Below are 288,358 nucleotides of genomic sequence, written 5' to 3'. Positions count from 1 at the left end.
GCACTGCACTATCTTTCCGGCAACGCAAGTTCTATTCCTGCTCGTCAGTTGCAAATATCTGAACTGGTCCTGGGCATTCCCCCCCCCCTCCCCGCCACAAGGTTGACTCTGCCTTAAGTCAGTACCTTTTGAGGTACGTCAACATGAGCACTGGGGGAGACAAAGGCAGCAGGGGTGGTCCGGTGCTAGCCACACCAACCCTTGGCCAGCCTTCATCGGAGCTCGCTAAGAGCACTTGTCCCCAACTGCATGTGTAGGCTACACAGGGGGGATCTTTATCTGTGTGTTGTCTGTCACATTATAATCCGTGTAGATGAATGTAACAGGATTATATTTTTTATATATATTTGTCATTGTTATTCAAGAAGCCAGAAAACAAAGTAGATTGAGTAACCGGATTTTTTTTGTTTTAACTTTTTTATGCTTTTCAGCACCGGGACAAATATTGGACGTTCGTCAAAACCGAATATCTAAAGACGCCATCGCCCTGTCGTGGTCAGAGCCGAAGCATCCCAACAGCGTCATCCTGGATTACGAAATAACGTTTAGCGAGAAGGTAAGGGCTTCTTTGCTTTACTTGCTCTCGCCTCGGCAACAACAACAACAGCAACAACAAAAAACATTCACCGCTGCTCCGACATGTGCTGCATCGCCTCTGCGCCTCCGTGCCAGTTTGTGTATTTCTTTGATGCGGTATAAAATGAGAAGAAGAAAAGCAACCGCAACGCTGCGGCTTAACAGCGATTCGGAAGCATGCTGTGCCCTGTGATGTGCGCCCGCAAGTTTCTCAAAGGGTTAACAAATACGATGCGAGCATCGGTCACACCTGTCAAACGGCAAGGTGGTTTAAACCAATAGAAGCAACAGAGAGGTCTTGATTCCCATTGTGGGTGGGAGGAAAACAACCCCAATACTGTACATTTATAAGCAATGTTTTGCACACACAAAAAAATACAAAAAAATCGCGGGATATGTTTTTCCCTTCCCAGAAAGCAGTATGCTGTTTGAGAACTTTCTTTAAATCGGACTTAAAATCATAGCTAATTGTCGCAAAAAAAATCCAGAGCAATGAAGCAAACACGAGTATTTCCATTGTACAAGCATACCAAGGGATGTCACAGCCAAACTATAAACTCGCATGGCATTTTTAACTTTTACCGCCACATGTTATAGTACTGTATATGCAAATGTGACCATCGAAGATTCAAGTTATTATCATACGTGTTTTGTATTTCTGTGGCAATGATTCTGCTATGCATTTTGCAATGCAGACCTTTTTTAGAGAATTACCCTTGGTACAGACAAACAGCTTTGGAGCTAACGTTTAGTTTCATCGGAGGTGCTATACGACTGCACTGCGGGAGTAAAAAAATAGATTGGCAAATGCTGTACATTTGCTTTGGTATTTGCGCTATTCTTAGAGCACAAACGCTATTAGGAAGGCACTGTCTTTCACGAAAAACCCAACAAATTCATCAAAACACCTTTCACAAGTGGGTATAGTTCACCAGTAAGGGGGCAAAGTTCCTCTGTGGTTTTGCCCACTTAGAGTAATTTGCGAGTAATTTTCAAATCTGGAAAAAAAAATTGACCATGACACCGGTACAACACGACTCTTTTTTAGAAAGAAAGTAACGAGATCGCGAATGCGCGCTGCGCGCAATTATTTTACCGTTAACACACCCCCGCGGTCATCTGCGAGTAATATTGAAATATGGAAAATGTTGACGATGACACCGGGCAACGAGGGACAGTGGGCCTACTGCTTTTGGAATGACGCCACGAGATCGCGAACGCACGCTGTGCCGAAGCATTTCACGGTTAACACAGCCCCGCAGTATTAACCGGGGGCGACCAACTCCGACTTGAACCGCCAATCCCGCTGCCGCTCGGCCACGATGCAAACTCTCTGCCGGACATCTCCGGCCGGGGGAAACAGCTGCGGAGAAAATCGTTTTTTTTTCTTTCTTTTTCTCTCTTTCTCCAGAAGAATGAAGGCTAATCTCGCCGCCGCTCTCCACCCTAACCTCGCTACAAGTGTGCACTTGCAGACGGGCGGCGCATTCCCCGAGCGCTAGCGAATATTTGGCGGAGGCCGGGAAGCTTAGCGCATTTTCCTTTTAAGTCTTGGGTTTGCCGGTAAACAAAATGTAGTTTAAGCCCTCGTGGGAGGAATTTACCACAGAAGTCCGGCCCGTCCTTTGCAGGCTACATGCACGTCTGCTCTAACCTATTGATGTGGAAGATCCCATGACAATAAAACGACTGGAGCATTGTGTGCCGACACCGTGGTCAAATTTGTCTGGGAAAATTGCGCGAGATTGCTACGTTTTTCTAAGCAGGGATTGGCCACAAGACCTTATTTCCAATGATCTCTGTACAGATCAATAATACTCCTACTGCACTGTGCAAAGGAAGACAAAGAGATTTTAATGCCGGGTGGAGCACGTTCCGTTACAAAAGTCGCGTCGGCTGCACACAATCGTGCACCTGCACGAAATGCGTTCGTCAGAAAGCGGTGAGCTCGCATGGCATCTCTCATCATCTTGCACGTAACGGGCCGCTGCTTTTCGTTGCTATTTATGCCAATAATAAATATATATTTTTTTGCATAAATTTGCAACCACCTGCTGCAAGGATTCGCATTTTGTCAGCGAAGCACATTTTTTTGCATTTGTTTACGATCATGAAAGATTGGCAGCGCGTGTGCCCGAGCAAAAGGGGGTCACTTTCGGAAGCAGCTACGCGCTTTATGTAACTTCATGCGATTGAAATGTACGCGTATCAATACGGTAATTTCTAGTGGAAGTTAGGCAGCCACAGGTGTAAATGGCCCTGTATTGTGGAACGTTGATGTCACGTTGTTTTCCAATTTCGCTCATCAGATGTACATTATAAAGCTAATTAAAGAGGGAATTAATCCTCATCAAAAGATAAACGACAGCACCGTTCTTAATTTGCAAATCCTCCAGAGCGTGAGTCATCCCCCATTTTCTCCCCCTTCCGCGCTGTTTATGTGCCTGCGACAATGACCCGTTTTCACACCCCTCCACCCCACCCCAAACACGATTCCCGCACATTCAACACATCATCGTGTAGGCCTTTTGATATCGCCTCCAATTTCCATTCGCTTTGAGGTCCAGGGCTGGCGATAAACACACCGTTCAGGAGCAGTGCCAGCTGTGGCTCACATTCAAAGCTGTGGGCTTGTCAACGGTTGCCCTCGCCCTCCGACCAGCGTAATGTAAGGACACGTTGCTCATGCCAGCCCTGTGCTTATTGTGAGGTTGTCACCACTGCGTAGGGTTTGCCGGTTGTAAGCTGCCGTGCAGCGGTCCACGCAAATGCTATGCGGATGTTGCATCTTTGTTTGGCGAACGTGACAGAATGGTACAAATTATACAGGAAATAGAAACAATGCAATTACAAACCCTGAACGATATTTGTAGTTTTATTTTGAATAGCTCGCTGATGTGATTTTGGGTTGTGCCGCGTGTTGTTCGCCACCATGTTTGACTCCGTATGTTGGGAGCTTCTTTCAGGCGAGCTCGCTCTTTCCATTCTTCTGTCGCACCACATCAATCACATTTAGTCTTTTCATCTCATCCTTACACAGTGTCCTTGTTTCACTGGCGATAATATTCCCAGAGAACAATTGGAATATGATGTTTAAAAAAGAATGTGTTTCTTTGAAACTCTGGCTGACGCAAATCGTAGGAACAATGATCTCAACTAAAATGCAAGGAAGTGCAGCATTTTCTGAAAAAAAGTATATATTTCACCAGTTTGTTGAGGTCATCGAGTTTCCGGTGCTCTTACATGGCCTGTGCAAGAGTCCACTTGTGGTGATTTACACTGAGCTTTCAGCAGTGTTTATAGCAGAGCATTTTCTCAGCATTAATGTTTCCGATGTTCATACAAAACACTAATTCCATCGTGACCCAAGGGTGCAACCTACTGTGAGTATCTGAACACCGCAAACCTTGTCTAGACACAGCTAAGGGACAACACTTTGAACAAAAATAATCATATCTTTCAGACTGCAGTAATCTCTCTTCAACAAAGGTGAAATGAATGCAGATTTATTTTTTGCTGACGATAGAACCTTTTTAAAAACACAGCAGCGCGTGAGCCGCATGCTCAGCATTGAGTCAGGGGCCAGCGGTTGCCGTAGATTTAGTATAATTATAGTGGAGTATAACTGCCCTTTAACCAATGCCGAAGTAGGTAGTGATCTTCGGGGACCCTATCTGTAATATCATCGATGACCACCGGGAATTGTTCACTCAGACAACTTCCAAGGAACAGAGATGTCAGGAACGAATTAAGAATTTAGCAGAGTGAGCATTGTGTTTACATTAGTAAAACAACAACATAGTTTATTTACCTAGGCCCTCTGAGAAAATATTTCAGGCCTCTATTTTGCTTTTGCTTTTTGGGAAGACCTTGCAGGTTATAACCCTTGCGGCTTTTTCAGAAATTCCAACCGAAGAAACAAAGTAATAATGGAAAGGACGGATTAAAATGCAAGTGAATTAATCAGCCATGTGTAAAGAATAAAAGGGATATGCATCACACGTGTAGGAAAGACCACATCTGCCTCACCTGGTATGCAGGAGGTCGTGGGTTCCATCCCAACCCTGATGCCTGCTGCTGCTGTATATTTGGAGTTTGTATGTTTTCCCTATGGTCGCTTGGATCGTTCTCCAGGTTCCTCCGGTTTTTTCCTCCACATTTAGAATCAACAACACGCGTTTTAGAGTATTTGGCTGCTGTACATTTCCACGTGATAAGCCAATTCATTGAGCTTCTGAAAGAGAGCTGCAGAGCTCAGTGGGCCTTACCTGCTAAAATTATAATTGTTCTGTTAGTTTATCCGCGACATATTTGTGGGCAATAGGAGTTACGACGTGACGTCCCCGAAGAGCGTGTTGCCGAAACAAAGGCGCGTTCAAGATCCACGAGCAGCCCACTGAGAATCGGGTGAAAATTGGCCACACAACTCTACTTGTCCACAAAAAGAAAGCACAAGTGATTGCACATAACAGGATGAATTTGCCGAATGAACTCCACATATCACCCCCAACATTAAAATATACGATGGGATTTTCCCAAATGAAAAAAGTGCCAGTCAAAGCTGTGGATAGCCTGCTGATAATTGAATTTTTTTTTGTTTATCCACGTGACTCCCAATTATCCACAAAAAATACTGTGGATAACAGGAAGAACATTCCAGTAGTTACTGAAACTCTCTGCGTGCACTGCCCGTGTGATGTGTCCGTGGATGCTTATTTGTTTCCCCGAGTGGAATTTGACTACGCCATTTATCTTTTCAGGCATTGGCCTAGCAGTATAGAGCTAAGCCAAGAACATTAACGGCGTTATAATTATGCACAGCGATATTAGTAATAAACATTTAATCCAGCAGGACGCAGTTATTGTCTCTGGTTGATTTGCAAGATCAGCAGTGTTTTTTTTACACTTCTGCCAACGAGTTGTATTATTTTCTGCGGCACGGTTTGTTCGTTCAGAACAAAATGTATTCAGAATAAGTGCTTCGGTGTGAATGTAGCCATTGCATGACTTGTGAAACCTAACAGGATGTGACACACGGCCACTGCATAGCTCATGCCACAAACTCCCCCGTAACAAGTAGTGAGTTATGAGCTCACTATGAACACTACACGTGTATGATACTTTTGCATAATCATCATCAGTCCACGGTCGATAAACTGCTATATGAGGGTTTCCCCAAGCAGCCACATTCTCCCCTGATCCTGCGATGCGATAACCCACCTGGTACCGGGACACAAGCTGATTTTATTGCTCCATCTCCTCCGTGGTTGTGCCCATTACCATCTCTCTTGGATGCGTTTCTCCTCCGTGCTTGCCGCTCTGTCGCTCTTTTTGACCATCTGCCATCATCCTTTATAGCAAGGTCTCCTGTACGGTGTCATTCACCTCCATATATTCCCTCAAAGAATGTAACACCTCTGCGAACTAGCACACGTTGGAGAGCGTTACAGAATGCATGCACTTGCGTGAATGTTGTCCCCCAGTTTTAAATCAAGTGTTCAGGAAGATGGTAATGAGGCAACATGGAAACCAATTTTGAAGCTGCTGTTATACTGCAAAGAAATCCTACAATGCAAAGAAATCCTACATTTTTTTTTTTTTGAAAACTACGAATGGCGGCTTTTAGCGTAAACAGTAAAAGCATCCCAAATGGTCACAGCTCCAACTTGTCACACAAAGGTAACACAACCGGTGCTGGACCTATGGAGCAGTTTTGCGTGTCCTTAATGGACCATCCACATTCCAGACAAGCTCATCTCCCTACTAAAACCACTCTCTGATGTGCTCCAGGTTGTCCCGCGTGCTCGGCACAGTTTCTGACATTTTTCTCCGCGTTCATGAAACAACCTATAAACTAGACTATTTTAATTTGACCAGGTAAGGCCCACTGAGCTATATAGAAGCGACCGGGCCACAAATGATAGCTCAATGAAGTGGCTTATCATGTGGAAATTTACAGCAGCCAAATACTCTAAACGCATGTTTCTAAATGTGGAGGTAAAAATTAGAGGACCATGGGGAGAACATGGAGACTCCAAACACACAAGCATCAGGGTCGGGATCGAACCAACGACTTCCTGTATACCAGGCAAGGGAGTTAACATCTCACCGCCGCGGTGCCATTGATGCAGCAAAACCACAGACACGTCGACAGTAGTGGGAGCAGTAACTTACTTCCCAAAGAGAAAATCGAGCTCAACTGTAGGAAATCGTGGATGACGAGTCCTAACAAGAACAGAGCCAGCAAAACACAGTTGACTTGTTGTTCATCTGCTGCTACCCAAGCGAAATGTCACAACCTCGACTGCCTTGACAGCTGGTGGCTCGAACAAGGTTGCGTGCGGAATAAGTGCAAAAACAACGGTGATGTCATCTTGACATGCAAAGCGTGCAGAAATCTCTGTTATCTTTTGCTGCTTTCGAAGAAAAAAAAATGCAAATGGACTGGCAGCCGAGGAATGGAACGCATCCGAGAGGACATCCTCCGAAGGAGATGGAGCGATGAAATCAGCTCATGCGCAGGCGTTAGATGGATTATTACTTCGCAGGACCCTTAGAGGATGGCGATTGTTTTGGGATGCCGACATCTAGCAGTGAATTGTAACATCCACTGATGCCGACAATATCGAGGGCAATATTGACACGCATAATGAATGTTTAACACGTAGGCTTTCGCGACCAATATTATTCATAATAAAGGTTTTTGGGTTAGATCGCGTTTATTTATAAATGTGTCGCAACCCTCCACCACCCGACACGGCCAATCAGCAAAAAAAGTGTCACGTTGACAAAAGACAAATAATTCACTACTTCAGCCCACCGGTGTGTTGAAGAGTTAATCCACATTTACAGTTTGAGTACGACGTTTCGCTGGTAAATACTTCCAGCATCATCGGGCAATTCGCCAGAATTGCCCGATGATGCTGGCGAATTGCCCGATGATGCTGGAAGTATTTACCAGCGAAACGTCGTACTCAAACTGTAAATGTGGATTAACTCTTCAACACACCGGTGGGCTGAAGTAGTGAATTATTTGTCTTTTGTCAACGTGACACTTTTTTTGCTGATTGGCCGTGTCGGGTGGTGGAGGGTTGCGACACATTTATAAATAAACGCGATCTAACCCAAAAACCTTTATTATGGACGCATAATGAAGATTGGTTGATTGAATTGATCACAGCTGATGATTAATTATAACATGAAATCGATGTTCAAAAGTTGAATTTGCAGTTTTGCATCCGAGAGCCGGTTCAAAGTTGAATACATCGGAACTCCAATAATGATCCGCTGAACAAGACGCAATTACAAATCGCGACGACAAAATACTACACTTTTTATTCTACTCAACCAATCACACCAACGCAGCTCGCCTGTGCTGATGCAATTGCGAAGCAATAGAAAGTGCTCAAGTAAAATTAAAAAAATAAATGCAAGCCTTATCTCTGCATTGGTCTTGCAGCTCCGCTCCTGCGTGTTAGCCCAGCCCCTGCCTCCTTGTGGTTTTGGGTCCACGAAGAGTTTTCTATCCATCGCGGTGTGCTACAGATTACGGGGGGGGGGGGAGGAGTGGAAGACGCAAACAGCCAATAATCCACGAATACCGGGGACTTGTGGATTATTGGAATCCCGCTTTAATTCGGACTTTACCTCGTCACCGAAGGTCGAGCCACGAATTGTGGAGCGTAGGCGTGGGCGGTCGACCGGAATCTTCTTCTGTGTCGTTCATACGGAGACGCCTCTACTTACGAACGAAATGTTGACTTAAAACCTTCGTGACTGCGGGAATTCATATTCTTTGGTTCGTTCGGTAAAGTCACGTAGATAGAAGAAAAATTATATTAAAGTGAATAAAAATGAAAAAAAATAAAAAAAAACAATAACATTTTAATTAAAAGCACGACGCTTCGATCGCAACACAAGCAGTCGTCAGCACTTTGTACGTACTGCTTGTGTTGCAATCGAAACGTCGTGGTTTTTATTTTATTATTTTTATTATTGTCATTTTTATTCACTTTATTATTATTATTTTTTATCTCCGTGACTTTACCGAAAGAACCAAAGAATACGTACGAACGAGTTAGGTTCCAGAGGTCTGTTCGTAAGTTGATTTGTCCAAAAGTCAAACTTTCCTCCTGTCGATTCCAAACATGGTGTACGGCATGTACACTAAACACGGGGAACGGCTTTAAACGTTGTATAATCTCCTGTAGACGTAGATGCCACTGGTTCTTCATGTTCCGCAGATATAGATGCCACAGGTTCTTTATGTTCGGTGGATGTTGATGCTAATTCCATTTGGTGCTCACGTTTCATCTCTGCCATCTTGAAAAACTCGGTCCGAACAGGCAACTGGACATACAGACAGGTTTGTTCGTATCTATAAAAGTTCGTAAGTCGAATGTTCGTAAGTGGAGGAGTCCGTGTATCAGTTGACATCAGTAAATGACAACGTATGGAGGTTATACCAGAGAAGCCGTTGACATATCGACTGCATAGTTGTGAATTTATAAATCCTAAATGGCCATTGCAGCTTACTCTCTCTCTCAGGTGTAAACGACTCACTGACGTGCTGCAATGCTCTTGCTGGGGCTTTTACCGTATACAAAAAAACCATACCAGTGAGAACTACAAAGCCAGCAATTGTAGTCTGTTCACCATGCCAAAAATGCACTTGTTAAGAATAACACTGCACCACTGAAAAGCGGAATTACTCTACGTATGGGTGGCTTGGGACAAGGATGCTTTGAGACTTTTTTTTTTGGGGGGGGGGATAATGCCAAATTTTGTGTGTGTGTGTGTGCACGCATGTGTGTGTGTGTACGTTGGCGTGTTCCAATGTTTGTGTGATAACGTAGATGGCTGAAGTGGCCGCGTAGCTCACAGGTCAGAGCGCTGAGCTGGCACCATCAAGATCCTGGATATGAATCCAGGCAGGTGTCTGTGATTCGGCGATTAAACTCGGTTCTCAAATGTCGTCAGTTGATGATCTGGGCCCTGTCACTAATGACTGCACCAAAAAAAACATCACATGATGGTATATTTGGGTTTTAACTTGATTTGGCTAGATTCCAGGTCTGTGAATTTAAATATGAGTTTGGCTATCACGTGACAAATATTATGCTCTCCCAGAATGTGGATAATAGGTCACTTGAAGGTATTTCAGAGGTAGTTCTGCGCATCTGCTTCTGGGTACTGCTCTCCCATTGCATTATCTTTATGCGTACGATAGTGTACCCCACTACAGACAGGCAGTGGCAGACGTTTTTAAACTTAGTTGGAAAGTGTTCAAAAACTATACGTGATTTATTTATCCCCCCCCCCCTTTGTAGGGAGTTATGCTACTTTATTGGATATCTCAACAGATTGCTCCCAAGTCTTGCCGAGTAGAACAGCAGTCCTGCATGCGTGCAGCGCAAGTGAAAGGTTCTTTTGTTTTTTTTTGTAATTTGGCTACAGAACATTGGCATCTCAAACTGGATCTCAAAATCTGCTGCCGTCATACCACCATGTGCAACGTAACAGTGCTTAAACACAGTGCTCAGGGCGAATTATGAGGTTTGTGCTAAAAAATAAATAAGGGGATACCGAGGCATGCGAAACATTTAAAGAGGGCCCTAAAAAAAAGACCTTCAATGTGCGCTCATGTTTCCCAGCATGTGTAAAGGATGTCTCTCCTAAAATATCAATAACGTACGGCAACCGCAATGCTGAACATGTGTGGATACATTCGCTCGACAAAATGAGGTCATAAAATATTACGATGTACCTGCGAGTGGTGAGGGTCATAACAGGGTTTCCCATACCTGTCAACCCCTTATCAGTGCCCTACCTTATTACAGACCAATTTAGACTTTATTGGTCACTCCGTGCCCTTATAAATCTCAACGTTCATCCTACAAAAGTCCCATCACAAGGGAGAAACACAAACACAAATAGACAAAGAAAATGTTGGCCGTATTGCAACGACTGTTTGCCGCATGGACCTGAAAACTCAATTTCCCTGTACAATCATACGGGAGAAACCATACGGGTTGACAAGCGTGGGTTCCTTTCATGACAGTCCTCGTGCCCCACATCAGTTCTAGGCTTCTGGGTTACTCCGTTCATCAGCCTCCCTCTGAACACAAATTACATGGTTACACACCGCACATGTCTGACGATTGTGAAACAGCATCGTCGCATAACAATTACGGAATCAAATTAGAAGCACTCTGTGTCACGTGCAACACGGCAGCAATAACGATAGCAACAGCCACAAATCACCACTAAGCGACAGTGACGCAACCACAGCAATGTGTGCCAGGCTAGGTGCACTTTGAGGCCACGCCAATTGGCAAAGGCCCGCCGGAATGAAATCACGGAACAGATCCAAATGTTTTGAGTAACTTGAACGTGGACTGGTTCTGGCTCCAGTACAAAGACAAAGATTCCCAGTACAGCCTTAACAGACTGCTGGGGCAAGTGTTGTGACTGAGCACCTATGAAGGCCAGCACGGTACACCAGGCGGCAGGTGGCCTGCACCAGTGACACGGGGGGTCTTTGTATATATATGCACACACACACACGTATACATTATTGCATGTGATGCTCCACAACAATGCAGAGTGAGCTTGGAATTGCTGTAATGAGAGTGCTGAATAATCCTCATATGTAAACACCCAGGTCTGTGATTCTGTCATTCTGTCATTCTGTGACTAACATGGCACAGATTGGTGAAAGTGTGTCATGTGACCGGGACCAAGCAGCCAACCAACGCTTGTCGGGGCTATAGAGGGGCGGGTGAAAGTCCGCATCGAACCAAACCCCCAGCAAGGCCATCTACTTAACGACGAGAGGAAATTCACACGAAATGCCGTTTTCAATTAAGTATTCCTGATGTAAAATGATATAAGCTTTTAATGAAGAAATAAAATAATCTAATTAAAAACATAATACAATTCAAAAAATCTTCTTGGTTCTTTCGGTAAAGTCACGTAGAAGGGAAATAATAAAATAATAAAAATAAAACATAATAAAATAAAATTCTCACGACGTTTCGGCCACAACACAAGTAGCTTTCCTCAGGTGAAGAAACAGAACTGTCGGAAAGACAGCGCTCCAATGAACACTGCTAAGCTTGGCAGCGTCTTTTACGCTGGGTGGGAGGAGCAGAGTGCCTTGACAAAGGAGTTTACATATCAACAGAAGAATTTAGCATTGAAGTAGCTGTGTTAATGTAAGAGATTAGCAGGATGTTAAAGTCAGAAATTAGCATGTAACTGGGAGATTAGCATGATGTTAGTGCAACTACCCAACTATCATACAATAAACCGATGTGAAATGACTAAATATAAACTACATCAATATAGTTGCAGTTCTTTAGCGTCAATATACTAAATGCCTCTGTTGATATGTAAACTCTGACTTTAACATAGCTACTTCTGTGACCAGTTACGTGCTAATTCATCACACAAACATCATGCTAATATCCCAGTTACATGCTAATTTCTGACTTTAACATCCTGATAATCTCTCACATTAACAAAGTTACTTCAATCCTAAATTCTTCTGTTGATATGTAAACTCCTTTGTCAAGGCGCTCTGCTCCTCCCACCCAGCTAAAAATACGCTGCCAAGCTTAGCAGTGTTCATTGGAGCAGTCTTTCCGACAGTTCTGTTTCTTCACCTGAGGAAGGCTACTTGTGTTGTGGCCGAAACGTCATTAGAATTTTATTTCATTATGTTTTATTCTTATTATGTTATTATTTCCCTTCTACGTGACTTTACCGAAAGAACCAAGAAGATGAATCCCTGCAGTCACGAAGGCTTTAAATGGAAATTCAAAATATGTTTCATTTTAAAACTTCAAAACAGAGCTTCGGGTGCTTGCGTGACTGCGTCGTTCGTGTGCAATTTTCTTCGTGACATTCCTGGCCGAAGGCCGTAAATGGTTGTGAGGGGCGCCACAGGTACCCCCGGACAACCCCTGGTCTCTAATATGAAAGGCAATTTGACACGCAGGCTTTCGCGGCCAATATTATTCATAATGAAGGTTTTTGGGTTAGATAGTGTAAGTATAAATGTGTCGTAACCCTCCACCACCCGACATTTTCAGTAAGGTTTGTCACGTAAGCAAAACGCGCCAATGAGTTTACTACTTCAGCCCACCGCTGTGATGGAGACTAAATCCGCACCATTTACAATTTGACTTGTACGACGTTTCGCTGGTAATTACATCCAGCATCATTGGACCATTTGCCTTGAATGGTGGGCTGAAGTGATAAATAATTGGCGCGTTGTTAACATGACAAACCTTACCGGCTGTGTCGGGTGGTGGAGGGTTACGACACAACATTTACACTTACGCGATCTAACCCAAAAACCTTTATTATGAATAATATAAAAGGCGTTCGTGTGTGTCCATTTCAAGGTCGTGCATTGCTATCTGGATATTGTCACTGGCAGCTGTGTTTATGACATTTTAAATGGCGTGTTTAAGGAGTAAGAACTCATCGACTTTACCCGCACATATGCTCAGTGTTAGAGTGGTTGCGAGTGTGGGGTTTTTTGTTTGTTTAATGCTTGAGATGATGTTTATTATCCCACGTGTCGAGAGATGTGGTCATTTATTTTGTTGTAATCTAGCAGATCAAAGTTTTATTTAAAAAAAAAAAAGAAATATGAGGGGAAAAAAGGCATTGCTAATGTGTATGGAGAGTACAATGCTGTTTATCTGCAACCAAATTATTTGCGAATCCCATTATCAGCAGTGCGAAATGGTGTCTGATGTGTTGTTCAAACACCATACATGAGTTAGGGTTGTCACCTGTGAGGTGATGTAAACAACAAACCTTACCAGGACACATCGTAGGAAGAAGCATTTCTCATAATACATGCAAAATGCATTGTGGGAAATGTAAACGCATTTTCTGGAGTGGCGTGTTTATACACAACTGACTAAAAATGGGAGTTGTATGTTCCTGGAAGACATGCATATTTCACAGGATGAAATGCCGGGGGAAACCGGGCCAGGTGGCAACCCCAACCCCAAACCGATTATCCCTACAATCCTCACTCGCGAAGAGACGATGAGATAAATAATATAATTATTTGTGCCAACTTTCATTGACAAAACTACTCCAAAGCCAGTGAGACAGTATCTCGCTCATGAAAGGGGATACTGCAATTAAAAGTATATGTTGCGGAAGAGAGCAGACCCAAATAAGTGCAGGAAAACATGTTACAATATTTTTTTTATCTAAGAACAAAGCATACATGTTTGCACAATGAATGAATCAAGTAAAAAAATCTAAATAAATCAGAGCCATTCTCAATCTACCAATTAATGAACTCTTCCCGATGCCATTGCAGTTAAGAATATTTTTCGTTTACCATACTTCACCATGCTGATCAGTGTATGTCATTGAATAGAGGGGGGGGGGGCAATCAATGTTCATATCACTCGCCACCGATGTTAGCTTGGCCAGGAAGCAACCTCAGGTCGCTTTGTTCAAAGCGCAGTGCTTCCAATACTGTGCCACCTCTGCACCCCAGAATCAAGTACCTATAAATAGCATACATTTCATTAGATACAGATTACATAACGTCATCGTCAGCAGAGATACCTGGTTCTCCGTTTTACCTGGGACGAATGCTAAATGCCAAGTTATTTAGCGCGTCATTCCTATCACTACATGAGAATTTAATGTTTCAAGAATGACGTTTTGGCTGGTTAATTTTCCCAATCTACTATACTATGATTCCCTTCGTTATTGACATTTGCTGTTATACTGAAAACTATAAACAATTTTATTTTATATAGCTCTTTTTCAGAAGCGATCTGGCCACGAAAGATAGCTCAACTTAGTGGCTTATCACGTAAACATTTCTAACAGGCCAAATTACGCTAAGCGTACGTTTTTTTTAAATGTGGAGGGAAAACCCGGAGGACCCGGAGAAAAATCCACGCCACCACGGAGAGAACAGACTAATTCCAAATATACCAGGCGAGGCAGATAACATCTCTTTGCCACCATGGCCTAAGAACATAACCACGGGCCCCAACGAGAATCATTGACTGATTGTATCCGTAATCTTGCCAACTGTTGGGGAATGAATGTGGCCATTGTAAAACAATCATCCATTGTGTCCCACACATTCACCTGACTGATTGGTGACCAAACTGTTTAATCCTCACGATGAATGATGTTACAATATAATTTTCGGCGCTTTCATCTGAACCGAAACCCTCATTAGTCCAAAACTGTTTTAATCCACAAGCTTCCAATGAATAGGGCTTTCATCTTGCTGATTAATGAATGACAATCACTTACGGTCTACTATATACACTCCGCATTTGTATGTGTGGGCTTTCATCTTACAAAATACACAAAATCCAATCTGCCGGCCTTGCGCATACAAAATCAAGAGCATTCTAGCCAATTAATTACACGTCTCTGCCAATTGAAGGCAAGCCACACATGAGGAATGTTTGCATTTACGAATGACTTTAGAAAAGCTGCCAGCTGCTTATTCCTGTGATGGAAAAGAGAGAGAGAGAGGGGTGATATTTGACCACCAAAAAAAATTAGCATTTCTGTTATCTCAGTTGGCAAACACTGACAGCCGATAGGGAACAGTGATTGCCATATGATGATTACCTAACTATTTACGGTCCTTCATCGATCTACTGCTGGTTGAAGATCCCCGCAAACTGTGTTGGTACTCGATTTATTGGTGAAGGTAAAGACGCAGCTTGCTCAAGTCACTGGACTGACACTCGCAGGGGGCTTTAGAGAGCCGCTATATAGAACTCCCCTAAAGGGTGTTTTGACCTTCTCTTCCATGATGGTCAGGCACATCTTGGAAGAGGTGGAAGTGCCCACACTTCACCCCACAGAACGTGACCTTTGGTGCACCCATGTATACTACTTGGGTGGACAAGGGGGAGGTGGTGATTTAAGAAACTTGCACGATTGCTTCAAATGTCACACGGGGAGCACACAATCCGTCGGCCTCTTAATCTCAAACAACACACACACAAACCTATAAATCATACAGCCTCTGTGCCTGGTATACAGGAGGTCGTGGGTTCAATCCCAACCCTGACGCCTGTACATTTGGAGTTTGCGTGTCTCTTTCTCTTCGGTCGTGTGGATTTTTCTCTGGGTCCTTCGGTTTCTCCCCCCCTCCCCCCCACATTGAGATTCAACGTGCGTCTAAAGTATATGGCTGATATAAATTTTCACATGATTACGCCACTTCGTTGAGCTATCAATTGTTACCAGGTCGCTTCTGAAAAAGATATGTATAGCTCAGTGGGTCTTACCTGGAGAAGTGCATTGTGTTCTCGCATCAAAATATATTCCTGCAAATATGACCTGCAACAGTGCTACAGAGATGGACAACTTTTTGACCGTCTATTTTTTTGCAAGTGCAGCTTCTGCATTGCTATAACAGTATGCTCACAGTTACACCACAGCAGCATCCCTTGAATAATATATGACAAAATAAGAATAATATATCTGACAGACAAAAAAATGACAGTTAAACTTCTCTTGACGCTTCACCCTCTTATCTGCAAATCCTTTATCCACGGGGCGCCAGGGGATCTGGAATTCTGAAATTTATCTGAAGATCCTCAAGGGTCCTGATATTCTGGTTAAAACAAAAAAGGAGTTCAATCGAGGCCATCGAAGCAGCCAGAGCTGTGAATGAGGGACACGGCCAGTAAAATTAGCCTCTCCCGTGCATGTGTCTGGTTTGAGTTGTTTTTCGCCAAGGTCGTGGAATAGCTTGCCCAGAAGTAGTGTTTAATGGAGCCACCATGCTTCAAACGAAGTCTTCATTTTCAGACGTTATTTTCAGATTGCGTATGCATAGCGTAAATAAAGCAGACAAAGGAAAGAGTAGTCTGAAGTAAACCTTATAGTTTGTTCCCGTTTCGTGTTTACATCGTCCCACTCATTCGTTTTTTTGGTTCTTCAGTCACTTCCTTATTGAGTAATTATCTCAAGTAATCTTTGTTCTGGGACCTTGAGATGTATAAATAATGAAGGAGGATGATGATGATGATGAAAATAATGATATTAGGCAGTGTTGCAAAAGAAAATCAATACACCAAAAGATTAGAAAGAAGCATTTTTTTTAATAAGTCCATGTTAACCACGAGTACATACATCGGTAACTATGACTGACAAAAGAAAACAACACGCAAGCTGAAAAATTTGCAAAGAAGCACGGATTTGCGCGTTCTTGGAATGACACTGAGAAACAGAAAGAGGAACACGTAGACCACAGAACAAAGGAAAATTAGAGGCATCGTGTTGACTGTTAAGAAAAAGGAAGTGGGTTTGGGCAAGAGAAGAAGTCACTTGCAGGGATGGTGATGGCTGATGGTCGTGACTGATGATGGTGGAGTGGCTGCCAAATGAGGGAACGTGCCTCATAGGAATAGCCATGATGAGAAGCTGGAGCGATGACATCAGCTCATGGAAAAGAGCCGGATGGATTGTCGCATCCCAGTCCACATTTATGGCCTGAAAGCAGCATTTTTATCCACGTGGCTTCCAATTGCTATGTTTGTCTGCGGTCATCCGTACTGCTGAAGCAGAGCATGCCGGGAATAATTTCCCAATTAGAAGTTGCAATTATAACAGAGGTTAAATTATTAAATGAACACAGGGATAATGTTTACATCGTTTGCTTGTGAACTGCCAAGCAAAGGGTGCATGTCTCGATCATACGAGCCGACAGATTTGTCATTGGGTTTTTTTAAGACGCATTTTTGTTTTCTCTCTCTCTCTCTCCATCACAAGCTGATCTTTGGTTCCATTAAGGGTTTATGTTACGTCGCAGTCCGGTGTCCCTGCGTATATATACGGTTCCACAATAACGTCAAGGGGCTCCAAGGTGGCGAGATGTTATTTCCCTCGCCCGGTATGCAGAAGGTCCGTGGTTCGATCCCAATCCTGGCACCTGTATAGTTGGAGTTTGCATGTCTCTCTCCCCGTGGTCGTGTGGATTTTTTTTCTCCGGTATTTCTCTCCACAATTAGAAACATTGGAGTCTAGATTATTTGGCTGCTATAAATGTCCACATGATGAGCCACTTAGTTGAACTATCATTTGCGGTCAGGTCGTTCCTGAAAAGAGCTATGTAGCTCGGTGGGCTTTACCTGGTATAATAAAAAATTGTTGAGTTTTATTTTAATGTTTCACTAATTTGCCTACCTTTCCTACACTTTGCACATCTGTCGTTTTTTTTTAATTGCTTGTTGTAACTTTATGACCTACGCCGACTGGACATCTGTTAAAAAGAGCTTTGTAGCTCATCGAATTCCTCCAGTATAAAGACTGATTCTGTTAATGTGTCTCGGGGGGTGGGGGGGGGTCACTGTTCAGCCCTGCTAGCTTTGCCACTAGATCCTAAATAGCTTATGAAAAAAGTGGACCGATCGCTGCCGAGGTAAAGTATTTCAAAAATTGATTCATTTGTCCCGCAAATGAAACGGTAAGAAAGAAGCCTGTTAACGTAAACACGGGCGGCTGAGACGTCAATACAACTCATTTTAAACCACTCAAAAAAAATCATTCGGTAACTGTTTGCGTGTTCTTTAGGCGTGTGTGATGAAATTGGGGGAAAATATTATTAGGGTGACAATGGATAGAAAGTACTGAGTATTACATATAGTCACACACACAGACTAGCAATTGCTAGTCTGATGTTAAAGTCCTAGCTATAGAGAGCAATCACATACAAAATATATAAGACCATCGATTCTTTGCTTTTCAGTCTTGCAACAGAAAGAGATTAATTGTGAGCCTGTATACCATGTTCATACATGGTAAAAGTGCAGCCCTGCAATTACTTGTATGTATGCTGAACTTCTTTCGCACTGTACATAGCCAACCGTGGTAATCAGAGGTACTTGCTCACATCGCTAATGGTAAGAGGGCCTCTATTCGTGGAAGCTCAAGACTGTCCCATATTTTCCCCTACTCTTCCACGCCAGCCAGATGTGTTGGATGAGATGGGAGCACTCACTATTTACCCCCCATCGATTAACTGGAGATGGGTGAACAGAGGCGGGTGGGTGGATTTAAGAAACTAGAACCATTGTGATTTAAAGCTTTCGTGACTGCAGGGATTCATATTCTTGGTTATTTCGGTAAAGCCACGAAAGAACCAAGAATATACAACCATTGTTTCAACTGCCATGCTGGAAGACAGAAAATGGTGACTTTTGGATTCCATTTCCAGTGTACTAATCATCACACCTCGGCAGTATGCTTCAAATTGTAGTACACATTGAAGGATTTAACCACCCATTGTGCGAATTTGTATATTATTATAAAAAAAAGACTTTCTATACTCTCAACACGAATGTGTGCAATTGCCAGTGCAATTAGTGTAAGTTAAAGGAATCTGCATGTATAATCTCCTGTGCCCGTATTTAAATGTGAAACGAAGTGATTCAACATTTCCAAAATTACATACGGAATTGGACAAACCGATCATTTGTGCACAGTGTCTGATGGCGGCATGATAGTGGAGTTGTTGGGTTATTTTTTGTTTGTTACAATTATCCACAATGACTAAAAATGCAATAATGTTAATTTTTAACAAAGTGCACGGGTAATTAGGAGCGCGCGCTCTTATTTTATTTTGTCAACGTTTACATTTGGGGCGCGTCGCAAAAAAATACATATATATACTTACAATGTACCGCTCACCACAGCAGCGATGGCATGTCCTGACTGCTCTATATTTTTTTCGCAACATCTTTGTGACAAAAAAGGAACCTTGCAGATATATGTACACTTTTTACCGTGTGTTTAATTGCCATCGCATGCCGATGGGTGTGTTCCAGCGCTTGCTCTAATCATCACGATCTAATTCCAAGGCAATGCGTTGCTACCGTTAGCACTTGCTGTTGTGTATAACGATGGGACGGTGCCAGGGTGTCGTGCTTCGACACTGTGGGCTTGTAAATATATAGGTCACCGTTCAATTCCATCACCTGGCACTAAAGTTTTAAAGAATAAAATTTTGATTTAAAGCTTTCGTGACTGCAGTAATTCATATTCTTAGTTTTTTCGGTAAAGTCACGTTGAAGAGAAACAACAAAATAACAAAATATATATAAAACAATAAAAAAATTCTCACGACGTTTCGACCATAACTCAAACGGTCATCATCAGGTGTGTCGGTTTGCATAAATTTATTTTGAAAACGGCATATTTATTTATTTATATAAAAATAACGTTTGCGTCACGCGCAACGATTGGCTGTTTGCCAGGACTAGTCCATCTATTTTTTGAAAAGAGGAGGGGGGAGACGAAATGTGTTTTTATGTATGCTGTCTGAAAGGCACTGTAAGCGTGAACAATCAATCAAGAACTGAAATGATTTATCAAATCTTTCCAATGATTGCTAAGATAGAATCCATCTTCTCGGTTGAAATTGTCTCTGTGTTTGTATATGTGGATAGCCTCATGAACGAATCTCTCATGGAAGCCAGATGGCTTACAAAGAACCTCCGTCTTGCAATCATTGGAAAGATTTGATAAATCATTTCAGTTCTTGATTGATTGTTCACGCTTACAGTGCCTTTCAGACAGCATACATAAAAACAAATTTCGTCTCCCCCCTCCTCTTTTCAAAAAATAGATGGACTAGTCCTGGCAAACAGCCAATCGTTGCGCGTGACGCAAACGTTATTTTTATATAAATAAATAAATATGCCGTTTTAAAAATAAATTTATGCAAACCGACACACCTGATGATGACCGTTTGAGTTATGGTCGAAACGTCGTGAGAATTTTTTATTGTTTTATATATATTTTGTTATTTTGTTGTTTCTTTTAAAGAATAGTTAAGTTTATTTAATCCCCCCCCCCCCATATCTCTTTACATTTGCAAATGTGATTTGTAACTTTGATCCTTACCTGTGCATCGAGAGTTCAATGTTGACGTGCCATTTTATTGAGGGACTATGTGTTACCTTGGTATGGTCAGGGACTATTTTGTTGTTGTTTATACAATTAATTACTGTATTCCTTATTTAGATTTAGTGACTTGCTTATATTTCCTAGCTCATTGGATTCCTCCGGTCTAAACAAAGATTTTGATTCTGGTATAAATGAGTACATCATGGTATGTAGATTGAAAGCTTGCATGTGATGGGATACGGCTGGTGAGCATGTAAGAGCAGGCCAAATACTCCCTAGAGTTCCCTTGATTGGAGGCCCTTCCTCCAGCTGTGGTGTGAACAAGGAGGTTGGGAGACAGCCCTGTTTTGCTACAACTTGGGCCAGGTCCACATTGTACAATTTCGGATAAGGAGCCACGCTGTCAAGTTGCCTTCCTTCATTCCGACATTGAGGAAGTATCTACCAGTCTGACCATCTGAGACGGAGCGAGGCCTTGGGCCCTAAGGGTAAACATCGCTAAATGTGCATTAAAGCTTGACGTTTTTTTGAGAGAGGGAAGGTTAATGTTGCACACTCGAAATGAAGGACGTGGGCAGGTGCTCCAAATGCAGGGCAAACACATTTATTGTGGTTATCTGTAAAATGCAACAGCACGTGTGTCACACACAACCTCAACCGAGTCGCCATTAACCACGTGACTGGTGTACAAGTCCGGTGAATGAATAAACCCTGCCAGCCACCCACAGGCCCAACTGAGTTATCGCATGCTGGTGTACACACGTGCATTGATGTACTGCACAACACATACGGACATTCACAAAACCACACTTGACTGCCTTGCTGCACGAGTAAATAATTAAAAGAGTGGCCCGTTCCTAATGTGCCACATTAAGAGATGTGCTTTGTTAGCATTGCGAACTCCGAAGAGTTTTATCCGTGGAACCGTCACGTTAAGGTGTTGTGTGTGTTTGGCGGCATGAAAAATGTCCCAAGTTACCGGTTGGGTTCGAGCACTGGACTTTTTCTGGAAAAAAAAAAGAAGAAGCTTCTTTCGATATGAGTGCGAGTGCATGCAATGGAGGTTAGGATTGTCATGTCAGGATCGTGTGAGGCGTGAAAGTTTGTAATGGAACATGCAAGGAAGCATCGGTGATAGACTCGTGGAGGAGAGGGCTTTTGCTGTGCGGGGCAATGTGTGTGTGTGGATGACAGAGAAGGGCAAGCGACTGAGATGTGAATTGGAGTTGACGTGCAGAGGTCACCAACCAAGGAGATAATGAAACATTTTAAGAGCTGACCCTAGAGGTTTGAATGTTGACTTTGCAACAGTTGCAGGAGCTCGTAGGGGGAAGGAAAGAAGCAGCGGTGAGGTGTGGTAGCATCAATGGTATTGTCCAAATTGTACTCTACATCTTTATGTATATGTGTGTGTGTTTGTGTATATGTGTATAAATGTGTGGGGAGCGGTAGTGTGTAGCGGTTAGCGCACTGCACTACGAACCCCGCTCACGGCCAACACCAGTGACGAATATCTGAACCGGTCCTGGGCCTCCCCTAGGTCCACTCAGCCTCAAATGAGTAACCTGGTACAGTGTGCAAACATCGCTACTCGGGAGACAAAGGCGGCCGGGCGTGGTGCTGGCGTCCCACGCTCACGTGCGCCGTGCCGACCTTGATAGGTGCTCGCTACCAGCACTTGCCCCAATAGTCTGCTAAGGCTATACGGGTGAACCTTCACTTCGTTTTTACATTAAATATTTGGGCAGTGGGAATGACAGTTGGTGCCTCTGCCAAAAATCTCACAGTTAGCCCATAACAACTGTCGATTGCGCTTGACGGAACCTTTAAATATGCACAGCAGCACACACACACACACAGCAGGCCCAGTACCGAATCAGCAACCAGTGGTTAACTAAGATGTGGGACAATTGAAGGACGGCAGCACACCTAATCCACAACGAAATTGGGCAGCAATCTTCGCGGATACTATCCTCTGTTTGCAATCGAACCAATAGCCACCGGGAACCATTCTCTAATAGGACCAGAGACGTGCGGCCAGGGGAGGCAGAGCCTCACCCGTCATACCCCCAATGAAAATAGTTGTTATGAAAAGTTAAAACAAAAAAATTTGGATTTTTTTGTCCCACTGATCTGTGTTATAAATGTAATTTCTGAGGGGTTGCGCAATCAGAGGGGAGGCTGCTGAGCTCGTCGCTGGCTCCTGGCCTCTCCCTGCATTCGCAGCGGAGCTCCGCAAATTTGGCGATTTGGACTATGAATACGATTGGAATCGCACAGAAATGACGTAACACAGATCAATGGAAAAACATGACTTTTTATTTAACTTTTAGTAACGGCTATTTTCGTTGGAGCATGGCAGGCGAGGCTGCACACGCCTGAATGGTCGGACAATTTGTCGAGCAAACGTGAGCCATTCCACCAGGATGAGTGGCACGGAAACGCATCCTTGAAAGCGACTCTGTGAATCATTTCCTCTGGGCGAACTTTCTGCCGAGCCATTTTCTTGCACGGTTCACGAATTGCGTCCTCCCGGAGTGCTTTGAGGTGTTCTTTCATTGTTTGCGTGACGCGCTTTTTCGTAATTAATGTGGAAGTCGGTCACCCATGTCGTAGAAAATAATATTATTGAAGTCAAACATTCGTTTTAATCCCCACTTTCCTCAAGGTGACCCCGTTGAAGCCCCATGTTAATGGTGACATAACTCTATTAAGTTGTTTACATTGCAAATTGCATCCTTCCATGTCGCTCCTCCCCCTCTACGTTTTTAATCTTTGTTGTCTCTCTCTCTCTGTTTCGCCTCCTCCGTGTGCTCCATCACGCTATCTCTCTCTTCTCGCCCCCCTTCACTGGAACAAACTTCCCCTCCACATGAACCCCATCCCGTTCCGAGATGTCTGCAAGTTGCAGGGTGGGTGTCCTGTTCACCGCTGAATCTCTGAACCCGCGCAAGCGGTTAGCATTCATTTTTTTTAGAGAGGCAAAGTTCCATTATACTCGCCGCAGAGAACCCTAGCGACATGACCGCACGATGTGATAGCTGGCGCCAAACCGTGCCACACGCCCTCCCGCATGGCCTTGTGGGTGCCTCGGTACATCTTCCGACATGAAGACCTCACGATAAAGTTATTTTATGTTAGTTTTTCCTTCCGATTCCGTTCCGGTGACTTAATCGGAATGAAATCAGGTGAAAAACTAATGACGTACGCGTACGGTAAGCAGTCATCTTTGCTCAACTATTCTCCACTCCATCAAAAACTCACTTTAGCTCACCCCACGACCTCTTAATCTCCCCCTCATAACCACTACCGTCTATGCTCCATCTTCACAATCTCTCCCCATAGCTACCACTCATCCATCCAATCCATTCATCATCATTTGCTCTCATCAATTTTGCTTTTACCTAATTCATGCATCGCAGATTCACCCATTACTTCCTCTCATATATTTTATTCACCTCATCTCGACCATTACATTCACATGTACCATTGTTAATTCTTTGTAGAATGCCTTTGGTGATTCATAAGCGCCTTAGTCAAGGCGCTCATGAATTACGTTAAGATAAGATAATGGGTAATTTAGCTTATACGGTATTCCCGAGCCTGCGGGATATGCGGCGTTACTGCCGTAAGCCATTCTCACTCCGCTGCTGATGAATGGGTTCGTCGGTCAAGCAAAGCATGTCCGATGTGGTGGGATAAACTGTGGGTACTTTCACCTATTCCAAAAGGGCGATGGTCTATGTGGAATAGTACTTCAAATAGCCTCTTTCCCTCGAGAGGGAGCTCCTTCTGCCAGCGGTGGCATGAGCAATAAATTGCAGGGCTGTACCTTTCCATTAAAAAAAAATATCAGATGCTAATGACGCATTTAGACTCATGGAAAATCCACAACTGTACACATGAGGCAAACAAACTGAGAAACAGTGGAAATGAGACGGTAAATATGAGATTTAAAAAATGTATTCTTCACTCGCATCGTGACCCTCTCTGAGGGCCAATGGTTGTTGTGATAAGAATGTTGATCATGAGAGCAGGTTGATCATTGCATTACGTTGATGTTATATATTTTAGGTACAATACCCTTTTCAAATGCCCTTTTGTGTTAGCAACGTTGATCATGACGTCAATTTTTAATTCAATAGTTTCATATTATGCTTATTTAAGCTAAAGCTTCAGTCGCATACTTTACTATCACCCAACAATAATAATAATAACGAAAAGTACAACAGAGCTATAATATCTGTTTTATATCAAGCCAAAAAAGGTTATGTCAAGGCTTACACAGACTGACAGACCAAAATAATGATACCATTGGGACCACGGTGACCTTGAACGTTGACCCTTTGACCCAACCGAGATATTGTGTCTCTGTGTACCACCTTTTCAAACGCCATCAATATTGCTGAAGAACATTGGCTGATGTTGCCAAGAACAATTCCAGCCGTATCAGGGGAACACAATCGAGCAGACGAGGATGATTCCTCATCCTTCGCTGTCGCCTTTAAGTGGGGGGAAAACCATAATCAACTATAATGGATGAGCAATTTTATTTTATGCACGCCGTAAATGATGGGTTTGGGTTTTTTTCGGATGCACAAAGACAAATAAAGAAAGCGTTCGCCCAATAATGCTTTGAACAGACTGTTGGGGAAAGTGTTGTTAGCGATAACCTATGAAGGCTGGCACGGCACATGAGGAGGTGGGTGGCAAGTGCCACTCCTGATCACCTTTGTCTCCCCAATGCTTATGTTTAGACACCGCACCAGGCGGCCGACCTAGGGAAGGCCCGGGACAGGTTAAAAAAATTCGTCACCATGAGCAGGAATCGAACTCGGGACGCTGGGTTGGGAGTGCCATGCACTCGCCACGACGCTAGCGCTCCCCATATAGACGTTTGGAAAACACTGCTCAGATATATGTTTACACGCACAAACAAGACACAGAGGCTTATATGATGTGCATGCATAAATGCACTCGAAATGTAAATTGAAATGTTTGTATATTTTTTGTAATTTTACTGAGCATATATTTGTAAATATAAATTCACATACAGTATAAACACAAGGACGTTACATATTAAGATGGTACAGCTTGAGAAAAGCCTGTTTCATGTTTCTATTGTATTCTACTTAGTTTCAAACAAGAACAGGTTTTCCCCTTTTTTCTGGCAACAAAACTGAAACCTTTTTTTTACGAGGACTCATGTGTGCATTAACTCCAATACTTGTGGTCGGTATGCAAACAAAAAAACATACTCTGATAATATATGCATTGTCCTTGAAACTGATTGTTCCACACCAGAGACATCTTTCTTTTGAGCCTCGTCTCAAACGGTATTAGACCAGAGAAAGCCAAAAGGCGTACAGCTCAAAGACAACGCCACTATCAGAGCAATGAGAGCTCGTGGTGAGCATCTACATCATGTGACCTCCTTTGCCAGTGCCAAAATATCAGAATAGGTTTTTCCCTTTTTTTCTGGCAATAAAACTGAAACCTTTTCACTAGGAATCATGTCTTTGCATTAACCACAATACTTGTGGCCAAAGGAGGTCCCATCATGTTTAAAAATACATTGCATTACACACTCATCACAGTTACACAGGATCACAATTCCCCATGCAACGTTTTTGTAGCATTTATGATATCTAAAAAAATAAAATTTTCTTGCTGTGGTTTTCACACCTGATGATGATTGCTTGTGTTGCAGTCGAAACGTCGTGAGAATTTTATTGTTTTATATTTTTATTATTTTATTTTTTTCCCTTCTACGTTACTTTACCGAAAGAACCAAGAATATGAATCCCTGCAGTCACGAAAGCTTTAAATCAAAATTTTCAATGTTATGTATTTTATCAATATATTAACTCAATGGCAACAATGGCCTCAAAGCCACAGAGCACACGGTTTTCCGTAGAGAATTCCACGTAATTCAAGAAAATGCGGAAGAAATAAGATATACGGTGTTAAAATAAATCAGACAAAAATAATTTCCACTTCAAGTTTCTAAGCTTGAACTCACCGTGCATGAAAATAATCCACAGATTGTATTTGTTCATAAGATTATTAAAAAAAAAGGATATTTACTTTCAACCCAAATGTATGCATACGAATATCCTCTTCTCTTCCTGTTTGACATTTGTAATCATACGAAACAAATGCCACCAGGGAAAGGCAAAGCCAGTTGAAACCAGAATTAAAACGGAGCTCGCACATAATATCAGGCACAGGTGGGGACATGGGTCGTCTTGAGTTTTATGCTTCATCATTGGTTTATTTTCAGTGAGGTAGTGTTGTAATAATAGTAATGTGTGTTGTAAACCCTCCTCCACCCGACAGTGGATTAAAAAAAAAGTGTCACGTAAATTAAACGTGGCCAGACGTATCACCTGGTTCAGCAGCGCCGCTGGTGGTTGTTTTCGGAGAGCGATCTCACGAGATTTCCATGCGGGACGGTTTACAACACATTTTTGTTACACGACGAGCTAACCCAAAAGAAACCGATTATGAATGATAATATCGGTCGTGAAAGCCTACTTGTATAATAGTTTGAGCTTGATGTTTATTTAGATGTTCTATACGTCCACTGGGAAAGTGTGTGTCCAGTAGCTTATATAATTCATATAGGCCTCTCAAACGCGCTTAAACTAAATAATGGAATACTGCATCGGCAGTTGGTGTAACTAAACTATGAACAAAATACTCGCATGCATCAATATCGCTTCCCTGAAGAGGAAAATGTCTACACAATGTTTCCGACTATGGCTCTTTTTCTCTGCAATGAATCGGGCCATATTTTGAATTGTTGCTTCGTGTATATTTTTTCGATATTTTCTCTATGACACAATTGATATATTTTCCCTCTGCTTTAGAAAAAGAGCCATTTCGCAAAACGTCACCGATTACATATTGTTTATTTTTTTAGGGCAGTGTTATTCACTAATGTGTTGAGTTTTCAAAGACGCCCTTTGATCAACTCACAGGACCTATTTTTAGTATATGTTCGCATTAATCTCTAAAGTGATCGTTCCTCATCAAACACATGCGGTGAGCAAAGCAAAGAAAAATGACCCATCGCGCACGTTCTAACGCAATCAAACCTCTTTCTCTCCAAATTGTCTCCAATGCTTTTGCGCAGGAGCAAACGGAGATCAGCTACACCACAGTGAAATCCAAGTGGAACACCATCACCATTAACGGCCTGAAGCCCTCGACGATCTATACCTTCCAAGTGCGCACACGGACGACGGCAGGATACGGGCAGTACAGCAAGCCCTTCCACTTCCAGACCTCCAATGAGCGTAAGCATCGTGTACAATTGTTTTTTTCTAAACGAACGCTGTAACGAATTTGTTGTTGTTAGTTTTTTTTTTCACCAGGTAAGGCCCACTGAGCCTATATTGCTCGTTTTTTCAGATGCGACCTGGCCACGAATTATTATAGCCCAACGAAGTGGTTTATCACGTGGAAATGTATAGCACCAAAATACTCTGAACAGCATGTTGATATTCTTGTTTTTTTCGGTAAAGTCACTTAGAAGGGAAACAATAAAATAATAAAAATATAAAACAATAAAATTCTCACGACTTTTCGACTGCAACACAAGCAATCATCATCAGGTGTGAAAACCACAGCAAGAAAATTTGAAAGAGTGGCGGGTTTTTTTAACGTTAATAAGAAAAAAAACGCCACTTTTTTCAAATTTTCTTGCTGTGGTTTTCACACCTGATGATGATTGCTTGTGTTGCAGTCGAAACGTCGTGAGAATTTTATTATTCATATTTTTTTATTTTATTGTTTCCCTTCTACGTGACTTTACCGAAAGAACCAAGAAGATGAATCCCTGCAGTCACGAAAGCTTTAAATCAAAGCATGTTGATACTAAATGTGGTGTGGGGGGGGGGGGGAGGGGGTGAAACGGTATTCATTTATTCGCCGCTATTGACTAAGATGAAGAAACGCACGCGGAAATATATTCAGGCTTTGTGTTGCTTATCACACTTACTCATTGCTAGAGCTACGGTTTTGCCATGTATATTTATTTATTTTGTTAAATTCATGTCCGAGGTGCAGGGGAAGTAATTTTTTTTTATTCTGAGTTCATTTTTTTGGCATTTTGGAAAAGGTAATAAAGGAAGCACCTAGTTTTAACGTCTTTCTACAGCCATTTCCAAGGTTTCACAGACTGTATTCAAATTTCAAATTCACGTAACCCTCGTGACCTCCATGAATCCTTGCTCCCTGGAAAATCTGCTCAAGTACGTGCGCAGTTATTCTACGGGGAAGTTGTTTTAGCACAAGCCATGACTATTTTGTGAGAATAAGCTGTCAATCTTAGTTTTTCTTTTTTATCCTGCCAACCTTGGTGTAATGGTAATCGCACTAAACTTGCAACCCACAGATCGCGATATATATATCTCTCCCAGTGCTGCAGTTGAAACAATGGGGCAAGTTTCTCAAATCCTCTGCCTCTGCTGCACCCAGGAGTGTTAATGGGTACACCGCAGTTACAGCTGATGGGAACGTTGCGTGCAGTGGGGCAAAGTGTGGGTAATCCCACCTCTTTCAAGACGTCTGGCCAGCGTAGAAGAGTAATTTTGGAACCACGGATCAAGATAAAGCGTGCCTATTTATAAAACTATAAACTAAGCTATTTGTATTTTACAATGTAAGGCCCACCGAGGTATATAGCTCTTTTCTCAGAAGCGGCCTGGCCACAAATGATAGCCCAACGAAGTGGCTTGCTTATCATATAGAAATTTGCAGCAGCCAAATGCTCTCAATGCTTAAATCTTGACTTAAAGCTTTCGTGACCGCAGGAACTCATATTCTTGGGTCTTTCGGTGAAGTCACGTAGATAGGTTCAAAGAAAATAATAATAAACTAACAGAAAACTACGACGTTTCGATCGCAACGCAGGCGGTCGTCTTTAGTCCTTTTCCTGAAGACGACCGCTTGCGTTGCGATCTAAACGTCGTCGTTTTCTGTTATTTTTGATGATTTTCTTTGAACCTATCTACGTGACTTTAACCGAAAGACCCAAGAATATACTCGCAATGCTTGCTTCTAAATGTGAAGGCAAAAAACCAGAGGACCCAGAGAAAAATCCACGCAACCACGGGGAGAACATGCGAACTTCAAATATACAGCAAGTGTCAGAGTCAGGATCGAACCCACACTCTCCTGTATACCAGGCGAGGTAATTAACATCTCGCCAGCATGGACGAGTAGGGGGGCTCTGTCAAGCAGAGGCCATTCCACCATTAGGGGCATGAACAAGAAAATACAGGTCTACACCTTCAGCTTATTATCAAGCTGTACCCTATATTCTTGGTTCTTTCGGTAAAGTCACGCAGAAGGGAAACAATAAAATCATTTTTAAAAAATATAAAACAATAACATTTTCTTGCTGTGGTTTTCACACCTGATGCAGTCGAAACGTCGTGAGAATTGTATTGTTTTATATTATTATTCTTATTTTATTGTTTCCCTTCTACGTGGTGACTTTACCGAAAGAACCAAGAATAAGAATCCCTGCAGTCACGAAAGCTTTAAATCAAAAGCTGTGTACCCTGTCAGGCACACATTCAAAGTGTCATTGAACATTGTTAATCTCCATTCGTGGTCCTGAACCAGTTGTGGAAATTTCACATTCCTGTAACACAACAATTATATTCGTAGCACAAATATCTCACATTTTCACGACCAGTTTTAATTCGACCAGAACAACGTTTAAAGCTGGATCATGCCAGATCTGTGAGAATGAGGCACTCACCGCTTCTGGAAAAAGTTGGCAGCACAAAAATAAGTATATAACTGCACCAATGTTAGACGTTTCCTACCATTTGGAGCCACTGCATAAGTGGCTTGAATTTTTATATACATTGCAGTGCTATTCGTTGAAAGAGGTCTATAGTGTATGATGTCCTGTCTCTTTGAATTGCATTAGGCACATGAAGGTAAAAATGTCCCAAACATTATGCATTGTGTGGGCGAATTATTACACTCAACCTATCGCGTAAATATTTCATGCATTGTCAGGTTGGTGAAGATAATTTGAACTGAATGTTCACCGAATCGAAATGAAAGTCCACGATTTTAATAATAACAGGTGCAAAGGTGGGAAGACATTTTTTTTTAAAATTAGAAATATACAGTGGAGAAATTACAGACGCATCCCTTCCCAGTTATCCATCTGCTCAAACAGAGATCACAGCTGGATTGTATCCTAGGTAATTAAGGCTGCTGATTGACCATTTTTTCCAATGTATATGCAAAACATACTTACATTTGGAGATGATGAATAAAGATCATTAACAATCATAGTCATCTTGCTCGCTCATGAATAGCAAAAGAATAAGGGGAAATTAATCATTAATGAAACTAAAATAAGTACTATTGTCCAATGCTGAAGTCTAATGTTTGTCTTGAAATAATCCATTCAGAGCAAAATAAACCAATTATGATTTATTCTTTTACACAAAAACGCACGTATTACATTTTTAAACAGACTGTAGATCACTCTCACTATCAGCTACACTACTAAATGTACGTAAAAAATAATTAAACAAGCTATTGTGCTTGCAGATTTATATGGACTGCATGCATTTTGCGTCTGTTTATGTGTATACTTACAACCAAATGCACACTGCACAGTTGCAAGGTAAACATGCACACATGCACACGACAAGGTCAACTGTAAAGGTGCATCCCGGCAATTGCTTGTACGCGCCACTGCTGGTGGAAGAGCCCCCCACGAGAGGGAATTCTAGGGAGCCCCCCTCGAGGGTACTGTATATTGCCAAGTCTTCCATGCCGGCCACAAATATTGGGAGAGTTTGGAGAATCCACACTTTTCGCCACCACACGTGACCTGTCAACCGACTCTGTTGCATTCATTTATCCTGCTGGGTGCACAGAGGCAGGGGAATTCAATAAACTTGTGCCATTGGTTCGACTATCACATCAGGATAAATAATTGGTGGCAATCCAAATTTGCGAGTCCAGCCTCATAGCCATTACATCGCGAGCTCACGTACCAAGCGACGTTGGATTGTTATTAATCGTTATCGACCAACGGTCAATCTACTGCTGGATGACGGCCTCCCTGAGCCACCACTATCTGTCATGCTCCTGCGATGTAATAATTCACCCAGCATCTGCATACCAGCTGCTTCCATCCCTCACTTGAAATGACAAGGCATGATTTCTAGACGTGTCATGCTTGAATCCACTTACTTTTGTGAGCAGTACGAATTATGTCATTAACCTCCTTATATTTTTTTTTAAAAGTATATATATATTTTCCAAGGACAAATCCAGGTTGGAAAACATTAAAGGCTCCATGCATATGCATTATTTTTCTTCCTTGTGAGGCCAACTTTAACCTTCATTTGACTACCAATCACGTTTCTGCCAGTATTGTTCTTTAAGGAATATTTTAATGGGTTGCCCCAGAACAAACCTCATTTTCTCCAGTCTATGATAATAATAATAAAACATACATTTCCATCACATCCATGGAGCTTAGCTTGGCTTGGTTCTTCTCGCTCACTCACTGCCCGGTGTGACCTTGAAGATGTTTCTTTCTGGCACGCTGCAGAACTCACTAATCAGAGCAGTCACTCGGCATGCTTCCACCTTATACTCTCTGTCCCAGCCTATAATCATTGGCCATTTCACAAATGCACGAGCACACCTGAAATTTATTTCGTTAAGCCTCTGATTGTGGCACCTTTAAAAAAAAAACAGTTTTCTCCCCATTATTATTTCCTTCCTATATATTTACTCTCGGACACTAATTCAGTTAATGTATGCTGTTAATATGACAAACTGATAGTTATTGGCCCTAATCTTCTTGTTCTTTCGTATGCTAGCCAATCAATTTGCTTTTGTCCTTCTTTTTCCGTTATGCCGGAGCAGCTACTTGTGTACAATTCGTCATGCCAATCTGCCATTTAAATCATGTTAGACCTTGAACTACCTTTGCCACCATATTTGTTCTCATGGATTTAAATGCCTATAGTGTTGCCAGGCGCCTGTACGGAGCCTATTACATAAATCGTGTTCAAAGATTCTGCAAGCGGATGTTTGTCTTCTGAAAACACAAAATCGTTGAACGGTGTTCCAATTCCTCTATAATTTACGTTCGAGCAAAACTTGGGTTAAAATGGGATCCCAAGCTAGAATTTGTAAGTGGTGTCACGGGTCAGGATATTGCCACTGTTGACTATTAACCCCTATATCCTAGGGACCACTTTTACGGTTCCTAAGATATTAATGAGATTGAATCCCTGCGATATTGCATATTGAAAAAAAAAATTACCGTGTCAAAATTGCAACATGCGAAGTATTTTTCTTTTCAGTTTACTGTACATTGCTTATTACATTAAATGCATATCCTTTCCCAAAATGATATAATTGAGCATTTAAGCTGAAATTCCTCAAGAACCACATTGGTTTTTTTTTTCATCATGGTCGGCCGCAGCCTTGCTTTATCCAGCCATGCCAAGAGTTGGGGTGTACGTATGTAACTTTATTTTGGGGAGTGGCAGCGCAGTGCTTAGCGCACTGCACAATGATCTCGGCAACACGACTTCGATACCCCGTCACATGGACGACACCGGTGGCGAGTAATATCTGAAGCAGTCGTTCTCTACCAGCGCGTTCTGACCAGCTTGGTGAGGTATGATTAAAATAATCGCCATTTACTGAAATGGAGTGGGTAGACTTGTCATGCAGACTTACAGTGGTGGATTGACAATGCGCTGATTATTATTATGGGGAGTAGTCATGTTTAAAACTGCCTTTGTCCTATCATCACAAGACAATTTGTCATATCGCAGTGCACATTCCACCACGAGAAATTCACAGGGCTTGGCTCTTTTCCACATCAAAGTCTTGGCAGTGGGGCGTGTAGATTGTGCGAATAGGTGGGTGGCACTGCCAGAGTTTGATATGTTGGACTGATCTCTAATTAATATTCGAGAATTAACCATGCCAATCAAACGTTGAAGTAAACCGTGCACTTGTATGTATGTTGAACATCTTTCACACCGTACGTAGCCAACCGTGTTAATCGGGGGATGTGGGTGGGAAGGACAACAAACTAAACACAAAAAGCTGTCGTAAAGAAATTTAGTTTTCAATCTATATTTAAAAGTGCATTGCTCCAGTGGATTCTCAATACTGCGTGTTCGACACTTGCCCAACACTTGTCAAATGTGAAGTAGCAAATTCTTCCTGCGGTTAGTGCGTGAAATTTGAAACTGAATGCTTTTTTTCGTGGAGTCTGTGTGGAAATTAGACTCTCTGGTTTTTTTTTTAAAACCTCCAGGAGTTGTGCTTCCCTAGGCATACATTCTGCATTCCCTCAACCGTTACTGCCACTGAAAAGGACCGCTACTGTGTTTTCCATCACATTTGCGTAATTTATTCATCTCGTTTTTTTGCTGACCCAAACAACCGCGAGGACAGTCGATCCCATCCCCGTGGTTGTTTACAGGCTGTGCTATCATTGCGAGTTGATCGTAAATCTATTAAAACCGACATTTGGCTTAAAATTGCCCTGCCTGTTTTCCAGGTCGATTAAATATGCAAATAAAAAAAACATTACCTAGTCTCATGAAACGGCAGTACAGTGCGCACACACAAACACCGACAAAGATTTTCCCCATAAGCCTTCCCTAGGCGATTTGGGCAAGTCGTATCATTGAGCACCACTTCAGGCCAGCACAGATCGCAACCTAGCAAAGTGCTTGTCACACCGCACTACCAGCCGAGCGAGCCGAGCTCGATTCTCTCTCACGGCCAACGCCAGTGACGCATATCTGTGTAGGCTGGCACAGCGCTCAGGAAGGTAGTGTGGCCGGCACTACTCCTGGCCACCTTGATCTTCTCAGTGCTGATGTTGTTTTACTCACCGCATCAAGTACTCAGTTCAGGAAAAGTCTGCCTAGGGGAGGTCCGGATCCCGTTTTATTATTCACCACCGATTAATTGAACTCAGGTTGCCTGGGTTTGTATCTCAGTGCGCTAACCATGTTGCCACCGCTTCACCCTTTGTAGTACATACACACACACACGTGCCATATTTGAAATGTGCCAGAATCTGTGTTGAAATTGACACTACAATATAAGAAAATATTACAAGCTGTCTCCCATTCGACAGTCAAGCCACTGTGGGCACCACAGTAGTGAGATGTTAACTATCTCACCTGGTGTCGTGGATTCGATCCAAACCCTGACGCCTGTATATTTGGAGTTTTAATTTATCTCCTGTTCCTCCGGTTTTCCCACCATATTTAGAAATATTTAGAGTAGTTGGCTGCTAGAAATTTCCGCATGAGCTAGCCAGGTCGCTTCTGAAACATATCTATATAGCCCAGTGAGCTTTACCTGGTAAAATAAAAAATAGTTTCGCTTTTTTTTTAATGCCTGGTTAGATAGCTGGCCACCCAAGATTAGCAATCTAAAAAGATGTCAGTGTCCTCCATGATGCCCTGAAGTAAAAATGTCACTTGTCATAATTGCTTACCACTGTGAGACACCTTCTCTTCCAACTGTGTGGAATGTATCGCTGAACACCATTCAGCACACGTGTTGCCCTTGATATGTGGGTACCTCTTATCGCGTAATTGAATTGTGGATATTAAAAGCGTGTTTCTTTCTGTGTTCCTTTGCAGCACTGGATATCTCTAGTGATCCAAGCCAGAGTACCATTGTGTGGCTGTCGGTAGCGACCGGGATTATCGTTGTTCTCATCATTGTTTGCTTCTTATTGAAGGGAAGGTAAGAAAGCAATCTTCTCATTCTTCCTTAAATCTGTCAAATACTTTAATGACACGCGTGGCCTTACTTGATATTTCCAGATCGAATGCAGGTATACTGGTTGAAGATAGATATCGTTGAGGAGTGACCTTTACTTTTTTACAATCTTTGACAGGAAGCTATTTGTGTAAATGCCTTAGAGATATGATGAGGCCATGTTGTACTTACCCTATGAAAAAAAGATGCCAATAACTGTTATTGGGCCAACAAAGTTCCTTCTGCCTTGCGTCGTGAATCTAAAATGCTCGCGTATGATGCATGCAGCTATTCTTAGTAAATGGCGCTCCGTGATGATTTGTTAGAATTTCAACAGATTGCAAAATCAGTGCGTTCTGCTGTGTAAAATTGAGACGTTAATGCAAAGCCAGACAAGCAGTGCACTCCATCTATAGTCAGTCGCATATGATGCAGGCAGTTGTCCATGTCCTGAGAAGAGCCTTGTCTTAACTAACGCGTGTTTAAAATTACAAAAAAGCAATGGACTTTTATTTTGCACTGAATGTATCACACGGTAACACCTTTATATATATAAAAAAAAAAATTTATCACAGAAACCATTTGTACCTGAATTGGAGACGTCTGTGTGCACGCATTTTCGTGGCTGGCGGTGGCGTAGCGCTTGGCGCATTACGCCACAAAGCCGGTGATCAGAGTTCGATTACCGCTGAACCAGCCCTGGGCGCCTCCCCAAGGTTGACTCGGCCTAAAATGAGTACCTGAGTGCGGTGCGTGAACATCAGCACTGGGCAGACTGCCCACCTTCCCTCGCTTGTGCTGTGTCAGCCTTCGTTAGGCCCTCACTTGCCAGCAAGAGTCTGTTCAGAGCTTCTCGTCTGATATTTGCCATTTTTTTTGTCTTTTACATTACACACGTACAGTAAGTGTCCTATTTGTCTACAACATATTTGTTGTTTCATTAACGGGACATTTGTTTCCGTTGTCAAAAAAAAAATTGACCTATGGGCTTTCCAGATCAATGTTTTGCTGATAGCAGCCTTGGACCAGTCTTTAAATAGACGAGTCCCAGTCACCAAGTCGAATGCATGCACATCGTGCATGACACAAGGCCCCGGCCACAATAATTATTAATAACAATGAACATTTACAAATATGTACACAATAATGCCGTGCAAGGCCGCTTCTTTATCGATTATTTGGCAAGAACACAACGTCTCAATTTAAAGCTTTCGTGACTGCAGGGATTCATCTTCTTGGTTCTTTCGGTAAAGTCACGTAGAAGGGAAACAATAAAATAATAAAAATATAAAACAATAAAATTCTTGCGACGTTTCGACTGCAACACAAGCAATCATCATTTTTATTGTTTCCCTTCTATGTGACTTTACCGAAAGAATCACGAATATGAATCCCTGCAGTCACGAAAGTTTTAAATTTAAATATAAATAACTTGTGGACATTTGCTTTGCTGTGCAAAAACGAACATATAAATACAAAACTAGGTAGCGGTACACTCCATCCATCGCTAGTTACCACCCCTGCAGTTACTGGGGTAAATGAGGTTAACCACCACACAAAGAAAACTCACGTGTATATGCAGTAGAAAGCTGGCTATTAGCACGGCCCTTTTGAGTAAGGTCAGCTGTGCTTATATCCAAAGTGTACTTGTATCAGAAGTTTCCCCATCGCCTTCAGCCCGCCAATGTAACCTGCATATTGTCGTTTTTTACGGAAATGTGCTTATGAGTTGTGCTTATATGCAGCTTTTTTTGTAATGTCTTAATTAGATTTTGTATCACGTTTGCTGAGCAAAGGCCCAATGGTCCTAACGCAACAAGTGGCCATATTCGAGTTGTAATATTTGTACATGTGTGGGTGCACACGTTTCTCGAATTAAACCGGGTTATCAGGCCTTAGGAAAAGAGACGATGGAGGCATTGATTTGTGCAGCCTTTAGCGGCCACTGAGCCAGATTGAAAAGATGTCGTGTCTATAGCCACCCCACCCAAATAATCCCTGGAGAGAATGTTCCACCGAATGGTTATGAAATGGGTGGATTGTAAACACCCTCTTCCGTTGAAAAGAGTAGACCATTGTGTTCCAGTTGTCTACTCCTGATGCCAAATTTGTTAATTCATTACGAGTGAGGTCAAGTTGGTAAAGTTGCAGCTCTGCAATTGCTTGTTCCCCACTGCTGGCAAAAGGGCCTCCACTAGAGGAAGTCCCAGAGAACCACTCTACAGCGTATTTGGCCTACTCTTTCATGCGAGCCTGACGTCTTGGCAGACGTGGGAGGTACCCACACTTGCCTCCACCGCACGCAACCCGCCGATCGATGAACGTTGGCATATCCATTTAACTTCGGTGTATTAATTTACGCTGTGGGGTGGACAAAGATGGGGCAATAATAATTACAAAAACAACTTGCTCAATTGTTTCAATGTCCCCCAATGGGAAATAGATTCAGTACGATAACCATTACGCGGAATTTTATCACAGCGCCGTGTTCCAAGGTGACAGTGGACAGACTAAACGCAATCAGCAGAGACGTAGAATTTCCCTTTCTGTCTGCAACCACGCTTCCCATTAGGATATTGTCATTGGCAAGCGCGGTAGCAGTGTGCACCTTGATTGTAATCCAGGTAAACACGGCCGCGGCATTCCTTGCGGTGGCTTTCTCTGTGATCAGCGCTCGTGGGGATTAAGTGTCACAAGGCGACACTGTACGCGCGGCCAATGCGCCTTCACTTTTGTTGCCCAAAGCTTAAATTTTCTGGCACATTTGCAGTCGGCGTGTGATGCCTGCAAGTATGCGCTTTCACCGGGAGGGTTATTGCAGGCCAAGAGACGACAGAGTTCACAATGGAACGCACCGGCGTGCGCACATACACTAGAAGGGCCATCGTCATTAATCGATAGGATGGGAGGTCCTCAATTCAAATAAAATAAACGGTGTCAATCGATGGAGCTCAACCCCAATAAAGTTTAGAGAGGTGAATGGAGTTCAAAAGAACTCACAAACAAACACCTCGTGAAAGACCCAAAGCAGAAGATCCCTGGGTTTGATCATCCACGAAGCTCATGGTCCGGCCTAAGCCACATCACCAGAAACCATGGATGATGCGAATACCTGATGCACAAATGGAAAAATAAGAAACTCTCCAGAACAGACCGTACAACATATAACGACGCAATGGCCGATCCACAAATACGAAGGAGACATCACAGCGATGCACTCCGCTAATTCTGGCTTGACCACCTGAATGTGAAATTGTAAGTTGTTGCTCTGCATATGCATCAGCCATACGAAAGAAGAAGAATGGGGACTCATCCAGCATAACAGTGCATTGTAGTAATTTCCTCAGTGACCAAGGAGTAAGAGCATGCTGGGTGCGATGATTCCTGACCATGGCTAACATCAAGTGGGGACTGATGTCTGAATTGGCCTTCCCCCACCAAACCTACTTCACCAATCCGCTCTGACCCACGTGGAGAAGTATGGTCAACTTATGGGAGAGGTCTCCGTCCAGGGGTGGATTAACACATTTGTTATTTTTGCCGTTATAATTACTATTTACCATATTTCACTTTGACCTGTGGCCACAATCAGAGACACTGAATTCGTTAATTATTTAGCAAGTCTATTATTTTGCACATGTGATATACATGTTTAAGTATATACAGTGTGATGGAGACTGTAGAATTTTCGTTAAAATACTAAAATTATTTGATGAAATCAATAAAAGCAAGTTTTATTTAAAATAAAAAAAATCAACAGCCATTACAGTATTATGCATATTTACCTTTATTTAAATATTTTAAATTGAAATGTTAATCCTAGATGTGATGATTATGATTTAGGTTCAGCGATGCTTCATTTTGTCCCTACATTATTATGGATGATCCAATGAATATGCCCACAGTTAATTATAACATTCGAGAGATTCAATTTCAGCCGCACGTAACTGTGCATCTAATGTGTGCATATTCATACGCACAGTATGTACGAGCAGAGTGGGAGCTGATTATGGTCGTCAAAATGATTAAAAATTTGAAGTGGCTGATTTGCTTAAGGGGATGATGCCTTTATCGGAGCGGAGAGCCAGCACTGCTGAGATTCGGTGTGCAAATCATAGCGGCTGCCCGCGATTAGAACCAAATCATCACGTATAGTGAGCTTTATGGCCTCAAACCGGTAACCAGTGAATATTAGGGGGGGGGGGGAGTGGGGGGAAAACATTATTAGTTGGTTATTTGACTTTAATTTGGCCGAGGCCTGCTCTGACAGTTAAAGTTTATTAATGTAAGATTGACATAACAAAATACTCTTTTGAGCATGAAAACATATACCACAACACGGTTATATTTAGTCATGCAATCGCAAAAAAAATAGAAACGGATCATTAGGAGGTCATCTTCTTGACAAAAAAACACGAAGTCATTTTCAGCTCTTTGACATCCACTGCCGACCGACGAACTGTTGCATTCCCAAATGTGACACCTGGGTAAGACAGACGTGGGGGTGGGTGGTGAATTTAAGAAAATGTGCCCGTTGTTCCAACTGCCACTCCGGGAGATCGAACCTGTGACCTCTGGATTGCAAGTCCAGTGTGCTGATCATTAGCACGAGGGCAGCATCCCTTGAACGTGGCAGCATGTGTTATTGCAGATCAGAGGAAGTTGCAGTTTGAAGAGTAAAACATCTTGGGCTCACCACTCGACGCGTGTTTCTTGAAGGCGAGCTTTAAATTGTACATTGCACGCATACAACCTCCCTCTGTGGTCTGCAAGACAAAGTTCGATCGCATAATGCGTAAAGCTTTCGGGGGCCAATATTATAATCCATTATTGATTTTTGGTCTATTGGCCAATTTTCTGTCGTGAAACCCTCCACCACCCGACATAGCCAACCAAATTGGATCGTCGCGTTCACAAGCGTTTAAACGCACACATTTTTATCGTTTTAGCTTGGTCGGTGTAAGTTGCAGAGCAAATCTCCAACCCTATTGGTGTTAGTCTGCACTTTCTTAACCCCCCCCCCCCCTTTAATAACTTCACGATTTCAAAATCTAAATTTTTTATGCAAAAATGTATGGTGTCGCCAAGGGCAGCGCTAAGATATAACTCTAAAGCCCACATCTGATGGATCTTTAACAAAGCTAAACTCTTACATTTTGTGATGTTCACATTTGTTACTTTTTAAAATATATACCTTCATTTTTCCAGAGACAGACTTCAGCATCGACTGAAAATCTGCCACGTTCGTCTATTTTGCCCAGGGACTTTTATTCACACTCGCCGCAATTCGCGAGAACATCTATTTTGTATAATGTGAAATTATCATACAGAGGGGAAGATTTCACACATTTAAAACGTTCAACTTTGAAAGCTGTACGAAAATTGAAAACTCAACAAAACCGCGTGTTTAACTTTAACGTAACGGAGAAGCAGATGGGGTAAATTCAAATTAAAGCACCAGATCTTCTCGCGAATTTTTGTTAAATATAAAGCAAATTATATTTTCCTTAAGTCCAATAGGTTCGCGATTAATACAATTTGATGCGATGAAGCCCTTTTTGGGGGTCTGTTCGTCTTATAAAAAAAACTGTCAATAAAATAGAGCCAGGGTATGGCAGTATGGGCATGGATTATTGAATCGATCTGTGTGGAGCTTTGAGTTATCTCCCATTTGATGTGTGGGTTTTCTCCGAGTACTCTAGTTTCCTACCACTTGTCAAACTACCCCGATGCATGAGCCTCTTAATTCTGTTCTTGCGTATAACGATGGCGATATGTTCAGCAGCAAAAATATCCAATGTCGAGGTCTGCTCGCCACAGGAGGGTTTAAAGGAGAGAGTTTGCGTAGTTTTCCTTACGCCTCCATTGAACGAGTGCAGACTACAGTGGTTTACTACACGGGCCATAGTTTTGGGTTGCATGGCCACAATCGCGCTCCTGTGCCTTGCCTTTCAGTTTTATTGAGGATCCTCCTTAAAAAAAAGTAGTCCTGGTACTCAGTGGGGTTTGCCTGATGAATCAGTCACAGCGATGTCCTGCTCAAATGAGCTGTTGTCTCATCGCCCATTTACAGCCCAGAGCCGATCGTGGAAATGCCTCATTCCCGCGACGGAGGCGAGTCTATCCTTAAGGCAACCGCTGTTGAATTCCCCGCGAATCTGTGCTTGTTTGATCGACCCGATGAGCGTTGATGGCCTGAGTTAACAAACACGTCGTATACGAACGAGCAACTTTCCCTTTGCGAGCTGCTTGCTTTGTCACTGAGGCTGCAGGTTCAGGGCATGATTGTCACCTAAAACTTACTCTCAATTTTCACCATGCACACGTAGGCAAATATACCGCACACACGTGTAGTCGCTGAATCGGAGACACTGAGAGTTGGAGGCACTCTGTTTATTAACAAGCACCAACAGGTAGACACTTCCAAATAATCCGTCTATAGTCGACTACGGTTCCCAGACTGCCTGACTGGCGACCCTGAGACGGTGAAGACTCCAGCAGCAGGAGGACTACGGGAGATCCCACTCCACACGACAGCCCCGAGTCGCTAGTCACTCGCTACGCATGTATGCCACACGGTGGGCTGACGTGACATAGTTTCGTGGACAATGCCATATATAATAAAAAAAAAACAATTTAATGCAGACTCATTTTCAGCTGCACATAATTTAATAACATATAGTGTTTTGTATTTCGAGCTAATCACACGTAACATGCAATGGCAATATGTCAACAGAGTTGAATCTAGTTATTATTTCTGATTGGAAAATTATTATTAACACTTCGAGAGAATCTTATCCTGTATGAATGGAGAAGAAGAAAAAAGATATCGAATTAACACCTAGCATGCCTTAATGTATTCATGACCAGCAGAAAAACAATGTTCTTTGTCACGAACCATTCACGGCAGTACGTGGCGATTTGTACTTGATATGAAGCTTCCCAGTGTTTTGTCGTCTTCACGGACGGTTGTTACTTTATTTTCCATCCCCAATTACATGGCAAGTGTCCCTATCGGCCATAATCGCACAAAACGAAAACATTTTTATTCGCAAACTCCGCAGCTGCGAGTGCCAGAGGGTGGCGTCGAAAAGATGACTTCCCAGAACTCCTTCCCAAGGGGCCTCAATCAATTGGCATTCACACAGAGATGTTTAAATTCTCAGAGCAGGAATAAGCCACGTTAAGTGAATGAGTTATCTCCCAAGACGTCTTGCCAGCATGGAATAGTGGGCAAGAAAATCCTCTACAGGGGCTCTCCAGAGCTTCCCATGAGTGGAGGCTTTTCTGCCAGCAGTGGCGTAGAGCATGCAATTGCAGGGCTGCACCTTACATTTTAAGTGATACTCCAGAAATATTACCATATTTTATTATTTTTTTGTTTAGTTATTGGTGACTGGGCTGACACCATCAACTCGTTCCGTATGTGTGTGTGTGTATATATATGTACATATATGTATGTTGGACTTCTTTCGCACCGTACGTAGCCAATCGGTGCTAATGGGAGGTGCGTTTGACGACTTGGTTCAATCACTGGTGGCAGGTCTTGACTCAACCCGGGATCCCAGCTACACTTGCTCAGTGCCCCGGCTCTGCTAGCTACAAGGCCACACAGAACATGCTCAATTGTTGTTTCTAATCTATTCCTTGCGTATGGCGGTATGTTCAGGAGTGCCAATGTCAAGGTCTGCTAGCCATGACAAGTGGGCTTTAAGATATATTAACAACCTCGCCTGGTATACAGGAGTTCTTGGGTTCAATCCTGACCCTGACGCCTGCTGTATATTTGGAGTTTGCATATTTTCCCCGTGGTCGCGTGGATTATTCTCTGGGTCCTCCGGTTTTTCCCTCCACGTTTAGAATTAACGTGCGTTTTGAGTATTTGGCTGCTATAAATGTCCACGTGATAAGCCACTTCGTTGGGCTATCGTTTGTGGCCAGGTCGCTTCTGAAAAAGAGCTGTAAAGCTCAGTGGGCCTTACCTGGTAAAATACAAAATAGTTTAGTTTTACTTTCGTTTGTGCAGTTGTTGCTATTCTCCATTTGAAGGAGTGCAGCCTACAGTGGATTACTCTCCTGTAGTCCATGGTTTTGGTTCCATGGCCACAATCGCACCACCGCGGCGTGTGCCTTGAATGTCCCTTTTATGAATGAGATGTGCACATCGGTCTGTTGATGTTCTGATATGGTTGATGGCTACGCCGGTGTCTTCAGGGGGTGTTGAAGCCAGGAGGTAGCAATCTTTGAATTCTCAAACGAGGTGTTTAAACCTGAATATCCGCGTTGTTCCACCCTGTGTTCGCCGGCGTTCTTCCGGATCCGGGCGAGATTCTAGGACGGTGGCAGAAACTTGAGCTGGGCGCAAGGTGACATTGCTGAGGTGTTAATAGTTCGTGGCTAGGTTGTCGTTGGCAATAAAAAAAAAAAGTTGTAAACGCCTCTCGCAGTTGTTAAGTAGCGGCGATGTGCGCGTGCCTCCAACGGCCACAAGCCCTCACTTGTTTTTTTTTTTTGCAATCTGCATGTGGCGGCTGAATGTTTTTAAATTTATGATGAGGAATGGATACGCTCCGGCGCGTGCAACGAAATAGCAACGCAGCTAGAGCCTGCGGGAGATGGCAGCACGGTAAGGTGTAGCGAGTAGCGGAGTGTAAATGCTACTCAATTTACCCCTGTTGCCGCGAACAAAAACCCCCGTCATCCCCGGCTCCCCGCCTTTGCAACGTTCACTTGAGCTCACAACCTCACCGTGCAATCGTTTCCAGTGTTCTCAGCGCGTGCAGCTTTTTAATCACGGTTTTAAAAATGTACGGAAGATAAGTGCTGCCGCTTAATGACCTTTTCGTAACGAGGATTAATAATTCACTGTATTGTTGGCAATAGTGCTACACGAGAACGTGCAATTAATTCGAGTCTGAAGATTTATTTCGGAAGGATCCCGCTTTGCTTTTTTTTTTTTGCTTGGCCAATGCCATCAATGCGTGTTTGGAATATGGCAGGAAGCTGGGAAACCCAGAGAAAGCCCATGCATAAGAGGCGGGGGTGGAGCGGGGGTGGTTACCACTCAGTGCTGCCATCCCTTGACCACCTCACAGCCCCACGCCTGCTACATCCGGCAAGCCCTGATGGTCCAGCCACCAGGTGCTACTAAGTAGCTACTAACTAAGTAGCTACTCACTCCAGCGCTGTCCTACCAGACAGTCTCGCCCCTTCACCTGATGAAGGCCGCTTGTGTTGTGGCCGAAACGTCGTGAGAATATTATTGTGTTATTTTATCAATTTATTATTTTATTCTCATTCTACGTGGTGACTTTACCGAAAGAACCAAAGAAGATGAATCATTGCAGTCACGAAAGCTTTAAATCGAAATTTAGCTACTAACAACCAGGGTCACCTGGTGCTCATCTCGTTTCGGACGACGGGAACAGCCGAGATAAAAAGGTGAAATCGCAGCCACGCATCGACTTGCTCACGCCAGTGAGAAGCTCCGCGAATGGTGTTTGGTCTCCTGTTCCATGCCCGGCCAGACATCTTGGAAACGGTGGGAGTTCTCACACTTTACCCCAACCGCGCACAACTACTAACTGCGGTGCCCCCATTTATTCCGATGGGTGGACAGAGGCGGGAATAATTAAGAAACCTGTCCATGGTTTCCACTGCCGCGCCGGGAGATCGACATGCACCGGCGACGTCCGGTTGCGGGTCCGCCGCGCTCACCTCTACGCCACGGCAACATCCGGCGTTGTACTGGACGAGATATATGCGCGACAAGGATCCCTCAGAATAGTAATGCCTCTTAGAAATAGATTGGCTAATGAGTAAACGGTACCATATCGATTTTAAAAATATGACAAAGGGAAAACGAGGGGGGGGGGAAAAAACAATATATGCATTGGCTCATGTTCACACATATATACTGTATAAAGGTGAACCACCATAGTCTTCAGAGCGACATGCTCAATACGTTCAAAGGCCTCTCTTTATTTAAAATTGCAGGCACTTTGGAGGAACACATGTCATTATTTGCGCCTTGTTTTCACCGTTCTCTCTCCAGCCATCTGTTGTTGTAATGGCCAAGAGCCAATCATAACAAACTACAAGCCTCTTAGTACAATTGTCCGTGGCATTTGGGAATGTTACTTAAATTATACAAAATTGCAATGCCCGCAAGATGTCTTCATTATTAAAGATACTGCACGAAAGCACACACACAAGTTTTACCTTATGTGCGAGGCAATTTTAATAAATTCACTTTAAATATAACGGGTTTATTAAAACTCCTGGATTTTTTTATTGATATAAAATAAGGGCATTTTTGTATTTTAACAAGACGGATATTACCGGGAGCTTTGCCAAACAAAAAAATAATATTTTGCATGAAAGTCTTGGCCGGGGGGGGGGGAGGTTTCAAGTATTAGATTTTGTATTAAACGTAAATAGCGTAATTCAGTGTAGCCAAAATTCAATGCCCCCTAAAACCTCGCTCGAAGTGGCAAACGCATGTTGGATAGAAACAAATAAAAAAACTGTTCTTTTATGAACTTCCAAAAGCAATTTTCTTTCGCTGTTGGCCTCCGTCACTGTGTAATAATAAACAAAGAATTAAACAACCCGCCTGTGAATAAGGGTTGGATTTGCAACAGTGCGAGTGGGATGTATTTGATCAGCGTAATATATAGTGCTGACTCTTAACCTCGGAGCGATTGCAGCATGACATCTCGACAAAATAAATGACGAAGAACCCACCGGGGAACCGTGAAGTGTCGTTGAAATCTGCATCGTGATAGGATGCAGCAGTCATTTCCATTGTACTGTAAAAACGCAAACGTATTTAATGCGACGTTGATAAAGGTAGGTCGTTAACACACAAATCAACTAGACGATGGGAGTATTTTTTTATATATTTTCCGACCATCAACGTGCGTAGTGGCGGAAGCGAGACACACATACACGCGCAACTGCGCGGTCAAACGTGTCGAGAGAGGAGACAGCGCTGGCTGCTTTGGGACTTGTCGCCGATGACGTGCAAGGGACGGAGATCTAAGGCCACGCAATGCGCGTCGCCTCTGTGTTGATTGAAGCCATGGAAGTGACTGCATCTGCGCAGGAATTCCATTCTGAAGGTGAAAATATTCAATGCCAGAAGGGGGATTCAGAATGCATGTCAAAGTTTCCTCCGTGCTTGCTGCGAGTATTTGGCAATGCTCGTGTTTATTTGTTGATCTCAGGTCAACTGTTGGTGCTCTACATTCCCATTGCAGCTATGTTGCTTAACACAACCACTCGGTTTACCATCGAGTGCTGCATCTTACCATGTGGTGGTCAGTGAAGAGACGAGCATTTACCGTACTTTTTTTCATCAAGGACGTCGTTGCACACTGTGCGTGCCCGATGATTGCAAAACACATTCCACACAATGCAGATAGCACCCGATTGAAATGAGGATCATGCTTTTCTGTCACGTGGGTGGTGACACGCACGCACGTACACAATATCTGGATCGTCGTTTAAATTACCGCCTTATAAATTCGTCGGGACCTGTTAAGCAATCATTTGGTGGGTGCAGTGTGCACGGACTTCACTGGAGAAGATTGGTGAATGTAGGATTGTGAGTCACACGGACTGGAGTTTGATGAACTTGAAAAATTGGCTTAATTGGATACAGAACGTCTCAGTTAACTGACCTGTATTAAAGTTTGTGGCCTCAGAATTGTGGCTTTGCTTCTCTAACACGTCTTCTATCAGGGCACCAAAGGGAAGATAAGGGGATATAATACATGATACAATTAGACAGTATGGAAAAAAAAGGAAAGCCTGAACATATTGACCATGAAGAGAAACAGGGACGAGAAAACCATAATGGCGGGGAAGGACTAATTTACAACATTAATCTCTCTCCTACAGCCAACCACTGCATCTTGTGGTTAAAGAGAAAAGTGAAAAGGCATAGACTTGTACAAGTAAACACTCTCTGCGAAAACAGCAGACATTGTACGCAGGGAAATTACACTAAAATGTAAAACAAATAGCCAGGGAAGTTCATAATGGGAAAGACGAACAACACGTGACAGCGGAAAGGCTGCAGAAAACAAATTGTGTTCATATGTTGAACTTCTGTCGCAACGTACGCAGCCAACCGTGCTAATATAGTGCTATGTTAGGGCTTCACCTTGTCATTTTTAGCTCCATCCACAGCAGGTGCAGGAGGGAAGGAGAGAGAACGAGAGTGAAGGAGCTTCGGTGGGGGGCACTCCGCGTAAATGGAGAGCGCAGGGAGATGCTGTGGTCTCCGCAGGGGGGTGGGGGAGGGAGGGCACCAGCAGGAGGATGCAAATGAGGGGACATTGGAGGTCGTGATGGGAGGAGACAAGAGATAAACGCTTAATGGATGACGAGGGTGTCTTTTTTTCCCACTCGCTGTATATTAAACGCCAATTGATTGTCCAACATTAATGAAACGCAACTAATAATCTGACCTTGCAACACTCGAAATGCCCCCCGCCCTCCCCCCCCCCCCCCCCCGCAATACATCACTCTCCTTCCCAGACTCAACAGTGGCACTGCCGTAGCCATCACCCGCGCCGATATTGATCAAATGGTGCAAGCCTTTTGCATCACTCTGCATCCACGTTCGCCGTCATTCACACACGCTGCCATCGAATTAGCACGCCGTGCACACCTATACAAATCTCTCCGACGGCTCAATGCCATTCTGAGCTATTGTCGGGATCAACCTAAGACGAAGGGCAGTCTCTCCGTTAAAGAGCTGCACTTGTTGACTGATCCTGACTGTCAGCAGTAACACCATTCGTGTCTCTGGTTGAAAAGCATCGTTTCACTGGGAGATATTCTTGTTTTCCCAAAGGAGATTGTTCGTTTGCGTGCGCGTGCGTTTTCATGGCACCTTATTGGGCCCAAAAAAGCACCTCATTTAAGTTCTTTATCCCATGCACATACCATCCGGACAAAGGTTTTGGTGAACATGCGGCCCTTTTCATTGATTCCTAAAGCCCGGCAAAGTTGTAGCAAGATTCATTTCAACCGGTTGGGAATTAAAAGTCTCTGTCCTTCATACTCGTTGGGGTCTTTCGGGTCCTTCCACGAAAAAAAGACCCAATCCTTGTCAGAATGACATCTGGCGGCCGATAGATATGCCATTACCAGAGGATCACAGATTTTACATTGGAACACAAGAGTACCGGGGCAATCTTTTTAGGTGGGGGTAGTTCCAGGTTATTTAGGGGCATATAAATTATGCATAAGACCTTAAATTTCATTCGGTGAGCAAGCAGCAGCCAATGGAGCTCTTAAATAATCTTTTTTTGGCGTTTCGGTCAATGGGCCTTCTTCATGGAAATGGTTGTGGCTTCTGCTTTGAATAAGGACCACTTCCTGAAATGTCATCTCTTATATATTTTTATTTTTCATATTTTAGGGGAGTTTTATTATTTATGAATTTTTCGAGTTCTTGAGGAATTGTCGTGATTCCGAAGGGTAAAGATTTAATGCAGAATTTTGAACACACTTAATAACATGGAATTGAATTTGGGATTGTATTCCAAATTCATTGCTAAAATAATAATTTAGCGGAGGTTATAATTTTTAAAAAAGTTTTATCATCCATTTGAAATTAACAGATAGAATACACCGTTGTAGTGTACGTGTTGCTCAACAGAGGATCAGTATTGTATTTTAAGATTTACAAAAATGCCCTTTGCCAACTTACGAGTGCTTGAATTATTTGTTGAAGAGTTTCAAAACAAAATTATTAAACACTTCCCCTTTGTACTACTATTATATTCAGTAGAGAATATGTGGGATTATTCAGGCAGTCGTGTAAGTTCAAACCACGACATTTAAACGCATGGCAGTGCTAAAAAATACTGTGCAGGTGAAAGGCTACCAGTACCGAGTATCCGTCGATTGCACATCATTTACATATTACTGCCAGCGTTATTTAATATGTGCTGAGAAAAGAATTAAGTTTCCAAGCTTTCTTATTTTTTTTTACTGCATTGATTTTCTGCCGTGGTGCAATGGAGTAGCATTGTATTTGCAATCCAGACGTCGCCAGTTTTGGTTTGATTTCCCGGCACGGCAGTTGAAGCAATGCCGCGAGTTTTCATTCCACCCACCCACCCACCCACCTAACCTGCCTCTGCAGTGTAAATGGGTGACACCACAGTTAGTCACCTCTTCTAAGACGTCTCGTCAGCGTGGAAGAGTAGACCAATATACCCACTGAGTGGAGGACCTCCCACCAACAGTGGCGTCAGCAAGAAATTGCAGGGCCGCACCCTCGCCTGTGAAGTGACTTTTATTAAAGGAGACAACATGTGTTTGATCTTCAATTTTAAAATCGCGCAAAAAGTTTTCATGCGCTGAAATATTAATAACCATTTCTGCTGTGGCTGGCACGTCTATTGTTCACGTATAAATATATGTATATCAATTCATTTTTTATGAGAGTTGGTTGAATGCCGCGTATAATACACACACACACACACAAATCTCGCATAAATCACATCCCAAGTACCCAGCGGAATCTATAAAAGGGAAGAAATGCGAGCGAGAAATGCAAATTGCACTGAAATATAGTAATACATCAAAAGGAGGCAGTAAGCAATCAAGATTTATTCCCTGTATAAAATAATAAAATATAGACATTCACCTTACGCTTTTTTTATTTCTTCTTTCTACTTCTCTGTAAATGAGGCAGTGACCATAAAAACAGCCATTACCTGTGTTCTGCGTAAAGACAGAGGTGGGTGGGGGGGGGGGGGGGTGATTGTGTGTAATATTTTTGTTTTAAAGAAAAGCCTTGCCCATGTTGGCATGCGTTTAATGTTACAAAAAATAATGCTGACCTTTTATTTTTGTGGTATAAAAATGCACGATTATATTTTTGTTCATTTCGCGAATACACAATCGCGTGCGGCAGTGCGTAGTGGGGTGGGAGTGGTGTCATTGTGCTTTGCGCACTGCATTGTTAATCCAGCTGTGCCAAAGTGGATTCGCTTCCAGCCGTGGATAATACAAAAAAAAATGGAAAATGATATTTGAACTGGGCATGCATGGGGCCCCGCTTTCACGAACCTGCATGGTGAAGTATGGTCAAACAACCATCGTGACTGACACAACGTGGATGGACAAAGGATTGAAATCACTACGATTATTGATATCACAGCACTAAATTCCCAGTCTAATTTTATTGCTTTGAATGTCGTCTTTTTTTGTTTATTTATGTACTCATAATAATAAAATAATAGATTTCACAGACGAAAGGCACCCTTATGTGGAGGATAAAATTCTAAATCATCACAGGTGGCTCATTAATCTTGCTCAGTAATCGTATTTTCTCGAAAAAAAATTGAAAACTGAGATTTAATAAATAAAATGCGAGCGGCTCGTTTTATATTTAAATCATTGTGTTCTTCGTGATTTCGATGGTGGTTTTACTCAAGCAACTCCGCTTTCATCTGCGATTCATTCGGCTCTTTGACAAGGGAAGAAGGCACAAGAGCAATTGGTTCAATGCGTTAACAATTCGTTTCGTCTCTTATCGCGTTTGTTCTTTTGTAAATCTGAGCGCGTAGCATAACGATGGTGGTAAAAAAAAGCAGATAATGACATTCTGATTCAGAGATTTAGCTGTGACAGTATTTATTTACGCCGTGACAGGAACATTTTCAGTTGAAACAACAGTGCAAGTTTCTTGAACGACCTTGCCTCTGTCCACGAAGAAACATCGATAACGAGTCGATCGGCAGATCGCGTGTGGTGGGGTAAAGTGTGGGTACTGTCACCTCTACCGAGACGCCTGGTCAACGTGAGCGAGTAGGCCCAATAGGCCCGAGAGGAGCTCTCTAAGAGATAATCTGAAAACATACAAAAAAAATATCGAATGATTCGTTTCAAATAGCGTCATTCATGCAAATTGCATCTCACAATCGCTGAGGAATTACCGAAAAGCAGGAAGTCTGCCAGGTGGTGAGCTGGCGCCAACCGTTGCTCAGCATTCCTCTACATATGAAGATGTCTAGATTTGAAGCTTTTGTGACTGCAGGAATCCATACTCTTTGGTTCTTTCGGTAAAGTCGTCACGTAGGCAGAATTAAAAACAAAATGATTTCAATTGAAAGCTTTCGTGACTGCAGGGATTCATCCTCTTGGTTCTTTCGGTAAAGTCACGTAGAATGGAAACAAAATAATAAAAATAAAACGTAATAAGATAAAAAAAAATGTTTTATTTGTATTATTTTACCTCCATTCTACGTGACTTTACCGAAAGAACCAAGAAGACAAAAAACAAAATGAATCACGACGTTTCGATAGCAACACGAGCCGTCGTCTTCAGGTGAAAATCGCGATAGCCACGATTGTCTTCTGCGAGCAGCTCGATATCTGCGGCTATCGCGAATTTCACCTGAAGACGATGGCTCGTGTTGCTGTCGAAACGCCGTGATTCGTTTTGTTTTATTTCTACCCGCGTGACTTTACCGAAAAAACCAAAGAGTATGTATGAAGATGTCTTAACATGTGATTGAGGAAACCGGAGCGGCTGACAACACACTCTATCCCACAGTGAAGGGACAGATTATATTGGTCCGCACTTTTGCTGTACTGCGTACTGCTGGCAAGCCAGGGTGATGGCTTCTTCTAGTGGAGGTCGAGGCATGAGCGGGTAACCGCACGGGGTGCAACCCTTTTGCCGTTTGGTGTGCAAAGTGTTTCACGGAGTACGAAGCACGTGAGGAACCCCCGAGTCTGCGAGACCTGGTTTAGGGGAAACAAATAACAAGCAGGAAAACAGGTTGTGCAAAAAGCAAAGCAAACGCAAAATATAAGAAGTGAAACACAATGAGAGCAGGTAAAATTATTTGAGAAAATCGCATTCAATTAACGAATCCTAATTATGTATCATTTGTCCAGTCACCAAGGTGTCTCTTGTACGAAATAATCTGCGACTAAATGACCCTGAATATGCCCGATCTCGTCAGATCTCAGAAGCTAAGCAGGCTTTTACGCCTGGCTAATACTTGTATAGGCGACCGCCTGGGAATGACAAGCGCTGTAGGTTTGAGCTGCACGGCGACCAATAGAACTCAGTACAATAGCACATTCGTGCATCTATCTGTGTGGAGTTTGGAGTGTTATCCCTTGCATGCGTGGGATTGTTTCCAGGTTATTTTTTTTTTTTACCAGTAAATGCCCATTAAGGGAATCTCAACTAAATGTAATTTATGTAGCGCCTTAACTACGGTGCTTTGCTGAGAATTAAGAACGGTACTTATGAATGTAGTGGTGGAGATGGGATGAATAAAGGAGATGAGAGGAGGCAATGGGGGCGATTCTGCGATGCGTGAATTCGGTGAAAGCGAAATTGATGACAGTGAATGATGATGAATGGATCGAATGAATGGGGAATGAGTGAATGCCATGTAATGAGAATATCAATAGGGAGCAGTCAGGGCGGTGGTTATGAGGGAGAGATTAAGGGGGTCGTGAGCTAGGGGAATAAACAACAAGTGAGTTTTGAGTGAGGAGCGGAAACCAGCGAGGTTACTGCTTAATGTGGAGAGGAAGTTTGTTCCAGTGCAGGGGGGCGGAGCAAGAAGAGAGAGAGAGTGAAAGCGTGGTTAGAATAGACCACATATCCCGATATTGAAATTTGGGGACAACTCCTCTCCCCCGCCTATCTTAGGAAGTTTTGAGATCCACCTCTGAGCACACATGACAATTCCTGAAAAAAAGTGTCTTAAGACTCGGAGAGGCTTTTCTGGGTACCTAGAGGGAACAATTGTTTGGTTGTTAGTTGTTTTTAATGCTGCCTGAGAGTGGGGGAGGGGGGGGAAAGGAAAAAAACCCTTTCAATATTGCCACATTCGTCTTCGTCAGTATAATAATATAAATGTTTCAGCAAAGGCTAGCCTCTTACGAAAACAGGGATAAGCTTCCTGAAACGTACACACACACAGCGGACGCAAATTTACACCGGTGAATTAGGTGCGCCATATGTTGCAATATATTATACGAATGCGATTACGTCTGCTCCAGATTAATGCCTCTGCTGTGTCCCCCGCCCGCTCGCTGCTCCGATGGCGTTGTATCTGTCGGCAGCCGTGCGCGATGGTTTCACGACACAAATATTGACGGGTGGAACTCACAGGCCCACGTCGACCACCGCCAGCTCTCGCATCGCAGCCGTCTGCCCTTCTTGCGTTTGAAAATTAAAATTTTCCATCGCGTTGCCTGCCATAGCGCAGTGCCCCACCCCCCACCCCCCCTCTCCCACGCCACGCACAATAAGAGCGATCGTATCGGAGGCCACATACCAGGGCATTATTTACGTATACATTTTTCTGTTTTTGATTTGCTAAGTTAGTGGGGTTTTGTATTATCCATGTAATGCGCCGGCTAATTCATGTGCAGCGTTGTGGGGTGCAATTACATGAATGACGCTCTCTAAAATGTCATTATGATTGTTATTAACAACTTAAGACCCTGAGTAGCTCGAGGGGGCACCCCGGGTTCATGAACAAGAAAAAATAATATAGGTGCACCATATATCAGCTCAAAATCATGTACTCGTAAACACAACCGAACAATTGTCTTTAAGATACTCTTTGGTTCTTTCGGTAAAGTCACGTAGGTAGAAAAAGAAAACAAAAATAAATAAATATAGCGCGACGTTTCGATCGCGACACGAGCGGTCGTCCTCGGGCAGACAAAAAATAATCCAGCAATGAAACTGCTGAACCCACTCCATTCCCAATTAATCTCTCTTGCTTCTAACCTGTCTGTATCTCTCGTCGCTCATCTCCCTGTATCTATTTTTTTTTGTTTACGTTTCTCTAATCACACTGCATCTCTCAGTGTGTCAGTTGGTCATCTCACTGGCTGTTTTGTAAATTAATAGAGGGCCCTCCCAAAATATGTTTTTTTTTATGCTTCGTGCCCCGAATGAGCCAGCACCGCCACTGTCCACGACTGACAAACTTTCCACGTCGTGCGGCGCTCATTTACGGTTACGTCCAAGATTTTCCTTGGCCACAATTAGCAGCAGCAGAATAATAATAAGATGCACAATGTGTTCAACAGCAGGTAGCTTTGCGTGTAAGCAGTTGGATTCGCAGCCGAGACCATATTTGCCTGCGCAACACATTTTGGTATATGTTTTTTTTTAGCTATTAGTAAAAAAAAAACATTGCACACTGACGCGCGCGTACATTTGCGTATGTGTACATGCACGGGGGAGCGGAAGCGAACCCGGTGACCTGCTTTAAATTCCTGCTCACGGTCAACACCTGTGACGATTATCTGAATCAGTCCTGGGCCTCCCCCCTAGGTCGACTCAGCCTCAAATAAGTACCCAGTGCAGTGTCTAAACATCACCACTGGGAAGACAAAGGTGGCCGGGCATGGTTTGGCCATCCACCCCCCTTGTGTGCCGTGGCGGCCTTCATAGCAGTCCGTTACAAGCTATATGGGGGGATATTTATCTTTGCTACAGCACAGTATGAGAATGTTCAATTCATAACCTAGGAACCAGTGTCCCTGCAACTCTGTACGTTTATAATATTTCGGAAGTGGCTCAGAGGTCAGAGGTTAAGTGCACAGAGCTGGAATCCTGAGTTCGAATGATGGTTTCAGCCGCATTTAATTAAACCGGGCTCTCAATTATAGAGAGTTTATAGTTTCAGCATTGACCATTTGAAAAAAAAAATCCTATTGAAACCATGTACTTAATTTTGATAAATTCCAGGTGCGAGGATTAATAAAAGTGAAATTTGAATGTCGTGGCAACAGTCATTACTCTCAGTGGTAGAGTGAGTGAGAAAGTGCTAACCCCTGCTGTGTAGCCCACAGGTCTTTGAAAGTAATTTCAACGGTAGCCCTATGATATCTGCTTCCATGAGCTGTTCCCTATTAGGAAGGGTTTCAATGCCCTGCAAAGAGATATGAATATTGGAATGAACACTTTGTCTAATGAAATGACCCTGTTAGCAGAATCTGGGTGAAATTGGAGCAAAATTCAAATATTTACACGAGTATAATATATTCAGAAACATGGATATTTAAGATTACATTATCCAATTTGTCGCTGTATGCAAATGCACCATCAATGGTGATTTTTCTTGTGTTTTTACTGACCACAGCATGTGTGTGGATAAACACGGGTTTCATGCTCGAGCTAATTGATCTCTGGCCATCTTTGCACTTAATCAGTGAGCTGCCACGTAATGCCAAAGCTTTTGTCAATGCGAATGAGTATATTAATCAGACACTTTTGTTTTGTGTTCTTTTTTTATCCCACTTGGCAGGCAGATGCAATGGTTGACCTGTGCATGGGCTTGTCTATTTTGATTGGTGTGTACCGTGTGTGTGGTTGTCTTTGTGTGTTTAAATGCATACAAACTAGGCCACATCAATGTGTGCATGCACATTTGTGTACACACAGTAACACTCCTTTCATTAGCATTAGCATTGTTAGCAGAATGAGGTTCAAACGAACTCACAAACAAACACCTCGTGAAAGACCCAACGCAGAAGATCCCTGGGTTTTGATCTTCCACCCTAAACCACATCCACACAAACCATGGCAGTAAATGCGGATACGTGATGCACAAATGAAACATTAAAAACCCTCCAGCAGTGTGCGACTGTGGTCATCTGGAGCAGACCACAGAACACATAACGACGTAATGCCCCGATCCACAATTACGAAGGAGACATCAGAGCGACGCACTCCGCTGCTACCGACGCGGTAATCTCGCTCGACCACCTGAATGAGAAATTGTAGCCCGTTGCTCTGTGTCTACAACAGCCGTACGAAAAAAAAAAATCTCAATGGTACAAAAACCAAGACTTGTCATCAAAGAAGAATATCTCACAATACAGAAAAGAGGGGAGATCTGTATGTAAAATAGTCTTGGGTGTTGTATTATTGTTCAAATGACAAACATCAGACATTTAATGTTCCGGAAAACATGTACAGATTTCCAAGAAAAGCTACTTCAACAAGATGACGATTCTGGGAAGACTCGGACAGGTGGCAACTGTTCCTTTTAAATAGATTCATATTTTGGAGTCGGACATTCTATTTTTGTACATGGGCAGATAATGTTTTGCTATTTATCTGTGCAGTTCACCCGAATATGTAGTAAGAATCGTTGATGCACACAGATAATGGGATGAATTTTGCCACTACTGCTAGATGACTCCTCTTATCTGTAAGTTGAGCACGGATAATAATAGGCATGCCGTACATCCTAGAGACGGCTTCCAAGTCATTTCAGACCAGATCAAGTCCAATTGATAAGTGCAGATAATCGGATTAATTTTCTGTGACTTTAAAGTTACTCCCGGAATCTATGTAAGAGGATGAATAGATGTGTGGATAATAGGAAAGGGGGTGGATCGATGCAGGGAGTGGGGGAGGTTGGGCACGACATGAATAATAGGAAGAGTGGATAATAGGAGCACTGATCAGCAGAGCTTTACTATACAGTACAGTATCTGTGTGTACCTCTATCTACCCATGTGTGCTTGCACGATTGCACTTGTCTGGGCCTCACCTCGGTAGACTCAGCCTTAAAATTAGCATTTGGTGCACTTTGTAAACATCAGCAGTGGGGAGACAAAGGCGGCCAGGCGTGCTGTTGGCCACCCACCTCCTCGTGTGCCATGCGAGCCTTCATAGGTGCTACTCACTAGCAGCACTTTCCGAGAACAGTCTGTTAAGGTATTTTTTTTATCGAGAAAGGTTTCGTGGTGATTTGCACGCTGCACTACTTTCCCAACCACTCAGGTTCAGCCCCTGGTCCTGCAGAAGATGATTGGATAATGATTGAATCTGGGGTTTGTTGGGTTGTTTTTTTTAGAGCCGAGTATAAAACGAGTAACTTGTGTGCGGTTATCAATATCGGCCAGCCCACCCCCCGGGTAGACAAAAGTGACCCACCACCAGTGGTGCTGGCTGTATTAAACCTACAACACAGCCTTCTTAGTATGTACTCACTCACAAATAGCATTGGCCCAAACAGTCTGGATGTGTAACTGGGGACCTTTGTCTCCGTGACTGATGAGTGTGTGCATGTAAGTGTTCATACGTCTATGTATTGGGGAGCGGTGGTGTCGTAGCGGTTAGCGCTATGCTGCGCTATGGACTCGGCGGAACCGAGTTCAATTCCCGCTCACGGTCAACGCCAGTGACGATTATCTGACACCGGTCATGGGCCTCGCCATAGGTCAAATGAGTACCTGATGCGGTGTGTAAACATCACCACTGGGGAGACAAAGGCGGCCAGGCGTGGTGTTGGCCACCCACCTTTTCGTGTACCGTTCAGGCCTTCATAGGTGCTCGCTAACAGCACTTGATCTAACAGTATGTTAAGGCTATACGGGGGATCTTTGCCTTGTCTTGTGAACGAGTGGATGAGTACGTGTGTGCCTGCGCTGTTGTGTGTGGACACAAGCCTGTCCTGTGCATACAAAAATTAATTCACGTGCGATGCATAAGTGTGTGTGTGCGCGCATGTGGAAATGTTTGTGCTCCTGCAAGACTAATGATGGCATTACAAGAACACGGTTAGAAAATTAGCTTTTTCACTTCTATTGCAGATATTTTATATTCTAATGTATGTGTGCGTGGCTTTGTTGGTATACATTCTATATTAGCCGAGACAGATGCTCCCTAACAATAGCACTTGTTCCAATATTCTGTAAGTCTACATACATTCTTTGGTTGTATGTTATAGACCATCAATGATCCACTGTTCAAACTCTGTACATATAACTTCTTAGACATATTTTTTGTCTAATATTCATCAAAGGTTTCATGACCTTGATTTGACCTTGACAGCATTATCATGAGTATTGTCTTTTTAATTTTCGACCAAAATTTGCCAACTATATCTCAGTTACATGCATCATAAATCACGTGACCTCAATTTGACCCAATAGCACATCTTCATTTTGTCCTCCTCGTGGTGTTGTCAGTTAAACAGGACAGCTTTATCTTGTATGTGACATGGTGCGACACTTTCCCAGTGACCGTTATAATGTAAGATTTCGTTTCTAGTCGAGCAAATATCTTCTTTTTAGACGAAGTAGTGGTACATTGTTTAACGCTTTGCGCTCTGAACCCCCCCCCCCCCCCCGTGGACATGAGTTTGATTATACATGGCTAACATCAGTGTAAAGCCCATGCCCATTCATCAACCCACACCAACCAGCATGGTGAAGTATAGTCAAATAACCCCCCATGGCACATATAGCTTGGGGAGGTCTTCAATAGGTGGGTCAGTGTTTGCTCGTTAAATCTAATGCTGCCGAATAATATTGGTCTTGACAATACATTTTTTTCATTCATTGTCCATACGTGGTATTGCACAGTACTAGCAATACTTAGAACAATATTAACCTCTTTTTTCTATAAAGCTCCTTCCATATTGAAGTATTTTAAAGCGCTGTACATAAAAAATAAACCGCACTCACACACATAGATACAGTCTAAGCGAAATAGTAATCTGACAATAACAATCCCAATGACGACTCTTGAAATTCCAATAAAGTACTCGGATACGGTTACTGATTAAGAACGTTAGCAAGAGGATGTACAATGTAAGATTGTTTTTACTTGCTTTTCCTGTGTTAGATTGTGTTTTTTTTTTAAACCCACCTACAATATCAAAGCGAGCAACGTGTGATATGGTGGCGGGTTCACATTTTAACAAGCAAACTTTCGCAGATTGTACCATTTTCACGCTGCTTTTTGAAAAATTTGAAGCCTCAGCATTGATTCAGTTAGCTCTTACTGCATTTTATATATATACACCCTTTGTAGCACTTCACAGATGTTTCTCTATCACAAACACTTCATGTAACATAATCGTATAGAACGTATGTGTTATATATGTTTGTGTGTGTGTGTGTATATATGTACTTTGATTTACTCTGTACGAACTTTCTTCCCGTCAAACATTCAACGTGCAACCGGTTTCTCTCTTCCCAGGTACTGTGGTTACAGCAAAGCGAAGCAAAACTGCGATGAGGATAAGCAACATTTCCAAGGTAGCCATGGTAAGCATAGCCTCTTGCGTGCAGTCACGTTCGCCAAGTCTCTTTAACACGTTGCAGCAGCAGCAGCAGATATTCTCAGTTACGTTTTACTTTTGACCAATATGTTAAACTCTCCCTTGTGTCATTTACAACACAGTAGAACCCCTCTTAACGAGCGCCCCTGTTAACGACTAATCTCTTAGCGACGGGGCCTCCATAGAACCCAATGTGTAGTGTATAGTGTAGTCTATAGTGTATAGTGTAGTGTATAGTGTAGTGTATAATGTAGTGTATAGTAGTGTATAATGTAGTGTATAGTAGAACCCTCATTAACGACCACCCCTGTTAACGACGAATCTCTTAACGACGGGGCTCCAGATAACCCAATGTGTAGTGTATAGTGTAGTCTATAGTGTATAGTGTAGTGTATAGTGTAGTGTATAATGTAGTGTATAGTAGAACCCCTCTTAACAAGCACCCCTGTGAACGACTAATCTCTTAACGACGGGCCTCCATAGAACCCAATGTGTAGTGTATAGTTTAGTGTATAGTGTAGTGTATAATGTAGTGTATAGTAGTGTAGTGTATAATGTAGTGTATAGTAGAACCCCTATTAACGAGCACTCCTGTTAACGACTAATCGCTTAACGGTGGGCCTCCAGACAACCAAATGTGTAAAAGTAAGCAGCCTACGTTTTTTTTTATTCAATAACCATGCCGGTGGTGTACGTGCTATTTATTTTATGTCTTCAAGACAGCTTTCATTCATTCTCACAACACTTTTGCGGCGGCGTGAGCTTGAAATGTCAGCCCAATTTTCGTTTTGAGCATGTTTACGTGTGGGTGGCAACTGGAGTGCTCGAACAGATCCCACACACACACTCACGTGCTCACAACGAGGGGGTGGGTGGGAGTGACCAGCGCTCAAACTCTGTCCAGATATTTTTTATTTAAAGCTTTCGTGACTGATTCTTGGTTCTTTCGGTAAAGTCACGTAGAAGGGAAACAATAAAATAATAAAAATATAAAACAATAAAATTCTCACGACGTTTCGACTGCAACACAAGCAATCATCATCAAATTTTCTTGCTGTGGTTTTTTTCCCACCTGATGATGATTGCTTGTGTTGCAGTCGAAACGTCGTGAGAAATTTGTTTTATTTATATTTTTATAAATTTTATTGTTTCCCTTCTACGTGACTTTACCGAAAGAACCAAGAATATCTGTCCAGATAGGTTAGCAATCCCAGTTTTGCTGCGCTGCATACTTCAAGCACCTTTGATGTTCTGTCGGTGGAAGTCTCTTGCACGCAATCTCTTAATGAATATGCCAACACAATCTAAGATGTGCTCAATTATAGAGAGTGCTTCATCTCAGGCAGGATAATACGGAACACTGTTCTGGGGAAATTGAATGCGTAGGCTTTCGCGACCAATATTGTTCGTAATAATACAGTGGTGTGCTGAAGTGGTAACTAATTGGCACGTTTTGTTCACGTGACAAACGTTACGAATTGGTTGTGTCAGGTGGAGGGTAGGTTTACAACACATTTATATTCACGTAATCTAACCCAAAAACCTTTATTATGGATACTGGTCTGGAAATTATTTTTGACAGGCCAACATACAATTTTCCTTATTTTATATTTCGATTTTCATAGCATTATAATAATTTTAGGGTAGAATAATATATGTTAATATATGAATACCTTGTACTCTCGTGGTAGTGCCTTATGCTAACAAGCCCTCCTTCAAGCCATCCTAGCAGTGTTCAGGAAATATGAAGTAAGACATTAAGACCTGTTTATAGATGTCTATAGCGATACTCTTTGGTTCTATTCGGTAAAGTCACGTAGGTAAAAAAATAAAACAACAAAAAACCACGACGTTTCGGCCACAACACAAGTGGCCTTCTTCAGGTGAAGGAACAGAACTGTCGGGATGACAGCACTTCAATGAAGTCGTCCCGACAGTTCTGTTCCTTCTGTTCCTTCTGTTATTTCAACTGAAGAAGGCCACTTGTGTTGTGACCGAAACGTCGTGGTTTTTTGTTGTTTTATTTTTTACCTACGTGACTTTACCGAATATAACCAAAGAGTATGGATCCTTGCAGTCACGAAAGCTTCAAATCTATAGTCTATAGCGATGTTTTAACACGTGTTTTGAGTCAAAACCTTTTAAGGATGAGATAATATAAGTATATTTATTGTAATAATTTCCAGCCCTTTGCCAATCCACGACTGGATAAAGGCCTCTCAATGCCGTGCCTGTTATGGGGGTTGTTTAACCATAGTTCACCACACTGGTCAATGCGGTTTTGTGCAGAGGGTAGTTCACAAATCACTCGCAACTGACGTTGGCCATGGCTGGCCATCGAAACTCAGACATCACCGGGTTTATATCGCATGCCGCAACTACTGTGCTACCACTCCCACGCTTAGATATGTTTTAATGAAAGGCAGAACTGTACTTTGTTGAATTACCGACTACATGAAGATTGCGTTTCAATTGCCCCGCTTTGTGCAAATTGCTTATTTGCACAACATAATCATCAACATATTCTTATGCTCCATTTATACAAATGCTGTATAAACGTGTGGGAGACAGATATATATATAAACACGGATAGAATTAGTTAATCGTGGAGCTTTTTAATATCAATCTCCACAAATTGTAACAGTTTAACTTCAGAAATGTGAATGGAAGGCAAAAACGCTTGCTTTCCAGCAGTAGGGACAGCAGAGGAGTAGCAGTAAACTCCTGTCAATAAGGATGTGGAGACTGAGAGAGCAGACAATATTTTGCGATCAGAGGGAGTGCAAGGTTCTGTAACTGACGTATGGGAATGGATCTTTGCATGTTGAACTTCTTTCGCACCGTACATAACCAACTGTGCTGAACGGAGGAACGGGGTAAGGACACCAAATGAAACACAAAAAGCAGTTCTGAAGAAATGACTTTTAAAATTGGATTTAAAAGTGCATTGGTCCAGTGGCTTCTTAATATCGGAAGGAAAGAGTGTTCCAGTCGGCTGCAGAGGCGCATCTGAAAACGCGCGATGCAGTGACCGTCTCTGTTTGATTATTAGCCAAAAGCTGCTGCGAGGATGACCGGAGTTTGTATGTATGTATGTTGAACTGCTTTCACACCGTATATTGCCAACCATGCTTAATCGGAGTTTGCGTGATAGCTTATTCTCCTTCACGGGAAGAGCCAGCTGAGGGGGCGGAATTCAGTTCCTAGTTTTAAGTTTGCGCGAAGTACTGCGCTTGATGCTGTAATTACACTTCTGGCTTTGAGGCATGTGTGGCTTTGCTTGTCTTTGCAGTGAAATTGCCCGGTCTGAAGATGTACATAGACCCTTTTACGTACGAAGACCCATGTGAAGCTGTCCACGAGTTCGCGAGAGAAATCGACGTCTCGTACATCAAAATCGAAGGCGTCGTTGGAGCCGGTAAGCGGATATCTTCACTCTCGCGAGGCGCCCGTCAAAGGGTGGGGGGGAAGTAAGCTGCAATGTAAACCAAGTGATTAATTATAAAACAGTCGTTTTCAGTCACTTGAAATTGAATGAACTGGTGACTAATTCATGAATGCTACTGCATGTATAGCTATCCGATGTGTTTCCAGGCTGTCCCCCCTGCGCGTTATTCAGCACGGTGTCCAACGTTTCGCTCCGCGTGCTGGGAATTGAACTCAATTCGGTTCCAGAATAAAGCTCCTAGCGTGTGGAGCGAAACCTTGGACAGACGTCACGCGGTGCACATCCCGAAAGCACGTCAGAAGACTACCCCCAGTGAACGCGCAACGTTGGGTTAACGTTGGGATGTGGTTGGCCCAACGGTCCAAACATTGGCCCAACATTACATATTTACTGGTGAAATCATGACGTTAGACCATGCGGTGCAGTTTCACAACAATTTTTTATTTCTCAAAGGTCTGAAGGTAACAAACTGATGTTGCGGTCCTCTGGCCTGTCAATGGTCATTTGTATTCAAGCGAGACTGCATTGTTCAATATTTGATCATATTTGTAAGAGTCGAGCTCACCCACGTAACCGTGCACATCTTACAAGCCCCCATATATAAACACGTACATCAATTCAGCACCAGCATACCGTTGCTTCCTATTACGTGGCATCCATTAACTTTATAAGCCCACTTAAGAACCGACTTGTAAAATCCTTCCCTTATCCAACAAAAAAGCAAATCAGTGGCCCTGCATTGCAACGTGCATTTAAGAGATGAATTGCTTGTGATCATTAAGAAATATTTTACTTGAATAAGTGGAAAATAAATCAGCATTTGTACGGGGAATAGTCACAGCGCTACTGCATTCACATCGTAGGCAAGAATAATTTGCTTTTAAAGTTAGAATTTTTTTTCATCAAGGAATGCTTCAAATCATCTCTCAACACAAACAAGTGCCCAATTAAACATTTACAGGGCCCGAGCAAGCATTTTACGTGGTGCTGGAATTAAATTTTGCTTCATTTTGACAAATTGACTAATTTTAATGAACAGCAGAAAAAGCGACAACAGTCGCATTGTAAATTTTAATTTATTATACATTGTTAAAGTTCTACAACGGGGTGGGAAACAGTTTCCATAAATTGACGAAATCTCTCGTAATGGCACTTTAATTTCGACGCATTTCATTTGGCATTGTTACACATAAGTGTAACCGTATTTTTACTTCCACACATTACAGGTCTTCCATATGTATTTATCAAATGTATTGCATTGATGTTGGCAGGAAAGCCTCACTTGCTTCTTAAGCCTCATTTTAGGCAAGGTCCCGCTAAGTTTCGCAGGAGGGGCCAATTTTGATATCGGTTTTCCCAATTGAGTACATTTTCCATAATTTGGAAAATTTCGGCCAGTAAAGCCAGCACACGAAGGCCTACTCTTGTCTAGAAATAATGTCATGGGATCTCTGACGTCCACTGAGAAGCGGACGGCGTGTATATTATCCTTCACGGGGAAACTTAATCTATGCAACGCGGTAATGAAGTTGACACATTTCCCCACCATCCAGAAAATACCTAGATATCTTTACACAGCTGTGAGCTAAACCGGCACAGAAGTTGCCAAACAAATGTTGTCAATGCCACCCCACCAACTGTTTTAGCAGCGATCGGTCATTTCTTTCGTGAATTATCGAGAAGGAAAAGAGCGCGTGTTAACCTTTAACGGCCCGCGTATGTAAAAAGGTAAAAGTGCAGCCCTGCAATTGCTTGTCAATGCTGGCACAAGGGCCTCCACTAGAGGAGGCTCTGCAGACTTCCTTTAGAGGACATTGGACCTACGCTTTTACACAGCCAGACATCTTGGAAGAGGTGGGAGCCCCCACACTTTGCGCCACTACGTGCGGCATGCCAATCGTACGACTGCGTGGTGTACCTATTTACATTATTGGGGGGATAGACACAGGGAGAGAGCTAGGAAACTTGCACTTTGCTTTTAACGGCTCCGCCGTGATATCAAATTGAACCTGCGACGTCCGGATTGCAAGTCCGGTGAGCTAACCGTCACGCCGCGGGAGGATCCGTCTCACGTCCAAAGCCGTAATTCCATTACCACGGAAATTTGCCATGCGAGACGGAGACAGAAAAAACGTGTACGATACTTACCAACCGGGGCGAGGATTTTGACACGTGCGCTTGCAATTGGCAGGCGAGTTTGGCGAGGTGTGTCGAGGTCGGCTGAGGCTGCCTGGGAAGGGAGAGGCCTCCGTGGCCATCAAGACGCTGAAGGCCGGCTACACGGAGGAGCAGCGCAGAGACTTCCTGTGCGAGGCGAGCATCATGGGCCAGTTCGATCACCCCAACATCATCAGGCTGGAGGGGGTCATCACCAAGAGTGAGTGGTGCACTTTGTTCTTTTGGTTAACGCGCCAAGCACAGAGCGAGAGTACACGACGTCGGGACTGGCCGGCATGAACACGTGCATCAACAGGTGGCAAGAGGGGGAATAAGATAAAGAGGTAGAAAAGAGAAAGCTATGCTTTGTTCTAAGGCCGCGTGAAATCAGTGTTCATGACGAGATAACGTATTGACTTTTGCGGTGTCGCAATTATCGCAACAGCATTTTCAAATAACTCTGCATTTGTATGTTGCATTATTATTATTATTATTGTATTGCCTTAGTTTTTTTTCCTGTAGAGCCACTGTAAGTCAAGAATAATTAGAAGTTCTTGAGCTGCATTTTCTGGCAACAAGAAGTCTTCAAATTCGAAGCCTTCCAGTCATTGCAACCTTAGAATCCACAACACGCTCGTAATGCACGTGCTGCCATTTGCACACAACACACATTCAGCGAACTACGAGAAAACGATATTTTTTGCAAACAAAATAACCGATGCGATTGCCGCGGCTCTTGCATCGTACGGGTATATATCGTGGCGTCGCCACATCGCAGCAACCCCCGACTTTGTTCTCACCTTTGCAAAGGTGACATCGCCCCTTGAATACTGATTCACCACCCACGATGCCCACGCGGCCGCGCGAGCCCAGCGATGCAATGAAGCCCCATTATTACAATCAATATAATCACAGGGTGTAAACTAGAAAAAATGATTCACGAGTGGGGGTTTGATGAAAATAAGTGAGCTAATGTGTGCGCACATACGAGTATTGACGTAATGGTGAGAAGAAGCTAAGAATTTTATATAGTGATCCCGTTATTTTTCATATTTTCAGGTGAAAGGACCTGTTTTTTTTTTAAGGGACTTCAGCAAGAGGTACCTTACTGCAGCCACCCTATGCGTTGGTGTGTGAGCGAAGGGCCAATGTATGAGTTCGATACCCACTCACGGCCAACGCCTGTGACGATTATCTGAACCAGTCTGGGGTCTCCCCAAGGTCCACTCGGCCTCAAATGAGTACCTCGTGCGATGTGTAAACATCGCCACTTGGGAAACGATGGCAGCTGGACGTGGTGCTGGCCACCCACCCCTTCATCTGGCGTGCCGGCCTTTCACAGGTGCTCGCTAACAGCACTTGCCCCAACAATTTGTTAAGGCACATACAGGGGATCTTTGTTGTTGTTGTTTTGTTATGCGTTGCTGTGTGGGTTCATGTAAGCACGTGTTTACGTGGCATGGAGCGGCGGTGCAAGTGACTAGCACACCGCACAAGTCCCAACCTTGACTGACACCAGTGTGAAAACCTACCCTGGACTTCCGCCAAGTTGACTCGACCGTACAGGGGTACCTAGCATGTTGTGTAAACACCCGCAGTGGGGAGACAAAGGCAGCTGGGCATAACACTGACTACACCACCTCCTCGTGTGCGGTTGTGGCCTTGATAAGTGCTCTCTACGCGAACTTGTCCCAGCAGTCTGTTGAGGCTATCCGGGCGACCTCTGTGTTTGTCTTGCGGTAGTACCCATCTCTGTGTCTGCGTGTGCGTGACATTGCATCCTTGTAGGACTTGCTCGTGTGCTGTGTGTGTGTTACCCCCCGCTATCTCTGGTTCACGTCCCCACACCTTCTGGTAGTCGTCCATGCATTAGACACTGAGCCATGAAGGCAGTCTTCAGAATTCCGGCTGTTTGATTGCCACAGCTGCCCGGTGTCTGTGAAGCATTGGGGGAGGGAATTTTTTTTTTTTTTATCACAAAACACGAGTTAATTAGCAGCAAGAGAGTCTGTATCAGATTCCAGATGCTAAGATTACTTATTAAAATTACGGCCCTTTACATTACTAATGCACAAGGGATGTTTGCTGCATATGAGTTATTACAGAATGGGGATTGAAATCGTATTGTTTGGAGCAATGGCTCTGGCCTTTCAGCCAAAAAATGAAAACAAGTTCATTATGCTGGGTGTTAACAATGCAGTCAGAGTGTAATGGTGAGCGCGTTTGGAATGTATGGGGCTCAAACAATGGGGGCAAGCTTTCTTAAATCTCCCTGCCCTCTGTCCACCGAGCTGTATAAATGGATGCAGCACAACGAGTCAATTGCCGGGTCCCCTTATGGTGGGGTAAAGTGTGGGTATTCTCTCACCTCTTCCGAGACGCCTGGACAGCATGGAAGAGAAGGCCTAAGAAAACATACATGCTTCTAGTGGAGGCCCTTTCTACCAGCAGTGGCGAAAGGGCCTGTGGGAAAAAAAATTACTTTGTGGCTCATCGGATTCGTCCAGTATAATTAAATATTCGGATTCTGGCGTGTGGAATTGCAGGGCTGCGCGTTCACCTTATAGCAAGCAACAGTATCATCCTCTATGATCACATGGAATGTAAATAATTCAGCCTATTTACTCTGCATAATTTGTGTACATGAGTCTGTTTGAATATTTCTAAGCATTATTAGATTCGGTGAAAGGTGACCGATAGTCACACGAAATTATCTCTGCGGTAATTAACCTTGGCTCTCCTCATCGCGTTCCTGGTTACATCAGCAGTATGTTCCTCATCAGTGCATCACCTAAGGAAAACACAACATTCAAGCTGTCCGTAACAACGTATATATTAGGGACGTTCCCAATTATCATATTAATCCAAAAAAATGCGAAACATGGGCCCAAACACGAACGTTCGGAAGATCCCGATTCTTTTTTTATGTTTCGGATTGACCCAACGATGTCACATCACATAATGTCACGTCACTTGATGCGATGCCACATTTCCATTTCGCCCACCAAACGTGGTGTTATCTGGCAAAGGCACGTAAAACATAAAAAAATATCCTAAAACAAAAATAATTCCACTTTGTCCTTTACGTACAAACCTCATCCCGAGTGTATGTTATCGGAAGTGACGGATTGATACGGAAACATGCACACGATGTTTCTGGAAGGGGTAAGTTTTGGTCATGGCACCAGCAGCAACAGCAGCAGGGGCCGTGGTAGTAGCAGCAGAATTTTGCCTACCCCGGAAAAGTGATTTGCGAGCTGAGAAGGAATTATTAGCGAGCACTTGATTGAAGCTAGATGTGCGTGACTAGCTCCACGGTTGACTGCATTCAGCCCTTTCCCATGCTACACTCCAACTAAGCTCTGACATATAACAGCCAGCTGCTAATTTCATGCCGAGTTGACCTGAGGGGAGGAAGAGCCCTGGCTGAAAATAGAAGCCTATTAGAAAATATTGCTTCAGCGACAATGTTCAGGAGGAGGCTTCGGACACAAAGCCAAACTTTTACGCAGTAATGGTAAGCTTGCCGGTGGGACAGTTGTGAGTGCTGTAGTATTTAGGTGGTTAGGTATGCGTGGATGCATTCGGTAATGAAATTCACTGATTGCAATGTGTGCCCTACAGGTATACCAGTCATGATTGTTACGGAATATATGGAGAATGGCTCTCTGGACTCCTTCCTAAGGGTAAGTGCGTTCGGAAGTAATGAATAATTTAATTTTTGTTATTGTCGATACAAAAAAAAAATTGCTTCGTGGTTAAAATGCATTCGCTTAATGCAGACCTTTAATACGATGTTATTTGTGACGTTAATTGTGTGAATATTACAAGAAACGGGGCGTTAAGATTATCTTTGCATTCGCCTAAACCTATCGGCTATGCTTTAATGTTCTAAAGCCTGTGTGTAATGTAGCGAATATCGGCCCATCAGCCACAATTTCATTGGCGATTGAAGGCCTCTTCATGTTTGGCGACGTTAATTTACTCTCAGTACAACCATAAAAGGGTAAAGGTGCAGGCCTGCAGTTGCTTACTGCCCGCCACCGCTGGTGGAAGGGGGGCCTCCGCTAGAGGTAGCTTTAAAAAGAGCCCCTCGATAATGTATTTTGGCCTAATCTTCCATGCCGGCCAGACTGCTCGGAAGAGATGGGGAGTAGCCGCACTTTGGCACACCACACATGACCTCTTGATCGACTAACTGTGGTTCACCCATTTTACTGCTGCGTTAAGAGACACCGGGGAGATTTTAGAAACAAGCACAACTAATTTCTTCATTTACTAAGGAAAGTATTCATTAATTTAAAAAATACTTTTCAGATGTCTTGCTTTTAAATTTTGCTCAATTTTCGGACTATCTTTCTGTCTTGGAAAACACCGGTGAGCCTGCATATCTAGGAAATGTATTGAAATTGGTTGAAGAACACTCAAAAACTCCACGTAGATCGGTTTAAAATCATACTAATTCTACTGTCTCCTATAGGTACTTCAATGCCCTGCAGGTTGGCACATTAATTGATCCATCTGTGATAGACTACCATGCCTTTAAGCTTATGGGTTTTAAGATTCTACCACTACAACCAAACAATATTCAATGTGTATCTGCTCTTCTAGTCGTCTTCATATCCAAGATCTCGCTCTGAAAGTGAACGTGTAGTCTCAATTGGCTCTCAACTGGTCGAATATAATATTACTGGCCGACTGAACAGGCTTGGAAGTACATTGAGAGACAGAGAGAGGAGCACGTCGATTGGAGAACATAGGCAGGTTAAAGACTAAAGTTCAAAGTGTTGAGAAAAGTAAGTAGGTTAGGACAGACCACGTTGCTGAGAAGGGACGACAACCGATGGTCAAGAATAGTGATGGAGTGGCAGCCAAGGAATGGTGCACGTCCGATGGGACATCCACTGAGGGTGCCACAATAACGATATTTTAACAACCTCGCCTGGTATGCAGGAGGTTGTGAGTTTGATCACGACCCTGACGCCTGTTGTATATTTGGAGTTTGCGTGTCTCTCTCCCCGTGGTCGCGTGGATTTTTCTCCGGGTCCTCTGGTTTTTCCCTCCACATTTAGAATCAACATGGATTTACAGTATTTGGTCGATATACATTTCCACGTGATAAGCCACTTTGGTGAGCTATCATTTGTGGCCAGGTCGCTTCTGAAAAAGAGAGCTATATATCTCAGTGGGCCTTACCTGGTAAAATAAAAAATATATATATAGTTTCAGTTTTAATAGATGGGGGCGACATGCAGGTGGATTGCAGACTCATGAGAGATGGAAACAAATTGTGGAGGACTTTATTCAGCAGTGAAAGAATCATATTTCCCTGCGTCTAAATGTTTTTGTTTACTGCGTTATTCATTATATTATCACCCTTTCTGGGCTATTAATGCATGTCCAAGGTTATATCTTTTAATGGGTTGCATAAGCCTTGACAGTCCATTTTGCGTCCTTCCTAATCTCGTTGCATGTTCCCAAGTGTGTACATGTTGTCTTTTTTTTCCACAAGTTTTTGGATTTTTGTGAAGACTGTAATAATATTCCTCCTTGTTAAATGGATTATGTTGCATTGCAATACGCGTTTGCGATGCTCATTAAACTTTTATATTCAGTCAGAATATATGTTGGCCAATAGTATAAATTTGTAAATATTCTTAAAAGGATATTAATACGTGAATAATAACAATACGAAAAACAATGTCGGCTCATTTAATTGCCAATGCGGAGAACGATGGCACGGTGCGAGGCAGACTCTGCTCTGCACCCAACAACCTGAGGTTGATTCCCAGCAACTACCAACATCAGCGGCGAGTGATATCCAAACGGTGCCCGAGTATCCTTCCCCTCGCCAACCCGCATTGACGAGCGCGGCCACGTACGGTTAAACAACCACCATGCCCAATACGTCTGTAATTAAGGCTGTAAACATGTGTTAGTAATTGCCAATGGGCATATCGTAGGCCAGCTCTTGCTGATACTGTCTTGATAGAGTGGTAACAAGGAGTCAAACAAGTGATTTGCTGCTCGAACGATCATTGAGGCGGTGCACACCACCTGCTTACAGTTCTGTGAGACAGTGGTGGGAATTCCACGTTCCTATGGCAGGGGACGAGTGGGACCGTAGGCCAACCGCTGCTGATTTCCCCACAAAGTGGTACTCATTACATCGACGCCAGAGGGGTGATGGGCTGCGCCAACCGCCCGCTGCCCCTCCAATAAAGATTTCATAACATGGCGGTAACATTGCAATCGAGTATTACTAATCGTCATGCAAGCTTTTACAATGAAGAAAACAAGAACAGGGAAAATGAACTTGCAATGAAAATGAACCGGAGTGAGTGTTTTTTTGTTCGGTGCCTTGTTCAGCAAACTGAGAAATGACGCGGGCAAAACCGCGGGTATAAACACTGACGTGGATTTACAATTAAATGAGACAGGTTGAAAAGGAGCAACAATTTAAGCAATTAGTCTGTCACGGCAGCATTATTACACCCACTCATCAGCTACGGACGCACCAAATGGATATTTTTTTTAAACGACATCAGCAAAAAAGCATTTGCGCGCTGAATGGCCCTTTTACAATTTACCGCAAACGCACGCAATTTTTTTTTTATTATTAATGTTTTATTCTCCTATAATTTTGCAGAAACTGCCCCAGCCAAGGACAATATTAGAAAATGAGAAATGTGTCAGCTCAAGCGGACTGGTTTTTTATAAGTTGCTGCAAGTTGTTACTAGTGGCAACAATGTTTCACCTTTGTCAATAACGTAGCGATAAAAAATATAGAATTGAGCCCTTGCTTTTGTGGACAGTTTTACGGATTGTGTTTTTTTATGCAATAGTACCACATTTCAGACACAGACAGGCCATACACAATAAGATGGTGTAGAAAACATTTTTGTGCAATTTCCAATTTATGTTTTCTTCAATTTCCCACTCTTGCATTAAATCCGCTGCTAAACATCCTCGATATTGTGATATTGAAGTAAATATGTCACAGTGGGTAGGTCATAGACACTGATGTAAAAAAGTTATTTTCAGCACATCAGTATGTTTACTTTTCATTATCAAGTCCCAGGTTTCCAATAATACTCCATCCTATGCTGTGTTCCACCTCTTTATCATTTTGATTCTGGTCCAATTTTAATAGCTGCCCAAGGTATACACACTCTGCTGTGTTTTACAGCTATTACCCCTCATATGGATATCTCCAGTTGTTTGTAGAATCTGCTGTACATGGCCTCAACTAGGCCGGCATGGCACGGGAGCACAAGTTCGTGTTTCCACCGCAGAAGCCGAGTCGTCCTACTGATGTAACATGCATTGAACGAGTCAGGACGCAAACGCAGACGACGCCGTGACGCTGTGTCCTTGCGCCGTCTTGACTTGACGTCGCACGCAATGAATGTGTCATTGCCTTTTGTCTTTAGTTTGTTGTCCTTCCCCGGCACCTCTGATTAGCAGGGTTTGCTACGTACGGTGTTAAAGAAGTTCAACATATATACATACATACACCCAATTTCTGCACCTGCTTCGCCCGGAGTCATATTCAAATGTCTTGCAAGGCCAACTCATCACGGTTTAGCTCTGGCTCAGCTTGGCAATGAGCGAGTAGAAAACGACGAACCTGCACCATGAGGCCTCCATATCAGCTCTGCTCAAATATGCCGGTTGAATAAGGGGCGTTATATATTATTGTTTTTTTAACCGTTCCTGACCATTTTTACTTTTGTTTAACCCGCTTTGCAGAAGAACGACGGGCAGTTCACGTCGATCCAGCTGGTGGGGATGCTGCGCGGCATCGCGGCCGGCATGAAGTACCTGTCCGACATGAACTACGTGCACCGCGACCTGGCCGCTCGCAACATCCTGGTCAACAGCAACCTGGTGTGCAAGGTGTCCGACTTCGGGCTGTCGCGGGTGCTGGAGGACGACCCCGAGGCCGCGTACACCGCCAAGGTGGTGCGCAAAGCAAAGCCGGCAGGAAACACCCGACACCGAGTCCCTGGGGTTGCCAGCTGCCCCGGGCTCGGCGGCAGCGCCTTTTTTGCCGCTCGTTGCGTAGATGTGCGGTTCGAGCCCAGCGGCCGCCCCCTGGTTAACGCTGCGGCGTCTGCTTGGCGGCGGAAGTTGGAGATCCCGTGACCGAATTTGACAAAGGGAAGGAGGTCATTGCGTGTGCCGGCGGCACGATCCGACTTCGTCACGATTTTTTTTTTGTTTTATTCCTCGTGTGACCCAATTTGGTGAAAAGAAAAATATTATAGCAACATTGTCCCTGATCGTAAAAATCCCGCAGACGATGCCTGCAAAACATTGTGCCTCTGTGACTGCCTTGCTATAGGAATGGCATACATACAAAGTGTAACACATTATTATTATTATTTGAACGTCCTCTTATTGAGGCAGATGTGCCTTGGGAAGATCTTTAACTCTTCCAGGAACCCATACTCTTTGGTTCTTTCGGTGAAGTCACGGGGCTATAAAATAAATTAAATCACGACGTTTCGGGCGCAACACAAGCGTCCGTCATCAGGTGGGACAACCACAGCAAGAAGCAACTGCTGAAGAAACAACTGCTGAAGTTGTTTCTTGCTGTGGTTGTCCCACCTGATGATGGACGCTTGTCTTGCGCCCGAAACGTCGTGATTTATTTTATTTTAGTTTATACCTACTACGTGACTTTACCGAAAGAACCAAAGAGTATGAGGATCCCTGCAGTCACGAAAACTTCAAATCTAGATTCTTCCAGGGACATTAAAAAATCTCCGTTTTTGTCAATTGCGTAATCCCATGTTCTCCGAATAATGATGGACTTTATTTTATCCATATATTTAAAAAAGAAAACGTCGGGGTTTGATTTTATGATCCAGTTTCAGGGTGTCTTATTTTCCAGAGCATCCTATAACATGGAGAATATAGTCATACAGCACTGAAAATACAGAACTCATCTGCATGTGGTTTTCTCATCTTCTGACACTGAGATATTTTTCCCTATGATGTGTCCCGTTTATTTGTACCTCAGAGGTGGCAACCCTATGAGTAATGTTGGCCAAGTGCACGCACACAGTCTAAACTGGGTTTTTTGTTAAATGCAAAGCATGGAATGTGTTTATGTTGCAAATGTTTTAATAGGCTTTTTTTTGCATGACCAGCAGGCACTAAAGAACTTTTAAAGATTTTAAACGTGGAGCGCAAGCTCTGTAGTGTGTTTGTTTTAAGAGGAATTTTCTAAAAAAACTTTCGTCCATTTATTTCATTCCCAGGAGAATCAGCCTTTTAATGGTCAATTTATCATTCAGCAGTTGGGATAAACTACTCGACAAGGAGAAAATGCGTTTCATGAGGAGAAAATATATTCGAAATTGTTTTGGTCTAATATGGGTCATTTGAAAAAAAATTAGTGTGAGTGAAAAATATATTTTATAAATGTATTAGTTTGATAGTGGGTAATAAAAAAAAACATACAATCATTTTCAGTCCCTTCATCAATTCACTCCACGTTGCGTCAGTCACGGTGGCTGTCTGACCATACTTCACCACCGTTGTTCCATGCGGGTTGGTGAAGAGGTTGCACACAATCAGTTCAGACATCACGATGCCGTTCGCCAAGGACGGGTCCGCCACGGCCTTACAATTGAACTCACGTCACCTGGTGTATATACGCAGTATGCTAACCACAACGCCAACCACTTCCCCAAGAATGCGCGTTTGATTTGCATAAGACGATCTTGTTCAACATGGTATTCCTTTGAAGAGTTTTTTATTCCACCCATAATAAAGTGTAGACGTTTTCGTTTGATCCCTGCTATTGTGGCATCATAAGGCCGTTCATTCAAAATCGCTGGCTCAAAGCTCAGATTCGAGAGTGATAATTTCAGGTCATTTTGGTGCATCACAAAGCGATTTTCATTTATCTCAGTGATGTCATCAGGAGAGACCCTGTCTGGTACAGATTGTGATATTCCAGATTTTTTTTTATAATTAAACTCATGCGTGGGCTGATATAAAAAGGCATTTGTATGTACGCTTTAAACAATGCAGTCCCACACACGTTTGTTAGAAAATGTGACGTTAAGTTGTGCTGTTAGGTGTGGGAAACATTTTCATACGGTTATGATTCTCACTTGGCAATACGCTTAATGTGCGAGTGGTCATATTTGATATGCATCGTGAGAGTTTTCAGGCTTTACTCTGGATTTCTTCTGACGTCTGCAAACATAGCATAATCCGTTAAAATGTATAACTTTTCATGCAATATTTTTTTTGGTTTAAGTTTTGCTGGCTGGCGCGCGGGCAGATCGATGCGCTGTGACGTCACCTGCCATCCAATAGTGTTGAGCCGCGTCCGTGCGTCGCGATGACGTCACACCTACCTACACCCCGCCCCGCTCCCCCACCCATCCTCCACCTCCGCCCATGGATCTCACGCAAATACGAGGGCAGTGCTAGTTTAAGATGGGGGTGGCGGGACAAGTTCCACTGATGGATGAAGACCTCTCCAAACACTGTGTTGGGGGTTGTTTGACCACACTTGTTGGAATGGAACGGTGGCACTTAAGTTGAGTTCCTGGCCACGGTGCTGCAAAACGGCAGCCCATCAGTGGCAGGTGGTGTCCGAGCTGACCTTTGTCACCCCCATCACCGGCCCACGCTGACCATCGTGGTTAGGTATAAAGCAGACATGCCCCATGACCAACACAGTGTGGGGGTAGGCCTTCATCCAGCAGTGGATTGAAAAATCGCTGAAAGTTATAAGGGGCCGTCCATAAATGACGTCACGCACCTAGGGGGGGTGGGGGTCAGACATTTGTGACGATGTGTGACGAGGGGGGGGAGGTTTGAGAAATGTGACGTCACATCAAAATGCGCAACTTTAAATAAATATAGACACCACGTTCTACTTAATTAAATAGACTTTTTTAATACGTGTTTTCTCCTACAACATCAGAGTGCAGCACCACATTAAAAACGCAATACAATTACAATAGTTTAAAGTCATTTGAAGCATGTTTTATATTTTTTTGGGGGGAGCAGAGCTTTGTGACGTCATATTTGAGGGGGGTCTGCGTTTTTGTGACGTCTGGTGACGAGGGGGGGTGCAAAAATCGTCCAAAATCGCGTGACGTCATTTATGGACGGCCCCGAATGTAAAAAGACATTCTCTAATCAACATCTTTATTGTAAGACACTTAAGAGAGTAAGATGAAATCCAAACACTTTTCCTAGTGTCGATAAAGTTATACTAATCTGGTAACATACGCCTACTAGATTACAAGACGCACTGCCAACTTGTGTTTGCAAATAAGGGGACATTGTCTTACAATCCATAGAGTACTGCACATGCCAAAGAACAAGTGATACTGACCTTGGCAGTGGTGCACAAACACATATAACCCCCCAAAAATATGGTCTTTGAGCGATGGGCCTTCTAAATGGTAAAGTTTGACAACCAGTAGCAGCTGCTGATCAGTTCTAACCACGTTTCTTTTGCACATAACACTCAAGTACACACTAAACACACGGTTTACGTTGAAAATTAATTAAGTACTAAATGCCAGATTAAACGCGTGGTAAAGCCTAGGGAGGATGAAGCCCAATTCTGGCTTTAAACTTAGGTTGAGACGACAAAGTTTAATTCAACTGCACGGACAACTGAAGAGAGTCCTACAGAGGCACTTTATGTTTAATTTCCCATGATAGAAGTGTGGCAACGGTCTGCAGCATATGAAGAGTTCACTTGAAATGTCTTGATTACATTTTGAAACACGTTCCCATAAAATACCTGTAATTTTTAACAGACGGGTGCTCCTGGTGATTTCACGTTTAAAGTTTGAAGGCCCCTGTCAATCCCTTGCTGATATTTTCAACTTGGTGAAGGACCAGCTCTGACGTTATCTTTGACCAGGTATTGAACTGGTCACCGTTTAGAGCGCGGTGCACTAACCTCTGCGCCAGTGGTAACACGTGTGCCTCAGCAAGAAGGACCTGGGTTCGATTCCTGACTCGGGTGCCTTTTCGATGTAGAATGTTTTTGTATATTCTCCCACCTGTTCTGCATGGGTTTCCTCCGGACACATTATCTGCAAATGACTCAATTTCCTTTACACAGCGCAGCAAAAATCTCCCTCTACTGTGAAAACGTGGTGGAACCCTGTAATTAAAAACAAAAGTAATAGAATAACAGGAAATGATATGCTCGGGGGGCAGATTTCCCTAGGTCACGGTTCCATCGTCGTCGACAAGGTTGATAAGGTTGTGTGAACGTCGCGTTCCGTTTTCTGCTGCTGCTGCTAGCAGGGAGGGAGGATCCCAGTGCGCTGGACTGCCCCAGAGGCGATCGCCTACCGCAAGTTCACGTCGGCGAGCGACGTGTGGAGCTACGGCATCGTCATGTGGGAGGTGATGTCCTACGGCGAGCGGCCCTACTGGGACATGAGCAACCAGGACGTGAGTTTGAGTTTTTTTATTTTAATTCTCCCCCCCTTCCATCATCTCCTGGACTCGTGTCCGATCGAGAGATTGTTTTTTTTTTCAATGCGCATCGCAACTCCTCGAGTCCGCAGTTGATGTTCCAAAACGCCGTTCGCCGAAACCCTTGAAACAAAAATCTGTGATGGTACGATGCGACGCGAAAGAAACATCTCCTCTGTGGTAAAAACGCGATTTGAGAAATTTTCCGGGAATTTTAGGGCGTTGGAGTGGAGTGACGGGGGAGGGGGGCCACCGCGAATTTTTGAGTTGGGGACAGGAGGAGCGCGAAGGGGAGAGCTTCACTGTCGTGGAGCATTCGCGGTGAGCGGCTGTTTTCCTTGTGTCATTGTTCGTGGATCAAACGAGCCATTGGGCATGTGGCTGAAGGAAAAAAGAACTGGTTTGTGTGTGTGTGTGAAAGCAAATCCCGCCAGGCATACTGCACATTGAATATAAAGTAGTGTCTTTTGTTGGGAACGGATAAGTCGTTAAAGATCTCAGGAAGCCGTGTTTGCGAGATGAGGCCATTACGACCGGTGGTTTTTCTTTACCAAATTATCCAGACCCACAATAATGGAACATTCCTTACTGCAGTTCCCATTACATTTCCCTTCCCGGGGTATAACGTTGGCACAATTACCCTCCTTGTATGCCCAACAGGTGATTAGTCCATTAGTGCGGTTTGATGGTAGAGAGAAGGCGAGTGAACACATTTCTGACTCAAGTCCAGGTCAAGTATCCGCAGTATGCAGCGTGCGCCGATAAATCCATCGCAAGATATATGAAAGAAAAAAAAACACGGTGTCGTTTAAATAGGCGTTACATGGCGATTTATACGACCGTTGTTTATCTCAGACTTGCATTTCGGTGAGCGCAGTACAAAAGTTGTATTATACGCAAGTTAACACCACATTTTTCACACACAAAGGGACCCATTCACGGGTGAATTCATACCAGATTACGCGTGTAGTACATTTTAATTCTTCACAAGCGATGGAGCAAGATAATTCTCATCCGTACTAAACGCCGTTGTAAAAAAACAGAATTATTCCACTGTTCAGTACGATGAAGGGGAAAAAGATGAATTTGACTGTGCCAAGCAGACTGCCACAGCGAGTTGAATGCTCAGGCAAGTCTCAGCTCAGGGAAAACTACACACAGATGGGTCATGTCTCGAGCAATGTAATTAGTGCCCATAATTTTACCGGATTATGATTTTACACTGCTCCATTCTTTATGCGTTTTTTTTTCATACATCGGTCTAACTCCAAACTGGCTTGGAATTCAAGGGGGTTCAAGATGGATTCACGGCGATCAGTGTAAAAAAAAAGGGGAGTCTTTGTTTAGCGCGCGTCCAACTCTGCCATGCCGAAGGGGGGAAAAACATCCAGGATATATTAAAAAACACACACATTAAAGAAAGTTTAGCACGAGCATATCCTGCGTGCGTGCGTTCATGTCAACCACGGTCAACTGTGCCACGTTCATCGAGGGTAGCCCCTGTGGCTATTAGGCCTGAAGTTGTAATGAGCGTTTTTGTTACAGCTCATAAGGAGCCACTTTGGCCTGCATTGGAATGATTTAGTCGCAAAAAGGATCCCCCCCGAGAGACGAACGCTGTCACTTTTGAAATGTCAGCACACCCGCGTTTTGAAATGAGCGTTTGTAAACAGTTAAATTGATGCATCGATTTGTCAAACTGCGCATATTATCAGGCTTTTCCGTTCAGAAGGGTACACCCATCGTTAAATGTGGTCATCTCTCAGTTCACCATTTGGGACATATATATAGGCTAACAGCTCACCTGTAGCATTCCGCTACGGGTGAGCTGTTATCCAATCCGCAATGTCTCTTGACGGTTTTCCCCATCACAACCGGACACTCTGTCTGAACTTTAATTGGAGAAGGTGCCAGCGTGGTCATCATACTGTGCTAACGAATACGAGCCCTTCATCCACCAGTGGATCGACCATGGGTGACGATGATTTATTCCACATTGCAGATTTCCAATTCAGAAGGTATAGCACGGCTTGCATTCACCTCCTATTAGCACAATTGTGTACGTATGGTGCGAAAGAAGTTCAACGTACATAATACATAGCACAGCAATCCGGGGGTGGAGAGATAGCACACCGGTTTGCACACTGTGCTTCGAACCTGCAACTTGAGTTCATTGCCTAAGAACTTTGGAAAACAAATGAAGGGAGGGAATTCCGATGTGAAACAGTGTGAGGGGGAAAAAGCGGCAAGCAATGTGCTGGGAGCTGTAGCGCGGTGGTGGAACAGAGTGTGGATGAGACGAACCAGTGGCAGAATCAATGAGGGAAGTTCACGAGAATGGTAACTCTGATAGTAGTGATAGAAGAGTTATTAGGAGGCAACTGAGCACCTTTGAGTGACTGACTGGGGTGAATCGCTGAGTTCTGGATGATCAACGAACCTGACCGCTTTGCGTATAATTCTTTCAAGTGCAACGAGGCACTGTGTGGGCAGGGTTCCAACTTCCGCACAATGTTCGTGGTTATGGAAGGCTCTGTGGAAGTAGTTGTTGGAGTGGTGGCACAGATGTTAGCGCACTGCTCTCTAAACCCGGCGACCTGAGTTCTCTACCTGGGCAACAGACGACAAATGTCAGCGGCGAGTGACGTGTCACGCGAACCAGTTCTCGGCGACCACTTAACTAATGAGCAGTGACCGTCGCGGTGAAGTATGGTCAAACAACCCCACCCCCCCCCCCCCAAAAAAAATGACACCACATTCAGATGCCTTCAGTGAGTCGACACAAGGGCTGATTGTGCTTTCACTTATTGTAGTGATGAGGGATGTTGCCGACTTTGCTCGTACCCTCAATACAACTCTGTGACGTTGACTCCGTGGGTGAAGCCCAATGGTGCAAGGGGTAATATGCCTGCCAGCATTCAGGCATAGGACTCCTGTGTGTGCCCAGTAATGCTGCAGCGGATTACCTTCAAAGCGCACATTAAAGACCTTGTGACATAATTCCCAAGAGAAGACCTTTTTGTGTACTTGTATCGTGGCTTAAATCCAAAGTTGGAATAACTCACGACTAAATCACATGTATTTATATTTTTTAAAAAAGGACCGTTCTTTGTTTAGCAGCTGGGAAAATTCATCAGTAGAATAACTGCGTGTGGTTTTGTTAAGGTCATGAGTTCAACTTTCACCGATGGCCAACTCATCCCCATTATCCCATACAAAGGACAGCAGAACTAGTATTGCCGCGTAGCGATCAAAAGCACGATGGAGTGCTTTTCAAACACCGAATTTGTCACTGAAAAGCAGCAGAATAACAAGACGACAGTTTTGAATTATTTAAATGCATGTATCCCGCAGCGTCAGCATCGATCAGAAACATAGAGAACGGCAAAGGTAATGAAAGAAAAACGAACGAGAGACTCGATTAAAGTACATAACTTGGCATGGGGGTATGGCACATCACGAAAGGGATGTTGGCCTATGGACAAGCCTGGTGATGGAATGGCATCAATAACAAGAGAGCACACCGGAGAAGAGAACTACTGTAGAGTTGGGAGCAATGAGGTCAATGCAATGGTCAGAAGTGAGATGAGAACGTGGAATTTCAGGATCGCGAGGGGTGGCGTTGGCCTTGGGGAAGCCTGCATCCAGCTGTGGATATAAAATGGATGAATAACAGTGGATGTCCTGTCTTAAAGCTTTCGTGACTGCAGGAATTCATATTCCTTGGGTCTTTCGGTAAAGTCACTTAGATAGGTTAAAAGAAATAACAAAAATAACAAAAGACTACGACGTTTCGATCGCAACACAAGCGGTCGTCCTGATGACGACCGCTTGTGTTGCTTTACCGAACGACCCATCACATTTAGAATCACTAATGTGTATCAGAACACCACCATATGATCATTTGACCATGAAGACCCTAACTTTTTTCACCATCTCTGGCTATGCAAACCGCTCTACCAAAAGTAATGTTACGTGACATTTGGCTCCAGCCGGGTTATAAATAAAAAAACTTCTCTGCTGGAGAACATAGCTTTGAGAATTCCACGTGTCATAAAATGACATTACAGTGAATAGTGTTGTTTTGGTATTGTCGGTATCATGGACATTTTATGAGAGTCACTGAAAATATACTTGCCATTTCTCAACAGATCAGTTTGGGGTAGTGGAATGGAGTGCAGGAATGAAAATTATTCAGCACAGGGCCCTGCCTTTCATGAACAGGCTCCCAAATACTATCCTCATATCCCTATTCTCCACTTCCAAGCGGAGCCATGCTAAGGCCATGCCGAAACGCCTTGGCCCGGCAAAGGAGGCAGCAGGTTGTTTTTTTCCACTGCAGAAACCGAACCCTGCCATTGACGTCACGTGCAATTAATGTGTCGATGAAACAGTGACGATTTGTCCACACAGGGAAAAAAAAGACATCGCACACAACGAATGCATCATTAGCCCCTATGCCTGGCCCTGCTTGGCTCTCAGCCAAAGTCAGATGTCTTGTAAGGCCAGCATATAACAGTTTGGTTCTGGCTCTGTGTGTTGAACTTCTTTCGCACCGTACGTAGCCAACCGTGCTAATCTGAATATACTGAGATAAAAAAACTACCAGATCCATGAAGGCCCCATGCTGGCATGGCTTGGATGTGCAAGTGAGGATGGCGACATCTCTGTCAATGTCCATGGAGCCCCAGTTGAGATGCCTTCTATGAAAAGGAAATTATTTTTATACATATATTGTATGTCTTATTACTCTTTGGTTTTATTCGGTAAAGTCACATTTTATATACGTGACTTTACCGAATAAAACCAAAGAGTATGAATCCTTGCAGTCACGAAAGCTTCAAATCTAGAATGTATGTCTTCTGTTCGCGTACGTGTAGTTAATAAATTAACATTCCAAACTACATGACACGCAAGGGGGGGGGTGATAGTCACAGCACAAAACCTGACACCGTTGCCTTTCCACTGACATGCGCAAAAGAGAGGCCCATGAAAGAAAGTTCAGATTGCAACTGCCCCACATTTTATATCTCCAGAGACACAAACACACGTACATGGATAGACGATGCCCAAATCGCCAGAACGCGCACGACCTTGCCGGACTTTGGACTCCAAGCGGAGTTGAGCCTTCAGAGTGCCCGGATGGCGTGACCGCCACGCAGAAAGTGGCGCGCGTTGCGGGCAACGGAGAATCCTTTTCAGGAGGGTCCCGCTTGGAATGGAGAAGGTCAGTTTTGCTGCTCAAGTTATTTTGTGCATGTGGGAGATGAAGTGCCCGGAGAAAAAAAAACCAATACGTACAATAATGATTTAAACTTGCAGGGCGCCACACAATATTCCCTCACTCTCGACGAGAGAGAACGACACTGCGGGAGACGCGAGGAACTGCAGACGAGCGGGAAAGGTGTTGAGCTGCTACGAAATACCCCCAAGCTCTGAGATCCTCTATATGTGGTGTTATCAGCCGATTAACTATTTGTAACTATATTTTTTTTATTTCACCACGTAAGGCCCACTGAGCTATACAGCTCTTTTTTGTATATATATAAGCGACCTGGCCATCACAAATGATAGCTCAACGAAGTGGCTTATCATCTGGAATTTTGCGGCAGCCAAATACTCTAAACGCACGTTGATTCCGAATGTGGAGGGAAAAACCGAAGGATCCCAGAGATAAATCCATGCGGCCACGGGGAGAGAGACGCGCAAAATCTAAATATCAGGGTCAGGATGGAACCCACGACCTTCTGTATACCAGGCGAGTAGTTAACATCTCAGAAACCAGACCACACAGAGAAAACCCACGTGTGTGAGCAGGTGAGAGATTACATTCCAACTCCACTCAGACAGGTCAGAAACCAACTTGCTGTGCCACCTTCTATCTTGTGGTCACGATTTCAGTGGAATACGTAATCTCCAAGTTTTGCTAGATTTACAGGCGTGTACCACCACACCCACTTGTGATTACTCTCACTTGCAGTTTTGTCGCGGATTACTGTCTTATGCGACTCGAGCATCGTTTGGTTTTTCATATATGTGATTGCAAATTAGTGGAATGTGTTTTTGGGAAAATCGTAATCTATTAATATTGTGTTACCTTGTTCGAGTCAGTGCGTATGTGTGCTAAGGTAAGCACATTTCAATGCAATCGATTACATTGAAAACCTACACAGTGCAAGTAGACTATGTACTGAATTCATGGGTGCAAACATTTCAGTCACCATAGTAACATTTAACGAGGGTATAGGAAAAGGGTTGTTTGAGCAAGATTTTACACAATTGCATGCAAGATGTACACAATATTGTACACAATTGTCTGTCATAATATTTTGCACTTTTTAATGGCATTTATTTTACGGCTGAGTTTTTTTTATTGAAACTTGACCTAATTTACCTTTGCTGAAGTTGAATGTAACATACATACATATATACTTAATTTAATTATTATTATTTTATGTACCCAGATATGCCCGGAATACTGTTTTCACAAAGCATTGTTCTAATTTGTTATTCTAGTGTATTACAAAGATAAAGGTGCGGCCCTGCAATTTCTTGCTAAACCCAATGCTGGCAGAAGGGCCTCGGCTAAATATAGGTCTAGAGCCGACTGGACATCTATAAAGAAGAGCTTTATAGCTCATCGGAAATCCTCCAATATAAATAAGCATTCTGATTCTGAGAGCCCTTATTGAAAATGTATTTTGGCTTACCCTTCCACGCTACAGCCACTCATTGACAGACTTTAGCTCACCACACGTGACACACAAACTGCAGCGTATTTATTTATACCGCTGGATGGATCGAGGTGGGGGGAATTTAATAAATGTGCCCAGTGCTTCAACTGCCACGCCAGAAGAGTTGAACCAGAGCACTATGGATGTAAAGTCCACCGTGTTCACGTTTACACCACGACAGCAGCACACACACACACATATATATAATTAGGGTGGGAGGAAATGTTCAAATATCATCAAAGTAGCACAAACTAAAAAAAAATCAAATTCCTAAACCAAATCGAATGCGTATCAATCTTTTATGACGCGTCTCAAGAGACTTTACTTTCATCCAAGTCCACGTACATTGATTTTCTTATTTCACAAGACGAGGGGAAGAGTGGGAGAGAAGCATTCAGTGGGGGTTTTGTACTTTTGACAAGCGCACTCCTCTTTGGGTATCACGTGCTGCATTTTATATTTCATATGTCAGCATTTGACCTAAGGGCAGCTCAGGAAAACAAAAAATTACATTGTCATCACGTGTTTTAAAAGAGATGCGTAGCAAATGCCCGAGATTTTCCACAAAGCTTGGCGCTGCGAGTAGAGTTGCAGTACGCGGGTCGCTGTTGGTCATCACCACCTTCCGTTACTATGGATAGATGCTCCGATACAACTGGCGTTGATTTTCGCGGTTGTCTCTTTTGGGTTGTAGAGCACACGTGGTCCGTCATCATCTCCAACATTTTACTGCCCGTGGTGGGGAGCTTCTTCGATACAACAGTTGAAATGTGCATTCTAAATGTGTATCTTGGTATTTTTTTTCCTATTGGTGCTGCGAGTTGTTTAAGGAGTTTGTGAATACAAAAAATCGGCGTAATTACATTCGCCCATATCGTCAAACCAGTGTAAACTGTTAATTGGCAGTGACATGTGTCACATCGCAAGCTTTTAATCCCTAAAATGTCAAGTGGTGAATGAAGGACGTGGCAGTGGGGATATCCTGCAGCTGAACTAATGATGGGCAAGGCAGGATACACACGTACATCCTAGCAACTGGGAACAGGCTTCACAAGCTTAAGTGTTACACTCATCCAAAAAGTATCTGAAAACATTGAGCACTGTTAATGGAAATATAACGTCGTAATATTCGGATGGAGCACCGTTCAACATTATCCAAATATCAGCCTAAGTAGGCCTAGGTTTGAAGAGTATCAAAGACAAGTGGTCAGAAATGTTGCCCTCTCCAAATTGGTAGGACCGGTATCTGGAATTACGTTTTATTTTTCATCGAGTTAAATGTGATTTGATATTTTGAGTCAGCAACCTCCGAGATTTCCATGGAATAGTTGGCTTTTACATTTTTTGTTTTGATTTCTTAGAAGCATATGCTGGACTTTCGACGTGCCGAATGTCAACTCTAATTTACGTCACTCATTCAGCCACTCACGACCACCTATGTTAGATACTCTGTATTCTCACACACATGAATATAAACTGTTATCATTCTGTCGTCATTACCCATGTCCCATTTGTCGCCGAGCATTGGTTTTGCCAGGATGAACAGTTCCCTGTCTAACACTTAAGGCATTTGACGGTGAAAGTATCCAGGAAGGGGCATAGTCTTGTCATGCAATCATTGCTGGAGACTCTTAAATTCAGTCTACAACACCAACCACACAATGGTCTACTTACGTCCACACAAATTAGCACCGAGGCCATTACCCGTCGAGTTCAGATTGTCAACGAAGGACTGAGATCAGATTCTGACTCACAAATGCTGCAACCAGAGACCATTTAGAAAAAAAGCAAGGACATCCGAAACAATTGGAGTTATGTTTTTGAAAAAAGTGAAATGTTCCAATTTGTGCAGGAGGTGTTTCTCGGTATAAAAAGATAAAGATGCTACCCTGCACTGTCTTGCTCAAACAACTGCTGGCGGAAGGGCCTCCCACGAGATGGAGAATCTTAGAGAGCTCCTCTAGAGGGTGTTTAAGCTTCATCTTCCATGCTAGCCAGGTGTCTTGGAATCCATCCGTGAAGCTCTGTAAACCTTCCCATCATCACCCCGCGAAAATTGGCCATCTCCGCAAATTCCTTTGTCCTCTTGACCAAAACTTTCATTCGTCACCTCCCTCCACCCCACTGCGGATACCCGAGATCCGTACTACACAGGCTGCAGTTGATCCAGAATGTTACCTGGGCTTCTGGCTTATGCTCACAAGTGGCACGAACTGCATTGTCGTCGTCCTGAGAAGTTGAATCCCACTGGCTTCTCTCTATTCACCATGTGCATCAGCGACAAAATCTCCCTCGTTGTCTTTGAAGGTCCACGCGTGGCCTCGTAACCCGAGCCTCTCCGAACTTAGTTCCCTGCAGCACTCCCTCCTCAGCTCCGTCTGCTCCGAACACACAGCCCTTTCTCTCTCTCTCCACCTCCCATCAATCTGTACACAACTTTGGTGGTCGCCGTTCCGCCGTGTTCACCTCGTGCTCACTGCTCCACCCTCAGGATTATAATGTAAATATACAGTAGTTTTCATTTTGTACACAGTGGTTAACTGTAATCCTCCCCCCGCGATTTATTACGTAAACATCCTACCTGATCGTGTTTATTATGTTTGGTTTTCACATCAGAGTGCATGTGTGTTACGTTTGCACACCTATGTATTGTTACTTTATTTAGTATGGCTGATGTGTTTCATTGACTAACTGCAGATATTTTAAAATAAGTTAACACTGTGTGCTATGCACTTCTTCCATCCGGGTTGGTGGCTTAGTCGCTTGCCTTCGTTTCTCTCATTGCTTCATATTAAACTAAAAATTCTCCAACCTTTATCTTGCTGGGTTCACAAACTTCCAGCAGCAGCAGTTCTCCACCGCTGGCGATCACCTTCATCACCATATCCCATCTGCCGCTGATGTCTCTATCATTCCTCTTTGCTCTCGTGCCGTCTCCTCTGCCACTCGATCAGTTCATCTCAGCTGTCCTCTGCCTCTGTTGCCTTCCACTAACCATCGCCCGTTGCTTTGGGTGGATTCCCATTTGGACCCATTATTCTGACAGAACCATGCCATAGCAGGCTGCGTTCCTCAAAATATTGTTCATTCTATCTTCAAGTCATCATCAGCAGCAGCACTATTGGTTAATCCACTGCTGGATGAAGGCCTCCCCAAGCCACTACCGTGTCCCATCATCCTGCGATTCAATAAGCAGTCTAGCACTGCTGTGCCCTTTCAAACATATTCCGTTCCTCGGCTGTCACTCCATTCATAACGTTGACCATCATCCATCATCCCTTCTCGTGGCGTGTCCTGCCCAAGCCCACATAATCTTGCGAACAGTTTGAACGATGCCATTAACCTTACGTGCGTTCTGGCATGCGCGTGCTCCACTTCCTCTCTCTCTCTGCGGTACCTCCAGGCGTGCTTCTCCTCCTTCTTCCTCGCCGCGTGCTTTCCACGCGAACGTAAATCGACTTAACGCCTTGCAGAGAAGTTATCGGGGGGGGGTTAGCGACGACGCTCGAGCTGCCGACCATGTCCCCCGTGCCCTGCAGGTGATCAAGGCGATCGAGGAGGGCTACCGGCTGCCGGCGCCCATGGACTGCCCCCTGCCGCTCCACCAGCTCATGCTCGACTGCTGGCAGAAGGAGCGCTCCGACCGGCCCAAGTTCGGCCAGATCGTCAACGCGCTCGACAGGCTCATCCGCAGCCCCGGACTGCTCAACACGCTCGCCAACGGCACCTTAAGGTTCAAGTCCGACACTTTCTGTGAATGATACAAATAAACCACATCCCCCCCACCCACCCCCCATCGCAGCAAAATAATTGTAAAAAAAAATGTTACTTTTGAACTATTTTTATTTTACCAGGCAAGGCCCACTGAGCTAAATATATATATACTTATTTTACGAGCGACCTGGCCACAAATGATAGCTCAACCAAGTGGCTTATTGTCCCCAAATTTATAGCAGCCGAATAAGCTCAACGCATGTTCATTCTAGATGTGTGGGGGGGGGGGGGGGGGAGGGGGGGGAACCGGAGGACCCACGCAACCACGGGGAGAGAACATGCAAATGCCAAATGTACAGCAGGTTCCAGGGTCGGGATCGAACCCACGACCTCCTGTATACCAGGCGAGGTAGTTAACATATCGCCATCTTGGTGCCAATTGCATGCGGTGCGTGTGTGTCATGTGGCCCACCGCAATGCTCTCGGACTTGCCTCTGCCAGGCTCAAGAAACTGAAAACGTGACCTCATTATCAAGGTGTAGCTGAACTATTACGGCTGTGGAATGTCCCTGCGTCTGAGAACAGCCAGCCAACATAATTACATGCCTTAATGTCTTGCTCCAACTGGCCAGGGAGTAATTAAGAAAAGCCCATTATTACTTTAACATTTCAAGGGTATATTTATTGCACACAAATGCAGGTGTTCAGTGTTAGTTTTTTGCGATATTGTCCCAGCTAGAGACAAAGTGGAATGCATGTACTGTGTCCATTGTGATATTGCATTGGACGTTTCTAAAAGCCATTTCAAAAGAAAAAAATGTGTCAGTTTAATATCTTATAAAAAACGTGACCTAATTTTACACGTGTGAAGTGTGATATAATTTACAGCAGTTAGTTAAGATGAAAGGTAATCATTATACATACGTGCGACTTTAAAAAATAGCAAATTGTGCTCAGAATTTACTGATACCATACTTTCGAAAATTAAGCTTTTATTTGTGGAAAAAATGAAACCTAACAGTTAATATCTGTCTAACTAACCAAGCTTGCAAATCAATCAATTTATCAAAACAATTTAGCTAAAAGGGTGCCTTCCTTAAACCGAAGTTCCAGTGCAAGAAAATATTATTCTCCAAAAAAACTTCTAAACCATGCAATTATAATAATAATAATAATCAGGTTAATATCAAGCCAGACACTATTGTGACTCTAGTTTAATCTCCGTCTGTAAAGGCTTGGCTGAGCAGGTAACGTTTTAAGCTCCAGTTTAAAGCTTTGGACGGTCAGGCAGTCCCTGACTGCGGTGCATCGCCACCGGTGTGCTGTGGAATGTCAGACTAGGTGTGTCGCCGCAATTTTTTGCAGAATTATATGACAGCAAAGAACCACGCTGTTCACAATCTCTGACAGATGACGAACTTTCCTCCATGCAGTTCAGCGGCCCATCCAACAGCCAAACACTCCCAGCCCTCTCAGGTCCCAAGATCGCACGTTCCTACCGACCCACCCAGCCCTCTCAGCTTCCTACCCACCCACCCGGCCCTCTCAGCACCCTCGGTCGCACGTTCCTATCGACCCACCCAGCCCTCTCAGCTTCCTACCCACCCACCGGGCCCTCTCAGCTTCCTACCCACCAACCCGGCCCCTCTCAGCTTCCTAGATTGCACATTCGTCCCCACGAACTGGGACCCAAACTGATTGTTTTGGTTCAGTGTGCTGTTAAATGAAAACAGTTGAGATGCACTGCCTTACTTGACGAGGTGGGGAATTCCAAAGGTTCTGGGCCTCATAAGTAGAAGAATGGGCCCAAGATGTTTGTAATCGCACCCTGAAAATGTCTAACAATCCCTCGTCAGTGGATCAAATAGGTCAGGATCATCTAACTATTAAAACTCCTAAAAATAAATGGTAAATTGTGAGGATCAATATTCATTATTCAACTTAAAAGAGTTCTATGATCATATTTTAAATCTCATTTGTACATATTTTGTCCACTCAATTAGCCAACATGTCATTAGCATATTATTTGCTAATTATTTCCATGATACGATGATTCTTATATGCGTGATTCAGTGCAAGTACGGTGAAATAAGGATAGATTTTAAATCGGGGATTGATGGATTTACGTAACGTCTGAATGCTTAATTCAAACTATCACTCTCAATATTTTAAAAGTATAAAGACCATAATTATCCCACGTGTTATAAATGGAATTCCCAGACCGTCTCCATTCCAATTTCGAAAACACATTTAAATCGAGTATTGATCAGCTTGTAAAATGTACGATCAATTTCTGCACAACAACTGTGTCCATCAGACCTCTGTGTTGCCTCCTCCATTAGTCACAGACTAAAATGCCCCAGACTCAAACAAAACAATGGGCAGCCACTCATCTCCACTGGCTGTAGTCGGTCAGCGACGTTCATTCCACATTGATATGGCAGGGGTCAGTTTTCTTTTTACAAAGGACAAATGCTATTGGCTTTCCACAAGCGGACTCACGTTATCAACTTCTGGAGGAGTAATTACGCCAGCCGACCCCTGACCAGCATTTGAACTTTTAGCACCACATTCGATCGATAATTAAAAGCCAATAATCATGGCTTGTGCAGCTGTGCAGGCTGCTAGATCAATGCGTTCATTGGCACTTACGATTGTAGATGCTTTTGAGAATGATAATGGAAAGCAACCATTGTGCTCATTAGGTTTTGATTAAGGACGGAGGTAAAGGTGCAGCCCTACAATTACCAGCTCACATCTCTGCTGGCCAATGGGCCTCTACCACTTAAGGGTATTTTGGACTACAATTTCATGATATTTTTTTTATCATGAAACAAATATTATACTTTTAACATATTTTTTTCTCTCATCAAAGCATATATATTGTACTTAGTTTTTTCAGCCTGTTAGCTTCTAAAGCATTTACGTTTTAACATTTTTACGTATAATTATACAAAAAAAATTGCCACTGGAATTCTCGGACTGTCTCATTGAGCTCTCACCTGGTGTAAACCAAAAACAACCGGAGCAGAACCAGCAAAACAGCACAATCGGCTTCCAATCCCAGATACAGGGTAAAGGTGCAGGGCTGCAATTACTCGCTAATGCCACCTGCTGGTGGAAGGTTTTCACGAGAGTGAGCTTAAGAGAGCCTCTCTCGAGCGTAATTTGGCCGACCTCTTCCATGGTTTCTTACAAGAGGTACGAGTGCCCTCTCTTTACTCCACTGCGCACAACCTATCGGCGAACTTGTAGCGTTCTCATTAATCTTTCACGGTGGACAGAGACGGGAGCAGTGGGGGGGGAGGGGGTTCATTTTCAAATGCCGCTCTAGGAGATCGCATTGAACCGATGACCTCTGGATTTCAAGTCCACCGTTGCTAATCATTACACCACGACAGCATCAAGTCAATCCAAGGCCTCGGGTTTAATTATCAGAAGGAGATGGAAACCTTGAGTAGATCTCTTTACCCAGCATTGTACGTAACCACTGCAAGTGGCAATCTATCCGCGGGCTCTCAGTCACGATGTTGCGGGGCTGTTCTGCACATAGCACAATAAAAATAAGGGTATGGAAATTCATTCTTGATTTTAGACTTTCGTGACTGCAGGAATCCATACTCTTTGGTTATTTCGGTAAAGTCATCACGTAGGTATAAAATGAACTAAATCACGACGTTTCGGGCGCAACACAAGCGTCCGTCATCAGGTGGGAAAGCATGATCTTCCAAAGAGTATGGGAATTCATGTTGTCCACATACATGGCACAAGAAAAAAATAGAACGAGAGCAGGCTGGAATGCCTGTGGAAGGGCAAACATGATAGTGGAAAGGTGCATGACCGATTTTCTGAAGAAAAACGTGTTCAATCATTGCACACAGCCAGCTACGCTCTTCCTTCCAATATGAGGAAGCCACCGGAGCTCTACATTTTTAAATCTACATTGAAAACTCACTTCTCCGATTAGCACGATTTGTTATGTACGGTGCAAAAGAAGTTCTACATACACACAGACGTTGAAAATAAAATGGAACAAAAGCTACAAAGTGCAGAAAGCAGCGTGGGGAAACGCATGCTAAGAATTTACACTGAGAAACAGAAAAACGTTACGCATAGTTGATGGCAGAAACCCAAATCAGAGACATCGCATTCACTGCCAAGAAAGGTAAATGGGCTTGGGCAGGACACACCACTGAACAGGATGGATGCCAGTGGACGAGGCTGGTGACAAAATGGAGCAATGAGATCGGTTGGTGCGCAGGAGAGAGATAGATGGTAGCAGCACTGAACTGTGATGGAGGATGGGGAGGCCTTCATATAGCAGTGGATAGATAATGAATGCGCTATCATAGTGAATATGTGCCTACTCAACACCAATTTTTTTTTGTGTCACGGGTTGGGAATTCAAATCCAACTCTTTCTAGAAATCACGACAAAACCCCCCTTTAAAGTAGAAACGTTCGTTTTGGGATTGCCACGTTCCAACCCTTTCTGGCTTGGTCCTCTAGCCGGTCATGTGGCCACACGTTCAGCTCCGATGGGAGTCGTGCCTTCCTGCTGTTGGTGAGCATGCATGTGTGCGTTATTCAATCTATGGAGGTGGAATCCTGTCTACTTAAGACGGGCGCCTGTCAATGTCCCAGCTATTATTTAGGATAATACAATATATTGGCTGCTGGATTTACCAGCACTTAATCTCTTTTCCAGTGAGATGGCACATTGCATTAACCCAGTAGCAGTAATCCCATCACTGATATGTAATGCTCCAATTCCTGATAAAACAACATTCTGTCGTGATAGAGTCTGTATCAATATTTGTAAAAAAATATATATAGCCTAAACCATTTGTGTGCGCCTATAGAAACCCTGATGCTAAAATCACCAGCAATGTGCTTGATCTTGTCACGTATTGGAAGCTTCAGGCAGCAGTGTACCTTGTTAGTAATTGGATGACACAGACTGCTTGCGAATACCGGGTGTCATCGGTTTGGGCTTTGGCATCACCAGAAGATAGCATGCAGTTAGAGAAATGTATTGGGGTCACCACGGTGGCTAGGAGATGTTAACTCCCTCGCCTGGTATACAGGAGGTCGTGGGTTCAATCTCCACCCTGACGCCTTCATATCGGGAGTTTGCGTGTCTCCCTCACCGTGGTAGCGTGGATTTTTCTCCGGGTACTCTAGCTTTTTCCTTCACATTTAGAATGAAACGTGCGTTTCGAGCATTTGGCTGCTATAAATGTCTACGTGATAAGCCACTTCGTTGAGCTATCATTTGTGATGGCCAGGTCGCTTCTGAGAAAAGAGCTATATAGCTCAGTGGGCCTTACCTGGTTAAAAAAAAAAAATCGTTTAGTGTTCTTGAATCTAGTTGTGTGAGTTTTCTCCAGGTACCTGGGCTCTCCCAAAAACCAAACTCTCATCGATGGCATTGGCCACACATTCTTCAGTGAGGTTTTTTTTTTTTCCACGATGAATAAAGGAAATATAATAATAGGGTTTTCCCTTTCTGGCAACAAAACAGGTGTTAAGATGTTAAAACACCAAACTGAATCCTTTTACAAGGAATCATGTCTGCATCGCTTGTGGTTAATGCAGACATGATTCCTTGTAAAAGGTTTCAGTTTGGTGTTTTAACATCTTAACACAGCTGTTTTGTTGCCAGAAAAAAGGGGAAAACCCTATTATCAAATCAGGGAAAGTTGTATTGCTTTCACATTATTATTGTTGAGGCCAGAATAAACCATTCGAGGGTGAGAGAGCGACACCAAGTTTCAAATCTGTTTGTATTAACCACGTGAGAACTCGAGAAACCACAATTGTCTCATTTGTAACCGCCAGTCTTCTCAGGTATTGATGTTGACCCATTGCACGAGGTACGGCGGGCTATGAAGTGTTGACTCGAAGGGAGGTCGGAGAATAGACACGGGCACCAATTAATAACAATGACAATTTTTTTTCCACGCAAATTGTTCACTCGCCCTAAAGGCAGCGACCCTGAGGCGTGGAGCCCAACTCAGAGATCCGTTCAGTAATAGTCAGATAGCAGAAGGTTTTTTGAGAAGGCGCTTAAAGGTGGGGGAAAAGAGCCAGCGCTGTGAATGTGGAGGGGTATGGCGGCGTCCCAGGTGGAGGAGCCGGCAACGGAGAAACGACGCAATGGCGATCGTGGTCCCTGACTCTCGGTGTCGAGAGTAACTCCTGGGCAGAGTTGCGCAGAGTTCTGTCGGTGCTTTGGGAGCAGGGCGTCAGGAGGTCCGGCAGGTATGGAGGGCAACGGCATGCATCGTTTGCAATCAAGCAATGTATCGCCGGGATCAGAGCTCAGCGTGCTAAACCATCATCCCACATCCATCCAATATACACTTACACATACCCAACACAACGTACAAACGTATAATAATAATATTGATGTTGCAGGCTCGCCATTTGAACCTTGGAAAATGGCCTACACAGTTTGCGATTATGTTTTGCAAGTGGCCCAGCGGCTATTTCATCAAGGCTGACCCTCTCTGATGATTCCAGTGCCTCGCATGTTTCCAGCCGAAAGCGTTCAAAAGGCAGCCCATTTGTTTGGACACTTGGCACCATTCGACAGTCAAAGAAATGTTAAATCCATGAAGGCTTAGCTCGCCAAGAATTGCTCTTGCAGACAAACAAATATCCTGTACCGCCTACGCATCCCTGCCCAGCGCCTGTCTGGCATTTACAGATGGGCTGCAATACGATCTTATATACCCTCCCCACACTTCGAATAAGTCAATACGTGTCAAACTGTCAATCACTCAGTAGTCTTAATTTCACTACGCAATAGATAGCACCTGGGAGTCGTCCCAAGGTGCTATCTAAATGTGATATATCTGCAAACTGCTTTTGCAGACATATCATATTTTGTGATAGTAGTTGTAGGTGATTTTACAAGTGGGGCTTTGGCTATGACTTCATCCGCAATCACCTTGTACAAAGCACAGACTGTTCGTGCATACGATCACAAAATAAAAAAAGCGTTTTCTTAATATATTTAATGAAATAGTAATAACGTCGAAAGCAGAAACTGAGAGCATTTGCTAACATCGTTAAGTCCACCGAAGCCACATTGTAAAGTGAAATGTGGTGGTTGCATGTCTGTAATCCAGCAATTTCGAGGCAAGCGTTAGTGGATGATAATACAGATTTATGAAACTCCCAAATGCACTGGGCCATAAGGTTGCTTGGAGGTAGCAGCACAGCGAGAGGGTTTGTGAACCCACCTGTACGGATCTTTCAGTGTTATCCCCTTGTCCAAGTAGGGGTTTCTTCTGCAGATGCTCTGGTTTCCTCCCGCACACAAAACCCCACGTTTGACCCCACCACACACGTCCTGCCAAAATCGACTCCCTGTGGTACATACAACCATTTATACCGCTGGGTTGGACACAGGCTGGAGGGGATTTTAATAAATGTGTCCATTGTTTTAACACTCGCGCCGGGAGATAGAACCCGCGACCACTGGATTGTGCATCCAGTCTGCCTATGATTACAGCACAGAAGCATGTATGTATACATGTATATTCAACTATGGAAGACGCTCGTGAAGGACGCTACTGCTCAGTTGGACGCAGTCGCCCTCCAACAACAACAACGGAGGGCAGAGGAGCGACGCTCACAACAACGAACGGAACGCCAGGCAACTAAAATGCAGCAAGTTGGCACAGTAGGGGGCACAGCTGGTGTATCTTCCAGTCATCTCAGTCAATCGGGTCGTGGCTCCTGGGTCTGTCCCCGTAACCTCCTGTCAGCAGCGAGCCTTCGATACTTCACGTGGCCTCAAAGTGCACCTGGCCTGGCACAGGCGCCGTGATGACGTCACCGCCACTGAGTGGCGAATGGCGGCTGTTGTTGTTGAAATTTTTTCCACACCCTACATAGCCAACCGTGCTTATCGGGAGGTGCAGAGCGTGAGCATGCTGCTTACTACGAGTGATTGTTTGTTTTGTTTGTCTTGCCCAGGCCACAGAACCCGTTTCTGGAGCACAGTGTCCCGCTGTTCATCGCCTTCCGTTCAGTGGGGGACTGGTTGGATGTCATCAAGATGGGACGTTACAAGGACAACTTTGCCGTGGCAGGCTTCAACCACCTGGAGTCAGTTGCACAGATGAGTCTTGAGTGAGTAACATTGGTTTTGATCGCTGTGGCAGATGGCAGTGGCATCAAAATGTGTTTTATATATAATATGATTATGCATAAGTTAACTTCTTTTTGCTGAAATTACATTGGAGGGTTATACAGCACAACTGCGGAAAACCAACGCAGTTAAAATATGTACTTCTTCGGAAATAATCTGTCGTAGGGGTTTAGGGGTCCCCAGTGTGTTACAGTATGATAGGGCTCCACCACAATGAATTACATACAATTTATTCCGTTGAGAAATATGATCTGCAAGCTTTTAAATGCTACTATTGGGGGGGTCTTTTTTAAAGGTCAATTTATTTATTTAAATCTTGACTTAAAGCTTTCGTGACTGCAGTAATTCATGTTCTTGGTTCTTTCGATGAAGCCGCGTACACGGATCAAATAATTGAAAATAATAGTAATATTAAAAAATATCAATATCAAGACGTTTCGATCGCAACACAAGCAATCGTCATCAGGTGAGAAATAGTGCGGGAGAGCTGCTGAGAATAGCAGCTCTCCCACGATATATCTAACCTGAGGACGATTGCTTGTGTTGCTATCGAAACGTCGTTATATCGATATTATTTATTTAGTTAGTTTGAATCTTTTATTTACTTTAAGAAATGAAAATAACATATTTACACAGAAGGTTGTTGCAGAAAATGTATGTACAGTAATTGGTAAATATAACAGCCACTAGGCTGTATACATTTCAGTTTTTAAACAAAATCAATGGTTATTATTTTGGGAAACATAACTCATTTTATTTTTAGCCTGTGCTTAAATAATGCTGCTAATGCATGCCATTAAAATGTATGCAATTTATAGGTTTCTAAATAAATAAATAAACACATTTGGCAATGTTACTTTTTAAACATAATTATTATCAGCACTTTTATTCAATGGCCACGCTTCTGATGCAAAATAATTATCGTTAGTTTTGTTCAAAGCCGTATGAAAATACGACTCATCTCATCTATACCACAGATAAGAAAATTCAATGATACGAGAAGTTTCATCTTGTCGTATGCAATAAAATCCCTCCTTATCCTTAGTTGCTCACCGACAATATCAAAGACAAAGATCCCCCGTATAGCCTTAACAGACTATTAGGGCAAGATCTGTTAGCAAGTTGCACCTATGAAGGCCGGCACGCACACGAGGGGGTGGGTAGCCAACACCACGCCTGGCCGCCTTTGTCTCCCCACTGCTGATGTTTACAAACTGAACCAGGTACTGAATTTGAGACTGGGTCGAGATAGGGGAGGCCCACGACCAGTTCAGATAATCGTCACTGGTGTTGGCCGTGAGTCGGATTCGAACTCGGGTCGCTGGGTTCATAACGCAACGTTAACAGTTGCACCACCACTCCCCACACACGCACACAACATGATTATCCCAGTGGCCAATTCATCTTAGACATGAAAATTGTATTCCAGGAATACCTTCGCGTTACCGGTGTAAATAACATAGCGTCTGTCACCACATTCTTTCGACTTACCACAGATTTGCAGATTTTAAAAAAAAATGTATCTCTAGATAATAGCATCAATCACAGGGCGAGTTAAATACCATGAGCAGGAAAGGTCACCATTAAGAGAGCCCAGCCGAAGAGCAATAACAAAAACCCACAAATATGCCAATAATATTGCCTGAAGAGGAAATTTATATAAAAAGGTGACATTTTTGCACAATGGCCGTTCTTCAAAACACAGACGAGTTTCATCGTATGTGTACGTGCTATAATATACAATTATAAAAAGTACGCACTGCTGATGTACTAACATCAAATCTTCATGATGTGCTGGATAAACATCCGGAGAAAAGGGACTGCATTTTGCCACGATTAATGTTTCGCCGTGCGTGTGCGTGTTTTTCGAACAGCGACGTTATACGGATAGGCATCACGCTGGTGGGCCATCAAAAGAAGATTCTAAACAGCATCCAGATCATGAGAGCACAGATGGTGCAGATGCAGGACTCTGGAGTTCAGGTGTAAAGCGGCACTTTACCGGGACCGGCCCCCGAGCTACGCCCTGCTCTCACTGCCCCCAGAGGGCCCCAAGGCCGCCTCTTTATTATTTAAGGGAGAATTCTCCATTGCAAATGGAATAAATGGAACCGAACGGGGGTGGTGCTGGGGGGGGGGGGGGGGAGGGGGGGTTGGTGGGGAAGGGGTTGGTGGTGGAGGGGTGGGAGGAGAAAAAAGTTAAAGACAAGATTGGGGAATGATGTTGAGAACATCTGCAACCGGCAACGCACCGCACGTGTTTCTGACGTGAAGAAGGAGAAGGAGAATAAGGAGAAGTAACAATCGCGCACGGCGCGTCTGAGACGACGTTCCCCTTCGTGAGTGACGTGGTGAGCGGGGTGGGAGGCGAGGAGGGTCAACGCACGCCCTGCCGGTGGCTCGCGATTCACGGCGGCCGTGGATCGCGTCTGCGCCCGTCTGCCAGATGAAAGGTTTAACGTACACGGTTTTGCTTTGGTTTTATACTCGATATATTCACGAAGCTCTTGTGTTGTAGCAAATAATTACGATCGCATCGCAGTTTGATTCCACGCAACTAAATGCTTGTACAAATTAGGAGCAGAAGCACTGACGAATGGCAATTTTTTTGTGTTTCCAATTGTGGGATTTTTTTTTTTTTACGTATTCCTTGGTTCTCAATTATATTCGTTGTTGACAACACCGTTATGACACCTGGAGGTTGCCAATCAACGCCTTTTCATTTCACGTTTGTTGTGATAGTGCTATTTACCTAATGAGAACACAACATGATCAGAAACGTCATACCTCATTTGCAAGTCGTTGGGTTTATTTGACGTTTTACCAAATCACTGATAATCTGCACTCTCTGTTGCCCTGAAATGTGTCATTTAAATGGAAACTACAGTTGCGTGTCGTTGCAAAAGTATTCCCCGGCGCTGTACGTTCGCAACAGGGCTGTATGTTGTGAAGATAACATACGGATTGATCAGATTCATCACAGGGTAATAATTTGCAGTTCTTTGTCAATCCACTGCCGGATAAAAAGGCGCCCCATTCTGTGTCAGCCGTGGCACTGTTGTTTGACCATACTCCACTGCTATGGTCAGCGCGAGTTGGTGAAGGGAGGGAAGGCACTTTGTAGGATCGCTTCGGGAATTTCTTTCCACTTTGCGTTCGCCACGGCTGGGAATCTAGGTATCAAACTCCAGTTGAAAGAATCCCAATGGAACATCGAACTACCTTCTAATTGTATGCAAGTAGGTGCAATGTAAGAATATCATGGTGGAGGCGGTGCGACATTTTTTTGCACATCGAGCTATGAATCCCGCAACTTGAGGTTGATTCTCTTCCGCAGCCATCAGTGGCGAGTAATGTCTCCAACGGGACTGGGTGGTCCCCCTCCTTCACTAACCCTCGCTGACCAGTGTGGTGAAGTATGGTCAAATCAAGAAAAAATACATGACTGACACCATCTGGTGGATTGACACTGGCCCGTATATTATTATGCTCATATTTCACACACGGATACACAATCATTCTCTCTCATCTGCAAATTATGAATACAAATTGCTTAACTTTGCTAATCTACTGCACCCACCCACCCCTTGCGGCTAGCAAAACATACGTTTAGCAATTAAGCACCACTAACATTTTGCGAAGCAGTAAAACAAAAAAAACATTTCCATAGAAAATTTACAACGCTCCATAAAGTCCAAACATAAAACTACGTGAAAATAAAGTACTAGAAGAGCATGCTGGCAACGTCATAAATTGATAACTCCTCATATTATTATTCTTGGGAGGGAGGCAAAGGGCAATAGAATGACAGCATGCACCTTGAGATGGTATTTGCAGCTTTACTTTGAGCAAACGGTGGAGCGGTGGTTAGCGCACTTCACGACGAAACCAGCGGTCCGAATTAAATTCCTGGTCAAGGCTAACATCAGTGGTGATTAATGCCTGAACCGGTCCTGGTTCCCTCTCCAACCTTTCACCAACCTCCACAATCCGACAGTGGTGAAGTACGGTCAAACAGACCCACAACATGACCGACACACAACGTGGAGTGATAAACGGCTATAAACTACTAAACTAATTGAGCAAACAGAAGACGAACAATGTCCGGTAAAAAAAAAAAATGGGTCTTCATGAGATGTGCGTAATAAACGAAGTGACATTCAGGCCATGAGAATCGTCATAAAATCACAAATAATTAGCCAAAACTGCCTTAAGCCAGGCATTAGTGAAGACGTGAAAATTGTGCTGTCATAACCCGTTCGTGGCCATGCAAAAATAATCATTTATAAAGGGGAAATATGCCAAATGTTCCTAAGAGAGCAGCGGTTATGGTGACTGTATGTGCATTAAATAAATACTAAACTTATTAAGCTGGCATAACCAGCTTCTATAAACTACAAACAGGGTGTTCGTAATGTTGCGTGGCACCTCCCCCTTGTAAAGAGAACTCTGTGTCGGTGTTGTGAGCCTCAAACCACACCAAGGGTTTTTTTTTTTTCCCTGTGCTGATCGACCTTCGGTAATGGTCATGGCATCCTTCACTGATCTGTATTAAAAAAAAAAAACGAATCCCGTTTTGTGTAATCATAGATATGGCACCTATCGTTATCTACGATTACACAGGCGGACTCCACAACAAGCTATAATTATTCAACACTGCTTAGCAGCGACCTCACGGTTGCCAATATCATCACCAATTATTTTTCATGCTTTTTTTTTCCTAACACTTGGTTGACGTGACTCTGTGACAAAGGCAGACTATAACGCGCAGTGCTTCGATTATGAGAGTCTCGTTTCGTTGACTGTTAGTTGGCTAGGCCGGATCTGGGTGGATTTGCACGCTGGGCCTGGACCATCAAACGTCCTTTGGGGCCGACTCAAGTCGACTCTCCTTAGCGGTGTGAATCACCGTTACGTTAGCCCCCCCCCCCCACCACCACCACTGGAGTCAGACCTGTGTGTCGATGGTGACGTTATGCTTTTGGCAAGGCGCTTAACAAACACATGAGGTTCGACAGAGTCCTTGCTGGCTGTGGCCTGGTCTAGAGTAGTGGCTCTCACCCGGGGGGGGGGGGGGGGGGGGGGGCCCTGGTTGGGGATAACGTGGCAACGTCCCAGGGGGGCAACGTCATTGGTGAATAATCACGTATGCATCTGCCAACATAAAATTGTACGAAAAATGTTTAATCCAGGCGGTAACTTAGGACGATGTAAAAGACCTTGCTAAACTCGTTGATCGTAAACAACGTGGTTTCCCAGAGTAACCAGCGAGCGTGAACAAATCACGTCGCGCACACACAGCGCCCGTTACTTTGCTTGTATTCCTTTGCAGTCACGAGCAGGTTAGGATTATACCTCGCAAAATGGACAACTCGTTAAAATACAGATGCTCATTATTTATACATTTATCATCTCAGAGCCATGTTTGGGGGGTCAGGCAAGGCGCCGATACCGGGTTGAAACAAAATTAAACAAGGGGGATACAGGAGCCAAACAAGGTTGAGAACCACTGGTCTGGAGGGCACCAAGAGACAGGGCCTTTCGTTGGTGATGTCGACACAGGAGATGCTTATGGTGGTCCTACTACAGATGTCTCTTATTCACACGTGAAGCAAAGTCACCGACTGGTCTTTGCTCGGGATGGTACACGGCTTGCAAGTCACAGCCGTCCTATTTTGTTACAGGTCAATTTTGTGTTCGCTGACATGCGTCTCAGCATTGCTTCGGCTGTACGATTTGAGCTTTTAAAATTGTTTATATTACCTGATTGCCGTCCGGTTTCTTTGCATTTTGACGCCGATGAAGGATGGATGCATATTTGCATATTAAGAAAAGTGTCTGCTCTTCCAGTGGCTAATGTTGCATTGCCACTATTAAAAGCAATGCAAGTCAAAAATATATATATCAAATATATTTATTTTGATTTGAAAAAATAGTGCCGCATTTTTTTTTGTTTTGCCAATGGGCTCGGACATGAATTTATATACAATAGAGTTGACATCCTTTTATAATTCTGCCCATTGTGTGGAGAGTGCACTTTGAAATGAAATCGACAAATTGACCACGGCAAATTGTTTTCAGTCGAATCCCACAAAAGTAGCGAAGGCACTTTTTGTTCTTCACGATATACTTCGCCAGTTTACAAAGGAAGCTTTACGTGGCAATTCTCATTTACACTTTTATATCCATTGTATATATATATACACACACGGTATAATCACACCAAAACTTGGAACTTTTTTTTTCACAGTTGCAATGCATGTCGTCAGACCGGTGTACAATTTTGTTAATTTATTAAGGCGATTTTAGATAGTGTTGCTTATTGCTTATGGCATAACGTCTGAAGTCCAAGAGCGCCAACGCACTCTTCTTATGAGAGAGGGAGAGAGAGAGAGGAGCTAAAAGTTGTATCTTCCAATTGTGTGCGACGGGCACAAATAACATGAAAGCAACTGGAATATTGCTTTGTGAATGAGGGTGGGTCACGTAAAGGCTGATATCTCGGCTCATTATGCAATTTCAAAACAAAATGACATCTTTAGACCGGAGCCCTGGAAATGCAGGGTGATCCATTTATCTGTGCCCGACTAAAAATAGCGTATTCTTCAGATTTCAAGATGCTCACGAAAAAAACAACACACACCCCCACCCCAAACATTTTCCCCATGTCTCAATACTGTTGCCCACACGTACCAGATCAAAGAAACACGCGTACAAACCCACCAGACTACAAGATGGGACGCACCTCCAACTTTTGCTGTCAATTTTACGAGGAAAAAGCTGCATTTTATAATGAAGAGAATGCGGAAAATGTGAAAAATTGTCGACAAAACATTGCATTTCAGAGCAGCGACACGTCTGCCAACAATTTAAAAAAAACGTATTAAATATCCTCTGCCGGGAGACGGAACAAGAGCGTCAATAGACATCGGTGGGGTATCCATAAATGAGTCGCCTTGTGCATTGAAAGAACACAATTAGTAAACAGGCCATCTTACAGGCAGAGCGTAATAGTCAACATATGTTACCAGATTTAAAAAAAAAAAGTCTTCAAGAAGACGGAATTTTGCAACTTCGAATAAATCACATGAAAATATCGCAAAACGATTACTCTTTTGCAGGGTTGATGACGTGACGCATTCGAATAATTTTTGTTGACTCCTTTGACAACAAAAAGGTTGTTGGCTTTTTTTTGTGTTCCCCCCCCCTGTTCTGATTCTGTGCGTCGGCAGTGCTCTGGGTCCGATTAGGTCCAGGGCACTCTCGTATTGTCGTATTGACAGCTGCATTTGCAGTTACAGGACAAATTGGGCTGATATTGGGTGTACGATAATGTATTGCATATGTGTTGCATATGTTTGACGGTTGGCTCTTGTGTACATTTTTACCGCTGGTATAAAACAACAAAAAAACTGTAAATACTTACAGTATATGGTGAAGATTTATTCTCTTAGAGTTATTAATACCTCAGTGTCTGTAAAACTGTATTCACGTCTTACAGATAACTACTGTACGTAATATGATTGTTGCTTATCTTTTTTGTTTTCTAAAATAAAGAATTCAACTGTATTTTATTATCATATACATGCAGTGTCATGAATTGATTCCAGTTTATGTAACGTACCTAGAGGGGAAGGGAAGCGGTTAAAGGTGCAGCCCTGCAATTACTTGTTCCTGCCACTGCTGGTGAGCGTTACACCCGTGGCGTATTGTTCTTCCCTGTACGAGTGTTGCATTAATTTATCGTACTGCCTTGTAAATAAATCAAATATATATACATATAAGAAACAGCATACCCTGTAAATGTAGCCATAAATCCCAAACAGGCTTTAATAGACAGAGGGACAGCGCTGGTAATTGTCGCTCCGTTTGAACAATATGCATGGTACGTGTGATTAACAACGGTTAGATTTTGAAAAATTTGGTGGACCTCATTTTAACGATCTATATGCAGCAGCACACAATAATAAATCTTGTTTGTCGTGACTTGATACAGCATTGCAAGCCAAGCTTGCTCACAATGCAACGGCACTGCATGTTGTTACAAAAACCAAAGCTTTGCAAAATATGTTTAAAGAAATACATATACCACTTATTATTTAGTAAAGTTTTGTACGGACATACATACGTATGTGTAAATTTATTGAGAAATCATTATTATTATTATGCACTGTTGAAACTTGATACGTATTTTTTATAATGTAGCCACCTCCAATTAGCAGAGTTGGCTACGTACGATGCGAAAGAAGTTCAACAAACATACATACATAAAACAACCACCAGAGATGGCATAACAATATAATATTGATCACTTTGTCAATCCACTGCTGGATGAAGGTGCATTTTGACCATTCTTTACCACGATGGCAAATGCCGGTTCGTGAAGGGTGGGAAGATGGAGGGAGGTGCAAAACTGACTGAGATACCACTCTAGCCAGGATGGAACTATTGTCAAGATCAATGTGGCATCAATGACCGAAGCCACTGAAGCTACCATACTAATCATAACCAATGACTGATCATACTAATCATACTAATCATAACCAATGACTGATCACTAATCGATTATATAATTACAATACCCCCCCCCCCTCCGCCTCTAATCACTGCACCTGATATGAGTTAAGTGATGACGTCAACCTGCTGCTCTATATAAATCCGGGAGCAAGCGAGGGCTTTACCATTCTGGCGAATTGCCCGATGATGCTGGATGTATTTACCAGCGAAACGTCGTACTCAAACTGTAAATGTGGATTCACTCTTCAACACACCGGTGGGCTAAAGTAGTGAATTATTTGTCTTTTTGTCAACGTGACACTTTTTTGCTGATTGGCCGTGTCGGGTGGTGGAGTACTCAAACTGTAAATGTGGATTCACTCTTCAACACACCGGTGGGCTAAAGTAGTGAATTATTTGTCTTTTTGTCAACGTGACACTTTTTTTGCTGATTGGCCATGTCGGGTGGTGGAGGGTTACGACACATTTATAAATAAACGCGATCTAACCCAAAAAACCTTTATTATGAAGCTACCATACCTCGGCAATGAGTTCTACCTTCAGCCAGATCCCGCAGCTGCTGTGCAGTAGACACGCACGACCTTCAAAATCTACCCTAACGACGTCCCACCATCTGGAAGCGGGGTTCCCAGCGCTGCACACCAACAACTGCGCCACCACTTCCCAATCCTGTACATGTGTTAGCACGCGTGTTAGCACGCGTGTACGCATGCGTGCGTGCGTGTGGTCAATAACCAGCAAAGTTCAAACCCTCGAGACTAATTTTGTTGAAATGCGTTCAAGTTGGCAGAGAGTTAGCATTCTCTAATTGATTTGCAGCAAGACAAAAGCGCTCTGCCAAGATCAGAATTGGGCCCTTGGTAGTCAATTCACCTAGGACATTTGCTCGCTTTTCGTACATCACAAAGAGCCAAACGCTTCCGGTGAAACAATCGCGATGTTTTTTTTTTATATCTGTAGCCAGGAGGTCGGCAGGACAAATCCCACCACGTATGTTCTTTTTTGCCTTACAGACTCAATAAGCAATATTGTATCTCGACAAAAGCCTCACTTGGTTATAAAGCAATGCATTAAGCAAAGAAATCTATAGTTTTTACAGTGCGTGCAATCACTAACGCGCAAAACTCGTACATATTAAAAATGCATGTGTTCCCTTAAGCATGTACTTTACACCATTTTACATCTTATTATCGCGATCAGGATTATTTCTAGAGACGGTAAGTTATTTTAAATGTTTACGGTGCGCAAAGTGTACGGTGGCATATATGTCCCTGCGTAGCTGTTGAGCTATGCAAGTCATAAGAAAGCACTTGGTCAGGATCCCAATCGAAACTGGGAAATGAGGTTGTAATTGGAAACAGAAGAGGCCTTTTTTTTCACGATGCCAGATCAAACAGAACCCCACAGAGGTAACCCAAATGTCTGAGCCTCCTTTGTGCCAGTGAAAGAGAACTCATTATGAATGTAGAAATCTCAGTTTTGCATTTGAATTGGATACACGGCTTTACAATTGTAGTGAGTCACATCAGAGACACTAATAGTAGGAGGCATACACGTTCATTCTACACTTTCCACAGTGTAGGGGATAACTATATACGGGTCAGGACAGCCGTCACACTGCCTGACCCAACACCGATGAGGAGGTGAAGACCGAGACGAAGACTTGTGAAGATGACGGGATCCATTCCCAAACCGCAGCAGCCCCGACCCAGCATCGAGGCCTCCCTTCAATCCTCCTCAGCGTGGCCTGGATCCGCCCTCGACCACGCCCCCTTCTGGAACCGACCAGAAGGATCTGGGCTCTGCCCCACGTGTCCCCTCTGGCACCTTTACCCTACATACGTGCCTATCACATGACCTACTGGCAGACCGGCCACTGTATCCTCAAATGCCTTTCACTGCCAGCAACCGGCGCTGCGCGCTCCAGTAGCACACTTCACCTGCCCTGCTGGTAGACCGGGCTACTACACCCATGATGCCGCTCTCTACCAGTAACCAGCGCTACGCGCCGTAGTGACCCATTCTATGTCACTACACAATTAACACAATCGTCAGCTATAGGACATCTGGGAAAAGTGATGCCTTGTTTAATTTTCCTAGCGGTATATTTTTTTATACACAGAACACAGGTCTCCCTCGCTTCGTGCGGTAGATGCATTCCAAGAAAAGAGCGCACAAAGTGAGACCGCGTAGAATCCACAATGCACCGCATAAGACAACTGCCTGCCTATTAGCACATACAGTACACAAACAATGTTGTCCCACGTCTGACAGCATAGCCACATACGAGTGAAATCAAACCACAGAGCGTGCATTTTTTTGGGTAGAAATATGTTTTATTTATTTTATTTGTAGTTTACCAGATGAGGCCCAATGAGCTCCGTGGATCTTTTTCAGAAGCTTCCTGTCCACAAATGATGGCCCCACGTAGTGGCTTATCATGTCTAAATTTACACCTGCAAATACTCTAAACGCATATTTATAAATGAGGAGGGAAAACCGGAGGACCCGGAAAAAAATCCACGCAACCATAAGGGCAAAATGCCACTCCAAATATGCAGGCGTCAGGGACGGGATCGAACCCACTGCCTCCTGTACACCAGGCGAGGTAGTTAACATCTCGCTACCGTGGCCTACTGTATTGCAAGTTCTGTGTGCTAACCATTACACCACGGCAGCATCCAACATGGATTTGAATGAGTAACATTTGTAGGCACACAGAAGCTTACCAAAATTGACTGCGCATTCCATGAACCCCTGTTAATTATCCAAAATCATGACGATTCTGAGAATCCAAATCCTGACCAATTTAAATGTATGAAGCCGTCATATTTTCAGCAAATTTAAGCAAATCATGTGCAATTGGACATTGTGAACAAGCACTTGTTATATACATTAATGCAAATTTGCAAATAATGCCCAAAAGTTATTCTTATGGGTCCTTGCCTCTAATTTGCAATTGAGTGGTTTCATGGCCACTGTTGTAAACTGTTGTCACCATTCATTTAGTATTACTAGTGTCCCTTGAAATTCTATTAGGTGCAAATTTGTGCACTAAATCTCTGCTCTTTTTTATTCGTGCAAAATGCCGCATATACAAAATGCGTGAGTAGAGTAAACTTGGCAATCTAATTAGTTTGTCATACATTTGTTCTATTCATAAGCCTGAGGCCTCCATGATTTCCTTTGAAAAAAAAAAAGGAAATATGTTTTACATGAAACATTTGATTTATCGGACAATCTATTTTGGAGGAAAAATCGACTGCGATAAATGGAGCCGAGCCTGGCTGATACTTGGATGGGCGACCACCTGTACCTGCCAGGTATTGGGGCGGTGGGGTTTGTGAGATAGCCATGGGATGGCAACGCTGAGTGTCGTCAACTCGTGCTCCCACCTGAAGACGATTGCTTGTGTGGCGATAGAAACGTCGTGATCTATTCTTTTTTTCTACCTACGTGACTTTACCAAAAGAATCAAAGAGTATCGCACTCAGGAGTTTTTTGGGGGGAGCTCCAATGTTCTCCCGTGCAAGTTGAACACTCATGGATGGAATTGACCAAAAAATCCCAATGTGAAAGCTTCCTGAAAAATGATCATCAGCCATGACTGATCCACAGCTGGATGAAGATCTTCACAAGCTATCACCATTTCTCACAACCCTGCAATGTAACAACCCACCCAGAACCTGCACATGAACGGAATTTCATCGCTCCATCTCCACTGTGTGTGTAACCTAGGAAGCATTCCTCTCCTTGACTGCAACTCCATTGTTATTCTCGACCATCATCCATCATCGCTTCGAGTGTCCTGCCCAAAGCATTAAAAATTATATCTGTAATCTGTGTACATTCTTTAATCCTCCGTCTTTTTCTTGGTGTAATTACAAGCGTACATCTGTCCAAGCTTCGTTGCACACTTTAAACATTTTGTTCCATTTTCGTCAATATATCCACATTTCTGGGTAAATAATAGGCATTATTATTATTATTAAATAACAGTGTGTCAAAGCAATGCCTAATGAATATACCAAGTCATCGCGCTCATACAAGACAAGTCCATTCCTGAGTCCAAGACACCCGATGTTGTCTGCTGTGAAAGTGTAGCTGTTCACTTTCAAAAGCAGATGAGATTCAGTAGCGATATTCTCAAAGAGGAAACGGGCATATTTTCTAATTATCATGCCGCATCTCTAGAGCCTTTTTGGAGCCTCAGGGGATAGAAATTTTGAAAAACCGTGTCGTAAAAGTAAACCAAGCAGTTATGGAACGAGCGCTGGCGTGAAGCACACGAAAAGCAATCGAGGTTATTCCCGTTATCATTCTGTGTGGGTTACAAGAGAATGCAAAACTATACAGGGTAGGGCACAGTGCTAAAATTGATTGCCAACATTACACATGGAATTATTACCGCCACACGACATCAACGGCAATGCCTAACTCTCCAAAGTGCTTTCGAGTCATACCGCATGTCGCTTGGAATGATGACCTACGTTTGACTCCGCGTTCCGGGCATCTACATGCATGCAGCGTCTGAGGAAGCCCATTCGCTGCATGAAGACTCTCCCAGAACGTTGAACCGAAAACACGTCGGAGTGCGATACTGCACGACCAGTATTAATTGTAATTAATAGTTCCCATTAAAGCTATGACACCCAGGGTTGACCCAGCTTAATAGTGGTGTTTGGTTACGTGCGTATTCACTGCGAAGCAAACACTGACGGTGGTGAGATGTGATGCTTGTCACGTGTGGTGTAAAGGTTCCTGAACGCAGCATCCAGCAGCGTCTTGACCAGGCGATTTGACACTGGAAAGCCAATTCGCTCGCCGAAATATGTGCATCGTCAAATGGACATATATTACTGGCATCTGGATAATACGCACACCACTTGGGGATTTCAAAGATTTTTAGAGTTGTTTATTTGTTTCATCTGACATAACGATGAACTGTAAAGATGCCCATTCGAATGCAGCTGTACAGTGAGAGAAAGATGAAAACTATGCACATGTGTACGATTTGTAACTTTTGGCAAAAAAATTAGAAAACGTTGGGATGCCTTCATTGCACACACAGATCACTCATGACGCTACCCTCTTGCAAAAATGCACAAAGCAGCTCGTACTGATCTCGCGTGAGTATTCTGCACCGTAGCTAATTGCTATTTTTGGAGAAAAACTAAAAAATTATAATGAATAAGGCGTGTGATACAATTATGTAGAGGAAAGTCAATCTGACCATCCATATCCTACCAACTCAAAGCTTTGAAGGGGGGGGGGGGGGGTGGAGGGATCCAGGCCCATAACCAAGCTCGAACTTTCTTCTAGAATGCAGCGCCCCCTACTGAATATTGGACCTCCCCCCAACAATCCCTACCCCCCTCTCACCATGTCGACCCCCTTGCCTGCTGCCTTGTGCCCACCCACAATATCTCAGCTGGTGACGGGACGGGTCCTGGGCCCTTCATGTCTGACATTACACTGCTCAAAGCCACTGCGTAGGTTGTCGCGGTTGTGTATGCGAGGCTCTCACGATGCGATTCGTATCGCGTGCTGTTGGGCATGCTGTCCGACATGACCTTCTATGGGCCCGGGAGCAGATTTACACACGGATATTTTTCACACGAATACTTTGCCCCCCAATGAAGTTGGAACCCCCAAACAATTATTGGGCATGAACTATTTTTTTTTATTTACCAGGTAAGGCCCCCACTGAGTTATATACAGCAGCTCTTTTTCAGAAGTGACCTGCCCAAAAATGATAGCTCAACAACGTGGCTTTTCAAGTGGGAATTTAAATTGGCCAAACGCACGATGTTGATTCTTAATGTGGAGGGGAAACCCGGAGGACCCAGAGAATAATCCACGCGACCACGGAGAAAGCATGCAAACTCCAAATATACAGCAGGCGTCAGGGTCAGGATCGAATCGACCACCTCCTGTATACCAGGCAAGGAATATAACATATCGCCATCGTGGTGCCCATCGCTCAAGCTTATTATTCAGGACGCGACTAGGATGACCAAGGAATGAGAGAACTAAATGGGAGAACGCCTTAGTGTAATCTACATTCCCTGCCAACTCCATGGCAGCATTTTCCCAACCGTGGATCTCTCGGCGCCGTGAAAGAGCCACAACGAGACTGAGTTCTGGCACCGCATTGGAATACCGGACTCTTGCTATACACCTCAAGGAGCATAAACCATCATGCAATCTCCGATCATCCTCACAGCAGCTTGTGGCTGGCAATGGAACAAAGATGGCCACCGCATCACTTTCAGGTGCGCTTCTGCGGCCGTCTGGAATGCTCTTCCTTCCGATATTAGGAAGCCACTGGAGCTATGCACTTTAAAATCGCATAGATTGAAAACTCACTTCTTTAGAACTGATTTTTGTATTTAGTTTGTTATCCTTACCCCCCCCGCACCTCCGATTAGCACGGTTGGCTACATGCGGCGCAAAAGAAGTTAAATGTGCATACTGTACATACAACCGTCGTTTGGCACACTCTTAACTTATCTGGATGCAGCCTGCGGAGTAGAACCACAGCAGATGCGCTCAGCTCCTTCCGTGTTTACAACATCATCAAGACGATTGCTGGCAGTGGGGCCCCAGAGAGATTATGGTGTGGAAAATAAAAGTTCGCGCAAAAACAAAATGAAAGTTTGAGAAAGAACGCTCGGCGGAATCCAGTGAAACAAATGAAAAACAAATAGGTAGACCAGTGCCAGTAATGAGACGGGACAACCAAAAAGTTTATACAGCATTTGATCAGTTTCACAAACAAATGCAGTTAAGCATCACTCACTCGTGTGTATGGAAATATATACACACGCGTACTTACACGATAAACACATACACGCGATGTGTTCCCATTTTTTGTAAGAATCTGACAAACCTGAAAAATCAGGCTCAGGTACAACATTCCAGATGATCCCACAAAAGCCAGTTCCAGATGTATCCACAGACAGTGAAAGTACGAGAGTTCGTGTCCATAGCAGACTCCGTAACCTTACAGACAAAGCACCCCCAAGCTCTTCTTTCAAGACGTGCAGTATTTTGTACGACTTTAAACCAAAGCACCTCTGAGACTACCCATGGGATGCGTGGACTTGTATGTATAGTGCGATGGGTTGGAGCTTGACATTAAGACGTGCTAATCTTAATAAGTTCATGCCCAGCGTGTAGCACGTTTATGGAGAGGCACTCGACGGCGTTTGGGGACAGCAAGTCGGGATGGTAAATGTTTTTTTATGTTTTAGCTACAGCTTGTGCATTTTGGGCGTGGCGGGGGGGAGCAGTGTTAAGGCAAAACGCTATGAAACTGAGGCATGAGCGAAAATTTGTTAAATTATTTTCAATTTACAGCTTTTTTTAGCAAACCCACCGCCAAATGTAGACGTCTGCATGTCATCTCAGTCACGGGGCTTGTGTGACCATACCTCACCACGGTGGTCGGTGTGATTTTATTATTTCAAATCATTTCTGCCACTGCTGTCAGCCATGACCAGGAATCAAGCTGCACCACTGCTCCACCACAATATTCATGTACCGTGTGTGTTACTGACATCTATCAAATAGATATAGTAAAATAAAATGTAAACACATGCTCTCTATACATTATTCATTATTCACTTGTTCGAAACTGAAATTCAAGGAATATGAAAGCGAAATTCGTGGGTTTCGTTTATTTTACGTCTCACAATGTGGAGGATGAATCCCATCATATGAATATCTAATTATCTACGAGTAATAGCTCGCAATTAACATATAATTATTACGTGGCAGAATAATCATTGAGGGTGAATTGCCTTTCACCTTGCAGCCAGTTACGAGTCTACGCCTTTTGTAACATGGAAGACCGCACGTGGAGGCGAACGGAGTGAGGACGAGTGGGCGTGTGTTTTACCGCTTCAGCTCATCTTTCTGTAATAGGGGAGGTTACTTTTTTCCTCAAGGCGTAAGTGGCCAGCAACAGTATAATTAAGCAATTGAATGCATTTTTTTGACGTGGGTAACATTTTGCCACCGTGGCAACCATTCGCTCATCATCGAAAACTGCATTTTATATGGCTATTTGGCTATTTTTCAGAAGCGACCTGGCCACAAATGACAGCTCAACGAAGTGGCGTTTGTGGAAATGCATAGCAGCCAAATACTCGAAGCGCATGTTTCTAAATGGGGAGTGGGACACCCAGAGGATCCGGAGAAAAATCCACGCGACCATGGGGAGAGAGAGACACGCAAACTCCAAATATACAGCAGCAGCAGGCGTCAGGGTCGGGATCGAACCCACGACCTCCTGTATACCACGCGAGGTAGTTAACATCTCCACGGGGAGAGAGAGAGATACATGCAAACTCCAAATATACAACAGGCGTCAGGGTCGGGATCGAACCCATGACCTCCTGTATACCAGGCGAGGCAGTTAACATCTCCTAGCCACCGTGATGATGATGAGAGAGACACGCAAACTCCAAATATACAGCAGGCGTCAGGGTCGGGATCGAACCCACGACCTCCTGTATACCATGCGAGGCAGTTAACATCTCCTAGCCACCGTGATGATGATGAGAGAGACACGCAAACTCCAAATATACAGCAGGCATCAGGGTCGGGATCGAACCCACGACCTCCTGTATACCAGGCGAGGCAGTTAACATATCCTAGCCACCGTGATAATGATGAGAGAGACGCGCAAACTCCAAATATACAGCAGCAGGCGTCAGAGGGTCGGGATAGAACCCACGACCTCCTGTATACCAGACGACGTGGGTAACATTTTGCCACCGTGGCAACCATTCGCTCATCATCGAGAACTGCATTTTACATGTCACGTAGAGCATGGCAATTTAACTGTAAACCGTCACAAGCAAGTAGCAAAACTAATACAAATCACAAACATTAACATTAATACTTGATACAGAGCAAAAAAAAAGCAATATTCTGTCCGATGTACATGATGAAAGAAACATCAATACCATGTGCATTTAAATATTCCGAAGGAATTAATCCGATTTACAATGGAAGACAGATCGAGAGGGAAGTGTGGTCGTTGATAAAGGCCAGGGAGGCTATTGTTTGTGGGTGCACTGCGTATTATTGCTGCCCTACTTTTTGTATTTTCTTTTTGTGTTGGCATGCTGATCTTTTTTTCGCGCCGCACCTAGTCAAACGTGCTAAATCGGAGGTGCTGCTGCTGCGCTCACGCACCACGATTCTCTCTTGCTAAATAGCCGGGCAACTGGCTAAACGGGACCATACGTGTAACAAATGAAATTAATACAAACTCAACATCTCTCTCTCTCTTGTGTCTGCCCACATTCATTGGCACAGAACGCCTTGCACCTTGCAGAGGCGTGCCGTTATTTGGCTGGACAGAGTCGAAGAGGGTGTGTAACGTCCATCGGTTTAAAAAAAATATTTAACGCTGTGAGCAATAAGCATTGTTAACAGCGCACGTGGAATTAATAAATCTTGCTTTCCACTGCTCGCTCTAAGCAGCACTAGCGTATGAGTCATATTTAATGTGGAAACAAAATTCTTGGTTTCTCCTTGGAACGCTTGGATCAAAAAGAGCTGCACTGTAAGCAAAAATGTCCTCCACAGTAGAGCGAGCCCCGAGAGCGGTGTTCTTCACTCATTTTCAGAGGGCGGAGGGGGGCACTTTCGCCGATAAGACATCATCAGTGTGAGGGCCGCAACACCGCCTGCAAGACAAAATAATTCACACACACTCTTTGGTTCTATTCGGTAAAGTCACGTAGGTAAAAAATAAAGGCCGCTTGTGTTGTGGCCGAAACGTCGTAATTTTTGTTGTTTTATTTTTTACCTACGTGACTTTACCGAATAGAACCAAAGAGTATGGATCCTTGCAGTCACGAAAGCTTTAAATCTAGAAAAAAATAATTCACTTCAACACGTAGGTTGTCGCGACCAATACTATCCATAATAGAGGATGTGAAACTTACTGGCGAAACGTTGTACTCGAATTGTGAATATTGTGGGTTTACTATCCAACACACCGGTATGCTGTACCAGTAACAATTTGGCATGTTTTGTTTACGTGACAAACCTTTTCTAATTGGCTGTGTCGGCTGATGGCGCTTTAACGACACATTTACATTTACGCGATCTAACCCCAAAAAAAACCTCTATTGTGGCAAATCATGCACACGTGTATTGTTAAGGGCTGCACTAAAACCCACCACGGGCCGCCAATGGCCCGCGGGCCTTGCAATGAAGAGCACTGCCACGGAGAGCCACTCTAGAGTGTTTTTTGGCCTTCCACACTGGCAAGACGTCTTCAAAGAGCTGCGAATACGCACACTTTACCCCCACGACACGTGACCTACCCAAATAGCTGTGGTCTACCCATTCATACTGATCAGGTGGACAGAGGCGGTGATATTTGGGATGTAAAAAAAAAACGAAATTTCCCATCGTGTCAACTGCCGCGCCAGGAGATCTAATCGAACTATCGACATCTGAATTGCAAGTCCAGCGTCCTGACCATTGCACCAGGAGCAGCATGCTCATGGGAACTTACGGGATGAAGGTTGACGTGAAAATGCTGTGCGCGTGTCAATATGAGTGAAGGTCATGCACACATTAATTCTTAAAATGTACAAATGAGTCATTAAAGTTGCAAGGGCTTTAATAGGACTGCATTACAGAACGCGATGCGGGGGAAACAGATGCATATTTTATTCACTTCACATATGCAGCGGTGGAAAATATATATGCACTCGTCTTTGAGCTGCAATATCTTATTAGCATCACAAAAAAATGAATAAACGTTGTTTTAGATTAGAAGTTTTCGTGACTGCAAGGTTCCATACTCTTTGGTTCTTTCGGTAAAGTCACGTAGATGAAAAATAATATTGAAAATAATCAAATGAAAATAACTAAATCAAATCACGACGTTTCGGGCGCAACACAAGCGTCTGTCATCAGGTGGGAAAGCTTTCCCACTATTTTCATTATTTTTATTTTTCATCTACGTGACTTTACCGAAATAACCAAAGAGTATTGTTTTAGCTGTTCACGGGTGATATCCAACCGATAATTATTAGATAGCTAGGGGGAATGCGTCCGATCTCGTCAGGTCTCAGACGCCAAGCAGTACTGAGCCTGGACAGTGATTGGGGGACAAGCACAGGTATTGCAAGCCGCCTTGAGGTTATGTTGTCAGCAGAGCGCAGTGCAGCAAAATCATCGTGCCGTTCCGTCTGTGTTTTCCACCCACGCTGATCCATTCTTACCAGAGCGGTGAAGTGGGATGTAAAGGAAAGCCCACCACCCACACAGTGCTGGATGGTGGCGGCTCATCCAGCAGTGGATAGACAAACGGGCTGTACACGTGCATATTACCAGCTGTGGAGGATTTACTCTGGATGGGAATCGATTTCATCCTGCCGACACGATTATTGCCATCCCGTCGTCTCGATCGTGTCAGAATGTTTCTTTCCCTCTTGGTTTTTTTTTAAATATATCAAATGCAAACATTCATGAGAAATTAGTTTCATGTGCCAAACGTGAGGGTCTTGTTGTGGCCACTGCCTCATTATAAGGTAGCCCCCGGGGCGTGACTAATGATTGCAGTATTTGGTTCTCATTATTACCGACTTACCGTATTTTCAGGATTATAAGATGCTCCAGAAAGTAAAATGCATCCCAAACTCGTGATCGGTGTCAATAAAGTTAAACAAAGACAAAGATTCCGTTCTCCCCCCCCCCCCCCCCCCATATAGCCTTTGACAGACTGTTGGGGCAAGTGCTGTTAGTGAGCACCTATGAAGGCTGGGACGGCACACGAAGGGGTGGATAGCCGGCACCACGCCCAGCCGCCTTTGTCTCCCGAGTAGCGATGTTTACACACTGCACCAGATACTAATTTTAGGCCAAGTCGACCTGCGGGAGGCCCAGGACCGATTCAGATATTCGTCGCTGGTGTTGGCCGTGAGCGGGAATTGAAATCTGGTCGCCGGCTTCGGAGTGCAGTGCGCTAACCGCCACACTACCTCGTTGCGCGTGCGCGAATACACACTCATCTCCCAGATTTAAAAAAAAAACACACACACATCCCCTAAGTTTCGGATTAAAATCCAGGGGAGTGCGTCTTATAATCTGGAGAATACGGTCACACTACCAATACACAGCATGCCGTGTTGCTCCGTGGTGTTCGGTCGTCTCTAATGGCTATGACCCCATCACTGTGGACGGGGGGTGGGGGGAGGGGAAATACTCACCGCAAAACACTTAACATATGCACAAAATAATCGTCATTTGTTAAAGCCCCCAACGTAATTATCTTATTGTACTGCAGCATCTGTGTGAATGATAAAGCCGGTTTTGTGAGAGGCAACGGTTTTCCTCCCCCCCCGCCCCCCTTTAATTCCAACACAACTGAAATTCCCCATTACCGCACATGGAAAAGCTGAAGTGAGATAAGGAGGACACATTGATGCCGGGGGGTGGGGCGGGGTTGTTCAAAAATATGACTAATCGAGTATAAAGGGGCAGTAATTTAGGCGGTTTTTTTTATTTAAGTGCCGCAAATTAGCAGTCCGGTTCACATGTTTGGACATCAGACGTGGTTTGCCCTTTCATGTGACAGCAGAAGTGGGGAATTCCAAAATCGCTATGAACTGCTGTACTTTTGTGGATTATTCAGTCACGTCAGCCCACTGCATCATTAGCAAAAATGTTTTTTGACGCATCCAAATTACTCATCTCAAGGGCCCTTGCTAAATGTCTCTTGTCGTCACGTAAATCTACTTTGATGGGCATATGCCACCCGATGTTGTTGTTATTATTAGTGCGGCTACATTGATTTACTTGGAAAAGCCTCACTAAGTCTCAGTTCAGTTTCAGTTTTCAGTTTCATTTATTTGGTATAGCCCTGTGAGCCATTCGGCTCTTGAATCGGGTGCAACCGCAACAAACAAAAAAACAAAAACATGAACAAGAAAACATCTTAAAGTCACTTTGCGCAAATAGAACACTCTAGGAAAAGACCCTTATTGTCCAAGAGTGCCCTGCTTAAGTTTCAGCCAGGGGCAGGGGCGGAGCAAGGATTTTCAGCCCGGGGTGACATTCAACAATTTTTTTTTATTTCAAGAATGATTAGAGAGTCAGGCTGTTGAACTAGACGCCATCGGTTGGCGACACACTCTGACAATGCAGTTGCACGGAGTCCGCCAGACCGAATGGCGTCGTACACTTATACGCAGAATGTCACCCCTGTCACCCCCCACTGGCTCCGCCCCTGGCACGGGGGGGGTAACGACATGCCGCGTTTTCTCCAATTAAGTAACTTGCAAGTCATTAAAACAAATCGGGACCATTGCATGAAATTTGTGGGTGGGGCATTTGATGTTATCTCCCAGGGCTCGTACAAAGGGGGTTGTGTGGGTTCGATCGTGACCCTAACCATGCCTGGAGTATATTTGTAGATCACGTGTTCTCTCCACGTACTGACCTCGTGGATTGTTTTTACTCCGGGCCTCTGGTTTTGCCCCCCCCCCCCCCCCCCACATTTATGGAAACGTGCATTTACACGATGTGAGAATCAGAATATGTATTTATACTGGAGGAATCCGATGAGCTGCAATGCCCCTTTTGCACAGATGTCCAGTAGGGGCGAATACAAATGCCCACGTGTGATTTAAAGGCAATTCAATGAGCTACCGTACGTGGCCAGGTCGCCTCCGGAAAGAGCTAATAACTCAGCGGGCGTCTCCTGGAAAGTAAGTTTGATTTTTTATTATGAATGACATCTTTGTAGGTATGTATGGTGAACTTCTTTCACACCGTACATAGCCAACCGTACTAATTGGAGGTACGGGGAAAGGACGACAGAGCAGTTGTAAAGAAATTCGTTTTCAGAAGCGCTTCTGAAAGCCCACAATGCAGTGTTCGATGGTTAGCCAAGAGCTGCTGTGAGGATGACCGGAGTGTGTGCGATGCGTTATGCTCCGTGACGAGATCGGCAAGGTATTGTGGTTCGTTTGAGAAACGGATAGCGTATATATTTTTTTTACTGCGCCAGTGAACACTAAATATTAACCAGGGCTGCCGTGGGCTGCAACCGCGAATCTCTGCAACAAACAGGAAAAGCGCAGCTGCCGAGCCGAGTCACTGCCCAGTGATGTCTCCACAAAGGCATCATTTGGGAAAGTATGGACTGCATCTCGAGCAAGAAGCTTGGCATGTTTGTGTCCATTTAGATTTTAAAAACAAGCAATTCTGTTTGACAAATTCTCAAACATATTTGTTAAACCTGTGTTGGCAGCGGTGCACAAGCGAAAATAGCATCAATGACACTGCAATACAATGGAAACACTGTTGAGGAGGCAACGTTTGAGTAACGGCCCTTATTCATAGCTAAAAGAGAGAAGGGAGGGAGATAATTCCGCCGCTATGAGAAGGCCCATTGCCCAAAACGTCACACTTTATACGTTTTATTTTTACAGAGTTGTGTTGTTGACGAATGTGATGATGGGTTGTTGTTGTTTTTTTTCCAATTTCGTGTATAAGATTTGCTGCCTGAGCGGGCACCGAAGAAAGCATTTTAATTGTTTCCATCCTCGCTAATCTGCTTTTGATTTGTGACAAATGTGCCACATTCGATGTGCATTTAATTCCAAATTGAATGACACCGAACGGACCAAAGCCCAGTAGAATGCATAATCTTTTTTTTTAAGTACATATTAGGAAGATATCCGCTTTGTAAACGTGAATTTTAAGAGACTGAGCACATTGTGCCACTTCAATCATATCTGCACACTGCATTGTCCATAATAATTTGTGTTCGTTTAATTCTTTTTAAATTGAAATCTGAGACGTCACAGTCATTGTTCATTCTGGCTTTTAGTCGCATTAGCATGTGAAGAGCTGAATTCAATTAATCTTTTCTTTCTGCCGCCTGCCTGCCAGCAAAGAGTCCTCTTTTGCCATTAACAGTGTGTGCAAAAAAAAAATAGTTTCTCATTCGGCAACATATAATTTTACCGTGTGTGTGGCGTACGTGTGATATTATGCGACGGATAATATTTTCTCATGTAGCCAAGTGTCAGGTTGCTACAATGGGAATGTTCTATATTTTATACATTAGCATACATTTCATTTTAAGACCACACACACACAAGAGTATTTTTGATTAACACATTGATGTATATATTTTTTTTGTTATTTGTGCTCTCGCACATGCTAATGCAGTATCGGCAAAATAATTTGTATCATGGAAATAGATTGGTCGTACACGGCAACATTGGATATCCGACTCACCTGAGAATAATGCGTAGGCAGATATGTGAAAAGGTCAGCTCTGTGACCATCTATTACAACAAATAACGGTTTCACTGAGCACAAATAAGTTATAAAAACGCAAAAGACTTTGAACATGAGGGAAGAGCTTGCGACAAATGAACCACAATACCTTGCCTATCTATTCAAGGAGCAAAAACCATCATGCAGACTCCAGTCATCCTCACAGTGGTATTTGGATAACCATCGAACAAAGACGGTCACTGCATCGCGCGTTTGCTGATGCTCTTCTGCGGCCATCTGGAACGCTCTTCCTTCCGGTATTAGAGAGCCACCGGAGCTATGCACTTATAAATCTCGATTGAAAACTCATTTTTTTAGAACTGCTTTTTTGTCTTGAGTTTATTGTCCTTCCCCTGCACCTCCGATTAGCACGGTTGGCCACGTACGGTGCGAAAGAAGTTCAACATAAATCCATAAAAGTGAGCGAATTTACGAGAGATTAAGGAAATATGACCCGGGGGGCGAAACGGTGTGGATTTGTGAACATCTTTAGAAAATGTTACACCGTGTACAAATACTGCCTTTTGGGTGTGGGTAGTTAATTGGTCAGGGTGGATACGTGACATCGTTGTCTATTCCTGAGCTATTACCAAATAGGTTCAGGGAAATGTAATTGTCACAATACTATTTTTGAGGCCATGTTTAAAAAAAAGCGGCAAGGCAGTAGAGTTTGGCATGAATAAGTTGCATTTGAAAATGGATATTTAGGGCGTCACTGTTGTTGTATAACAAAAGGAAATGACACTTACATTTTTTTTTTACTACTTTGAAGGTAAGAAAAACAAACCAAAAAGTCACTAGTTTTCAATTCACTCGGCCACTCCCCTGCACATTCGAGTGATTTCCCCAATGTGCAGCCGCCGCCACATCTCGAATTCAACCCACGATCCACGTCGCCCTCGTGTGTTCAAAAGCCTGAGCCTTTTGTCACCTTCCGGCACCCGCTGAAGAACCCGCCCCCCTTCGCCCCCCTTCGCCCCCCCCCCCCCCACAACCGTACCATTTGCACTTGCTGCATATTGTGCACGCAGACTACCTAATGGACGTGTTAAGCGAGCGTGGAATCACTGAAATAAAATCATTCGTGGAAGCACAATTTAACTAAATACGTTTCCAGGTGTCGGAACGAAACGTCGGACACCGTGCCAAACGGCACGCGGTGCAGCCCAAAAAACTGCAAAAGCCGAGACAGCTGTACAACTCGCAATCCTCGCATGGAACGCACAAACGAAATCTCATGAGGGGGAACAAAAAACACGACGACATTACATTTTAGGTGTACGAACGCTCGCGGAATTGTACAAACGAGGCAGAAAAAAACATTAAAAACTTTACAAATGAGCCTTAAGAAGGCACGATCCAAAAACAGATAATGTACTTCTCGAATCTAATCAAGAACATAAGGTGTCTTAAATCACTGCATTGCTGGAGGGCTGGATCATTATTTTCCTAACATGGCATGAGCCGGGCGTCATTTCTCATCAAATATTTTTTTTGTTTCCCAGAATGCTGCCAGGCGGTGCGGCGGTCACGTACGTCACCCGATTTGACGCAGCAAACATTCGTGCATCATTAAAAAACTGTTCATCTTAAGGACATGCAAGCTATATTAAAAGCACTGCCCCTTAGGGACGCCTCGTAGCCCTAAGCGGCCAACAACAATGAGCACAGCCGGGCACTTGTTCCAATCTGGAGAACCAGTGTGAGCATCGGTGACAGTTGTGCTCATCAATCGCTTCATGGTAATCTAAATTGTGGCTCATAAGTTATAATCCATGTTCCGCACCTCCGATTAGCACGGTTAGCGATGTACCCAGTACCGGCTTAAGCTAATGCTGGGCCTGTACCATATGTTGCAAAGGGGCCCTAAATAAAAAAAACACACAAATATTAAAACACATACATTTTTTACTTGCACAGTAAAGTAATTGTATTTTTTCCCATTTGCGATACAGCCAAATAATACGACAAACCGTTAACTTTAAACACGCAGTCGTTCATAAAAGTTGAAGGCAGTATAGGACTATAGTAATAGAGCAAGTGCAGAATCACTGAACCGGAATTGATAGCTTGAAAGCATTTAGCGCTGGGCCCTTAAAAGTGCGGGGCCCGTACCATGTGTAGCTACTTTTGCTCCGAGGATAATCCGGCACTGGATGTAGCGTGCGAAAGAAGTTCAACACACATACGGACATAGTTACGTAGTGCAGCAAGTGCTTGCTTCAAGTAGCACACAGAGACCACACACCGCGTGCTACTCTTGGTGGATGAGAGTGGCCCCAGGTGAGCCCTTATCTTGAGAGCACGAGGTACAATACCCCTTCACGTTACATCTCCATTGGGCGTGCATTTTTTGGTATGCAAATGACGGGAGTGGAAAAAAAACCCATCCACAGCAGAATACAGTATGATAGCGCAGGCTGGAAAATCAGGAGCCTTAAGCAACACGGCAAAATCATGTTCGTACGTAAAAAAAAAACATCAGCATTTCCTGAACAGGTGCATTGCGGTCTTAGGTGACCATCCAAATATATTTGAACAAATATCACCGACTGACAGCAGCAGTGATTGTTTCATGGTGACCTGAGACACAAAAAGGCACCCAACCACAATGCACTTCTTCAGGAACTGCTAATGCGTATGCACAGAGGTTGGGTTTTTTTTACTGTACCACGTAGTTTGGTAACGTGGATTAAAATAAAGTCCATCATTTCGATCAGTCAACCCATGGCACCTGGGTCTGCCCCGTGATCTCCTGCCAGCGGGCGTTCGACACTTCACGTGGCCTTAAAGTGCACATAGCCTGGCACAGGCGCCATTGTGATGTCACCACTACTTAGTGGCGATTGGCGGTTGTATATTTTTTACACGTGTTTTTATGTTCTTTAAGACTTATGCAGGTTCTTGCGGACAGGTTGACCGATAGAGGACACAATAGATTTCAGAGTCTCCAGCAGTCCAAACCTTCCACTGGCCACCGATGACCAGACCTTTAATTTCGCCAAGGATCAATGGCCACAGCGCATATCGGCATCTCTGTGATTGTTGAACATTCAAAACTTTGGACCTGGTGCCCTAGGCACAGCCTTAGAGGGTTGCTAACGAACCTCTTGTCCCCATAGTTCATTATGCTTGAAAACAAATAAAGACATTTGATCTAGCCCAGTGAAAGCAGATGAAATAATATCGCAATAAAAAAAAACTCTGGCAAATGATTCTCGCTGCAAAAATAATTTCCTTTTGTTGGTGGCATCTGCTCCCAGTCTGCATCAATGCTCGTGTCTGATGAGAGATGAAGCAGCTACCTATGATGTAAGAGTTTAATCTCAGCTCTGTTTAGTTCGGGCTAAATCTAAGCTCTAATGATTTCTCAAGCTGGTATACATCCATTCTACCTGCTTGCCAAACATTGCCTGGTCACATGAAAATGGTTGGAGACTCTGTAGCGCCTTCTTTTCTAGATTATGAAAGATGCATTGCTCTGTTCACTTTAATTACAGTACAGGATTGTGCTGATGTACGTGTTCTTTCTGGATACATTTTTATTAAATACATTGGTTTTGTCCAAAACCTTTTTTTTATATAGAAGTCTGGTAGCATTTACCTCATTTTCTGGATGATGAGACGCACTATTTTTCTGTATTTTGAAGCAAAATTTGGGAATGTGCCCAATACCTTTACATGGATGTCTGTGTGACCAGATTTATAAGCTTTTATCGACACCGGGTGCAAGTCTGGAGTTCGTGTTTATTTTCCAGAGAATCTTATAATCTCGACAATAAAGTATTTATAATGCAGAACTTTGGAAGGAAGACTACTGGATCAAGCATATCGAGACAGCCAGATAGGTACAAGAAGTTGGCTGCTGACTGATCTGCATGGATTTTACAGTGTTTTTTATTTCCTCTTACAGCCCATGGTGCCATAGCTCTGCACCAGAGTCTCAACCAGCTCCACATAAATTTCGATTTAAAGCTTTCGTGACTGCAAGGATTCATCTTCTTTGGTTCTTTCGGTAAAGTCTAGAAGTCTTCGAGACAGGCTGGTCCCTTCACCTGATGAAGGCCGCTTGTGTTGTGGCCGAAACGTCGTGAGAATTTTATTGTGTTATTTTATTTTTATCAATTTATTATTTTATTCTCATTCTACGTGACTTTACCGAAAGAACCAAAGCAGACAGCTCCACATAGTTTTCGACCTTGCGATTTCCCAGGAAGCCACGAACCACTGCGACAAAGCTGTTCCAAGCTGCTTTCTCTTTACTAGTGAGCTTCTTGGGGAATTCATTGCACTCCAGGATCTTCTTTATCTGTGGTCCGATGAAGACACCGGCTTTGACCTTTGCCTCAGACAGCTTGGGGAAGAAGTCTTGAAGGTACTTTAAGGCTGCCGACTCCTTATCTACAGCTCTGACATTGTTTCATAAGGACCCAATTTGATGTGCAGTGGTGGCATCAGCACATTCCCGGGGTCCACCAGTGGCTCCCACTAGACGTTGTTCCTCCCCACAGAGAACTCGGTCCGCTGTGGCCAGTCCCGCCTGTGGTAGTGCGCCTTGGTGTCCCTGCTGTTCCAAAGGCAAAAATAGCAGGGAAACTTGGTAAAACCGCCTTGGAGACCCATCAGGAATGCCACCATTTTGAAGTCTCCGATGACGTCCCAGCCATACTCATCATACTTCAAGGCGCCCAGCAAGGTCTTGATGCTGTTGTAATCCTCTTTGAGGTGCACCGAGTGAGCCAGGGGAAGAGACGGGTACTTGTTACCATTATGGAGCAGCACGGCTTTGAGGCTCCTGGATGAGCTGTCAATGAAGAGGCGCCACTCATTCTGGTTACAGGCGATTCCGATTGCCTCGAACAGACGGTCACATTGTGGCAGAAGCAGAGCCCATCTTGACGGGTAAAGAAGCTGCAAAAGGTTGGTCACGCTTCCTCTGATCTGCGACTTGAACACTTTCATCCAACAAGTTCCACTGCTTGAACCTAGACGTCAAAAGCTCGGCATTGGACTTGGTGAGACCAAGATCTCTGATCAAGTCGTTGAGGTCTTTTTGGTTGGGGTAGTATGGATTTCTCTCCTCAGTTCCACCTCTGAAATTGTCATCTGGATCTACAACGTCTTCCTCGCTCTCTGACTTGCTGCTCTCTTCTAAAGACGGCTGCTCTCTCTCCGGAGGAGTGGGTACGGGGAGCTCATGGCAGTGTGGCACCGGGGCGATGGATGAAGGAAGGTCCGGATACGTGATAGCAGGTGCATTTTTGCCAGTCCGACGTTTGGAAGGGTCCACTATGCAGAAGTAGCAGTTGCTTGAGTGGTCAGTGGATTCCTGCCAAATTATTGGGATAGCGAACTTCATGGCTCTCTTTTCCCGTCTGTACCATCCTACAAAAATACATTTATTTCACCCATTACTAATGTGTAAGATATTCTCGCAACATTTTTCACGTATGATATATTTTGTCAAGAACATTGAAAATTGTATAACATTTTACAATTATAAACTTTTACAATTTTTTTAATTTTAACTAATTTTATAATAAAATTCCGAGCAACAATTGTACATCTTACCTTTCAGAGTTTTGTTGCATTGCTCGCAAGTGAAATGAGGTGCCCAGCGTTTGTCTTGATCCCCGACAGGCATGCCTAAATATGCCTTGTAGGCCTTACACATCTTACCAGATGCTTCCACAGAGTATTTTTTCGCTCTTGTCTTGATAAATTGGCAGCAGACATAGCAAAATGCGTCTGCCGGATGCTTGCAGCCTCTTGATGCCATCTCAGAAAAATGCAGATATGTATCCACTTAGGCAGCTGGAACTAAACTGAACTGGTGGGCTTAAGGCCCCTGTATTTATACTACTACTTATATTACTGGAAAGTTATATAATGTTCTATAAGTTTATCCAAGTTTACTCAGCACTGAATCTATCTGGAATGTTCTGGAAAATAGGTAAATTTCAAAATATCACTGTCCTGGTCACAAGAGCAAAGTTTGTGGGATATAATAGCAATTTTCTGTACTTTTGAAGCATAAGTAATTAGGAAATAACACTTACTACTCTGGAACAATAAAATGTGTTACAGAGTGTAATATTAACGTGTTTAAGCAAACAGATAGTCCACCACCAGACTATCTCACTCATTTGAAGGTCAATGTAGACAAATTAATATCGAGGCTTCACCCCCCCCCCTTTTCTATGCGTAGGTACATTGTTAGTAGACCCCCCCCCATATGCAAACATACGCATTTGGGTTAACCCCCCCTCCATGCGTACGTACTAAATGGATGGCCCCTAAGGTCAAATATTCACTCACACCCAGGGGCAACTGTTGACTCCAAAAAAGTGATCCCTTCGCTCAGCAAGGCCGGTGACAATTCGTCGATTCATTCAGAGTGATTGCGACGCTCGCAATACATACATTGACTCGTGCATGTGTAATAACCAATTGCCGATGTGATGTATTGCCCTTGCATGAAAATGACGCGCTGACGTTACAAGTAGGTTAACGGAGGAGCGAGGGAAAATGGGATTGACACAGAACAAACGAGAAATAATAGCAAACTCGGTGACAAAAATCATTGGTTCTGGAACTGAACCAAGAATCAAAGACCACGAGTCATGACGATCGATGTGAAGCGGTCAGGTTCATTGATGATGCAGCACTCACCAACTCACTCCAGTCACTCGCTCACCTGTGCTCAGTCACCTCCTTATCACTCCTCTATCGCTACTACCATGGTTAAGACTCTTTCCGTAGACCTTCACTCATCGATTCCTCCACCCGTGTCGAAGAAGACTCGGCCCACTCGACTGTGTCATCTCACCCATACCGCGTTCGTAACAACCATCCTGCAGGTCGCTTCTGTTTGCGTCTTCCCTCACACTGGATATAAGCCTTCTGATCTCCCCAAATTCTTAGAAATAATCCCGCTCAATTCAAGAAACGTTGTCAGCTGTTGTTGTTTTCTGGCTGCTTGGCGTTTCGGCCTCTTTGGGCCCTGTGTTCAGCAACTCGTGGGAGAGTGAATCATCGCAGGGCCCAACTCCCTCTGCCTTCTCCAATCTTGTACCGCCACGTGTACGCGGGGTTACCGAAGCTGTGATTAATCCCCGAGAGAAGTGTCGTTGAATTGCTTTTTCTTTTTTAATCCAGTCATCTCTTGCATTTGTCAAAGAAACACAAGGAAAATAACAACAGGCACACTCTTGCACTGAAATCACCCCGCGGTACATGAAAACACGACACTATTGATCCCAGAGACATTCTTCACAGCTGCCACGCGGTGATTTATACTCCGGGCTTAAATTGTTAATGTTCCGTATTTTGGAAACCAAAATAAGACGCACGTTTATTTTACAGTAAACTTGGCAACATCAGGATTCGCGCAAAAAAATACATCCTGGAAAATATCGACACTGTTGATCTCCCAAACTGTGACGGTCATGACGGCGTCTATCGATACTTTAAAGCTTTACTTAAAATTTCCTGCAGGTAAAGGTGCAGCCTTGCAATTGCTTGCTCACGCCACTGCTGGTGGCGTTAGCAAGCAATTGCTAAAAAAAAAAACGTTATTAAAAGCACCACTGGAGGGTATTTTGCTCTACTCCTCCACACTAGCCAGACATCTTGGAAGAGGTTGGAGGACCTACAGTGCATGCCACAACACGCGACTTACTGATGGACCAAGCGCCTTGTACCCATGTATACTGCTGCGTGGACAGACGTGGGTGATTTAAGAACAAAACACCTGTATTATGGATGATTTAAGAAACTTTCCATCGTTTCAACTGCCCTACAATGACCTTCTGGAGTGCAAGCCAAGTGTGCTAATTATTACACCACAGCAGCAGTCTAGAAATATACTATTTATTTAATTAATTGTCATCTACCTTTTTTATGTCATTCGCAGTGCCGGATTAAGCTTGTGCGGGGCCTGTCGCATATGTTATAAAGGGGACCTAAATTAAAACAACATTAATATTAAAATACGATTTTTTTACTTTGATAGTAAAGAAATTGCATTTTCTTATTTGCTATACAGCCAGATAATACGACAAATCGCGAACCTTAAATACCCAGTCGTTCATAAAAGTTGAAGGCAGTATAGTACTATAGTAAGAGCAAGTGCAGAATCACTGAACCGGAATTGATAGCTTGAAATAATTTAGCGCGGGGCCCTTGAAAGTGCGGGACCCGTAGCATTTGCTGTTTTTGCTACGAGGATAATCCGGCACTGGTCACTCGCCACTGATGTTAGCCTTGGCCCAGAACCGAACTCAGTTTGTCGAGTTCATAGTGAAGTGCGCTAACCACTGCGCCACCAGTCCACCTCCTTAATTTAAGGACTGTGTAGCTTCAGGTTATGAATGTGAGTACCATTACATATCCGTAACACAACCATCACAACGTAGGTATTAGTGTTTCTTGTGAATTCGGCACACCTGTATACCCCTCAACCCCATCACCCAATCCCGATTAAATTCAACTAACATGTGTTGTATTAGTCGTTTCATCTTCTTTTAACACTTTTTTCTACTCTTTTAGCCTAACTGTAACAGTTCAATGCAATGTAAGATAATGTACATTCATCGAGGGCTTGATGTCTCATTAGGTTGCGGAGAGGGAGGGGGGATATTTTCAGGACATCAGCCCTAGACAGCTCCGGCTGAAATGATGCACAGGCATACACCGTAAATCATCGTTTTTTCCCACATATAGAATTCCACCGTATGAATTGTAATTGTAAATAATCAATTTTATTTGATGAATTGGTGCATCGTTTACATGCTGACTAAAAAGGGATACCCTGATTGAAATTAAATAATATTTTGGCAAAATAAAAAAAACACGCAATTTTATACGTACTGTGTTGTCACATGCACAATTTTCGAAGTTTAAAAGAAATCAATTGGAATATATTAATCCGCAAAGCCAAAGGATGTTAAGAGCCAAGATAAATCTGGTGCATTGCTCATTTCATTAACGCGATATTTGTACTCACTTTGTCTCATGCAATAAAACCAGCAGGCAGTCTGCGCATTCACTTTGTGGAATAAAAAAATTGGCATGCTTGCTGAATCCGTCACACGATAACAACAATGATACCGTCGATTGTTGTTGTTCATTTTCTTGGGCGAAGACCTCGGGGAGCCAGAAGACGATGCTGGCGGGACGATGTCGCTCGGCTGGCCTGGGAACGCCTAGGAATTTCCCAGGAAGAGCTAAAGTCTGTGTACAGTAGTGTAGTGTATAGTGTAGTGTATAGTAGTGTAGAGTAGTGTATAGTAGTGTATAGTATAGTGTATAGTAGTGTATAGTGTATAGTAGTGTATAGTGTATAGTAGTGTATAGTAGTGTAGAGTAGTGTAGTGTATAGTAGTGTATAGTGTAGTGTATAGTGTAGTATATAGTAGTGTATAGTGTAGTAGTGTATATCAGGGACGTGCGGTCAGGCGAGGCAGGGGAGGCAGAGCCTCACCTGTCATACTCCAATTAAAATAGCTGTTACTAAAAGTTAAACAAAAGAATAATCAAATCAAATAAATATTCTGATTTTTCCACTGATCTGTGTTATAAATGTCATTTCTGTACAATTCCAATCATTTTTATAGTCAAAATCGCCAAATTTGCAGATCTCCGCTGCAAATACAGGAAGAGACTTTAGGTGAGGCAGTGACGAGCTCAGCCTCCCCTCTGATTGCGCAACCCCTCAGTAACTGGATGGAGCGCGGGCAATAAGCGTGTGCCTGTTACTATCTCAGTATGTCACCAATGTAATGTTTGTAGATCCCTTCATTTCATGTCCTTGCCTTCCATACTCCAGGTAACTTATTTCACGTATGTGTATAAAGATATTTAGGCTCGCTGGTCTCGTCATGAAACTGCAATGAAAAAGCACCAGGGGAGGCAGCTATCACATCTGCCTCACTGAGGGGGATGTCTCTAACACGCCCCCCTCAGAGAGGACACGCCCCCCCGTGAGGCCACGCCCCCTTCAGTGAGGCCACGCCGCCCTCCGTGTGTGAATCTGGCTCTGACACTAGCCAGTGCCTCCCCAGCCATTGACCTCACCGCACGTCACTGGTTTATAGTAGTGTATGGTGTATAGTGCGGTAGTGTATAGTAGTGTTTTGTGCAGTTTATTGTGTAGTAGTGTATAGTGTAGTAGTGCTGGAGTCTGTCACCAGGGAAAAAGAGTTCTGGACCGCCACGACTCAACACGCTGCTGCTGCCGCGACCCCCACCAGGACAAGCGGATTGAGAAACGATTTAACGGAACATTTTTTTATACATTATAATAGAGTGCAAATACTGTTTTACAATTCCATTACATTTGGTGACATTAAATATTTGCTCTCGAAGCAACATTATGCAAAACTTTGCACAGTGTTGTCATGTTTGTTGCTATTATTGGGGTGTTAGAGGGTTGTGTGTTGGTGTTCTTGAAAAATGACGGTGCAAAAGCGTCAGAAAACTGCAATTAATGCACGAGATCAGTTAGGTTGAGGCTTCTTGATGCAGGATCGCTCCCTTCCCATTGGTGTCGGCGAAATGGCTCACAACAACAGAGCGCTTCCCCACGCCTCCTGCAATATTTAGAATTACCAAGGTTTTGAATTACCAACAAAAATATTCGGTTGATGGTCATTGCCCCTCTCTCGTCTTCCGCCTTATCCTTGTCCCTTGCCTCTTCCCTCTCTCTGTGTCGCTCCAAAGATCACAGCTGGGGGTCACCGACTGTGATCGGATCTTCCGGTAACAGTGGGAGCATTTGGACCCCGTAGCACTTTGTGTTTCTGAACTGGTGTTAAAAATAATAATAATAGATTGTTGTTTTTTTTAGATGATGTTGAAGCTGCTAATTATAACAATGGCTATGGAGATGGCAAACGACAACACCACTGTGCGGTAATACTTTTGAGAGCACTTGTAAATAATAAATACGGTAATATAGAACACACAGCCTCGTGCAACAACTACAGTGTTGGGTGTCTTCAACAGCGAAAATGCTTTTGTAAGATTTTAATGCATTCCGATTATTCCAGCTAAGCAATGTACACAATATTTAACAGATAAGCAGCTTCAAGATTTGAAGTTAAGTAATTAAATGTCCACCTGTGGGATTATGCACCACTGTGTTTTGTTCATCTTCAATGCAGGGAATTAAAGTGGGTTTTTATTCAATTCCGGTAATTAAATTAGCATCACAATATACGTGACCTGTATGTTCGCTGGTATATTTAACGGACACAAAATATATTGTTGCGTATTTTGATGCATGATGTGAATGTTAATAGCCATTTATATAGAAAGTCATCACTCAATAAAATCCAATCATGTGTGATGTGTGGGCCACAGGCACACTGTTAAATAAATTACTTAGTTAAAAGATGATTTAGCAAAAATACATAATCCTTGAAAGGAAGCATTAATTTTTATGAAAATTAGCATTAATCACGCAACCGGTTGTTTATTGCCTGGAATTAAATTAAATTTAAATATTTTCTCAAGTGAACAATAAAGATGACTAGTGACACAATAAAAATGTTAAGTGGTCATAGATGCATCATTGCTAAATATTAAGAAAACACTTTTCCTATATTGTCATAAAGTTAACACCAATTATTACAAATATGCACAAACATACTTTACTTGACCGTCTATGCCTATTTATGGAAAGTACCAAACCACCCAGAATGCACCTATTCTCAGGGAGGTATCGAAAGCCAAGGCAGGTCCAACAACGCCCAAGATGAACCAACGTGGCATAGCGAGGGCCCTTCATTCTCTCAGTGGGTCGACCATGGGCCGTACATTGTCCACTTGACTATCATCAACCTCCAATTAGCACGGTTGGGCTACGTACGGTGCGAAAAAAGCTCAACATACTTACTGTACGTACGTGATTTTGCCATTTTAGTTTTTTTTTATCCATTTTGCAATACATGCATATGTAAATTATAAGAAATTTCTCAAATGGCAATTACCCATTAAAATGTCTTGGAACGCGTGAACATCCTAGGCACAAGTCTGGCGTTTCAAGCCTCACGACTCCACGCGCCCTCTTTCAAATGTCCCCCTTGACGCGCATTTGTTTTTCTTATCATCTATTTATCTGTCAGCAGCCTCCTCTCCGGATTTCAGTCCGGTACGACATTCGTGAGCATTGTTTTGGACAACTCAATATCATCCATAATAGAGGGTTTTTTTTTTTTGGGGGGGGGGGGGTTAGATCGCATAAATATAAATGTGTCATTAAACCTGCCAACACCCGACACAGCCAATTAGTGAGGTTGTGTCACGTAAACAGAACGTGCCAATTCGTTACTAGGAAAGCACACCGGTGTTGCTGCAGAGCCTACGCGTTTATCTGCTCAATCTCTCTTCGCTACTCCCACTGCTCAAACAGCCTGCCCTACTGGGGGCTACCCATTGAGTAGGTACGCAAAAATCTGTCAAAACTTGACCCCTACCCTCCTCCCTGTACGCACGCGGACTTTTTACACCCCCTCCCCCCACACACCTGGGTACGTACGCCTGACGCACACCCCCCCCCACCTCCCCCGAATCCTATAGAACGGCCGATATTTAATCCTCTCTGAAACGATCAAGCATTAATAATAATAACGTGATCATAGGGTTTTTCCCTCTTTTTTTCTGGCAACAAAACAGCTGTGTTAAGATGTCGAAACACCAAACTGAAACCTTTTAACAAGGAATCATGTCTGCATTAACCGCAATACTTGTGGTCAGAACGCAAACAAAAAAAACGTACTCTGATAATATATGTGGCATTGTCTTTGAAACTGATTGGTCCACACCAGAGACAGCTTTCTTTTGAGCCTCGTTTGCGGGTTCCTCGGTGAGGGTCTCGAACCGGTTCTGTTCTCACTCGCAACCGATGCTACCCATGGGTGGAGAGCGTTAGCTCAAGGGGTGTGGGCTGGGTTCAGAGAGCAGTGGGAATTACGCCAATGCTCCACCCCCAAACAATCACTCCATGTCATTTGATGCGCAGTGAGAGTGGTGGAGAGCACATCTGTTGATGTGGGGTTTTTTTTAAAGCATTGGTTGATTGATTGATTTAAGGAGGTGTTTTCAGCTTGTCAACTACAGCTGAGAAAGCTTTGCCGTTAATTAAGCTTGAGAAGCGTTTGTTAATGCAGCGATGTGGCACTGCACATGAACCACCAGTGGGCAGAGTTCAATTGAACCTTATGGCGGTCCCCCGGGGTTCCATCATCGTAGCCTGGCTCTCGCATAATGTCCGTGATGTAGTCATTTTTAGTCTGTTGATGATAGTCGATGCGGCAATCGAGTCATCTCGACGAGCTGTACACGATTCACTATTTAAAGTAGAATTTTTCGATAACGGATTTTTTTTAATGCTATAATGTTTGGCGTTTCGACATCGCGGAGTGTGGCACTGATTTCGGATTGATTGGTACCCCAGTCGCGGAGTTAAGTACACCCCTGAAATAAAATATTTAATTGCCTCGCCCATTTTGTATTGTTTGGTACCCCAGGGTACCGCCATGAGGATCAGTTACCATCCACGGCTAACATCTGCGGCGAATGATATCTACACCGGTTTGGGGATCCCACGCTGCTAAACCGGCACTGACCAGCATGGTAAAATATGCTCAGACAATACTCATGAATGCTAATGGCATGGGGAGGCCATCATCCAGCCCTGCATGTACAATGGACTATAAATTATATTAGTGTTGGTATTATAGGTACTATATTGTGCGCACACAGTGGCAGACTTGCAATTCCATTCCAGTCGGATAGAAATGTACATGTTATTACGTGTCCATTTTCTTTGGTTCTTTAGGTAAAGTCACTTAGATCGAAAAATAATAATCAAAATAAAGTGAATAAAGGTTAAAAAAAATATTTTTAAAAAGACTAATGTAGACTGTAGCCTGGTTCTTAATCTGAGTGAGTGTACTGGCAATCTATAATGTAGACTGTAGCCTGGTTCTTAATCTGAGTGAGTGTACTGGCAGTCTATAATGTAGACTGTAGCCTGTTTTTTTAGCTTGGTGAGTGTATTAGCAGTCTATAATGTAGGCTGTAGCAATTGCTATTAAACTGAGTGAGCGTACTGGCAGTATATAATGTAAACTGTAGCCTGGTTCTTAACCTGAGTGAGCATACTGGCAGTGTATAATGTAGACTTATTTTACATTATAAGTCAAAATTTACATGTCAATTTGTACATTTCATCGACAACTCATAGCCTTTGAAGCTTCTGTAAAACCGTGCTGTTCTGAATACTCATTGGGGCTGCCAACCAGAGGCACAATATAACATGTATTCATTGAATGAATGTAAAATTGCATTCACATTTTATGCATTGAATCTGTAGGTTTTATATTTCATGTGCTCGCTGTTTTTCACGCAATTTGTGCACTTGTCAGCTACAGCCATGGCTGGCCACTGCATTAAATGCAGTGTAAGAACATATTTCAATATTGAATCGAATCACTACCCTGTATTGCCTAAACCCAAACTACTGAGGAGGAAGTGGAGGAGGGTGTGAATCATAACACCTCTCATGCCAATATTTATCCCATCGACCCCACCTCACTCTCTCTCATTTTTCATTTACACATTCACACCTTAAATTAGTTCGTGGGGTTTTTTTTTTCCAGCTAATAATACCCAGAAACTCGGGTTGGTCACATGGCCCAGTAGTAGCGCATTCGCTGCTTATTCCTGAGATTCCGTGGTTTAAATCCTGCAGGCAACCCTGGTTATTATCTCAGGTGCCTTACACCGTACAATGTAGCACACGTCGTCCAATTCACAGCGGGACACGCTATAGATCCCCCTGACGTACCATTCGAAATGTGAAGGCCATTGTGTGCCGACGTCTCGGAATAAACTTTCCAAATTTGGAGGAAAAAAAAATTACACCCCATATTACTCCATCGGGATTACGCACATATATAGCAACAACGTCCCCCGACTTCAACATTTTCTGCAACTGTCTTCCAAATGCAGACCATCGTTGAGAGTGTCAATCCTCAATGTGATTTCATTCGTTAATTAGAATCACAAACTTCACATTGACTTTTGAGGAATGTGGGGGAGGCGGCGATGGAAGGGTCACATCGCACGAAGGAGACGATCGACTCAACTGGAGCAACGAGATGAGCACGTGACACAGGGGGGAGACAAATTGGGGCATCGCAGGACCACCTTAATCCAACAGTTGATAGCCAATGGCCAATTATGGCGATCAATTAAAATGGTATTCGAATTCGATGTTCATGAAGAGCGGTGGTGCGGTGGTTAAAACAATCAACTCGATTGTGAAAGCAACCTACACTGAGCAAAGTGAGTTAAATGATGACGTCACCCTGCTGCTCTATTTAAGACCGAGAGCAAGTGAGGGCTTTACCATTCTGGCGAATTGCCCGATGATGCTGGATGTAATTACCAGCGAAACGTCGTACTCAAACTGTAAATGTTGTGGATTCACTCTTCAACACACCGGTGGGCTAAAGTAGTGAACTATTTTGTCTTTTGTCAACGTGACACTTTATTTTGCTGATTGGCCGTGTCGGGTGGTGGAGGGTTACGACACATTTGTAAATAACGCGATCTAACCCAAAAGCCTTTATTATGAATAATATTGGTTGCAAAAGCCTACTAAGCGTTAAACTGAGCAGAGTGGTCAAATATGGTCAAAAAACGCTCGCTAAAGGGACGTAGCGTGGAAAAATTGTTCATACAGCAATGGATTGACAAAGGGCTGCAATTATTACGACAGTATGTCCTTCCTTAATATAGCATGCGCACTGTGCTGTATTAATTAAATCTGACACATTAAAAATAATGTGATTGTGCATTGCGTCCTGCTGTAGTGTGTACATGTCTTGCTGTGAGAAATTCACGCATCATGCGAGACATTAACCGTGCTCTCCAGTGCAAAATGCTCCGCATTATCATGCTCGGAAACAACTCTAAGTCTAGACATACGAGATCATAATCAATATGTGCTCCAGGCTGGGAGATTTTAAATTAGTAGGGTGAAAAAAATAAGGGGAAAAAAACTCACACTTTAAGTTTTCCAATTTTCTAAAATAACCTGTTTTTTTTCCCAGCTATCTCAAATCTTACCAGGGCTTTAATGAGTCCGTCACTTACTTAGGGGCAAAATCATTGAGGCCAAAAAAATATCCTTCATTTAAAGAGACAAAAAAAAGTTGAGTTCGAGAAGCAACTTGATCAAAAAGGGCCTCACAAAATGATAAGTGCAAATCATTCATCATTAGGCAAAAGTGCAGCATATTATAGTCTTAACTGCTATTTTTCACACTCAGAAGAACACACGGCAATGTTTTACATCTACAAAATTGCCATCGTGTCATCTGTCAAGTTCACAATTATTCCACAAGTCCAATATCTCTGTCATGCAGTACTTTTCCAGTCATTGCCATGTATGGCTTCTCTCAAGTATCTGGAATGCGTTTGGCGTCTGTTATCCTGGGAAATTAAAATCACTGCATTCTTGGCTTGCTATGGTTTTTACACGAGATCCGTCCTGTTGCTGCTCTTCTTTTTTGTTAAGCGATCGTCACTTGCACTAACGTCTTAATCAAAGAAATACACGATTTTAACTCGCATTCATACATTGTCTTGTTCAACCGATAAAAGAGTTAAAGCGCTGCAAATGAACGGTTACAGTTAAAGCGCTGCAAATGAATGGTGACAATGATGCACAAATCGACAGAGCATTGAATGTCAAAAAACAAATAACACGAGCAATGAAAGTGCTTAAGTAATTAAAACGATCAAAATACCGTACATTGCAGGAATAACTGATAAACTAGCCAGATGTTTGGAAAAACAAAACATCCGAGTCAGATTTGGCACCGTACATAAAATACAGAAAGTAATATCTGGTACAAAAGATGTATTACCGAAGCTATCAACAGAAGGTGTGTACAGGATTAACTGCACGTGTGGCAAATGTTATGTTGGGCAAACAGGACGAATGATTAGCACGAGACTAAAAGAACACCAGATAAATATTAAATACTCCCAAATACAACTGTCAGCAGTAGCAAAACACTCGTGCCAACAAGGACACTCAATTAATTTTGATAATGTTTAAGTTCTGTGCAAAACTAGCTACTACTGGCCAAGCCTAATTAGAGAATCTATCGAAATTGAAAGAAATAAAAAAAATGTAACCGTTCAAATAGCTACCGCCTTAGTGCTGCGTGGAAGCGAATAATCAAATAATAAATTATTTAAATGCATGCCTATAAAGGGCACCATACTTCAATAGGGATTACCGTTGGTACTGCTATTTTAACACACACAATGGACAGGAAGGACAAGATCAAAGGGCTCGCATAATGCGCATGCATAATGAACGTTGCCTCATTAATCCCCTCCCCCCTACTTTGTGCAAGAGCGCAGAAGCGTGGTCACCACATCCACGCCTCTACATAAGGAACGAAACAGGTGGACTTCTCCACAAATCTGGCTTTCGCCTGATGAGTAATTACTGACGAAACGTCGTACTCAGATTGTAAATGTTGTGGCTTGGCCCTCCAACACACCGGTGTGCTGTACTAGTGACGAATTGGCCACGTTCTGTAATACGTGACAAACCTTACTAGTTAGCTGTGTCGGGTGGTGGCGGGTTTTAACGACACATTCATATATTTACGCGATCTGACCCAAAAATATATATTATTGATGATATTGGTCGCGAAAGCCTACCACGTGTTAAACAGAGTTAAAGTTAAAAAATCTTTGCAATTACTTCCTCACTCTGCTGCTTGTAGGAGGGCCTCCACTAGAGACAGTTCACGAGAGCCTCACTACAGATATACTTTTGGCCTACGCTTCCAGGCTGGCCAGACGTGTCGGATGAGGTGGGAGTACCCACAATTCACTCCACCACGTGCAACCTGTAGACCTAAACTAAAACTAAACCGAACTTTTTATTTTACCAGGCAAGGCCCCACTGAGCTATATAGCTCTGTTTCAGAAGTGAACTGGTCACAAATGATAGCTCAAGGAAGTGGCATATCATGTGGACATTTATAGTAGCCAAAAACGCATGTTTCTAAACGTGGAGGGGCAGTACATATGTAGTGGGTTCACTTGAGAGATACAACCAATTCAGGAGGCAACACGTTGATTCTACGACCACAACGGGGTAACTGCATAACCGGTAACCACCACGGGGTAACTAGGTAAACGGGTCAGGTCAGTCGGCACACTACCTGACCCACGATGCCGAGCACGAAGACCGGAGACCGAAGAGAAGACGTAGCACGGTGGGTTCCATTCCAGCAGACAGCCCCGATGGGACCACGGGACCTCCCTTTTATGCCTTCCAGCGTGGCCTGGCTCTGCCCTCGGCCACGCCCCCTTCTGGAACTTACCAGAAAATTCTGGGCCATACACCACGTGTCCCTTCTGTCACCTTTGGCCCACATCCTTACCCTGTCCTGTCACGTGCCTTTGAAAGCCAACCGGGCTGCTACGTCCGCAGATGCCCCCTCTCTGCCTGCCACCAGAACCATGCCCCCTAGGGACCCTTTTCCATGACATTTCATACCCTGCTGGCAGAGAGGGCTACTACACTCCCAGTTCCCCTCTCTATCAGTAACTGGCGCTAGGTGCCATAGTGACCCATTATATGTCACTACACATATATTGGACAATACATATATTATCAGAGAATGTTTATTTGCATGTTCACCACAAGTACGTGTGGTTAATGCAGACTTCATTATTTGCAAAAAGGTATCTATTTTTTGTTCGGACATCTTAACACCTATTTTATTGCCAGAGAAGGTCAAACCTATTGTTGTTTTTCATAATTTGATACTCGCAAAAAATGTCTCATGATATAGCTGCTCACGCCGAGCTATTAATGCTTTGATACATGTATTGGCTTTTTACTGTTCCCCTTTTGGCGTTATCTGATCTGACACTTGTGAGACTAGGCCATAAGAAAAGCTGTCCCTGGTGTAGGTCAATCAGTTTAAAAGGCAATGTATATATTGTCAGAGCATGTTTGTTTTCATGTTCACCACAAGTACGTGTGGTTAATGCAGACATAATTCCTTGCAAAAGGTTTCTATTTGGTGTTTGAACATATTAACACCTCCTGTTTTATTGCCAAAAAGGGTAAAACCTATTCTTATTTTTCATACTTCCACCATTGTGCTAACTGCCCTGCCAGGAGATCGAATTGAACTGTGCCAAACATTACACCATGGCAGTATATGAGAGCTATACAATCTATATTGAAAATTGCATAGCCCTAATATGTATAGCTCTCATATGAGAGCTCTCATAAGATGGCTATGCTATGCTGTCATATGAGAGCTATGCACTTTTCAATCAAGATTGATCTAGATTGAAAACTAATTTCTGCTTTATTTGTTAGTGTATTGTCCCTCCCTCATCTCAGATTGGCATAGTTGGCTACATACGGCGTGAAAAAAGTACAACATACATAAGAAGTTAGATTTATCATTGGAGTAATCTTTTTTCATTTTTTTCAAAGTTGATTCTAAACTATACACAAACTGCGATTTCCAACATAACAGCGCAAAGCCCAATTATACAGAAGTGAGACAACGTTGACGGATGAAAAGCGAAAAGTAAAAAATATAACTGCATCCATGCTCTCGTGAGCATTGGGTGGAACTCATCTCTCTCGCTGTATTCTCCATATTATAAAACCCACGGTTTAGTTTTTTCCCCCTGCGTTGTTAAGCAAAGCGTTTGGCGGTGCATCTTACTTTCGAGAGGATCTAATAATCCAGGGAATACAGTAGCAGTCCTAAGCCAAATATGAAAATTACACAAGAGTGATTGTTTTACAAATCTAATTGTTGTGTAGTGGTTGCATTGGCCAAAATTATTCACTTTTGACCTAAAGCATGGTGTTCCAGCCATCTGTAGAATTGCCCCAAAATGTTTATGGCATTTGTTTCTTCTCAGCGCCGCTGGGACTAAGTTCTCAATGGGCCAGAAAAGGTCACATTGTAGTGGTCAATTTTAACTTTTTCTTTTCCATAACGAAACTATTTTTCCAAATTCCCGAAAACATATGCCAGATTTGCTATAAACTCAACGGCACCAACTGTTTGCGGTTTAATACCATATGTGCGACATACATGCTACATGCAGAATGCATAGAGCAGACAATGCTTTAGGGATTGGAATTATACCAACTGTTCTTTGAGTTTGGATATTATTAGTGGAAAAATATGCATGCTAATCACAATTAAACCACTACACGATGTGACTTGAGCCAGACCCCGTCAAAATAATTGGGTAGCATCATTAAGGTCACCCAAGCATCGCATTATTTACAGTAAATGGTTCATTGAGAGACAATGGGGGAAGGAGTTGCATGAGTGAACGTGTGAGAGTAGCTCTCCAGTAACAAAGAGCTCTAGAGCAAAAACCGTCAAAACCCTACAGCAAAGTGTGAGTTGTAAATATGAACTTTAAATTAAAAATATATAGTACAAATATTTTCAACTCATAACACGCAGGGTATTCACTCACTCTTGAAGAGAGAACGACTTACAGGCACAAAGAATCAGATACGAGGGGGAAGGTAGCCAGGCAGTGAGCCGGCACCAACAATTGCCCAAGCTCTGTGGTTCTCAAGATATGTTAATGTGTGATTGGCCAATTCATGAGTGTGTACATGTGGGAGGACACTGGAGCACCTTTTGCATAGTTGAAGAATCTGCCTTTTTTGGCAGTTTTTAATATAAAAAACATGTTATGGATGGCCATTATTTTGGGGGAAATTTACAACTTACCCCACACTCAATGGTCTGTACATCTCATGGCATATGCCGCTATCTCATACACCCATGGATAATGAATAATTATAGCCCAGAGTGTGACTCCAGTCACCAATCTTAAACCGTAGACCACATAATAACAGCACTGCCCGCTTTGATCATTCGCCAGCAGCCACTCATATTTTCACCAGACTACTCCTGAAGCCGTCAATGCGAACGTATAAAACATTGATGATCAACTCTCTGCTATATGAAAAAAAAAGTTTGTAAATTACTATAATTTAAACCAGCTTAGAGCCTATTGGGACAATAAATTATACTGAAGAGAAATGGGGATACAAATTCACTATATAAAGCACATCACATTATCAAAATGCCATGGAGAATAAATATTTTAAAAATGCATTACTATTATTATTTAAGGACATGTTAGACTTACTGTTTAAAGCAATTTTCTCCATGCTCAAATGATCCTGCGGATGTCCAGAGAGAGCAAAGGGCTGGTCGGAGCGTTTGCCTCAGGCCTCTGATCCCAGGGGAAGCCTCAAGAAAGGCCTCATCTGGCACTTTGCCAGAGCCTTAAAAAAATATTTCAGCCGACCTGGTGACACCACTCAACTCTCTTGGTGGCCTGAGCCAACCTCTCCAGAGAATGACAACTGTTGACTTCGCACAAAGGTTTAGTCAATTTTATAATAATTATTATGATAACAATGCTCCTTTATTTTTCCAGCAAAGCTTTACTGAGTATCAAGACTTGCTCACAAAGAGGGTCTTGTATTGGGAAATGTTAGCCAATATTCCCTTCAAGAGTGATTGACATGCGGGAGAAAATTAGGGTACATGGAGAATAGTCATGAATATGATAAAGTAACAATCAAAGTTCTCCACAGTTAAAATGGAATCCATTCGTGTTCGGGACTGCCATCACCTTGCAGCACAACCCACAACACCTGTTATATCCAGGCATTCACTCATCCCAGAACTAACTATGCTCAACCCTGCATGGCTTCTAAGATTTTACAAGATGAGAAGCATTCAGGACCATTTTATCATCGGCATTCATAAACACCCTCTGGGACGATGGGCTGAGATGACGACCCCTGACTGAGATGTAAACTTGCAACCTTACAAGTGTAAATTAGACCCTCTACCACACTGCGATACCGTAAAAAGAGCCAAAGGTCCCTCATGTTCAATTGCACGCCAGGGTGTTGCTCATCTGTTTTGGTGGGCCTCGGGTCAGTGGTGGAAATCCTACATTCCCAGAGTTGGGCCAGTCTCTCCATAGGACAGCCATCGTTGACTTCCAAATATGCGGTGCTCACTACTCTGTGTGTGATTTTGCAGTTGTGCTGTATATGATTTTCAGGCCATACCGCGTGTCGTTCAGCACAGTGTCCGACGTTTCGCTCCACGTTTTAGAAGTGTGTCTGCTTGAGAGAGCTAAATCAGAATATGTATTTATCCGGGAGGAATCCAATGAGCTCTGAAGCTCTTTTTCACAGATGTCCAGAATAATGTGGTACTCAAATGATCAGCCTGAATCTGATACATGACCAATATTCTTTATAGATTTTTTTTGGGTGAAAATTACATCCAAATTCACATAACACCCTGATAATAAAATGTATTTGAGCCCTACCGATGATTTTAAACGTGCTATTGATGCAAATGCAATGAGTATAATATTTAAAAAGACACGTGTCATTAACCTCCTCCTGTTATGAAATATTAATTTCATTAATCTTAAATATTCCTAACACTCATCGATGGAAATAACTAAGCATTCCAATTTTGTACCCTCACGAAAAAAGAATTATGAAATATAAGTGAGACTTTCCTTGGTAAATAAAGGACATCATTATCTTTAAATACAACAATGGACTCTGTTAGGAAGGAGGTGAATAATCCATGCAATATTTCACGCACTATATTTGCATTTCGATTTAAAGCTTTCGTGACTGCAATGATTCATCTTCTTTGGTTCTTTCGGTAAAGTCACGTAGAATGAGAATAAAATAATAAATTGATAAAATAAAATAACACAATAATATTCTCACGACGTTTTGGCCACAACACAAGCGGCCTTCATCGGGTGAAGGGACGAGACTGTCTGGTAGGACAGCGCTGTCCTACCAGACGAGACTGTCTGGTAGGACAGCGCTGTCCTACCAGACAGTCTCGTCCCTTCACCTGATGAAGGCCGCTTGTGTTGTGGCCGAAACGTCGTGAGAATATTATTGTGTTATTTAATTTTATCAATTTATTATTTTATTCTCATTCTACGTGACTTTACCGAAAGAACCAAAGAAGATATATTTGCATTGTTATGGGATATTTTTGTCCAAAATACTGGATTAAATGCAAATGCCATTGGACGCAATTGAGTAACTGCAAAGGTAATTCCAGACGACAGTGTTGTTGCTTTATTGGCATAAATTACAGTTCTGGTGGACATAGATATATATTTTTTTCCCTATGATACATATCACCAAGAGCAGTGGTGGCACACGGGTTAGTGCACTGTGCCATGAACCCAGATACTTTAGTTCCATTCCCGTCCATGGCTAACATCAGTGGCGAGTGATGTCTTGAACTGGTTCTGGGTCCCCACTTAACAATTTCGCATGGCGTGCGGAGGCCTTCATCAAGCAGTGGATTTACAGAAGGTTGTGGATTGTTAGTATTATATACAGTTCAATTACGGGAGTTGTACAACAGATAAAATTGCAAAAACTTATCTTGCCCATTATTACCAGTACATTTATATGTAAAATATTTGAGTCTGTAAAGTTTCTTAATACATCATACTATTAGCTCCCCCTATTTAAATGACAATGAAAACGGACAAACAATTATTTGAGCAAAAAGATATCGTTCGTTTGAACATGTAAAGGAAAATAAAATAAACATGTTGATTGTTATTGTTCATTTTATAAAGGTCACCAAAATATGTTTTCTAAAATGTGACCAACAGCAGCAGCGATGAAGTGACAGACAACTAATATACTAATTTCATCATTTTGAGTACTCATCAGCACAGGTAAGACGACCACAATGCACTTCTTCAGGAAATGTTGATGGTTTTTTGCATGTGTACAGAAGCAGCGTCCTCTTTGTCTGTTGGTTGATACTTCTCGTTTATGATTATTATTCTATGACGATCATTTTTTTCTCCTCATTTGGAAGAACTGCAGTAATGTTTTATTATTGGTGCTGCATTCTCCAATATTTTCAGTTGTATGCATGTATGTTGAACTTCTTTGGCACCGTACGCAGCCAACTAGTATACTGGATGGTGTACAGTACGACTGAAGTAAAATTATAATATTTATTTATAACGGTGGTGGTGTTCCCCAACATTAACCAGATCATATGAAGCATGTCAGGCAGCATTAAGATAAGGCAAGGAGGAATGCACGGAGGCGCGATAACAAAGCCACCCACAAACCGGCCACCCGTTATCTTAACAAAAAAAACTGTCCAAATATCATGACAGCCAAAAATGCCGGCAACACGACAGCAATGGACGAAGAATGCGCAATGCAACTCTCATACGTTCAATCTCAGGTACTGGGGTCTCATTTATTCCACAGCAGATTCCTCGCCGCAATCAGTCACGGTCCTGGTTTAGGATGAGAACTGGGAAAGAAAGAAATAAAAAAAAGAGAGCGAAATCTTTGTCATGCCGTCTGCGTGCGTGCTCTCCACCTCGGTGTCCCAGCTTTGTATGCAGCTTGGGTTGGAATTTGGGAGAGCCGCAATAACGTATTCTACAATAACGTATCCTACATGCTCGAACACCCATTCTGAATAGCCGAACACAATTTTGCTTTTTCTTTCGAGAAGAAAATAAAGCACATCTCGCCGCCGCCACCACTTCATACATTCGTAATACCGGGCTTTGAAAAGCGTTGCTTCGTCACGGTGACTAAGTAGATGTGCGTGGTGTAAATTGGAATCAAGTTAAATTGAGTAATGGAGCTCGCACTCCGTTTCATCACCGGGTACATCTCGTGCAGGCACCTAAATTCGTGTCATAATGGAGCCGCGATTTATAATTATCGTGGCGGAAATTACTCTGCATAAGTTTTCCCCAAGTTCCATGAGTGCAAATGATTAATAATAGATTTTTCAGGGAGGTTGGGGGGGGGGGGTGACTAGGCTATGTAATCATCTGACAATGTGTTGGAAAACCCTCCACCAAGCCGACACAGCCAAACAAATTAAAGTGTTACAACACTTCATTTTCTCCATCTCTCGTGTTTATAAAAAAAAAAGGAACGGCCAATCTTGTAAAATTCCAACAATGAGCTCTGCGTTGCGACCTGTAATGCCCGGCAGTATGTTGAGTGTTGGGACGGTAGCATGTTAAAAAACGTGCATATGAAAATTATAACATTTAAATTGTTACATGTACAAGTGTTTTAACTCTCGAATTATTGGAAAGTTAAAGGGCAGTTCTTACAAACAAATTTTGCGCGAGCTATGATGTTCCATTGTGTACTGTAACAGTATAAAACGAATTCTACGCAGTTAGTCTATTGTAAGGTCACGTATGGTGGGATAAAATGTGGGTGCTTCCACCTCTTAAAAGCCACCTGGCCACTGTGAAAGAGTCGGCCAAACACGTTTTAGAGGGGCTCTACACATCTCCCTCTCGTGGAGGCCCCTCTGTTGTCGACAAAATGGAGCAAGTAATTGCAGGGGTGCACCACCACCTATTAAATATAACAGCCTACATTTATCACTTCACGTTCAAAAGCTCACGTGAAAGAAAAAAAACACACGGGCGCTCCAACTGTTATTTTGTTGCAATGGTGCATATCTTGCAAATGTGTTTTGTTGTGGCCTCCCAGGGACAGCACAGAAGGAGTTATGTCTAACAGGCTCGCCGGCAGATCCATAACGGTGTCTGTCAACAGCAGCTGGACGTGCAATGCACGTCGCACCGACCGTGAGGATGGTTTAACCTTTTTTTTTTACAGAGCGGCCATTGACACTCCCTATATTTATAACAACCCTGCGTCCTTTGGTGGCCATTGATTCTGGAGCTGAGAGAAAGCTTTTCAAGTGTCTCTGTAACTGAGATTCTTATTATTATTACAAAAAAAGCAATACTGCCTGTGGGCCTAAATGCAGGATTTATTACATCGTTCCATTTGAATTATTCCTTAACGTGTTGAATTTTTCCAACGGACTTGGCGTTTGGTGGCGCTGTCATTATACTATACAGGGCACAACAGCGTCTGTCACCACATTTATGAGGAGCCGCTTTCTCATGCTCGATCCACTGCTGGATGAAGAGCTCCCCGCAATGGGTTCCCTTGTGGGGGGGCTTATTTGACAATTTACTTCAGCACGCTTGTCAGTGTGGGTTGGTGAAGCGGGGTTGAGCGGTGTGGGCGGGCGTTCAGATATCACTTTGTCACTTATGTTAACCGTGGCTAGAAATCAAAATCAGGTGGCCAGAGTCCTAACCACTGTGCCACCGCCATTGCAAATATAATTAGAATTCAATTTGTATTCATCACCATCGTCATAATCAGCCACCGCATATCCACAATTTATCACGACCTCTGCAATCCTCCATTCCACATAGTTCCTGCACAGGACCGCATTTCACCGCTGCATCTCCCTTCAGTGGCCGCGACTCTCGCGTTTTCCACTCCATTATTAATCTTGACCATCATCCACACCCCCACCCACCTGCCCAAGCCCTCTTGGTTTTGTGAATAATTGTTATCACGCCGTTCACCTTATCACGTTCTCTAATCCACGTGCGTCTCTTTCTCTCTATAACGAGCAAAGAACTAAAAAGGCAACGCGTTGTAACACCGAGACATCTAACTTTGTCCCACGCTCACGCTCAGATGTGCCATTGCGGGGGGGAGAGGTGGGGGGGGGGTGTTGTGAGCAACCATTGCCTTGAAACTCATTAGTCCGGGGGTGTCCGGTTCATCTGACAATTTGCCATGGATTCTAGCGCAATATCGCATAGTGTGTGCCAGCGCGCACCACCACATCGCCTACAATGGCTGCTCTCACATTGCCATCGGGGGCTGTAATGATCTGTCGAGAAACGACGCATATTAAATTGGAACATCAGGAGTCAGCAGCATAGCAGATTGAACGGCCGACTTTATTTCACGACGCAGCTGTATATGCGCGTGAAGACTGCTGTGAACGTTAATAAACGTCCTGTGGCATCATTTTCATCAGTGAGCCGGTGTAAGTAAGTAAGTAAGGAGTAAAAAAGAAACAACCCAGATAGTCCTTGGGCCAGACCAGATATGGGTACCACCCAAGGTGGCAAAGCTTCAATGGTGCCATGTTATTTGTTACACCAACAGAAGTAAAATAATACATATTCTTAGCTCTTTCGGTAAAGTCACGTTGAAGGGAAACAATAAAATATATATAAAACAATAAAAATTCTCACGACGTTTCGACCATAACGCAAATGGTCGAAACGTCGTGAGAATTTTTATTGTTTTCTTTATATATTTTATTTTTTTGTTGTTTCCCTTCGACGTGACTGTACCGAAAGAGCTAAGAATATGAATTACTGCAGTCACGAAAGCTTTCAATAAAAAAATAATACATGATAACCTTTCCAAATGAGCAGCTGTTTTAAATTTTCTCCCAAGAAACCTGTTTATTTCACCCATCGCATTCACGCCTATTGGCCCGGACGTTACAAATAAAACATTCCAACACCTCTGCTGTTAATTAAGACAATAAATAATTTAACAAAATTGATTTTGTCCCCAAGGCATGTATTTCATACATATTCTTGCATTTATTCGCGCTTGTTCTTCAATGTCAGTGACTTAGTGAAGTCTGTAATAGATTGGCGCTCTCTGTTTTCCTTCTGTTTCTAGCAGCTTCTTTGCTCATGATCACTTACTGGCAGGTGAGGCAAGTGCTGGTGGTTCGGTATTATTTCAGTTCAGTAAAGATATCTAAGGTGCTAACTTTACCCTCAATGTATTGTTAATGTGCCTGTTAAGATTATTAGTTAAGGCCAGGTACTACAGGCAAAAATAATTATTTTTGTTCAGTTTGTCAATTTTGATATTTTTTTTATATTTGGCTTCTGTAAATTGTAAACTTTCATAACGTGCACACACTTACTACCAAAAACTTTGTTATTGATAATAATTGATGATTAAAATAATAAAAAACTCACTATTTATATTTCATGAATAGTTAGTTTTTACGATTTTATACAAACTTCTCCAAGTAAATAAAGCCTTAAATTCGCGTTTTTTTTCGCATCTTTCATCGCAATTTGTCTCCGCATTTTAAGAAATAATCTAGTTGAATTGCATATAATCGAAACGCTTATTCTCTGGAGCAGATGTCTAGCTTCGTCATATATGTCTATTTACTTTGCTGTCATGGCAATAAACGGGAGAACACAAGTGTAACTCTTCATAATAAAAGTATAACTCTTCATAATAAAAGTGTAACTCTCAAATCTCATTGGTCGAGTCAGCTTCCCACTTCTAGCCCCGCCCACTCCCCCCCCCCCCAGCCTCACATCCTCTCCCCTTGCGCTCCCGCTGCCCCTCCCCCTACCCCCCCCTCTCTCTCTCCCCCCTTGCTCCTCCCCCCTTTCTTACCTATATAACCTCTTGCCACGGCAGCTCTCCCGCCTACCTCAACCTTTTCTAGCTGTGGGTGTTCCACCTGATGAGGATTGCTTGTGTTGCGATCGAAACGTCGTGATTTGTTTTATTTTATTTCTACCTACGTGACTTTACCGAAAGAACCAAAGAGTATGGCATTGCGATTTTCTCAAAATGACATTTTCTACATACTGCTTCCTGCTTGGAATAGCTAGAAATGTTCAGCGATATTTTTAAATATATTTTGTCATTTTCATTGTACGTGGAATTATATCTAAAAAAAATAGGCGAAAATCATGTTTTTAAACGTGTCAAGTATATTTTTACATAATTAACTGAAAGAACAATATTTTGACAAAAGCTTCTGTAGATTACCAAACAATTAGTTATTGATCACATTAAAAAAACACCAAAAAATTACCCTGAAGAATCTACGTTCTACGTCCGAGAAGAGTCACCATCACGTGGACCTGGACCCAAGCCGGGGTCCTGTCCATTGTAGCTACTCCCAGTGTGATTAGTGGAGTTAGCCTGGTGGTCACGTAGCTAGTTACGGTGTAATCAGTGTAGTTAGCCTGGTGGTCCACCACCATAGGTTGTTATGTGGTGAAGGGGCAGTTACCCCTTTGTGTTGGTATCAATAAATGTGCTGCCTCCAAAGAGTACGTCTACGACTCAGTTGAACTCACTACAAATATACTGAATATACTGCTATGCCCAGATGTCTTAGCTGCCCATCACACACCCAGATGTGTACATGGAATTCATGGAACGAGGCTTCTCAGTTCAACTGGGCTCCACCAATCCCTTTGGCCGAATTCCTGTTGACCAGGTTGTAGAAGAAACGGTGAACAAAGACACTCAGACAGCTGGAGGGACAAAGGGATTCAGCTTGAAGCCAGGAGCCGTGACCAAATATTACCTAACAGCTGAGTACAGAAGCATGTACCTCAGACAGCTGAGATATCTGATAGGTCGCGGCAGGTCCAAACTGTCCCATCCAGATCTACGGGATCCAAGGATTAAGAGAGATGAAGCCGATGTCCAGTCTCTCATTGACCTTATGGAGACTACCTGGATCAATCCTATGTCCCCTGATGAGACAGATCTGGTTAGCCTCTCCACTGGCACCATGGCTCCACCTGATGTGACCAGGGATCTCTTGAAAGCTCTTGAGATAGGAGAAGAGGCCTATCAGGTATTCAAGCAAACAAGGTTAGCTGAGGACCCACCATCTGTGAAATTTCACGACAAGATGACAAAGCAAAGTCTGAAGACATTGTCCAATATCAGCACAAAAACAGCACATGGAAAGAAAGCACAGGATGTGGTTCTGAAGGCAGATATAAACCTGCTCAGCCATATGATCCTGGTGGCTGAAAGCAGGAAGGTAAATATGAAGGATGTCCTTGCCCACCCACTGGGCCCACTGCTATGGGCACTGGCAAATGCTGATGGGTCCCAACGAAAAACAAACAAGGCTGCACTTGCCAGAGAGCTTGAAAGAATGTGTCTCCTGCAGAAGACATCCCAAACCCATCTACTTCCATCATTGATGGGATGAGCCTGGTCCAAAAAATTAATGTCATGAAACAAAATCTTTCCACAGGTGGCAGAGTCAGCCTTGACCCAGGTCCTCCACGAGGGGGCACAGAATGAGAGGATTGATGTTGTTTTTGATGTCTACCAACAGACTTCGATCAAAGATGCTGAACGACTGATCTGAGGTGCAGACACCACTCTCCAGTACAAGAACCTTGCAGGGGGACACCACGTCCAGCAGTGGAGAAAATTCCTGTGCAGTCCCTCCAACAAGACCAGTCTCATCAAGTTTCTGGTGGAAGAGTGCAAACTCCCACGATACAGAGAGATGCTGCATGGCGAGGTGTTGACATGACCTGTGAGGAAACCTGCTACAAGTTGACAGAAGATGAGTGTGAGGAAGTAGCAGAGCTGCACTCCACGCATGAAGAAGCTGACACCCATCTGCTGCTGCATGCATTATATACAGCAAATATGGGCTCAAACGCAGTTATCATCACAGCTGAGGACACTGATGTCATGGTACTTTTTCTTGGCTTCCAGAAGGACATCACGCGTCCCGTCTACCAGAAGTGTGGGACACAGAACCGCACACGGTTTGTCGATATCAGCAAACTGACAAGGTCACTTGGAGACAGCATCTGTGACAGCCTAATTGGCTTACGCGCCTTCGCAGGCTGCGACACTGTCAGTGCATTCGCCGGTTAAGGGAAGCTGAATGCCCTGAAGATGGTGAGAAAGGACACTTCCTGCCCAGAGACTTTTAGTCGACTGGGGCAGTTATGGATTGTGAATGATGAGCTGTTCCAGAAAATTGAGCAGTTCACCTGTCGCATGTATGTTGCTAATAGCAGCACTGGTGGGGTCAACAAACTGCGCTACCAGCTAATTTGCACCAAAAGGGAAGAAGTCGAGTCCAGCCAGCTGCCACCATGTAGAGAACTGTCTCTTCATGCATGTTCAACGAGCCAACGATCAGGCAGCAATCTGGCAGTGCTGTCTGCAGGCTAACCCTGTGGTGCCAAGCCCTACTGAGTATGGATGGACAGACGATGGTGGCAAGCTGGCCATTTACTGGATGCGTTCCCCACCCGCACCAGATGTGGTCCTGGAACTGCTAGCATGCAAGTGTGTGCGTTCATGTAAAATTCCAAGCTGCGCGAGCCTGTTAAATGGACTGACATGCACAGACACGTGCAGGTTACAGACCTGCAGTAACCAAAAACTGCAGGATGATCTGACTTTGAACTCGGGGAGTCAGATGACGAGAAAGACGAGCAGTTTGATGAGTAACACAGGGTGGTGATTCTGATGGTATTACAGTGGTAGTAGTAGCATACATTGATGCACAGTGTGGTGATTCTGGACTTGGTTACCCTTGTTAACACCATCTAAGTACACACAGAGCTTGATAACAAAAATGTAACCTTCTTCACAATAACCATCAATAACGATATATATGGGATTACATGTATCATTGATTAAGTATATGACAATGTTTCTAATATTCAAGTAGTTCCTTATCTCACTATGGTATTCCTCATTAGCCTGTGTTTTCATTGTGTATTCAAACCAATAAAGACCAGTTTGTGACCTAACTGGATTTGGTCTAGGTAGTTTTTCAGTAATAATGCCCATTTCATTGTTCCGGACGCCTGTCATAGGGTGTGGGTATAAAAGTCATGGAAACTACAACTAAGCTGCCACTCCGCAAAGGTTATCATATCAGAATATGTCCCACACACATGGAGGATTACAACAATCATTACTAGATTTTGCCACCTCAGGTGGTACCAAAAAGTGATTATTATTTTTTTGGTCTGGGCTCATGGAGTAAGAGGAAACATCTCTCATTTTCCATTAAAAATATTAAATGTAACCATTTGCCAAACACGTGAAGCTGGTCAATTGTGCCCTCGATATCACCAAGGATAGGCGCAAGCGTCACTATTCCTGTTATTAATTCGGCCGATAATCCACTGTTTAAAAAAAAAATACGAATTATTTTAAACATGGGACGCAACGGGAGGAAAGGGTTGGGGCTTACATTGACAATTCTCCTGCATAGGCTGTCGCAGTTGTGCTGTGCAGCCCTGATGTGGTTCTGGGTTGTATCGTGCATTGGGGAGCCACAGTGGCGTAGATGTTAACTCCTTCGCCAGGTTTGCAAGAGTCATGGGTTCGATCCCGTCCCTGACACCTGTATATTTGGAGTTTGCATGTTTTCTCCCTGTGGTCGCGTGGATTTTTCTCCGGGTCCTCCGGTTTTTTTCCCTCCACATTTACAAACGTGCGTCCAGAGCATTTGGCTGCTGTGCATTTCCACATGATACGCCACTTCGTTGAGCTATCATTTGTGGCGAGATCACTTGTGAAAAAGAGCTATATAGCTGAGTGGGCATTAACTGGTTAAATAAAAAATAGCAAAAACAAGTAAAATTGTTTAACATAATGAAACAACGTATTACTCGCCGTGCTGTTAGCAAATCGAGTTCCTGATGAAGGTCTTAACACGTGGAGCAAAACACAGAGTTGTACTGCCAAACAACGTAGTAACGTGGTAACAACCCCTTCAGCAGTTGACTCTGAACTAACGTCCTTCGACTGGTCTGGCCACTGTGGGTTGCAAAGCCGGCTGATGGTGGCACACTTGGGGATAATCTTCACGGTTCACCAAGCAGACCCATAAAGCGGTGAAATACTGAAATACTGGACATTTGTAAAATACTGGACATCTGTGAAATACTGGACATCTGTGAAATACTGGACATCTGTGAAATACTGGACATCTGTGAAAAACTGGACATCTGTGAAATACTGGACATCTGGGAAATACTGGACATCTGTGAAATACTGGACATCTGTGAAATACTGGACATCTGTGAAATACTGGACATCTGTGAAATACCGAACATCTGTGAAATACCGAACATCTGTGAAATACTGGACATCTGTGAAATACTGGACATCTGTGAAATACTGGACATCAGTGAAATACTGGACATCTGTGAAATACTGAACATCTGTGAAATACTGGACATCTGTGAAATACTGGACATCTGTGAAATACTGGACATCCGTGAAATACTGGACATCAGTGAAATACTGGACATCAGTGAAATACTGAACATCTGTGAAATACTGGACATCTGTGAAATACTGAACATCTGTGAAATACTGAACATCTGTGAAATACTGGACATCTGTGAAATACTGGACATCTGTGAAATACTGGACATCTGTGAAATACTGGACATCTGTGAAATACCGAACATCTGTGAAATACCGAACATCTGTGAAATACCGGACATCTGTGAAATACTGGACATCTGTGAAATACTGGACATCAGTGAAATACTGGACATCTGTGAAATACTGGACATCTGTGAAATACTGAACATCTGTGAAATACTGGACATCTGTGAAATACTGGACATCTGTGAAATACTGGACATCTGTGAAATACTGGACATCCGTGAAATACTGGACATCAGTGAAATACTGGACATCAGTGAAATACTGAACATCTGTGAAATACTGGACATCTGTGAAATACTGGACATCTGTGAAATACTGGACATCTGTGAAATATTGGACATCTGTGAAATACTGAACATCTGTGAAATACTGGACATCTGTGAAATACTGGACATCTGTGAAATACTGGACATCCGTGAAATACTGGACATCCGTGAAATACTGGACATCCGTGAAATACTGGACATCTGTGAAATACTGGACATCTGTAAAAAAGAGCTCAATGGCCCATCAGATTCCTTCTGTATAAATAAATATTCAGATTCTGGAATATAGGCAAGTGCCACCCCATGCATGATAACATCCCGGCTGTTCTGTCAGTCAGGGCACTAGCAAAATCAATGCTCTTCCACAATTCCTTCAGTCAGAAAAGCATCACTACAGCTCCAAGAATGCCCATCAACATGACACCATAGCACTTACATGTTTGAGCAACTTGCATAGGTCTTTATGAAAGGCTCGATTAAAATAGCGATTACCAGAATCAATACATTGAAAAACATCCTAATTCTAACGATTGGTTATTTGCAGTTGGTGACTGAGATGACGGCATCAGCGCAAACATAATGTTTATAACTTGATTCAATCACAAATCAAGGTGGGCTGCAGAGATTGAAAGCCAAGATCTGAGCAGTCCGTGGCTCAGTTTTTTTGACAAATACATTATCCCTGTGAACCGCCAAGCAATCGATATCGTTGGTTTTAATATTAACTGGAAACCGCCCATGAAATCTAACGGTTTCAAGCTCCTTGCAGCAATAACGGATCTGACAACAACAGTCAATATCAATGTTCATGTGATCTATTTTCATCGTGACGTTTCTCGGCCCTTCTGTATCTCTCTCAACACCTTTTATGCAACAAACTCCACTGGTTTTGTTTTACGCTCCGTGATCAGTTCAATAGCTGGCACCCCTTACCCTGCTATCTCGCACAGACCATCCACCTTGGAGAGCTCACTCGAATCAAGCAAGGAATCTAGGAAACTTAGCGCCTGTGGCCTAACAGGGAATGTATTGAATAGTTAAGACTTTTTTTTTTACAAACGTGACATTACATATATAAAATAACAAGGGGCACGCCATGGTAGCGAGGTGCTAACTACCTTGCCTGGTATACAGGAGGTCATGGATTAAATGCCGACCTTGATGCCTCTATATTTTGAGTTTGCGTGTCTCTCTCCCCGTGACCGCGTGGATTTTTCTCCGGGCCCTCCGGTTTTTCCCTACACATTTTAGAAACGTGCGTTTAGAGTATGTCTGAGATACATTTTCACATGATGATGAGCCACTTTGTTAAGCTATCATTTGTGGCCAGGTCGCATCTGAAAGAAAGCTATATAGCTCAGTGGGGCCTTACCTGGTAGAATAAAAAAAATATATAGTTAATTTTACCGTTTAATAAATATGCATGCTTATTAAACTATATCAGAGGTTCTGAAACAACTTTCTGGGGCACCGACCGAAGTAAACCCTCAAACATATGACCATATTATTGTCCTTACCCACACCTCCAATTTGTATCTTTCCCCACACCTCCAATGAGCACGTACGTTGCTAAAGTAGTTATACATACGTTGCAATGAAAATCGAGTTTGTGAAAATGCGTATCTGCAGCAGTTCAACGCAACCACTTCTAAGGCGGCTTACAGACCCACCGGTTGTCTCTAGACCACAGGTTGTGAACCATTGATCTAGATGATAATTTTGATAAGCACTTTTAAAAATGTATTCAATGAAAAGTTGTGGCCACTATGTCCACTTTTGCTGGTTGGGTCCAAGCGTCCCCAACCTCAGCCTCCATGAAGAAGCGGGTTGAGGACTCGAGGACTCCCCCCCACCAACCCCCCTTGCACATTTACTGAGTACAGAGCCAGAAGACCCAACGCATCAAGCTGCCAGCAACAAACAGCACTAATTAAAGTTGTAAAAGACAAGACATATTTATGCTTTCGGACAAGACTTAACCATGCTTATTAAATTAAGCAAGGTTATAAGAGTTTGGGTAAAGGAGACGAAAGCAGACATGTACCGTACCGATGTAGGAAGTTCCTGATCGTCTTGAGGTTCAGTGAGAATTTCCCGGAATAAATAAAGGGCCACCATTAAAACTTTAAATGAACGATCGCAACCATTTACAGCGTTGTGGGGCCAGAGAAGTTAACAAACTGGTCACCAGGTCATGATGGTCACTAATGAGAGCGAATCCCATGCACGTTGGACTGACCTATTGTGTAATTGCCTCAGTGTTTTATTGATATTGAATGCTGGTTGGCTGAAAGATTGATTTTCTCCTTTTGAGGGGTGGGGGTGGGTGGATGGGGGGGAATCAATTTGTGTTTGTGCCCAAGTGTGTAGATTTGTGGCTGCGTCTCAGAGCAAAGACTATATCTTATAAACCATACATGGGTGCAGGTAATTATATTTGTAAGTAGAAGATGTTGCGATACATTGGTGGTAACTGTGTGAAACTCACTCGCCTCCTCTCCCCAAATTTTGCTCCATAATGCGGATAAAGGTCATAGTAAATCCTAGGACGAGTGTAACAGGCAACTCAAATCATTCTCCTTCCATCTGATTGCAAATAAGGCCCATTGCATCCAGGTTCATACGGCTCCTGTGCCCTCGATTTCTGACCTGTGCACAGGGGGGCAAGAAACCCATCTCCGAAAGCAATAATGCCGCAGTTATACCGGCAGAATTAGAACAAACCGCCACCATAAAATATTTACTTTGTTTTCATTTCTTGCATCTGTGTGATATTTATCTTCCTTCAGAAACGCAACAACAAAAATCGACTCCTTCGGTCCCGTAAATCTGATGCATCCGTGACAGATAACGCATACCTAAAAACACACTGTTCTTTGCCGAATGTGTCCGTAAATAGCTTTGAAACAAATACACGAATAACAGAGGGGGACACTACGCACTAATAAACAAACCGGGAACTTTCGGCGCCAAGTGAAAAAGGATTAATACGAGAGGTAGGCAATTTGCGTATTCTCATCGTGTCTTTAATTTGCCATCATATCAGGGCTCTCTGCAATGAGAATCTCTTTTTTTAATCTTGAATACTGATATATCAGATATGCAACTTCCATTCTATCGCCCAGATGGCATAACATTTTTCTATTTGTGCAAAAAGTTATGGAAAGAGAATGATTGAATATGTTGACATTTTTCAGCCCTCCCAACATCACACATTGCATCGCCTCAATTCCCCCCCCCCCCCTCCTTTCGAGTTGGAAAACCATCAGAGGGGCAGGAGACAGAAATCACATTGAAAGGCGATTACGATGAATAATGAATGATTGAGAGGCCTTTATTTTGAAATGTCAATCTCGCCATGCAAATGACAGTGTGTCGTGTTCTGGCAGTGCAGCTGCTCGTCTACCTTGACGGAGTATCACCCACAGTATTGACAAGCATATGTGTAGTGAGGAGGTGTCTTACACACCGAGCAAGGAGATAGTCATCTCCAACTAGGTTTTACTCGTTGCCAATGTCACAGTCCATTTCACTATGTTTGGCGACTTCTTTTCACCGTAGATTTCACGAACTTGTTCGGTTCACAAAAATAGCCGTCGCTCTCCGTGCATATTTGGCGGAGTGGTGGCGCAGTGGTTCACACACTGTGTTTTGGACAAGGTGACGTCAGGCAAAGGTTAGATTCCCGGCTGTGGCTCAGATCAGTGCTGATTGATATAGGAACCAGTCCTGGTCTGCCCACACCCCATTTCACCAACCAGCACTAACCAGCAGTGGTGAAGTATGGTCAAACAACCCCCATGAACGACACAGTGTTGGGAAGGCCTTCATCCATCAGAGGGGAACTGGATCTAAATATTATTTCAAATTAACCCAAATACGTGTGTAAATGACTTAAAATTCATCTTCTTTGGTTCTTTCGGTAAAGTCACGTAGAATGAGAATAAAATAATAAATTGATAAAATAACACAATAATATTCTCACGACGTTTCGGCCACAACACAAGCGGCCTTCATCAGGTGAAGGGACGAGACTGTCTGGTAGGACAGAATATTATTGTGTTATTTTATCAATTTATTATTTTATTCTCATTCTACGTGACTTTACCGAAAGAACCAAAGAAGATTAATCATTGCAGTCACGAAAGCTTTAAATCGTGACTTAAAATTACCAATGCCAATCTCTCTTAAATACAAATAGTGAAACTAATAGTAAATTATGATAATAGGGTTTTCCCCTTTCTGGCCATAAAACAGGTGTTAAGATGTTAAAACACCAAACCTGAAACTTTTGCAAGAAATCATGTCTGCATTATCCACATATACTTGTGGTGAACATGTAAAAAAAAAACATGCTCTGACAGCAAAAAAATCATTACAGGCATTTGTCCCTCCATTATTTACTGAAAACCTCCTCAGTCATGGGGATTGTTTGACCATGCTTCACCACCGCTCCTCAATGTCGGTTAGTGGAGGATGGCAGTCCAGGACCGGTTCAGGTTTAACTCGCCACTGATGTTGGCTGTGGCCGGGATTTGAACCCAGGTCATCATCACGATCCATGGGCAGATAGTCCGTAGGTGTCCACAGAACATTTCGTAATTTCGAACCCAGGTAGCTGGGTTCATAACGCAACACGCTATTCATTGCACCCACCGCTCAGAAAAACACGCTCTCACCACGTGTTTCATTCAGATATTTGCCTGCAGAAAATGTAATTCTTGGGAGCTCTTTTGGCACCAGCAGAATAAGGGCCTAGTCCAGCCCATTTTGGCCATTTACAACAGTGGAGGAAAGAGGCCTTAATCAAGAGCCTCCCTTGAAAGAGATCATTCTGGTATTGAAAGACGTTTGCGTGTTTTCATAAAGGTTTTTCTAAAATTAAATAATTCATTCGCACATCTCTTTTTTGCTGAAATGTTGTTTTATGCCAGCACATTTATAGGGGCCATACTGTCGCGTATAGTTATTCACCTGACTCTCAACTGCCGATAAAAAAATAAACAAATGTTGAATTTCAATTTATAATGCTTTCCAAAAGCAGGCTGAAAGGAGGTCATGCGTGAATTCTGTCACATCGGTCGCAATAACTCTTGTAAACATGATCCAATACGAATTAAACAGTTTACAGTTGTGTTGCTATTTCATATTCTTAGCTCTTTCGGTAAAGTCACGTTGAAGGGAAACAATAAAATAATAAAATATATATAAAACAATAAAAAATTCTCACGACGTTTCGACCATAATGATCGTGAGAATTTTTATTGTTTTATATATATTTTATTATTTTATTGTTTCCCTTCAACGTTACTTTACCGAAAGAGCTAAGAATATGAATTACTGCAGTCACAAAAGCTTTAAATCAAAATTTAGTTGTGTTGCTGTTAAGGACTTACCCTATTGATAACCTGACAAATTTATCAGAGCACTAACCAAACCTCTTAGTTGCAGAACAAAGCAAAAATCACCCTACAAACGTCGTATAACATGCCAGCCTACCCGTAACTTCTATACTGCCGCTTAAATACTAATGGAGGACATGCACATGTTGGAAAGTGTCAATTAATCCATGCGTGTGCGTGATTTTTCTGACTTGTCCAAAATAACAATAAATTGGTAAACAATTCTAAGGAACAGGCGTGAATGCTTCATGCAGGTTATATTTACAAAACAGTAAAGCCTAATTTCTAATCCACTCCCAAGAGCTCAGCGCCCGCGTTTGGCAAACAATATTCTTGTGCAATATAATTCACTGACCAAATAAATAAAAAGGTGTAAATAACCAGCACGGCTGCTTCCATTAAAATGTGTTTTTTTTTATCAAATTCCATTTTTTTTACACTCATGTGAACAGAAAACACAGTACTATATAACCATAAAGTGCCTTTATATGATGAATTTATGAAGGAGTAACTGGAATGCGCACAGTAAAGGTTAAAGCTCTCATTATTCCCATCAGGCTTTGCTGCTTGACAGCAAAATGACAAGCCGGCGGGTCAACATTGGCACCTCTCAAGTTGAAATGAAGAATGACAAATTGAAAATTGCTTTTAGAATTAGAGGTGCCTGCCATTTCAGCATTATTAATATGCCATAAAGACACATTTATTACAGCAGTGATTTGTTTTGCAAGACCTCACACAGCATAGCCCCAAACCACAGATTAGTAGTGCAAATTTTTTGCGGTGCTGAAACAGAAATGACATTCGTTTGATGTGTTTTTTCATTTTTTCACCAAGCAGGTGTCATGCGAGTAAGCGGATGACTTTTAATGTGGTCGAAATGTCTGCGTTCCATGCTTATTTGTGGTCAGTAATTGTAGATTTTTGGATGCTGTGAAGCGAAATATGACCTTAAATGTAAAGTCAAACGTGCAAGCATATAATCGAAGCATCACCATCCACTGCTCGATGAAGGCCTCCATACTTTGTTCCTACTGCTCCATAGTCACACGATGGCCACGATCCATTTCACCCGTACCCATGCGCTAATCTCACCGCTCCATCTCCATGATGGGTCATCCTCTCTGGCAATGGCTGCCTCATTACGGTGGCCATTCTGTCGCCGGCACAATTAGCAAATTCTAACCGATCGCGTCCTGTCCAAATTCACTTACTTTTCTTGAATTCGACGCTTTGCATTTATTCTCTCATGCATGCGCTGCTCTCTCCACGTTTCTTTGCACACTTTTCAGAGTTTGTCCCAGATTCTTTGTCAGTGTCGATTAGCACGGTTGGCTACGTACAGCGCGAAATAAGTTCAACGTACATGCTGTCCATGGATCACACATGTAACAGCAGGTAAATTTGCATTAATTGCAGACGTTCATCAGAAATGTTTTGCTGATTTTTGTAAACAGTATTCCAAACAGTGTCATTTGTTGGTGGCCGCTTGATGTTTGGGGGCCTTTGGGCCTGTGCTCAGCAACTATGTTCAATAAATAAACATAGGTCTCTCTGATGTACAAAGTGCTCTATCCTTTTATTTTAACCTTTCTGTATTTTATTCATTTCATAATAAAGGTTTTTGGGTTATATCGCGTTATTTATAAATGTGTCGTAACCCTCCACCACCCGACACGGCCAATCAGCAAAAAAGTGTCACGTTGACAAAAGACAAATAGTTCACTACTTTAGCTAAAAAGACAAATAGTTTACTACTTTAGCTAAACAGACAAATAGTTCACTACTTTAGCTAAAGTAGTGAACTATTTGTCTTTTGTCAACGTGACACTTTTTTGCTGATTGGCCGTGTCGGGTGGTGGAGGGTTAGGACACATTTATAAATAACGCGATCTAACCCAAAAAACCTTTATTATGAATAACATTGGTCGCGAAAGCCTACTAAGTGTTAAACTTTCTTCATTTCGTTGCCAATGCACATTGTTAATTGTTCAAGATGAACATATTCCGCCTTGTTTTCAATGTATTTCCCTCCAACAATAATCATACTTTGTTAATCAAACTTGTGGTCACGAGACTATCACTAAACTCACTCGCGCATTTTTTCATACAGATCTTCAATCACTTCTTGTAACACATTCCCAATTGACTATATTATAACGACTACATCGTCAGAAAAATCTGAGATGGCTAAAACGGTCTCTGCTCAAGTGTACAACAGAAATCAACTGCACCTATACGTCCACCTGAGGTACAGTGGTGGCTCAGTAGTTTGAGCACTGCATTATGAGCCCAGCTACACCCGAGTTCAATTCCCAGCCACGGCGAACATCAGTGATGCACAATAGCTCACGCTGGTCACTGTGCAACCTCCCCCCTTCCTTCACCAAGCCTGGGCAGACCACTATGGTCAAACAACCCCCAATCACGAATGCGAGGTCTTCATCTAGCAGTGCATTGGCAACAGAGAGAGGGAGAGATGTTTCTAAACGAATGTTTAGAAACGCACGTTTAGATTATTTGGCTGCGATAAATTTCCACGTGATAAGCCACGTTGTTGAGCTGTCATTTGTGGCCAGGTCGCTTCTGAAAAATAAGTTAATAACTCAGTGGCCTTTACCTGATCGTCATTTTTGTATTTTTTTGTTGTTATAACTTTTTGACCCACCCCTACTGGACATCTGTGAAAAAGCGCTTTATATATCATCGGATTCCTCCACTATAAAAAAAAAAGATTCTGATTCTGAGATGACTATCGAATTGGGTGGTGGTGAGATGGCCCAGCCGTATAAAGTTCCCCAACTTGTTGCAGAGGCTCATGGTTCGATTCCAACGGCCACACTTATTATTACTGTGGCTGTAATAACCGTGAAGGTTAGAAGATCCCCTGACGCTATTCGCAAGAGGAGGCCATTGTGTGCCAACATCAGGGTCCAAATTTGCCTGAAAATTACCCGCAAATTACTCAATTAAGCTAACACATAGCAGCAATCATAACCCCGTATGAGCAAACTAATTCGCCAGTTTACTCATGTAAATGAGAGTATTCTGGTCTCATCAGTTCAAACGTAATAAACTTGAAACCGCGCCAAATCTTGGCAAATTCTCACCGAAGTAAACTTGCGAGATTGATATAAATGCAGACGTTCGGGGATTGCGAGCAACGGCGACTGGAATTTAAACTTACCCCTTAAGTCCTTGAACGTTTCTTTTCACGTGTCTCAGCTACTTGACATTCTGATCATCGTTGCGAGCGTCCGCACCCCTTGTCATTACCGATCGGTGATCGCTGCCCGCTTGCCCAGTTGCATCATTCACAGGCCCGCTTCTCCCTGCTCTTGACCTTGCGCGAAGACAGACAGACGTATGCTCACTTCACTCAAAGTTCTTTGTATTAAATAAGTCCACCTATTCAATGGTTTATGCCATCTCTATTTTTCGCCCTCTTTTTTTTTTGCGGGGTGGAGGGAGAAATGCATTGGCTGGACATGCAGGTTGCACCACGACAAACCAGCCACTGGAATCTTGCATGCCCAGAGAGGCCGACGAATGGGAATTGTACAAAAGGTGCAGCCCTGCAATTTCTATGCTCACGCCACTGCTGGAGGAAAATCATCCACTCGAGGAAAGCTCTGGAGAGCCATTCTAAAATGGTGTTTTGCCTACTCTTCTGCACTGGCTATACATCTTGAAAGAGGTTGGAATTACCCACACTTTACCCCAGCACACATTACCCGCCAATCAACTAACTGTGATTGTATCCGTTTATCGTGCTGGGTGGACACATGGGAGTGGGGGGGAATGACTAAACTTGCATCATGATTTCAACTGCCTCACCGCAAGGTCGATTAGAACCAGAGTGAAAGTACAGCATGCTAACCAATACACCAACATCACAGCAGCATCGCCTTTGTCCACTACATCATCAAACCGTAAAGTTACGTATGGGTGTACGTGGGACTTCCTTCGTGCCGTACATAGCCAACCGTGCTAATCAGAGGTGCGGAAAATATGATACACACTGTACGGAGGATTTTCTCCAAATGTGACACCTGCCTTCGAATCCACTAACGAGGCAATGCTGGCCACCCCCTAACGTGCAATTTCAGAAAGCACGAGATCCGTCTGGGATGCCTGGCCATCAAGGATTTCTTGTACGAGACGGTAATAGTTTGTGTGCGTGTAAAATCGGAAAGCATTGTCCCATGCCTAAACATTAATTATGCATGTGTGCACATGTTGATATGGCAAAAAGAGGTTACTCGGTTCACAAAACCCACACAGTAGATGACAGGCTAGGTTAATATAAATAAATAAAAACATATATGTTTATTCATTTCCCCTTAACCTGTACAAGTGTGATGTGTCATACGTTTTAATTCACCGGTAGAAACCATAAAGCACATTTATTCGAACTCAAACGTGTTTTTGGGGTTGTGACACGTGTTGTTCGGCACGATGTCCAACGTTTCGCTCCACATCCCTGCAGAAGCTTGCAGCACTCGAAGTGAAACAACTGACGTCATGGCCAAACAATGCGCGGGTACAACCCAAACCGTACAGCGCAACTGCAGAACCCTTTGCAGTTGCGCAATTTGTTTACAACTTAGTAGCATGTAATTATTTTCAGCAAGGTATGGCTTAAACTAGAGGAGGCATGGCTTGTGGAAGCCTCCATTTCAACGGCAGATAAGATCATGCCAGATGGCGATGGTCTTCCCCCCGAAAAATGGCTCTTCAGTGGAACAACGCTAACCAAACACACGATTGGTTCTCCTCGTCTTCACAATAATACACTTCTTTAATTAAATCAGTCTGTAAAGGTGAAAAGTGCAATTCTGCAAATACTTGCTCATGCCACTGCTGCTGCTGCTGCGAGCAGAGGGGCTTCCATTGGCAAGAGAGAGAGAGAGAGCTCTAGAGCCCCTTTGGAGGGTACTTTGGACGATTCCTGCACACTGGCCAGGCACCTCCGACTAGCACGGTTGGCTACCTACGGTGCGAAAGAAGTTCTACATAAATACATGCATCTCAGGAGATGCGGCAGTACTCACACCGCAATAGGCGTGCCGATCGACTAACTGTTGTATTTACAAGAGCATGGTATATGCACACTGTTAATAGACACTTCAAGGATGAACGTGCCACTTGGTGCAATCTCTTATCATTCTTCGTGTCTCAAAAATCCTTCAACGGAGGAACAGCAAAACAACACGAACTCTCTCCTGAAGCCCCCTCGTTGTGTCCCGGCAGACTTCGACATTGGCATTCAGCTCCCGAAACGGATTGCACGTCGTAGGCAATAATAGAATGTCTCGAATAATTGTGCGCTCAAACTTGTTACGACATGGATGTGTAACTGTAAACATAAGACTCCAACAAAAAAATATAACGAGCGACGCAGACATTCTGAACACATCGTGCCTCCATGTTCAATGACATGCTACGTTGAGATAATGACTTGGCTGGCATCTTTCCACAAAAACATAAATCATCATTCTCATCCGCATTAAGCTATGGTTGTCCGTCTTTCTCACTGCCAGCCGCAAACTGGCATGGACTTGACATACGATCCACGTAGCACCACGCATGGCTGCTGACAGTTATTTACTCTTTCTTTGTAGGGCTTCTTTACGGCTATTTAACCTTTAGCTGTGATATTGTGTTGGAGGAGAGCGAGCTGTCACGTAAGAGATCCTTTGAAAAACTTAGCAATGTGTCAAGACGAAAGGAAAGCATTGCCATATGTGTACCGCCACGCGAAGATAACGTCAACATGTAAACATTTTAACTATGAATTCATTCAGGAGTGTCCACTTTGACGGCTCTTAAAAAAAGGCATACTTTACACTTCTCTGCAAGTGGCATCAAAGGCCTTGAAAACAGGTGTTTGGAGAGCTCCTAAAGAGCATTTGTTTTTGAAGAAATTTATATTATTGAAGAGGGCAGGAAAACAAGTTTTGCCGGCTTTCCACCGGAATGCCAAGCTTTGAATGGTGATGTCCTTTTTTGAATGTCATAAATCAATAAAAAAATATACAGCAAGAAATCGAATTTCATGGCACTATCAAAAAAAATTGTGGAAAACCATTAAACAATGGGGTAGCAAAACTGCAGATTAATTTCACAGTGACAGTGAAGAGATGAAAAAAAACAGCTTGTGGTGGCTGGACTGAAGGAAATAACCTGCGGTTCAATCGCTGTGGTGAAAAATGAGGAATGTATCAATTATTTAACTTCCTACAATGCTCCACACAACAACGCATGAACAATTTTTTTCATGTATATATATACAAATATTAAAATGTTCCCTTTGTTGGCTGCCATTGTGTAATGCGGAAGCACACTGGACTTGCGATCTAGAGGTCCCCCCCCCTACCCAGCGGTACATATCGTGTACACCACAGTGAATCGATAGGCAGGTTGCTTGTGGTGGAACAAAGTGTGGGTAACTCCCAGGGTAACTCCCAGGGAGGTACTCTTTCCAGCAGTGGATTGCCGCAGTAAATTGGCATTGGCTTTCATAAAGTCGAGCATCCTCATTTAGGTAGCTGCAATGCTTCACTAATTGTTAGTCTCCAAAGAGCATAAAGAGCCACTGCATCTGCCTGTTGGCCGAGTGTATTTTTAATGTACCTGGTTTACAGGCCAATACAAGAGTCAAATAATAATTAGAATGATCTATTTAGGTCATCTGCAGTGACGGAAAATAAACCTTGGCGTTATTCTACTGCACCCGTTATTCATTCTCCGAGTTACCTGAAGCACCAATAGGGAGGGAGGAATGATTACAAGAACCCCAGAGCAGGAATTGAACTGACAGATGTCTATCTGTGAAGCATTCTGCCACACACCACAGAGACAGATTGGTTGCCAATACGATCACCAATAAGAGGCATTTGCAAATAGTGTCCCTCACGGTCGAGGTGTGTTCCTCTAACACGGGTGCCCTGCAACATTTATATAAAGCCACCCAGTAAACTGTGAAGGGTGACTAACTTGAACTTATGGACGGCTTTTATAAGAGCATGAAGTGTTAAGTTGGCAGCAATTGAGTAAAAAAAGATAAACACCCTTGGATGAATGCCTTCCTGTTACCACCTGCTACATTTATTTGCCAGCACGATTGGATTAGCTGTTCAAGGTTGGCATTGAGCGTGGCTCTCAAGAAATACTGTCGGGTCTATTTCTAACCATTAAATATTCCCCGAGGACATTTCGGCCAGGTCCGAAGATAGCTTTTCTGCCATCCTGCAACAACAGTTAGCACTCTGAGCTTGCAATCCAGAGATCACCAGTTTGATTTGCAATATTGTTGAATCCCCCTCTCCCCAGCTTGCCTCTGTCTGCCCAGCAAGTATGAATGGGCACACCGGAGTTAGTCGATCAGTGGGTCACGTGTGTTGTGGTAGAGTAAAAAAAAATATATGATAATTTGATGTAGAATGATGGATGGGCACAGCTGCTACCAGTTACGTTGGCTCATTTATGCTCTAAGCAATCTTGGCAGATGGCAAAGGTGGCACAGCCTTGCAAATGCTTAATCACACGAACCGCTCGCAAAAGGCAGTCCCACTGGACAGAAAATCCCCTCCAGAGGAGAGCATGGCCTACTATTCCACACTGGCCGGACGTGTTAGAAGAGGTACGTGTACCAACGCTTTACCCCACCACACACGCAACCTGCCGCCAGTGAGGTGTACTCATTGAAGGTGCTGGGCGGACAGCGGCAGCGGGAGTTTTAAGAAACCTGCACCATTGTTGCGACTGCTGCGCCAAGAGGTCAAATCAAAACCGGCGACCTTTGGATTGTCTCGTGTACGAGCCATTACACCGTCGCTGCCTCAGCAGCGATGATGATTAATTAACTTCAGTCCGAAAGGAGATCAAAAACGCCTCCTCTGTGACATGCGAGACATTTCATCCTTCCCCTGGTGCCAAAAAGCAGTGCTTTCAAATGATGAATTCCCGCGGCACCTGGGTCAGATGCGCCGAGCTCGCAGCGCTCGGATCGTGTGTTCGATTCCATGCAAGCTGCCCATTTTCAAACTAGCTGCTCAAGTCTAGTGAGAGTTAATGGTCTTTAAATTTGGCAACGCATTTCATTTCGCTAAAACTCCAAGTCATAGGATTACCACTCCAAAATCTTGTACTCCAAAAAGCCACGAATCCTATCACTCGCAGTACCCCCCCCCTCCCCCCACGGTTCATGATTGCTCACATCATCTGCGTGAGACGGAGATCCCCGAAAATCCGCGTTTTTTCACGGAATTTCGAATCTCTTCTGGGAGCGGCTCTTTCCTCTCATAATCTGCGGTGTACCGCACTGGGGATTTGATTTTTTTTAGAAAGTGCACAGCGCTGACCTTTTTTTTTTGTTTAAAGCTCGCAGACCTTCAAAGGAGCTGCTACCGCCGGCTGCCCTTTTGAAAAGAAAGCAAAAGCACCCTCCCTCAACGAAACCTCACGTGCCCAGACAGGTGAGCGTGAAGCTCTCTTTGCCATTATGTGCACATTTTTCACCAATTAACAGTCGATCGTCACGCGCCATGCTCCGCCTGTGTTCTCCGGAGTTGCACTACTCTTTCCCCAAAATAATCCGTGACACACCATGCAGGCATAAAGTTTACTTTTTTTTTATTTCGGATTACACAATTTATCTCCGCGGTGTGCTGCAGATTCTAGTACCTTTGAGTAGGTGCTTCCAGATCAACGAGGGACCTTTGGATGTTATTTTTATTGGTTTTGACTGTCATGCGGCGAACGCTGCTCTCGCATGGCGAAGTGGGTGGGAGAAAGTGCGGCACTCTACTGTGTGGGCCAGAGATCCAGAGATCTCAGGAGGTAGCCCTGTCATATATTCACTTCTGTGGGCCGTTCTCTAACGTAGATGTGTCCCACTGCTCCGTGAGAGATTTCGGATGGAGACTTATTTTCGTGACCATGACAACTAACGCATGAATTGGGATAAAGATTTGTGAGAAAATTATTGCAAAAAAAGAACGTGTTTTGTCTTCTTTGGTTCTTTCGGTAAAGTCACGTAGAATGAGAATAAAATAATAAATTGATAAAATAAAATAACACAATAAAATTATCACGACGTTTCGGCCACAACACAAGCGGCCTTCATCAGGTGAAGGGACGAGACTGTCTGGAGGACAGCGCTGATAATTTTATTGTGTTATTTTATTTTATCAATTTATTATTTTATTCTCATTCTACGTGACTTTACCGAAAGAACCAAAGAAGATGAATCCTTGCAGTCACGAAAGCTTTAAATCGAAATCATGTTTTGTTTTGGTTTATGGCAACAAATGACGCTGCGGGTTAAATAAAGGCTTCATTAACAAAGCATGATGTGACAATACACCCCTGACCATCGCACGGAGCCACAGTTTAATTCAACAATCAAATAATTTGTCGAATAATTTGTCTTTCACGGCATTGTTTCTCACTTGTGAGTGTACATGTTTGTGCCTACCATCAGCCTAAATGTAACATGAGCATATGATCTCAACAGGATTGTCGTACATTAGATGTAATCGATTCTAACACGTGCAAATAATGACGTGCACGTGCCATGAAGTAGAATTGATAAAAGAAATATAATTAATCAAAGTAGAATACATCATTACCTTTATTAATAAAGAAAAAAAGGCAAGACATGAAATAAATACAATTATATTTCCAGATCTCAACGTTAAAACGAAATCTATGCTTTGCTCACTCCCCTCTTGGCCTCCCAGTCTGTGTTTCAGCACGCAAACTCTGGACCAGATCGACCTCCTGGATCTTATCGTGTAAACACGGCCGGTTGACCTGATGTTATTGGTAAGTGCCCTCTCTTCTACACCATGTCAGTGTATCGACATAAAGCTCTGGGTAAATCCACTGCTGGAAAGAGGCCTTGCCACAGTAGTGTTGGCCACCGAGAGCTGTCTGTCCTTACTTCACCACGCTAGGCAGTGTGGAGTGGGTGAAAGCGGTTTCACAGGGCTGGTTCTAATGTCGCTCGCCACTTATATAAGCTGCTATAAATGTCCACGCGATGATGAGCCACTTTGTTGAGCGATCATTTGTGGCCAGGTCGCTTCTGACAAATAAGTTAACACCAAAGTGGGCTGGTAGGATGGAGATGGTTTAGTTGTATTTGTATGTTTGGGTTATTTGTTTACCTTTATTATACTTTGCACTCTCATCATGTTGTTGTATTATTTGTTGTTGTAACGTTCTTACCCACCCTACTAGAGACATGCGAAAAAGAGTTTTATAGCTCATCGGATTCCTCCATTACAAGTACATTTTCTGTTTCTGGAGGATGCCCAATAGCGCAGTGCGCTAAACCACTACGCAGCCTTTCCACCCCACATTGGGGGGGGCGGGGGGGGGGGCGTCACAGCACAACAAACAACATCAAATAATAAAGTCACGATAATGGACGATGATAAACGATAATGACGATTTGCGCACGGCAATAACCACACATAATGCAAAGGTTGGGTAAGGCAACCTGACCCCAGGCCGAATCTCATGGACCCCATGGAGTGCTGCAGACCCTTGGCTATGGTGTCACGGTTAACCTTTGCTGGTAGTTGTACTCCACCTGTCGGTGACCTCTAGCATGATGATATTAAAGGCCTTGACACATTACCACGTCGTGTTTTGAATGCGCAATTTGCACTATAGTAATGTGTTTTTTTTTAATATATATAATGTAAGTGTAAAGCACCCTTTGCGTGAAGCCACTGCCAGATAAAGACATCACCACCCCGTATTGGCGCATGATTAGTGCGGGTTGGTGTGGTGGGGGCGACCCAGGGCCAGTTCAGCTATCGCGAGCTACCGATGTTAATCTTGGCTTGGAATCAAGCTCAAGTCGCTATGCATCAACTGCTCCCAAAAATAAAATCACTGCACCCCCACGCTTGGATAAATACCCCAACACACACAAAAAAAAACACATACAAGCTGCCTGAGGTGATCCCTAAATAGTTCCCATGTTCCAAGAGGTCACCTTCACTAAAGTTTCGGGAATGCAACCTTGAAAGGTTGAAAAGTTCACCCAGTTAATGGTCCTTCATAAATTTTCCATCTAAAGAATTTAATCCAAATATAGACAGTCCCAGTCAATAAAAGCTAATTGGAAGCTGAGGTGTATAACTTATTGCCAATATAACATTGATTTCAAATGGAAAGAAATGACACTGTGTGTCGAGTAATGTGATACTTAGTCCACCACAGCCCTGTTCAATAGATGACAGAGATACAATAGACAAAGGTGACCTGAAAAAGAAAATATACGGAGAAAGATTAAAGTGCAAGTAGAATTATGGCATTAAAGGAATTACGTAGAAACATGAAAGACTGATTTTAAATAATAATAATAATAATGGTTTATCCATAAGTGTTATTTTTTGGGTTAGATCGCGTATATATAAATGTGTCGTTAAACCCGCCACCACCCGACACAGCCAACTAGTAAGGGTTGTCACGTAAACAGAACGTGCCCAATTCGTCACTAGTACAGCACATCGGTGTGTTGGAGAGCCAAGCCACAACATTTACACTCTGAGTACGAATAATGGTTTAATTATCAGCCTATTGCTTTTCCAGACCAATATTATCAAGCAGCAATTGTTAAAGACAGTGAGCGCTGAACTGGTTTCCATGTTAGACTCTTGCCAACAACACCCGGCAGTGCTGAACTCTGCTTAATGAAACTGAATGAAACTGATTCAGCAGAATTGGATTAACAAACCTGACTCTACTGATGAGACCCAAAATATTCAAAGTAGTCCACCGGTTTTTTTTTGCTTTGAGAAATTCTGCTTGATATTGGTCTGGAAAGCCAATAAGCCAATGGACTCGTAATGTTTATTCACACGTGGAGATGCAGAATGAAGTTCGGATTACGTAGTTTTACCCATAATTCTCCTCGGCTCAGCACAATGACTTTGTGTCGAATTATTTTGATTGAATGATAAGTAATATTATTGTGTGACATAACAAAAATGTTTAAAACAAGCTAATCCGTTTAAAACATATTTCTTAAAGGCGCGATGACTTGTAAAATGTAAATAATGAAGGTTGTTCTTTCTTATAAACATTTGCCAATGTAATAACTTACTTACAAGCGCTGTGGAATCAACTTTAAACACAGCGCATAATTTATGAAACAGCTTGATATGTTTACAAGATGTTCCCAAAACTATCATGAGAATAAAACAAAATGTAAAATGAATTACAAAATAAACAAATAAAATCAAAATCGTGTTACCAGCTATTTAAATGGTTATGCAGATGTTCTAAACAAAATTCAATTTCTCTCAATGCGCTGCTGAGACTGCCAATGTTTAAGCTTAATACGTGTCTGCTAATGGTGAAAAGAACATGTCCTGTGCTATTTTCATTTGAACGTTGAATTCTATAAGCAATATTCAACTACAACATTCGTTATTCGAAATGCCCATCATTTACCCAAGAAAGTCTCCGTGAGTTTCAAGGCTATGAGCAGAGTCCTGCCATTTGGATGTTTGGCCTGCGGGAGTAAAACTTAAATAAGTTGAACAAAAAAAAATCCCACGCGTTCCAATGCAACAACACCCAACACTACCATCTTCTGGCTCAAGAAAAATAAATATGCTTGACCTTTTAGGAAGATGGCCATGAAGGAGGCCGTCTCCGGTGTAGGCCATCAGTTTCAAGCACAAACGCACACGTTATAAAAGCATGTTGGTTTGCATTATTATTTTTTTTACCACAAGCATTTGTGATTCATGCAGACTTGATGCATTGCAATAGGTGTCTATTTGGTGTTTTAACATGTGAACAACTGTACGGGGTGTCCATAAAGTCAAATTTATATTTTATTGAACGAATGGTATATATGTTCCTTTGCAGGACCCTATGAATATGAATGTACAAGGACGTGTGATGGTAAATACACTTTCAATAAGATAGGGCTCCTTTCTCTTTAACATTTGGGTAGGCCTTCATCCAGCAGTAGATTGACAAGGGGCTGCAAATTATGGTTATGGTCATGGTGGAGATGAGTCTTTCTTTTTACCAGTTAAAACAATTGGCATAGAACAGATGCAGAAGCGAAGTTAACACCGTAAACCACGTTCGAATGCGGCAGTAATCCGGATAGCAGCAGGCTTTAGCTAAGCACAGTTGTTGTATAAGCAACACACATCTGCATGGGACTTGTAGGGGGGGCAGGCAAATGACAACTTCTAATACAAGCACACCTTGGCCTTTCCTCCAAGTGGTGTGATTCGCAGTATATTATTTATTGGTAAATGCAATCTACTATCCAATTTCATGGACAATATACATTTTTAACACGCCGTAATACTCTTTTTTTTTTACAAGTTACTTGAAGTTTATCCATCAACGTGTGTTGGGGAAGAAGAAGAAGGAGAAGGAACCCACAAGCGTGCACAACGTGGCAATTGCCATGTGTGAAATTATACGCCCGCGGTTCCTCATAATTTCCAGGAGTTGTTTTTTTGTTCAGTGCTATAAACTTCAATTATGAATAGCAGCAGGTGATTACAATAGCGGCGTGAGTCATGCCGAATAGTAATAAGTTTTAAAACCTGATGCAGACTCCGATGACAAAAAAAATGCCCAGCGTGGTGTTCCACTAATGCCGATTTGATGTCAGACTCTTCTCAGGGCGGACAAATAAATTCGTGGAGGCGTTGGGGGTGTGAGCGACGGTTTAAAATGTACAAATATACAGAGTATGTATATGCATCAATCAATATTCAAAACGTAACTGAAATTGCTTCTGTACAAGTCACGTGTATTGCTTCTCCGCCACCCCCAGTGTGCGCAGATGTAATTCCTGCGAAGCGTTTCATGCAACAATACGCCGTGTCGTGAGTGCGACGATGCATAGCAGGGTGGGAACGGAGTGAGTGAAACGACGTGGATGCAGAAAATGTATACACATCGTTCGAGACCCAAACATTGCAAACCTCCCGTGATTTGACATTCCTCAAAGAGACACGCGGTGTAACCGTGAACCACTTCAGAACATCAACAGGCCGATGTCCACATCTCCTTCACCAATGGAAGATAAAAGACAAACCGCAGTAGTGCACGTGTGACCATGCAGCCCAAACTATGGACCGCGTAGTAAACCACTGTAGCCTCTCCGCTCTCTTCAGTGGATGAACAGCAAAACTTCACGAACGCTCTCGTTAAGCCCTCTCGTCATGGCTAGCAGACCGATATTGGCATTTGACACCTAAACAGACTGCCATAATACTGCACGAATAGAATGCAAAGTAGGGTATAATTAATGAATGGTTTGGAATGCATGCCACTTAAATCTATTACATCACTGGTGATTGAGACTGAGTGATGTAAATTCTAAGGAGGTTGTAGAAGGCCTAGAAATCTGACATTTTTGTTGCAAATATTCTCAAGTTTAGTCTTACACCTAGAAACATCAGGAAACAAACCTCCTTCAAATGTTTCCCCGCCCACAGAAAACATACCAATGTGAATAAAAGAGCGTTTTCAGTCAGTGCATATGACTTGCTATGACAGATCAGAAACATATGACTCGAAAATACAATTGAAGCTGATAAGTACGCACCGAAGCATGGCGAGGTGCAGGTTTGGAATGACACCGAGAGATCTAAACGGAAACACAGGGAACAAATATTAATTATAGACATCGCCGTCTTGACTGCTAAGAAAAGGATATTGCTGGTAGTGGAGGCCTGGCGATGAAATGGCAGCCAAAGAAGGGATCACGTCCGAGAGGAAGCGCACCATGGAGATGGAGCGATGAGATCGGCTCGTGTGGATTGTGGCATTGTGGAATTGTGGCACAGTGATAGGTGGCGTTGACTTGACGAGGCCTTCTACCAACAGTGGATAAATCATGGCTGATGATGTGATTCTAAAACGTATTCTTTCTTCTGTATGAAGATGCTCCCCCTTTGAAAGATGTAATCGTATTCAAGCCAATTTTATTGGCCACTCACCGGAAAACTAATCATAAACATCTCATGTGCACAAGAATATTTCGAATTAGCCATTACTGTAGAATGCATGTAGGCTTATCCACTTATATGCACCCTGTTTTGATTATGTAACATTAATGTACAAACCAAGTCAGCCACATGAGTCGGTGACGAATAGATTGAACTATGCATCTGTCATACCAAGACTATTGCCATGTATTTTTCAGAGTGGAAATATGAAATTTCCTATAAAATGCACGTTCGGTAATGAGATGATGTTACAATGAAAATGTTAAGAGGAAGGCATAATATAGGATGAATAAGTCAGTAATCAGACTGATTATATTAAAAAAGTGGGCCTGCTAAACATCATCAATAAGAAGAGTGTACAGCTTATCCTACAAAATCAATGTATAACTTCACATTCAGGTTAACAACCAATTAAATATAGTTTAACGTATATCACTGAAACACTCACATCACCGTTGTGGCCCGCTTCTTTTCAAGATACTCTTGAAATTGAGGCAGCCTTGGAAACAAAAAAAAATGACAACGTTAATTCGCCTGCTATTTTATTGCAAAATGTCAGATATATTTGCTTTTGCATGAGGGTTACGTGGGATTTACGGAAGTTATTTTATTTCAAGGTCAAGAATACCATCGTATATGGGGTCTGTTTACCTTTCTTCCCTCCCTTCCGTGAGTGTACTTTCACAGAGACGCGGAGAGGGCCCAGGAGTGCTGCCATAACACGGCGATGTCTCCAACTTGTTCCCGTTTTTTTTATTTATTCCCTTTGAAATATGCTTCTTCGTTTGCCACGCACCTGGCATATAAATCACGGGCATCCGGAAATGACTCAAATCGCTTTGATAATGTTGTTGGTTGTGCTATATTTTTTTTAAGAAATCCAACAATAAATATAAGGACACCCCCGCTTCCCTCCCAACACCACCCCTCCCCCCCACGTGCTACATAGAGAGGCAATTTCAACAACATTTCTCTGAGCCAAGGTTTGTTTGTTTGTTTCTTTCGCAGTAAAGGTGGTATCTGTACATGGCTGGACGAACTTTTCACGGCTTAACCCGGCATTATGAAAATGCCCGTACCACCTTGAAAGCACAGCAAGATAACACTGAATACAGCATTTTCCCCTTCCCCCTGAAGGCACGCTGTGGGGTTTAACTCTCTGCAAGTGGTACGTAGAGAGGAGGTGTGCGATGAAACAGCAGCAATAGCCAAGGGCAGCAATGCTGACCCAGCAAAGCGTCTGATACGTCAGCAGGTAAAGGAATTCTACTTGTTGACATTTGCTGTCAAAAAGTTATAACAAACCGCATTATCGTGCCCTTAAGGATGAAAATTTCAGGCTTGCTTATGGATTCAGCATTTTTTTTTTGCTATTCATTTAGTCTCATTTTTCCACACCCAATTTATTCCAGTCGTGCTGTCAGCCGTTGTGTCGTGGCGTGAAGAATCCGTTCGGAAATCGTAGAAAGCACAACGTGGCCCGTGGCAGAGGATGGCTGTGCCGGAGATATTTTTTTGCATAGGGCTCCCAAATAATATCTCGTGTAGACTTTAAATCCTTTACAACGGTAGGGGGTAGCAGTTTTTTTTTACACACTTTTTTTATTTAAATTGCCCTGTTGCCTGTTTATATTCTTTCAAATCTTTGACGCTTAATAACATTCCGATCTACGAAGCCTAACGAGGTGACATTTTGTGCACGGACTCGTCTTGTCGTGTGACAATTCACATTCCAGGTCGCGCCAATGCTGTGGCCTCTTTGTATCGTATCTTCAATGCGTATTCGTTATGGACTGGACTCATAAAAGTGCCCAATATAACATTTTCTTAATTACTTACTTGTGGGTTTTACTTCATTTTTTATTGCACCATTTAAAATATATTAGAATTATCCAGACAATAATGAACTATTGTTATTGTCTGGATTAAGATGTTAGAATTAATATGTACATATTCAAAACATTTTTTTTATAAGATTAACATTTCATTTAAATCCTTTAGATATGTTTAATTATCTTTATGCAAGCCACTCACTTTAATTCAGCACAGTAAAATTAATTATTTCTGGCGTCAAAGTAATTCATTTTCTACTTTAGAGTGCAAATAAAAGTGTGTGCTTCAAAAAAACTAATTTTGTTTACCACAATGCCATCGTTGATTCTCATGACAGATGCTTTCCACCAATGCTTAGTTTCAACCAGAAGATTTTTCCGGCAATTATATTGGCACTTCACATGTATGCCAGCCTATTTTATCCTAAACCAGTTCATATGATAATAGGAATATTGGATACAATATTATAGGATTATTATGAATAGGTGTACATTGTACTCTAGTGGTAGTGCCTTACGCCGATTGTAATCCCTCTTCAAAGCCAGCCTAGCAGCGTTCAGGGAAAAAAAGTGCAAAATTGAGCCCTCATTTCCACCATTCGCGATCGTCAACGTCTCTTGCGGAGGGGTCCTGTCCATAACTGACCACGTCGCTCCACCAGCCGAACCCTGAAAATTTAATTCAATTTTGTATTTTTTGAACACCAAACGACGTTCAATACCCTACGTCTGCGATTGCATCAATACGATAAGTAACTTCAGCACATTAACATTTCTAATTAAAAAAAGCCCACTAAATGGGGAACTACTGTCGTATGTCTTATTAAATATTATGTATATATTAGACGATTATGATATCATTATGTGATGGTCCGTAAACTGGAATTTCCATCCAGAGGTCACCAGTCCATCCTCGTGGTACAGAAGTTTAAACAATGGTGCAAGTTTCTTCAATCGTCCTTGTCCACCCAGCAGTGGCCACAGCACAGCTAGCAGCTAATCGGCAGGTCACGTAAAGTGGGGTAACGTGTGGCTACCCACACCACTTCCAAGGCGTCTGTTCAACGTGCAAGAGAAGGACAAACACCCCCTGTGTGACAAGTATGTTGAACTTGTTTTGCACCGTAACGAAGTCAACCATGCGAATCGGAGGTGTGGGGGAAGGACAGCAAACGAAAAGACAAAAATCAGTCCTAGAAGAAATGAGTTTTCAATCTAAATTCCGAAGTGCGTAGCTCCAGTGAGTTTAAAAGTGCGTAGCTCTCTGGCAAGGCTGGATCTTCACTGTTCAAATATAACTCCAAAACCTATTAACCCTGCCAAAGTTAGGGCCAACTTTTTTGAAACGTTGAAAAACACGGCGATTAGGAGGCTGGAATTATCTCTTTTAAACACTGCCGAAGGCAAGGTGCTGTGAGCCACCGTAACGTGACACGCAAGACATCTGCCCCATATCCTTTGCACAAAAGGGACCGCTGATAAATCTCCTTGTCTGTAAGGAAGCTGATGAATAGACCGACAGATGGAAGCTGATCCGTTGAACAGCTTCACGCCTCACCGATATGACATTTGGAAGACTACACCACTAAGTGGAATCTACAATGTGCAGTTGAAACCAACCCTAGTTATGCCAGTCAAGTAAACATGCTGCGCCCTTCGAGTGCCATCGAGGATGAGAACCTTTGGCTGCAGCTGAATACTCAGTAGTCAGGATCACTACACTGCTGGATGAAGCAGACCCCCCCCCCCCCACCAGATCCCACATTCTCACATTAACAATTAATCTTGCACCTGCACACAAGTAGATTTCATTGTCTAGAGGGTACACTCTCCGTGCACGTTCCCCCTCTCAGCCGCGCCACTCCATCGCGAGTATCACCCACCAGCCCATCATCCCTTCTTGAAGCGTGTCCCACCTAGAGCCCACTTAATGGAGTAAGCAGAGGATGACTCCACACAACAGGTAACGGAATTCCGTGACAGCAGCTCCACACAACACCAACGGGTAACAATAATTATCCTGCAACGTGGAGAGAGCTTATATGACGCCTTGTTTGATTAACGGGGTCGACACGGTGGCGAAATGTTAACTGCCTCGCCTGGTATACAGGAGGTCGTGGGTTCAATCCCGACCTTGTATATTTGGAGCTTGCATGTTCTCCCCGTGGTCGCGTGGATTTTTCTCCGAGTCCCCTGGATTTTCCTTCCATATTTAGAATCAACATGGGTTTAGAGGGTATACGGCTGCAATCAGGTCCCTGCAGGGTGGGCTGGTAGGAACATTGGAATTTTGCGCAATTTTATTTTTACACCCCAACAGCACGAGATTTCACTTCGTTAAAGTATTGAAAGGGGACGGACGGACGGACACATTAATCTATTGCAGGCTGGTACACTCAGTTTACAACTTCGTTCCTACCAGTATAAACGTCCACATGATAAGCCACTTTGTTGAGCTATCATTTGTGGCCAGGTCTCTTCTGAAAAAGAGCTTTGTAGCTCAGTGGGCCTTACCTGGTAAAATAAAAAAAAGTTGTGTAGTAGTAGTAAAGACCAATAATAGCCGTTTAGTGATTTTCATTGATGCAATTCTGACCGGTGGGACTTTCAAACAGAAGACAATGCCTTGAGTTTGTGTGATTGACTTGTTTCGGCCATTTCGCTACATTAGCGTGAAAGTTGAGCCGACGAGACAGCCTCAGGTGATTCCTGAGATCCGATCCTTGACAAACGCCACCCCGCAGCAGCAAGAGGTTAAATGCTCAGACAGGCCTCGCAACCTTTGACAAGAGGCTGAAAAGCACTCGCAGCCATTTCATCTGCATTTAAAGCGAAAAAAAAAACGTTCTCCTACAGCAACGTGAGGTGCACTGTCAAAGCAATCACCAAAGCAACAGTTAGAAGACCATAATCTAGGTTTTTTTTTGGGTTAGATCGCGTAAATTTGTCGTTAAATCCGCCACCACCCGACACAGCCAACTAGTAAGGTTTGTCACGTAAACAGAACGTGGCCAATTCGTCACTAGTACAGCACACCGGTGTGTATTTGAGAGCAAATCCACAACATTTACAATCTGAGTACGAAGTTTCGCCAGTAATTACAATTAGCTAGAAGACACGGAGATCAGAATAATGAAATAGGTCATGAGTGCCAACCATGATCTATCCACTGCTGAATGAAGGGCTCTCTAACAAAACCATTGCTCACGGCCCTGTGAGGTACTGATCCACCTAGCTCATTGCACACGATGCTTTTTTCGTCGCTCCATCTCCCTGGTTAACGTCCTTGTGAGCGTGTTCCAATAGTTGGCTGCCACTTCACTGTTGTTTTGGACGTGTTTTTGTATTATTATTTGTACGTCTAGAATCAAGGGTGAATCTTTACTAATATTTTCTCTAAAAAAACAGTTTGAACAGATCATCCTGAAAGTGCTCAATTTCTCCGTATCTCGTAATCTAAGCAGGATCAAAAAAAAAACCTGGCGAGTACTTGCGTGGGTTGACGAGGGGATGACAGCTGTTGTAGGATTTAGACGGACAGTAAGGTTTGATGGTCACACGAGCATCAGGCACTACATTAACGAGACACTGCAATATAACCTTCTCTGGTGGAAGGTTCTACAGCAATAACCCTAAGTTTGGAATCTTCATCATGAATCTGAAGTCAATGGCTTTCAGAACTTGCTCTTTGTGACCGAAACTGAAGAGCCGGAGAAGTTTACAAATGTTCTTATTTTGGAAGAAATTTTTTTTTTTTAAGAAATAGGTGATTCTGCATGACACCGAGTAGTTTACTATGAACGAACAATTGATACATTCTGTCATTACCTCTACTATGAAGAATGAAGCCGTCTTGGTTGCTACCAAAAGGTTGCTCATGCATGCAAGCCGCTTGCTTACCTAATGAACCACCAATGTCCTCTGTCGTGTTTTTTAGAGAAACGGCTGAAGGTGCGGTGGGTCCTTTATCCACCGCACACAAATCACTGATCTCATTAACTTTCATTATCAAACTCTCGAATCTCTGCCGCGTTTCTCTTTGATGTTTCAAGGCCACAGTTTCAGGTGCAAAACTATTTTGCTGGTTTTCGTCAAACGATCTTTAGCTCTTTTAGGGGATTTTGCTTTGTTGATATTTTATTACAAATCTCGTGTATTTTATGTATTCTTCTTTATGTAAATCGGTCTGAGACTTATACGTCTCAGGGAGGTGGAAATTCGACAGATTAAGTCCAGAAGCAAATTTAAATGTGATGTATTTTTTTTTGTGCGGCCATTGGCGATCAGGCAAAAATCATCAGATTATTCCACACTGGCCAAACATCTTGGAAGAGGCTCAAGTACCTACAGAAGAAAAAAAGGTGTATAAATTATTACTTCAGAAAATAAGTACCTTGCATTGTCGTAATTTAATTGAAAACATTTTTTTTTTACCACACCAGGGACAACAATTGGTTAACTGAAAACAGAACAAGATATGTTTTGATCACTAAAAGGAATGGAGCGTTCAGGGCAAATTCAACCAACTGTCAGATAATTTGTTTTTTCACTTCATATATCAGTTGGACTGTCATGCAACAAACATCTCACAGTTGTTCACCGCCTAGTGCACAAATATACTCCGCGACAACGCAGGGTTGCAATTCTCTACAAGATTTACAAACGGATCATATATCCCGTGGCATGACGCTGATAGCACATCGGAAATAAAATGATGTCAAGCCAAAAAAACATTTTTTTTAAGCCTCAAAGTCTTTTGACTCCATAATTGTGACGGTTTCCTTCGAGCCAAAACAGTCATCACCAAGTTATCTGTACAAGCACACGCATGTGTAGTGTTCTTCACGGAGGCACACACTTGAACTTGGAGGGAACACGTTTATTACACGGCCCCAACAGGGCTACTACTTAAACGTTACAACAGTTAATTAGACCCCAACGGGGTGACTACATAACCGGGTCAGTCAGTAACATTCTGACTGACCCGCGATGCCGAGCGAAGACCGAAGATCGAAGAGACTTAGCACCGAGGGTTGATTCCAGAGAACAGCCCTGATCGAGGCTCGGGACTCGGCCTTTATGGACCGCGGCGTGGCCGAGCTCCGCCCTTGGCCACGCCCCTTTCTAGGGCTTTCCCGAAGACTCTGGCCTCTACATCAAGTGTCCCTCTCCCCTCCTTTTGGGCCCCCCTTGCCACCTCGTCCGGTCACGTGCCCTCTCGGGGTCACCCAGACTGTCATGTCCTCACTCGACCTCTCTCTCATTGTCACCAGGACTCTGCCCACCTAGGGCCCGCTTCCATGGCATACCCACTCTGGTGCCCGAGAGAGGCCCAAGACACACAGCTACACTCTGGTGACGGTAGCTGGCGCTTAACGCCATAGTGACTCCATTTATGTCACTACACATGTATATTTTAGAGGCTTGCGACCAACAGAAACCATCGGAATTTCCCAACTACGTTGAGATGCGGCCTTGGCAGTGGTGCACAAACACGAATGCCAAAAAAACCTTGCCCTAAAAGTGAAGAACAAAATATACATAGGCGACGTTTCAGGCAATGGACCTTCATCGCGGAGATCCGCAAAAGAGATTTTTGTTTACCGTAATATGCCGACGAAGGTGGGGCGCAAACACAAGGTGCAAATGAATGCGAGCGAGGCGGTTTGTGTACACTGATGCGCGTGGGGATACACAGAAGAGGCATTCTCTAGTTCCATTAGCATTAATATTTCATGGTGCCCTTGCCTCCCACAAAGTTCATACGAGGGAGCAGACTTCAAATACAAATTTAATGTAGCAAGGTATTTATTTTATAAACACTGTCACCTCTCGTTAGACCGTGGACTTGAAGAACAAAAGAGGTTAAGAAACTCATCCTCTTGGGAGCTCATAATAAAGTATTGTGCTTTATGTGGTACCCTGTCTATAGATTCCCCACAAATTCCTGCAGTCTAAATACTCCCTGTTGCTCATTCAAATGAAGCTATCACCGTGAATACTTTGATCAGATTCGAAAACAGATGTCGCCATTGTTATGGCTATTGTTTCATCATCCACAAAGAAACTATTTAGATACTGACGTCTGGTTTAGTTCGTGGAGGCCGTGCGTAGCTCCCTGCGTTGAGAAACCTTTTTGGCCATTTGATTTTGGATACTGCCTCGAAAAGAGGGCTCACTCAACAGAGAAATGGAGGAGCGTGCCAGATGTGTGAACATATTATGGAAAACGCTCCTGCGTAGGTTTTCGTGGTTGTGCTGTAAAGCTCCCAGGTGGGTTTTCTGGTTGTTTGCCATGGTGTCCGAAGTTTCACTCCATGTGCCTGGAGTATGTATGTACGTATTTCACGTTGAAACTTTTTTGACACCGTACATGACCAACCGTACACAATCGGGATCTTCTTCAGGAGCGAAACACAAATGGCAACATCGACCACCGTTATTTCACCCACCAGGAGCAGGCAGTGTGTAGTACAATGCGGACTATGTGCATACCCTCGATTCACGTTTGGGCTGCGTTATTGAAAATCTGAAACGTAGATTGTAAAATCCTACTGTAGATCAAAACGTAATTTCCCATGAGCTTCCCATTGTATAACCTATTCCTAAGAAAATATGTTGACCCAAAACCTACTAAAAATAACACTTATCGACACAACTAAGATATTTTCGTGCATAAGCAAGGCAGACAATAACTAGACCAGGAATTGAAAACAAATACTGTAAACTGTAATTTACCAACCAGAAATGGTGGTGCACGTCGTGTGAGGTGACGCTGTGGAGAGGTTTTAAGAGGTGCTAATCGATGACAAACGTGATAAGAAATCATCCTAAATCGAATTAACATGTAAATCGGGGTACACCTGTATTATCGTCTGTTCCTTCTGTACGTGATACAGTGGTGGCCCGTCACAGGCGTGGGATCTCTCCAGGTGCTTCGCTTTCTTCCCAAGTACGTAAACACGCATTAAATTGGCCGAAAACATCTTAATATATAGAGTACCGCAGAGCTTGGGCGTTTGTTTCGCAGATGAATTTAATCTGTTTCAATTAATGAATGTCCCCACAAAACCCAACCTAAAAAATCCGGGACAGTCATCTCTGATTGACGTCCTATTGACAAATGCCCCTCACAATTTCACACTGACTGGTGTTCTGGGTAATAACCTTAGTGATCACTCCTTCATTTTTGGGGTGAGATCATTAGCCAGACCAAAAGCCCCCCTAAATTGGTTGAGAAGCACTCTATGAGACACTTTAGCACTCAGGCATTTACTAATGATGTGCTTCACTCGGATATTGACAAGGTCTGTGATATCCCCAACCTGACTACGGCTTTGGAGACCTTCAGGTACACGTTTCTCCAAATTCTTAACAAACATGCTCCGTTGGTTAGATTTAAAACTAAAGGCAACCGCCCACCATGGTTTGATCCTATGATTATAAAGCTCATGAAAACTAGGGACAAGGCTTGGGCATGTGCTCAGAAAAGTAATTTGGCCAATGACTAGCTAGAATACAGGGTTTTAAGGAATAGATGCGTCAAAAAAATACGGCATGCAAAATTTGTCTACTTTTCCTCCACTCTCCTTGAATCACATGGAAATGCCAGGATTTTCTGGAATACAATCAAATGTATCGAAAAGGCATCCAAAACAGACAATCTGCCCGTTGAGCTTAACCGAAATGGGGAATATTTTTCAGATCCCAAAAAAGTTGATAATTTTAACCTTCATTTTTCTGAAGCTGGTAATCTTTTTGATAATGTATTGGGAGTCACCCCTGCTCATGCAAATTCCTACACCCCTGTCCAAACATTAAACGAATTTAGTTTCCAGCCAATCTACGAAAGTAATGTTCTGAAACAACTGTCCTACCTCAAAGGGTCCTCCTCTACCGGAGCAGATAGTATTCCCGTCTTTGCTCTACTAACTGTTGGTCACCTAATATACAAACCTATAGCCCATATTTTCAACTTGTCCATCAAAGAAGCATCAGTTCCTCTAGAATGGAAACATTCCTATGCCCGTCCACTTCACAAATGGGGCCCTAAAGATGATCCAAATAACTACCGACCTATCTCACTTTTGTCCCCATTGATGAAAATTTTTGAAAAATGATTGACCTACCAAATTAGCAGTTTCCTGTCCACCAACAATCTACTACATCTAAAACAATCTGGGTTCCGAAAAAAATACAGCACCACATCTGCTGCATTAGACTCTCTGAATCACATTTACAGTAGCCTTGATAATAAGCAGTACTGTGCCTGTCTTTTCTAGACCTGTCCAAAGCTTTTGATACAGTAGACCACAACACCCTGCTTAGTAAACTAAGTTGCCTCGGTTTTTCCGAAAACGCAGTAAAATGGTTACAAAATTACCTCTTTTCTCGCACCCAAAACTGTATTCACAGATGGTTGGAGGTCAAACAGTGCTAAGATAAAAAAGGGGTTCCACAGGGTTCCATCCTCGGCCCCCTTTTGTTCTCTCTTTATGTCAATGACTTGGGCACTGACCTGGATCATTCCAGGGTAAATCTTTTTGCAGATGACACGATACTGATTACTGCTGGCCGCTCTCCAGATGACGTGATTGCTAAGCTACAGGGTGATTTCAACAAACTACAACATCAGCTAGTTGCTCTTAAACTAGTCCTGAATACCTCCAAAACCAAGGTGTTATTCTTCTCACCAGGACTAAAGCAGGAAGTGATTTTTCCCCAATTACATTCCTTAAATAAATATCAAATAGAGCAAGTCAAGATCTATAAGTATATTGGGGTCATCCTGGATTCAAAACTGAATTTTGAAGATCACATTGATTATATTGGTAAAAAGACAAAAATAAAAATAGTTTTTCTGTATCGACACATGCACTGCTTCCCCCCAATGTTCCGTTTGGAATTGATAAAAGCTACCATACTGCCTCTACTTGACTACTGTGACATTGTATATAAATCAGCCCCAAGTACTGTACTGAAGAAGCTTGATTCCATCTATCACTCGGCCTTAAGATTTACATTGAACTGCCCATATAGGACTCACCACTGTGATCTCTACATTAGGTCAAACTTAACATCTCTTAATGTTCGACGGCTTGTGCACCAGATCTTATTTATCACGATGTACTTACAAAAAATCCGTAGACTACCTGCTGGATCTCCTCTCTGTTTCAAAAAAAAAATTGGCCTCAGGTCTTTGCTCATTTACCAGCTTCACATTCCCTATTGCCGTAAAAAAACTGGAGGAAGGGCCTTTGCTATTGATGCCCCCAGGGTCTGGAATGCTATTGCCAATAAACTGCAACTTGAATCGCTACCAATGTGATATTCTCTCAAAACTGCTCTAGAGGAGTTGTACACCCCTAGCTGCCACTGCTATTCATTGGCGTAAAATAAAATAAAATGTTTCACTCCTGATGACGCTGCAAAGTATTATCTGTATTTTGATTAAGCGTGCTGATCTTAAAGGTGCATTGAAAAATGTGATACTCCGACTGATGTTTCTGATGTTATGGAGTAACTCATGCAGCCAGCTATGTCTCTAGGATTTGGTGTTACATGTTATTTATGTAGTTTATTGTAAAAATTCGGTCACAGTCCCTGTGATCACTGTTACGTTGCAATTATGGCTTTATTTTTGGTGATTTCGAAAAGTTTTTTGGTTTGGACATGTTTGTTTTGTTGTAGTACGCAGTTAAACTGATGGCCTTAATCTAAGTTTTCTTGTGGTTGTTGTTTGACTTGCATCCCACTGGGATTTTTTGCACACAGCGTTAGTGTACGGTGCTTTTTTTTTAGGAATATTTTTGCTGTTTTTTTTCCATGGATTTTCTGTTTGCACAGTCATACATAGTCACTTTAAGATCTTCTTTGGTTCTTTCGGTAAAGTCACGTAGAATGAGAATAAAATAATAAATTGATAAAATAAAATAACACAATAATATTCTCACGACGTTTCGGCCACAACACAAGCGGCCTTCATCAGGTGAAGGGGGCGAGACTGTCTGGTAGGACAGCGCTGGAGTGAGAGAGCCACGTTCAGATCACGGCTTTTAAGCTGTGTGAGAGGAACAAAGAGCCCTCAAATTTCCGCAGGGCTCTTTGTTCCTCTCACACAGCTTAAAAGCCGTGATCTGAACGTGACTCTCTCACTCCAGCGCTGTCCTACCAGACAGTCTCGCCCCCTTCACCTGATGAAGGCCGCTTGTGTTGTGGCCGAAACGTCGTGAGAATATTATTGTGTTATTTTATTTTATCAATTTATTATTTTATTCTCATTCTACGTGACTTTACCGAAAGAACCAAAGAAGATGAATCATTGCAGTCACGAAAGCTTTAAATCGAAATTTCACTTTAAGATGTTTTTTCTTGTTCGTGTTTTTGTTTTTTTGTTTGTTGTGGTTGCACCCGATTCAAGAGCCGGATGGCTCACAGGGCTATACCAAAATAAATCAACTGAAAACTGAAACTGAAACTTGTTGGTGCCGGCTCAACACCTGGCTGCCTTCAAAGCTCGTCTGTGGTTCCTCGGCGATTTTTGAGCCACGATTTGCATGAACGACAACTCTATAAACATATATATAAAGAAACATCTAAAATATCATGCTTAGCAACTATGTAAATATTTGTACTATTATTTCGTATTATTACCAGGTAAAGGCGCACTCAGCTATGCAGCTCTTTATCAGAAACGACCTGGCCACCAATGATTGCTCAACGAAGTAGCTTATCATGTGGAAATTTATAGCAGCCAAATACTCCAAGCGCTTGTTTCTAAATGTGAAGGGAAAAAAACGGAGGACCCTGAGAAAAATCCGTGCCACCACGGGGAGTACATGCAAACTTCAAATATACAGGTGTCAGGATTGGGATCGAACCCACGACGTCCTACATACCAGGGGAGGTAGTTAACATCTCGCCACACATATACACAGTACAACCCGACAGAGCATGGGAGAGCAGTCCATAGAAATACACAGTTACGCCACACATACTGAGTGCAGATGGTTAAATGGTCGCGGTGGATACGTGACGGTCACATATATACGCGATGCTGTACTTTTCAGACCTGTTGGCCTATGCTCCACAATTGAAGGAGGTCAAATGCTCGAATGAAGGGGCAGAACCTCCAGCTACATTGGCGTGACCTCTATGTACACGGTGACCCCTACCTACAGGGCCTCTGCGCGTGCAGAATCTGCAATGAGGGCCGGGCTGACCGATCGCACGCAATGTGAGAAGACTGGATGGACACACGAGGAGAGGGTCGAGAGGTGGCAGGGTGTGAGAAGAAACGGAGGGAGGGGTGAGAGGTCAAAGTGGGAGGGGATGGGGGGTTGGAAATGCGGGGAGGGGTAGGGAGATTGAGCAGGGGGGTGGCAGTGTATTTGTTGTTTAAACCGTTATCAGGGTTTCGATTTAAAGCTTTCGTGACTGCAATGATTCATCTTCTTTGGTTCTTTCGGTAAAGTCACGTAGAATGAGAATAAAATAATAAATTGATAAAATAAAATAACACAATAATATTCTCACGACGTTTCGGCCACAACACAAGCGGCCTTCATCAGGTGAAGGGACGAGACTGCCACTCCAGCGCTGTCCTACCAGACAGTCTCGTCCCTTCACCTGATGAAGGCCGCTTGTGTTGTGGCCGAAACGTCGTGAGAATATTATTGTGTTATTTTATTTTATCAATTTATTATTTTATTCTCATTCTACGTGGTGACTTTACCGAAAGAACCAAAGAAGACGTTATCAGGGTGCTCTGCATGCTGTCCACTGACACGACAAGTAGCACATTGGAGGACGGGCTTGATGTACGGGGAGATCCACTTACAAAACACCACGCGAATGTTTCTAATACTCCTCTTTTATACACGCGTCTCAACAGGTGACAGCGACGGCTTCCATATCTTGCAGAGCAGGAAGGTTTGGAGCATGGATGGGAGATACGGATCTGTCATTCGCCATTTTCAATTCGTTTAGCAAATTCTGTGACGCGGGTTTCGATTTAAAAAACACGGAAAGTAAAACAAACGACGACTTTAAGAGCTGAAGAGAGTGTGTTGTGTGTCCAGGATTAAATATGTATGTATGTAGAAGTTATTTCCCACCGTACTTAGCCAACCGTGCTAATTGGAGGTGCTTTACCACCTTTACTCATTATCCAATTTAAACATTTCTAAGAATACATGGCTAATGCAGACACGATTCCTTGCAAAAGGTTTCAGTTAGGTGTTTTAACATCTTAACACCTGTTTTATTGTCAGAAAGGGTAAAACCTATTATTTATTATTGATACTGGCTAGGGAGGTCCCACGATTAAACATTTCTCCATAATAGTTGAGTGGTGTGCCTCAAACATTGATCTCCCCGTACCTCCACCATTCATTGAAATGCCACCGACTTGATGGTAGGCGTTTAAAACGGGTACGGACTCGTAGACCCCTTGTTCTATACGCACGCGTATCTGTTTGTGCGTGTCTGACTAAATCATCCTGAATACTCTCGAGATCTTCAAATCTCAGAAGCCAGGCAGGATGAGGCATGCTTAGCACTTGCCTGGGTAAACCAGGTGTTGAAGGTTTTAGCTATGAAGTGGCTAAGACAGTGGTTCTTCACCTTCACTGCAGCCAGCACCCATTTGGTTCTCAGAGAGGGCACCTTGCATCCCCGGGTATGCAAGGTGCACCCCAGGTTAAGCACCACTGGGCTAAGAGATTGCAGTACGGTACAGATATGGATCTTAAATCCATCTGTGCAGAGTTCTGAGTGTTGTCCCCTTATGTGCATGGGTTTTATAGGGCAAATATTCCAGCTCCTTCCAAGATGCTGAACACACCTTAACGTGGAATTTACAGAACGTCTACAGTGTAGGACCCTCTTCAAAACGTCTTGAGACTCGCTGATAATTTCCCGGATAATTACTGGGTACTATTAATTAACTATAGTTACATGTGAGCCGTCCGGCTATCGCCACTGCGCTATGAATCCAGCGACTTAAGTTTGATTCCTGGTCACGGCTCACCTCGGTGGCGAATTTTATTTGAACGAGTCCTGGGGTTTCTCCTCAATCAGCCCACAGTGGACAGCATGGTGACGAATGGTCAAGCATCACAACATGCATTTGCATGCGATATTTGGATGCGACATTGATGAAGAAGACGGGTGGTTATTCCACCTGCTCGAGTAGAAATGTGGATTGGACATTCTTCCTGCAATATATATTTGGCCGTTGGTCATCATCACATTTAGAAACATGCATTGAGATTATTCAAATGAATAAGCTGCTCTAAATGTCTAAATGATAAGGCCACTTCGTTGAGCTATCATTTGCGGCCAGGTCGCTTCTGAAAAATGAGTTAATACCTCAGTGGTCTTTGTCTAATTGGATAGGGATGGTTTAATTATAATTTGTATGTTAGGGTGATTTGTTTACCTTTCTCATACTGTGCACTACGATCACAGTGTTTGTATTGTTTGTTGTTGCAACGTTCTTACCCCGCCCCTACCGGACATCTGTGAAAAAGAGCTTCATATTTTCTGATTCTGATCATCACACGTGATGATAGCACAATCGCGCGGCCAGTGTGACCTTGGAAATTTGTTGAGTGGCACAGCAGGGAGTGGGAGGAGGGTGTGGGAAAAGTGAGCGAACTGAAGCTGCGTTATGTTTTTCTTGCAACAACACCAACAACAAAAGGGAGAAAAGACAACCCTCCCCATTTCTTCTCCACCCTCGCTTTGGCCCGAAGGTCTAGCCAAGAGTGTCAGGAATGATTGAACACATGGGAGGTTCATGATTGATGGCAACCGGTTATCTTGGAAACGCAGCTTTAGGTTACAGCATCAAAAGGAGGGCTGCCCCGTCCATCCGCTGCAATCTTTGGCTTCATCAACCTTACATAATAAAACAAAAATTGTAAGTTTCGTCCGTCCCCGAAAAAGCACCACCAGCATCCTCCTGGTCTTTGACTTTCAAAAATGTGAGCTCTGCGAATTTGAATCGACGTCCATCGGGGCCGGCGGACAATGAACGGTGCTTGAAACTCTCAATTCTGTGCGGGGCGGCGCGTAAACTGCACACATCACGCAGCCGCTGTATGTTAATTGGATTCATACGTTTAGCATTTTTTTTCTTTTAAATTATTTTATTGGAAATTTCATTTCGTGTGGTGGTCCCCCCCCCCCGCCCGCCCGCCAATGTCTGTCCCAAATCAAAACAGTTAAAAGTATTTTGATTACAATTCCCTCAGTTGCCAATTCATCTTTACCAGGACGTGTACTTTCGCTTCCTCGGCAAAAGAGCGTGATTCACATTGAATGGCCAATGGGTGTGACTGTGAAGACAATCTTTGTCAAAATATTTGCACTTAAAGAGGGAAACATATAGATGACGTATAGTTATTTTTGTATGTATTAACACGAGACATCAGATGAATTGTCATGAAAACAAGGTCTCGATTTTAATTTAAGAAATCAATTCTCTTTGAACATCGCCGTGAATTTAGTGGACACTAGTGGCTGCAGAGGCCACGTGAACCCATTACGTACACCACACACGCCTTAAATGCCTCAACACCATGGCTGACCTCCCCTCTCTCTTCCGGAGCGGTTGATGGAAGCCAATCAAACCCTACCCTACTCGTATATCTCTGGATCAACAACAACAACAACAACTCACAACCGCAAAAAATATGAACATTTGCTACCAAAGCGAAAAACACTCAAGCCTACAATGACTCCACCAGGTCCTCTCATTCCACCGTACCCCTGTGATAACCAGGGCTGGAAATAGGAATACATGACTGGGGGAATCATAAATTATCCCCCCCCCCCTAGATCTGGACCATACACTAGATCTGAGGAGGGAGAGGAAGAGCTTCGCTGCGTGTGTGGTTCTCTGTGCATGTCTGTGGGTCTCTGTGTGCTCGACTGTGGGTCTCTATGCGTGTCTGTGGGTCTATTTGTGAGTCAAATAAATAGAAGAGAAATTTTGATTTAAAGCTTTCGTAACTGCAGGGATTCATATTCTTGGTTCTTTCGGTAAAGTCACGTAGAAGGGAAACAATAAAATAATAAAAATTTTGTTTGATATTTTTATTATTTTATTGTTTCCCTTCTACGTGACTTTACCGAAAGAACCAAGAATATAGAGGATAAATTATTTATTCCTTCCGGAACGCAGTCGGGTTCAAATTATCACTCCCACCACGGCGTTCCGGGGTGTCCCGGTCTATTTCCATCACTGGTGACAACAGTGCAAGGGGTACGGTGATTTTCCTCGCTTGCAATTCAATGGACAACATCGCCGCTCAGGGTCACGATTCAACGTGAGAGAGGCGTCACGGATGTGATGTTGTGGAGGTGTCATTGCCATGAGAGTTGACGGGAGTGGCCGCTTTTGATTGCCAAGGTCGCGTGACCCCATTGCATACGACACCTAAGAAAATGCATCATTACCCCTTTTTTTAAGCGACTCCTCAAACAGGGGACCTATACGTAGCACCTAGGCGCGTGAACAGGAAATGTTCCCAGTCTCATGAGACCTCGGACGCTGAGCAACAACAGCGACGGTGCTGCCACTTGTAACGCGCTCAAAACGTAAAGAAACATGTCACAGCAGGATTGGGCCGAGATACGTACGCATGTTGAACTTTTATCGCACCAAACATTACCAAGCGTGCAAAATCGGAGGTATAGCTTGGATGGGTAACCGCCATTCTAAAAAAAAGCAACTTGTCACGAGGATGACGCGGTGAACAGCGAATGGCAGTGCAGAAAACTGAACTCAACTTTTATTTTACCAGGTAAAGCCGAGCGAGCTATAAGCTAAAATACAGGGGTATTTTGGGTTAGATCACGTAAATATAAATGTGTCATTAAATCCGCCACCATCCGACAAAGCCAATTAGTGAAGTTGTGTCATCTTCTTTGGTTCTTTCGGTAAAGTCACGTAGAATGAGAATAAAATAATAAATTGATAAAATAAAATAACACAATAATATTCTCACGACGTTTCGGCCACAACACAAGCGGCCTTCATCAGGTGAAGGGACGAGACTGTCTGGAGGACAGCGCTGGAGTGAGCAAGCCACGCTCAGATCACGACCTTTAAGCCAGTCACAAGCTAATCACTCAGCTATTTCAATGCTAAATTCTATGCTAATTCCTTTGTCAAGGGGTGCAATTTATTATTTTATTCTCATTCTACGTGACTTTACCGAAAGAACCAAAGAAGATGAATCATTGCAGTCACGAAAGCTTTAAATCGAAGTTGTGTCACTTAAACAGAACATGTCAATTCGTGACTAGTACAGCACACCGGTGTGTTGGAGAGTAAATCCACAACATTTACAACCTCACTACATTCACTCTCCAACACACTGGTGTGCTGTACTAGTGACGAATTGGCATGTTCTGTTTACGTGACAAACCTTACTAATGGACTGTGTCGGGTGGTGGCAGGTTTAACGACACATTTGTATTTATGTGATCTAACCCAACAAACTTCCTATTGATAATATTGGTCGCGAAAGCCTACTATGGGATAAACCGATCAACAAGCTCTTCTTCAGGTTGTTACCTGGCCACACATGATGGCTTTATAGAAGCGGCTCGTATCATGTGGGAATTTGTAGTCGCAGACAACTAATTATTTGTGGAGCAGGAAAAAACAAGTAGGAACATGGGGAAAAAAATCCACGTGACCACCGCACAGAGAGAGAGAGAACACGCAAACTCCAAATATCCAACAGGCGCAATCAAGCACCGGGATCGAACCCCACAGCCTCCTGCGCACCGCCAAGTTGCCCGTGCAAAACCCAAAGGATTATGCCGCGCACATCTTCGCGAACCCACCGGGCCAGCGTGGAGATGCTGCATGTCAGGGAGGGAATACACCCGAAAGGATTGCCACCATTGAGATGGAGCGGTGAAGTCAGTTTTGTGTGCGCAGTTGCAAGGCGGTTTGTTAACACTGCAGGATCAACCAGACGTAGCGACGACTTGGGCGGAAGCCTTCATCCAGCAGCGGATTGACCATGGCTGATGAGGAATTGTGCCGGAGAAATACAGAGCGAGCTTTTAATGTGGGCAATGGCAAAGAGAAAAAGAAGGAAGAGATATTGACTGGCATGGTAATAATGAACTTTACACTAGGCTATATTTTAGATAAATTAACTGATTTGAATTGACACGCAGCAATCTCCAAATCATTCAAAAGCCACAAATATACGCGGAAACCCATTAAAATTACTATTACCAAACGTAAACTGCAAAATCACGTCACGGAAGTGCCATAGGGATGCAGAGCCAGTGATCAACATAACTGTGCACGTCTGGCAGTTGGGATCCCTGGTGTGGTGTGAGATTAACTGCCGAGTTTGAGAGCCCTACAGCCAGGAGTATTTCATACAGGAGTCAAGGATTACCTCCCGCGCTCGTTCTGCAATGATTATTATTATGGCCAAGCAGTGGCACATTTTTTCCCACTCGTTGCGGGAGATTCGCGGTTCCAGCCCCGGACGGTCGCCCTAGTTAACACTGCGGCATTGACCGCAGACACACGCCATTTACGTCACAGTAAACGTTCAAACGTTAAGCGTTAAAAAAAATTGGTCAGAGTCCAAATTTGACAAATTTGAAAACGAATTCTTGCAAAATATTGGGAGTGCAAATTCTCATAGAAACGTCGCCCCCTACTGCCAGCGAATAGCCCTGCACTCTTAAGAATGAAAAATCGTGGAAAAGTTCAGAAAATGTACAATACGATATACAGCCTGGAAAAATCAGGTGTCACAGGGTCAGGCTATGGAGGTGGCCAAAAGATGCCTGTACAGCAGTGGCTTCCCGAATCTCTGCAAGGAGCTTTGTGAACCCCCTTGCGTGCGTGCGCTTCGTCGTCCATGCCACTCAATAACGGAATTGACAAGTCATTCCCATTGCAGAACCTGTGAAAAAAAAGCATGTTGGAGACTTATATTAGTGAATAAGAGACAGGAGGATGGGTATTGAAAGTGCAGTATGGAATATAAAATATGTGCAGAATGTTTACCCCTTCCTATGAATTTTAGTTTGTGTATTTTGTCTTGGTAATCAGGCTTATTCCCACGTGTTGTAACTAGTCACGGTGGCGAGATTTTCACCAGGTATGCAGGAGGTTTCTTGGGTTCGATTGCGACCCTGACACCTGCTGGAAATTTGGAGTTTGCATTTTCTCCCCGTGGTCGGGTGAATTTTTCTCCGGATCCTCAGGTTTTTCCCTCCACGTTAGAAACATGCGTTTAGAGTATTTGGCTGCTATACATTTCCACGTGATAAACCACTTCGTTGAGCTATCATTTGTGGCCAGATCACTGCTGAAAAAGAGCTACATACAGCGAGGGAAAAAAGTATTTGATCCCCTGCTGATTTTGTACGTTTGCCCACTGACAAAGAAATGATCAGTCTATAATTTTAATGGTAGGTTTATTTGAACAGTGACGGACAGAATAACAACAACAAAATCCAGAAAAACGCATGTCAAAAATGTAATAAATTGATTTGCATTTTAATGAGGGAAATAAGTATTTGACCCCCTCTCAATCAGAAAGATTTCTAGCTCCCAGGTGTGTTTTATACAGGTAACGAGCTGAGATTAGGTGCACACTCTTAAAGGGAGTGCTCCTAATCTCAGCTTGTTACATGTATGAAAGACACCTGTCCACAGAAGCAATCAATCAATCAGATTCCAAACTCTACACCATGGCCAAGACCAACGAGCTCTCCAAGGATGTCACGGACAAGATTGTAGACCTACACAAGGCTGGAATGGGCTACAAGACCATTGCCAAGCAGCTTGGTTGAGAAGGTGACAACAGTTGGTGCGATTATTCGGAAATGTAAGAGACACAAAAGAACTGTCAATCTCCCTCGGCCTGGGGCTCCATGCAAGATCTCACCTCGTGGAGTTGCAATGATCATGAGAACGGTGAGGAATCAGCCCAGAACTACACGGGAGGATCTTGTCAATGATCTCAAGGCAGCTGAGACCATAGTCACCAAGAAAACAATTGGTAACACACTACGCCATGAAGGACTGAAATCCTGCAGCGCCCGCAAGGTCCCCCTGCTCAAGAAAGCACATATACATGCCCGTCTGAAGTTTGCCAATGAACATCTGAATGATTCAGAGGACAACTGGGTGAAAGTGTTGTGGTCAGGTGAGACCAAAATGGAGCTCTTTGGCATCAACCCAACTCGCCGTGTTTGGAGGAGGAATGCTGCCTATGACCCCAAGAACACCATCCCCACCGTCAAACATGGAGGTGGAAACATTATGCTTTGGGGGCGTTTTTCTGCTAAGGGGACAGGACAACTTCACCGCATCAAAAGGACGATGGACGGGACCATGTACCGTCAAATCTTGGGTGAGAACCTCCTTCCCTCAGCCAGGGCATTGAAAATGGGTCGCGGATGGGTATTCCAGCATGACAATGACCAAAAACACACGGCCAAGGCAACAAAGGAGTGGCTCAAGAAGAAGCACATTAAGGTCCTGGAGTGGCCTAGCCAGTCTCCAGACCTTAATCTCATAGAAAATCTGTGGAGGGAGCTGAAGGTTCGAGTTGACAAAAGTCAGCCTCGAAACCTTAATGACTTGGAGAAGATCTGCAGAGAGGAATGGGTCAAAATCCCTCCTGAGATGTGTGCAAACCTGGTGGCCAACTACAAGAAACATCTGACCTCTGTGATTGCCAACAAGGGTTTTGCCACCAAGTACTAAGTCATGTTTTGCAGAGGGGTCAAATACTCATTTCCCTCATTAAAATTCAAATCAATTTATACAATTTTTGACATGCGTTTTTCTGGATTTTTTTGTTGTTATTCTGTCTCACTGTTCAAATAAACCTACCATTAAAATTATAGACTGATCATTTCTTTGTTAGTGGGCAAACGTACAAAATCAGCAGGGGATCAAATACTTTTTTCCCTCACTGTAGCTCAGTGGGCCTTACCTGGTAAAATAAAACATAGTTTGTTCGTTCGTTCCTCAATCCGCTTGTCAATGTTGCGTTGTATGTCTTTAACGTGTTTAGCACCGTACGTAGCCAACCGTGCTAACATCGAAGGTGCGGGGGAAGGACAACAAAATAAACACAAAAGTCAGTTCAGTTTGTTGTCGTTCACCCACAATTCAAACATGCCAAAACACTCAAAATTGGCCAATCGTCTCAATTCAGGACCCTCCTGGACAATAGCCTTGAGACTCACTCAGGTGAAGCTTTTTAGAGTAAGGAGGATTCAGGTTTGGGGACTACCACGCTACACATTTGGAAAAAAAAATTGGCCAAACACTGTCTTGAAGGGGGCTCTTTAGCACTCCCACTAGTGGAGCCCTTCAACCAGCAGTAGCGCGAGCAAGTAATTGCAGGCCTCCACCTTGACGTTTTGTACTCGGCATGCGCGCACACACACACATATGGTACAAACCTCATGGCATGTGCAGAACCATCAAACTGCACTAATATTTCAGCCGCTATTCGCTTCAGACTCTTTAATTGGATTTCTCACAGCTTTAGCGTCTTCGGGGAGCCATTGGCTACACAATATCCATTGATGACTCCATCTATCACTTGTTATTATAATGAAATGAAGAGACTTCCCCCCCTCCCCCACCCCCCACCCCCCGGAACAGCCGAATTGCTCGCCGTGCCTTTTCATTCCCGACAAGCGTACCGCAAATATAGCAACAGCAAAATGCGATTATCCTGCTTTCATTATGCATAATTGAAGATCCACGTGTAAATATGCGAGCAAGAGCCAAAGAGAAGCTCCAGCCCCTTCCCCACCAGCGCCCCACAGCCCACCCACAAAGCCCCCGTGAGACAAGTCATGTGTGTGCATTGATCACTTTAGCGGCCTGATTTATATTTCCGCCCATCGTAATTAACATTAATATTAAATTACATCATCGAAAAACATCGCTTATATTTTTTTGGCACCATTAACATGACATAAAACAAACCAGTTTATCTGGGAGAAAAAAAAACACGATTAAATGCTCTCCCATTAGGAGAATCTTAATTGAAGTTTTGGGATATTCAGAGGTTTCCTTGATAATGTTGTAATGTGGTACAACGCAATTTACGCCCTATTAAAACTTGGCAGCAATTACACTTGGGAAGGAGCGCTCTTTACAATGCCATTACCCTCTATATGACTCTTGAAAAATTAGGGAATGCGGTGTACAGACATGTTGCTTTCAAGACTTCTCCAGATTCCCAAAATGACGGACCGATTAAAACGGCCGAGTGTACAAGGGCATTGGGTCAGATTATGGCTGCGGTTGTGGTGGTGAAATGGTTAACTCAACGGTGTTGAAACCTAAAGGTCTCTGGTAAGACTCGACCTCCACCACCCCAGCCAATGAGAATAATGTGACAAGCTTCTTAAATCTCCACGCCGCCTCTGTCCACCCAGCAGTGTAAATGGGTGCACCTCAGTCAATCGGTAGGTCGCGTGTGTAGTGGGGGTAAACTGTTGGTACAGCCACCTCTTCCAACATGTCGAGGCGGTGTGGTATAGCAGACAAAACTATTCCCCAGAGGGGCACTTTAGAGTTCCCTCGAGTAGATGCCCTGCTGCTAGCAGTTCTTAACAATCGCTTTCTGTGTTCTGTTTGGTGTCCTTCCACTCGCACCTCCTATTGGCACGGTTGGCTACGTACGGTGCGAACGAAGTTCAACACACATACACAGCAGTGGGGTGAGCAAGCCACTGCTATGCAATGCAACATGCCAAGGCTGCTTTGGAGATTCGTTCAGTCGACCGGCAGATCATGTGCGGTGGGATAGAAAAATGTGGGCTGTGATAGAGAACAGCACTCCACACACGTGCCATGGGAGTTTTTTTTTTTTATCGGATAATTAATTATCGTTATCTTTCTTTATAAATGAACAATTCCCACGACACGGGTCCAAATGCGTAACCCCCGGGAAACGCATTTACAATTGCGCGCGTGTAACAAAGCCACGATGTACTTCAGAAGGTTAACAAAAAAATACTCGTTCCTGTAAAAATATAAACCCACTGAGAATGACTCGAAAAGTAATGCATAAAAGCACTGTTTGTATGAAAATACAGACCCGAGGAAAGGCAGAATCAAAAACAGTCAATGCAGAAGTGAATTGACCATAAACCTTCAAGAATGAGTAAAGGCGTTTTCAGCCTCATGTTTTCAAGGCAGCCCAAGGGGTTGGCTCTTTATGATTTCCAAGGGAAGACCATTTCACAAGCAGTGAAGAGATGCATTTTTTTTCTCCCGTAAATTCCCAGAGGATGCAGGCAGAAGTCAGGATTCGTCAATTAAATTGATGAAATTTACTTTAAACTTGCAAATCGACTTACCTTTCGCTGTGGCCGATTAAACTCGGGGGATCCCCTTTAAGAGTGGCGGCCGACCCTGATCCTCTTGCCTGGAAGAGATTGTGAGCACGAGGCTCGTCTCAGTCGACAGCGTGTCGCTTTTTAGATACGATTATCAAAGTGCCATCGGGTTTGGTTTTTTTTTTTAAGACGAGAATACTCATCGTAACAGCGGTAAGTGCATTGCTGCACAATAGCCGATTTTTTTTTATTTCTCTGCAATCTGTAAAAGTCAAGTACACTGTATCGCAAATTAGAAAATCACAGTGTGGCTTCTACGCAGTCATCGCCCTCTTATCCACCACTGACGCTATCTGTGAACGGCCAACAGATCCATAATTCTTTCTCTTAACCATGAACCCTCAGAGGATCCACAAATAACTTTCTTTTTTTTTAAGCTTTAATGCGACCGTGATGACATTTCCGTGCTGTGACATGGGCCCCAGTTTTTCGTTGGTGTATTTTCTGGCTATATCGGTGCTGCATGACACATGACAACAACGGCCGCAATTCGCCACTAATTTGGCGGTGATGTCACCACGGTGCCTGTGCCATGCTAGGTGCACTTTTGAGGCCACGTCAGGTGTTGAAGGCTCGCATGACAGGAGGTCACGGCGACAGACCCAGGTGCCATGGGTTGACCGACTGAGATGACTGGCAGATGCACCAGCTGTGCCCTATTACACTGCCAAAATTACACATGACACACCCATGGCTTAGGGCATAATAATAATAATAAAAAAAACAATTAAAAACACCGGGATCTATTGGCGTTATATCATCACCCATACAAGAACGCAATCTCACTGTGGTTCGTGACACCGGGAAACTGAGAATTTCAAGGCTTGCTTACTGGGCTGACATTTATTAGGTAACAAAAATATTTTCAATTAATTGGAGGTGACCAGGTGGCTCGGGAGTTGGAGCAATAAGCAAACACTTCAGAGATCCTGGGTTGGAATCCACGAAGCCACCTGTAATTAAACTCGGCTATCACGTGTAGCCATAGTTGGGGTGCTCTCAGCCTTGTCTACCAATAACTGAACGCACACCAAAAAAGCACGTTAAATTGGCTTTCGTATTTAACCTGCCGAAATTACAACTATGAAATCTTGAAGATAAATCTGTGATGCAACAAAACAATATTTAGGAAAGTTCAACTCATGGTCTAAAAAGTACAAATAAAATGTTTGATTTACTGAAAATAACATCTCTAAGGCAGTGCATGTTGGAAAATGTAATTCCCCATTATGTGGCTAAAAAGTCACTTGAAGGAATATCACGAGTTGTGTGTGATATCTCCTTCCACAGGCCATGCTTCTAACACAGGGTTATCCACAAACGAGTTACACCCATTTTCTTTATATAATAATACGGCACCAACAGCTCAATTGTAATGCAATCGATAAAACAAAAATTGTTAATTGAACATACGATAAGGATCCTTCTGTGGGTAATAACAGCTGGGCACGGAAGGCAACCTCATCACATATTGCACGTGAAAGATGAATTATCCCACTTATAACCAACTATCATCAGCTCAACCACTAACCAAACAGAGCTCCCACACTTACTGATGCATGTTGCATCGCAGATTTATCTTTTTGCGAAATTTCCACATCGCGTATAGGGAGCCTATATCATCATGGCGAGCCTACCGCCGCCATACCGCAAGTTGTCATCATTCTACCTTTATCCCCCGTGGAGATGTGCAGAGGATACCATGAGATCGCACTTATATGCTTGAGAGGCACAGCCCGAACGCGTACAATGCTAACGGTGTTTTCATTTGCATTGTGCAGGGACGCGCAACACCATGGGGATCATCTGGTACATGAGGACATCACGCACAAGGACGCTGCTTTTAAAGGGAGGACATTGGTCATTATCTTATCCGTCAGAACCTACACCAACGTCATAGATAATTGGAATTATATGACTGCTACCGTCCACATTTTCGCGATTGTGCTGTATTCTATGGTGTGTTTTCTGGTCGTACCGCACGCTGTTTGCCACGATGTCCAACGTTTTGCGCCGCGTGCTTGGAAGTCTTATTTAAGAACTTCGGGAACAATTCAGAGCAATTCAACGCAGTTCCTGCAGAAGGTCCTAAGCACGTGGAGCAAAACGTTGGACACATCGTGCTGAACCACACACCGGTACGACCAGAAAAAACACTGGATGCACTTTGTTTCGCTTCGTGCTGGGAGCTTATTTAATTCAATTCCTGAAGAAGATCCCAGCTCAATGGGCAAAAACCGTCGAACAAGTGCCCAACGCATGATACAACTTGAAACCACTTCAGGGGAGCCTTAGAAGTTCTGCTGTAGTAATTGAGACTAATCAGTGTGAATGTTTTATAATCAATTTAAACAATTTGAGCGACCCTCTCACGGCACCAAAAGATAATTGCATTATTATATTCCACATTTTTCGTTTTTGATTTACGATATTACAGGAATGAAAGTAATTTGTGTCTGAGGAAAATTACTTGAATACACTTTGATTACAGGATTCGCCAACTCAAGTAATGAGCTGATAATAATGGGCTTAATTGTAGCTTTAATTTCGTATAACAAGGGAACACGACTTGTGAATAACAGGATCAAATCGGTGTCTTGCTCTATATATTTTCTACTCACTCATTTTCTTCTTGGGTAAATGACCTAGTCACTCTAATGTCACGTATCAAGTACATTTTAACTGGAACGTTCAACTCAAAAAAAACAAATTACAGTTGGTCGAGCGTGTGGGTGAGGATATATCACGTGGATTCTTCCACCTCTTCCAAGAATGTCGGAGACCAGTCTATAGAAGAATAGGCCAAAACGCCCTCTATGGGAAGGCCTCTCTTAAAGAGGGGTTGTTGTTTTTTTGACGTGGCATGAGCAAAATCATTGCAGGGCTGCACCCTTACCAACATTGAATTTGTATATATATAAACTCTGGATACACGCACGGATTAAAAAAAAAGTCCCCAATTGGCGAGGCATACATTCACAGAAGGCAGTCGTATTTAGGCAGGTAATAATGCGAGGTGTTGCCCCCGCATAAATGTTGCCAGAGCGTGTGTGATATTCTATAAATCAGGCAGGCCTCTGTCGACAGTGACAAATGGCCAGTAAGTTATGTCCTTCCGTGACAGTGGCATAAGGCGGGAAACCAATTTTTCAAGCAGTGATTGTAGGGTACATGAAGGACGCAAATCTGTGCCCAGTGTTTGTTCACAGCCGAGGACGACGTCAGCCACAGTTTGTGTACACACAGCCACGGTGATGAACAATTCATAACTGTTAATACCATTAACCTTCATGAAGCCTTCGTCACTTAATGCATTTAGTGTTCAAACTAAAGCAAATTTAAAGACGCGTGATATTAAAGTGTTCATAAATCACAAATGAGGCAATAGCTTGTGTGACCGCATAAAGATTTAACACTTGGACTGCCCCAGCGATATCACTTAAACGAATGCCACGTGAAATCATTAACGAAGCCTTATTACAGAAATTTATGTAACAAGTTTTACATTTTAGGCAATGACCCTTTCTTCAGGGTGCACTGTCATTTCTGATCATAGTGGAAAGGCCACATTGCCTGAAGAAGAATACAATATTCATGTCATGAACTCAAACACATTCCTCAATAATGCTGCTCCCCAAGAGGAATAACTCAGTGGCAGGCGAGGTTTTTTGACAACGGAAATTCTTCAAAGCAGACAGATGTGACGTCACAGTTTGGGATCACTCAGCACACATTTCCAGATCATCAGAAATATCGTATTTCGGGACCCATGTTGGATGTTGAGTTAATCGTTGAAATCAGGAACACAATCGTAAGCATTCCTATGGAACACATTCCGCATTTATTTTGAAGGAATTGTTAACTATGAATGTAGAAAGGATTTTTTTTCCCACGTAAAAGTTTTTTTTTTAGGGATCTTATTGAATACCCATGGTCAATCCACTGCCGAGTGAAGGCCTCAAGCAACTGCCAACACCTCTCAAGACCATGCAATGTAATCATCCAGCCAGCAAGTGCCGATCTAGCTAATTTCATCACTGCATCTCTTCAGTGGACATCCTCTTGGATACGTTCAATTCCCTGGCTGCCACTCTCCATCATCAACTTCGACCGTAGGCGATCATCATCCCCCTTCTAACAACGGTATCCTGCCCAGGCCCACCCTCACTTATCTTAACAGTCTCCACAACCTGCTTTTGTTCTCTCGTTGCACACATTCCCCCGTTCTGTCTGTCGCTAGAATTCCAAGCACGAGGGGGAATCTCACCGCCCGTGTATATTCTTTTAAACAGACCGCCTACCCGATTGGCTGGCTAACGCCCAGCTCTGCCATCGGCCAGTGGTGTTCAACAAAAAAGTGTCCGGAGTGTGGCAACGCATGGCCACGAACTCAGCGAGTTAGGACCCCAAGCGGTGTCGGATGTTGGCAGGCAGACGTAGTTGCAAGTGGCTCAACAACAACACAAAACAAAAACACCCACATGTGGTTGGTCCAGTGAAGCAAGTTCGCTGCCCGCAAGCTACGATCGACGTTTAAAATCCCACACGATAGAGGTAGCACACTCAGTGCTCCTGCAATGCTGTTGGAGGGCACCTCATGGCGACAGCTTCTCCGGAGCAGTCAAATACTCACCCACACCTTGCCCACGATGAGATGATGAATCTTGGGCTGGGAGTCGTGTCGATGGGCCCTCTTGAAATGGAGGTTTGATTGTAGGACCATCTGTCTTTATGTACGTGCGGTGCACAACTGTATAGCTACGTGCTACATCGCAGAATCATCGTTACCTACCTTGGTCGATCCACTGCTGGAGGGAGGCCTCCCCCCACCCCCACCCAAGCCATTTCTAACCATTACAATCCTGTGATCGTAATAATCCACTGAGCGCACACGCCGATTCCATCAATCCATCTTTCTGGATGGACGTAATTTGGGATGCATTCCATTCCCAAGGGAACATTGCACGATACCCGGTGTGACAGTTGTACAGGTAATAGCAATTGTGTGCATCATGTTACCAGCACAATGTCCACGTTGACTGTAACTTTACATCGTTTACGATTTCTCACAAATTAAATTATGTAAATTTTGATTTAAAGCTTTCGTGACTGCAGGGATTCATATTCTTGGTTCTTTCGGTAAAGTCACGTAGAAGGGAAACAATAAAATAATACAATTATAAAACAATAAAATTATCAAGACGTTTCGACTGCAACACAAGCAATCATCATAAGGTGTGAAAACCACAACAAGAAAATTTGAGAATTTTATTGTTTTATATTTTTATTATTTTATTGTTTCCCTTCTACGTGACTTTACCGAAAGAACCAAAAATTTAAAGGATGTAGTCATATTTTTTTCTACCTAGATGGATTATAGAAGTTGAAGCATGGAAAAGTGGAAAGCAATTTTCCTAGGTTTTTTGCAAAATCCGTAAAGCAATGGATTAAGTAAGCTTAACGCTCATTTCAATCCGCTTCCAATTATAATTAATCGTACATAATTAGAGTTCGTCTCTGCATTTTACCATTCAAGACCAAATGTAGCCGATAATACACGTTCTCATTTTTTTCTCTCCGTGTAATTAAGTTAAACATCTTCATTTAAATCGCTTATACAAATACAGAAAAAAACAGGTGGCTCAAGTCAATTTCACACGACTCAACGCATTGGGCAGCAGATTAACGACGTTTAAAAAAAACTCACGCTGGATATGAATGGATATGAGTGGAGATTTAAAATAAAAGTTTTAAGAACAGGGAATTAAAATTATGGGGAAGGTTACCCTTCATATTTTATTGTTAAATGATGAATTGAAATCAAATCTGATGAAGATTTACAGCCCTTTGTCTATCCACGATTGGGTGAAGGGCTCACCGTAACGTGTTTGTTACGAGGGTTTTTTTACCATACTTCACCATGCAGGTTAGTGCAGTTTGGTGAAGATAAGAGGTCGGTGGAGGGGCACGAGGCAGTTCAGATATCAATCGTCACTGACCTTAGCCGTCTATGTATGCAAGTTGTACGTGGCCAACCCTGCTAAAATCGGAGGTGCGGGGGAAGGACAAACTAAATCCAAAAAGCATTTCTAAAGAAATGAGTGTTCAATCGATATTTAAAAGTGCATAGCTTCAGGGGCTTCCTAATACCGAAAGGAAGAGCGTTCCAGACGGTCACAGAAGCGCACCCGAAAGCACGCGATGCAGTGACCGTCTTTGTTCGATAGCGAACCAAAAGCCGCCGCTGCGAGGATAGGAAAGTACGCTAACACCTGCACCACCCACCCCATCATAAAAATCCATGAAAATGTAAACGATCTACTTTGAAAAAACTGTTATAGTGGCAAATGTATGTTCACTCCTCGACGTGCATCATGAGTCTTACACTGTTAACAACAACTGTAGAATCCTGCTTGAGTTTTAATAATGGACACGGATGTTATTTACTTATCCAGGGTAAGCCACACAAAAGGCCAAGGACTATTTTTGTTTACAGAGGGGTCCTGCCGCATTGGGTTTTATTTTTTACTTCATGGATGTTTTCAGGCAACCTATGCAGTTCATACAAGTGTGAGGAAGCCCGAGCAACCGGAGAACACCCCCACGCCCAAGGGAACGAGTAACCCTCAAACCGCCCTTCAGTAGGAAACGGACGGCGGAAACGGCCGCCCGCCCGCTTTGCTGTGCTGCATTGTCATGGCGAGGTAGGGTACGGCAGCTACTCAACGGCCACGGACAGAGGCGTTTTGCAACGATATTTGTGTGGTCCACCACCACACCCTCGCCACCTCCACAAGTGTCTGAATTAACAGGCGCGGTGGGCGGGGGGGGTGCCTAACCACCACCTCCAAAAGTGTACCAGAACAAGATGAAAATTTTGAATTAAAGCTTTCGTGACTGCAGTAATTCATATTCTTAGTTTTTTCGGTAAAGTCACATTGAAGAGAAACAACAAAATAATAAAATATATAATACAATAAAAAAAAAATCTCACGACGTTTCGACCATAACTCAAACGGTCGTCTTCAGGTGTGTTGGTTCGCATAAATTATGCATGACTTTACCGAAAAAACTAAGAATAAGATGAAAATTGTTTCTACTTCACCGCAATGCATATGTAGGGGTGTCAGGGGTCGACTCTCCTTAAAAACATACTTAAAAAATCAACATTCGCGCCGAAATAATTTTAATTAAATGCATTTTCACGTGTGGGTCACCATGAAAAAAAAACTCGTTTGTGAATCTGTGAGTGACAATTTATATAATGCTATTCTATTAACATGGCCGCTGTAACCTATTTAGCGCCAGACATCATTGGAAAACAGTTCCTTCGTGGAGGTAATTTAATAAAAAAATGTATCATTTTGACACGCAATGTCTTGTACACACGAGTGACCTCTGAGTATAAACACGGTTAATAATGCTGTGATTTCTTTACTACGTACCACCGAAACTGGATTTTAATTGGTGTAAAGGTTTTAACAGTCACTAACTCGAATGCATGAGCAAATTTCATTGCGATATACTTCATTTTGACTCAGAATCCCTTAAACTAATCATTTTTGGAAATAAAAAAATACTTAAAATATTTAAACTTCCATATTTAAATACACTTTTCTAAAAGAACCAAGCATTTGAAATGCAACTTTATAGATATACTAAGAGGACAAAAATTGGTGACGTTTACAGCAGGCATATCTGATGTGACAAACGTGAGCTTTTAACGCGAAATTCAATCATGTTAAACTACAACATTAAAACGTTGCTCCTGGATGTTTTAAAAGGCTGTGTAGAATACTAATCAAGTTTAGCATAAGCATGCAGAAGCAATGTTCTCACCATCTATCCTTTACTAAAAGCAACACTTTGGGACATTTTAATGAATTATGGGGGAAGTGGTGAGAAGCTGGTAACGTGGATACTCAGGGCATAAACTATAAAGAAACCAGCCCTTATTCTCCAAAGATCAGGCGCCGGAGTGGACACCGCATGGCTCAGGAACCAGACAACTAAGCCTGGCTTGCTAAGATCCTAGGGTTTAAATGCAGGAAGCCACCCATGCTTAAAAAAAAGTCTTATCAAGTGCAATGGAGGAATTTTGACTTAAAACTTTTGTGACTGCGGGAATTCATATTCTTTGGTTCTTTCGGTAAAGTCACGTAGATGGAAAACAATCAAATAAAAATATATTTTTTAAATCATAAAAACCTAAAGCTCACGGCATTTCGATCGCAACACAAGCGGTCGTTCTCACTGCCTGATGACGACCGCATGTGTTGCAATCGAAACGTCGTGAGTTTTTTGGTTTTTACGAATTATTTTTATTATTATTTTATTATTTTCCATCTCCCTGACTTTACCGAAAGAACCAAAGAATATGCAATGGAGGAGTGGATGATCTCAACCCTGGGTCACCATAGGAGCCATGCTGCCATCGGCATCACCACGATGTGGTCTGACAAGAGGCGAAACGTTGGCCAAATACCAAGGTTTGGGCGATCGTGCTTTCCGTGTTGCTGGAGCGGTTTTCCCCGCCGACGCGGGACTCGTACCAAAATGCTGGGAGTCTTGCAAGACAGACAAGTAGAGGACGGCGCTTGTTTGACCGTTCTTCTCTTCCGTAGTTTTGTACAGCGCCCCCCACCCCCCCGGACCTCCCAACGTGTAGGTGCTCGCACTAATGACGCGACAGAAGCCACCCAACACATCGTGAATGAAACTCGATTTGGTGCTTTCGTGACTGCAGGAATTAATCTTTGTTTTTTTTCGGTAAAATCACGTAGAAATAAGAAGAAATAAAATTACATAATTTACGACGTTTCGATTGCAACACAAGCAATCATCATCAGGTAGAGGAAACACATAACCGCAGATATATATACAGACCTTAAGTAGAGGGAATTAACACAGATATACCAGGGGATACAGTGAGACGGAACATCACACTAAATCAAACAGGGTTTAGCAAAATTTGGAAACTATGTAAAGCCCCCCCATAGATCTCTCTACAGTATGTATTCTATCACTATCTTAAATTTCACACTCAACTTACAATTTAACAATCTTTGAAATAGTGTATTCAACCATACCATGCGTTAATTGTGTTTTAACCGACCGTCTGTGTTGCTTTACATAGTTTCCAAATTTTGCTAAACCCTGTTTGATTTAGTGTGATACCCCGTCTCTCTGTATCCCCTGGTATATTTGTGTTAATTCCCTCTACTTAAGGTCTGTATATATATCTGCGGTTATGTGTTTCCTCTACCAGATGATGATTGCTTGTGTTGCAATCGAAACGTCGTATATTATGTCATTTTATTTCTTCCTATTTCTACGTGACTTTACCGAAAAAAAACAAAGATTACATCGTGAATGACTTACGCAAAAAAGATCCATCGGTTCATGACCGCTTGCGCGCTTAATTTGGCAAAATTCCCACTCTGAAGCAAAAAAAAATGTCACTGTCATAGTCTCGTACATTAAAGGCAACACCTAGCTATTTTATAAAAATTATGGCGGGGGGAGGGGTTCGGCTAGTTTTGGTGAATTATAAGATGCTTCTAATAATAATACATTTTATTTGTGAGCACTTTTCTGAATACTCAAAGAGACGTTACATAAAATCATAAAAGCAGCAAAAACAACATCAAATGGTAAAAACACTAAAACACATCAAACTTAGCTAAACATTAAAAGCAATTTTTAAAAGGTGAGTTTTAGTCAATGATTTGAATGCTGGAAGGTCGGTGCAGTCACTGAAAGTGACTCACAAAGCACTGTGACATCTTTGTGAAAAAAATAACTAATTAAATCCCGGAAAACTTAACTTTTGGAAATGAAAGTGTTAAAATTGAGAAATATGCAGCAGACACTGGGAAATGAGGTGACTGTGTGGTGTCCATAAAGTTGTCGACTGCATCTTGTGTCTGAAGTAAATTGTAATCCTGTTACACACGTGTGATGGTGAAATTGGCCGTGGTGGCAGCACACACGTGTGATGGTGAAAGTGGCCATAGTGGCTTGAGGCCACACGCCAGATAAAGGACGCATCCACTACTTGTGTAGTGATGTATATTGAGTCACTATGGCGTCTAGCGCTTGCTATTGGAATAAAAGTGGTACTGTGCATCTTAGCATCTCTCTCTGGCACCAGAGTGTATGGCATAGAAGCGGGCCCTAGGGGGCATGCTTCTGGTGACGGCCAGAGAGAGGGCACTTCAGGATATGACAGTCTGGGTGAACCCGAGAGGGCACGTGACCAGGAGAGGGTAGAGAGGGGGGCCAATGGGTGGCGAGAGGGACACGTGACATAAAGCCCAGAACCCTCAAGTAGGATCTATACGGGGGTGTGGCCTAGGGCGGAGCCAGGCCACGCTCAGGGGCATAAAAGGGAAGTCCCGAGCGCCGATCCGGGCTGTCTTCTGGAATAAACCCGCCATTGTACGTCTCCTCGATCTTCGGTCTTCGGTCGTCACGTACGGCATCGTGGGTCAGGCAGTACGTTACTGACCTGACCCGGTTATGTAGTTGTCCGTTGTGGTTTATTCTCTCGTGGATGTTATCTACCGCCTATGCCGTTATCCCATACGTTTATGTAGTTACCCTTGTGGGGTGTTGTAATAAACGTGTTGCCTCCAAGTTCTAGTGTGTGTCTCCATGGATGCCACTACACTTGTGCTAAAAAAAACACACACACAAATATAAGCACATGTTATATTCCTGAGAACAAAGGGGGTAATAACTTGCATCATAATCTGGGTTATTGAGAGAAATCGCGCAGCTGAAATCCTGTAGCAGCGTGTTTTCTTCGGTGAACGTTTATGGTACATGTGAATGTAATGGTGGAGATGAGGTGAATAAAAGAGATGACAGGAATTTATCGTCAGAATCTGTGATGCGTGAATTAGGTAAACGAAAAATCGATGTAAATTGTATGTTTGTGTATTTCGTACCTACTCCTTCCCCCGCACATCCGATAAGCACAGTTGGCTAAGTACGGTGCAAAATAAGTTCTAAATACATTCCTACAATTTAAATCTGAATTGATCTGTAAAAAAATCTATTTCATCCATTTGATGTGTTACATAGAATTGGTGTCTTTTAAATAATCTGTATTGTATATAAATTATGTCTAGCAATATGATATAAATTGGGGGCATGCAGTGGTTGGCACATTGCACTATGAACCCAGTGACCCAAGTGCGAATCCCACGACTAAAGACAGTGGCGAGCATTAAATGAACCGACCCTGGGCATCCCCTTCAATCCACACTGACTAGTGTGGTGAAGTATGGTCAAACAGCCTTCATGACTGACATGGCATGGAAAGGCTTTCATTCAGCAATGGGTTGATCAAGGGCTGTAGATAGGTATGATTTAATTTTGAAAGTGGAAAGCACCTTTTAAAAATACACACATTTACCCATCATGCACATCCTTAATATCTTTTTGTACATTTCTATATTCTCATTATTATCATTACCCCTTCGTAATGGAAAAGCCTCCGTGAGATCATGATGTGTGGTGTGTGTGGCTGCTTCAGGAAAACATCTGCGGCAGATAAATCCTGCCGTGCCATCGGAACGTAATTTGTCCCGAAAAATTCTGACTAAATGCCATCCAACCAAGGAGGCTCGTGGCGGTGACTCAGGGAGCCCTGTGGCGCAACTGCAACGAAAAAAACACGGCACCCTTTGAACTTCGTGCTCACATCAAATAATACCTTTAAACTGCAGTAATTGCTCGTGGAAATTAATGCGTTTAAAAGAAAAAGGCCCATTGGCCAAAATACCAGTTCCTTTTATTCAACCGAGCAAAGTTTGCTTGCTTATTTATTTATTTGTTTTGCTACACGTTGCAATATATTGCAATGAGGCAGGTAAATGGTTTTGCGTTTATTGTTTGCCATTGGGTCAATTTGTGCAGCATCAGCGGTATAAATACCGCAAGCCCTAGAGGAATTTTTGGTGGAAATTGACCAAACATGGTGTCCCGCTTTAAAATGGCTGCTAAAAAAAGACTAATAATTATTTGCAAGAGCACGTAATATTTGCATTTTAGCATTACCCACCCGCTCACTCAATCACCTAAAAAATGTGGTCATGGTGAATTAATCAAAATGCTCATTAACCTCGCCCCGTGGGACCCTAAATAATTTCTGATTGACATAAATAGGTGTACCCATATACAGCAATTGTTTTGGGTTTAATAATGCAGATTACTATCTATTGTGATGTTCATGATATATACATTAAAATTGCCTTGTGTAAGAATCCGTTTCAATTTGTTTTAATTGTGTAAAAAGTAATGGGTTCGCGCGATTCTTGCAGCCACCAGTCGGCCAATATTGTCACCGCAACGTTAACAGCAGAAAATCTACTCTTGAATCGAATTGTGATCCGAATCATGACGATTTAGTAAATTGCCAAGGGGTTTGTTATTACACGTATAGCTCTTGTATGTAAATTGGCCTCCCTTGAAAGATGTGTTGATCCGAATGAATTCTCACATGCTTAGATAAATGTATACCGAGTGCTATGGGGTGACCGTATAAACCTTGAGCATAAACTGAGTTGTCTTCCCTCATACGTGATGGAGAACTGCATGAGTGAAATTACATTAAAAGAGCCTGAAAGAGGAACACATGGATTAGAGAATATGCACACGTTAAAAGACACTTTTTACTATTTTTCTTGGTTCTTTCGGTAAAGTCACGTAGAAGACGTAGAAGACGTGACTTTACCGAAAGAACCAAGAATATGAATCCCTGCAGTCACGAAAGCTTTAAATCAAAATAAAATTTTTACTGTTAAGAAAGATGGCTTAGGCTGGACACGTCGCTAGAAGGGATGACAGGCAGTGGTCGGAATCAATTATGGAGTGGCAGCCAAGGGAAGGAACACTCAAGAGGGGACGTCCAACACAGCATCGGAGATGCAATCAGCTCGCGTACAGGTGTACTCCATGAAATGGTGAATCGCAAGACCGTGAGACACTGAAATTCACGTGCGGAAATCCAGCGAGCCATTCTAAAATTGGACACTCAGATGAGGAGTCCATCAGGTTCAATTAATGGAGCACAACATTTGTTTTATTCATCAAGGTTCTTTATTTAACCAGACGAGAGCCCGGCGAGACTGGGCAACTCTTTTGCAAAGAAGCGCGTTGATGTGCGTCGTAGTAGTGCAGTACTGTGAAAGGCAGCTTTATCCAGATAGAGGGCAACCAACTCCATCTAGTGCAGGGTTCGGCAACCTGCGGCTCTGGAGCAATATGCAGCCCTTCAAGGACTGCTTCGTGACATTATTTATGAAGGTCCGCCGTCGCGTATTCACATGCATTGCGGCTCTGAAATTGTTTTTATTTTTCGACCGAATTTCGAAAATGGCTCCTTCTTGTTATTTTGATTTGTCCACCCCCTGATCCAATTGGACTTAGCTGGTGTCTGCAATTAAGCGCATGAGAGATCTCTCTTAATTGCCTCAAAGTGCTCAGACATGCATGCTCACGCATCTCAAATGAGGCATTCACTATGAGTAAACTTATTAAAGTGTCTCAACCACGTCCCATTGTAAAGCCATTCGTCTTATTTCTACTGATAAAATGTTGTTCAAAGGTTGTTACGGTTAAAGCACGCAAGACAGGATTGTAGCAGTCATTAAGGGCATACAGATTTCTTTTTTTAATCTAAATTTGTCCAATACCAAACAAAAAGTGAGATACTGCATTGGCACTGGTGCACAAACCCAAACAACAAAAACTCAATGCATTAGCAACTCATGCTATCCCTGAAGAGGAAACGATATATTACGCAACGTTTTGGGCAATGGCCCTTTTTTCGTAGCAGAGAAATCGATGTTTCTATTTCTCCCTCTTTAGGAGGAAATGCAGTATTGTCTTTTAAAACATTTTGTGTTTAGGTTTAATTAGCATAACGTGGCAAGCTCGTTTATTATTGCCATCGCGTTTTCCGGGCCCTCCATGCTCCCGTGCACAAATTATATTTGTGCCTGGTTTATTAAGAGGCACAAAGTAAAGAACCATCTGTCATGGATGACGACGTCAGAGTCAATCTTAACATAGCCCGAGAGTTTGCATATTCTATCCTACTTGTTTTCCACAAGCCAAAACGGTTGTTGACTTGAATTCCCATTTCCATTGCTTACAGGCTGCTCAAATGCTTTTCCTGTAGGCAAGTGAACCCGGAGGACAATGCAACAGATCTAAAAAAAAAAAATGTAAACATTTGCCTCTAAGATTTTCTACAAACATAAACTAGGTTCCCACGACGGCCCAGGTCGAGGGTTTCCCATGAACTTGACCTTCGTGAGCAGCATGAATCTTGGCTTGGTACGACTCCTAATTATAAATTACCATGACCAATGGCGCTGCGAATTATTGTTCAAAAAACGGCTGAAAGGCACCATCTGTTTGTTCCTTCCATTCCTGGAAGTGTACACTGAATTTATAATCGTTTCATTGGGAGGAAAGGTAAAAGGTGCAGCCCTGAAAATACTTGCTCACACCTCTGCTGTTGGATGGATTTCTACTAGAGGGCTCCCTAGACAGCCCCTTAAGAAGGTATTTGGCCTATGATTGAAACCAAAATAGCGATAGGTAAAAACTACTAGCGTTTAGGCTCTTAATTGCATTGGTTAAATGTGCATTAAACAATAATGCATTAAATGTGCAAATTAAAATTCCAACCAGGTGCTGCAAGTCTCTTTCAAGGAGGACCTTGCTGACAAAGGCAAACTGAAAAAGATCAAAATCAATTTTCAAAAGAAAGTTAAGTGAAAAACGCTTACAATTAACACAAATTAAAATGGGATAATTATAAATATCAGATAAATAAAAATTGCAGACTAAGTTGGCTATTAAATTAATAGGACTTATTTCATATATATTCTGCTTTGGTTAAGCAGTTTTATATTTTTGTACATGAAGTGAGAATGAAATGAGCTTCATGGGAACCATTTTACAAAGAGTTTTCTACACTGCAGGTGCAACTAGGTTTTAGGCCAATTTAAAATTTGATATTTGAGTTCACAATGGCCCAGATGTCGAGAGATTGATGTCCCATGGCTCTAAAGCACGATTCACAGCTCTTCGATCTCGCTGAGCAGTGCAACATTTGCCATGGTCCCTCGTGTGTTATAACCCAAAACAGACTTAGCCTTCGCTGAAGCCATGGACAGCCCAACCACGGGAAAGCCCCCCCCCCCCCATGTAACTCGTCGACTCCCTCGACTTTGGTCGAGGAGTGAGATGAGAGAAAGGGATTGGAGCGGCGGTTAAACGCACTGCGCTACTAACTGTGGCACGAGTTAATCGATTAGACCCCCAGGCCACAGCAAACATCGGTAGTGATTTTTTTTCATAGATCCTGGGCCTCCCCGAGATCAACTCAGCCTTGCACGAGGATCCGGTGCTGTGTGTAAACACCAGCACCTGGGAGACGACGGTGGCTGGGCCTGGTACGAGCCACCCACCCCCTCGTGTGCCATGCCAGCCTTAATTTGGTGGTCGCTAACAGCACTTGCCCCAACAGCATGTGTCGGCTACGCGGGGGATCTTCGTCTTTGAGGCAAGAGTTATATTATCATCCCTTTCGGTTGCACCCTTGTGATAGCCAGGTGTGAACAGAGAGCTCCCTAGTGTGACATCAGCCTCACAGGAGACTTAACAAGAGGACCATAGCCCTCAACGCTGGGACAGAAATAGGACGAACGCTGCATTAATTTACATTAGCAAGTTGCATCTGTCGAGAAAGTCAACAGAACGCATGGAAATCACGATGTCTAGCAGATTGTATTGCTGTTATTATTAGTTACTCGAGCTGGATGGATAATTGTTCTACGGTGAAATCAGGAGAGATGGCGACAGCTTAGGGAGGGGCCTTCATCCAACAAGGGTTGACGATGATAATGGCTGTGCAAGGCACACTCCCATTTGGATTCAAAGCTGTGAAATTGTAATCCAACAGGGGGGGCATAAAAGCGTGAAGCATTTATATTGGCCAAAAAAAGTTTGTAGCTGACACGTGTTTAAATTACAGAAGTAACAAAAACATGTTAATGGTATTCAACTTACACAAAATTTCATATTATTCTATCCAGCAATAATCAAAACCGGCCATGTGGCTCGGTGGTCGAGCGAGTGGGTCGCAATATGAAGGTTGGAAGCTTAAATCCTGGTCGGGGGTTGACTCAGCCCATCATCCCTCCGGGCTCAAAACACGCCACTGCTGGTGAAGGAGTGCTCCACAGCGCCCCTTTGCGGGATATTGAGGTTACTCTTCCAGGCTGGAAAAGACTTCTTGGAAAATAGGTGGACATACCCACACTTTATCCCACCGCGCAAAACCTATCAATTGATTAAGGGGCCGTCCATAAATGACGTCACGCGATTTTGGACGATTTTTGACGCCCCCCCCCCTCGTCACACGGCGTCACAAAAAGTCAGACCCCCTCCCCTCAAATGACGTCACAAAGCTCTGCCCCCCCCCCCCAAAAAAAACACATGCTTCAAATCTCTTTAAACTATTGTCATTGTAGTGCGTATTTAATGTGGTGCTGCACTATGATTTTGTAGGAGAAAACATTTATTAAAAAGTATATTTAATTAAGTAGAAAGTGTTGTCTATATTTACTTAAAGTTGCGCATTTTGATGTGACGTCACATTTCTCAAGCCCCCCCCCCCCCCCCCACGTCACACATCGTCACAAATGTCTGACCCCCCCCCCAGGTGCGTGACGTCATTTATGGACGGCCCATAACTGGGGGTACGCATTTGTACTGCTGGTACCCTCGCTGTAAATACTCAAACGGCATGCGGATGGGTGACACACACTGCGCATTGCCTCGCTAAAATTGGTTTTATTCAAGTTATTCTTGGTTCTTTCGTTAAAGTCACGACTGCCACTCTGCGCCCAACCTTATGGAAGAGGTACATGGATGACACTTTTATCATCTGGCCACATGGCCAGCCTGCTCTAGACCAATTCCTCGACCACATAAATTCCATACACCCAGCCATCAGATTTACCATGGAAGTCGAAAAAGATGGCAAGCTACCTTTTTTGGATGTCCTAATAAAAAAGAGACCTGATGGCTCAATGAGCCACTCTGTCTACAGGAAAGCTACCCATACGGATGCTTACTTGAAACCGGATTCCCACCACCATCCATCCCAGAAGAATTCCCTCATCAAGACTCTGCACCATAGAGCCCAATGCATATCCGACCAGGAACACATACTCTTTGGTTCTATTCGGTAAAGTCACGTAGGTAAAAAATAAAACTACAAAAATCACGACGTTTTGGTCACAACACAAGCGGCCTTCATCAGGTGAAGGGATCAGGCTGTCTCGAGGATCCGCTTGAGGAGCCTTTCAAAACCATCACTTTACCCTACATTGCGGGGATCACAAAAAAGATCTCCAAAATCTTGAATAAACACAAGATCCAGGTCCAATTCAACACATTACATAAAATTCCTGATCTGGTTCCGTCTGTAAAAGATGTGATTCCGGACATACAGTACCCTGGCGTCTACAAACTAAGTTCCCTCTGTGGTAGTAGTTACATTGGAGAAACCAAACGACATGTCTCGGACCGCATTCGTGAACACAAAGCAGACGTGAAACACGGTAGGACCAACACCTCGGCCGTGGCAGATCACTGTTATAATTCAGTAGGCTCACATGACATTGACTTCTCCAAGACAGAGGTCATTTGCAAGCCATCTGGCTACCATGAAAGATTCGTTCATGAGGCTATCCACATATACAAACACAGAGACAATTTCAACCCAGAATATGGATTCTGGCTTAGCAATCATTGGAAGGATTTGATTAACCATTTCGGATCTTAATTGATTGTTCACGCTTACAGTGGCTTTCAGACCGCATCCATTATTTTCGTCTCCCCCCTCCTCTTTTCCGAACATAGATGGACTCGTCCATCTGAACAAACTGCCAAATCGCTCTCCGTGGTGCTAACGTTAAAAAACCGCCACTTTTTTCAAATTTTCTTGCTGTGATTTTCACACCTGATGATGATTGCTTGTGTTGCAGTCGAAACGTCGTGATAATTTTATTGTTTTATATTTTTATTATTTTATTGTTTCCCTTCTACGTGACTTTACCGAAAGAACCAAGAATATGAATCCCTGCAGTCATGAAAGCATTAAATCAAAATTGTATTCAAGTTGTTTTATTGAAAGTTAAGTGGAGGCAAGCAATGAGGGCATGCTGATATATAATTTCACAACAATTGCCTCATTTTCAATGGCACTTTGGAAGCAGAGAAAAAAATGAATCTTTAAATGGGGAAGCAAAAATAATCTAACGAATCAAAGCACTGTGTCAAACTAAATGATTGGATTCCTAGGCAATTTGAATTTCATCCTTTTTGAAATTAGAAAATGCAGTATCCCTCACTGATTTTTCAATTGCTTAAGTTAGTAAATTTGCTATAAAAAAGTTAGTTTCCGTATTAACGCAAAGGAACATAATTCACATATTTTCGTCGCTCAGCTGTGAAGGTGGAACATTCAGGGGCCAAGAGGCAACCCTGCTTGAGGGGGAGGGGTTGTGCCACAAGCGACTCGTTAAGAAAGACGTTGCGGTGTAAAACATAACTCCAATAATCCGCGGATCAAAAACACCTGCGAATCCCCGCAACTTCGCGGACTTATCGGGCGGGTCGCAACTCCTCCTGTAATCCGTGGACGATTTAAAACATTTTTCAGAGACCCCAGCGCGCGCGCCCCCCCCCCATCTCCCCTCCCCCCAAACTTGGATCTATAGAATGTGTCAGCAGAGCTTCTTTGGAGCTGCATGAACCAAACGGCTGGGAAGCGGAGATAAAGCGTGTTTTGTTGTGGCAATATTGTTCTTTGTTTTGCATCTGCACAGACTCGCTGCGTCGATGGCATTTAATTCGGTAGAAACTAAAAATGTTGCATTTTTTTTCTTAGGGGGGCTTGCAAATTAAGTCCAAATAAATGCAAAAAAAATTCCTTTAACGAAGACCCCGTATGACAGATTTGCGCCGTGTGGGTCTTAGAAAATGTGTAATCCACAAATGTGACCACTGAATAATTGAACAGCGAGTCACGCGAGGCGCTTCCTCTGCAATCCGCACTTTTGTTTTAGTTGCAGGGTGAATGGCTGCGTCCGACTCTTTCCTCCCATAATCCTCAGCACACCGCATTGGCGTTATTATTTTTCCAACCTCCGCGGTGCACCACGGACTACCGAATCCGCCATGTGGTCTCCCTACATCAATTCGCAATATTGGAGCTCCGCTCTACAGCCCGAGGTTTGGCGGGAGCTCACAAGAAAAGGCGAATGGGCTACATGGGCACATCGCAGCTCCACAGGACTGTAGCGGTGATCAGAAGCACTAAAACATGCGCGTATGTTTAACACGTAGGCTTTCGCGACAAATATCCATAATGCAGGGTTTGTTTTACGTTAGATCGCGTAAATAAATGTGTCGTTAAACTCGCCACCCGACACAGCCAACTAGTAAGGGTTGTCACTTAAACAGAACGTGGCCAATTCGTCACTAGTACACCACACACGGATGTGTTGGAGAGCCAAGCCACAACATTTACAATCCGAATACGTTTCGCCAGTTAATACAAATAGCTTCATCAGGTAACAGGCGACAGCCTGATGAATCATCATACGTGTGTGATGCATGTACCGTGCGCCAAACAAAACACGGCACGGTGCAATGAAACGACTCATTGGTACACCCCTAAAAATGTGAATGCGATTGGTTCCCAGCGTTGCAGAGTCCATGAATAGCCATGCCTTCCATCAGATGCAGATACTTCCTCTTCCAATGTATTTCGAGCTCGTTTGTTCAAGTTTATCTCCGAATAGTACAGCAGCACAGGCTATACTCACCCAACCATCTTCCAAAGTGGTTTATGAAGTCAATCGAATGTGTAACCTCATGCGATACATCTGCTGAATATGTACCCTCTTAAAACCTCCGGAGTACGAATTATTACTTGGCAATAAAGTATTAATCATGATGGGAAAAAAGTGTTTTTATTCAGTGTATATAGAAGAGATCCGGAGTTGATTTTGGTTCATCATCTTAAATGAAATGTTTTACATGGATTATCTCCATATATGTAAAAGGCAAAGTTATGATTGTGTTTGTTCAAAATGTTTAGCATACTTTCCGACATGCAACAAACTTGAAATTTGCCATGTGGGTACTTTCAAAATTGTACACCATGCAAACATAAAAATACACTTTTGTTTTTTTTGGGGGTGGAGCTCAATAATGCATGTTTTTTTTTGCCCGGCAAGTGAGCTGTGACGTCAAATATGTCATGTGACCCGCGCACGTGGAAGCGCGACGCGCTACGAACCCGACGACCCGAGTTGGATTCCCGCTCACGGCCACCACCTGTGACGATTATTTGAACCGGTCCTGGGCCTCCCCTAGGTCGACTCAGCCTCAAACGAGTAACTGGTGTGGTGTGTGTGAACATCGCCACTGGGGAAACAAAGGCGGCCGGGTGTGGTGAATCCAAATCCCCGGCGAAGCCGGTTAGTAAAGCTAGTACTACATATAGAGGTAAAAGACAGGTCATTTAAACAGTTAAGTAGGCTTTTTCAGGACACGCCACTCACGATAACGGGTTTATAGCCACGATCAAGGCTCGTAGCAGAGTAGCAGCTTGTCGATTAGGGCTTGGTGAGTCGTTGCATTCCAGAACCGAGAGATGGCGACAGCTTACGGAGGCCGTTATCCAGCAGTTGATTCAAAGCTGATTTATCGAAGATAATTTTTATTATTATACATTTATTTTGACATATTTGCTCATGGAAAACATGCTCATACTGCGTGACAAATTTTTTTAAGCATCTCCATGTAAAATGGTTGTCTAAAATATATATTTCACAAGCATCTGCTTTTAAGCTTTGCTTGAAATGGGGCCCCTTCCCAACGGGAATGTCGAATATATTATTCAGGTTTTAGGTCAGTGCTAAATGGTAATGGTTGCAATGTGTTTCTGCTTCCGTTTACATCATTCTTTCCTTCACTCTGCCATGATTCTCAGGCCCCCCCCCCCCCCGTAATTATATTGTGCCAAACTGGTTGTCCCGTGGTTTTACACCATTGAAAATATTACGTAGTATATGCCAGAGATAAGTTTCAGGTTAAAACATTTTGGGATTTTTTTAAGGACAACGTCACACTTTTTTTAACAGATTCATATTAATTGCATTATGTCCGAAAATATTAAATTGTCGTGCTAACATCAGCGGTGGGTGATAGCGGAACCAGCCGCGGGGCTCCCCCCTTCACCAGCCCACACTGACCAGCAAGGTAAAGTGTGATCCAACAACGACCATGACTGATGCAGCATAGGAAGGCCTTCATCCAGCAGTGAATTGACAAAGGGCTCCAGAAAGAAACGTGGAGAGTTGTTGGTCAGTTGCACAATACCAGACACTGCCAATAGTCCCTGAAGTATAAACACAAGTATAGGTTTTACCCTTTCTGGCAATAAAACAGGTGTTAAGATGCTAAAACATCAAAGAGAACACTTTTGCAAGGAATCATATATTATCAGAGCATGTTTTCGTTTGCATGTGCACCACAAGTACGTGTGGTTAAAGCAGACAGGAATTACTCTTTGGTTCATCATTAGACCTCCTTTGCCAGTACCAAAATGTAATAATAGGGTTTTTCCCCTTTTTTCTGGCAACAAAACTGAAACCTTTTTACAAGGATTCATGTCTGCATTAACCACAATACCTGCAGTCAAAATGTAAACAAAAAACATACTATGATAATATATGCATTGTCCTTGAAACTGATTGGTCCGCCTTTTGGCGTCATCTGGTCGAGCACCATCTGGTCGAGCACCAATTGGGTCGAGGCTCAAAAGAAAGCCGTCCCTTGGTGTGGACCAATCAGTTTCAAGGACAATGCATATATTATCATAGTATGTTTTTTGTTTGCCTTTTGACTGCAGGTATTGTGGTGAATGCAGACATGAATCCTTGTAAAAAAAGGTTTCAGTTTTGTTGCCAGAAAAAAGGGGGAAACCCCTATTATTACTCTTTGGTTCTTTCGGTAAAGTCACGTAGAAAGATATTAAATAATAATAGAATACGCCGTTTCGATTGCAACACAAGCAACCATCATCAGGTACAAATGAATGAGAAAACAAACATAGTAACCATGGAAATATAATGCAATACAATACAGAGAGTCGGCCAACAATACCGTCAACACCCCACCTTGTTGATTGCGTTCTTCCAAAGATTGCTAAATTTGAGAGAGAGACAAAACACAGACACAGAGACACACAGACAGACACACAAGCAGAGAGAAACTCACAAAGACAAATAGAGAGACACACACATAGGCACACAGGAAGCAGGATATCTTGCAAAAGGTTTCTGTTTGGTGTTTTAACATCTTAACACCTGTTTTATTGCCAGAAAGGGTAAAACCTATTCTTATATTTTGATTACTGGCAAGAAAGGTCCCATATTATTAGTAAGTGTTATTCTTATCTTTATGAGAACCATCTACAAAAGAAACATCCGTATTTATGCATGTTTACACTGAACGCCTTATAGACTTCGCTAAACATTTGCAGATTGCACTGGAGTAACCACCATGGGGAACGTGCCCCTTTTGTGGGGGGGGGAGGGAGGGAGGGACGTTCGCAGATGTGCACATTCCCACACACATTTACACAGTTGCTTTTGTAAAATAGGGCATATTCATCGCATACAGGTGGGGGAATTCATCAACTCTTGCCAGCTCGTAGTGTTGCGATGCATCCATTTTTTTATTTTACCAGATAAGGCCCACCAAGGCGTATAGCTATTTTTTTCAGAAGCAACTTGGCCATAAATTAATAGCTCAACGAAGTGGCTTATCGTGTGGACATTTATAGCAGCCAAATACTCGAAAAGCGTTGCTTCTAGATGTGGAGGGAGAAACCTGGAGGACCTGGAGAAAAATCCACGCGACCACAGGGAGAACATCCAAACTCCAAATATACAAGCGTTAGGGACGGGATCGAACCCACAACCTCCTGCATAGCAAGCGAGGTAGTGAACATTTTGCCACCGTGACATCTCCTGTACACGAGCAGACCTAAAATCGCTCCACCTCTTCAGTAGACGACTCCCCTTTCTTTGGCTGACACCCAGTAGTTCGTCTTCGCTTTACACATCATTATTCCAAGAGCAAAAACACATGCATGGAAATGTTATTGTTTCCCATTTGTATTTCCGTGTATGAATACAGCACAGTAAAATTGCATTTGAAAACCATATTGATGTCACAATTGCATTTTAGGATTCGGTTGGTGAAAACATCATAAACAGTTCCAAAAGTATTTAATTACAAAAATCAAAGGTGACTGATATAAATTGTTCCAAATCCAATGACTTACTAAGGATATAGTCATGAATGAGTAAATGAGAAGCTTTGTGCAAGTAAAGTTGAGTCTATGCCTATGGCTTGAATAATCTGAAGAAAAAAAGTTTATAAATTAAACTCTGACCCAGAGGTTAGTTGAGCTAACTCATCGGGCAGGCAAGGGTCAGTCTAAAGTCCGAAATTGCTTTAAGTCACGTGCTAAACATTTAAACATATATACGAGTAACCCGTCAGCAACCCAAGTAACTTACCTGCTTTGTCGTTTAACATGAAAGCTGATGGACAAAAAAAAACATGAAACTCAAAAAGACCAGTTGTAAGAAAGGTCATAGTCTAGTAATCTCAGGAGTATTGGCAGTGGCAGGAAATTCCAGGCAGCGTGAGTAGAATACACGAAGAACACTTGCAAAATATGCAATAAGGGAAATTCGAAAGAAGGAAATATTGGGCAAAATTGTTATACCAATTTATCAGGTATAGAAATATTACTATTTTCGTGTTATCCAATTAATCAATTAAGTGATAATCAGTAGAGTAATAACTTAATTATAATTTCACATCCCAGGCTGTGTAATGTCCGCACAGATTATCCTCCAGCATGCATTACGTAACGCATGCATTTCACGTGTGATAATTTCCTTAACTTAAAGGATATCTAAACATTAATTTAAACATGCGAAAGATACGATACAAAATAACGTGCATATTTACCCCTCCGTAGTGGCAGAAAATCTCCATCTATATCACATTATTGCACTACCTCGCTGAGCCTTCAAGTAGGAAGGTAGGCTACGTAGTTAATAATACTCAAGTTACTGTCAACATGCCGTGTCAAGGGTTAAGGCTAGACAAAAAAAATAACACCGCAATCACCATTCTTCGGTACCATAAAACAATCTGCTCGTGAATGCGCTATTAAAATCGATGCCATTCTCACTTTACAACACGTGCGTAGATTAACAAGCTCAATGTCATCACTCCGCGTGTATATATATAGAATGCAAACGTCACCCTCTTCCACCGATAAGGATTTGCGGGCGCCAAGAGCTTAAAAAAGGGAGAAACTCGCCAGCTGCCAACTCAACTTTCAGAAGAAGAAAACGCAATGGAGGCCAACGTGTTCATCGTCGTCTTGAGTCTCGCCGGGGCTCTGTTGACGCTGCACGGAGCATCGTGCGCGAGTCTGTACGAAAAAGCCATAAGAGAGCCCCTCGTTCGGGTGAGTCCCTCGCCAAATCACGCAAGCTCGCCGACGTTTGTTGTTTTGTTTGGTTGCGGTGGTTATTGAAGTGGTAGCAGTACCCACGAGTTGTGAGAGGGCACCGATGTCCGACGTTTCACTCCACGTGCTGTTGGGGAGTTCCTTAAGTGAGGCGCCGTTACATTTCAGCATGTCGAGGGGGACACACGATCGGACGGAGTGCCGAATCCAGCGACAGCGTCTTCTCGGGCTCTACCGCGGGTTGCGTTCGACATTATTTACGACATTTCGCTCCGCGTGCTGGGAGCGCCGTCGCTCCGACCGAGCTCTTGAAGAAGCTTGCAGCACGTGGAGCGAAACGTCGGACATCGTGCCGAACAACACGTGGCACTACCCAGAGTGCCAGACAGCAATGCCGCGATCACCTGCGCTGTGGCACCTGTGAGTGCTTTCATATCGTTCACGTGATTTTATTCATTATTCTTCAGAAACATATGTTACGCACTTCGTGTATGCGATATTAATCTGCACGTGAAAAGCTAAATGACTTGACATTGTAAGATAAAGTTACACATCATTGTGCCACTGAGGATTAATATTATTCATGAATTAAACGTTATCAATAGATTCGAGTATTTGTTTTTGCCATTATGCTGAACGGACCTGGGAGACTCCCTTCACGATCCTGCACAAACCAGAAGAGTGACGTATGGTCAAACTACCCCCATTACCAACTCAATATGGGGAGGCTTTACATGAGGCAGTGGATCAGATAAGGGCTATCATTATTATTAATTGTTAACATTAAATAATTCAGCTATGTTGCTGTTCTCACTCAAATAGTATAATACCGATTTGAGTTCTATACATTAATAATACCATGTTTGGAGGATTGTTGAAAAAAGGCTATTTATCACAAGACAACATTGTCTATTAAGTTTAAAATCTAGAACATACATCGCTTGTCTATTTCACGTTTTAAGAAATACTGACCGCGACTTGCAGCAATTGGCAAAGGAAACCGATTTGATCTTAGTGTTGAAACTAATTATTCCAACAAGAGAATACAAAATAGAGCAATTACAATTCAAATTTAATGTAATGTTGTACTTTTCTATGTGGGGGGTAGGGGGGGAATACTGTCCGTGAAATATTGTGCACTTACAAATAGCATTGTAATTATCATTATTATGGAAATGCATGTTAAATTATACTTTATTTACCATGCAATTTACACCTAAAGTAAAACTCTACGCAGCTTCACTTTGTCAGATGAACGCATGATAGTGTGTTTTTCTAACAAGCTGGCTTTTGTGTTGCAGATTATAACGATTATAACAAACGACTCTTTATGTCTAAACTGTTGCACATACGTTGCCCGTGAAGGATTTCGAAGCCAGAACAATGGGCACTTCTATTGTCTACTGCTTAAATGGTTCATGGGAATGCTACCGTGGGGCACTAGTTAGCACACTGGAGTTGCAATGCAGAGGTCACCGGTTCATCTCCTGGTGCATTCGTAGAAATAATGGTGCACGTTTCTTAAGTTTCTCTGTTCACCCAGCAATATAAAAGTTCGTCGATTTCCAGGTCACGTATTTGGTGGGGTATAGTGTGGGTACTCTCACTTCTTCAAAGATGTCTGGCGAGCGGTGGAAGAGTAGACCAAAGGTTTTGCACGACTCGTGGTGTGAGCAAGACATTGCAGGGCTGCACCTTTACCTCCATCGGATTATAACTATCGAGTACACACTAATGCTCAAAACATTTTCCAAGGAGCATCCATACTGGATGTTAGACATGGGAAAACATTAAAATCAGGTATCATTGTAAATTGAGTAAAAATCAGACACTTGGAAAATTGTGGCCCGAGTGAATAGGAAAACACACCAAGAGGGAATGTCATAATAATGTGATTACACCATCTGAAATTCCCCTCAAATGAGTAGAACACATTAGTCCTGACTTTCCATGATAACATTGGTATGCACGCACAGTCGTACTATTATGTGTGCAAAATATTGGAGGTTACCTCCCACCCCACCCCGCCCCCCCGGACACAACATATCAGCTGATGTCTCTTTGCCAAATGTTGTTCTTTCATCCAAGTCCATGCACACAATATCAACACATAAATCGGCGATGACGCAATATCCCAAAATGTTGACATCGTGTGGAATTGACAGCAGGCAAATGTTGGGAGGGGGTGGTGGGGGGGGGTCACACAGGTCAGAGCACATGTTGTGCCGTCCACATATGCATGTGCAAATTCTCATGGGCTCCCCGTGTACACCGGGTTTTCTCATTGATGGTGGGAGGAAGGGCAGCCCACCACCCCCAACACCACCCCCAACACGGAATGTTGTGTTGTCCTTCCCCCCCGCACCATCTCTGATTCGCACGGTTGGCTCCGTGGGGTGCGAAAGAAGAAGTTCAACACATGCAGTACAAGGGCAATTGCTCGAGTGTGTATCGACAATACAGACTTGACAACTGTTATTGTCGTAGTTGGTAGCTGTTGTACTTCAAGAGCAAGCAAAAGGCGGAAAAAAACTTTTTTTCAATAGTAATTTTCATCCTGAGAATACTGCAAATTCTATTAGTTGACACGCGTTCCAACAAATCCAAGGCCTAATATGCTTCACGAAGGCCGATTGCCCAAAAGTTTGCACGTAATTTGCGAATGAGACGACGAGTCTATTTTAATTGTGTTTATAAACCTGACGAAATGAAGCATTAACAATGTATTGCCATATTCTTGGTTCTTTCGGTAAAGTCACGTTGAAGGGAAACAAGAATATGAATCACTGCAGTCACGAAAGCTTTAAATCAAAATGTATTGCCATGTTCGCTGTTGCTACTAAACGTTCAACAGCTCCACAGGTTACGCGCAAGTTGCTCATCCATATAACACTCGTGACACCTCCGTCGTGTGTGGATAATAATAATATTGAGTTTAAGACTGATGTCATGTTTTCTGTTTAAGGTCAAGGATAATTTCACAATATCCAAAATGAGCTAAAAAAACATGCACAATAATGTTTAACAGATACAAAATAAATTTTGATTTAAAGCTTTCGTGACTGCAGTGATTCATATTCTTGGTTCTTTCGGTAAAGTCACGTTGAAGGGAAACAATAAAATAATAAAATATATATTAAACAATAAAATTCTCACGACGTTTCGACTGTAACACAGTCATCATCAGTGATGATGACTGTCATCATCACTGTTTTATATATATCATTGTTTCCCTTCAACGTGACTTTACCGAAAGAACCAAGAATATAAGATACAAAATAAGTTCGCCTACGTTGTCTATTTCGGAATGAAATACTCACAAATAATGTACATGTGCTTATATTGCCTTCCTAAATCCACTGTTGGATGCATCCCCTGCAGGTTCTTTAATCTTACTCTACTTTAATCAAGCCACCGGGCGCAAGTTTCGAGAAGGCAGCACTGCCCTCTGCTGCCCACCGTAGAGTCCCAAAACAGCAAACCTGTGACAACCTGCTCCTGCATCGTTCTCACTCATGTCGGCTATAGCCAGGCTCAACTCTGTTCAACTCCCCAGTTGACGAAATCTGGCACTTTCTGACCGATTTGGTCATTGGCGTCCAAGAGTAGAGATGTACATTATTCTGTTCATGGAATTGAAATTATAAAACGTATGACATTGTGGAATGTCGTTATCCAATTCTCCTTTGGGTGGGGTGAAAATGGCGCACGATGCAGCCGGCGATCCGAGTTCAATTCCTACCCACGACTAACATCAGTGGACACCTCCCTTCGTCAATCGCTGATGCGGGTGCATTTGGTATTAGCGCCATTCTTATAGCGCAATGCGCCGTGTTTCACAGCCATAGTTTCAGCAGTTCGCACACTGAAATGAACTTGGTAACCCGTCATATATTCTTCATTCGATTCCTGGCTACGGATAGCATGAGTCAGAACTGTTCCCGATCCTCGCATCCACTAATGAGGAATAACTATGACCAACCCCCCCATTGCTGATACGGGCATGGGGAGGCCTTCATCTGACAATAGATGGACAAAAGAGCTGTCAATTATTATTATTTACATATAATTTACATATTACCATTTCACATTTCTCTTTCTGGTGAAGTGAAATTGTATGTCCTTATTTTCTGCAGGTTGGACAATGGAGCTTTCCACTCACGCAGGTCATGCAGCTGTCTGCGATTATTGAAGAGGAAGGGCTTGATGACAATTCTCTGTCTACCCTCTGCTACCATTATAAGTTGCCGCAGACCTTTCACCCTCTTTGTCAAAACTTTCCACAAATGAGCAATTGTGTCTTCATCAAAATAAGAGGTGAAGAACTTGTCATTTTTTTATGCTGTACACGCTTTCACGTGCCGTGTTTTGGTGCCTTATTCTGTGGATTTTAAGAAGCTCTGGAAATGAAGACTCGTCCCGAAAGCTGTGGCCGGTGTCAATAAGTTATACAAATCTGGCCACACACACACACACGACTGGATTGTAAGACGAACCCAACATTTTGGTGAAAAATACAGTGGGGGAAAGTGTCTTACCTAGGAGAATACGGTATGGCAAAAGCCCACCAGCGATCAGCCTTCATCAATCCATTGATGGATGAAGTTCTCCCCATTGCGTATCAGTCATGGGAGTTGTTGGACCAAGTTTCAGCATGCTGGTCAGTGTCAAAGTGCATCTTTGAATCCAGAGAATAAGGTACCATCGTGTAGTAACACTGCGCAACTATCGACGAAAATTAATACTACTAACTGCATGTACAATTCTCGTTATTTTAAGAAGCCATGCATTTGCTTCAATGTTGCTTCACACAATAAAGTTAATTGTGGTGAATTGAAGTAACAAGAAATACAATATTTTATTTTAAAATCAAATGTTGTTTGCGACAAACCTAACTCTTGTTCTGTACTAATTCTAAACGTCTAAGTGAACGTAAGTACACTTGAGAGAGCAAGTCATTTGACGCACAGCATATAAAATATACTCTTTTTATATCAAACGTCACCACATCGTGATTTTTTTAAACACTGTGTGAATGTTCCGACGCTATGCATCACGACAACGATCATTGCTAAACAATCTGTGTTAACTTGTACCGTAATAGTTTTAGAATCTAGGACACATTCCTAACGGTCAGAGGATATAATAACCCTGCGCATTATTTTAAACTTCCGCACCAGGAGTTTCGCATCAAACCAGCGAACTCTGGATGGCAAGTCCACTATGCTAACCATGACACCACAGCAGCTCCCTTCGTTCTTGAAGGTGGATCGAGATTTATTTTTTTAAACGATGAAATAAACAAAGTTAAAGAACAGTAACTTTGGAGTGCTTCTGTGAATACTAAATTCCACGATGAAAATCAATATAGCATTTGGGGGCTGATGAAATGTTTCAATGAGTGCATGTTGAATGGTATATGGACAATAGCATCAGTAGCCTGGAAACCGAGAAAGAAATTGGGACCCAAAAAAAAGCTGAAACGTTCACAAAGAAGCGTGGGGGAGACGAATGTTTGGAGTTACATTCAGAATACAGAGAGATGACCTTGTAGATCAGTTTAAATAGGCTGGGGACAGTGCATTATGAGAACAGATGATGGCCGATGGTCCAGACTGGTTATGGAATCGCATCCAAAAGAGAACGCGCTGAGAGAATATGCAATACCGTGGAGGATGGTTACATCCTTCATCCTGCGCTTGATAGACAATAGCTAACGATGTAAAAATGCATATGCACGATATACGTTGCACATATACACAAACAGCATACTAAAACGGGAAGTTGGTTGCAATTACTAGAAATGTTGGTTCGTATTTAAGGGTCATATACAGCCACTATATATACTACGTTGGTGTTAGTAAATTGCAAGGAAACTTCCAGATATTGTCAGTCAGTAATTACTTTTTAAGGCAATGTTCCTAAACTGAAAAATGTTCCATTGTGTCAGATTTTGGGTAAAATACTTGGCAAAGTCTACATTGCTGATAATCGCCGAAACAATGTAGTTCTCGTGTATTTTGGATTTTACTGTATGTTGTTCGGCACGATGTCCGACGTTTCTGTGCAAGTGCTGGGGAGCTTCTTCAGGGACACAAACAAACAAGTATCCATGTTATCCAGCACAATTAAAACAATGTCATCGGTGACGACACATTCTAATTCACGAACTTGCCGGTAATTCTAGCAGATTAGAAAATCTTGTTGACAATTTTAAAAAAAGTACTCTAATGTTGTTTTCATTTTTTCTCTCTCTCTCTCTTGTATTTTAAACAGATTTGACCTCCGATCCCTACTTCAGTCTCTACTGCTTCCTGTGCCAGTCCTCCGCATGCCAGCCATGTTACCCTAGCCGAGGAGGTGGGGTGCCCCTGTGAAGGCTCACACGGGCCTAAAACACAACGACTGGATAACACACGTACTACATTAGTCAAAGGGCACACCCTTTTTACTTCATTGTGAATTAGATACCCAATAAAAAAAAACAGAGAAACGGCACCTCTTTGTTACGCGACATCCTTTTTATGCGAGTAAAACGTTTCATGTGCAGCCATGTTTATTACTTGCTCAGACTCACTGCTGGCAGAAGGGTCTCCCAATCACTTGGAGATGGAATTCTAGAGAGGGTATTCGATCTACTCTTCAACATTGGTCAGATATCTGTAAAAGAGGTAGGAGTTCCCGACACTTTATCCCACCACACATGACCTGCCAGTCAACGGTGGTGTACCAATGTACACATCTGCATGGACAGGGGCAGCAGGGGATATAAGACACCTGCCCGTTTTTCAACTGCTGTGCTGGGAGAATGAACCGGCGACCTCTGGATTGCAAGTCCAGTGTACCATTATTGCACCACAGCAAGTGAAATTACATTTTTCAAAAAACGAAACCATGAAGCTTTGAGGGCAATGTACGCAATAATTCTAGATTTGAAGCCTTCGTGACTGCAAGGATTCATACTCTGTTTTTTTCGGTAAAGTCACGTAGGTAAAATAATGCAGCTATCTTGCTGTGACTGTTCCACCTGAAGACGGAAGCTTGTGTTGCCTCCGAAACGTCGTGATTTAATTTAGTTGTTTTATTATCATATTTTATTTTACTTTCGTGACTTTACCGAAAAAACCAAAGAGTATAATGTACGCATTGTTGCACTTGTTGGTCGTAGTCTGTGCACATTTGTAGTGGTATATCTGCAGTCTTTCAGATGCGACCATTTGAAACTCTTAGCTGCAAAAAAAAATGTTGCAGTGACAGAAGTAATCAAACCTCCCATTGCTAGAGCGTGGGAGAGCAGTCACCTGTGGAAGTGTGTCTGGAATGCGTGATCGTGTTTTCTCACACAAAAAAAAACATGCAATGCTACGTTTGTTATCCACGACTCATGAGTAATATTTACAGTACAACCAAATCATTCACTTTTGACAAACAAAAAACATTTTCACACCTCATGAAGCCGTCCTGTCAGATTTAAGAATGCAAACTCGAAATCACTAAGTACCATAATAGTTTATTATCATTAGACAAATTATCATTACTTCATCAGGTGGTACCAAGCCAGCAGCACCTGGCGCACAATCTGCAGGCTAAGAACAGGAATTCATCTCAAAATTTCTCGCAAATCTGGCAAGCTACTGAGATCATAAATGTGGTAACAGAAAGTGGCTCATAAGTCAGAGTAATCGAAGCAGTTTTAGTGAGACGGAACTCGTGTAAGGAGCCATGAAACATCATCCTCTCCCACTGCACCATCCAACATGGCCGGAATAACATCACAGGGTAGATTTAAGCCAATCGATGATATAAGTGATGTTGACAACATTCTTAACAAATGTACTTTTTTGTTATCAGTTATGGTCAACTCCACAGTAGCCATGTCCACACTCAAGATTCCCCCTATTTAGTTGCCATTTCAAGGCATTTCAAACATTGCTAAAATGGTTGGAATACACTCTGCACTCTGATCCATCGTATTTTTCTCAGCCAGGTGTTTTGCATAGTCGATCCCTTTTTACCACCTCCTTGTTCATGTTAACTCCATTTAGCAAAGTGCGCCGTGTTCAATTAAACTTCAGCTCATTGTCCTCTATAGCCATGATGCTAAATGGATGACACAGATGCTGATGGACGAACCAAGAGCGGATTACACGTAAAATTAAACGAGGTAGAGAAACGCAGATTGGTAAGGTCTTCGCCGACCGGTCATTTAGCAAAACTCCAAAATGTCTTAAATGTAAAATTGAAACTCTGCAAAGATATAAAATTTAAAATTAATTTCACGCTATCATTTGTAAACACCACATGGCTTCAATATTGATATCCCTCCATTGGCTCCACGCTATTTACCCTCACAAATCTCCGATCCACCACGGATTCTCCCGTGCCTACACATCCCTCCTCCAATCTCACCCATGCACGTGCCCTCTCAGTTACCTCCAACATTAGTGGCGTGCGACATGTGAATCGGTTATGGGCACCCCTGCAGCCTCAACAATCCACACCGAACGGCGCGGTGAAGTTATAGTCAAACAACCTCGGCGACCGATACGATGTGAGGAGGGACTTACTAAGTGCCTGTTGACAAATGACTGAACTTTATTTACAAAAAAAAACACGTGGCTCTTAGCCACTCATTTCTGCTGTGGCTCAATGTGGTTGAGTCGCAATTTCATCGAAAAATGTTTTAATGTATTGCTCCCCGTGATGACCGCCTGAATATGATGTCTTGTGGAGGAATCCTTTATCCAATGTCCGATTATGATTATTACGGTACACGCTGGTGCGTTACCTGGTGGTTTAGGTGTGGCATTGCACACACTGTAATGAATTGTGGCCCCCTCTGGCGGACAAACTCTAGAAATTACAATAAATCTGATCCCATTGACGTTACCTGCACCTTAGAGTGGTTCACACCTAACCTTGTGGTGGGCATGTGATCCACTCAATCGAACTTGAATTGTTGCATATATGACGGCGTAAAGTGGTATAGTTTTAAATTAAAACGGAGGCTGATATATAAACTTCTCAGGGAGGGGAGACGTCCAGATTTTGTTTTAACCGGGCCCTACAAAACATTTTTCTATGTATTTTGTCCGGTAAATATCAATAAAATACCAACATTCAGGATCTAAACTGGGGGGGGGGGGGTGGGGAGATTAGTTAGTCACCCCCTCTCCTCTTGGATCTACCACTGAATGTGAAGCAATTGAATTGTGGTATCTGTACACGGTAGCCCGTGAGGACACTTCAGGGGTTGACAGCGGTCTGAAGGGCCGGAAAGGCTGAACAAATAAAGGAGGAGTAATAATCATGCATACGCATGGGTTCTGTAACGCACTCAAAACACGTGTGTGTGTTTTCTTTATATACGTGTTTTCTTTAAATGCGTACATACAGCCTGCCATAAACAAATGGATCAAAAACACGGACGTTATCTTTCGCCAGGTTTTGGGCAATGATTTGATAAATGTGGTCGGATTTGTACAGAGTATATATCTCCATATAAAACAGCAAACGCGTTATGTATGAAAACAATACGCGTGCAATTATACTGGATCATCGTGATGCCGAACTCTGTTTCTAAACCGAAAACTCGGTTGGAGACGTTTATAAAGTTCGCATTGAAAGAATGTATTCGAGATACTGCACTTGGAATTCATTGGAGATGAATTGGAGATGAATTCCAAGTGCAGTATCACACGGATAAGAGAAAGGCATGGCAATAAAATGATTTAATTCGAACGGTTAAGAAACCTCCCGAGCCGAGTCCGTTCGGCAATTTCCGTAACCATCATCGAAACCTCCCTCGCCGAGGTAGTTCGGCAATTTCCGTAACCATCATCGAAACCTCCCTCGCCGAGGTAGTTCGGCAATTTCCGTAACCATCATCGAAACCAACCTCGCCGAGGCCGTTCGGCAATTTCCGTAACCATCAACCTCCTCCTCGAGCCGGAGGCGATTCGGCAATTTCCGTAAAACGCTCGGGTGCCGTTACCACGGCAACCGGCACCGGCGTACAACGCGCAGAGTGAGTGAGGGACTCTGCCACACAGTTCCCTTTCTTCATTTAAACACGATCGTTAAGATGCAAGTGTGTGAAGAAGAGGTGGAGGCTCGGTTATGCTTATTCTCTTGTATGTATTTTCCGTGGCGCGACGGACGAGATTGAGCTGCATATGGACGCGGTGCGCTGTTTGCAGCCCGCGGCCTGCGCTATAGGCTTCGGCGTCGCCTTGAAGCCAAATTAAATGTTACGTAGATGAGACTTAAAACAACACACAGTGTTCTATTTAATGTAGCGTCTAAATAGAAAACCGCGTCTTAAAAATGTTCCGCGGCAAATGCATTTGATGGGCTGCACGGTAGTGTATTTGCTGCGTTAACGCATTGCGTTCTGCAGGGCGCCTGTGTGCATAGAGCTGGCCACAATCACATCGCTCGGAAGCTAAGTAGACATTTAGCCTGGATGGGTGAGGCGATCATCTCGCATAAGACATGTTTTATAGGCGGCTGCCTACGCTGTGGGCAAGCTGAGGGCAGTCTAGCAACATACATTGTTGTACTGTACTATTGTTATCTACGTATTTTCTCCACACCACCCCCCCTCATTCACAAACCTACCCTGACCGGCGCGGTCAAAAGTATCTTTAAATAACGCGACCCGCGCATTACGTACGTTTGGATGTCCTCATCCACCAGTAGATACATCGTGGCTGAAGATACCTGACGTATGCTCTTGTAGTGACACTGAAAAATCTTTGGTTCTTTCGGTAAAGTCACGTAGGTATAAAGTAAATCACGACGTTTCGGGCGCAACACAAGCGTCCATCATTAGTGTGACTTTCATTTATCAAGTAAGTTTTAACATTTCAGTATGAGGGTCCAGTGTTGGAATTTTACGTGTGAAAAAAGCAGTGTAGCTGGAGAAAATCCCACCGCGTCTACCATTTGCTGTAGTGGAGTCTCCGAATAGCTGCAAATGCCAGTGGATGGAAGCCCCGTGTACAATAAATGTTACGTAACCATGCCTGGCTATATGTATTATTCATCTCGGTGTGTGTGTGTTTTTAAGTAACTTATTTACATTTGTCAATTACAAGCGTGAAACGCATTTTTTGTGAATAGCCCAGTGGTGTCTGCCCAGGTTAAACATTGTATGCACACATTTAAGGAAACCACAAATGGACCTCTGTTCACAACGTCACGTGATTGCAGGCTTTCACTGGGAAAAGTGAACTTGCCATGGGAGAGAAACAAACTCTGAGTAATGGCAGGAGAGAAAGGTAGACTTTTTGAAATGTTTTAAGAAAGTTGGTAAGATTACTCCAGTATAATGCTCTGCATGGAGTTAATAGACCGATTCCTGCAGGCAATTTCTGTTGGAAATGTGCACAGCATTGCTGTGCAATTTTAACTTGACGTCAAGGCCCTTGTAATAGAATTCAGTAATCCACGTTTGTTTCCAAATCCCAAATAAAACCAAAATAAATCATTCCAAGCTTGTTCATTCTTGTGTTGTGGCCTACGTTTGCTACACAATGGATGTATTTAAATGTGCACGCATCTCTGTTAAAATTAAAGATAGCAATACTAATCATGGTGGGCCCTCTTGCCAGACAAGTTATAATTCACGCAACACCCCTTAATGTTATAAATAATGAAATCTGATAATAGCCCCAGACCCATCATAAACCACATGCTTAATTGGAAGTACCGTAATTGCACCCTGAAATCTAAGTAAATGTACAGATTGAAGGAAGGTTGAACAAAAATGCGAGGATACTGCGGAGCGAAAAAATAAGAGTTGCGTACGCGAGGGTGTGTGTGTGCAGGTTTTTGTGGGTGACTTGTTTTGCTATGGAGTTGAGAGTTGTAATGAGTCGAAAGTAATTGTTCTCAATTTTATTCGCAGCATACGAATGATAGTTTTTCTCCATGGCGGTATATTTTGATCAAAAGATCAAGCTTCATGATGAGACGCAAACGCCATCTCAGATATCTTGGCACAACATCAATCCCCTGCTCGCTGTTACGTCTGTTGGCAATGGAGGAAGCGTAGCGATTTTCACCCAAGAGGTACGTTTATATCGCATACTATAAATGTAATGCATTGCTCTTTTGCAAATACGTTTGTTAATTTAAGACAATATTATCAAGGGCACTTTCCTGTTAAGCCAAACAGGATAAGAATGTTCTTTGGGTAAAGTCACGTAGATAGAAAAAATAAAATAAATTAAGAACTATGACGTTTCGATCACAGAACACAAGCGATCGAAACGTAGTTTTTATTTTATTTACCTTTATTTTTTCTATCTACGTGACTTTACCGAAAGAACCAAAGAATATGAATTCCTGCAGTCATGAAAGTCTGAATTCAAAAAGGATAAGAATGCTGTCAATTGTGTACATCTGATTTTTAAATGTCTCTAATGTGCGATAACGTGAATGAAGTGGTTTTATTTGCCTACTAATAAGAGTTCTAAAAAAAAGCATGAGGAATATAAATCTAACAGTCTGCATTCCGTGATATACAAAATTATGGATCCGAATGCAGGTGTTAAAATAATCTCAGATACATTTTTACAGCTTGCATTTCTCTTCTACATTTCATTTTTCAATCTTGATTTGAAGCTTTCATGACTGCAGGAATCCATACTCTTCGGTTCTTTCGGTAAAGTCACATAGGTATTAAGGAAAATAAATCACGTTTCGGGAAAACTTTCCCACCTGATGACGGACGCTTGTGTTGCGCCCGAAACGGCATGATTTATTTTATTTTATACCTACGTGACTTTACCGAAAGAACCAAAGAGTATTTCCTTTTTCATTTAGTGTTGCTCACATTACGTGTTGTTGCTCACGTCATTGACTCGAGTACCACTACAATATATTCTTCATTTGTTCTAATTACATTGCTCAGACTTTAATGAAGTCACGACAGATACAAACTATCTTACAAAGCGATATGTTGCGAGACTTTGCAAGTGCCTTCTAAATAATGTTTATAAAGGGCAAGCCTGTTGTTTCCACTACCACAAAACAATCGTGATGTTTGACCGATTCCCTTTCACGTTCAGGGAGAGTGCTCAGGAGATGTTATTTCACGAGCCTTTTTGCCAACGGCTTTGGCCTGGCACCCAAGTAGACCGCTGCTTGCTGTGGGTTGGGAGACTGGAGAGGTGTTTGTGTATCACGAGCTCGACAAAGAAACGCACAAGGCTCAAGCACTGCACAGTGCCGACATCGCTCTGCTGCAATGGAGCAGCAATGGAACTCGCCTGATTTCTGCAGACAGGGTAAGGCGGCAACACCTTTTCGGGTTATAAATGAAGTACATTCACACGGTTGTAATTACTGTATTGCTTTGACTTATAGTTGCCCTCACATTGGCATAATTACTAGAGTTTGGTGATGTGTACTTGAAATAGATCATGAATATGGATGCATTTAACCCAAAAAAGTCACTACTAGATCTATATACCAAATACTGTATATAGATTTTTTTTATATTGCATAATACTGTTTGAAATAACATCTACACATTTGGCTTATGGCTATCAATTTACAATTAAAAATCTCTTCTTGTAATGTGTAATTACATCAATAGTAACATCGTTTTACTTTTTTTTTACAGGATGGACTTGTCATTTGTTGGAGAGTCGACCAGCGAGGAAAATTTCATGGAAATATTTTTTTTAAGCTCGAGTTGGAAAAGGCTCTCTCGCATTGTGTTTTCAGGCCAGGAAAATCTGAAGAGTAAGTATTATGGTGCACGTTTCACCACATTGTTTGATTGAATCAAACGGGGTTCTTTTCGCAGCAGTGGAGGATTCAAGATTAAATTCATTCAGACAAGATAGCACAATGTATATTTTGTAAAATGGAAAGTTACCAGTACTTATGTCAACTGCGACAAACGTTTTCCGATTGTGGAGCTGAAAATAAACATTCGAAATTTGCAAAACATATGCAAAAAGTGTTTTTAACTTTTTAAAATGTCCTGGTAAAAGTTACCACCAATCTGAAATGCACTCTTAGGAACGGTTGTGTATTTCACATTTTAAATGTATACGTACAGTTGAATTTTGATTTAAAGCTTTCGTGACTGCAGGGATTCATATTCTTGGTTCTTTCGGTAAAGTCACGTAGAAGGGAAACAATATAATAATAAAAATATAAAACAATAATATTATCATATTTTTATTATTGTATTGTTTCCCTTATACTTGACTTTACCGAAAGAACCAAGAATATATATACGTACAGTATTAGCAACTGAAATGAGGCAATTTTATTATTTGGGAAACGATATCACAAGCTAATCAAGATGGCTCAGTCATCTTCTATTTGTGGTTATCCACAAAAACGAATGTGGAATTTTTTGCCCCCAAATCAGGGGCGATAAACAGATTATCACTGCCTCATGTCTATTCGAGAAGGGTGACAGACCTGTTTGACTGATGTGCCCGTTTTGCCAGTGACTTGGCTCGGTTTGCTCGAGCAGCTGTAAACGGCGATGAAAGTGCCTTGGACATGTTCAACTGGAATAAGTCAAACAAGCCTGGATCAGCCGCCTCAATCAATTCTCAAGAAGGAATTGCGTTTTTTCTCAGTTCATCTGATGGTAATATAAAACGCTGTTTGTGAAGCCCAATCCCTCTCCCCCACCAGGTGGCACTTCTGTCTTACGTATACGCGTGGAATTTGGAAATCTCCATGTTTTTCTGTTCCGTCACGTTTTTCTGTTAAACATCTGCTTAATACTCCAACTTACATTACAGCAATGTAGTTTGCGACATGAGAACTATTGAAGAGATTTGCAATATACAAGCTCAAGTTTCCCTTAATAAAGGAGACTGATAGATGAAAACTACACTTCTCACCAAAAATTTCAAACATTTAAACATCTTAGCCAGTACAGATTAGGCAAAAAAAAATTGGCAACTTTTAACAATATCAGCATTATAAACAGGCATCAAGTATAAATAGGTCATCATGAACATTGCTGATCTCCCCACACCAACTTCTGCCAGATCAGGCATCAGCCATAATGATACTATTTCTGTAGTCTGCGAATACAAGCCACTCAACCATCTCCAAAAAGTAACTTTCAGGACCACTACTAATACAGGATTATGCAAAGAGCAGCTTACACTCTATGGTTTCAAGAGCCTTAACCATACTCTCAAGATGTACAGTAATTAACTTGTGGTTGATGATTAGCACAATGTATTTCAGCAACAGATATTACGTTTACTACAATCGAAAATCGTATATGGAAGCAAGTGCCTTTCATGTATTCCTGGGACGTTTAAATTGAAGTGGAGAATTGGGGGTTCACAATCGTTTTTAACCACATGCTTAATTTAATTTGAGATGACTGCTATGCTTTCGTGTCACTGTGTACAGGTTTGGTGTATCACATCGATGACAGTGGAAATCACTCCCAAGTGTTATCATGCGATGGCCCGATAAGAAAAATGATGTTTGCAGAGGGAAAGGATGTACTGGTTATTATTACAGAATCACTTGTTCTTTCCCAGTACTGCGTGAACTCTGATGGTTCTGTCCAAGAAATAATGAAGGTAAGACTTTCGAAAAATGAATAGGGCATATGTACACGGGCAAGTTTATCATACCTCCGATCAGCACGGTTGGCTTCGTATGGTGCGAAAGAAGTTCAACATATTAAACACGTGACATCGTTTAAGTTCGTATGGAACAATTTTCCTGCCAATTTATACGTTGTCTGTAGCTTACCTTAGATTGGCTTGTTGAGTCTGAGGCTTCCACAGCAAGCGGAATATTGCCAACGTTTGGGTTTTCAAGTGCCTTAGCGTTATCCATCACAAGTTACTGAATAAACACAGCAGTCGCTTTGTTTATTGGCCTGACCAAACTTTGTATTAACTTCCAATATCTCCTTACATACACACTCTGGACTTTACACAAGTATATTGGGCAGCTTGCAGCAGCTTCAGCAATCTTTTGCAGCTCGTTCCACCTCCGCAAACTCAAAACAGTTTATGCAAACTACCATTGTACTTTCAACGGAGCTTCTGGGTGTCATGTAATTGATAGCTGTGGAATAGGGCTGGCATGTGCACAAACAGCCAATCAGGAGCAAGCACGTGAAACGTCAATAATTTAATACATCTGGAGATCAAGCTGTTAAAACTAGTTAATCCAGCGGAAGCATTGTGCACCTGCCAGTCAGGTCATCCTCGTTTGGCAATTATAGGATATCTCATCTGTATTAAAGTTGGTGACCCCATGCCACTGTAATGGTGACAGGTTGGAAGGTTTCCCCTAACCCTCAGGGGTCTGAGGAATATCCACTGAAATGGGAATTCTATCAGCTTTGAGAGTGTAATTTTATCTTTAAACTGAATAAATAACATTTGTTTGCCTTATTCTTTCGCAATGACAATTTAAATCTGAGCAACCGAAGTATGCCCCAATTGTCTGTATGGATGTTGAACATATTTCGTACCATACCGAGCCAACCATGCTAATCAGAGGTGCGGAACATGTATTAGAAGTTATGAGCCAGAATTAAAATTACCATGCAGTGAATGATGAGATCAACTGTCACTGATATTCAAACAGCAAGGCTATGCTCATTGTTCCTGAGATTTCCATGGGATGTTCATGATTCATTGTGTTTCCACAGCTCAACTGGTACAGTCAATATACAGGGTGGTCCTCATGTTTTGTGGCCCGCAATTAATTTGCCCCTAACATATTTATCCTGTGCATATTCATTACTGTTTTAAATACACATTGAAAAAATATAAAGTTTTAGAGAATTAAATATGGGTCACAAGACATCTGTACCACCCTGTAGAGTGATGCTAAATTATCTCTAAAAAAATGCTTTAACAATCCAACTTACATTTATAATGTAACAAACGTGTCAGAGCAAAATAATTATATTGGAAGAGCAGGAGGTAACAGGAGGAACAGGGAAAGAGAGAAAGGAAATAATTAAGGAGTACGAAGAACACGAATAGCAATGTATTGAAGAGAGACTAGAAATCAGAGAGGGGGACCAGATGGAGTTACCTTGGGAGGGAGTTACAGAGGGTGGGGGCGTAGTGGCTGAAAGAGCAGCGTATATTCGTGACTCTCGTGCTATTTCGCAGTACAATCCAAGGTCTTGTGGGACTGTCGTACCTTGTCTCTGGTATTAATTTGGATGGAAAATCTTGCTCAGCCATCCTTCATTGCAGATATGAGGCTGACAATTATATGTTTTGGGTTCTGAAGGAAACGCTAGCACACTCAGGTTTGTGACCTGAAACTCATGTAAGTCAATGGCAATTGTGTGTAGCATTCAGAAGTTACCACAATAAAGGCAATTAGAGATGACAAATTAGAGACGACATTGTAGAGTTCTAATTACTTTTTATACTGACCCGAATGTTGAAAATAAACACGTTTTGTCTTGGATATTCCACTGAACCCTAATAATCCTAGCTATACTGTTGTGCAAGTGCTTGTTACCATCGGAATATAATTATAATTTAATGAATGTGTGTATTCATACATATTTTGTATACAAGTGAAGCATATATTGTAATAAATACACCTCGGGAATCATGCTTATGTAAAGAACTGTGTTTGGACATTCCATTCATTATTTTATTTACACGTGGTTTAAATAATGTTAATTAGCTTGTGGCAGGCATCTCCCATTCACTGGCCCAGCTTGCATATATCACCATTTCATGTTGCCATCTGATTTTATTTAGGCATGATGTGCAGGTTGTGTGCTCCTCAATAATTAATGACGGGGCAAAAATATGAATTGTTCATGATAGGGCCACTTGGACGTGTTTTTGGGTCACTTGACGTACAATTTTGAAGGTCTGGCAAAGTGAATACCTTTAATTTACAGTGAAACTACAGCCCTATGATCAAATCTAATCGAAGACAACAATACCCCTGTGGGAGAATCTAAAAGGAGAATACAATAATACCCCGAATTACGTCCTTTCGCAAATACATGGTCACTTTATTAACACCACTACCTGATTTGCGCCACCACAACCCTCACTTAAGTCACCGACAGCATCATCCATCCCTTCTTGTATCCGTCGCCTCAGCCTTCACGTCGTTTTGATACTTGTCATCGTACCTTTCAGGAACGCATCCCCCAATGTAAGCTGTGCTTATTAAAGTCATTATTGAAGATATAAAAAAAATTGAGATGTTGTGATTGTTTATGCGTTTTAAGGTGTGCAGCTTCATTTGGCTCCATTTGCTCATCAAAAATAGAACAAGTCTGTATTGTATCTCTACAACAATCGCTTTGATATACCAGAAAGTTTAACCACTGGCATAATGGAAAGTTTATTTTCTCTCAATAGGCTATTCATATTTTACAGCTGTCTTTGTCTAAATATTTAAAGAAAATGTATTTTGTGTGAATAAATAATGCGAATGCTTTTGTTCATAAATAAATCCATTTGCTTTTTGTAGGTGAAGTTAAGTGGGAAAGCTGGACATTCAGCTGACATAGTTTGGGCAGACCATGGATTGCTCGTTACAGCAACTGGAGAAATTGTAATAAGGTATACTGAATATACTACACATGTAGGTTTTTTCACATGAATATTGCATCATACATGTACACATGCATTATATATTATATATGAAACACATGCAGGTAATACATATACGTTCAACTTAAAATACAAACATACGGGATCATCCGTGTAACAAAGAAACTCAAATAAATACACAAACGTCTGGTAATTGGCAGCCAAAGTAACATTGACCTTGTAAACTGGTGTGCTATCCTGGAGAAACAACATACCATGTTGATTTAAAGCTTTCGTGACTGCAGGGATTCATATTATTGGCTCTTTCGGTAAAGTCACGTAGAAGGGAAACAATAAAATAATAAAAATTCGTGAGAATTGTATAGTTTTATATTTTTTTATTTTATTGTTTCCCTTCTACCTGACTTTACCGAAAGAACCAAGAATATAACATACCATGTCTCAACTTTCTCATCTTTAATGTAATTTCATTGTACGAGTTTGCAAAAAGGACTGGTTCCAAATGCATCTCAGATATCTGAAGCTATCCCTTTGTGAGCAGTCATTGCAAAAGCGTAAATTAAAGCCTAATGAAAGATTCCATAAGTGCTTTCATCATTGCTCAAGTACTTATTTATTGTATTTAGGGCACTGCATCGGATATGATCTGTGTCTTCATCGTTTAGCAGATTTGGTTGTAGAAACACAATAGATATATCATTAGACCTCCTTTGCCAGTACCAAAATTTAATAATAGGGTTTTTCCCCTTTTTTCTGCCAACAAAACTGAAACTTTTTTTACGAGAAATCATGTGTGCATTAACCACAACACTTGTGGTCAAAATGCAAACAAAAAACACACTGATAATATATGCATTGTCCTTGAAACTGATTGGTCCACTCCAGAGACGGCTTTTGAGCCTCGTCTCAATTGTCGTCCTCTGGTCTAGCACCAATTGAGACGAGGCTCAAAAGAAAGCCGTCTCTGGTGTGGACCAATCAGTTTCAAGGACAATGCATATATTATCAGTGTGTTTTTTTGTTTGCATTTTGGCCACAAATATTGTGGTTAATGCACACATGATTCCTCGTAAAAAGGTTTCAGTTTTGTTGCCAGAAAAAATGGGGAAAACCCTATTACAATAGATATTTAATTGGAAATAATTGTTGATTGGAATTGATCATGTTATAGTATTTTCATCATCCTAATTATATGATGTGTATTGAACCATATCGTGTTTTAACAGTGCCTTATATATCTCATGATGATTGTTTATAGTGGTATTCTATTATATTTTCATATTGATGGATACTGCAATAATATGGTAGCTAGTTGTTACCTAAAATCAATTACCGTTTGTCATTTGTTACTTTATTGAATTTGGCAGGTTGTGGGACCTTGAGAGAGATGAGAACTACGTGTTGGCACTTGATGAGGCAGTGGGATTTGAGCCGGGGGAAACAATCAACTGTGTATCTTACTGTCCTTCAAAAGGTAATGCTGCATATATGTGCATATCTGGAAATGTATATTTGTGGTTAAATGTGCATATATGAATCACGTATACACAGGATATAGTGCCTAATAAACGCCTCGTTAAAGAATATAAGAAATAGCCAATGATAAGAATGCTTGGGGAGTGGCCAGGCGGCTCGAAGGTTAGACCACAGAGACGGGACAGATAAAAAACAAATTAAAAGGTAAGGCACACTGAGCAGTTGCACCCGAATCAAGAGCCGAATGGCTCACAGGGTTATTCCAAATAAATGAAACTGAAACGTCTCTTTCAGAAGCGACCTGGCCACAAATGATATACCAACGAAGTGGTCTATCATGTGGAAATGTATAGTAGCCAAATACTCCAAACGCATGTTTCTAAATGTGGAGGGAAAAACACCGGAGGACCTGGATAAAAATCCACGCGACCACAGGGAGAACACGCAAACTCGATACAGGTCGTCAAGGTTGAGATTGAACCCATGACCTTGTATACCAGACGAGACAGTTAACTTCTCGCCACCGTGGCATACTAAGCTATTTGTGATTATACCGAGTTCTCAAATGTAGTAAGTTTGTGGTAGTAACAGAAAAAGCCATGAGATACGTTCTTCACATTTTTACTTAATTACGGCTCTTAAGAATGAATAAATATCTGTTTTGTAATGCAGTAAAGTATGTTTGGCTGTAACAGTGTGTGGGAGTCCTCTATCAAATTGCACCCTTTTAATGTGTTGAGCAAAATGTTACTTCAATGGATCTCAGGTAGTTCTGTGAGACTCCCATTCCATGCAGCATTCTCTAACACACTGGGTTGCACTGTTCTGCACGCCCTCCAAATGGATACTTCATCTCATGAAATGACGTCGATAACAATATTGGAATAAAATTGGAAAAAAATACAAAAACAACTTTAATAGCCCGAGGTCGGGACTAAATCTGGAGTGGGTTCTCAGGTATGAGGATGGGGATGTTTACAGAAAAATCCATATAAATAGGCTCAGTTTGTACCATATTTTGTGAAGGTGTATTTACTTTCTGATTTAATGCCTTTGTACTTGTCGAAAAAGCTTTTGAGTATCTAAAGCTGTGTATTATATGGCATGCATATTGTGAATCATGTTGTTGTAAAGCTTCTTTTTAACTGTGCTCAATTTAATGTCAGGCATGCTTGCTGGTGGAACAAACAAAGGCCGAATATCGATGTGGAAGAAAATCCAACCGGGATCCCGTTTTTCAGAAAATGTTGAGAGTTCAGACAAATGGAAACTGCAAACCCCTACAGAACTGACAGGAAACCTCATCCAGATTAAGGTAATATGGGGTCCGGGAATATTAAGTACCGTATTTTCCCGCATATAGCCCGCATACGCATATAACCCGCATGCATTCGTATCTTTAACGTCGTTACCGCAGCTTAATTCCATCATATTAATACGAAGTTTACATTTGTAATACATTCCACTATCAATTATTAACATTTAAATCATACCGTGCACAAAGAAAACAAACTAACCGGAAACGAGTGAACTTAAAACAGTAAATAAGTAACAAAAGTAAATATCCAATAAATAAGTAACACGTAGTTTTAGCACTGGTAGATTGCACACTGTGCAGACAATAGCGGCACTACGGTAACGCCATTGCCTCGCCCCCAACCCCCCCACCTCTCTCTCCCCCCAGCTCTCCCGTCGCGGTAAACAAAGTGCGCCCACTTCAAACATTGTCGTTTCATTGTACAAACAATTCGAATCATTTAAAACCTGATAACGTGCAATTTTTGTGTGAGTGGTTTATTCAACAGTGATTTAGTCAAAGGTAAGTTTTGCGTAGTGGATAGTCCTACCATGAAAAAATTAAACGAGTCATGATATGTCACACATGTAAAATATTTTTGGGATAGCCCGCACCTCCATATAAGCCGCAGGGTCTTGTTTTGTTTGTTAAAAGGTATACCCCACGGGTTATATGCAGGGAAATACGGTAAATCAGCTTTATAGTATTATGCGTAATGAAAAATAGAACCACAACCTGGTAAGTTTGCCTTCATAATTAAATTAATGTTAAGGCTTTGAAAAAAATGCAAAAATATTTTCTGTGAATCTAAAATTAGGCTTGTGTATGATAATTTATATTTAGTGCATTTTATCAGGGTGCCTCTTATCAAGTATGTGGAAGGAGGAGCAGGACATATAAATCAAGGAAACCTCATCAGACCATACATATTTTATGTGTTTACCTTCATTCTGGCTTGCATGGTTGAGAAATACTTTGTGGTGATTATTTTTAGTAATACCCCTAATTCTTAATGTTCATCTCTGTCCACACAGCGGTATAAATGAGCACATCACAGACAATCAGTAGGTTGTGTGTGGTGGGATAAAGTGTGGGTATCCCACGGCTCCTAAGATATCTGGTCATCATGGAAAAATAGGCCAAATACCCTCTAGATGGGCTTTTGAGAGCTTCCTCTAGTGGAGGCCAGCAGTTGCATGAACAAGTAATTTCAGGGCTGCACCTTTACCTTATCTACCCATGTATGTACGTACGTATGTATGTTGAACTTCTTTTGCATTGTACATAGCCAACTGTGCTAATCGGTGGTGCATCCATCGCATGCGTGTCACCCTTTGTGCCTTCACAGTGGGGCTCAAGAAAAAACCTGTTGGCTGTGAATGCTGTGCAGTATGTGGCTATCCTCAGTGAACAGGTTATGTCCTCACACTTCAACCAGCAAGTAGCAGCTGTGCAGGTGGCTCCGACCCACCTCTCCATCTACTTCTACTTGTCGTCAACCCCGCATAGCCTGAAGACTGACTTTCACATCCGGGGCATTTTCGTGACACAGGTGACTTGATATCCAAAGCCGAGTCGAGTCAGACGCATGATCAAACTGTTCTCGAAATCACACAACTTAACCGCCTGCAACTGCTTTGTCCACATCTGAGCAAGTGGTTGTGCAACAAATACATATGTCGTGGATAAAGTGTGCCTTGTCACGCCCTTTATAGCATAGCCCCCTCCATTTTCCTTGTTAGCTCCACCCCCCCCAAAGCAATCTGTGGGGTTACATTACAGATTGACATGCTAATCTCTATCAATACAATGGCCCAGGTATACCTAGCTCTGCGATCTTACATTTACTTGCAAATTCCATCTCTAGCACCGCCCACTTACCCTTGGGTTGTACCCATCTCAAACCTTTATAACCTATGGCTGCAATAGCTCTCTCGCTATATTTCTTCCTGCTTCAGCAGTCCGCCTGCTGTATTTTTTTACCTGAAGACGATTGCTTGTGTTGCGATCAAAACGCCGTGATTTTTTTTTATTATTTCTCTATCTACGTGACTTTACCGAAAGACCCAAAGAGTATGAATTCCTGCAGTCACGAAAGCTTTAAGTCAATAATTAACACCCCTGTTTGAAGCTCATGTGGTTTACATGAGCAAGGTTGAAATTCTGAAAATATTTTAACCTTTGAGTTTTATCAAGCCACTCTACAATTTCCAATGACCCAATATGTAACGGGAGTGCCAAAATCTCGTTTAAAAATTCTACAATGGAAAATCATACGGCTTCTGCTGTTGGGGAGAGGTGCATACCAGGATGGGGTGAGCCATTGAATTTCAATGAGCTACCCACTATATCGTATAAACAGTGGTGAGGGTCAGGTAAATTGTTGACTGGTGAGTGGTGAGTGTCTGGTGAATGGTGAATGCCTGAAGTGGTCAGGTGAATATCATGTAAAATGTCAACTCATCCCAAGGACGGGCTGCCTTCTAGTGTTTTTATAAAACCTGAAAAATATTCAAATAGAATCATTCAAAGCCAAAGGCAGTTCTCATGTTTGACCACCACCCTTGGCTTCTCATAATGTAGTACTCGTTGACCCCAAAGGGTTGAGTAAGTCCCGACCAGGATTTTAACTTGTCTCCTTTATGTTCCAGGATCTGATAACTGTTTGGAATGGAAGTCAGATAACTATTTATCAACTTTCTGGAGCAATCCTTCAGAATACTGGTGAGTAAAGTTACCATAGAGAACTGCATACAGTACTTCAAATAATTTACTGATAGGGACTACATACAGCTTCATGTTTACTTTAAAAAAAAGAAATGATGAATGATGTAATGTCATCGATGTTCTTAATCCTAGAAACTCCAACAGATAACTTTTCCAATAAACTATAACGTGTTAAATTAGACTTTTTGTCAGCAAAAACTGCACGTACAAGTCTAAATTATTATTAATAACAGATGATACCTTATGAATGCCCTGTACGTTTTTCATCGTATTTACATCGTAATGTTGTGTTATACTTTTGAAGCTCTTTAAATTTGAACAATTGAATTCATTTCAATGGTTTTTAAAGATGTGTTGTCTCACCACAGGATCATTCTTCTCAGAGTCTTCAGTTGTTGCTGTGGTTGAACAAAACGTTTATACGGTGGAACCAAACAAGGTACAGGTTCGAACTTTACAGGTAAGCAAGCTAAATGCTGCTGGGTGATGGTCATCATCATTATTCATGATCTGCTGGATGAAGGCCTCCCTAATATCTCCTTCCCTCAGTTTTGTGGTGCAAAAATCCATGTGGCTCCTGCACATGAGCTGATTTTATGGTTGAATCTCCACAATTATTCCATCTGGTTCAGGGGCTTTTCCTCTTTTCCTACTTTAAAGTATCGTGTTTACTTCATTAAGTGTGACATCTAAAATGTCCTACTCTTCATCTGAAAATGTTTTTTAATCTTAAGATATATGCACAATGAAATCACGAGGATAGTAGTTTAACACGTAGGCTTTCCCGACCAGTATTATTCATAATAAAGGTTTTTGGGTAGATCGCGTTATTTATAAATGTGTCGTAACCCTCCACCACCCGACACGACCAATCAGCCAAAAAGTGTCACGTTGACAAAAGACAATTAGTTCACTACTTTAGCCCACCGGTGTATTGAAGAGTGAATCCACAACATTTACAGTTTGAGTACGACATTTTGCTGGTAATTGAGAGGGTGCATTTTGAGTGGCACCCTAGTGTAGATGCATGAAGTAGTCCTAATTTTTGCCAGTTATTGTACACATTGTTCTCATACCTCCAATTAATGAAAAATAATATAAATTCTAGAAGTTGTGAGGATTTCAGATGCGCTTAACATAAATGATTATCATTATGATTAAAATATTGTTACCACAAAAGGCTTTCCAAAATATCTATCAATATGAATGTGTCAGGTGCCATAATTTAATATGTTCACATCGGTTGACTTTATGATTTTTGTTCTTTCAGGGTACGGTCAAGCAACTGCTGCAGTTTAGTGAAGTGGAGGGAAACCCTGTATTTTTAGACATATGTGGCAGCTTCCTGGCAGTTGGAACAGACACTGCACACATTAAAGTGTACGACCTTTCTCGGAGGTACTGTGCTCACTACACATTTTTATGGTTTCTTAACTGACCTCTCTATTTTATTTTGAACATTAGGGTCACTATACAAAGTAATGCAGACTGTTGTATTACAAATGGTTTGTCTAACAAACCTACAATTTAAGAACTCCACGATGTTGTCTACATTTACAGTAATCACTGATTGGCTGTGCTGTGGTAACTTATGAATGCCACACACAATTGCCCTTGACTGACGTGAGTTTAAGGTCACAAACCCTAGTGTGCCAGTGTTCCTTCAGATTTCTGAGCAAGAAAATACGATCCAAATTCATACAGGAGACTAGGTACAACATTCCCACAAGAACGCGGATTGTACTGCAAAATAACACAAAAGTCACGGAAAAACGCTGCTCTTTTAGCCAATACGCTCCCACCCTCTGGAACTCCCTCCACAGGCAACTCCCTATGGTCCTCTCTCTGACTTCCAGTCTCCCTCCAAAACATTGCTATTCAACCGTGTTCTTCATACTCCATAATTGTTTCCTTTATCTCCTTCCCTTGCTCTGTCCCTCCCGTTACCTCCTGCTCCTCCAGTGTAATTATGTGCTCATATACGTTTGTTACATTATGAACACATTACAAATGTAAGTTGGTTGGTTGAAGCATTTTCTGAAAGATAGTTTTGCAGCACTCTATATTGACTGAACCATTTGAGCTGTGGAAACACAATGAATCATGAACACCCCCATGGAAATCTGAGCAACAATGAGCATAGCCTTGCACTGGTTCTAATCTGAACAACCAGTTTAAATATCGATGACAGTTGATCTCATCATTCACTTCATGGTAATTTTAATTCTGATTAATGAGTTACGAAAGCCAATGAAATACAATTTTTCACACAGAAGGATTTAAGCAGTGCAATCTCCCGTATTATTTGTCTTCACTTGAGCTCTGTACTTTTTTTAAATTTCTGAATGTGTGACTAACATATGACTAATTACCACCTCTTTAGTAATATGACATACTATGAAGGTCCCCATTCAGTAACATTTACACTTAGTACATGATTTTATCAGTCACAACACAAGATAATTATCATGTAGATGAGGAACAAAATGGATAAAAGCAGACAATACGCCTCCTTATAATCTTCTCTACACCAAGAAAATGTAAGGTTTTTTTATGCAAACATCAGTTCCACGGATTTCTGGGAGTACATCGTTTCAGCAGCATTGATTCAAAATAGGCAACCTATAATTTTGCTTCGAACTAGGACTGTGACATCTTAAAGAAAGTGACCTTGCCTATATCATCTGGCAGTTCACCAACGTTGATTCAAGAAAACCTGACTCTTGATGGGACACTGTGTGTCAGACCGGTCCCAAGTTCGCTTGTTTTGAATCTATGCTGCTGAAATGATGCACACCCAGAAGGCCGTGTGGCTGATGGTTTTGTAAAAATAAACTTTTATTTTACGTGGAGAGAAAGATGTATAAAGGAGACGTATCGTCGGATTATCTATTTTGTCAGTATTTCTCCGCAACGCCCCTAATGATTATGTTGTGCTTTGTGTATGGGGGTTGTGCTTAATGAACCCCTGTGGAGTTGTCACTAGCACCTCTCCCACGTGTTTCCTTCACAATAATGAATGCAACTTGCAATTTTTTTCACCAATGATCAATTTTGACAAATGAACATTGGCTTGTGCAGTGTGCGTAATTTCTCAGACATGGTGCACCTAAAAGATGTATTCCTTAATAAAAGAGAATAGCCGTGTTTACAAGACATGTGGGGTAGCTTACGCTAATTATGTATAACCTTTTCAACTACTCCTTTCATGATTCTATAACATCAATAGCCAGAATTCAAGTGAGCATTACTTTTTAACTGACTCTCATCCTTCTATAAACCTATCTTTAAATACCTGTGTGTGTGTGTATTATGAATTCAAAATGCAGTTATGTAGAATTTTTACCTACTATATCAATGGATGAGCCTAAGCTTTTGTTCACATATGTTGCACCCATAAGGCATTTTGTTATTGATACAAGCAGAGGCTACCAATAAAATTATTTTACGTTACAGAGATTGTCGACTATTTGTGCAATGAAATAGCAACTGTAATGATTTCCATAGCACACAATTATTTTAGCAATACACTTGAATTACATATTCATTTTGCAGACAAAAGCCCAAATTGAGTATTTTTGTTATTTACCTATACACGACAATTACTGTGTTTTGATTTAAAGCTTTCGTGACTTTACCGAAAAAACTAAGAATATGAATTACTGTGTTATTCATCAGCATCTTGAGGTTGCATAACATTTAGACGATATAGTGGGTGACATTTTCTTCTTCTCTAACTTCCACATTACAGCTGAGGGTGCATCTCAATGATCGCCTGCAGAAACGACAAGGCAGATACCCTCTAACAAACTGGCTCACAGATATCAAGCTGCTTTGAGTATGAAAAAAATAATGTATACATGACTATTCTATTCTTTCTTTATGGCAATATGTTCAGGAGCTAAACGCCAATGTCGAGGTCTGATAGCCACGAGAGAGCTTTGGGAGAGAATTTGTGTAGGTTTACTATTCCTCCAAATGAAGACAACTATATGGTCCATAGTTTTGGTTCCGTCGCCACAATCGCACTGCGGCTTATTCATGACTGCGGTTTATGTTTAGCCACCAAGAATATTAAATGGCATTGTGATGTGTGACGCAAATAATGTGAGAGTACACATGTAATATAAAATAGTTGTGGTCCTTTGGTTCGGTTCATATACATTTCTTTAAAAAACATTGAAGTAAAAATGGGCTTCATTCTCACACTCATCAGCTTTCATCCGTGTGCGGGTTATTACCCGAGGAAACATACCTTGACAGTCAAAGAAAGAGTAAATGCAGAAAATATGGATGGCCTCTAATCATGGTGAATGCCCGAAGATAATGAAAAGACATAAAGGAGTGCCTTCTCATCACATTAACCCAGGAGTTGGTTAAATGCCAAATATAACCTGCTCGACTTTGGAATTCACTTCCATTGCCTCTTTTCTGTTGTCCCTATAACCATACTCAATTTAAGAGGCAAGATAGTTTATGGCAGCTGTCAAATCATTCATAATATTATTCGCTGGCCACGTTGCATGATCGACCTTCAATCCCATGCTCAGTATTAACCGCTTAATTGTCCCTTTGGTGGATGGTGACCTTTACCACTCAAAAACCTTATAACCGCTTGATAATGAAAGCACCTACTTGTGGACGTTATTAAAGTTGCATTTTATCAGCGACGAATAAAAACCTGGTTGATCTTTGTAATGCAAAGGGAGAAATTAAATATTCATAAAAACTGTCAGAAATTAAATACAGTGTAATGAAAGGAAAAAGTACATACGAAATTATTCTCTTTCAACTTGTATGCAAATTGATAAAACCAAAAAAAATCTGAATTTCATAAATAACGTTTGATGCTATTGAAAAGATCAACATATTTGGCAATAACACTGGCCTAAAAGGAAAATCTGTAAATATGATCTATTTCATGCAGTGGTTCTTCTAAACAACAGAAAAATGTTATGATGTTTCTTTTTTCCTTTCAGAGCAGTGTTATCGAATATGTTATGTTGTTTGGCCTTATACACCATTTGCAATGCAGTATCACTAAACAAAGATACGTTATTTAAAATTTACATACATTGCTTCAATTCACGAATATTGTTATGACAGTAGGAACTCCTGTTGCGATGGCCACAATTACAATGCTCGCTTTTGTAATTTCATTGAGTCTGTTTTAATGCTTTTGCAATTAAACTATTTCATTTCTGTGTGGTTCTTTTAAAGGGAGGCTAAGCAGCAGTGTGGAGCTAAAAACCTGGCAGATGTGATTCCTGGCCTCACAACCGTCACATCAGTGAAGGTTAATTACACAGGGAGTCATGTCAGCATCATGGTCAACAAGGTAAGCCCAGTTCATTGCACAGAAAAATTAGGTATGAGAGCATTACCACCACTCTTTACTCACATCACTAGTCCTGCAAAACATATATAATGATTCATCTTCTTTGGTTCTTTCGGTAAAGTCACGTAGAATGAGAACAAAATAATAAATTGATAAAATAAAATAACACAATAATATTCTCACGACGTTTCGGCCACAACACAAGCAGCCTTCATCAGGTGAAGGGACGAGACTGTCTGGTAGGACAGCGCTGGAGTGCCAGACAGTCTCGTCCCTTCACCTGATGAAGGCCGCTTGTGTTGTGGCCGAAACGTCGTGAGAATATTATTGTGTTATTTTATTTTATCAATTTATTATTTTGTTCTCATTCTACGTGACTTTACCGAAAGAACCAAAGAAGATGAATCATTGCAGTCACGAAAGCTTTAAATCGAAATATATAATGATTGTCGTACAATGTATAATACGGCCAGTTGACTGGCAGAGGACAACTCGCAATCGGTAGGTTGATGGCTCCTTGAGTTAATCCAAAGAGGGATTTGAGACAACCCATCTTTCCTTCGTCACCATGCTGCCGCTTGGTGATTAATGCGGAAGAGTACAGCCCAGTACTTTTGTGTGCATTGAGACATTTTCAGTGCTATTTATAGGGTACGCTGATTCATTCCAGAAGAATGTGAAACGTCCACCTCTAGATCAGGATTGTAAACAGAGATGTGTGCCGTGTATTAAATTAATCGTGGTATCACTGACTGTGGAGTATAACGGTATTAAATAATGTCATACATGCTGTACACATACAATTCTGTACTATATAAGCATTTGAAATTACTGAATTTAATCACAAAATAATGCAGGCTTAACATTGTATTTATTTTAAACTCCAGTATATACATTTTTCTTTTTAAATGGCAGTTTGAAAGCTCTATTCGTGCCACTGCCTTTGAACTTGATAGGAATATACTGCATGTATAGATTATAACGCTGACATTTAAAATGCCTCCACCAGGCTGATGGCTCGTTGGATCCACGGATTTACTTTTACGACGTGGAGATGGACACTTTGCACTACTATGACTTGAGTAATGGTCGGTCTGACACAGAGAATGATGAAATAATTCAGGATGAAGAAGGGAGCCTTAACAGGTAACCTATGACACCTACGTGATTAAATATCATATAGATATATTACAATACAGTACTCTATTATTTACTATTACATTTGTACTGCACAACAATATGGCATCAAGGATCTAATCTTACCACGTCACAAAGACTATTTGTTAAAACAAAGATTGACAATTACCAACTAAGTTTTCACATGCTGCCCATTATATCATGACAACTCTCTAGCAAGTGCAGACTGGCTGAGACATTTACCAGACTCAACTTTCATAACTTTCATCTTCTCATGAAAGTATACTTCATGTTAATGTTGCAGAAGACACGGGTCGTTGCCTAGTAGCCCAAAGTCAAGATGTCTTCACAGCCAATGCCAATGAAGTCACCACACCATGCCATTAGCTTCTTTCTCTTCGATGCTGCATTTGTATTCTCAACATCCTACCTCGAAGGGTCATCTAGTTATAGGTCTTAACCTTACCATCGTCTAGTTATGGCTCCTGACCTCTAGACCACTCCAAAGCACATGTGCGCCACGCTTTGAAATCTCCTGTCCTAATTAAATCTTGAATGCTTTATTGCTTTGTTCTAAGATAAGATAAGAAATTGCTTGCTCTAACCCTTTGCGCAATTCCTAGCATTAAAATACCCCAATACTCAAAACGCCATGAGATTATTTTTAAGTTTGTTAAAGTTCAGCTTTCTGACCCTGCATCAGTGAGTTACCTGTCTTAACAATAAAGTAGAGTTCTTTTCTTTTTGAAAGTTGTTTATTTTTTTCCATCACATACCACTCTGTTAACAGGATATGTTCAATTTCGATTTAAAGCTTTCGTGACTGCAAGGATTCATCTTCTTTGGTTCTTTCGGTAAAGTCACGTAGAATGAGAATAAAATAATAAATTGATAAAATAAAATAACACAATAAAATTCTCACGACGTTTCGGCCACAACACAAGCGGCCTTCATCAGGTGAAGGGACGAGACTGTCTGGAGGACAGCACTGGAGCGAACAAAGCCACGCTCAGATCGTGACCTTTAAGCTGTGTGAGAAGAAACAAAGCGCCTTGACAAAGGAATTAGCTTAGAATTTAGCATTGAAATAGCTGAGTGATTAGCTTGTGACTGGTCACAGAAATGGCTATGTTAAAGTCAAAGCATACACATCCACAGAGGCACCCCTTGACAAAGGAATTAGCATAGAATTTAGCATTGAAATAGCTGAGTGATTAGCTTGTGACTGGTCACAGAAATGGCTATGTTAAAGTCAAAGCATACACGTCGTGATAATTTTATTGTGTTATTTTATTTTATCAATTTATTATTTTATTCTCATTCTACGTGACTTTACCGAAAGAACCAAAGAAGGGGATATGTTCAATGACCTCTTAACCTCTTGTACTCTTTACATTACTGCTTAAATGTACTCCCTCCACATTATTTCAAGCTGATACCTGCAATAAAGGTATAGAAGGCCCATTCTCAAATTCAGATTTGTTTTGGAAAACTCGCTTTAAAACCTCAGTATGTAGCCTCAGTATGTACAATGTTAGGATTACCCTGTTAAACACTAGCTATTAATGTTCCAACTAATTACTTCACCCATAAGTAATTCATTTCTACCAACAGGAATGTGTTACTTTTTCCAAATTAGTTTGGTCAGATTTCTGCACACATTGCTGAGTAAGTACTTCTGTGTGTCCTGGTGCAGAAAGCGTTGTGAAGATAAGTACATGCTTGGACGCTACCCAGTCAGCCAGTACTGGGATCAGATGGAACCAAGGTTATTTGTGTGTGAGGCTGCATTGCCTGCTGCAGTTTCTGGCCCAAATAATAAAGATGCCAATCTGGAACCATTGGTGAGTAAATTTTTATTTAAAGCTTTCGTGACTACAGGGATTCATATTCTTGGTTCTTTCGGTAAAGTCACGTAGAAGGGAAACAATAAAATATTAAAAATATAAAACAAATTATCACGACGTTTCGACTGCAACACAAGCAATCATCATTAGGTGTGAAAACCACAGCAAGAATTTTTTTAAAAAGTGGCGGTTTTTTCTTCAAATTTTCTTGTGGTTTTCACACCTGATGATGATTGCTTGTATTGCAGTCGAAACGTCGTGAGAATTGTATTGTTTTATATTTTTTATATTTTATTGTTTCCCTTCTCATCGGTGAGTAGTAAAGCTTTATAGTGCTATATACGAATGTATACTAAGTATGGTCACAGTTATTACTTTATTCTCTTTCAGATGTATTATAGAATGTAGATGTATGGCTAGTTCTGCAGATACATCTGGAGATGGTTTTTGAACCCATATTTTTAAGTAATATCCATTCTCCAAAGAAAGTATAATGTTGATTGCTTACCATTATATTAAACTAGCATTAGTGGTGACTTTGGCACTGTTTTAGCTACTGCAGTCATATACACAGGAATGTTTTTGTGTGAACAGGGAGCTCATGCATTATTTTTGGCTTTCGAGTTTGAAAGCGGAATTACAAGCAAACGTGTTTCAATACACAAGAGGTTGTACGGTAATGAATACAAAAGCTTTAAGTAAATCAGTAGTGGTGTGATGCATATTTGGATTGAAACCATCAGTCAAGAGGAGTTTCTCGCGAGAGTTCACAACCAACCACCATTAAAAATGTTGTCCACTCCCAAGGTCATGTCACACCACCTCAAATAAAACTTACAATTTTTGATGATTTATGGTGTATAGCATATCCCTGTACTTTTTCTTTGAGTTATAAGCAGAATGACAAATACCTTGCAAATGAATCAATAGTAGTATGATTTAGTAGTACCTTCATTATGACTGGTTGTAATATCTTGATTTAAAGCTTTTGTGACTGCAGGGATTCATATTCTTGGTTCTTTCGGTAAAGTCACGTAGAAGGGAAACAATACAATAATAAAAATATAAAACAATAAAATTATCACGACGTTTCGACTGCAATACAAGCAGTCATCATCAGGTGTGAAAACCAAATTTTCGTGCTGTGGTTTTCACACCTGATGATGATTAATGTGTTGCAGTCGAAACGTTGTGATAATTTTATTGTTTTATATTTTTATTATTTTATTGTTTCCCTTCTTCGTGGTGACTTTACCGAAAGAACCAAGAATATGGTTGTAATTATATTACAATTATTTTGGATGTTTGCATCATTAATGGTTTTGAAATTACCAAGTTCACCAGCCCTTCTCGCTGGTCATGTGTGTGTGTGCTTTCATTTGTGCTTGTGAACGTGAGCAGCCAGAGGTAGTGGTAGTGACTATGTTTTGTAGTCAGGAGCACGGCATTCTCCTGCAAGACAGCTTTGCACGTGCTGAAGCTCACGAAGCTCTACTCGGTATGCAGGTGCCTTACTACTACTTCACTCGTAAGGTGAGATTCGTATTCACAATCATTTTTGGAATGTAAAAATGCTAAATCATACTTTATATAAGTCAGTATTCTGACTTAAAGGCATTGTTAATCGGGAATGTGGTGAGATATTTTATCTGTGCAAGATGAAAGAATACACGAACCTCTGCTAATGCAGCCTTTTTATTGTTTCAGTGTTAGGTTTACAATATTATTTCTTTTTTAAAGGTCAACATGAGCAGGTTTCTACATTGCTCAAAATATTCATTAGCTTCATTGTGGATAATGTCACCTTAATATTATCTGTTTTTATACGTAAAAAAAATAAGAATATTTTAAGCAAGCCTGATTCAGCATGCAAAACCTTGAATGTCAAACACGCCCAGATTGTACTGAATTAATGCTGCTGAAAATATTAACTACCAGAAGGCTGTGGGGTTGAAGGGGAAACTACTTTTTTATGTGGATAGACAGCTACATGGAGGACACATTGTCCACGTATCTATTTGGTTTTTGTAATTGTTTTACAAAAACAATAAGGTTAAACAGGTTAAGGCACACACAAATAATAACAAAAATTACCAATATGATACTCCATTACAAAAACCTACATTTTATGATCCAAAGTACAATCAATGTCTATCTGTCATCCATAAATCCTGAAAACTGTAGGAGTCAAGAGATCTGTGGAGATTCACAGATTATCATTTATGCATTGTAAAGTTTGTTATGACTGAAATCACAGCCACAGTAATGCTGTGAGTCAAGAACTTGTCCTGCCTGGTTATGTCTGAAGTGTCGCCGTTAATATACCTATAGGCATGATGACACGTGGGTGTTAGGACTCTATATAAGGCGATACAATTTGGATTTATGAACTGTTTCGTTGCATAGCAGAGTAGAGGTCTGATTCAGACCCGGCAGGAGCTTTCAGATTTTCTTCCATTGTCTCTTCAGTCTGTGATATACAATTTTTTGTTTACAGTGAGCAATTTGTATTCAAGGGAACCGATGAGGTTTGAGAATAATGATAACTCCTCAGAGAGGCAAGGTGATTCAGCATGTGGGACAGAGTGGTATTCTAATGCTCAAGAAATGTTTTTTTTTGTCCCTGTGAAACAAGGATTTAATAGACAATGTGCAGAAACAGAGATATGAAATATTTTATGTGGCTGGTTAGCTAGAAGGAGAATTGGACATGGAGAGAGGTTGTTTGGACATTAAAGGAACTGCATGAGGTTGGAGGGAGAAGGCAGATAAAGCTATTTGACCAATTCCATTATTTAGTGTACTGCTTGTGGGTGGTTACCTGGAAAAGCCCTCTCACATGCGAGAAGATAACACTCCACGCAATTGATTTCAAGAAATCATATGTTGTACAGCCAAATCTCGCCGACCTTGTAGCCCTGCGGCTTTGAGAGTAGCGCAAATATCAGTAATCCACGAACCATTGCCTCCAAAGTTCTAAATTGCAGGCGTCCGCTACTTCAGCCATTGACCTCTAAAATTACCCCCTCTCTGTCTGGTTCTTTGTGATCAAGGATGAAATGTAAACGCCATTATAAAATATTCTTCAAGCCCTTTTATGTTAAACCAATTACTGTAAAATATCAAATAAAAAAGTTAATAGCAATCTTGAGCTCATGTACCCTCTCACAGTTAATGAATATCAAGTAATTAATAATTCACTATTCTAGCAGTCATTTCTGAAAAAAATGTTAGTGGGTAACATGATCACAGAAAACCTTAGGAATGGAATTGCTTTTAAATTTCAGGGTGACCTTTTCGGTAGTCTTGTGAATCAGATTTTTTTTTGTAATTTTTGTTTTATTTAAAACAGAAACGGGGAAAAAGTAACAAGGTTTCTTTAGACTCGGTAACAAAAAAATTCCAAGTACATTCTTGCGTGGCTATAGTGTATTGCGAACAGTGTTATAATTAATGTCAGTTACTTAGTGGTTAATTCCACTATGCTGTGGGCCCAGCAATCTAAGTTTGACTCCTGGCCAGAATCAGAATGTTTATTTAGACTGGAGGAATCTGATGAGCTATGAAGCTCGTTTTCACAGATGTCCAGTTGGACATGGCCATGGCTTCTGTCAGTGGTGAGTGATACCTGAGCCAGTCCTTCTTCCCTTCACCATCCTGCCCTGACCAGTATGGTGAAGTTTGGTTAATCTACCCCCATGACTTCCAACACAGTATGGGGAGGCCTATATCCAGCAGTGGATTGACAAAGAGCTGTACATTATTATACTTACAATCAGCTTTAATATAGATTGGCTTTGTGGGCACATTGAAATAGGTGAATTCAATACCAGTCTTTTGATTAATTAGGGAGGCGTTCATAAACTAACATTAACTCTTTGCCTCACTCTCTCTTTCCTCTGCAAAGGTAAGTTTGCATATGCAGGTTTATAACTCAGAAAAGAAGGGGACATGCCCAAAGCTGGAGCGTTAGCTGAATGTTTTTACCTTTTATATATGTAATATTTTGCTCTCGCTCTTTCTTTATAACACTTTGACCCTGCAAGATTAAATTTGTTATGAAAATGTACCAACGCTACATTTATATTTATTGATTTTTGACACAGTGCCATGTAAAATGAATGTAACATTAAGTTTTGATGTGGTGGTTCAAGGGTCTTGCGGCCAGGCCTTGTGACACAAGTGCAAATGTCACTGACCGATCGCCCACATGCTTTATTAGTCACATAGCAATCCCTCCTCCCTCTTCTTACCCCTTCCATGAACGTGACTTAATAACATCAAACGACCACCTTAGCTTACATGACAAGAGCTCTCTGGGGAAATAAACAAGTGAGGGCCATCAGCACTGAGCAATAACGTGCTGTAGTATATTTTCTCATAACATTTCGCCAATAGTTGATTTGATTGCATGTTAACTGTTGAGACCACACTGGCATTTGCTCACACTGTGCCTGTTTATTCGTTTCAAGGAGCATAAACCATCACGCAAACTCTGGTCATCCTCGCAGCGGCGTTTGGTTAACCATCAAAGACGATCACTGCATCGCGTGCTTTCAGATGCGCTTCTGTGGCCATCTAGAATTCTCTTCCTTCCGATATTAGGAAGCCACTGGAGCTATGCACTTTCAAATCTAGATTTAAAACTAATTTCTTTAGAACTGCTATATATATTTTTTTAGTTTGTTGTGTTTCTCCCACACCTCCAATTAGCACAAGGGGTTACGTACGGTGCGAAAGAAGTTCAACATAGCTATCCACTGTTTAATTTCTACTCTTTCCCTTTCAGTCAATAATCATTTTCCTTACTTATTTCTTTTAACCATTTCCATGCCTCCAGAGTGTTTTTATTTTATTTAACCTTTTCTGTCCTTTTTCATTTGTATGTTCAGTTACTCTTTCGGAGAGGTTTTCTCTTCAAGCCTCTTGTAAGTACTGGTAGTGTTTTGTTTCTGATTTGTTTAAACTTATTTTTTATGACATTGCGCACACCTGTGTCACGCACATACTCATTGTCATTCAAAGTATTGCCTTAGAGGAGCTATGGCCAGCATATTCTGTATTACAGCATGAGTATCCGGCAGGAAATTTGTACGGGACATTTGGAACATGATGTTTAGTAATAGTGAGTAATTCTCCAAACCCCACATGGTACGAGTGGCTATTTTTTTATTATTAACTTCCACACAGATGAAAAAACATTCAAGTGAGATCATAGAAACAATGTTTAAATAAAATTATTGAATAAAATCAGAGCCCCAAATCATGACAATGTATCGAATCAGTCGGGGTTGTTGCGTTGTTACATGCCTACAAACATAAAAATAGCAAATGAGAAATTGAGAAAATTGGTGCAATATCCCTGTTGCGTTGGTTATTGCCGTGAATGGTTACAAAATGTCTGTTTACTTCTAGGCTGGGAAATCTGAAGATGATGTTGAGGAGGCAGAAGGCAGCCAGGGACCTTCTAATGTGCCCAGAATGGTTGCCCGCAGGCCGATGCGCGACTTTGTGGGGCTGGAAGAATGCGATAAGCAAACGCGCGAAGCCATGCTCAACTTCAGCTACTACCTCACCACAGGGAACATGGACGAGGCCTTCAAATCCATCAAACTTATCAAAAGGTACCACGCAATTAACTATGTCTGCACTCAACACTTGCGGGCATTTTCGCAAGGCTGTGTTCATGACGTTTACGCAATAGAGATGATGTTGCTGCTCTCTGAAAAGGATACGTTATGAGAGTGGAAGTTTTTTTTTCCAATAAGATTAAAACATGAGACTTCCTACCATTTGTAAGTGTTTCAAGGCATTCTCCAATTCACTTTTTATTTTATTTTGCAGAACTCATTTGTTCAACGTAATTTCACACACCATTTCCACATGATGTGCTTTAACTCATCAGTTTCATATGCTTCAATGAAACATAGAATAACAATGTTGCAGAGTATTTTAGTGAATGTCTCTTTTCTGCTATGATAAGAGGGAAGGCAAAGTGAGAACATTTGATCATCTTGTTAATTTTAAAAAAATCCCTCTAATACAATACGGTATTGTATGGCAACATACAACTAGTAAAACGGTTACTCTATTCATTATAGAAAAACGAATAACAGATTCAAATTGTATTTTTGTTACACCGTGTAAATCGATAGTGCTTAAACCAGATGGTGGTCTATATGAGCAGACCTTTGGGGTTGGGTGTTAACTGTAAATAAGTTGTGGGATTTGGCAGATGGAGAGAAGTGATAGTATGATGTGGTAGCATTGGCCAAGATAAGTCCTTGATCGAGGCACCTCTTATCTGTGATTGGCTTCGATGCAAATTATCGCATATTGTGTGCACTGCACGTGACTCATGATGCACTGCACACAATATTGCACTGCACACAATATTATGGGAAAGTGCTTATGCAAAATACTTTTTTTAGAAATCTTGGCTTTGACAATAATTTCAAGGGTTACTTTAAAGCTCTTAATGCAATTTATCTGCAGGTTTTACATTTTATGTTGGAATATAAACCCCTAACTTAAGTTATCTTTAAAAAGTGATCGTTTATTGGATATATTTAGTGACCAATTCACCATCATAAAACATGGGGAAAAATTACTCTTTTAATTAATTATTGGGAAGTTATTTTTTTTATAGTTCATATTTCATCTCGCCAATGGATTGTCACAGATAAGATGAACCAGATGGCTGTAGATGAGAAAATGTCTGGGGCACTTTATCTTGCCTGAGATCCTTGGGTTGCTTTGTCTTGTCAATGACATTATAGACACGATAAATGTGCCAGTTGTGAATATGATGTCTGAAGGTTACGTCCGTCGTTTTCCAATTTTCAGATAACAGCAGCTGCCAGTGTAGGGTCTTATCATATTTGTGGATAATATATCCACACAGTTTCAGAAATAAATTTTTTACTGTTTTTATTAAATGTAAAAAATAACAGTTTTTGGAGAGTTTTATAAGCTAGTAATAAAGGCTTGCAAATACCAACATTATGCATTAACTCTTTTAATATATCTTTTTTAATCACACAACCTTTTAAAAATAATTGTACCTTGTTTTTCCAATCGTTTATTTCTCATAGAAAGTATATATTTTTGATGAAGTGTGATATGTCAACATTTTTCTTTCTCAATGTTAAAATATTAGCGTTTTCATTAAAAAAGCTGTAACCTAAAAAACTAACATCTCTTATCTATAGACATGTACAAAGGCTATTGCCTGCATCCCTTGCTTTCTGATACAAATTTTAAGTTTCATTAATGAGGAAAAGGACTTCAAAGTTCAGGTTAAGCAACGTTAATGGTGTCAGTGTGACATTGCTCCAGTACATTTTAACACATTGTCAATTCAGTGCCATCACTAGTGTGTGCTTTATTGACGTAATTAATAACTTTCAGGTCTTTCTCATTAAAAAAAGTATAACATTTGTGTCGGACAGCAGACGAATCCACACCATAGCTACATATCCACAGGAATAGAGTTTTGCTTTTTGGGTTGTGTCTTTGATTCATCATTTTGTTTCGTCAGGGTTTTTTAATAGATTTACATGTTTAAACTTAATTTAACTTATGACATGTTATTGGTGTCCAGTACAGTACCAAGTGAAGCACATTTCGTTATTGGAAATCTTATGAACAGTATTGCCCAGGACTAGCATTGTTCAAACATAGTACAAAACTTAGGGTGGCTCAGTTAATTAACCTTATGCCACTTATTTTGCTCATTATTTGCCAGACGTTTACCCTTTTGCTGCATGTAAAAATGAACAATTGTTTATATACCTCTTTTTTTATTTGCCATAAGTCAAAATAACGCGGTGAACATTTAGATATTTTTCACCTGAAGAGTACAATTAAAATGTTATTCCATTCATTGATTGAATTCAGGATCTCAGAGGAGCTCTCAGTGCCCAACACAATGTGTTTGTTTTTTTATTCACTGGTCACCTATTTTTTCCCCTCTTGCTTAATGTCAGTAGGACAGAATGTGCTCTAGACATTGTTTTGCAAACATATATTTTTAAGTAATATCTGGAATATAAAACAAGCACAGCATGAATTATTCGATCACACCTTTAGGACATAATTCCAATTCACATACTGTATTTTAAGCAGCTAGTTTTTATCTGCACTGTACCGTGGTTAGTGGTGAACTACTTTCCATTCATGCATTTTTTAATGCCTTATCCTCTTGGCACTGTCTTCTGAAAATGAGGGCACGTAGAAAAATATAATTAAAAGGCAAAATATACGGCAACGCAAAATGACTGAAAAATGTCACTGTGATTATAATGTCCATGCTGTGACAAGGTTCCGCTGATGCATTTCTGTATTTTCTCAGTGAGGTGGTCTGGGAAAACATGGCACGTATGTGCGTTAAGACACAAAGGCTCGACGTTGCCCGCGTGTGTTTGGGCAACATGGGGCATGCCAGGGGCGCAAAAGCCCTGCGCGAAGCACAAAAAGAGCCTGAACTAGAGGCACAAGTAGCTATGCTGGCCCTCCAACTTGGCCTAAAGGTAAATCATCATCATCATGACAACAGCCGTGCTATCTGCTGGATGGAGGCCTTCCACATTGTTTCTATCCCTCATGATCCTACCGCAGTCCATCTGGCGCTTGCGTATGAACTGATCTCATCGCTATATCTCCACAGTGGTCATCCTCTCGGGCATGTTTCACCTTTGGCTGACATTCGATCAGTAGTCTCCTCTATCCACCATCATTCCTTTTTGCAAAATGTCCTTCCCAAGCCAATTGCAGTCCTGAACAATCCATCTGATGTCTCTAATTTGCACTTGCTCTCTGATTCATGTGTTCCTCTTCCTACATTTCAGTGCAATTATTTGCATACCTCTCCAGAGCCTCAAGAATGAAAGCCCAAAAAGTACTTAAAAAGTCAATATTTGGCGCAAAAAGCATGAAAGTAGCAAAAAGCTAGCTGATCATTGTTTTCAAATATAAATGTTGCCATTGCAGGATGAAGCTGAACAACTGTATAAAAGCTGCAAGCGATATGACCTCCTCAACCAATTCTACCAGGCTACAGGGCAATGGCAGAAAGCTGTGGAGACAGCAGAGACAAATGACCGAGTCCACCTTCGTACCACCTACTACAACAAGGCAAAATATCTCGAGGAAACAGGGGACTTTGATGCGGCCATCACATAGTAAGTAGTCACTGTTGTGTTATTTCTTTTTACGTTTCTGAAGTCCATTCAATGCCGTAAATCACTGCCCTCAGCATTTTATAGTCAAATAAAGTAGGGCTTGTTTTTTTATATGTAAAAGTGAGTAATTGTTTATTTGTTTTATTCGTGCAACTGATATGTTCAACTATATGACATTTTAATGCATATCATGGTCCTACTCTAAGATTTTATTTTATATGCTTCTCATGTTGCTTATGCATACCCTTTTAATTATCTCACAAATGGCAAATGCATACTGGTGTTTAACAGGATTCCTGAAGTGGAGCCTTATGTTCGTGGAATACTTTCATGATACAAATTGATGTCTGAATAATAATTAAATTTGACATGGTACTTTTTAATTAATAATGTATTGCATTTAAAAATGTTTTAACACTAACATAATTGGAAAAGGTAACAATCTCTTTTGACAAATAATATTAATATGATTGAATGTATATTTTGTACTGGTTTAGGAAATGTTGATTTGACCCAAATTCTTACAAGCAAATATCAGGCATAAAAACATATACAAAGTCTTGCTTAAAGTTGACGTGGTGTGTTGCTCTATATGCTATATTTTCAATTATTTTAATGTTTATTCTTCAGCTATGAGAAGTCTGAAACACATAAGTTTGAAGTTCCCAGGATGTTATTTGAAGACCAACATGCATTGGAAAACTATATCAATAAAAATAAAGACGTGTAAGTTGCTTCATGTCAACCTCTATCAAGCAGTACTCACTGCATTCAATGAGAAAGGAGGAACCAATATATCATCACATATCAAATACTGGGCTGTTTGTAAAAGTGTTTAATCATTTGGCTCTCTATCTTTTCCATTCTTCAGTCTCACATATAGCCAACAACCATATCAAAGTAGGATGTTTTTCTCTGCATCACATTTTAGTTATTTTATGAGACTCCTCTTAACTGTGGCCGTCCATAACCCATTTTATTGGGAGAGTCAGTACAGTCTGTGATTATTGCCATTATCTGCAAACAAGCCACTGGTAGAAACAGAAACTTAAATAAAAATTGGGCATCTGTGGATAAGGCAATTTGTCTAGAGGAGTCACATGGTATTTTCATTATTTATCCATGATTATAGATTATAATTGAGGATGGACAAGCAGAGGGTTTTCCCCACGGATAACAGAATTAATACATATCTTATCTGAAACTTGGGTTCCCTCACTTAACCACGATCTAGTGACATCACTGGTGTGCTCCCCTAAGGCACTTTAAGATATGTTTTCTTATGGACAAAAGCTTGACAGTCACATCGAACATCCTGATGACACCTATTATTTGGGGGGTTTCGTACCCTATAATTAGTTGGTGATATGTAATTGACCTTGTATAAGGGAAACCTCATTTCCAATATACAAACACACGCTGCTTTTAGATTCGTGTACAAAAAAGCTATGCCAATAATACAAATGATTGTTACTTGTTATTGTCTGCCAACTGCTATAAATTGATGGTGCATTCCCAATTGTTTGGGTGAATGGTCCTGCATCCCAATTTTTAAACCATGTCCTGCATGGCATTATTAAAGCTAGGCATATGTGGCTGTGAATCCAGGGAACTAAAATTTGATTTACGGAGACAAGACAGTGTGTGCTGCCGGGTGAGTCTACTGAGGCATGATGTGTTCTAAAATCCCCCCTCCCTCTCAACGCATCGCATTAAATTATCCCACCAGCACGAGCAATGAGGCATCTCCTCCCCTCCCCACGTTCATATTTGTGTATACGATGTGAACAACAAGAAAATGCATGTGCTATGCTGGAAAGCATGAACATTCCCATCACTGGATTATACGCACATTGCTCAATCTGAATTATACGTAGGGATTTAGCGCAGAAAAACGTGGTAGTACCCTCCTGATAAAGAGTAATGAGACTCGATGGTTTCATGAGTAAACAGCCATAATGGTAACAATTAATGGTGATCCGTTTTTGTAGATACTGCACTGATTTTTTTTAATATTACAGGTGATTGAATGTTGCTAAAATTGCAATATATGTCATACAGAGGAGATTGTTAAAGGATGTCATAAGTGTATTGAGATTGATGGGTGACATGTAGCAGCTTTCATATTAAATATTAATGTCTCCCTTTTATTTTAGTGGCGTATTTATAATGGCATCACCATGTGTAACAATGTTTGATTAATCACTTAGGCTCAGAAACAAATGCGCTTACATGGTTTTTTGTTCTGGATTTATTATAGATGTTTTTTTAGATCTAGACTCAGGTACCAAAGTATTTGGAGGATTTAGTATTAGTTGCCATGCTACCTTTGTTTTGTGTTCTTGTCTGTCATGAGCACAGTTCCTTATTTGTACTGATAATCAGATGCCAATTAGAAAAACAACAGTTATTCCAAAAACACTATGTTTTTTTGGCAAAAAATAAACATTGGTAGTTTTTGTTGGCTTTTCAAAGTTTTCAACTATTGTCCTTGTCAAATAAGGCCTGTTACGTTCGGTTTAGCTGAATTACTAAAAACAATTCATGGTTGACTTACTGCCAATTGATTTGCTATTTTAATTTGTGAAAAATCATGGCTTAATCTGGTTCATTGTGCTGTGCAGGAGCCTACTGAAATGGTGGGCTCAATATCTGGAAAGTACTGGAGCAATGGACGCAGCACTTAAGGCTTACGAGTCTGCCCATGACTATCTGTCTTTAGTCCGGGTCTACTGCTTCCTAGGAAACACTCAAAAGGTATGAAGCAAACAATAAGTCACATTTACCCATTTTGACGTTTTGACTACATAATGTTGATGTGAATATTGACACAAATACAATTTTACTTTTATTTTTTTTTCCCATGTTATGCATTACAATGGATATTATGTCCATGTTGCCATGTTGCAATGGTTAGCACACTTGAATTATAGTGCAAAGGTTACTGGTTCGATCTCCTGGCATGGCAGTTGAAACAATTGGGGCAACTACATCATGGGACCTCCTTTGCCAGTACCAAAATATTATAATAGATTTCCTCCTTTTTTCTGGCAACAAAACAGGTGTTAAGATTTTGATTTAAAGCTTTCGTGACTGCAGGGATTCATATTCTTGGTTCTTTCGGTAAAGTCACGTAGAAGGAAAACAATAAAATAATAAAAATATAAAACAATAAAATTCTCATGACGTTTCTACTGCAACACAAGCAATCATCATCAGGTGTGAAAACCACAGCAATACATTTTGAAAAAAGTGGCGGATTTTTAACGTTAGCACCACGGATAGCGATTTGACAGTTTGTTCAGATGGAAGAGTCCATCTATTTTCGGAAAAGAGGAGGGGGGAGACGAAAAATAATGGATGCGATCTGAAAGCCACCTTAAGCGTGATCAATCAATTAAGACCTGAAATGGTTTATCAAATCCTTCCAATGATTGCTAAGCCAGAATCCATCTTCTCGGTTGAAATTGTCTCTGTGTTTGTATATGTGGATAGCCTCATGAACGAATCTCTCATGGTAGCCAGATGGCTCGCAAAGAACCTATGTCTTGGAGAAGTCAATGTCATGTGAGCCTACTGAATTATAACAGTGATCTGCCACGGCTGAGGTGTTGGTCCTACCGTGTTTCAGGTCTGCTTTGTGTTCACGAATGCGGTCCGAGACATGTCGTTTGGTTTCTCCAATGTAACTACTACCACAGAGGCAACTTAGTTTGTAGATGCCAGGGTACAATCCGTAAAGCTATCACTCTAACCATGAAGAAGGACCCTCTTGAGGAGCCTTTCAAAACCATCACTTTACCCTACATTGCGGGGATCACAAAAAATATCTCCAAAATCTTAAATAAACGCAAGATACTGGTCCGATTCGATACATTACATAAAATCCGTGATCTGGTTCCGTCTGTGAAAGATGTGATTCCGGACATACAGATGTGATTCCTACCATGAGAGATTTGTTCATGAGGCTATCCACATATACAAACACAGAGACAATTTCAACCGAGAAGATGGATTCTGGCTTAGCAATCATTGGGAGGATTTGATAAACCATTTCGGGTCTTAATTGATTGATCACGCTTAAGGTGGCTTTCAGACCGCATCCATTATTTTTCGTCTCCCCCCTCCTCTTTTCCGAACATAGATGGACTCGTTCATCTGAACAAACTGTCGAATCGCTCTCCGTGGTGCTAACATTAAAAAACCGCCACTTTTTTAAAATTTTCTTGCTGTGGTTTTCACACCTGATGATGATTGCTTGTGTTGCAGTCGAAATTTTATTGTTTTATATTTTTATTATTTTATTGTTTCCCTTCTACGTGACTTTACCGAAAGAACCAAGAATATAGGTGTTAAGATGTTAAAACACCGAACTGAAACCTTTAACAAGGAATCATGTCTGCATTAACCACAATACTTGTGGTCAGAATGCGGTGTTAAACGGTGTTAGACCAGAGGATGCCTTTTGACGTCCTCTGGTCTAACACCGTTTTGAGACTAGGCTCAAAAGAAAGCTGTCTCTGGTGTGGACCAATCAGTTTCAAAGACAATGCATATATTATCAGTGTTTATTCTTTGCATTCTGACCACAAGTATTGTGGTATAATGCAGACATGATTCCTTGGAAAAGGTTTCAGTTTGGTGTTTTAACATCTTAACACCTGTTTTGTTGCCAGAAAAAAGGGGAAAACCAATTATCATATTCAATGGGGCCAAGTTTCGTAAATCCCCCCCACATCTGTCCACCCAACAGTATAAATGGGCTCACCACTGTCACTTGATCGGCAGGTCGCATGTAGTGGGGTAAATTGTGGAGGCCCTTTCGCCAGCAGTGGCGTGGGCAAGTAATTGCAAGGCTTCACTTTTACCCATAGTGTTCATATATGTAATATATGTAATTAAGTCACATTTTGTATGCATATGTTTGTGTTTCTATGCACAATGGTTCATCATTATTACGATAAAACTATTCTTTGTATTATTCTGTGGACTTTCGCCGATGTCAGGAGCTGAAGTGTTTACTGTCCACTACACCTGATCAGCGTGCTTACCTCCCTACCTTTGATTGCGTTCGTTTTGTTTCTGTGCGGTGTTCTCGCAGCAGTTTTGATGGTTAGTGGTTTGTGATGTTCCGCGTTTTGGGATGCATCAATGATACTACATAAATTGAATCATTTTTTATTATCCTTACGATTGTAATTGTCCTATTCGGCAATTTCTAAATGTTAAGTGTTGATGTAAAGTGCAACTTTTGTGTGTATATTCAGGCAAGCGAAATTGCAAGTGAGACCGGAAACAAAGCTGCGTCTTACCACTTGGCTCGACAGTACGAGGCCCAGGATGACTTTAAACAAGCCATTAATTTTTATACAAGAGCCCAAGCTTTCAACAATGCAATTCGTCTTTGTAAGGTACTATATGTGTCATTGACATAAGAGATTTACACCATCGTACCTTTCCAATGCAAATCCTTCCATGAAGAAATACAGATACTGTAAGGCTGATAATTGTGTTAGGTGTTATGCAGATTTCGTTAAGACAAGGACCATTTTCATTATTTGTCTTTGCAGGAACACAAACTGGATGACCAGTTGATGAATCTGGCATTGCTCAGCACTCCTGAGGACATGATGGATACTGCGCAGTATTACGAGGAAAACGGCAATCAAATGGACCGTGCTGTGATGCTTTACCATAAGGTGGTCATTAAAATAAGCTCACCTTTACATATGTCCATTTATAAAACAAACATGCTATACCGTATCTTTGTCGTTTCAGCAATATAAAAATCAGTTTTATGCTTTCAAATCTGACTACCATTGTACAGATGCGACCTGAGACATATCTGTATCATACCTTTGCAATGTTTGACAATTATGTAACACTATTTTTGCACATCTTTGACAATTTTAGCAAGAACTATGTTTCCCCCATATATGTTGCAGGCTGAACATACGTTCTGCTGTGACAGCATTCTCAAGCATATGCCATTGTGTGTCAGACTCACAACCCAAAACCTAATTTAAAATGAATGATATTTTGGTCATGTGCTTCTAAAGTTACCAGGAGGCTGTGGAAATCCAATAATTCAATCCTTGCACCCAGACTTAATGGAAAATATGCCGAATAAAGCTTTAGCTTTCGTGAGACAATTAAAAAGTTACATGTACGAAGCCATACTTGGAGAATATCATAGAATAGACTGCTTCAACCATTTAAATTTTGATTTAAAGCTTTCGTGACTGCAGTAATTCATATTCTTAGTTTTTTCGGTAAAGTCACGTTGAAGAGAAACAACAAAATAACAAAATTACCGAAAAAACTAAGAATATGCTTCAACCATGTTTAGTCATTCGTACATGTGATCATCTTAATCAACCAAGATCATCCACTGCTAGATGAAGGCCTTCTCAAACCGTCATCGTCCCACACGATCCCTTGGCTGAATGCCACACACCATCTTGTTACTGCACATGAGTTGATCTCATTGCTCCATCTCTACCATGGCCATCATTTCATGTTTTCTGCATTGGCTCTGATCAGACTTAACACTGTAGATGCAGTTTGTATTCATGCTTATGTGATTGTTCATAGGTGCACAGAATCCTACCCAAGTCTCTAATACTCACATAATCTCCTTTGCCTGCACCACAACAATTCATTTCGGCACCCCTCCCCGAGCCTCTGCTGGTTCATTAATGTGAACTTTAACTGTTGAGTTTAGATGTATTTTGTTCCAGTTTTGCTTCCTGTTGGGTAGCTAGGCAATAACAGGGCCCACACAGTTCAGGTTGGGCTGGCTTCGAGAAGCCATGCATGTCAGGCATGTAATGAAGTTGTAATTAAAATCGATTCTTATGCTCATGATGTGTGCGTCAAATAATGTGCATGACAATCTGTTGTTTATTATGTATGCAAATAATGTGACTGGTAGACTAATCGAATTACTGACAGTTACATTTCTGGGGTGGGAGATTTTTCGGATGCTTCGTGCATGTTCACTTTGTGGCATCAAGGTAAACTCACTATGCACACTTTATTGGGCCGATGAACCCAAGCAAGGGTTAAACTGCTAAAACAGCTATGAGCATCACCTCTCCACCATACAAATACATATAGCCATGATTCTGGCTGTAAATGGTATTTGGCCTTTAATGCCGTTTTATTACAACTGTGCGCAAATGGCTTTGAAATCCCTTGATCCCTGCTAGGCTTGTTCTTTTGTGTGTCATGTAACATTAACTTTTGTTTGCATCGCGTTCATCCATCATGCATTTGCCATTAGTTTCTAATGTTGGTCCTGATTGTTATTTTTTTGTGTCTGCAAAATGTGGTTATCCTTGCAATGATTTTTTTCTCGACAGATGCGGGTGATATGAGAGTCTACTGTACTGTTTATTGAGCAATAACAAACAGACCCAATGCCGGGCTCGGCTCGTAAACGTTAGACCCTGAGGGTAACATTAAAGTTCCAATAAAGCCCATGGTATTGCTGATGCTCAGAAACATAGGTGGTGATGTCAGCAAGCTAAGAATGTATGAACATAACTTACACCCTAGCAGATTAATAACCTGCATTTTAAATTAAACAATGAGTTATATTTCTGTATCTTAACATTCTTACCATAACTGATTATCTGTAGCCATTAGTTAGATATGATCTGAAAAATACTGCCATATTTTTTGGCCAACATGAGGGTAGTCATTGTCATGGGAAATGGATATGATTCCATGCTGTATCTCCCAGCCTGCATTTTGCCCATTATGCCTTTGTCTTAGGCCTGTCATGCTAAATAATTTAGCAGATTCAAGGAAAACCTTTTGCAGAGTGGTGCTGCAGTGTTATGAACCTGGTTACCTGGTCCAAATCCTGGCCATGGCTAACAACAGTGGCAAGCAATATCTGATCTGGTCTTGGGCCTCCCCTTTCACAAACCGTACTGACCAGAGTGGTGAAGTATGGTCAAACCAACTTCCCATGATGAACACAGTGTGGAGAGGCCGTCATCCAGAAGTTGATTGACAAATGGCTTTATATTGTAATTTTCAAACCTATCATTATTGTTGAATGTTTATGAACTTCACTGAAGCAATTTTTAAGATAGTGAGTTTAATTGATTACCCCAGTGACTGGGACAAAGCTATATGTTGTGTTTATTTAATGGAATGGTGAAAGTAAATCTCACTTTTCTGCAGGCTGGTCACTTCTCAAAGGCACTGGAGCTGGCATTTGCCACGCAACAGTTTGGTGCTTTGCAGCTGGTTGCAGAGGAGTTGGATGAGAAGTCTGATCCAGCTCTGCTTGCCCGATGCTCCGACTTCTTTATCCAACACCAGCATTACAGCAAGGCTGTTGAACTTTTAGTGGCAGCCAAGAAGGTACTGCATTTTATTTTAATACATGCCACTTGAGATGTGTTCTTCACATAGTGTTTATGAATTTTGCTGCTTTGCTGTTTTCATTTTGCTATCCTCAGCATGACCATGGAGCAGATAATTAATAATCCAGGGTTATTAAAACTATGAGCCACAAGGTAAAAGCCTGCGTGTAGGTTTCATCATTTGTACATTATATATTTCATACCTTTACATTCGCAATTTTCATTATTGGGTTACAGTGGCTTCAATGTCATTTGGGCAATATGAGTACTTAGATGATTTATGTTTTTTTATGGATTTTTGTTCAAATGTGAACAAAATATCATTCTCCTTTCCCCTTATTGTAAACCCACATGTTTCTGTATCTTTATCAAAATAATAACGATTATGTAATTGACACAACTTACACAATCGGGTATAATTAGCAATTGTATTATAAAGGCAAGTTAAAAACACACACGCTAATTATTTGGAAAGGTACGGTACTGTCTAGTGGTGAAAATGTGTCCCTGTCCAGATATTTAACAACCTGACTATATAAAAAAAAACATCAGCTTTGCAGGTATTGGAAAACAGTCTTGTTATTATGAATGCTGGTGGTTGCTTTGGATTGTTACCCCATATCCCAGCGAGGTGATCGCGATAAAGCCCAACCGGATTACATCCCACGGTGGTGCACTCCGCATTTACAAATCAGAATCTTTATTCTGAACTTATTCAAATGTGTGCACACTTGAGGGTGATCGAGTATACCACCCAGACATTCCCCCGCAAAAGCGGCAACGGCCGAACATCTCACAATGTCCACCACCAGCGTGTGTCGATGGACGTGTCTGTGCTGATCAATTACCCAACTTGGCTGCGCCTCCAGAACAGCCACCAGGATCGCTGGCAACTCTGCACACACACACAGGAAGCTGAACGATTGCTGTGGGTTTGATACCTGCTGTGAGTGACATCTGCTGTGTGTGACACCCGCTGCTTGTGTGTGTGCGTATGTGCTGGGGACAAGAATAAAGGTGTGTAATTAAACAATGTATTTAAAATGTTCTGAAAGGATTGGAGCGATTTCATTGGGAAAAGTATGAATTTTTCCATATGTTTCAATGTGTTTGTTGATGCTGTGTGCTATTACAGTGAGGGAAAAAAGTATTTGATCCCCTTCTGATTTTGTACGTTTGCCCGCTGACAAATAAATGATCAGTTTATAATTTAATGGTAGGTTTATTTGAACAGTGAGAGAAGAATAACAACAACAAAATCCAGAAAAACGCATGTCAAAAATGTTATAAATTGATTTGCATTTTAGTGAGGGAAATAAGCATTTGATCCCCTCTCAATCAGAAAGATGTCTGGCTCCCAGGTGCCTTTTATACAGGTAACAAGCTGAGATTAGGAGCACACTCTTAAAGGGAGTGCTCCTAATCTCAGCTTATTACCTGTATAAAAGACACCTGTCCACAAGCAATCAATCAATCAGATTCCAAACTCTCCATCATGGCCAAGACCAAAGAGCTCTCCAAGGATGTTAGGGACAAGATTGTAGACCTACACAAGGCTGGAATGGGCTACAAGACCATTGCCAAGCAGCTTGGTGAGAAGGTGATAACAGTTGGTGCGATTATTCGCAAATGGAAGAAACACAAAAGAACTGTCAATCTCCCTCGGCCTGGGGCTCCATGCAAGATCTCACCTCGTGGAGTTGCAATGATCATGAGAACGGTGAGGAATCAGCCCAGAACTACACGGGAGGATCTTGTGAATGATCTCAAGGCAGCTGGGACCATAGTCACCAAGACAACAATTGGTAACACACTATGCCGTGAAGGACTGAAATCCTGCAGCGCCCGCAAGGTCCCCCTGCTTAAGAAAGCACATATACGTGCCCGTCTGAAGTTTGCCAATGAACATCTGAATGATTCAGAGGACAACTGGGTGAAAGTGTTGTGGTCAGATGAGACCAAAATGGAGCTCTTTGGCATCAACTCAACTCGCCGTGTTTGGAGGAGGAATGCTGCCTATGACCCCAAGAACACCATCCCCACCATCAAACATGGAGGTGGAAACATTATGCTTTGGGGGTGTTTTTCTGCTAAGGGGACAGGACAACTTCACCGCATCAAAGGAACGATGGACGGGGACATGTACCGTCAAATCTTGGGTGAGAACCTCCTTCCCTCAGCCAGGGCATTGAAAATGGGTCGTGGATGGATATTCCAGCATGACAATGACCAAAAACACATGGCCAAGGCAACAAAGAAGTGGCTCAAGAAGAAGCACATTAAGGTCCTGGAGTGGCCTAGCCAGTCTCCAGACCTTAATCCCATAGAAAATCTGTGGAGGGAGCTGAAGGTTCGAGTTGCCAAACGTCAGCCTTGAAACCTTAATGACTTGGAGAAGATCTGCAAAGAGGAGTGGGACAAAATCCCTCCTGAGATGTGTGCAAACCTGGTGGCCAACTACAAGAAACGTCTGACCTCTGTGATTGCCAACAAGGGTTTTGCCACCAAGTACTAAGTCATGTTTTGCAGAGGGGTCAAATACTTATTTCCCTCATTAAAATGCAAATCAATCTATCACATTTTTTACATGCGTTTTTCTGGATTATTTTGTTGTTATTCTGTCTCTCACTGTTCAAATAAACCTACTATTAAAATTATAGACTGATCATTTCTTTGTCAGTGGGCAAACGTACAAAATCAGCAGGGGATCAAATACTTTTTTCCCTCACTGTACATATGTTTAATTATTTGTTACTGTAGATAATAATTTTAGTAACTGTGGCTGTATGCCCCGCTCAACAAATGTTATTGACTTTGTTTCATAATAAAAAAAAAATGGTGAACAAATTGAGATAATTTTTTTTATCTTCACCTCCACCAATTCCTTGGGTGCCCTTCATATGGACATGGGGGAAGAAGAGGGTATCTTTTGATGCCCCAATAGGTATAGAAAATCCCATAGTACAGGGTGTTTAAAAAGATGGACCCAATTTCAAAGCGGTATTTTTCATGATGGCAACACGTTACAATTACACAAAAAGTTACAAACGGTTTATTGAGTTATCAAGTTTTACTAACCATTTTATAAATGCTCTATGTGCCCTCCACCTGCTGTACGGACAACATCGAGACGATAGTTGAATTCGTCCCAAATGCCTCTCAAAGTGTCTTCTTCCACTGAAGTCACCGCTCCCGTGATTCTGTTTTTGAGGTCATCCAGATTAGTCGCTAATGGTGGCACAAAAACACCACGGGTCTTTGACGTATCCCCGCGATAAAAAGTCGCAGGGTGTGGTGATGTCTGGGGATCTTGGGGGCCAAGAGTGTAGCGCCAAGTCTTGGGGTCCCGTGCGACCTATCCAACGTTGAGGCAGTGTGTCTTGCGAATTACTGAGGCTAGGGCCTGTTTGTGCGCTCTATGCCCCGCCCTTTCAAGTGGTAAGAGTTTCATTCATGGGCGGTTCTTGGTTGCAGAGATATAGCGATTTCAAATCGGGTCCATCTTTTTGAAACACCCTCTATTGTTACGTATGTTGAGCCACTGTGAAACTTGCCATTTGACGACATTCATAGGAATAAAAGCTTTGGAAAATGTTTTAACTGCAATTTTAAAAGTAGGGTTCTTTTGTTGCCACCTTACATTTTTTGCTTCGATAAAGCATAAAACACTATAAATGTAGGCAGCGATATGAAGGTTTGTCTCAAAATATGCCACCGATCCTGTCAGACATCAGAAGATACACAGGATTAAGCCTCGATAAAACTTTGATAGGTGACCACATTAATTAAAACGGGTGTTGTAAGCAGTAGAGGGCAGTGCAGCAAAATATGTATTTGTTCAGTACTGCCCTCACCTGTAACCTGCAGTTGACCAGCATGGTGAAGTATGCTCAACAATCACTGACTGAATGGAAGTGAATTAACAAATAGGCTGGTCATGTGCAAAGCATAATCACACGATATTATACACATTTCTAAAAAAGTTTTGCTGGCACGTGGGCGGGCGGGCGGGCGGGCAAGTGCACGTGGTGGTAACAGCATCACACACATCCGTGTGATGAAGTTGCCCACATCCCGCAGCGTTGAGCCATGTTCGTCCGTTGCGCTGATATCGCACCTCCCCCTCCACCCACCTCTCACCTCTCCAACCCAGCCGTGTACCCCACACTAATGCACAGGGAGTGCTAGTTATATTGAAAAAAACAATCAGGGTAGACTGCTAATTATGCTGAAAATGTGTGACATTTCTAAGCTGTGAGATATTAAATATGAGCCTTATATTGAGGGTGTCTTTTATTCTCAGTTCCACGAGGCACTGAAGTTGTGTCTACAACACGACTTGATGATTACTGAGGAACTTGCAGAGAAGATGACTCTTCCCAAAGACTCCAAACAATACCAGGATGATTTCCGGCGTGAAATTCTGGAAAGCATTGCTGACTGCTGCATGCGGCAGGGCAATTACCATCTGGCAACTAAGAAATACACACAAGCCGGCAACAAGATCAAGGCAAGTCTGACTACGAGCCACTCGACGATAGACAGAGTGCTTACATTGTGGTTGTGCTGAGCTCTCCACAATATGAAACAATTTACTTGTTTTTATTGACTTAACATTTTACACTGAAAAGCTTTAAGGGCAAGCTTCAAATATTACCAAATGTTTACCACTTTCACTGTCAAGAAACGGTAGTCTCATCACAGAAATCCCTTGCTCATATCAAACTACTTTGTTTGACCATGTCTACGTTGCAAGTGCATTGTGACTTTATTAAAAGTTTTTACGTATAAAATGTGAAAGTTCAGCTCTGCAATTTCATTCGCATTCCAAAACTGGCAGTAGAACTTCCACTCGATGGAGTTCTAGAGATTCCCTCTGAGAGGGTTATTGGCCTACTCTTCTCACGCTGGTCCGATCTCTTGGCAGAGATGGGAGTACAGCGCACTTTACCTCACCACGCACAGCATACCGATCGACTGGTGTGCCCACTTATACTGCTGGGTAGACATCGATGATGGAATAAAATTTAAAAAAACGTGTCCATTGTTTCAAACAATGTATGGAAAGAGCCGATTGAACTGGCAATCTCTGGATTGCAAGTCCAGTTTTGTTAACCGTTTACCTCTGACTATAATGGAATTTTCATACTATTATTGTGGCTAGTACGGATGTTGTGTAAATTGTTTTTACATTCTGCTGTTTCTGCAGGCGATGAGGGCCTTGCTGAAATCTGGGGACACAGAAAAAATAATCTTCTTCGCAGGTGTTTCTAAGCAGAAGGAAATATACATAATGGCAGCAAACTACTTACAGTCCCTAGACTGGCAGAAGGATCCTGAGATTATGAAAAATATTATCAGTTTTTACACAAAAGGAAGAGCCTTGGACCTACTGGCTGGATTTTATGATGCTTGTGCACAGGTACAATGTGTTTTTTTTTAGATATTCATACCATGAAAAGGGGTAGACATGCACACCCACATATGCACATAAAAAAGTTGAAGTTTAGAACATCTGACTCACTGGGAACTAATCCGGTGTTATTGAATTTTCTTGAAGACATGGAGCGAATGCTTTTGGGGTTTAGCCGCATGGAAATTATACGTATGTTGTCAAATTGGTTTTAAATTACCTTTGTGTAAGTGCTCATCCATGTTAAGCCCAATGAATGTGACGGGCATTTGGTTTGATATTACCCCTTATTTGTTTAAATTAATATTTAGCGAGCCCTTATTAAAATGTATTTCGTATGCTTACGCAATTACAGCCCTTTTTCAATCAACAGCTGGATGAACGCCTTCCCATGCTGTGTGGGTCGTGGAGTTTTTTTTAAGCATGCTTTTTCACACCGGTCATTGCGGGTCAATGGAAGTGTAAATCAAGAGACGTGGGAACATACAAGCACAGTATAACAATATATGTTGCCTCACCACCCATTGCTGCCCACCACATAGCCCCTGTTGTACGTGGTGATCACGCATCCAAACACTATCCAGACTCAACCATCGTTAGCTTCAAAGGTCTGACAAGGCTGGGTGTAATTCCAGATGACTTGGTCATAATGTATTTCGGCATGCATAAAATATCCTTTACTGGGCACGAGCACGAACAAACCTTTTTCGTTTATACATCTGTGTATGTACAGGTGGAAATTGATGAGTATCAGAATTATGAAAAGGCCCTAGGAGCTCTGACTGAAGGATACAAGTGCATGAGTAAAGCCAAGGTACGCAGCAGTGAAGAGCAACAAGAGAAGCTGTCCCTCATTCAGAGCAAAATTAACTTGGTGAAAAAGTTTGTTCACGCACGACGGTATGTACAATTATGCTTGCTCTGACACCGCTTTTTCAAAAATGTATACTGTAGAGAGAGTTTTAGATAGCCATATCAGCACTTTGGTAGTTACTCGAAGGTCACTGGATTTAAAACCGTTATAGATAAGTGGCATGGGGTGGAGGAGGAGGGGAGAGCTTGTGGAAGAGTACAAAAGAGCGGGGAGAGTAAGGAAAGTGGGAGTAGGTGGAACCAGAGTGAAAGGGATGAACCATAGTGAATGAGATGAGCGATAGTGAATGGGGTGAACCAGAGTGAATAGATTTGTGTGCCCTACAGTTTGTTATTTGAACAAATAAGTTGCCGATTGCTTTTTGGAACATTACAAAAGGGTAATGAATGTGTATGCTTACAAAATATACTTATCAAGCTACTCAGGTCCTCCAGGCATTAAATCCTCTGAATGGTATCTATACTTGTGCATAAATAAGCGTGTATCTTGAAAGCTCTGATCATGCACCAGGCATGATGTGCACAGCTGCTTTCTGCCATCGTACGAATGTAAAGATGATGACATGAAGTGGGAGTACAGAATGTGCGTTGGTCACATTCTGCAGTAAAAAAAAACTCATTTAAAACGTTTCTAAAACTCTGAAAAAAATTATTCACATCGAGTAATGCATTGCCTTCCAGTTTTCCTTTTAAAACAAATATATACGCAAACATGTTGAAAATAATCAAAGGTCCCTTCAATACATGTCATTTATCATTAAAAAAAGGACAGACTAATTTCCTTGCCAACATAACGCCGGCACATGGACCCACTCGCCTAATCTCTTATAGATACACGATGAATCATGGGTGCTTGCGGGGGTGCTGTCCCTGCCGTGTAACACATCATATGTGACACGTGACACAATATGGACATCACATCTTTATCGCAGTGATTCCTGCTCAAAAAACACGTTCATGATTTAAGGCACCCCCATTTATCTGCAACTGATGTCGCCGGGGCATGGGAGGCTGTCTCACCGCATTTCCCGTGTGTGTGTGTGTGTGTCTGACTGTGTGAGAGAATTGAAATAAGCCTGAATATCTCCTTTTGATATGTGGTATCAAATTGTGGGTAGACCCATACTTTCTGGTATAACACACTCGATGGTAGACAGAATGTCACACTATGTCACACTTCAGTTTATCAATTCATGTTCCAGAGATTCATCAGAGATTAATTTGCAGTGAGCAGTGCTCACATGTCCTTTGGAGTGCACTCTCATTCTCACATGCCCTACATGCCATCTCTCACAATCGCTGGCCCCACCCTCTCGCCCGATGCGGCAAGCCCCCCTCCTCCCCCCCTCTCGGGTCTATATAATGCCTCGTCCACAGCAGTCAGATTCTCTCACCTGAAGACGGTCGCTTGTTGTTGCGATCGAAACGTGATCTATTATTTTTTCTACCTACGTGACTTTACCGAAAGAACCAGAGTAGAAACCATTTATTTTAAAGGAGTGAATGTCTGAGGAGCTTTTTTGATGAGTAACTTTAATGGGAAGATACAATTAAGGATGATCTGGAGAGCATTTGAGACAAGAGGTTTAAGTGGGGATATGTGAGGATCAAAATTCATTTTTTCTTAAATGTACTCCCCCTATACTTCCAGTGGATGGACTAATTGTTGAGACTATAATATATGGAAAGTGTATTTTTTTCACAATATTAACAAAATGTGTGTCATCAACTACTAAGAAAAGCAAGTCAATGTTTTTTTTTTATTTAAGCAAGAGTTTCAAATGATTACTTTGGCTTATTTATCCTGATAGCCTCACTGAGTCTGAAGACTATTTTTCAGCAGGATCCTGCCAAGTTTTCACTGCTCTGTCTAATACCAATTGAGTAATTGTGTAGGTGATAGTTCAGCTTTGGGATGCTTCAGCACCAGTTACATTGTGAGGAAATCCATGCAGAAGAGAACATGCAAACTCCACGCAGAAAGGCACCTGAGTCAGCAATAGATCGCAGGCCCTTATCGCTGCGAGCCACAAGTGTTACCAATGTTCCAACCTACCGCCCCAAATACCTCCACTTCGATTTTTACAAACCTTTGCAAACTCCAATTCAAGATGCGTCGCTGCACGTATACACTTAAATTTTAGCATTGCACCACATTGTGTTGAGCGTTAATTGCTTAGAAGATTTACGTCTGCGGCTCACATGGAGGCGTCGTGGCCGTATGCTTAAGTGAATGTGTGACGTTTTTTGCAGTGTGTATCAGGAAGACGCACCGGAAGCCATTAAATTGTGCGAGGTGCTGGTTGAGGAGCCCGACTTGGATCGGGCCGTGCGCTTGGGTGATGTGTACGGCATGATGATAGAGCACTACGCACGCCAAGAGAATTACCAAGCGGTAAACGGAACGCCTCGCACGCACACGGTTACAGAGCGTGTGATATTGAGATGACGATGGGACATGTCAGTCTGTCATAGTAAAAAAAAAGGAAAAAAAGCGAGATGGAAGTTCAAGACGTTCTCATTAAAATTGTGCAAATGTTATCCTTGGATTATTGTATGCCGCTGCACAATGGGAAGTGAATAATGACTGTTTTATTTATATATAAGAGCACTCACCTCTGTTCTGTTGAATGTATTCAAAAGCCAAGGACTGGGTCATTTTATGTTGAAGCTATTGTAGGCACATATGTGAATTTTGTCATTAGATTGTCTATTTCATCCTGTCTGGTGCAATTTGATTTTTTTTCTACTGCCTAAATTATTAGATGGTTAGGATTTGTTTTGTGCTCATTTTAATGTTGTATTGGAGTTATAAAAATCATTAAGTATGTAACAGATGCATTGTAACCCAGGTCGCTATGCAAAAAGAGGCAATACTATTTCATGCACAACAATGGGTTTATTTCATCTCCCGGTTAAATAAATGGTACGTCAACAAAATCGCTTTATAATGTGTCCACGTTCATATATCATGAATATGAAACTGAATAATTATGTCACAACATTTACTTCATGTGCAGTGAAACGTACAACGATCACTTGGCTTCATAAAAATGTCATGCATTTTTACAGTGGTTCAATTCGTGCATCAATCATACCTATCATCGCCTACGATTAATGAAACGCATTTACGTATGCGTAACAGACTAACAACAACAAAAGGCCTTGCCTCAAACATTTTCTGCGGCCTCGGTGTGCCCGTATGTAATCTTGTGTGTGTTTTCTTCTGCTTGTTGACGCAGGCGTACCGTCTCATGGAAGCGCTGTCTAAGAAATGCACGGGCGTGAGCCTGCAGTACTTTGTGAATGCGCAGACGATCGAACGTGTACACCATGCCCTCGGCCGTCCCATCAGACACTTGGCCTGCGCTCCCAAGCCCGGTGAGGGTGAGGCAGATGCCGTGGACGAGGATGTGGAAGATGAAAGTTGAACGCGGTGAAGTTTAATGTCTGGCTACCACATTTATATTATTACACTTATATATAGAGAGACTTCCCTTTGCGCCCCCAGAAACATGTGTACGATAGTACAGTATTGCCAGCAAAATATGGGGTTGTGTCTATGAAAACTAATCGCTGAATAAATTACTATCTACGTCATTTTTATTATTTACAGCATAAACGTATTATTCAAAGTTGCAGCCTTTTCGCTTTTGTGAAATTATCTTACGTAAGAAAATGTGTAATTTTAAAATTATTTTTGTATAATTTGTAGAATGGCAATACAGAACAAAATTCTATAATGTTTAAAAATTCACGTGTACAAACTTAGATACTGTACATGTGTATGTTTAAACATTAGTTGGAAGGTATTGTACTCTGAAATGCAATGTATTGACAATCCTGTAACAGGTAATCTTGGACCTGACACACAGTTCAATCATCCACCTTCTGTGCGAATAAAACATATAAATCTTCATTTGTAGCTGCTGAAATGTAAATACAAACAACCTCTACAAATTTGTTTTTTTATACAATCTAAAAACAATCGCAATTGATTAACATAAATTGTGCATGAATAACAACATGGGCAAAACAACCCTTGTGCTGTCTTATAACTACTCCCATAAATTTTGGGGGGTTTTTATCCTTCGCTTTGTTGCTGTTAACCAATTGACATGTAGACATCTGTTTCATTGCAAGCATTCGCTATTTATTATTGGTGTTTAATGATTGAGTAAACACAGCACAAGATGTGTTGTTAAATGATTATGTTTCTCTGGAATGGATTTAAACTGATGTTATTGATTGGCATTTCTGTATATTAAAAGTTAAAATAAATATGTCAATGTATTTTATACTGGTCTATGTCCGTAAGTCATGTATTCACCCAAGATATTAAGGAAAATGGTGAAGTTCAAGGTATGGGAGTTGGGTGGGAGGTATGTATATGTATACAATGCTATACTGTGCATGTTTGCACACTTGTAATTTTAAATCCCATTACAGACTGCAAGGCTGCACCACAGCTGTTCTGACCATCCTTTCATTGAACATTTTTTACTGACAAAATATAAAGCATACTTTTTACAAGGTGTTCAGAAGAATGGACAGTACAAGCTAAGGTTTGGAGGTTTGTGTAGTCCTAAAATGCTATATATGACTTGGCATTAAAAATCCCACTTCGGTATGGCAAGGCTGTAGTTGTTCTCACCGTCTTGTCATCGAACAAAACACATCTGGATCGCAGAACTTGTGCAATGAAGCACGTTCAGAGTTCGTGGCTCCTTTTTGTACAGGCATCATCAGCCGCTGCCCAGAATGGCTGAGTGCTCACCCTCTTCTATTATTCACAAGCTCGCCTTGTTTAGTGCACATAGACCACAACAGCAATCGCCAATATGTATTTCCCCGTAAATGCATCTCTCTTGTGCACTCTGGACTGGCCGCTATTCTGTTGACGGTCCGGATGTCCCCGTACAAGTATATTCAGTCAGCTGCATGGATTCTTCTAAATCGGCGCGGGTACATCCGAGTCTCCTTGGGTTCACATTTTATTTCCAGTTGCACTCTCAGAGGTGCCTGTGTGGTCCTTGAAATCGAGTGAGGGATATGCGACGTGAAGACACCGGCGATGTGGATTTCGGTGACACGCAATTGCTCATCCCATTTGGGGGCAGTGCGCGGTCTCCTTGCTCCAGCGAATCGTACGGGGCTGCATTGCGCCACCGATACGTGAGTCTGCACAGTTTGCTTCGTTATCTCATTCTGCACGGGATCCACTTAAGTGTTTATGCAAGGACAGGTTAACTCGGGAGGCTTCAGGGGATGCAGCTCAGAGACTCGAATTTTGAGGAACCGTCAAAATAGCTTAATGGTTGAAAATAATATAACTTCCTAAATCCATAACATCACTCGTGTGTATCTGTGCCAGTTACATATCTGTAATTGAATTCGTTGTATTCGTTTTAAATTTGATTAGAATTGACACTTTGTAACACATTTACAAGCTAGGACTGATGTCACCACGGTGAATAACAGTAGAGTGTTTTGGCATCTTGCATGGGTAGTTGTAAAACAGTCGAGCAAAGTAAGTGGCCCTGAATGTATATAGCCTGTGCTATCGTGTGGAGAGCAACAGCTGAACGAACATACGTAATTTCAGGCACTACTATTTCAACAAATCAAAATTGTGTTTGATAGAATGTTGTATTTTACCATATCAAAGTGGGAATTGTCAGTGTTATATACCGACTTGTGAACAATTACGCATAATTTACGTAGAATCTGATTTGGCTGCGTATTGAAAATAATTTTCAGGTAGAATATGATTTAATTTGAATGAATGTGTACCTTTCATATGTGAGCGTATTAGGACAGTATCCTTAGGATGAATGCAGGTAATAATACAAAACAAAATCACGTGTAAAAAGTCACATGGCAAAATGTCCACGTGCCAGGGAATCTATGGAGTGTTTAATATTGAAAAGTAAAATGTCAAAATAGCTCATTTAACATTAGGAAATGTACGTCACAATTAAATGTGAAAAGGAATGCGAATAAAAAATTGAAAATACTGATAACAGTTATGATCAGGTCAGAACCTATCAATACCCAATGTATCACGTTGAAGGGAAATCTTAAGAAATATCGAAATGTGAAAAATTATTCTAGAAATGTGATAAGGAAACCGAGATCGATATCATACTCATAGATTACACGTTTTATTTTATTTAAATCGTGCGATAGAACGCACAACCCACGCGTGTGATGATTAGTTACGAGTGCTAATAGAGTAAAATGGTTTACATGGTTTTGTACATTTCTGCAATTGCAAATATTTTATACGTATACACCATCAACTTCAATGTATGTTTTTGTTTCCCCACATAATATGGTTTGATCTCTCGACCTTTGGGCCTTTGAGATCACTCTTTCCCACGAGCAATGGTTTCAACGTAAGAAAAAACTGTTTCAAGTTGAGTCTCTTGGGCAAAACATGATCACTGGACAGCCTCGTGTTGTTATATGGCTAAGAGCTACCTTGGAGCCATATGAATCAGTAAAACAATATTCAAGAGTGTATGACAGCTGCGTCGATGTAACAATCTAGCACCGTTACGGGGGGTGTACCGAGATGTTTAATCACGGAGAACATTACCGCTCGTGCCATGTGTTTTAATCTCAGACGTTAAAACAATTGCGTCCTCTCGGCAGTCTTGAAACCAGCCAGTGACAGTTTATCACAGTCACCGCAGACTATTTCTGGACGGTAGAGGCAAGATCCCACCCACCTTTAACGCCGTGGGGCTCTCTTTAAGCTCACAACTGCTGCTTCAGCGAATAAAATAGCGGCACCAAGAGAAGAAAAAAAACGCAATCTGCTGATGTGTTGGTTTTTACATATAAGTATTGAATCAGAAAATATTTTTACATTCCCTTTAATTTGTTTCACTGACGTTCCTGCACAGATATGCATATCTGGCATCTACACGTTTCGTGGCATCTTATATATTTAGGCAATATGTCGCCGAGTTGTGTTTTAAGTGATCGTAATGGTCTAGATGGTATTCTGCAATATTGGCCTAATCTGTTTGCAATGTTTCGTGTTACTGTACGGTTTGCTTTTAATTATGTATGATCCACGTACATCACAGCTGTAATAACATTGATCTTTGAAGTGTTGTGTAAAGAAAGCAACGCAAGCATGTGCATTGACATGGCAAATATCTATACATACCCAAGTCAAATTTATGTTTAAAAATATATTCCAGGAATTCATTCAGTGAGTAGTATGACGTTTTCAGGATGATGCTGCATTGAGATATTTAGCCAGTTCCATTTCGGAGTATTTTGCAATGTTTAAAAACAAAAACGTAATAAGCATCCCCCTTTATTGGGATAATTAGCCAATTCCATTTGATTGTTTGAAATCTGGGAAGAATCCGGAGAGAATATTAATGGCATCCTAGAGGACGATCGTCATCCTTCTGCAGTACAATTTATCAATATCTTGTTCCAGTATTACGAGACAGTTGAATATGTGGCGATTAACATGAACAAATTATAATGAACCTTAATTCAGGAAAACCTCACCAACTCTTAAGCCTCTCTTCATGAGGTTTCTGCATTGTGATGCGTGACCAATCCCATTATTTAATCCGTGTTTGGTAACCGAAACCAGGGTACTTACCCGCAGAAACTCCACCAGCATTTTTTTATTGCTGTGGTTGTCACATCTGATGAAGATTGCTTGTGTTGCAATCGAAACGTCGTGATTTTTTTATTTTATTTCTAACTATGTGACTTTACCGATAGAACCAAAGAGTATGGACTCCTGCAGTCACGAAAGCTTAAAATCAAGAAGGACCCTCATATTGGGTCAATAGTCCTCTGCTGTGCTCCCGTGTCCTGCAGGCTATCTCGCAGCTCCATTAACAGCAGAATCAGAATATTTATACTTGGAGGAATCCGATGAACTACAAAGCTCTTTTCCACAGGCGTCCAGTAGGGGCGGATCAGAACGTTACAAGAACAAACAATACAAAAACACAGTGAGCACCGTTGGCTACGTACGGTGCGAAAGAAATTCAACATACATACTGTACATATGTAGGAGAGCATACCATAAGAAAAGTAAGCAAATCACACAAAGACTCAAACTAAACTATTTTTATTCAACCAGGTGAAGCCCACTGAGCTATTCACTTCTTTCATAGGAAGTCTGCTCGCCTCCAAACTCGAACGTGCCGCGCGCACGCCTTTGCAACGAGAAACAACTTCGTGAAAGCCCATACCTCCGTATGATACTTGGCCATAATTCAGGGGCCCTCTTCTCAATCCACCCCTGGATAATGGGCCTCCTCACGTCACTGTCGGTCATGGGGCTCGGTTAGTGAGGGTTGGTGAAGGCAGGAGAGGCGGTCGTACATTGCTGACATTTAAAATATATTTCTAGAACCAGCCCTCTGTAAATTCGCCACGAAGTTCATGGCCGTGTTGGGTGTCATGGGATTTATTTGAACATACTTCACCACGCTTGGCGGAGTGCGGGTTTGACCGCTTCACATATCACTCGCCACGGATGTTAGCCGAGGTCCCGCATCGAACTAAGGTAGACGGGGATTGTAATGTGATGGCTCTAACAACCACGCCGCCACCAGCTCCCAAAGATGTTGTAAAGCATCTCCGTCAGTGCATTGCAACGGCCTGCAAAACGATAATTTTACCAAGTGGGCGTTGTGTAACTGTTAATTATGTATATAATACAAGTCGATAACACGCACACAAAAGCAACAATCGAAAAACCTATTAACAAATTGTCATCAGGGTTGTAATTAGGACGGATAGTGTCAGCTTGATTGTGTGAGAGATCATTTTCTCTCCTGTCGTTCTGGGTTTTTTCACACATGAAGCCAAACACTCATGAAATGAAATTGAGCAAACATTCCAGTGTATGTGTGTATATATAGCGGGGTCCTCCTGAAAATGACTTGGGAGTCGTTGAAGCTTTCCTGGGTAAATCTATGCCATTATGTTTCATCATTAAAATATGTATCATACTGTAATGGTCCGTGTAGTGGTTAGCACACCGCGCTAAGAACCCAGCTTCAATTACTGGGCACGGCGAACATCAGTGGCGAGTGATATCCGAACCTCGAACTTGTCCTGGGACCAGCGTGGTGAAGTATGGTCTAACAACCCCCATGACCAACACGACGTGAAGAGACCATCCAGTAGTCTACTGACAAACGGCTGTATGCATATGCTACATATTAATTATTATTAAAGATGAATGTCTCCACGATATTTTCTGACACTGAGAGGCTTGCTTGGAGTATTGATTATTGGCTTAAGGCACGAGCAC

General features: G+C 42.3%; 2 protein-coding genes and 2 long non-coding RNA genes across 9 annotated transcripts in view; 2 read left to right on the top strand and 2 right to left on the bottom strand.

Moving 5' to 3' along the window:
* The window catches only part of LOC116950470 (ephrin type-A receptor 4-like), a 149,867-nt gene extending 51,633 nt beyond the window's left edge, over nt 1–98,234 (top strand). For 2 of the 5 annotated variants that reach the window (XM_032968252.2, XM_032968248.2), the window contains exons 6-17: nt 432–556; nt 27,647–27,809; nt 35,193–35,298; nt 59,330–59,397; nt 62,704–62,829; nt 65,051–65,236; nt 68,641–68,702; nt 72,770–72,982; nt 77,318–77,470; nt 87,768–87,961; nt 95,931–96,086; nt 97,980–98,234. In XM_032968252.2, coding sequence (XP_032824143.1) covers nt 432–556; nt 27,647–27,809; nt 35,193–35,298; nt 59,330–59,397; nt 62,704–62,829; nt 65,051–65,236; nt 68,641–68,702; nt 72,770–72,982; nt 77,318–77,470; nt 87,768–87,961; nt 95,931–96,086; nt 97,980–98,094 — 1,667 coding nt within the window. In that variant the 3' untranslated portion in view covers nt 98,095–98,234. The remainder of the gene's footprint in view (nt 1–431; nt 557–27,646; nt 27,810–35,192; nt 35,299–59,329; nt 59,398–62,703; nt 62,830–65,050; nt 65,237–68,640; nt 68,703–72,769; nt 72,983–77,317; nt 77,471–87,767; nt 87,962–95,930; nt 96,087–97,979) is intronic. The other 3 variants (XM_032968251.2, XM_032968249.2, XM_032968250.2) reach the window with 3 other exon arrangements.
* LOC142930489 (uncharacterized) lies at nt 3,434–5,198 on the bottom strand. The gene is made up of 2 exons (XR_012946414.1): nt 4,606–5,198; nt 3,434–3,565 (listed from the first exon to the last, which is right to left on the bottom strand). It is a non-coding gene; the product is annotated as an uncharacterized LOC142930489 (long non-coding RNA).
* Nucleotides 98,235–127,079: 28,845 nt separating the features above from the next.
* On the bottom strand, nt 127,080–238,901 carry LOC142930488 (uncharacterized). The gene is made up of 4 exons (XR_012946413.1): nt 238,574–238,901; nt 174,336–174,386; nt 173,485–173,526; nt 127,080–130,541 (listed from the first exon to the last, which is right to left on the bottom strand). It is a non-coding gene; the product is annotated as an uncharacterized LOC142930488 (long non-coding RNA).
* IFT140 (intraflagellar transport 140) lies at nt 232,703–283,349 on the top strand. 2 transcript variants are annotated; one of them, XM_032968253.1, is made up of 30 exons: nt 232,703–232,841; nt 234,726–234,889; nt 235,891–236,109; nt 236,448–236,569; nt 237,292–237,437; nt 238,223–238,398; nt 241,298–241,389; nt 242,748–242,854; nt 244,023–244,171; nt 245,502–245,705; nt 246,805–246,877; nt 247,249–247,340; nt 248,151–248,278; nt 252,101–252,218; nt 253,228–253,364; nt 255,052–255,199; nt 256,604–256,735; nt 260,618–260,826; nt 263,556–263,733; nt 264,194–264,384; nt 265,015–265,110; nt 267,009–267,141; nt 269,652–269,795; nt 269,955–270,083; nt 272,581–272,763; nt 277,069–277,275; nt 277,975–278,187; nt 278,912–279,078; nt 281,305–281,446; nt 282,294–283,349. In XM_032968253.1, the coding sequence occupies exons 2-30, from the start codon at nt 234,749–234,751 to the stop codon at nt 282,480–282,482; spliced, it is 4,365 nt and encodes a 1,454-aa protein (XP_032824144.1). In that variant the 5' UTR covers nt 232,703–232,841; nt 234,726–234,748; the 3' UTR covers nt 282,483–283,349. The 2 variants fall into 2 exon arrangements, with proteins under 2 accessions (XP_032824144.1, XP_032824145.1); XM_032968254.2 differs by having other exon boundaries at nt 232,810–232,947.
* Nucleotides 283,350–288,358: the final 5,009 nt, after the last annotated feature.

This window comes from Petromyzon marinus, chromosome 39, assembly GCF_048934315.1.
Source record: "Petromyzon marinus isolate PM22_M1 ecotype Great Lakes invasive population chromosome 39, UKy_Petmar_22M1.pri1.0, whole genome shotgun sequence".
NCBI classification, from domain to species: domain Eukaryota; kingdom Metazoa; phylum Chordata; class Hyperoartia; order Petromyzontiformes; family Petromyzontidae; genus Petromyzon; species Petromyzon marinus.
This window is presented reverse-complemented; position numbering and strand designations above follow the sequence as displayed.

What these genes read in the sequence shown, in the direction of transcription:
- IFT140 (XM_032968253.1), top strand. Translation starts at nt 234,749, where the DNA reads ATGGCGGTATATTTTGATCAAAAGATCAAGCTTCATGATGAGACGCAA. An exon ending in GCCTGATTTCTGCAGACAGG is followed by an intron (nt 236,110 to 236,447) that starts GTAAGGCGGCAA and finishes TTTTTTTTACAG; the next exon opens with GATGGACTTGTCATTTGTTG. An exon ending in AAGCCGGCAACAAGATCAAG is followed by an intron (nt 277,276 to 277,974) that starts GCAAGTCTGACT and finishes CTGTTTCTGCAG; the next exon opens with GCGATGAGGGCCTTGCTGAA.